Genomic DNA, 285,233 nt, shown 5'->3' with positions numbered 1-285,233 from the left:
CGCTCCTCACTTCCCAGATGGGGCAGCCGGGCAGAGGCGCTCCTCACTTCCTCCCAGACGGGGTGGCGGCCAGGCAGAGGCGCTCCTCACTTCCCAGACGGGACGGTCGGGCAGAGGTGCTCCTCACTTCCTCCCAGACGGGGTGGCGGCCGGGCAGAGGTGCTCCTCACCTCCCAGACGGGGCGGCCGCGCAGAGGCGCTCCTCACCTCCCAGACGGGGCGGCCGGGCAGAGGTGCTCCTCACTTCCTCCCAGACGGGGTGGCGGCTGGGCAGAGGTGCTCCTCACCTCCCAGACGGGGCGGCCGGGCAGAGGCCCACCTCCCTTCCCAGACGGAGTGGCCAGGCAGAGGCGCTCCTCACCTCCCAGAGTGGGCGGCCGGGCAGAGGCGCTCCTCACTTCCCAGAGTGGGCGGCCGGGCAGAGGCGCTCCTCACTTCCCATAGGGGGTGGCAGCCGGGCAGAGGCGCTCCTCACTTCCCAGATGGGGCAGCTGGGCAGAGGTGCTCCTCACTTCCTCCCAGACGGGGTGGCGGCCAGGCAGAGGCGCTCCTCACCTCCCAGACGGGGCGGCCGGGCAGAGGCGCTCCTCACCTCCCAGAGTGGGCGGCCGGGCAGAGGCGCTCCTCACTTCCCAGAGTGGGCGGCCGGGCAGAGGCGCTCCTCACTTCCCATAGGGGATGGCAGCCGGGCAGAGGAGCTCCTCACTTCCCAGATGGGGCAGCTGGGCAGAGGTGCTCCTCACTTCCCATACGGGGTGGCGGCCAGGCAGAGGCGCTCCTCACCTCCCAGACGGGGCGGCTGGGCAGAGGCGCTCCTCACCTCCCAGAAGGGGTGGCTGGGCAGAGGCGCTCCTCACTTCCCAGATGGGGTGGCGGCCGGGCAGAGGCGCTCCTCACTTCCCAGATGGGACAACCGGGCAGAGGCGCTCCTCACTTCCTCCCAGACGGGGTGGCGGCCAGGCAGAGGCGCTCCTCACCTCCCAGACGGGGCGGCCGGGCAGAGGTGCTCCTCATCTCCCAGACGGGGCAGCCGGGCAGAGGCGCTCCTCACTTCCTCCCAGACGGCGTGGCAGCCGGTCAGAGGCGCTCCTCACATCCCAGAGGATGGGCGGCCGGGCAGAGGCGCTCCTCACTTCCCAGATAGGGCGGCCGGGCAGAGGGGCTCCTCACATCCCAGACGATGGGCGGCCAGGCAGAGATGCTCCTCACTTCCTAGACGGGGTGGCGGCGGGGCAGAGGCTGTAATCCCAGTACTTTAAGAGGCCAAGGCAGGAGGCTGGTAGGTGGAGGTTGCAGCGAGCCGAGATCACACCACTGCACTCCAGCCTGAGCACCATTGAGCGTTGAGTTAGCGAGACTCCGTCTGCAATCCCAGCACCTCGGGAGGCCGAGGCAGGCAGATCACTCGAGGCCAGGAGCTGGAGACCAGCCCGGTCAACACGGCGAAACCCCGTCTCCACCAAAAATACAAAAACCATCCAGGCGTGGCGGCGCGCGCCTGCAATCCCAGGCACTCGGCAGGCGGAGGCGGGAGAGTCACAGGAGCCCGAGGCAGGGAGGTTGCAGCGAGCCGAGATCATGGCAGTACAGTCCAGCTTCAATAACAGCGGGAGACCGAAAAAAGAAGGGAGAGGGAGACCGAAGAAGGGAGAGGGAGACCGAAGAAGGGAGAGGGAGAGGGAGAGGAGGGAGAGGGAGAGGGAGAGGGAGAGGGAGAGGGAGAGGGAGAGGGAGAGGGAGAGGGAGAGGGCTAGAACTCTTTTCTTCATACTAAATTCCCATTGTCCTAATGGCAGCAGGAGTTTTAGCAGCCTCAAGACTTTCAGGTTTCTTGTTTCTTTTTGATTTGATGAGGTAGTTTAAGATATGTCCACAATTTGACACTTCCTTCAAAAGGTGGACCCTATTTCCCTTCCTCTTCACTGCGAACTGAATTTAGTAACTCATTTGTAACAAACAGAATAAAGTGGAAGTGACAGTGTACAACTTCCAAGACCAAGGTCACAAAAGACCTTGAGGCTTCTGTCTTGGTCTCTCTCTCTCTCTCTCTCGGATTGCCTGCTCCTGCAGAGGACTGCTGCCATGTCATGAGCACTCTCAAGCAGCTCTAGCGAGGGGTCGTGTCAGGAGGAACTGAGACCTCCCGCCAATAGCTGTGTGAGTGAGTCATCATGGAGGCAGGTCCTCCAGCCCCAGTCAAGCCTTCAGATGATGGCAGCCCCAGCTGATGATTTGACTGCAAACTCTCATGCAACCAGGAATAAGAACCACTCAGCAGAACCACTCCCAATTTCCTGACCCACAGAAACTGTGAGATAAATAAATATTGTTTTAAGCTGCTGTGCTTAGGGATAATTTGTTACACAGCAATAGATAAGTTATATATTTTGTATGACTATTTTTTTTTCTTTTTGAGACAGGGTCTCTGCCACCCAGGTTGGAGTGCAGTGGCACGATCACAGCTCACTGCAGCCTCAACCTCCTGGGTTCAAGCGATACTCTTGCCTCAGCCACCCGAGTAGCTGGGACCACAGGTGTGCACCACCACCCGTGGCTAATTTTTTGTATTTTTTTGTAGAGACAGGGTCTCCTTATGTTGTCCAGACTGGCCTTGAACTCCTGAACTCAAGCAATCTGCCCACCTTGGCCTCCCAAAGTGCTGGGATTACAGGTGTGAGCCACCATGCCTGGCCCATATATGACTATTTTTTTTTCAGGTTAGATGAGTAATGTGCCAATGTTGTAACAAGGTTCAGAGAGTGGCAGATCTCACACGTGTGCATAAACACCCAGTCATCATGCTTATGAACTATAAAAGGATCTTATATGACTATTCTTGATAAAAGGTTGTTGAACGAATTCTTTTCTATCAATCCGTCCTCATGGAGACTTCAGACTGTTCATTCTCCATATTATGTTAGCACTATTCAGAAACCCTGAATCCCACACATTATTGGTGATGTTACTGTTACTAAACCATGCCTGCTAACTAATGAAGGACCCCCTACCCCTTAAGGTCTCAGGTGGGCTGCATCCTGACATCCGATGAACACCAGACCTCAGCGGGATTGGCATCACTAGATCCCTGGCTGGGGAGGAAGATTCAGGCTCCATAACAAGCAGGCTTCTTTCCAGTCAGTAGCTCATATTTGGAAGGCTCATGTTGTATATTTCAGCAGGGCCCATCTCAGAGAGAATATTTCCTTACTCACAGCTCTCACGCTGTTTTAACAACAGCTAATCCTTTCACCTTATTTGGATGCGATGTCAGAATCCCTTCTGTGGCTGGCCGAAGTCTCAGCACTAACTGGAGAGAAGACTTATAGGCCTTTGCATCTGAAGACAAACTCTGCCTGAGGTGGAAAAGAGAGCCTGGGAAGAGTGTTGAGGTTGACATTTGATAGCCTCATCAGCTCAGGGCTGATAAAGACAAGCTGGCCAGGCGCAGTGGCTCATGCCTGTAATCCCAGCACTTTGGGAGGCCAAGACGAGCGGATCACTTGGGGCCAGGAGTTTGAGACCAGCTTGGCCAACATGGTGAAACCCCATCTCTAATAAAAATAAAAATAAATAAATAATTAAGATGGGCTGGCTAGCTCTCTCTGTTTCACCACGAGGACCTTAGCCAGGCTGTCCTAAGGGTATAGTGGTGTGGCTAAGGCCAGCAAGTTCAAGTCTTTAACCAAGCATGTGCTATGTACCAGTCACTGTAGACAAGGCCAGCACACAAAGATGAGTAGCCAAGATCCTTGCCCTTGGGGAGTTCATGGTCCAGTTGGGGAAGACAAGCAAACCAATTAGTAACTACCATTCACAGCAGTAGCTGCTGCATTCCCTTGGCCAGGTGCAGCAGCTCCTGCCTGTAATCCCAGCACCGTGGGAGGCCGACGCGGGCAGATTGCTTGAGCCCAGGAGTTTGAGACCAGCCTGGGCAACATGGCAAGATGCTGTCTCTACAAAAAAAAAAAAAAAAATACAGAAATTAGCTGGGCATGGTGGCACATGCCTGTAGTCCCAGCTACTTGGGAGGCTGAGGAGGATCGCTTGAGCCTGGGAAGTCAAGGCTTCAGTGAGCTGAGATTGCACCACTGCACTCCAGCCAGGGCGACCAGAATGAGAACCTGTCTCAAAAACAAACAAACAAACAAACAAACCCCAGAGCAGCAGCAGAAGTGTACTGCCATGCCAGGTGAACTGGGGGCACGAGACAGGGGAGGCCAAGGAGGGGTTCCTGGACTCTTGGAGGCGGTGTTTCCTGAGCTAATTGTGAGGCGAGAGAAGTAACCACACAACAGAGGCTGGGAACAGTTACCTAGGCAGAGGGAAGCATCTAAGCCAGGCCTCACCAGCAAGGCGGGAAGTGGAAGGAGGAACACCAAGTGCTGGGTGAGGCTGGGGGTCAAGTAGGAGTGAAGTGGGAGGAGCGGGAAGTGTAGCTGGAGGAGAAGGCAGTGTCCAGTGGAGGAGAGTCTTGCGTCCCACGATAGAGAGCTAGCGTTTCATCTTGGACGTGATGGGCAGTCACTGAAAGGTTTTGAGCAGAAAAGGGACTCCGTTAGGTTTGGGTTTTAGGATGTTCATTCAGTCAACCCTGGGGAGGGTGGATTTGAAGACTGGAAGCAGAGAGGCCAGTGAAGAGGGACGCTGCCATCACTTGTGCAGCCAAGTGTGATGAGGGTCTGGAAGTGGCCTTGGAGATGGAGAGGATGGGATAGATCCAGGGAATAACAAGGCTTATCAGCCAGGAGCCAAGTACAGGGAAGGGTATTTCCTGGCTGGAGGACTTTGAAGGCTGGGGCTGGGATTCCTCTGCGTTCTTGGTCATAGCTTCTGAGACCTGGCTGGCAGGATCTAATTTAGCCTCCTCCGATCCCTTGTAGAGTCTAGCTGGAACATTAACTGCCAAACTGGATTTGATATTGGAAGAGGTATCACTAAAAGAGGTCTATAAACCCACACCCAGTGTGTGGCGAGGATCCCGTGGCAGGATGAAGTGCAGATTTCTCGTGGAGTCTGCATTCTGGCTGCTTCTCTCCATCTGCTGTTGCCCTCACCTGGATCTCAGCCAACATCTTTTCTAGCCTAGACTACTGCAGTAGCTTCCTAACTGGCTGGCTCTTTTCTTTTAATTTCTCTTTCTTTTTTTATTTTATTTTATCTTATAGAGACAAGGTCTTACTATGTTGCCCAGGCTGGTCTTGAACTCCTGGGCTCAAATGATCCTCCCTCTTTGGCCGAAGTGATCCTCGCTTCTTGGCTTCCCAAAGTGCTAAGATTACAGATATGAGCCATTGTGCCTGCCCTTTTCCTTTCCTTTTCTTTCCTTTCTTTTTTTTTTTTTTTTTTTTTTTTGAGACAGGATCTTACTCTGGCACCCAGGCTGGAGTACAGTGGTGCAGTCATGGCTCACTGCAGGCTTGAACTCCTAGACTCAAGCGATTCTCCCACTCCAACCTCTTGAGTAGTTGGGACTATAGGTGCATGCTACCACCATGCCTGGCTAATATTTTAATTATTTTTTTTAGAGACAGGGTCTCACTGTGTTGCCTAGGCTGTTCTCAAACTCTCAGCCTCAAACGATCCTCTCACCTTGGTCTCCTGAGTAGCTGGAATTACAGGTGTGAGCCACCATGCCTGGCTGGTTGATTCTTTTCTACCCCTTACTTACTACTCTGGACCCCTACATTCGGGCCTAACAAGGCAGCCATTGTGACCCTTTAAAAATACAAATTAGATAATGTCACTCTGCTACTTAAAACCCCTGAAAGGTCTTCTATTATTGTTTAAATCCACCCTCATTTCCACGGCCTAGCAGCCTGTGTGTCTACCCCTGGCCACCCCTCCAAGCTCCCCTCCTGCCCCACTGACTTGCTCCCTTGTCCCATCCACTGGCCTTCTACTGTTGCACAAATATACCAAACTATTTCCCACACAGAGCTACCTATTCACTCAACAAGTGCTTATGAAACACCTACTATGTGCGGCACACTGTACTTGGTGCTGAAGAGAGAGGAATGAAAGGCATGCAAATCCCTGCCACTGCAAAACTTACATGCTAATGAAGAAAGACAGACCGTAAACATGACAAGTAAACAAATATAGTATGTCAGGCCAGACATGGTGGCTTACGCCTGTAATCCTAGCACTTTGGGAGGCCAAGGCTTGAGAATCACTTGAGTCCAGGAGTCCAAGACCAGCCTGGGCAACATAGTGAGACCCCGTCTTTACAAAAAAATGAACAAAATTTGCCAGGCCTGTGGGGTGCACACCTGTAGTCCAAGCTACTCAGGAGGCTGAGGTGGGAGAATCACTTGAGCCCAGGAGATTAAAGCTGTAGTGAGCCGTGACTGTGCCACTGCACTCCAGCCTGGGTGGCAGAGTGAGACCTTGTCTCAAATGAATGAATGAATAAATGAATAAAGTATGTCAGACGGAAATCAGTACTCAGGGAAAAGAAAGCAAGCCACGAGAGGGGATTTGAGGCACTGGGGAATGGATTTGCAATTTCCCACATCAGAGTCGGGGAATGTCTCAGTGAGAAGGCAGTATATGAAACGTGGAGGAGGCAGGGGAACGAGCCACAGATTATGTGGTGGGGAGAGTGTTCCCAGTAGAGGGGATAGCAAGGGCAAAGTCCCCAAGGCAGCAGCATGTCTGGTGTGTCCGAGGAACAGTGAGGAGGCCAGAAGGGATGGAGAGGACTGGGAGGTGAGATGAAAGTGGTACCCCTAATCAGGTGTGCCTGAGAGGCCAGCACAAGAACTTTGACATCTGTGGAAACCTCCATTCCATTCTGCTTCCCATCTTTCAGTTCTCGGAGGGACACCCGTTGACTACCCTCATACTTCACTATCACAACAACACTCTCTTTTATTCATAAGTAGCAAAATTTGGCTGGGCATGGTGGCTCACGCCTGTAATCCCAGCACTTTGGGAGGCCAAGGCGGGTGGGTCACCTGAGGTCAGGAGTTCGAGACCAGCCTGAGCAACATGGAGAAAACCCCGTCACTACTAAAAATACAAAATTAGCCAGGCGTGGTGGTGCATACCTGTAATCCCAGGTACTCGGGAGGCTGAGGCAGGAGGATCACTTGAACCAGGGAGATGGAGGTTGTAGTGAGCTGAGATTGTGCCATTGCACTCTAGCCTGGGCAACAAGAATGAAAGTCTATCTAAAAAAAAAAAAAAAAAAAAAGAAAAGAAAAGAAAAGTAGCAAAAATCTCTTTGTTATAATACAAGCTCCACTGAGGTTAGGAGCCCTGTGTTTTTGACCCATTATAAACCCAGACTTAGAAGACAGTTCAGCCAATTGTCCAGCAATTGTCCAGTACATGCTCAATAAGTCACTGGCTGAATGAAAGAAGCAGGGACATTCTATAATTATGATTCCTTAAACCTTACAGAGTATGGAGAACTGTGTTTTGATGTGGGAGGAATAGCCTCAGGAAACTTGTGGCCATTGGCCTAGAGGTAGGAGAGGTAGAGAGGAACCTAACAAGATTTCAGAGAGAGAGAGGAGAAAACCCAAAAGAATGCCACATCTAAAGACTTGGGGTATGGCCAGGTGCGGTGACTCATGCCTGTAATCCTGGCACTTTGGGCCGTGGTAGGTGGATCGCTTGAGCCCAGGACTTCAAACATCAGACAGGGCAACATGGGGAAAGCCCATCTCTACAAAAACAAAAACAAAAATTAGCCAAGTATGGTAGCTCACACCTGTGGTCACAACTACTGGGGAGGCTGAGACGGGAGGATCACTTGAGCCTGGGAGGTTGAGGATACAGTTGAGCTGTGATTGCACCACTGCACTCCAGCCTGGGTAACAGAGTGAGATCCTGTCTCAAAAAAAAAAAAAAAAAAAAAGACTTGGGATATATTAATTATACCTCAATAAAATTGTTTTTTAAAACAATTTTTAAAAAGATGGGAATTAGAGTGGCCTTGAACTTCTAAATAATAACATTAGAAACTAGAAGGCAAAAAACAACAACAATAAACGATACCTTCAAAATACTCAAAAGTCAGCTCTAGTTGACTTAATTAGAAAGGGAATTTATTAAGAGTGAAAAATATCATTAACATAGAATTTTATTCCCAGCCAAGCTATCAATTGGATGTGAGGGAGAAGGAACATAATTTCTTTTTTACTTTCTTTTTATTTTTTGAGACGGAGTCTCACTCTATCGCCTAGGCTGGAGTGCAGTGGTGCGATCTCGGCTCACAGCAACCTCCGCCTCCTGGATTCAAGCTATTCTCCTGCCTCAGCCTCCCGAGTAGCCGGGATTACAGGTGTGTGCCACCATGCCTGGCTAATTTTGTATTTTTAGTAGAGATGGGGTTTCTCCATGTTGGTCAGGCTGGTCTCGAACTTCCGACCTCAGGTGATCTGCCCCCACTTGGCCTCCCAAAGTGCTGGAATTACAGGCGTGAGCCACCGCACCCGGCAGGACAAGGTCTTGCTCTGTCACCCAGACGGGAGTGCAGTGGCGAGATCTCAGCTCACTGCAACCTCCGCCTCCTGGTCTCAAGCCATTCTCCCACCTCGACCTCACAAGTAGCTGGGACTATAGGTGCACACCACCATATCCGGCTAGTTTTTGTATTTTTTGTAGAGACAGTGTTTTGCCATATTACCCAGGCTGGTCTCGAACTCCTGACTTCAGGTGATCCACCCACCTCGGCCTCCCAAAGCTCTGGGATTACAGGCATGAGCCACTGCGCCTGGCCAATAGCTCATTTATTTTTATCACTGAATTAATATTCCATTGTATGGATGTACCCGTTTGTTCATCTCTTTCCCTGTTGAAGGACATCTTGGTTGCTTCCGAGTTTTGGCAATTATGAATAAAGCTGCTATTCATGTGCAAGTTTTTGTGTGGACATGTTTTCACCATATTTGAGTAAATACCTAGCAGTGTGATTGCTGTATCATATGGTAAGACTATGTTTAGCTTTGTAAGAAACTGCCAAATTGTCCTCCAAATTGTCTGTACCATTTGTATTCCCAACAGCAATGAATGAAAATTTTTGAGGTCAGGTGCAGTGACTCACGCCTGTAATCCCAGCACTTTGGGAGGCCAAGACGGGTGGATCATGAGGTCAGGAATTCGAGACCAGCCTGACCAACATGGTGAAACCCCATCTCTACTAGAAATACAAAAATTAGCCACGCATGGTGGTGCACCCCTGTAATCCCAGCTACTCAGGAGGCTGAGGCAGGAGAATCACTTGAACCCAGGAGGCAGAGGTTGCAGTGAGCCCAGATGGTGCCACTGCATTCCAGCCTGGGCGACAGAGCGAGACTCCATCTCAATAAAAAAAAAAAGTTTTTGTTGCTCTGTGTCCTCACTTGCATTATCAGTGCTTTGGATTTTAGCTGTTTTCACAGGTATGTAGTGATATCTCGTTGTTTTGAATTGCAATTCCCTGATGACATACAATGATGAACATCTTTTCATTTGCTTATTTGCTATTGTCTTTCTTCTTCTCCCTTTTTTATTTTTATTTTTTTATCTGAGACAAGGTTTCACTCCCATCACCTAGGCTGGAGTGCAGTTGTGGGATCTCAGCTCACTGCAACCTCCACCTCCCGGACTCAAGCAATTCTCCAGCCTCAGCCTCCTGAGTAGCTGGGACTATAGGCGCATATCACCATGCCTGGCTAATTTTTGTATTTCTAGTGAAGTTTTAGTAAAGATAGGTTTTTGCTGTGTTTCCCAAGCTGGTATCGAACTCCTGAGCTCAAGCGATCCTCCTGCCTCGGCCTCCCAAAGTGGTGGGATTACAGATGTGAGCCACCTTGCCTGGCCGGTTCTTTTTTTTTTCTTTCTTTCTTTCTTTCTTTTTTTTTTTTTTTTTGAGACAGTCTTGCTCTGTTGCCCAGGCCAGAGTACAATGGCATGATCACAGCTCACTGCAACATCAACTTCCTGGGCTCAGCAAGTGATCCTCCCACCTCAGCCTCCTGAATAGCTGGGACTACTGGCATGCACCATCACGCCTGACTAATTTTTTGTATTTTGTAGAGATGAGGTTTCACCATGTTGCCCAGGCTGGTCTGAAACTCCTGGGCTCAAGTGATCTACATGCCTCGGGCTCCAAAGTGCTGAGAGCCACCATACCCAGCCATCTATCTGTATATCTTCTTTGGTGAGGTGTCTCTTCAGATATTTTGCCCACTTTTTGATTTGGTTGCTTATTTTCTTATTCAGTTTCAAGAGTTCTTTGTATACGGCCAGGTGCAGTGGTTCACACCTGTAATCCCAGCACTTTGGGAGACTGAGGCAGGAGGATCATTTGAGGCCAGGAGTTCAAGGCCAGCCTGGGCAACATAGTGAAACCCTGTCTCTAGACTCCATCTGTACCAAAAAAAAAAAAATAAATAAATAATAATCAAAAAATTAGCTGGGCATATGGGAGTATGTGCCTGTGGTCCCAGCTACTCTGGAGACTGAGGTGGGAGGATAGCTTCAGCCCAGGAGGTCCAAGATATAGTGAGCCAAGACCATGCCACTGCACTCCAGCCCAGGCAATAGAGTAAGACCCTGTCTCAGAAAAATAAAGAAAAAAAGTTCTGGCCAGGTGCAGTGGCTCACGCCTGTAATCCCAACACATTGGGAAGACAAGGTGGGCGGATCACCAGAGGTCAGGAGTTCGAGAACATCCTGGCTAACATGGTGAAACCCCATCTCTACTAAAAATACAAGAATTAGCTGGATGTGGTGAGTCACACCTGTAGTCCTAGCTACTCAGGAGGCTGAGGCAGGAGAATCGATTGAACCTGGGAGGTGGAGGTTGAGATGAGCCGAGATTGCACCATTGCACTCCAGCCTGGGCAACAAGAGCAAAACTCTGTCTCAAACAACAACAACAACAAAAAAAAATATTCTTCTTTCTCCATTGAATTGTCTTTGTTTCGCTTTCAAAGATCAGTTGATTATATTTATGTAGGTTTTTTCTAGGCTTTCTCTTGTATTTCTTTTCTTTTCTTTTTTTTTTTTTTTGAGACAGAGTTTCACTCTTGTTGCCCAGGCTGGGGTGCAATGGCACAATCCTGGCTCACTGCAACCTCCGCCTCCCAGGTTCAAGCAATTCTCATGCCTCAGCCTCCCGAGTAACTGGGATTACAGGCATGCACAACCACGCCTGGCTAATTTTGTATTTTTAGTAGAGACGGGATTTCTCCATGTTGAGGCTGGTCTCAAACTCCTGACCTCAGGTGATCCACCCACCTCAGCCTCCCAAAGTGCTGGGATTACAGGCGTGAGCCACCATACCTGGCTAGGTTTCTCTTGTACTTCATTGATCTAATTGTCTATTCTTTTTTTTCTTTTTTTAAAGTATCTATTCTTTTACCAGTGTCACATGTCTTGATTATTGCAGTGTATAGTAAAGATGAGTAATGTTAGTCTTCTGACTTTGTTCTTTTTTACTAATATTGTCTTGGCTGTTTTGGATCTTTTGCCTCTCCATAAAAACTTTAGAATTAGTTTGTCAGTATCCACAAAATAACTTGCTGGAATTTTGATTGGCATTGTATTGAATCCATAGATCAAGTTGGGATGACTGGCATCTTGATAATATTGAGTCTTCCTATCCATGAACATGGAATGTCTATTTATTTATTTATTTATTTATTTATTTTGAGACAGAGTCTTGCTCTGTCCCCCAGGCTGGAGTGCAGAGGTATGATCTCAGCTCACTGCAACTTCTGCCTCCCAGGTTCAAGTGATTCTCCTGCCTCAGCCTCCTGAGTAGCTGGGATTACAGGCACCCACCACCATGCCCAGCTAGTTTTTGCAGTTTTAGTAGAGACAGGGTTTCACCATGTTGGCCAGGCTGGTCTCAAACCCCTGACCTCAGGTGATCTGCCCGCCTCGGCCTTCCAAAGTACTGGGATTACAGGCATGAGCCACTGTGCCTAGCCAATTTATTTAGACGTTCTTTGATTTCTTTCTTCAGAGTTTTATAGTTTTCCTCATATAGATCTTGTACATTTTTTTTAGATTATACCTAAATGTGTTTTTCAGTGGTAATATAAATGTTAAATTATAAAATTAGAATTATTCAAATTATTATTATTTAATTTTTATTTTTTTGAGACAGGGTCTCACTCTGTCACGAGGCTGGAATGAAGTGGCGTGATCATAGCTCACTGCAGCCTCAACTTCCCCAGGCTCAGGTGATCCTCCTGCCTCAGCTCCCTAAGTAGCTGGTAGTACAGGCATGTGCCACCATGCTTGGCTAATTTTTTTTTTTTGTAGAGATGGGATTTCCCCATGTTGCCCAGGTTGGCCTTGAACTCGTGGACTCAAGTTATCCACCTGCCTCAGCCTCCCAAAGTGCTGGGACTATAGGCATGAGACTTTTATTTTTTATTTTTTTCCATATATATATATATAGAGAGAGAGAGAGAGAGAGAGAGTCTTTCTTTGTCACCTAGGCTGGAGTGCAATGGCTTGATCATAGCTCACTGCAGCCTCAACTCCTGGGCTCAAGCAATCCTCCCACCTCAGTCTCCCAAGTAGCTGGGACTATAGGCACACATCACAATGCCTGGTTAATTTTTTAATTATTTTGTAGAGATGGGGTTGTCACAATTATTTTGTAGAGATGTCACTATTATTGGGAACACACCCCCAAATCTGGCCATAAACTGGCCCCAAAACTGGCCATTAACAAATTCTTTGCAGCACTGACATGTTCGTGGTGGCCACAACACCACACTGAAGGTCGTGGGTTTACCGGAATGAGGGCAAGGAACACCTGGCCCACCCAGGGCAGAAAACCGCTTAAAGGCGTTCCTAAGCCACAAACAATAGCATGAGCGATCTGTGCCTTAAGGACATGTTCCTGCTGCAGGTAACTAGCCAGAGCCCATCCCTTTGTTTCAGCCCATCCCTTTGTTTCCTGTAAGGAATACTTTTAGTTAATCTATAATCTATAGAAACAATGCTTATCACTGGCTTGCTGTCAATAAATATGTGAGTAAAACTCTGTTTGGGGCTCTCAGCTCTGAAGGCTGTCAGCCCCCTGATTTCCCACTCCACACTCTATATTTCTGTGTGTGTGTGTCTTTAAGTCCTCAAGCGCCACTGGGTTAGGGTCGCCGCGACTGAGCTGGCCTCGGCAAATGGTGCCCATACGTGGGGCTCGAACCTGGGTCGAAGGGTTACTGGAGCGATGCTTGGAGAACGTGGAACTAAGCTGGAGGACACCCGAGTACTCTTAAGCAATCCCCGTGGTGAGTAAGAAGGGGAGCTTAGAAGCATCAGGGTAACAATGGGACAAGTGTGGGATCTGGTTCATTCCACCTTGGAACCTTTTCACACTAATGATGAGGAGGAAGGAAAGTATAACGAAGTAACAGAAGAGGTGACAGAGCAGGTTTGTTTGCTAGCTAAAGCTAAAGTGGCAAAGGAGGAAGAAGTTCATCCCTACTCTTCTGCACCCCCTCCTTATTTTGAAGAGAAAGAGTGGCCTGACCCTCCAGGTCTTTCTTTTCTGGAGGACACTGGGTGAAAAGTAGTTGCCCCAGTGACTGTTTGAGGGCACCTTGAGCGATCACTCTCAGATCTATTCAGGCAGGAATCCAGCAAGCTAGATGAGAGGGTGACTTAGAGGCTTGGCAGTTCCCTGTTAGGATATACCCCCCAGATCAACAGGGAAATATTGTAGCTACATTTAAGCCTTTTCCTTTTAAATTACTCAAAGAATTTAAACAAGCTATCAATCAGTATGAGCCTAGAATATGTCTAAAATGCAAAAAAAGGAAAACATTAGGCTAATCAGTGTCACTCTAAGTTTGATAAAGATGGGAACCTGATTTCAGGAAACGCCATGAGGGGCCTGTCCTGGGCCCTGTTCCAAACTGGAGCATTTCTGGCTCAGGCCACTCTTTCACCCCTATAAAAAGTCTGTCCCGCGCCACAGCCAGTAGTGCTGCAGATTTATGCTACACAAAAGCTGTGAGTCTTCTGCCTGGGGAACCCCCACGAAAGGTCCCAACAGGAGTCTGTGGACCCTTGCCAGCAGGGACAATAGGATTACTTCTAGATAGATCTAGTTTAAATTTAAAAGGAGTGCAAGTACATACAGGAGTAATTGATTCAGATTACAATGGGAAAATTCAAATTGTTATATCTACTTCTGTTCCCTGGAAAGCAGAGCCAGGAAAGTGCGTAGCACAGCTCCTGATTGTACTATATCTGGAAATGGGAAAAAGTGAAATTAAATGAACAGGAGGATTTGGAAGCACAAATAAACAAGGCAAAGCAGCTTACTGGGTGAATCAAATTACTCATAACGTCCTACCTGTGAACTAACTATTCAGGGACAGAAATTTAAAGATTTGATAGATACAGGAGCAGACATTTCGATCATTTCTCTACAGCACTGGCCATCCACGTGGCCAATTCAACCTGCTCAATTTAACATAGTTGGAGTTGGTAAAGCCCCTGAAGTATATCAAAGTAGTTATATTTTGCATTGTGAAGGGCCCGATGGACAACCTGGGACTATTCAACCAATTATAACTTCTGTACCTATAAATTTATGATGGAGAGATTTATTACAACAATGGGGAGCACAAGTTTTAATTCCAGAACAATTATATAGCCCTCAAAGTCAACATATGGTGCATGAAATGGGGTATGTCCCTGGTATGGCACTAGGAAAAAATTTGCAAGTTTCGAAGGAACCGCTTCAAGCAGGAAGACAAAGTTCCCGCCAAGGCTTAGGATATCATTTTTCATGGTGGCCATTGTTAAGTCTCCAGAACCTATACCTTTAAAATGGTTAACAGATAAGCCAATTTGGATAGAACAATGGCCGCTAAGTAAAGAGAAACTGGAGGCTTTAGAGGACTTAGTTACTGAACAATTAGAAAAAGGACACATAGCTCCAACATTTTCCCCTGGAATTCTCCAGTTTTTGTAATTAAGAAAAAATCAGGTAAATGGAGAAGGTTAACTGACTTAAGGGCCATTAATTCAGTTATACAACCTATGGAGACATTACAGCCAGGATTGCCTTCTCCTGCTATGATTCCAAAAAATTGGCCTTTAATAGTCATAGATTTAAAAGACTGTTTCTTTACTGTCCCCTTAGCTGAATAAGACTGTAAACAGTTTTCATTTACAATTCCTGCAATAAACAACCTGCAGCCTGCTAAGCGTTTTCATTGGAAAGTGTTGCCACAAGGCATGTTAAATAGTCCACCAATTTGCCAGACTTATGTAGGGCAAGCAATTGAACCTACTTGTAAAAAATTTTCACAGTGTTACATTATTCATTATATGGATGATATACTTTGTGTTGCCTCAACTCGGGAAATATTACTCCAATGTTATGATCACTTGCAAAATTCAATTTCTCATGCTGGTTTAATTATAGCTCCTGACAAAATTCAGACTAACACTTCTCACTCCTACTTACGGACCTTAGTAAATGACACTATCATTGTGCCACAGAAAGTAACCATATGTAGGGATCAATTGTAAACATTAAATGACTTTCAAAAATTACTAGGGGACATTAATTGGATACAACCTGCTCTAGGCATTCCTACCTATGCCATGAGTAATCTATTTTTTATCCTTAGAGGAGATCCTAGCCTCACTAGCTCTCGACAATTAACAAAGGAGGCTGAGGCAGAGTTACAGCTAATAGAGAAGCAAGTCCATAAGGCTCAAATAAATAGAATACATCCAGAGAAGACTCTAGATTTGCTAATTTTTTCAACTCAGCATTCACCTACTGGTGTTATTGTTCAAGAGCAAGATCTTGCAGAATGGCTTTTTCTTTCACATACTAATTTATGGACTCTAACTCCTTATTTGGATCAAATTGCTACTATGATAGGAAATGGGAGAACTTGGATTGTTAAATTGCATGAATATGATCCTGGAAAAATCATTGTCCGTCTCATGAAGGCACAAATACAGCAAGCTTTTATAAGTAGTCTTACTTGGCAAATCCATTTAGCTGACTTTGTGGGTATTCTCAATAACCATTTTCCTAAAATGAAACTGTTTCAATTTTTGAAATTAACGAATTGGATTCTTCCTAAAATAACTAAATTTAAACCAATTGAAGGTGCTGAGAATGTCTTCACAGATGGGTCTAGTAATGGTAAAGCCTCTTATTCTGGCTCAAAAGGTAAAGTTTTTCAGACGCCCTATACTTCAGCTCAAAAAGTTGAACTTGTAGCTGTAAATGAGTTATTGACTGCTTTTGATATGCCTATTAATGTGATTTCTGATTCTTCATATGTGGTTCATCCTACACAGTTAGTTGAAAATGCTCAGCTATGATTCCATACAGATGAACAACTGATGACTTTATTTACCCAATTGCAAACAGCAGTTAGGAGTAGAATGCACTCTTTTTTCATCACTCACATTAGGGCTCATACACCTCTTCCAGGACCTTTGACTGCAGGGAATCAATGATCGCCTAGTTGCTACTACAATATCTAATGCCAGACCATTCCACAATTTAACCCATGTTAATGCCTCTGGTCTCAAACGCAGATACAACATTACCTGGAAAGAAGTTAAAGCTGTTATCCAGTGATGCCCAGCTTGCCAAATGGTACATTCCTCATCTTTTACAGGAGGAGTAAATCCTCAAGGATTAGAACCTAATTCTCTTTGGCAAATGGACGTCACACATGTTCCCTCATTTGGGAGACTAGCTTATGTACGTGTATGTGTGGTCACCTTTTCTCCCTTTGTCCGGGCTACATGCCAATCAGGAGAGTCTTCTGCCTGTGTTAAATGTCACCTTTTGCAGTGTTTTGCGGTGATGGGCATTCCAGCTTCTATGAAAACAGATAATGCCCCAGGCTATACTAGCCAAGCTCTAGCTACATTTTTCTCTCTGTGGAATATTAAACACATTACTGGTATCTCATATAATTCTCAAGGACCAGCCATAGTGGAAAGAATGAATCTCTCCCTAAAACAACAATTGCAAAAGCAGAGGTAGGGGGGAGGGCCGGGAACAGGGACTACAGGACATTATTGCAATTGAATCTAGCATTATTGACTTTAAATTTTTTGAGCCTGCCTAAAGGCCAGATGCTATCAGCAGCTGAACAGCATCTACAGAAACCAGCTGCAAAGACATAAGCAGAACAACTGGTTTGGTGGAGAGATCCGATAACAAAAAGTTGAGAAATAGGTAAAATAATAACTTGGGGTAGAGGTTATGCTTGTGTTTCTCAGGCCAAAACCAGCAGCCGATTTGGATACCTGCAAGACACCTGAAACCTTGTCATGAGCCAGATGCTGAGGAATAGATTCCAGGAGGATCCTGAGGACCCCCCGGTTGCAGCCATGTCGAGACTGATGCTGAAGAGGACCCCAACTGTCATGAGCAACATCCATGGAACACAGCCACCCACCTAGGGACAGATCAAGAAGCTGTTGCAGATGGCGGAAGAAAACCTGAGAAAAGCGGGACAACCAGTCGCAATGGTAATTTAATGATAGCTATGATAGTGGTGATCAGCATTGCCATGAGTATTCCTTTAGCAAGGGCTCACACAAAGAACAATTATACTTATTGGGCATATTTATCAATCTTGGCTGGCAATAATGCCTGGATGCAATCACTCTATGACACAGTTACACATGCTTTCTGATCTCAGTATTTACCATAATGAGTCTGCTCCTATAATTGAGGCATACTGCCCTCAAAAACCTGTTTGTAAACAGAATTGGACCTGGCCAGAAATAATGAACGTACTTGTTTGGGAAGATTGCATTGCAGAACAGGCAGAGGTGCTGCACAACAATTCCTATGGAATCATTATTGATTGGTCCCCCTAAGGGGAGGTTTAGCTTGAATTGCTCCTCTCAGTCTGCGTGCCATGGCCACACTGTGTTCAGCTGGTCTGAACAAAAAGGTCAGATAGTAGAAATGGTAAAAAAAAATACTGCAAGAGTTCCTATTGTCTGGAAACATGGCGGTATAGTGGTACCTCAACCTCAAATAATATGGCCCACTTTAGGAGCTAAACATAAGGATTTGTAGAAACTATTAATGACTCTTAATAAGATCAAAATTTGGGAAAGAATGAAAAAGCATCTAGAAGGACACTGTACAAACTTGTCTTTGGAGATTGAAAAATTAAAAGAACAAATATGTAAAGCATTCCAGGCACACCTGACTTTAATGCCAGGAACTGGAGTGCTTGAAGGAGCTGCAGACAGATTAGCAGCTAGTAACCCATCAAAATGGATACAAACACTTGGAAGCTCTGTGATTTCAATGATGATTGTGCTTTTAATCTGTGTTGTTTATCTTTGTATAGTCTGCAGATGGGGATCCTGATTCCTGTGAGAAGTAGCTCACCATGATAAAGCCACCTTTGCTTTTATTGTCTTGCAAAAACAAAAAGGGGGAACATGTTGGGAACAAGCCCCCAAATCTGGCCATAAACTGGCCCCAAAACTGGCCATTAACAAATTCTCTGCAGCACTGTGACATATTCGTGATGGCCATGACACCACGCTGAAGGTTGTAGGTTTACCAGAATGAGGGCAAGGAACACCTGGCCCACCCAGGGTGGAAAAGCGCTTAAAGGCGTTCCTAAACAACAAACAATAGCATGAGCGATCTGTGCCGTGAGGACAGGTTCCTGCTGCAGGTAACTAGCCAGAGCCCATCCCTTTGTTTCAGCCCATCCCTTTGTTTCCTGTGAGGAATACTTTTAGTTAATCTATAATCTATAGAAACAATGCTTATCACTGGCTTGCTGTCCATAAATAAGTGGATAAAACTCTGTTCGGGGGTCTCAGCTCTGAAGGCTGTCAGCCTCCTGATTTACCGCTGCACACTATATTTCTGTGTGTGGGTCTTTAAGCCCTCTAGCACCTATGGGTTAGGGTCTCCATGACTGAGCTGGCCTCAGTCCACTATGTTGCCCAGGTAGGTCTTGAACTCCTGGGCTCAAGTGATCCTTCCACCTCAGCCTCCCAAAGTGTTGGGATTACAAATATGAGCCACTGAACCTGGCTGGGTTTTCTTAAGGTAATCAAATGTATAGCATTTCTTGAGATTCAAAAAGTTGCCATTTTCTGAGCCCAAAAAAAATACAACTATTCAACTAGCATTTATCATGTGAAAAAAAAAAAGAATTAGAAACAGACATGTTGTCAGAGCAATTAGTTTGTTTTCAATCTTAACGACACTGTGACTCACACATCAAAAGTGTTTTCCTGTTTGCTTTGCAAACCAGGAAGCTCAGAACAAGATTTGAGTACATCTCTAACATTTACATGGTGCTTAAGGCAAGAGCTGTTTCAACAACTCTGTTTTAATTTGTCTCTTAATTCATCTCATCTTTATTCTTTCCCCAATTTTTTATTAGTTCCAACTTCATTTTTTTTTCAAGACAGAGTCTTGCTCTGTTACCCAGGCTGGAGTGCAGTGGCAGTGGTGTGATCTCGGCTCACTGCAACCTCCGCCTCCTGGGTTCAAGTGATTCTTCTGCCTCAGTCTCCTGAGTAGCTGGGATTTTGCCCAGCTAAAATATTCATCTTTAAAAATATATATATAGCGCAGGCTGGGTATGGTGGCTCACATCTGTAATCCTAGCACTTTGGGAGGCCCAGGTGGGTGGGTTACTTGAGCTCAGCAGTTTGAAACCAGCCTGGATAACATGGCAAAACCTCATCTCTACAAAAAAATACAAAAATTAGCCCGGTGTGGTGGCACGTGTCTGTAGTCTCAGCTACTTGGGAGGTTGAGGTAGGAAGATGGCTTGAGCCCAGGAGGTTGAGGCTGCAGTGAGCTGAAATCACACCACTGCACTCCAGCCTGGGCAACATAGTGAGATCCTGTCTCAAAAAAATAAAAAATAAAAATAAAAATAAACTATGCAGTGAGGAAACTTTTAAAGATATGGTTGTATTAAGTCAAGTTGACACTAATGAGTTATGTGAGTTGTAATCTGCCTTGAGCTGTTTCTCCAGCAGTGGGAAACAGGGACTTTGAGCCATCCCTACTCTCCCTTCTAACTTTCTTTCCTAAGAGCCACAGAAAATTAAATGAGATTGAGTAAGTTCTGCATCAATCAGGGTTCTTGGCTGCAAGCCACAGAAACTGACTCTAACTTAAGCAAAACCAAAATTTATTAGAAGAATGTAGGGGCTCATAGAATCAAGAGGAAGCTGTGGGGCCAGGCTTGGAAAATCAGGAGGAACAAACAGAGCTCTGGAGGCCTGGCAGCTATGTTTGCACAACTCTAGCGGCTACTCTCAAAGTCCAGGGATTAGCAAACTGTGGCCCACTGGCCAATTCCAGCCCACTACATGTTTTATAAATAAAGTTTTAGGTCAGGTATGGTGGCTCACACCTATAATCCCAGCACTTTGGGAGGCTGAGGCAGGTGAATCACCTGAGGTCATGAGTTTGAGACTAACCTGGCCAATATGGTGAAACCCTGTCTCTACTAAAAATACAAAAATTAGCCAGGTGTGGTGGTGGGCACCTGTAATCCCAGCTACTTGGGAGGCTGAGGCTGGAGAACTGCTTGAACCCAGGAGGCAGAGGTTGCAGTGAGGCAAGATCACGCCATTGCACTGTAGCCTGGGTGACAGAGTGAGCATCAGTCTCAAGAAAAAAATTAGTTTAAAAAAATAATAAAATAAATAAATATAAAGTTTTGTTGCAACTACTTCTTTCTGATAACATAGCTGATTTCTTCAATCCAGTCTGCAATGAACAATAGCTGTCCCCAAGAATGTTCATCCGTTGCTGCCTATGGCTTCCTTCACACTTGACAGAGACCATGTGCAAAGCCTAAAATATTTACAGAAAATGTTTCCTGACCCCTGCCATTGCTTAACATAGAATAGAATGGAAATGGCACTCCTCCTGGAGTTGTGCAGTATACAGGTGGCCTTGTCTGGAGGGAGGCTGAGCAGGCAAAACTACATGCTGCAGGACAGGTGAGGTTTACGTGCTTTCTCAGTGGTGAATCTGGGGTTTCCAACCTCTTTTCCTGTTCTCTGTCTTTAGAGAGTCCATGGGTTGAGCTTAAGTCCAATGTCCAGCCCTGGCTATTCTATGGGACAGAAGGTGAAAAGATCTGGTCCACTTGGTTTCCTTTACAAGGGTGGTAAAGGGTGCCAGAACTGCCCTCACATCAAGATTCCAAGTGTGTTCCTGTAGAGGTGGACTGGGGTATTAACAGGAAGAAGGAAGGAGATGGATGCTGATTGGCCAAAAGTCTATAGATGTCTTCACAGATGCTTACAAATATCACCACCGCTGTTACACGACCCTTCCAGGTAGATCTAGGTGGCTCCTTCATTCGTGTCCTATCGGGGGAACCAGCCCCCAATATTTCAATGTAGGTTCTTTCTATTTTCCCTAAGTGTTGGCCAGTCTGAGAAATAAAGAGAAAGAGTACAAAGAGAGAAATTTTACAGCTGGGCCTCCAGGGGTGTCATCACATATTGGTAGGACCGTGATGGCAACCCCGAGCTGCAAAACCAGCAAGTTTTTATGAGGGATTTTAAAAGGGGAGGAGATGTATGAACAGGGAGTGGGTCACAAGGATCACATGCTTCAAAGGGCTATAAAGATCACAAGGCGAAGGCAAAATTAGAATTACTGATGAGGGTCTATGTCCCACTGTGTGCATGCATTGTCTTGATAAACATCTTAACAGGAAACAGGTTCAAGAGCAGACAACCGGTCTGATTAGAATTTACCAGGCTGAAATTTCCCAGTCCTAGTAAGCCTGAGGGTACTGCAGGAGACCAAGATGTATTTCAGTCCTTATCTCAACCGCATAAGACAGACACTCCCAGAGCAGCCGTCTACAGACCTACCCCCAGGAATGCATTCCTTCCCCAGGGTTATTCCTTGCTGGGAAAAGAGTTCAGCAATATTTCTCCTACTCGCTTTCTGCAAGAAGAAAAATATGGCTCTATTCTGCCCGACCCCACAGGCAGTCAGACCTTATGGTTATCTTCCCTTGTTCCCTGAAAATCACTGTTATTCTGTTCTTTTTCAGGATGCACTGATTTCATATTGTTTAAACACACATGTTTTACAATCCATTTGTACAATAGTGGTCCTGAGGTGACATACATTCTCAGCTTATGAAGATAACAGGATTAAGAGATAAAGACAGGCATAAGAAATTATAAGAGTATTATTAGGGAAGTGATAAATGTCCATGAAATCTTCACAATTTATGTTCTTCTGCCTTGGCTCCAGCCGGTCCCTCCATTCGGGGTCCCTGACTTCCCACAACAGTGTCTTTCCTCCAGCATCTGGCCACTTCTCACCACCTGCACTGCTGCACCCTAGTCCTGCACCTGCACCCTAGTCCAAGCCAACTCCATCTCTCACCGGTATTATTGCAGCAGATGCCTAATACCCATCTCCATGCTTCCACCTTTGCTTACTGCAGTCTGTTCTTCACACAGCTGCCAAAGTACTTCTGTTGTCTCTGTGTCGGTTTTTTTGGTTTGTGGGGTGTATTAGTCTGTTCTCACATTGCTATAAAGAAACACCTGAGACTGGGTAATTTATAAGAAAAGAGGTATGGGCGCAGTGGCTCATGTCTGTAATCCTAGCACTTTGGGAGGCCGAGGCAGGTGGATTGCCTGAGCTCAGGAGTTCAAGACCAGCCTGGGAAACATGGTGAAACCCTGTCTCCACTAAAATACAAAAAAAAAAAAATAGCTGAGTATGGTGGTGTGCACCTGTAATCCCAGCTACTCAAGAGGCTGAGACAGGAGAATCACTTGAACCTGGGAGGTGGAGGTTGCAGTGAGCCAAGATTGCACCACTGCACTCCAGCCTGGGTGACTGAGTGAAGGTTTAATTTGTTCATGGTTCTTCAGGCTATATAGGAAGCATGGCAGCATCTGCTTCTTGGGAAGCCTCAAGGAGCTTTTACTCATGGTGGAAGGCAAAGCTGGAGCAGGCATCTTCACATGGCTGGAGTAGGAGGAAGAGAGCAAGGTGGGAAGTGCCACACAACTTTAAACAACCAGATCTCATGAGAACTCGCTATCGTGATGACAGCACCAAGTGGGATGGTGTTAAACCATGAAAAACCATCCCCATGATCCGATCCCTTCCCACCAGGCCCCATCTCCAACATTGAGGATTACAGCTGAACATGAGGCTGGGCACGCTGGCTCACGCCTATAATCCCAGCACTTTGGGAGGCCAAGATAGGCGGATCACCTGAGGTCAGGAGTTCAAGACCAGCCTGGCCAACATGGTGAAACCCTGTCTGTGCTAAAAATACAAAAATTAGCTGGGCATGGTGCCAGGTGCCTGTAATCCCAGCCTGAGGCAGGAGAATTGCTTGAACCTGAGGCAGAGGTTGCAGTGATCCGAGATCGTGCCACTGCACTCCAGCCTGGCAACAGAGCAAGACTCCGTCTCCAAAACTGTATCATTGTGTGATTCCTTAACACCCAAAGTCAGATAATGCTCACCATGCCCACTGTCTTCCTCTCTCACTCAGAGTAAAGCCAACATTGTCAGCAGGGTGACCTCCTTTTATCTCTCCGACCTCACTTCCTACCATTCTCCCTTTCACTCACTCTGTTCCAGCCACACAAGCCTTCTGGCTCCTCCTCCAACAAGGCAGGCATCCTCTTGCCACAAGGCCTTTGATCTTGCCATTCTCTCTGCCTAGAATTCTACTCCCCGGACAATTGCCCAGCTTCATCCATCACACCCTTCAGTCTTTGCTCAAACATCTTCTCAACAGAGAGGACTTCCTCGGCCACCTGGGGACCCTCTACCCCTCAGCCTGTTTCATCATTCCTCCCTGCATCTCTCACCACTGGGCATGCCACACATACTGTTTCATTAGTCATTCTGTGCCCTGTCTTAGAGAGTAAGCTCCATGAGGACAGGAACTCTTGCTTGCTGCTGTATCACTGTGAACTCGGCATGAAGCAGAGAAGGCACTCAATGATTAACTGCTAAGTGAAAGAATCCTGACCTAGGAAGAGGTGTGGCTTCTCTTGAACCCCAGGGAAGATCAGGACCCTAAAACCCCTACAGCTTGTAATTGAACATCTTTTCCCACCCTCAGAAAGTTGTTCATGAATTCCTTCACTTCACACCCAAAGAATCTCTAGAATGCAAAGCTAAAAGCTGAAGGCATTGACCTTTCAAGTTCCAAAAATTCTTCAAGAGCAGCTTCAAAAGAGGTATTAGTTTCAGAGCAGTGAAGATTTTCTCTCTTTTTTTTTTTTGTCCCCATCATCCTGCTTAATTTTTTTTTTTTTTTTTTTTGAGGCAGGGTCTCGCTCTGTTGCCCAGACTGGAGTGCAGTGGTGCCATCACATCTCACTGCAGCCTAGACCTCCAGGCTCAAGCAATCCTCCCACCTCAGCCTCCTGAGTAGCAGGGGATGACAGGCATGCACCACCATGCCTGGCTAATTTTTGTATCTTTTTGTTGTTGTTGAGACCAAGTCTCCCTCTGTCACCAGGCTGGAATACAGTCGTATGATCTTGGCTCACTGCAACCTCCGCCTCCCAGGTTCAAGTGATTTTCCTGCCTCAGCCTCCCAAGTAGCTGGGACTACAGGCTCGTGCCACCATACCCAGCTAATTTTTGTATTTTTAGTAGAGACGGGGTTTCACCATGTTGGCCAGGATGGTCTCGATCCCTTGACCTCATGATCTGCCCGCCTCAGCCTCCCAAAGTGCTGGGATTACAGGTGTGAGCCACCGTGCCCGGCCTAATTTTTGGATCCTTTTGTAGAGATGGAGTCTCACCATGTTGCCCAGACTGGTCTCAAACTCCTGGGCTCAGGTGTTCCTCCAACTTCGGCCTCCCAAAGTGTTGGGATTACAGGTGTGAGCCATAGTGCCTGGCCCTGCTTTATTTTTCTTTATAGATTTGTCACTATTTGAAATGGAGCTGAAGCCTCATCCAGCCACTTGGCTGTCCCTTTATTTTATGTCTTTTCTTTCTCAAATCTCCTTCTTCTGATTTTTCTTTAGGGATACCACCCCTTCTCCACTCTCAGTCCATGTGACTTGGTTGGAATAACTTACCATGCTCCAGGAATGGGCATGCAGTTCAGGTCTACACTAGTCAATCTATTTTATCCCTGGCCACAGTGACTGCTTTGAATATGGCCATGTGACCCCATTCAAACAAAAGAGAGTCAGGACCAATGCAGGCCAATGGACTCCAGGGGCATTAGAGCATCTTCCTGCTGGTTTTAAGAGAAGATAAGGTGTAAGCCTGGAGTTGTTGGTGCCAGTGCCAGAGCTTTCAATAAGCCTTCCTATATAACATTCCACAATAAAAAGACAAAGAGAGATAGGTCCTGATAACATTGAGTCCCTGGATCCAGCCATACCTGAAGCCAATGGGCTTTTCAGAGACATATTGCCTAAGATGGTTTGAGTTTCATTTCTGTTACTTGCCACCAAGGGATCTTTACTTATTCATCCACTCTTTCCTCCCAATTCACTGTTCATTCATTTGTTTCCTCTAACTCCTCTTCTGCTAGTGAGAGTGTATCTTTAGGTCAGACATCAAACCCTGAAATAGGACGCAAAAGCACTTCCTGCTCAAAGTCAAAATAACTGGCTCAAGAAGGGAAAAGATCAGGCCAGCACGGTGGCTCACACCTATAATCCCAGCACTTTGGGAGGCTGAGGTGGGCGGATCACCTGAGATCAGGAGTTCAAGACCAGCGTGGCCAACATGGCAAAACCCCATCTCTACTAAAAAATACAAAAAACTGGCTGGGCATGGTGGCGGGTGCCTGTAATCCCAGATACTCAGGAGGCTAAGGCAGGAGAATTGCTTGAACCCAGGAGGTGGAGGTTGCAGCGAGCCAGGATTGCACTATTGCACTCCAGCCTGGGCAACAGGTGCGAAACTCCGTTTCCAAAAACAAACAAAACAAAACAAAAAATCCTTGAACTAAGGGCATACACAGCGGCTCACACCTGGAATCCCAGAATTTTGAGAGGCAGAGGCGGGAGGATCACTTGAGCTCAGGAGTTTGAAACCAGCCTGCCCAACAAAGTATGACCTTGTCCTTACAAAAAAATATTTTTTTAATTAGCTAGGCACTATGGCATGTGCCTGCAGTAGTCCTAGCTACTCTAGATGCTGAGGTGGGAGGATTGCTTGAGTCAGGAGTTCAAGGCTGGAGTGAGCCATGATTGCACCACTACACTCAAGCCTGGGAGACAGAACAAAACTCTGTCTCCACAAAACCTGAACTGATACTAAATTGAGTTATTTAATGAATAATCATTGATACCTAAATGACTGCTAACTAAAGATAGAAACAATGCTTGCTAAACATAATTTAAAGTTTATATACTTCTGCTTGTATGCTATATAAAATATTTATAAAATAATATATGTACTATTTAAAATATTTGGGGTTATGTTAATGGACATTTTTTAAAGGTGTAAAAAAGGATGTGTGGCTATAGAAAGTTGTACTGTTGTCTTTGTTAGTCAGCTCCCATGCTGGATAAAGCAGACCGGCCTTAATTACTTACCCTCTCTCCACCCCCTAGCTTGACCTGCAAAATAGAAGTCCATTACTTTGGTAAAAAGTAAAACTTTGGTATCAGATAAAAATTAATATGAGTGGTTGAGATTACACTAGAAGCGAAAGTGACCAAGAGATCCATCTTTATGTAAACAGAGTTTCTCAGGTTTTTGGTTTTTTCTTTTGTTTTGGTCTCTTGAATCCTTTCCACTCTTGGGACTTCATGAAGATCCACAACGGTTTTTGTTTATGTGAATTATAGCTATCAATATTTAATCAATATTTAATTAAAAAGAATTATTTTTTTTCAAGACAGGGTCTTGCACTATCACCCAGGTTGGAGAGCAGTGGCATGATCACGGCTCACTGTAACCTCGAACTCCTGGGCTCAAGTGATCCTCCCACGTCAGCTTCCCAAGTAGCTAGTACTACAGGTGCTTGCCACCATGCTTGGCTATTTTTTTTTTCTTTCTGAGACAGGGTCTCACTCTGTTGCCCAGGCTGGAGTGCAGTGACACGATCTCGGCTCACTGCAAGCTCTGCCTCCTGGGTTCACGCCATTCTCCTGCCTCAGCCTCCTGAGTAGCTGGGACTACAGGCGCCCGCCACCATCCCCAGCTAATTTTTTGTGTTTTTAGTAGAGATGGGGCTTCACCATGTTAGCCAGGGTGGTCTCCATCTCCTGACCTCGTGATCCACCTGCCTCGGCCTCCCAAAGTGCTGGGATTACAGGCATGAGCCACTGCACCCAACCCATGCCTGGCTAATTTTTTTTTTAAACTTTTTATTTATGTTGCCCAGGCTGGTCTTGAACTCCTGGCCACAAGTGATCCTCAGCCTCCCGAAGTGCTAGGATTACAAGTGTGAGCCACTGTGATTGGCCTAAAATACTTAATGAGTGACTCATTTAAAGCTAAGAATTATGAACACGTTGTATGCTAATATAAATAACATTTTACTATTAATATGAAAATTGTTTTGACCTCATAGACCCACTGAAAGAGAAACATTGTACTCAAGTAAAGCATTAATTTGGCCCAGAATATAAAAGAGCATTAAAAAAGACAAAACTCAAAAGTGAATTTCACTTGTCTTGGTTTGTCCATATCTGAGTCTGAAAAGGAGCTATGAAATACATTGAAATTGTAGCAAAGTTTGCTCAATCTTGATGGGCTTGATTTACCGAAATATAAAAGGTTATTCCTTACTATATAATTACACAGAGAACAAAGACTCCAGGTCTTAATAAATTCTTTTTTCCCCCTAAATAATCAATTTACTTCAGGAATTCTCACTTATGAAGGAGCTAATGTTCTTTACCATTTTTGTTACCTTCTATGCTTATTTTTAAGTGCTTCTTGTCACAATTACAGGCACCCAAGATCCTATCTTAATCGAATGTCCAAATCTCCTTGACAACTGTTTTGATTTTTGCCTTCCTAAATTGAATCCTTAAATAGAAAAAAATAAAATAAAACTTTCAAAATATGTTCTTCACCTAAAATGATCTTTGAGATTTCCTGAGTATCCCTGGAAAATCACAAAGATTTGTTCTTTCACTTTAGATGAAAAATGCAAGAAATAATTAGGTTTAATTAAAAAGTTGGACGGGAAGAGTTGTCAATTCAGAAGAGATGCTCAGGTTAAATGTGTGTAATTAAAATATTATTCACATAAATATTTTAAAATTGCATGCTTTATGGGAAGACCCTGAGACAATGGCCTTGTCCCTTATATTTTTGTTTTGTTTTGTGGGGGGTTTTGGGGTGGTCCTGGCTGGAGTGCAGTGGCGCGATCTCAGCTCACAGCAGCCTCAACCTCCCAGGTTCAGGTGATTCTTCCACCTCAACCTCCCAAGTAGCTGGAACTATAGGCGCACGCCACAATGCCCAGCTAATTTCTTTATTTTTTAAGTAGAGACGGGGTTTTCACCATGTTGCCTAGGCTGGTCTCAAACTCCTGGACTCAAGGAATCCACTGCCTCAGCCTCCCAAAGTGCTGGGATTACAGGCGTGAACTCCTGCTCCCAGCCGTCCCTTGTATGTTTTTATCCTTAAGGAGAAAGCTCCCATGAGCTAGTTCTCTTATGAACTAGAACTCATGAAACAGATCTGTCGAGTTTTCCGACTTTTATCAAAGTCCTGGTCATGCTTTGCCTGATGATATTGGCAACAACAGTATAGTGTTATCAGCTATGAGTTCAGTTTTCTTTCTTCCTTCCCTTCCCTTCCCTTCCTTTCCCTTCCCTACCCTTCCCTTCCCTTCCCTTCCCTTCCCCTTCCCCTTCCCCTTTCCCTTCAATTCCCTTTCCCCTTTCCCTTCCCTTCCCCTTCCACTTCTCTTCCCCTTCCCTTCCTCTTCCCCTTCCCTTCCTCTTCCCCTTCCCTTCCTCTTCCCCTTCCCTTCCCCTTCCCCTTCCCCTTTCCTTTCCTTTCCTTTCCATTCCTTTCTTTTTTTTATTTTGTTGAGACAGGGTATCTGTCACCCAGGCTGGAGTGCAGTGATGCAATCATGGCTCACTGCAGGCTCAACCTCCCTGGGCTCAGATGATCCTCCCACCTCAGCCTTCCTTAGTACCTGGGACCACAAGCAGGCACCACCATGCCTGGCAATTTTTGTATTTTTCTAGAGACGGGATTTCTACATGTTGCCCGGGCTAGTCTTGAACTCCTGGGCTCAAGGGATCTGCCCGTCTTGGCCTCCCAAAGAGCTGGGATTATAGGCGTGAGCTACCGCACCCCTCCAAGTTCAGTTATTTAAAATGTTTGCTTGCCACAACCTTCCTTCTTTAATTTGAATCTATCATGGTCAAAGCCAGTGTGTCTTGGTTAGGATGCACATCAGACTCGTCATGGAATAGAGAGCTGTAAACATTTGTAAGGTGTCTAGGCTCTACTCTACTGTTACTGAATCTTGCTTCTTTCTTTTTTTAAACAGAGTTTTGCTTTGTTGCCCAGGCTGGAGTGCAGTGGCACAATCTCGGCTCACTGCAACCTCCGCTTCCTGCCTCAGCCTCTGAGTAGCTGGGATTACAGGTGCGTGCCACCACGCCCAGCTGATTTTTGGTATTTTAATAGAGACGGAGTTTCACCATGTCAGCCAGGCTGGTCTCAAACTCCTGAGCTCAGGTAATCCATCTGTCTCAGCCTCCCAAAGTGCTAGGATTATAGGCGTGAAGCCACCACTCCTGGCCTGAATCTCCTTAGTTGATATTCTTGGTACCAAACTCCTGCGCTCATAAAAACAAAAATTATGTCCAGGAGCAGTGGCTCATGTCTGTAATCCCAACATTTTGGGAGGTTGAGGTGAGAGGATTGCTTGAGCCCAGGAGTTCGAGACCAGCTTGGGCAATATAGTGCGATCCCATCTCTATAAAAAATAAAAATAAAATTAGCTAGTCATGGTGGTGCATGCCTGTAGTCCAAGCTACTTGGGAGACTGAGGCAGGAGGATCACTTGAACTCAAGAAGTTGAGGCGGTGGTGAGCCACGATCATGCCACTGCACTCCAGCCTGGGCGACGGAGTCAGAACCTGTCTCAAAAAAAAAAAATGTTTCTGTATTATCATATGTTCAATCTCAAGATTTTCTTTCCTCTGTACAAATTATGTTCATACATTTCTATGAATCAGATGTAATATTTACTGATTTCTGTGCAGATAGATGTAATCAATTATCTTTAGAGGTATTTCTGTCAAAATTTTGGATGTGGTTTTATTATCTCTGTTTTGCATGCCACAGAAACAACCACATTTCCTTGTTTCCTGGTTCCTGTTATGAACCTTCATCATATCTTTTTTATTTTATTTTATTTTATTTTATTTTATTGAGATGGACTCTCACTCTGTTGCCCAGGCTGGAGAGCAGTGGCACAATCTCGGCTCACTACAACCTCCTCTTCCTGGGTTCAAGCGATTCTCCTGCCTTAGCCTCCTGAGTAACTGTATTACAGGCGTGTGCCACCATGCCCAGCTAATTTTTTGTGTTTTTAATACAGACAGGGTTTCACCATGTTGGCCAGGCTGGTCTCGAACTCCTGACCTCAGGTGATCCGCCCCCCCCCCTCGGCCTCCCAAACTGCTGGGATTACAGGTGTGAGCCACTGAGCCCGGCCAGACCTTTCACATTTTAAGATGATCTGTGATAAATTAACCAAAGCCATATTAACTCTCTGTCATCTGCAATGCCTCAGAGGTTTATTGCTATAAGCTACAGGCTGGATTTGGTGTTTCCAACCAAGGACAGTCTCAGAGCTTTATGGGAAAGGACTGTACCAGGTACTTCAAACTGAGCTGAGCTGACATTACTTAGAAAATTCTTAGACTATTACCAGGGGAATGAGTCAGGATTTCCAGGGCTGTTGAGGGTTAGAAGCAAATAGTTTCATGTTTAACTCAGAAGACAGCAGAATAAGAATTAATTACATAGGACTGAGTGAACTGATGAGGGAAATTTTGTTGTATTTTTCTAAACAAATATGTTTAGAAAACTGCTGGTGTTGTTTCAATGTTCTATTTTCCTTATTTACTAAAGAAGAAATGTCCTTTCTGTCTCTTCTTAATCCATCTGTAACCATAACAATTTCGTCGTCTCTGCTTTTATAAATGGAAAGAAACCATTTAAAAATGATATTTGATTCTCCCTGGCCTTCTAGAATTCAGAAACTCTTATAAAGTCTTTTTACTTTTTGGCCAGGTGCGGTGGCTCATGCCTGTAATCCCAGCACTTTGGGAGGCCGAGGCGGGCAGATCATCTGAGGTCAGGAGTTTGAGACCAGCCTGACCAACATGGAGAAACCTCGTCCCTACTAAAAATACAAAATTAGCCGGGCTTGGTGGTGGGCGCCTGTAATTCTAGATACTCAGGAGGCTGAGGCAGGAGAATCTCTTGAACCCGGGAGGTGGAGGTTGCGGTGAGCCAAGATTGCGCGATTGCACTCTAGCCCGGGCAACGAGCGAAACTCCACCTTAAAAAAAAAAAAAAAAAAAAGGTCTTTTTACTTTTCATGGTAATAGTTATTTGAACATGTTCAGCAAGTCTATGTCTTCCTTCCTACCAGGACAAATGGATTTATTGTAGCCAAGGCTTCACTTAGAGCATCATATCTGAGAATGGTGCTCACTAAATCAGGTGTGACAGGGCATTTTAAGGGATAAAATTTGTATTAATTTTTTTTTATTGTTATTAACAACTTTTTTCTTTTTTTATTATTATTATACTTTAAGTTTTAGGGTACATGTGCACAATGTGCAGGTTTGTTACATATGTATACATGTGCCATGCTGGTGTGCTGCACCCATTAACTCGCCATTTAGCATTAGGTATATCTCCTAATGCTATCCCTACCCCCTCCCCCCACCCCACAACAGTCCCCAGAGTGTGATGGTCCCCTTCCTGTGTCCATGTGTTCTCATTGTTCAATTCCCATCTATGAGTGAGAACATGCGGTGTTTGGTTTTTTGTCCTTGCAATAGTTTACCGAGAATGATGATTTCCAATTTCATCCATGTCCCTACAAAGGACATGAACTCATCATTTTTTATGGCTGCATAGTATTCCATGGTGTATATGTGCCACATTTTCTTAATCCAGTCTATCATTGTTGGACATTTGGGTTGGTTCCAAGTCTTTGCTATTGTGAATAGTGCCGCAATAAACATACGTGTGCATGTGTCTTTATAGCAGCATGATTTACAGTCCTTTGGGTATATATCCAGTAATGGGATGGCTGGGTCAAGTGGTATTTCTAGTTCTAGATCCCTGAGGAATTGCTACACTGACTTCCACAATAGTTGAACTAGTTTACGGAACACATGCTTACAAAGGTCTCCATGAAAACTGGCTTGAGGCCAGGTGCGGTGGCCTCCCACCACTTTGGGAGGACAAGGCAGGCAGATCACCTGAGGCTAGGAGTTTGAGAACAGTATGGCCAACATGGTGAAACCTCATTTCTACTAAAAATATAAAAATTAGCCAGGTGTGGTGGCGGGCATCTGTAGTCCCAGCTACTGGGCAGGCTGAGGCAGGAGAATAGCCTGAACCTGGGAGGCGGAGGTTGCAGGAGCCGAGGTTGTGCCACTGCACTCCAGCCTGGATGATAGAACGAGACTCTGTCTTAAAAAAAAAAAAAAAAGGGGCTGGGCGCGGTGGCTCACGCCTATAATCCCAGCACTTTGGCGGGCTGAGGCAGGCGGATCACTTGAGGTCAGGAGTTTGAGAGCAGCCTGACCAACATGGAGAAACCCCGTCTCTACTAAAAATACAAAAAAAAATTAGCCAGGCATGGTGGCGCATGCCTGTAATCTCAGCTACTGGGGAGGCTGAGGCAGGAGAATCGCTTGAATCTGGGAGGCGGAGGTTGTGGTGAGCCAAGATCGCGCCATTGCACTCCAGCCTGGGCAACAAGAGCGAAACTCAGTCTCAAAAAAAAAAAAAAGAACAAACAAAAAAAAACCAAAACTGACTTGGTACCTGATTATCAGATATTAAAGACAGTCACTTCCTGGAAGGCCAGGAACTTTATGATATTCCAAGAACAAAAAAAGAGAAGAATTCACTCAGATATACAGGTTTGACAGGTGAAAGAAATTTGGTGGGAAGTGTCTTGAGCTGGGTTTCTTAACTTGGAAATAACAAATAATAGAGCCTTTTAAGATTCCAGCTGGGAAAAGAATAAAGATTCCAATTGGAGATTCCTTATGAAAACTTCTAGACAAAAGCTAATTTTGTAATTGTTTGAAACTATATGGCTCTAAATTTTGTGAAGCACATTTAGGAGGCCTATACGACAAATTAACACTTTTTTTTTTCTTTGAGACAAGGTCTCATTCTGTCGCCCAGGCTGGAGTGCAGTGGCACAATCATGGCTCGCTGCAGCCTCAGCCTCCTGGGCTCAGGTAATCCTCCCACCTTAGCCTCCCTAGTAGCTGAGACTACACGTGTGTGCCATCATGCCCAGCTAATTTTTTGTATTTTTTGTAGAGAAGGGGTTTCACTGTGTTGCCCAAGCTAGTCTGGAACTCCTGGGCTCAAGTGATCCGTCCACCTCAGCCTCCCAAAAGTGCTGAGATTACAGGCCTGAGCCACCATGTCTGGCTGACAAATTAACTCTCTTGCTGTACCTACATAAACAATCAGGCCACATCTAATGAGAACAGTCAATTTTTAAATCAAGAGTCATTTTTCTTTAAGATTATATAATGATCCTAAGGGGTTGGGGACATCATAGGGACAAATTAGAAAAACCTTGACATTCAGTGGGCGTCCTGACTAGCTCAACCCATAGGATTATTTTTGGCCCTTCGTTGTCTTTGAGCTACTTTATAGCTCTGTATCTTGTAGAAAGCTCTGTATCTTGTAAAACAAATTGTTCTTTTTTTTTTTTTTTTTTGAGATGGAGTTTCACTCTTGTTGCCCAGGCTGGAGTGTAATGGTGCGATCTTGGCTCACCGCAACCTCCACCACCCGGGTTCAAGTGATTCTGCTGCCTCGATCTCCCGAGTAGCTGGGATTACAGTCGTGCACCACCTCACCCAGCTAATTTTTGTATTTTTAGTAGAGACAGGGTTTCATCATGTTGGCCAGGCTAGTCTCTAAATCCTGACCTCAAGTGATCTGCTGCCTCGGCCTCCCATAGTGCTGGGATTACAGGCGTGAGTCACTGTGCCCAGCCTGGTTCTTGTCCATAGAAATGCAACTTGTGTCCAGTAGAATGCAATTAATTATTGCCTTGTGGATATCCACCAACTTTGCTAGTTTTGTACCTAATCTGTAAGTTCACTTCCCTGTTCCTTACGTGACTATAACTGTGAGATATTTTGAACTAGTCGTAACGTCTTACCAATTCCCTCATTACTTAACGTGTTCCACAAAATCTTTGATATAGGTTTATTTAATATCGTATGAGAGTCATAATTTTATTGTTTTTGTCCATATTATTAAGTCCATATTACCCCTGGACTTAATATATATAAGGTGCTTAGAATAGGGCCTCGCACCAAGTATGGACTCAGTAAATGTTAGCTTTTGTAAGTAACGGATTAATAACATCCCTTGTTTTATAGATGAACAGAATGAAGTGCAGAGGAGGCAAGCACATTTGCTTAAATGGCACTGCTTGCTGGAGATGGAGCAGGAGCTAGAAGCCAAGTCTCTGCCATCAAGCCCCTGCTTTCTTGCCGCCACCCCCACCCCACCCCTCTCCTACCCACAGTCCTCTCTGGCTGTGCTTTGCTGACCCCACACATTCTTCGGGTTTCATTCTGGATCCTTCTAGGCTAGGTTAGCAGCCCCAACCCCAACCTTTGTGTCTTCCCCGGTGAAGCTGGTATTGTAAATATATTGCAACTATCAATTTCTTCATCTAGGCCAGGTGAACTACTGGCTCGTGCCTGTAATCCCAGCACTTTGGGAGGCCGAGTTGGGAGGATGGCTTGAGGCCAGGAGTTTGAGACCAGTCTGGGCAGGATAGTGAGACCCCACCTCTAAAAAATAAAAAAAGAAAATTGTCTTTATCTCAGACATGAGCCACACACAACCAGGGACCGAAACTGTCTTGATCGCCACCCAGCCTGGCACACAGCAAGTATAAGCGCCAGAAGTGAGGCCCCATATGGGTGTGGCATTCTCTCCCCTGGGGATGGGGAGCAGGGCTGCTTTCCAGAACTGACTGGAAACCCTCTGCTCCTCTGTCCTCTGCCGGCCCAAAACTCCCCCAGGCTCCTGGCAGCTCTAGGCAATATCAAGCCTCCTAGAGAGGATGCCTGGAGCCACTAGCCTCTCAAGACTTGAGTTTCTGTTTTGTTTTTTTCCAAATAAAATTCCAGAAATCCAGGTTTAAAAATAACCAAGCAATGCAATCTTCTCCACCAAGCTGCTTGGCAAAAACAAACCCTCAACAAAGACCAGTGTGCAGTCTCACTTCACACTTACTCATTTTCGGCTGCCAACTCAGCTCTGTTTTGGGTGGGGAGAAAAAGCGGGAGGCAGGACTCCCAGGGACAGAAGCGCAAGGGCACAGGCGCTGGGCAGAAGCTGGGCTGGACCGTAGGGCCGCCCCGGCTTTGCAGGCACACACCCGTTTGGGGAGACAGCTGCTAGAGACTGCTGCGAAGTCCGGTTTTCCTTGGAGTCCCAACTTGCTGGTCTCCAGCCCTGGATCTGGCAGGAGATCAAAGCAGCCCTGGAAAATGGTCTCCATTCGTAATCCAGAATTCATTCTCCTTCCCCGGGGAGACATCAGCTTCTGCCTGAGCCTACCTTTCCCCATCATTACTTAGGGAACTGGCCGGTCATAATGGGGAGCAGCATTTATGCTCTTGCGGAACAACAACCTCAGACTCCCCACTTTCTTTGACATGGTCTATTTTCTAACCTGTCATCTTTTTTTTAAGGCCCATTTTGTGGGTGAGAAAAATGTGTGATGGAAGAGAGGAAATTCAGGACCAGAGGCCTGGAAAACTGTCAGATTTCATATTTCCTCCTCCTTTGAATCAGCATTAATGCCCCTCAATGGGGTTTTCCTGCAAATGCTTGTATAACTCCCTTTTAAAACAATTTTTGCTGTTTTTTCCTTTCCCTGCCCCTGGGTAAGTTATTCCAACTGACTACTTTCCACCTTAAAAGAAAGTAGTGGACAGGAAAAAAGTGGTCGTGTGGTCTGTTGGCTACAGCTCCAAGTGGAGCCAGGAGATTTGGGTTCTATTCTGAGCCTTTCTGAGAACATGACGAGGGGGAGGGACACAAACTCGGCTCTTTTACTGGAGTCCAGGGGCTCCATGCCAACAGGAGGAAGTTACTTATTCCGGATCAGAAGGGGACCAGGAACTGGCATTTATTAAACACCTGCAAAGCGCCACGCCCTTGACCAACTAGCTCTTTTTTTCTTTTTTCTTTTTTCTTTTTTTTTGAGACGGGATCTTGCTCTGTCACCCAGGCTGAAGTGCAGTGGTGCAATCATAGCTCACTGCAGTCTCTGCCTCCCAGGCTCAAGCAATCCTCCCACCTCAGCCTCCCTTATAGCTGAGACTACAGGCATGTGCCACTGTGCCTGGCTAATTTTTTTGTATTTTTTGTAGAGATGGGGTTTCATCATATTGCCCAGGCTGGTCTCGAATTCCTGAGCTCAAGTGATTTGCCCAGTCACCTCGGCCTCCCAAAGTGCTGGAATTACAGGCATGAGCCACCATGCCTGGCCCCAAGTAACTCTCTCTCTCTTTTTTTTTTTTTTTTTTTGAGATGGAGTCTCTCTCTGTTGCCCAGGCTGGAATGCAGTGGCACAATCTCAGCTCACTGCAACCTCCGCCTCCTGGATTCAAGCAATTCTACTGCCTCAGCCTCCTGAGTACCTGGGATTACAGGCATGCGCCACCACACTCGGCTAATTTTTCTATTTTTAGTAGAGATCGGGTTTCACCATGTTGGTCAGGCTGGTCTCGAACTCCTGACATCATGATCTGCCCACCTCGGCCTCCCAAAGTGCTGGGATTACAGGCGTGAGCCACCTTGCCTGGCCTCTAACTATCTCTCTTAATCCTCACAACTTTGCAGGTTAGCTTCTGTAACTTGTTACAGACTAGGACCCGGAAGCTCAGAGAGATGCAGTGAGTTGCTCAGGGTAGCACAGCTTGTTGGTGCTAGAGCTGGGAACAGAGTCCAGCTCTGGTTCTGGGGTCTGAATTGTTTCACTACAACATGTAACCCACCAGCTATGCTTTCATCCTTAACTTACTCCATGTATTGAGTACCTATTATGTATTATAACAGTGAGCAAAACAAAGCTTCTTTTTCGTATGGAGTTTATTTTCTAGTTGGAGGTGGGTGGAAAAAGGAGGAAGACAGAAAATAAATAGATAAATTATATAACATGCTGTAAGATCTTAAGCGCCAAAAACAAAAGAAAGATTAGAACAGGGTAAGGGGATTGGGAGGGCTGAAGATAGATGTTTCACGTTTAAAGAGGGTAACGAGGGGCCAGGCACAGTGGCTCATGTCTGTAATCCCGGTACTTTGGGAGGCCAAGGTGGGAGGATCACTTGAGGTCAGGAGTTCGAGACCAGCCTGGCCAACATAGTGAAACCCTGTCTTCACTAAAAATACAAAAGTTAGCCAGGAATGGTGGCATGCACCTGTAGTCCCAGCTACTTGGGAGGCTGAGGTAGCAGGATTGCTTGAGCCTGGGAGGCAGAGGTTGCAGTGAGCTGAGATCACGCCACTGCACTCCAGCTTTATTTATTTATTCTCAAATAAATAAGGTAATCAGGGTAGGCCTTATAGAAGAGATGACATTTGCATGAAGAGTTCAAAGAGATGTGAGAATTAGAAATGCTGGTGTTGGAGGGAAGATTACTGCTGTCAAAGGGAACAGTCAAGTCAGTGCAAAGGCCTAAAGGTAGGAGCTTGCCTAGCATGTTTGAGGAGCAGCAAGGAGACCAAAGTGCCTGTGGCAAAGTGAGCAAGGAGCCCGCACAAAAAGGGTCACTCTGCCTGCTGTGTTAAAAATAAACAGCAGGGATGGCCGGGTGCAGTGGCTCACACCTGTAATCCTGGCACTTTGGGAGGCCAAGGTGGGCAGATTGCTTGAGCCCAACAGTTCGAGACCATCCTGGGCAACATGGTGAAACCCCATCTCTACAAAAAATACAAAAATTAGCCAGGCGTGGTGGCACGCACCCATAGTCCCAGCTACTTGGGAGGCTGAGGTGGAAGGATGGCTTGAGCCTGGGAGGTGGAAGTTGCAGTGAGCTGAGATTGTGCAGCCTGGGTGACAGAGCCAGACACTGTCACAAAAAAAAAAAAAAAAAAATGAACTGCAGGGATGGCCAGGCATGGTGGCTCATGCCTGTAATCCTAGCACTTCAGGAGGCGGAGACAGGAGGATCACTTGAGCTCAGGAGTTCAAGACCAGCCTGGGCACCATAGTGAGACCATGTCTCTACTTAATTTAAAAATACAAATAAAAATAAATGAACTTCAGGGGGACAAGGAGGAAGCTGGGGGAGTAGATGGGGCCATTGCAGTAACCAGGTGAGGAGTCATTGCGGCTCAGACAAGGTTGGGAGCAGTCGAGGCAGGCAGCGGTGGGCAGAGTCAGGAAGGCACGGCCAACAGGATTTCCTGATGGATTCGATGTGGAGTGTGAGATGGGGAGGCTTCAAGGCAACACCAGGGTTTTTGCTGGGCAACTGGAAGAAGGGAGCCATCCACGGAGCTGAAGAAGGCTTTGGGTGGGGCAGGTCTGGGGGTGGAGGGAAGATCAGCAGTTATGCTTTGAGAATTGTGAATCTGACATGTATCACTGCTCTCCATACAGGGCCAAATCAATAACATCCAAAAAGATGACTGAAGAGGCCCATATACGAAGCGCTTCCAAACAAACTGGCTAGTTCCAGAGTTTCCTCTCCACTGCCTTCCTCTACACCAGCTGTTCTTAACCCAGGGGTCTGTGAACTTGGATGAAAAAAAAATTACACTTTTTTTCTTTTCCTTTCACTAACCTCATGCTAGAATTTAGCATTTTCTTCTATTGTGATTGTAGGCAACAAACCCCTGCAGACTTAGCAGGACTGGCTCCTGTCACTGATAGAAACCATTGCTATTTTCATCTCACACAACAGGTGCTCTGGATTATCCCCAAATATCTTTTACCCTCATCACTTCTTTGAATTTTTGGTCGTTTTGGATCTGCCATTAAGTCTTATTACTTAACGCATTAATAAGCTCATAAATTATTATATCATAAATTTAAATTTGAAACATTTTTGATAATGGTATTTCACTATATTTGACCTCCCTTGTAGTCCCAGGCATTTTATTGTTTGTATGTAAAATCATTATTCTGAGGCTGGGTGCGGTGCCTCACGCCTGTAATCCCAGCACATTGGGAGGCCAAGGTGAGTGGAGTGCTTGAGCCCAGGAATTACCAGCCTGGGCAACATGGTGAAACCCCGTCTCTACAAAAAAAAATACAAAAAGTAGCTGGGTGTGGTGGTGCTCGCCTGTAGTCCCAGCTACTTGGGAGGCTGAGGTGGGAGGATCACCTGACTCAGGAGAGGTTGAGACTGCAGTGAGCTGTGATGGCACTACTGTGCTCCACCCTGGGCAACAGAGTGAGACCCTGTCTCAAAAACAACAATAATAATAATAATAAAATAAATATTGTGAGAAAGTCCTCATCAGCTTCCCCAGACGGCTAAAGGGGGTCTGTGGCACAAAAGAGTTAAGACCCCTGATCTAAGCTAAATATCTTCAGCAAGATGGGAGGAAAAAAAGTCATTAAAATGTCTTGATCATGCCAGGAACTCTGCCAGGAACTTTATATTCTTGACCTCATTACTCTTCACAATTGCAAGGTGGATACGAATTTTCTTTTTTTTTTTTCTTTTGAGACAGAGTTTTGTTCTTTTTGCCCAGGCTGGAGTGCAATGGTGCGATCTTGGCTCACTGCAACCTACGCCTCCTGGGTTCAAGTGATTCTCCTGCCTCAGCCTCCCAAATAACTGGGATTACAGGCGCATACCACCACACCCAGCTAATTTTTGTATTTTTAGTAGAGACGGGGTTTCACCATGTTGGCTGGGCTGGTCTCAAACTCCTGACCTCAGATGATCCACCCACCTAGGCCTCCCAAAGTGCTGGGATTACAGGCATGAGCCACCACGCCCAGCCTGGATATGGTTTTTCTTTGCATTTTACAATTGGGGAAAGTCACCCAGCAAGTCACTGGAAAATCAGATGTTCAAACTCAGGGCTATCTATTCCTAAAGTCTGTGTTTATTTCACCAAATCAAACTGGATCATATGTTGCAACCTAAATGCCGATAATCAGCCTTGCCCCTCACTTAGCCAAGCAGCAGGGCAGTATTTATTAGTTATGAGCTTGGAAGCTGGGGCTAGACTGTCCGAGCTCAAATCTAGCCTTTCTGCTTATTTGTATGCGGCTTTAAGTAAATCACTTAACCTCTCCTTGTCTTTGTTTCCTGGTCTATAACACAGGTGTGATGGTGACAATAATATTGCCAGCATAGATGTGTTGTAGGGTAGCAAGTGTGTGACGCTTAGACCAGTACCTGGGCCAGGCAGGGTGGCTCACACCTGTAATCCCAGGACTTTGAGAGGCCAAGGCAGGAGGATCACTTGAGCCCAGGAATTCAAAACCAGCCTGGGCAACATAGCAAGACCTTGCCTCTACAAAAAATACAAAAATTAGCCAGGTGTGTTGGCACATGCCGGTAGTCCCAGTTACTAGGGAGGCTGAGACAGGAGGCCAAGGCTGCAGTGAGCCAAGATTTCACCACTGCACTCCACCTGGGCATCAGAGTGAGGCCCTGTCTCAAAAAAAACCATAGTACCTGGATTATAGAAGGTGCTTGCGTTTTTGTTTTGTTTTTGTTTTTTGTTTGTTTGTTTGTTTGAGACAGAGTCTTGCTCTGTTGCCAGGCTGGAGTGCAGTGACGCAATCTTGGCTCACTGCAAGCTCCGCCTCCCAGGTTCACTCCATTCTCCTGCCTCAGCCTCCCGAGTAGCTGGGACTACAGGCGCCTGCCACCACGCCTGGCTAATTTTTTGTATTTTTAGTAGAGACGGGGTTTCACCGTGTTAGCCAGGATGGTCTCGATCTCCTGACCTCGTGATCCGCCCACCTCGGCTTCCCAAAGTGCTGGGATTACAGGCGTGAGCCACCATGCCCAGCCGCTTGCATTTATTATTGTTGAGAGCTCTGGCTCCAGAGAAAAACAGATTGGGTTTGAAGGTCAGCATAACTTTTTACTGTGTGATCTTGGGCAACTCATTTAACCTCTCTTTGCTTCAGTGTCCTCATCTGTAAGCGGAGACCATAATACCTACCTCCTAGGGTGGTTGAAAGGATCAGATGAAATAATCAATACAAGTGCCTTAGATATTTACTGACTAGTATAAGCAATCCCTAAAGAGATACATGCTCAATGTGATAGCATTAATTATTATTATCTATTGCTCTCTCATTTAAGCCCCATCCATTTCCCTAGTTCTTGCCTTTCTTTCTGTTAAGGCTTTCTTAGCCCTATTTGATTACTCTTGGGGATTTCATGGAATGTCTAATCAAATTATTAAGGTTATATTCAGACATTTATTACCCAAATATGTACTTAGCTCTTACCATATGCCAGACACTGTTCTGGACATCTGGAAGTATCAGTGAACAAGAGCCACAAATCTCTGCCCACAAGACGCTGATATTCTTTTGTTCTTTTCTTTACTATTATTTATTTATTTATTTATTTATTTATTTATTTATTTATTTATTTTTGAGATGGAGTTTCACTGTTGTCACCCAGGCTGGAATGCAATGGCGCAATCTTGGCTCACTGCAACCTCCGCCTCCTGGGTTCAAGCAATTCTCCTACCTCAGCCTTCGGAGTAACTGGGATTATAGGCACGCACCACCATACCCAGCTAATTTTTGTATTTTTTAGTAGAGGCGGGGTTTTGCCATGTTGGCCAGACTGGTCTCGAACTTCTGACCTCAAGTGATCCGCCCACCTCGGCCTCCCAAGGTGCTAGGATTACCGCACCCCACCTTCTTCTTCTTTTTTTTTTTTTTTTTTTTTGAGACAGGATTTCATTCTGTCATCAAGGCTGGAGTGCAGTGGTACAGTCAGAGCTCACTCCAGCCTCAACCTCCCAGGTTCAGGTGATCCTCCCACCTCAGCCTGCTGAGCAAGAAGCTGACATTCTAAACACTAGATATTCTGCTTCACATAAAGTCCCTTTTGCTGATCTGGAGAGAATCAAATTAATATTTGACAATAAAGACTTCATATCAATATACTGATTTTTCTAGGAATCACACTGATGAATTCACCTTCTGTTGGTGATTATTCACCCTCAGCCTTACATTGTCCTTCTCCATTGCACTGATAGCCTACAACAATTGCCATCTGCTATGGTTTGAATGTGTCCTTCCAAAATTAATGTTGAAAATTAATTCCCAATGCAATAGTATTAAGAGGTGGGGCTAGGTGTGGTGGCTCACACCCATCATCCCAGCACTTTGGGAGGCCGAAACAGGCAGATCACTGGAGCTCAGGAGTTCAAGAGCAGCCTGGGCAACATGGTAAGACCCATCTCTATGAAAAATACAAAAATTAACTGGGCGTGGTGGCATGCACCTGTAGTCCCAGCTACTTGGGAGGCTGAGGCAGAAGGATCACTTGAGCCTAGGAAGTGGAGGTGGTAACGAGCTGAGATTGTGCCACTGCACTCTAGCCTGGGTGATGAGGTGAGACCCTGTCTCAAAAAAAAAAAAAAAAAAAGAGGTAGTCTTTAAGAGGTGCTAAGGTCATGAGAACACCACCCTTGTGAATGAGATTAGTGCCATTATGAAAGGGCTTGAAGAAACCTATGTGTCCTTCCACCATGTGAGGACATGGTACGTGTCCCTTCCACCAAGTGAGGATACAGCAAGAAGCTGCCACCTTGGAAACTGACAGGAACACTTCACCAGACACTGAATCTGCTGGTGCCTTGATTTTGGACTTCCCAGCCTCCAGAACTGTGAGAAATAAATTTTTATTATTTATAAATTAGCAAGTCTAAGGTATTTTGTTATAGCAGCCTAAGGGAAACAAGACACTATCCAATTTCAAAGTCTTTAAAACTCTCAAACACCTGGTAGATTGCACTCATCAGTTTATTTCTCTCATATCCTACTCTAGTCCACCATCAGTGAAAATCTTAACAATTGTCACACAATTGCGTGCCAGAGGCTATTGGTACTCCACAAATGACCAGCGACAGGGTCTTCATTGCCGGCTAAATGGCAGGTGATCCAGCTCTGAGATCTCATTTTAGTTTGCTTCCTAAGACTACTTCGAGTGTCAGCTGACCTAGGTTGAGTTCTCTGCTGCTATGATGTGAATGTTTGTGTCCCCCACCTCAATTCATATGTTGAAACTTAATCTCCACTGCTGTAGTGCTAAGAGGTGGCACCTTTGGGAAGTAATTAGGTCCGGGATCAGTGCTTTTCTAAAAGGAGCCCAAGGGAGCTTGTTCGCCCTTCTACCATAAGAAGACACAGGAAGAGGGTGCCAGGTATGGGGAGTAGACCCTCGCCAGACGCCAATTCTGCTGGCACCTTGATTCTGGACTTGCAAGCCTTCAGAACTATGAGCCATTGATTTCTGTTGTTTGTAGATTCCCCAGCCTAAGATATTTTGTTATAGCAGCCTGGATGGACTAAGACATCTGTGAAACAGATTCTGAGTCTGAAATCTGCAGGCAAGAAGTTTATTGGGGAGGTAGTATTCCAGGGACTGATGCCTGCGAGCAAATGAGTGAGAGAAGCAGAATTGGACAGAGGGAGAAGCTGAACTGTAATGAAGCTGCTCTGAAGGCTTCAGACAGAACCATGGGGTGCTCTGGAGCTGGGATAGATTTTTTTGTTGTTTTTTGTTTTTTTGTTTGTTTTGAGACAGAATCTTGCTCTGTCACCCAGGCTAGAGTGCAGTGGCATGATCTCGGCTCACTGCAACCTCCGCCTCACGGGTTCAAGCGATTTGCCTGCCTCAGCCTCCCAAGTAGCTGGGATTACAGGCACACACCACCATGCTGGACTAATTTTTGTATTTTTAGTAGAGATGGGGTTTCACCATGTTGGCCAGGCTGGTCTCGAACTTCTGTCACCACCGACATTGGCCCCTCAAAGTACTAGGATTACAGGTGTGAGCCACTGCGCCCCGCCTGAGATGGATTTTTTGGAGTTGTCTTGTGATATGGTTTGGCTATGTTCCCACCCAAATCTCATCTTGAATTCCCACATGTTGTGGGAGAGACCTGGTAGCAGGTAATTGAATCACAGAAGCATGTCTTTCCTGTGCTGTTCTCGTTATAGTGAATACATCTCATGAGAGCTGATGGCTCTATAAGGGGGAGTTGCCCTACACAAGCTCTCTCTTCTCTTGTCTGCCACCATGTGAGACGTACCTTTCACCTTCCACCATGACTGTGAGGCCTCCCCAGCCACGTGGAGCTGTTAGTCCAGTAAACCCCTTTCTTTTGTAAATTGCCCAATCTCGAGTGTGTCTTTATCAGCAGGGTGAAAATGGACTAATACATCTTGCCTCTAGGCTAGCGAGCGAGGCATTTATACTCCCTCTTGGACCAGTCATCGGATGTAGGATGCCTTTGGGAAGGGCACTCAATCTTGGACAAAGCAACACTCTTTGGCTGAGCTGGGGTAGCGAGTGCCTCAGCCGCTGATGCAGGGGATCTGCGAGACTATCACAGCATCCTCCACAGAGTCTGTCTTTTTCATAGTGATGTGCAGGCGTTCCCTATACATTTTATTTACTTATTTATTTATTTTTTTGAGATGGAGTTTCACTCTTATTCCCCAGGCTAGAGTGCAATGGTGTAATCTCGGCTCACTGCAACCTCTGCCTTCCGGGTTCAAGCAATTCTTCTGCCTGAGCCTCCTGAGGAGCTGGGATTACAGGCACCTGCCACCATGCCCAGCTAATTTTTTGTATTTTTAGTAGGGATGGGATTTCTCTATGATGGCCAGGCTGGTCTTGAACTTCAGACGATCTGCCTGCCTTGGCCTCCCAAAGTGCTGGGATTACAGGTGTGAGCCACCGTGCCCAGACCCCTGTGCATTTTAAATATTAGCTTCTTGTCAGTTTTAGACATTGTGAGTATCTTCCTTCAATCTATCATCAACCTGTTAGCTTTCTCTTAGTGTTATTTCTTGGAGCAGAATTCCTTAATTTTGATGTAGCCAAGTTAATAAATTTTCCTCCTTAAGGATTTATGCTTTGAGAGTTTTGTTTAAAAGATCCATCTCCGTCCGGGTGTGGTGGCTCACGCCTGTAATCCCAGCACTGCAGGAGGCGGAAGCGGGTGGATCATTTGAGGACAGGAGTTTGAGACCAGCCTGACCAACGTGGTGAAACCCTGTCTCTACTAAAATACAAAAATTAGCCAGACATGGTGGTTGGTGTCTGTAATCTTAGCTACTCGGGAGGCTAAGGCAGGAGAATCCCTTGAACCCAGGAGATGGAGGTTGCAGTGAGCTGAGATCAAGCCTCTGCACTCCAGCCTGGGTGACAGAGGGAGACTCTGTTTCCAAAAAAAAATCCATCTCCATTCTCTAGGCCACAAATGTATCCTCCTACATTATGTCCTTGTTTTGAATACATTTTTACCTTTCACATTTAGGTCTTTAATCCTTCTGGAGCCCACTCTGAATGTGGGTATTAGCCAATTTTCTTCTCTTTTCCTGTGTTGTGAACTAGTTTTCTGTACTTGTCTTGAACCCTCTGCTCTCTGGTTTCTGCTTCACCACTGTCTTAAGATACTACATCTGCAGAGAATTGCACCCTCTTAATATTCTTATTCCATGGCTTTAAAAAAATTCTCCTTCATCTCTCCCTGTCTGCAGTGTGGGGCACATTCGACCATCTCCCTTTCTTGCAACTCTGTGTGCAGTGCCCTTTCTGAACTTATTATCCTTGTTTGCTTTTTCTTCTTTTGTCTCTTCCTCCTCTTTCACCCCTAGGGCTTTCCTGGCTTAACTTTCTCTTGCGGCTCCTAACCATCGGTGTAATTTAAGACTATGCTTGTCTTCCTTTTTATCCCTCAAAACTCCATCTTCTCTGAGAAATTCTCAAGATTTCAGTCCCTCTAGGTGGATGATTTCCCTATTAGTAAATCCAGCCCTGACCTTTCTTGTGAATGCTGGTGACCATTTTTTTAAAAAATACTTTATTTTTTATTTTATCATTATTATTATTATTATTTTTTTGAGACGGAGTCTCACTCTGTCACTCAAGCTGGAGTGCGATGGCATGGTCTCAGCTCACTGCAACCTCTGCCTCCCGGGTTCAAGCGGTTCTCCCACCTCAGCCTCCTGAGTAGCTGGGACTACAGGTGTGTGCCACCACACTTGGCTGATTTTTGTATTTTTAGTAGAGATGGAGTTTCACTATGTTGGCCAGGCTGGTCTTGATCTCCTGACCTTGTGATCCACCCGCCTCAGCCTCCCACAGTGCTGGGATTGCTAGCATAAGCCACTGCGCCTGGCCTAAAATACTTTATTTTTTAAGAGCAGTTTGGGGTTCAAAGGAAAATTAAGTAGAAGATGGCAAGGCACAGTGGCTCATGCCTGTAATCCCAGTACTTTGGGAGGCGGAGACGGGAGGCTTGCTTGAGCCCAGAAGTTCGAGACCAGCCTGGACAACAAAGTGAGACCCAGTCTCTACAAAAAATCAAAAAGTTATCCAGCTGTGGTGGCACATGCCTGTAGTCCCAGCTACGTGGGAGGCTGAGGCAGGAGGATCACTTGAACCCAGGAGGTTGAGGCTGCAGTGAGCCAAGATCCCAAGATTGTGCCATTGAACTACAGCCTGGGCCACAGAGTGAGACCCTGTCTCAAAATTTTTAAAAATAATTTAAAAAAACAAACAAAAAGCAGAAGAAACTGAGATTTCCCATATACCCCCTTCCCCAACACATGCACAGCACTCCCCATTATCAACATCTGCCACCAGAGCAGTACATACACTACAATTGATGAATCCACGTTGACACATCATTATCACCCAAAGTCCATAGGTCACATTTGGATTCACTCTCAATGTTGTACATTTTATGGGTTTGGACAAATGTATAAGGACGGCCAGGCGTGGTGGCTCACACCTGTAATCCCAGCACTTTGGGAGGCCAAGGTGGGTGGATCACTTGAGCCCAGGAGTTCGAGACCAGCCTGGGCAACATGGCAAAACCCGTCTCTACTAAAAACTACAAAAATTAGCCGGGTGTGGTGGTGCGTGCCTGTAATCCCAGCTGCTTGGGAGGCTAAGGCAGGAGAATCACTCAAACCCAGGAGACAGAGGTTGCAGTGAGCCGAGATTGTACCATTGCACTCCAGCCTTGGCAACAGAGTGAGACTCTGTCTAAAAAAAAAAAAAGTATAATGAAATGTATCCACCATGAAAATATCATACAGACCATTTTCACTGTCCTAAAATCCTCTGTGCTCTGCCGATTCTTCCCTCCCTTCCCTCAACACCTGGACACCACTGATCTTTTTACTGCCTCTGTCTTTTTTTGTTTTTGTTTTGTTTCTGAGACAGAGTCTCGCTCTGTTGTCCAGGCTGGAGTACAGTGGCATGATCTTGGCTCACTGCAATCTCCGCCTCCAGTGTTCAAGCAATTCTTCCTGCCTCAGCCTCCTGAGTCACTGGGATTACAGGCGCCTGCCACCACGCCTGGCTAAATTTTGTATTTTTTAGTAGAGATGGGATTTCGCCATGTTGGCCAGGCTGGTCTTGGACTCCTGACCTCAGGTGATCCATCCACTTCAGCCTCCCAAAGTGCTGGAATTATAGACATGAGCCACCGTGCCCAGCCTGCCTCTGTAGTTTTTTTGCCTTTTCCAGGATATCATATAGTTGAAATCATATACTATGCAACTTTTGCAGATTGGCTTCTTTCATTTAGTAATAAGCATTTAAGCTTCTTGCGTTCAGCTTTAAGCTAAAGACAGATGTGTCTGAGCCTCAGGATAAACAGTCACTTTTAGGAACATCCTGCACAGCCAAGGGGGAAAGTCAGGCTGAAGGTCTCATTAATCCACACAGCATCCCTATGCATCTGTAAAATAGGTGGAGAGAACTGCAGTTGTCTTCTCTTTACAGATAAAGAATTTGAAGTACCAAGCACCATCGCAAGAACATCAAATGAGTGCTTCCTATAGCCTCACAGTTTACAAAGGCTCAGAACTCAGGCTCTCCTGAAGGGAGCTTACTCCTCACTTTAGAGATGGCCAGTGGAGGATATAGCATCAGGCTGTCCAACCACCACCATCTCTTGAAATGACCGGAGCAGCATATTCAAGTCAGCGCAGGGGTGAGATTTAAAGTTGCCACAAGAGACCCAGAGCTGTGGCTCATGCCTGTAATCCCAGCACTTTGGGAGGCCGAGTCAGGAGGATCACCTGAGGCCAGGAGTTCAAGACCAGCCTGGTCAACATGGCAAAACCTCGTCTCTACTAAAAATACAAAAAAAAAAATAGCCAGGCGTGGTAGCGCGCGCAGGTAGTCCCAGCTACTCGGGAAGCTGAGGCAGGAGAATCGCTTGAACCCGGGAGGCAGAGGTTGCAGTGAGCCGAGATTGCACCACTGCACTCCAGTCTGGGTGACAGAGTGAGATTTCGTCTCAAAAAAATAAAAAAATAAAGTTGCCACAAGCATCCCCAGTTTGTCTCTGGAATCCTCCCAGACTACCTCCTTGTTTTTCCACCCTGCTACTCCTTGTTCATAAATTTCTTGGTTCTCAGCTGTCTTTGTTTTGGCTTTACATTATGGTTTCTATCCTCCACCCATGTCTTTGCTGGATGATCTGTTGGGCTTGACTCATTCTTCTGGCTCTCAAAAACCACATGGATCCACGCCACTGCCTTTGGTCTTTGTTCTTCACTCCCCCACATTGCTCCCAAAGGGAAGAAGCAGTTCATCTGTGGGATCCACTTGATGTGTCTCACCTCTCACCAGGACCACGAGGGGCGTGGGGGCCTGCCAGCTTCAAGATGGCACAATAAAGGCATTTCTGCTACCATCTTTAAAAATCACCCCAAAATAGCAGTACAATAAATTTAAAACTATATATATTGTTTAGGAAACCAGGAGACAACAGCAGCCCCTAATCATACTAATTGAACTAGAGAGGAAAAGGGCAACACACACCAGGTGGTTCTGATAATGGTGGGTGTTAGGGTATTTAGACTAGACCTTGAAGATAGAGAGTTCTTCAGTGTTTCTTTATTCCCAGAGCTTAGCATAGAACCTGGCCAAATCAAGTCCTCGTCAAATACTTCTTGAGTGAATTACATCATTATATATATTTACATCCTATAACAGTTATCAGCACATGAAAACATTTTACTATAAGGAGAACTCTTAGAAATGTTTGCTACATTGCTAAGTGGGGCTTCCATTCTTTCTCTTGGAGAGAGGACCCTTCTACATCCATAGGCTGAGGAAGAGAACTCTGACTAATACCTTTGCCCTGATGATTAGCATTTCATTACTTCAATTTTTAAAACATTCACAAAATCTGCCCTTTCATTGGCTCTGTTTCAGTCATTCATTATTTTAACGTGAACTTGGCTCTTATGGAGGTCAGGACTTGATAATTGCATTCAGCCCTTTGCAATTATTGGTAAGAAACCAGGTAAGAAACCACTGACATTTAATATTTAATTGTTTTTGATCAGCATTAATTAGTCACAGATGCACACCAGATTCCCATTTAATTAAATACTCTTGGGAACATATTGTGGGCTCAGGGATTCTAACCACATCAAAAAGTAAGTGTTCAACTTTAAAAGTTGGGCCCCAGAGACCCAGGCATCCATGGAGAGGAAATTCCAGATGTCCAGCATTCTCCCTTTTCTTAGAAATAAACCTCCTACTTCTAGCCCTCTGGAATAGAAAGTCTCGGCATTTCTTTTCTCTTTTATTTATTTATTTATTTTTTGAGATGGAGTCTCATTCTGTCACCCAGGCTGGAGTGCAGTGGCATGATCTCGGCTCACTGCAACCTCCACCTCCTGGGTTCAAGCGATTCTCCTTCCTCAGCCTTCCGAGTAGCTGGGACTACAAGCACGCACCACCATGCCTGGCTAATTTTTGTATTTTTGGTAGAGATGGGGTTTCACCATGTTGGCCAGTCTGGTCTCAAACTCTTGACCTCATGATCCACCCACCTTGGCCTCCCAAAGTGCTGGGATTACAGGCGTGAGCCACCAGGCCTGGCCTCTTTTATCCTTTTTTTTTTTTTCTTTTCTTTTCTTTTTTTGTTTTTTTGAGACAGAGTCTTCCTCTGTCACCCAGGCTGGAGTGCAGTGATGCAATCTTAGCTCACTGCAGCCTCTGCCTTCTGGGTTCAAGTGATTCTCCTGCCTCAGCCTCCCAAGTAGCTGGGATTACAGGTACTTGCCACCATGCTTAGCTCATTTTTGTATTATTAGTAGAGACGGGGTGTCACCATGTTGGCCAGGCTGGTCTCGAACTCCTGACCTCAAGTGATCCACCTGCCTTGGCCTCCCAAGGTGCTGGGATTACAGGTGTGAGCCACGGTGCCCAGCCCTCCTCTCTCTTCTTGCATCATCAGTTTTACCCTCTTTACTGAATCATTCCCATCCACATAAAACATGAGCAAGTTCTCCCATTCTAAAAAAAACCCACTGTCAACCCCACCCCTTCTCAAACTATTGCCCTTTTTCTTTGTCCCTCTTTGGAAATAAACTTCTAGAAAAGATTGTGTGCACTTGCTGCCTCCAGCCCCTCTCCTTCTAGTCTCTCTCAAACACACTGCATTTGGACTTTGGCTCCAACTACTCCATGGAGACCATCCTTGTCAATGTCCCTAAAATTACCTGCCTGATGTTAAAATCAATGGCCACTTCTCCACCCTCTTTCATTTGGCCCAGTTAATCATGTTGTCTTTCTTGAAACACTTACTTCATTTGGCTTCCAGGAAACCATTTTTTCTTGGTTTTCCTCCTGTCCATGTTCCTTCCCTCTCATTTTTCTTTGCTGATTTACCCTGATCTCCCTAGCCTCTAAATGTTAGAGGTGGTTTTAGCAATGCTTTTAACTTCCATTTGACCTGCCTATTTACTCTGCTTTTCCACTTGAATGTTGACTTAGCCTGGGTTCCTTAGACATCAGAGCCTGAGGCAAAGCTTACACACTCTTGCTCTATTGGAGAAGAGGGAAAGAAAAGGAAAGAAGGCAGGGAGTGAGGAAAAGTAAACAAGATGGTGCATTGTTGAGTGAGCCAAACATTCACAAGAAAACACAGCTAGTCACTTGGTCACACGGGAACATCTCCAGAGAGGCGGGTGGAACCATAACACCTCGATGCTGCTGCATCTTGGGAAGGAGAAAGTTGATTTCTGGCCTGCAGAAGAAAATGGAATTCATCTGTTGACTCCTCCTCTCCTGTCTTTCAATGTTAGAAGTTTACCTCTGCACTTCTAAGTTGTGTTCTCCGGCCTCTTTGGGCTGCACTGGGGATAACAGCTCCCTCAGCCCTGGTTGAGAATTTAATCTGGGCTCAGAAACAGTGGGAAGACCTGTAGCCTTTGCAGTCTAATCCCCGGAGCGTTATGCACTTCCTGTTGCAGCTTATGATGGGGTCAAGCTCGGCCTGGCGCTCACCCTGGGAAAGACTGAGGCAGCCTTCCATCTCAGCAGAGGAGGCACTTGACTGTGGTGGCCACAGCTCTTCTTCTTCTTCTTCTTCTTTTTTTTTTTTTTTTTTTTTTTTTGAGACAGAGTTTTGCTCTTGTTTCTCAGGCTGGAGTGCAATGGCGCAATCTTGGCTCACCACAACCTCTGCCTCCTGGGTTCCACCGATTCTCCTGTCTCAGCCTCCCAAGTAGCTGGAATTACAGGGATGTGCCATCACACCTGTCTAATTTTTGTATTTTTAGTAGAGATGGGGTTTCACCATATTGGCCAGGCTGGTCTTGAACTCCTGACCTCAGGTGATCCGCCTGCCTCAGCTTCCCAATGTGCTGGAATTACAGGCGTGAGCCACCACGCCCGGCCTCAGGGCTCTTCTTTGAGTAAACAGTCAAGGGAGAGTCCAGGCTTGGGGCAGCAGAGAGGATTGAGGGAAGATGGGGCAGCATATAAACTGGGTCTAACAGGCATCTCCAAACTTAACCTACCCAAAATTGAACTGATTCCAACCCCTGCCATCCAAACTTTTTTCTCCTAGTTTTTCCCATCTCAGTGTCAACTCCATCTTTCCATCGTCTCACACCAAAAACCTTAAAATCATCCTTAACTCCTCTTTCTTTATTCTTAAATCTCACATCCAACGTATCAGCAAATCCCATCAGCTCTACCTTCAAAGTATATCCAGAAGCCAGCCTCTCCTTACCACCTCCTTTCCCACCATTCTTGGATCATTATAAGGGTCTTCTATTTGGCTCTCTTGCCTTTGCCCCCAACATTCTATTCTCAATGCCATGGTCAGAGCGGTTCTTGTAAAAAAAAAAAAAACAAGAGAGATGGTGTCATTCCCCCTCCTGAAACACTCTAGGGCCTTCCCCTCTCACTCAGAGTTAAACCAAAGTCTTTGGCATGGCTTACAAGGCCCTACACTATCTGAGTCCATCACACCTCTAACTTTATCTCCTGCTGGCGCACTCTGTCCATCCACTGTGCCTCTAAAGGGCCAAACAGCCTCCCACCCAAGGGCCATTGCACTTGTTCCTCTCTGTGCCTGCAAGACTCTCTCTCCAGTTAGTTACAAGGCTTGCTTCCTTAATCCTTCCGAGCCCTTAACCTCTATGCTTCAATGCTTTTTTTTTTTTTTTTTTTTTTTTTTGAGACAGAGTCTTGCTCTGTCGCCCAGGCTTGAGTGCAATGGTGCGATCTCGGCTCACTGCAACCTCTGCCTCCCGGGCTCAAGCGATTCTCCTGCCTTAGCCTCCAGAGTAGCTGGGGCTACAGGCGCACACCATCATGCCTGGCTGCTTTTTTGTATTTTTAGTAGAGACGGGGCTTCACCATGTTAGCCAGGCTGGTCTCAAACTCCTGTGATCTGCCCACGTTCGTCTCCCAAAGTGCTGGGACTACAGGCATGAGCCATCGTGACCAGCCCTCCACTGCTTCTTTTCAGTCAGAAAAGTCTCAATGGCGGAAGAAGAAACTGAAGGATGGGAAAGAGAATGAAAACAGGAAGGAAGGGGTAACCTCTTCAAGAACTTGTTGGAAAGCCCAAAGCTTTCCAGAAACAGTTTCGCCAAGATGGAGACTTTATGCGTGGGAGAGTAACAAAAGAGATAAGAAGAAAGTGAAACCATTCTTAAAAGTTGAGGAGCTGGCCAGGCGCGGTGGCTCACGCTTGTAATCCCAGTGCTGTGGGAGGCTGAGGCGGGTGGATCATCTGAGGTCAGGAGTTCGAGACCAGCCTCACCAACATGGAGAAACCCCATCTCTACTAAAAATACAAAATTAGCCAGGCATAGTGGCACATGTCTGTAATCCCAGCTACTTGGGAGGCTGAGGCAGGAGAATCGCTTGAACCAGGGAGGCAGAGGTTGCAGTGAGCCGAGATCATGCCATTGCACTCCAGCCTGGGTAACAAGAGCAAAACTCCACCTCAAAAAAAAAAAAAAAAAAAAAAGTTGAGGAGCTAGAGTGTTTATTCTATGGGTATGGGTTATCCAACTGAGAATCAAAGTTAGTTCACTCAAATTTCCACTGAAAAAATGTCTTCCAACCAGGACCTCTGGATCAATGGTAGTCCTGGTGGTCTAAACATGTTCTTGAAAGAAGCAAGAGAAATCAGGATTGACGAAGGAGCAACAAAGCTTGGAAATATATTCGTCTCTGGGAAGAATCTTCCAGGCCCTTTCAGAAAGTTAAAGGGAGAAGGTGATCTTTCTCACAGCCACTGCTTGAGCGCTTATGCATCCCATGATGTGGTAACTGGGGTTGAAAATGGGATCTCAAAACCAACCCAACAGGAAGGGCAGGGGAAGGTCTGAGTTGTCTTTTGGTGCCCTTGGGTCAGGTCTACCTGGCTCAACCTCTCCAAGCTCTTGATAACCAGTATTACAAGGTCAAGGAGGTTGGTGAATGTGGGCGCCACTGCCCTCTGCTGGAGGAACTGGCATCCTCCCAAGACCTGTATTTGGCTCCTGGTCAATGGGTCTTTACCTTTGTACCTGGGTCCCTTTGAGAAGCTGAAGAAAGCTACGGAGTCAAAGCAAAAACAATATGCACTCATATATAAGATTTGCATGGAGCTTCAGGGATTCACGGACAGACCCTCTGCAACTTATCCATCCACCTCCCAGGTAAAGGTGTGACTTTAGAAGCAGATACACCTAAGTGCCACCTCAGAACTGAGATACCGACCCTTCCTCTGTAAGACAGAAAAAAAATCAAGAAGAGGCTACCCAACCTATTTCTTGCCAAGAATGCCTTTCCCCCTACTTGAACCCCATGTTTAGAAATATTTTCTATACCTGTAGCCTCAGCAGTTTGGGAGGCTGAGGTGGGGCGATCGCTAGGGCTTAGGAATTCGAGACCAGCCTGGGCAACAAAGCGAAACCCTGTCTCTACAAAAAAAAAATACAAAAATTGGCCACATATGGTGGCGTGCACCTGTAGCCCCAGCTACTCAGGAGCCTGAGGTGGGAGGATCCCTTAAGCCCAGGAAGTTGAGGCTGCAGTGAGCTGAGAATGTGCTATTGCACTCCAGCCTGGGAGACAGAGTGAGACTCTGCCCAAATATATATATAGATATATATATTTTATGGAGTGCAGTGGTGCAATCTTGGCTCACTGCAACCTCTGCCTCCTAGATTCAAGTGATTCTCCCGCCTCAGCCACCCAAGTTAGCTGGGATTGCAGGCACGTGCCACCACACCTGGCTAATTTTTGTATTTTTAATAGACATGGGTTTTCACCACCTTGGCCAGGCTGGTCTCAAACTCCTGACCTCAAGTGACCCGCCCGCCTTGGCCTCCCAAAGTGCTGGGATTACAGGTGTGAGCCACTGTGCCTGGCCGCTCTAATTTTTATTTATTTTATGTATTTATGTGTGTATTTATTTATTTTTAGAGACGGAATCTTGCTGTGTTGCTGAGGCTGGAGCGCAGTAGTTATTCACAGATGTGATCAAAGTTCCCTACAGCCTAAAACTCCTGGGCTCAAGCAATCCTCCTGTCTCTCAGTTTCCTGAGTAGCTAGGACTACAGACACATGCCACTGTGCTGGCTTTCTAATTTGTTGTTGTTGTTGAGACAATGTCTTGCTCTGTCACCCAGGCTGAAGTGCAGTGGTGCCATCATAGCTCACTGCAGCTTCCACCTCCTAGGCTCAAGCAATCCTCCCACCTCAGCCTCCTGCATAACTGGGACCACAGGCACGTGCTACCACTCCCAGCTAATGTTTTTTATTTTTTGTAGGGACAAGGTTTCTCATGTTGCCCAGGCTGGTCTTGGATTCCTGGGCTTAAGTAATCTGCCCACCTCAGCCTGTCAAAGTGCTGGGATTACAGGCATGAGCCACCGAGCCCAGCCTCTAATTTTTTTTTTTTTTTTTTTAATGCGAGTCTTGCACTTTCAGCCAGGCTGGAGTGCAGTGGCACGATCTCAGCTCACTGCAACCTCCGCCTCCCAAGTTCAAGCAGTTCTCCTGCCTCAGCCTCCCAAGTAGCTGGTATTACAGGCACACACAACCATGCCCGGCTAATATTTTTATTTTTAGTAGAGATGAGGTTTCACCATGTTGGCCAGGCTGGTCTGGAACTCCTGACCTCAAGTGATCCACCCACGTTGGCCTCCCAAAGTGCTGGGATTACAAGCATGAGTCACCGAGCGGAGCCTCTAATTTTTAATTAACCAAACAGAACCAGGCAAGCAATGCCGGTTTCTCCATCAAGGCTGAGTTCATACAATCCAGGTAAAAATCAAAGCTAACTCGACTGCAGTGGCTCATGCCTGTAATCTCAGCACTTTGGGAGGCTGAGGTGGGAGGATCCCTTGAGCCCAGGAGTTCGAGATCAGCCTGGGCAACGTGGAGAAACCCTGTCTTTACAAAAAATACAAAAATTAGCCAGGTATGATGGCATGTGCCTGTAGTTCCAGTTACTTGAGGGGCTGAAGCGGGAGGATCACCTGAGCCTGGGAGGTCAGGGCTGCAGTGAGCTGTGATTGTGCCACTGCACTCCAGCCTGGGCAACACAGTGAGACCATCTTAAAAAAAAAAAAAAAAAAAAAAAAAGCCTGGGATTGCCCTGTTGTAGGCACATATACAGGGTTTAGGCTGGACTTTGAAGTATTCATACTCAAGCTTTAATGTTGTTTTTTGTTTGTTTGTTTGTTTTGAGACAGGCTCTGGCTTTGCCACCCAGGCTGGAGTGCAGTGGCACCATCTCAGCTCACGTCAACCTCCACCTCCTGGGCTCAAGCGATCCTCCCACCTCAGCCTCCCAAGTAGTTGAGAGTACAGGTGCACACCACCAAGCCTGGCTAATTTTTGTGTTTTTTTGTAGAGATGGGGTTTTGTCATCTTGCCCAGGCTGATCTGGAACTCCTGAGCTCAAGCGATCCGCCCGCCTCGGCCTCCCAAAGTGCTGGGATTACAGGTGTGAGCCACTGCACCTGGCCTCAAGGTATAATGTTTAAACTTTCACCGACTCACTCTAAAGCTCACATACTTAAATCCAAACTAATTCAGTGATGCCATTTGCCTCAAACTCATGCTGTCTCCAAATCTATTTATGTGCACCTTTAAATGTGGGTAAATTAGAAATTCCACCTTCAAACACAACTTTCCAAGCATTTCCTCAGCTCAAACGCTCTTTAAGGTTAATTTAAACACATACTGTACATGAGGCCACATTTAAACCCACTTTCGTTCTAACTCTCAAGCTTGTGTCCTACACTGAGACCTTCCGGCCTCAAAGGTAGGGCCATGTGAGAACATAGAACATCAGTTGAAGCTGGGCACAATGGCTCATGCCTGTAATCCCAGCACTTTGGGAGGCCGAGATGGGTGGATCTCTTGAGGTCAGGAGTTCAAGACCAGCCTGGCCAACACGGTGAAGCCCCGTCTCTACTAAAAATACAAAAATTAGCTGGCTGTGGTGGTATGCACCTGTAATCCCAGCGACTTGGGAGGCTGAGGCGGGAGAACTGCTTGAACCCGGGAGGTGGAGGTTGCAGTGAGCTGAGATCACACCACTGCACTCCAGCCTGGGTCACAAAGCAAGACTGTCTAAACAAACAAACAAACAAACCAAAAAACCACATCAGTTAAGCACCACTGAATACCTGCCATGGCTAATACTAAAGATGTAAAAAATATAGAATTCCTGCTCCCAATTCATTCATTCAAGAAATATTGATTAAATGCCTACAATGTACCAGACACCGCAAAGAACTAGGAATATAATGATAACAGAACTGATGAAGTCCCTGCCTTCATGGAGCTTACAGTCTAGTGGGAGACACAGCAGGTGTGGGAGGAGTAACAAATAGAGGAGATAATTGGAAATTGTGGTATGCAACATGAAGGAAACAGAGGGGAGTGGGGCTAGGGAGGGAATAGGGCAGGGCAAGGACCTCTCATAGATGTAGCAGTCAGGGTCCTGGCAGGAAACAGGTGGCACATTCAAACTGGGAAGTATTCATTCCTGAAGGGCATGGGAGAAGAAAAATAAATACATACATTAATAAATATTTAAAAATACAAAGGAAATGGAGGAGAGGCAGGGCACAGTGGCTCACACTTGTAATCCTGGTAGTTTGGGAGGCCAAGGCAGGAGGATCACTTGAGTCCAGGAGTTCGAGACCAGTCTGGGCAACATAGGGAGACCCAGTCTCTACAAAAAAATAAAAATAAAAAAATTAGCCTGGGGTGGTGACTTGCACCTGTGGTCCCAGCTACTCAGAAGGCTGAAGTGGGAGGATCACTTGAGCCAGGGAGGTTGAGGCTGCAGTGAACCAAGATTGCACCACTGCACTCCAATCTGGGTAGATAGAGTAAGACCCTGTCTCAATAGATATAGATAGATAGATAGATAGATAGATAGATATATAGGCCGACCGGGTACGGTGGCTCACACCTGTAATTCCAGCACTTTGGGAGGCCAAGGCGGGCAGATCAACTGAGGCCAGGAGTTTAAGACCAGCCTGGCCAACGTGAAACCCTGTCTCTACTAAAAATTCAAAAAAAATTAGCCTGGCATGGTGGTGTGCACCTGCAGTTCCAGCTACTCGGGAGGCTGAGGCAGGAGAATCGTTTGAACTCGGGAGGTGGAGGTTGCAGTGAGCCAAGACTGTGCCACTGCACTTCAGCCTGGGTGATGAAGTAAGACTCCATCTCAAAAGAAAAAAATAAAGATAAATAAAGGGGAAAAATGGATGAGAGTTTAATAAAAGGGCTATTTACAAGCAATGAGGAATGGTGCAGTACCCTATAGTTAGTAACAGTGGGAGCCCTTCCCAGCCTTAGGCCCAAAGGTCCAAGGGGAGGCAGCAAGCACAGTCATGAGTCACTTAAACACAGGGATACATGCTGAGAAACGCGCTGTTAGGCGACCTTGTCGTCATGCAAACATCATGGAATATACTTCATGCTAGAGCCTACTACACACCTAGGCTATGGCAGAGCCTATTGCTCCTAGGCTGCAAACTGGTACAGCGTGTTACTGTACTGAATACTGTAGGCAATTGTAGCACAATAGTAAGTGTGTACCTAAACATATCTAAACATAGAAAAAGTACAGTAAAAATACAGTTTTGTTTGTTTGTTTGTTTTGAGACAGAGTCTCACTCTGTCGCCCAGGCTGGAGTACAGTGGCACCATCTCTACTCACTGCAACCTCCACCTCCTGGGTTCAAGTGATTCTCCTGCCTCAGCCTTCCGAGTAGCTGGGATTATAGGCATGCACCACCACGACTGGCTAATTTTTGTATTTTTAGTAAAGACGGGTTTTCACCATGTTGACCAGGCTGGTCTCGAACTCCTGACCTCAGGTGATCCACCCGCCATGGCCTCCCAAAGTGCTGGGATTACAGGCGTGAGCCACCACGCTTGGCCATAAACATATATAAACATAGAAAAAGTACAGTACATATACAGTATTATAATCTTATGGGAACACCATTAGATTGCAGATGACAGGAACAGCATTGTGTGGTACATGACTTACTATACAGGAATCTGAAGAGGCTGGGCTTGGTGGCTCATGCTTATAATCCCAGCACTTTGGAAGGCTGAGGCAGGGGGATCACTTGAGCCCAGCCTGGGCAACATGACAAAATACAGTCTCCACACACACACACACAAAAAAAGTCAGGTGTGGTGGTGGCTTATGCCTGTAATCCCAGCTACTCAGGAGGCTGAGGTGGGAGAATTGCTTGAGCCTGGAAAGCGGAGGTTGCAGAGAGCCAAGATCATGCCACTGCACTCCAGCCTGAGCAACAGAGTGAGACTCTGACTTAAAAAAAAAAAAAAAGAAAGAAAGAATCTAAAGAGGTGAGTCCACAGAAAGGCCCACCTGGTAAGACAGGCGTGACTACCTGTGCAGAACCAGCAGCTAACGGCGGAGTAGAGAGTGGGGTGCAGCTCTCATGATCTCCAATCCAGCATGCTCCCTGCTGTATTAGTTCTCTCACGATGTCATAACAAAGGACCACAAACTAGGTGGCTTTGAAACAACAGAATTATAGTGTTTCTCAGTTCCAAAGGCTGGAAGGCCAAAGTCAAGGTGTCAGCAGGACTGATTCCTTTTGGGGGACTCAGAGAGAGCATCCGTTCCATGCGTTTCTTCTGGCGCCTGGTGCTTGCTGGCGATCTGTGGTCTTCCTTGGCTTATATCCACGTAAGCCAAATTGTCTGCCTGTGTTGTCACAGGGTCATCTTCTCTGTTTTTGTGTTTCTTCTTCTTTTCTTATAGGGACACCAGTCTTTTTGGTTTAATGTGCAACTCACTCCAGTATGAGCTAATCTTTTTTTTTTTTTTTTTTTTGAGACAGGGTCTCACTATCGCCAGGCTGGAGTGCAGTAGTAGTGGTGTGATCTTAGCTCACTGCAGCCTTTGCCTCCCGGGCTCCAGTGATCCTCCCACCTCAGCTTCCCAAGAAGCTGGGACTATAGGCGTGCACCACCACACCTGGCTAATTTTTAACGTTTTTTGTACAAACAAGGTCTCACTATATTGCCCAGGCCGGTCTCAAACTCCTGGACTCAAGTGATCCTCCCACTTCGGCCTCCTAAAGTGCTGGGATTATAGGAGTGAGCCACAGCACCTGGCCTAATTTTAACTAATTACCTTTTTTTTTTTTTTTTTTTTTGACACAGAGTTTTGCTTTTGTCGTCCAGCGTGGAGTGCAGTGGTGCAATCTCGGCTCACTACAACCTCCGCCTCCTGGGTTCATGCGATTCTTCTGCCTCAGTCTCCCTAGTAGCTGGGATTACAGGCGTCTGCCACCATGCCCAGCTAATTTTTATATTTTTAGTAGAGACGGAATTTCATCATGTTGGCCAGGCTGGTCTTGAACTCCTGACCTCAGGTGATCCACCCGCCCCAGCCTCTCAAAGTGCTGGGATTACAGGCATGAGCCATCGCACCCGGCCAACTAATAACATTTTCAACAACCCTATTTCCAAATGAGGCCACATTGTGACGTTCTAGGAAGGACATCAATTTGGGGGGACACTATTGAACCCAGCACACCTTCTTCAAGTTGGCAAGGCATTACTTTAGCAAAATGTCTCTGTCAATTTCCCTTCTCTTTCAGGGCCCCTTTGATTTGATTGGAATCCCCCAGTCCTGCTACATTATATATTCAGAGTACATGACTAGTAGCTCACTCACAGGAAAGAGCAAGCACTACCCCAATGAGATACTAGAATATACCTACCAGACTGGCAACAATACTAAAGTATCTTTACAACCCAACTGTTGGTGAGGACATGGAGTAACAGGAATGGTCATATGCTGCTGGGGACAATGTAAATTGGTACAATCGCTTTGGGATAAAGTTTGGCAGTATCAAGTGAAGCTGAAGGTATACATACCCCATTGCCTTCCTGACTTACATATTCTATAAAAATATATGCCAATTGAGCCGAGTGTGGTGGCTCACACCTGTAATCCCAGCACTTGGGGAGGCTGAGAATGGTGGATCCCTTGAGCCCAGGAATTCGAGACCAGCCTGAGCAACATAGCAAAACCATGTCTCCACAGAAAAATACAAAAATTAGCCAGGGATGGTGGCATGCACCATCTGTGGTTCCAGCTACTCGGGAGGCTGAGGCAGGAGGATTGCCTGAGCCTGAGGGGTTGAGGCTGCAGTAAGCCTACTATGCCACTGCACTGCAGCATGGGTAACAGAATGAGACCCTGCCTATATGTATATAAATGCCAGTGCGTATCAGGATCTTCATAGAAGAATGAGAAGACTTGTTGGCAATAGTCTCAAGCTGAGACCAGGCACAGTGGCTCATGTCTGTAATTCCAGCACTTTGGGAGGCCGAGGCGGGCAGATCACTTGAGGTCAGGAGTTTGAGACCAGCCTGGCCAACATAACTGAAACATGTCTCTACTAAAAATACAAAAATTAGCTGGGTGTGGTGGTGGGCACCTGTAGTCCCAGCTATTCAGGAGGCTGAGGCAGGAGAATCACTTGAACCCGGGAGGCAGAGGTTGTAGTGAGCCAAGGTCATGCCACTGCACTCCAGCCTGGGCAACAGAGGGAGACTCGGTCTCAAAAAAAAAAATTGAAAAAAAAAAAAAGCCTCAAGCTGGAAACAACCCAAATATCCATGGACAGTAGACTAAATACATCGTGGACAGCATATAATGGAATATGATATAGCAACGAAAAAGAATGAACTATAGTTACATACAGAAGCATGGATACTAATGAGGAAAAGAAGCTGAATACCATAACATACAGACTGTATGATTCCAGTTAAGCAAAGTTCAAAATTAGGCAAAATTAAACTATATTGTTTAAGGATATACAGCCAGGTAGTAACACTTAAAGAAAAACAAGGAAATGAATAACATAAAAGTCAAGATATACCAGGTGCTGTGGCTTACTTCTATAATCCCAGCACTTTGGGAGGTTGAAATGGGAGGATCACTTGAGCCTGGGAGTTCACCACCAGCCTGGGCAATATAGCAAGTCCCTGTCTCTACAAAAAGTAAAAAGCAAAAAATTAGCCAGGCATGCTGGCACGTGCCTGTAGCCCCAGCTACTTGAGAGTTGGAGGCAGGAGGCTTCGAGGCTACAGTGAACCTTGATTGTACCACTGCACTCCAACCTGAGCAACAGAGTGACACTCTGTCTGGGAAAAAAGAAACAGTCGAGATAGTGGTTATGCTATCCTCCTTTGGCAAGGAAGGAGCAGCTTGGATCTGGTGAAGGAAATGCAGAGAAGGGTCTTCTGGGGTGCTAGTCATGTTCATTTTACAACAATTTGTTAAGCTGTATTTATGTTTTCAGCTCTTTTCTTTTGAGATAGGGTCAAGCTCTGTTGCTCAGGCTGAAGTGCAGTGGCGTGATCATAACTCATTGCAACCTTGAACTCCTTTACTCAAGCAATCCTCTGGACTCAGCCTCCTGAGTAGCTGAGACTACAGCCACTCGTCACCACACCCGACTAATTTTTAATTAATTAATGTATTTATTATTATTATTTTTTGAGGCAGGGTCTCATTCTGTCACCCAGGCAGGAGTGCTGTGCTGTGATGTGATCATGGCTCATTGCAGCCTCAATCTCCTGGTTCAAGCTATCCTCCCACCTCCAAGCTATCCTCCCGCCTCATTTTTTGATTTTTTTGTAGAGACAAGGTCTCACTATGTTGCTCAGGCTGGTCTTGAACTCCTGGACTCAAGAGATCTTCCAACTTTGGCCTCCCAAAGTGTTGGGATTACAGGCGTGAGCCACCGCACCTGGCCATGTTCTTAGCACTTTTCTGAATGCTTGGAATATTTCATACATACACATACATTAAAAAGGGGAGGGGGTCCCTGGGCTTTGGAACCAAACAAAGCAGCTATGTAGTAGATTTTGACTCTGAACACATTCCTGAAGGGACAAAATGATATAGGACCCCTCTTGGAAAAAAGAAGATATGAAATACAACAAAAAAATGTGACTCTTCTTTAAGAAAGGAATTAGAGGTTTTTTTTCTTTTCTCTTTTTTTTTTTTTTTGACAGGGTCTTGCTCTGTCACCCAGGCTGGAATGCTGTGGCATGAGCACAGCTCACTACAACCTTGACCTCCTGGGCTCAAGTGATCCTCCTGCCTCAGCTTCCCAACTAGCTGGGACTCTAGGTGTGCACCACCACACTCAGCTATATGTTTTTATTATTTGTAGAGACAGAGTCTCCCTATGTTGCCCAGGTTGGTGTTGAACTCCTGGGCTCAAGTGATCCTCCCACCTTGGCCTCCCAAAGCACTCAGATTACAGGCGTGAGCGACTGCACCCAGCCTAAGAAATTAGTTTTTAATTGAAGAGAAACCATGAAGAAAATCACTGGCATCTAAAAGACCTTTATTTATGCAGGTGCTGTGGTATAGAACATTCTAATCTGTGACGTTAAGGAAGCTGAATTTACAACCTAGTAAACTAAACAAAGAGTTTATGTTTAGTTGATTAACCAGTTGAGGCTAAAGTCTAGCCTATTTAAGTGACAGTCTTTGGTTTTTTATTTTTCTTCAATACAGTGTAAAAAGATGTTGGCTCTCTTCCTCTTTCAGGAGTCTGTCTTTATTCATTTGAAATGTAAACTTCTATCTTTGTGAAACCTGTTCCAGACAATTAAGAGCAGTGCTATAATAATAATGAATTACGGAATTCCATTTAGGAGCCAAGCACTATTTTAGGCAGTTTGTAGTTACTAAATCAGTTTGGGCTGGGCGCAGTGGCTCATACCTATAACCTCAGCAGTTTGGAAGGCCAAGGTGAGAAGACTGCTTGAGCTCAGGAGTTCGAGACCAGCCTGGGCAATATGGTGAAAGCACATCTTCACAAAACATACAAAAATCAGCCAGATGTGATGGTGTGCACCTGTAGTCCCAGATACTTGGGAGGCTGAGGTAGGAGGATCACTTGAGCCTGGGAGGTAGAGCTTGCAGTGAGTGAGATTACGCCACTGCATTCCAGCCTGGGTGACAGAGACAGACTCCGTCTCAAATAATAATAATAATAATCATCATCATCATCATAATAAAATAGCAGGCCAGGTGGTATGTGCCTGTTGTCCTAACCACTTGGGAGGCTGAGGTGGGAGGATTGCTTGAGCCCAGGAATTCGAGGCTGCAGTGATCTATGATAGTGTCACTGCACTCCAGTCTAAGCAACAGAATGATATTTTGTCTCTAAATAACATAAGTAAATAAAATACTTTGACATGTCACTACCATCCTCTGAGTACTTTCTTATCTTTATTATATTAAATACTATGAGGTCATACTGACACCTTCAATTCCAATCCAACAGCATAGAGTTCTTTGCAGCTTTCCTCCTTTCCGTTTGTAACCCCAGCAATGAGAAACCTATTTTTAATCATTTTGAATGTAACTAAGTTTATAATGAGTGTATTGCTGGGTTTTTTAAAAAAATATTTTTCCCCACTTGTATTAGTGTTTGTTCTTCAAGAAGTACAAAAACTCCAGAGTTTTCATTCATTTTATTCATTCAACCAACAAATATTTATCAAGCAGACACTATGTGTGAGATAATCTTACAGGGCTAGGGATATAGCAGTGAACAAAACATTGTATTGGAGAAGGAATGGTGGGAAAACAGAACAATAGAAAGAAGGCTAGGAAATGGGAAAGCTGGGATCTGCGCCCAGAGAGCCTGGCTCCAGATTCATGCTATCACATCTGCCTCTGTTGCTTTTGTAATTTGCTCTCTACCTTTTGCAAGAGTTTACAACTCTCTTGAATCCAATAAAAATGCCTTTGTCAATTTTAAATCTACACAATGTGGAGCTTTGTGCATCTTCTGTGTTGCTTAACATCTCGGAGACTCAGTTTCCAAATCTGAAAACGAAGATACTAATCTTGACCTGCTGTGAGAGTAAATGAAATTATGCGAAGTGCCTGGAGCTATTTATGACACACCATAGGTATTATTTATTTAGAGACAGGGTCTCGCTCTGTCACCCAGGCTGGAGTGCAGTGGCACCATCATGGCTCACTATAGCCTTGACCTCCTGGGCTCAAGTGATCCTCCTGCCTGGGCCTCCCAAAGTGGATTACAGGAATGAGCCACTGCACCCAGCCATGTGATAGGTATTTTAGTGAAGTTTATTTTCCTTTTCTTTTTCAACAGAAATTTCCCCAGAACAGGGACTTTTTTCTTTTTCTGATTAATTAAATCATTTGTTCATATGTTTATTCTTTTTTTTTTTTTTTTTTTTTTGAGACAGAGTCTTGCTCTGTCGCGCAGGCTAGAGTGCAGTGGTGTCATCTCGGCTCACTGCAAGCTCCGCCTCCCAGGTTCACGCCATTCTCCTGCCTCAGCCTCCCAAGTAGCTGGGACTACAGGCGCCCGCCACCACACCCAGCTAATTTTTTGTATTTTTAGTAGAGACAGGGTTTCACCGTGTTAGCCAGGATGGTCTCGATCTCCTGACCTCGTGATCCGCCCACCTTGGCCTCCCAAAGTGCTGGGATTACAGGTGTGAGCCACTGCGTCCAGCCTTATTAATTCATTTTTATGTCCATTTGACAAGCATTTTTTGAGAATCCAATATATACCAAGCTCTCTGCTAAGCATTAGGGATACAGAAATGGCACAGCCTCCATTCTCAATTTGCTCACAGTCAAAATCCAAAAGACACACAAATAATTACAAATAATTATTAAAATTACAAATAATTATTAAAAACACAAATCATCTGATAAGTAGCTGTGATGAGAATTAGGAGAAGGGGCCGGGCATGGTGGTTCATGCCTATAATCCTAGCACTCTGGGAGGACAAAGTGGGAGGATGGCTTGAGCCCAGGAATTCGAGACCAGCCTGGGCAGCATAGCAAAACCTCACCTCTATAAAAAAGGAAAAGCAAAGAAAAATTTAAAGAATAGGAATAATAGGGCTGGGCATGATGGCTCATGCCTGTAATCCCAGAACTTTGGGAGGCCGAGGTGGGTGGATCACCTGAGGTCAGGAGTTCGAGACCAGCTTGGCCGACATGGTGAAACCCCATCTGTACTAAAAATACAAAAATTAGCTGGGGGTGGTGGCACGTGCCTGTAATCCCAACTACTCAGGTGGCTGAGACAGGAGAATCTCTTGAACCTGGGAGGCAGAGGTTGCAGTGGGCCAAGATCATTCCACTGCACTCCAGCCTGGGTGACAGAGCAAGACTCTGTCTCAAAAAAAAAAAAAAAAAAAAAAAAAGAATAATTTAAAAAAATAGAGAACTAGGAGAAGGGAAGGGTGGTCATACAAGTTATCTTGAAGGCAGAGGCCGTCATAGGAAGATCTGGTACAACAGAGTTTTGCTGTCAAAGTTGCAAATAAATAGTTGAACGATGCCTGTAATCCCAGCACTTTGGGAGGCTGAGGTGGGTAGATCACTTGAGGCCAGGAGTCAAGACCAGCCTGGCCAATATGGCAAAACCCCATCTCTACTAAAAAAATACAAAAAGTTAGCCAGGTGTGGTGGTGGGCGCCTGTAATCCCAGCTATTTTGGAGGCTGAGGCAGAAGAATTGCTTGAACCCAGGAGGCAGAGGTCGCAGTGAGCCGAGATCGCGCCACTGCACTCCAGCCTGGGCGACAGAGTGCGACTCTCTCTCAATAAATAAATAAACAAATAAATAGGTGAATAAATTCAATTCAGTTCAACAAATATTTCATAGAAGACCCTACTATCCAAGGCATTGTGCTCTGACTGGAAGTATGAAGATGAAGAGGCAACTTCTAGTTCTACTAGCAGATAATATCTACAACCAGATGTTTCAGTACTAGATAGAGAAATCATTGTGGGTGGGCAGAGTAGTGGGGCAATGAGAAGGGGAAGGCAGCTCTAAGCTCTATCTGACTAGGCTTCCTAGAATCAGTGCAGTGTTAAAGCTTGGATAGATCCAGTGTATGAATGGGAGTCATTGATAGCTTTTTTTTTTTTTTCTTTTGCGATAGGGTATCACTCTGATGCCCAGGCTGGAGTACAGTGGCATGAACATGGCTCAATGTAGCCTCCACTTCCCAGGCTCAAGTGATCCTCCCACCTCAGCCTCCTAAGTAGCTGGGACTAAAAGCACACATCACATTAGTCTGGCTATTTTTTAAATTTTTTGTAGAGACAGGAGTCTCACTATGCTGCCTAGGCTGGTCTTGAACTACTGGCCTCAAGCAATCCTCCCGCCTCAGCCTCCCAGAGTGTTGGGATTACAGGTGTGAGCCACTGCTCTTGGCCTTCATTGACAGTTTCTAATCAGAGGCATAACATGGTCAGATTTCTATTTGTTGGCAGGATGGAAGACTAAAATCAATGACACTAGCCAGTAGGCTGGATATACAATCTCTCTTGATAGCTGTGGGCATTCGGTTTCAGGATCTTGCAGTTACCAAAATGCAGGATGCTCAAGTCCCATATATAAAATGGCGTGGTATTTGCATACAACCTACACACATGCTCACGTATCCTTTTTAAAAATTACTTATTTTTTTAAGAGATGAAGTCGAACTCCTAGTCTCAAGCAATCCTCCCATCTCAGCCTCCCAAGTAGCAGGGACTACGGTCGCATGCCACTGCGCTGGCTCCCATATACTTTAAATCATCTCTAGATTACTTATAATACCTAATACAATGTAAATGCTACGTAAATAGTTGTACTGTATTTTAAATTTTGCATTTTTTTATTTGATTCAAAAATGTTTCTGGTCCATAGTTGGTTAAATCCATGGATGCAAAACCCACAGATACAGAGGGCACCCTGTGTATGTGTGTGTGTGTGTGTGTGTGTGTGTGTGTGTGTGTAAATATATACATGAATAGGAGGCCTGAGGTAGACGTTTTACCTGGAGATATAATTTGGTAGTGTTTGCAATTACTCAGGGAGAGTCTGTACAGTGAAAAGAGAATTGATGGAAGCTTGCGAACCAACAGTCCTTAAACAGCTGGCAGAGAAAAGGCAGCCTTGGAGGAAACCAACAGACAACAGCAGATGGGGAGAAGAGGAAAGAGTGGCGTTACCGGGAGTGAAACGAATAGAGGAGCCAGGGAGGATCAGAGGCAGGGACAATTGTGTGGAATGCGGTATAGAGGTCAGAAAAGCGTCCATTTGATTTGGCGGTAAGTAATCTTTCTCATAGCAGTTTCGGTGTTAGTGGTTCAGGCGGGAATTCCAATGCAAGAAACCAGTGAACGAATGAGAGAGTGAGTAGGGAAAGTGAAGGTGAGTACGTTAATGAATGAATAAATCAAGTCTGTACCCTCTCTTGCCCGGGGGATTTCCAGGGCCAATGTCGCACTTTGGTGCGGAGGAAAGGCCTGGTCACGGTTTGGGGTGACGCCTAGGAAACTGTCAGCTTCGCAGCCCATAGGCGCAGCCCCAAGGTCAGGGTCACCTCGAGCCTCCAGGCAACTCGTCACCTTGACGACCAACTGAAAAAACCGGAAGGGATGGAAGCAGCGGATCATCTCGCGATATCTGGAGCGTCTGCGCCGGCCTTCCTGATCTGGGACTTGTTTCCAGCTCTCGCGAGACTTGCAGGGGTCGGAGCGCGGGGGCCGGCCGAGAGGAAAGCTGGAGGCGCGGGTGGGGAACATGTCGGAGTCAGAGCTCGGCAGGAAGTGGGACCGGTGCCTGGCGGATGCGGTCGTGAAGATAGGTAAGGGGCTTTTCGCCCCAGCAGGCCCGGCCGGTAGCAGAGCTGCTAGCTCCAGGCTGCGCTGCCCAGGAGGAAGGAAGGGAAGCCCCACGGGAGGTCAGGCCTCTCGGCCTTTTCTGGCACCTCCGGCCGGGGCGAGCCGCCCGGGCCCCGGCGGGAGGTCACTCGGGCGGCGGGCACAGACCCGAGGAGCAGGAGCAGCCGCCGGGGTACGGGGTGGAGTTGCAGCCCGGAGGAGGTGGTCGGGGTTGGCAGGTGGCAGGAGAGTCGCAGAGCTCTTGAGTGGAAGACAGTGTCGGGGCACACCCTCGTGCCGGAGCCGCGGGGTTCTCCTCCCGGGTGGTGCATCCCCCGGCACGCGGCGGGGAACCGGCTCAGGAGGCCACGCTGTTCCCCGGCGGAAACCAAAGTGTCTTCTGGAGAAGGTCACCTGGAGCATTTCATAGACACCGCCAGGCCCTGATGCGAGTTGCTGTCATTCCCGACTTGCCACCTGATTTATTTGAATCAGAGTAGTCTGGGGCCTGAACTTAGAGGGGTGATGATCTGGAATGAGAATTGCGCTGGAAAGTAAGAAGTTGTTCACGTTAAGTTTTTCTGCGTAGTCTTTTAACACGTGCTCAGTGACGGCACAAATTATGAAGTCACTGTATGGTGGGGAGGAGAAAGGAAACTCGTTTATTGAGCGTATATTGTCTTCATTGTGCGAAATAATCTTTTTACAGGCTATGAAATGGAGAGTCAGGTGAAGGAATTTGCCCACGGTCACAGCTAACAAATGGCAAAATTAGGGATTTTATCCAGGTTTTCTGGGGTCAAGTCCCATGTTCCTTCTTCGATACTAATTTTTGTTACCCAAATGTGATATTTTTGTGTGGTAATCTTAGGGCATTTAAGAGGATTTAGGATTGTATGTTTGAATGAAAACATTGAGGAACAAGATTGTAAGCTCCATGAGAGCAGGGATGTTTTCTGGTTTAGTCACTGCCCCATCCCCCGCCCCTAAAAGAGTGCTTAATAAAAATTGTTGAGAGTGAGTCAATAAATGAAACAATTTATCAGTTACCATTTCACCTCTGAATTCAGCACTTACAGTCAAGTGATTTGGGGCAAGTTATTTAACTTTTCTGTGCCTGATTCCTATTTGGAAATCGGCAGTAATAATTATTACTATCTCATAGAGTCGTTGGGAGGATTAAATGAGTTAGTTTGTGTAAAGGCTTGAATATGGATCACTTAGGAATGGGTTATTTTGGAAGCGACTAAACAGTCACTTTTGCTTTGTTACTGTTAACAGCTTGCAGTTCGGAGAGAAGACTTAACACCCAGCTATGAAATGACCAAAGTAGTTACTAGACAATGTCATGTAGTTAAGAAAGGGCTTTGAGCTGGGCGAAGTGGCTCAGGCCTCTAATCCCAGCACTTTGGGAGGCCGAGGCGGGAGGATCGCCTGAGATCAGGAGTTGGAGACCAGCCTGGGAAACAAAGTGAGACCCTTCCATAAAAAAAAAAAAAAAAAAAAGAAGAAGAAGAAGGGGCTTTGGAGGTAGACAGAGCTGAGTTCGAATCATCCACTCTCACTCTTCTCGCCTATCCTTACTAATTTTGTAGCTTTGGGTAAAGTCTCTTTCTCAACTACGAAATGGTGATGAAAAGAGATTTACCTGAAAGTATTAAAAAAAGTAAAGGACAGGAAAATACATAAGCTACTTAGCACAGTGCCTGGTGCTTTATGTATATAGTAATGGTAGTCATAATAACTGGGTTTTAAAATTTTTTTATGTATTTTATTTTATTTATATTTATTTTTAATTAACTTATTTTTTTATACAGGCAGGGTCTCCCTATGTTGCCCAGGTTGGTCTCTTAACTCCTGGGCTCAAGCGATCCTCCTGCCTCAGCCTCCCAAAATGCCAGGATTACAGGCATGAGCCAATGTGCCACACTCATAGTAGTTGTTTTTTATTTTTTGAAATAGGGTCTCGCTCTGTCACCCAGGCTGGAGTGTAGTGGTGGGATCTCGGCTCACTGCAACCTCTGTCTCCTTGGGCTCAAAGTGATCCTCCCACCTCAGCCTCCTGAGTAGCTGGGACTATAGGTGTGTGCCACCATGCTCAACTATTTTTGTATTTTTTGGTAGAGACGGTGTTTTGCCATATTCCTCAGGCTGGTCTCAAACTTCTGGGCTTAAGTGATCCATCCTCCTCAGCCTCCCAAAGTGCTGGGATTACAAGCTTGAGCCACTGCACCCAGCCAATAGTTGTTGATATTAATATTATTGTGCTACTCAAGACCACGTGAGGCAGTGAATAGTGTCACTCTGTCTCATGCGTAGAACGTTGGTAGGGGTGCGGCATATACATGTGGAGTAATTAAATGAGGCAAGGTGATGTACGATCTCAGGTATAAGTTAAAATGAGTGATTCAGACTCTTTTGCTGTAGGGTTGTATATTAAGTGACTGAAGGGATGGGCTGAGGTCATTCAATAAGAGTGTGGAAGGGCCTTCAACTGACCTTTGTAGAATGGCTTGGGATTGAATAGTCAGGTAGGATGGAAGAAGAACTTGAGCAAAGGCCAAGTTGGATTTTTATGAGGAGTAAACCGAAGCGCAGAGAGGTTAAATAGCCAGAAGTGGAGGAGCTGGCGTTAGAACCCAGGCATACTAATTTCAGTGCAAAGAGTCTGGTTTAGGTGGAGTCAGAACTGTGAAATGTCTTAGAGAGATTCCATTTTATCTTGGAGGTGTTTGAGTTGCCTGTTGACTTTTTCACATGCTTTCTGCATATTCAACACCTCTGCCTTAAAAATCTATTGCTTCCAGGGCTCACTAGGCATAGGCTGGTGGGTAATCATGGGATGGTTTCAAGCAACAAATATTTATTGAGCTATGGGTCAGTCAGCGGGCAAATAGAGAAGCATAAGACATTTCACTGCCCTCAACAGGGAATTGATGTAATATAGGTTGCCATTTAAAAAAAAAATTGGCAAGGACCACAGTTACTTTTGCACCAACCTTGTAAATGAAATTTTAGTATGATTGTTCTGGCAGAATGAATTTGGAGCAGAGGAAACTAGCAGTACTGTGATTGTGAGGTGATAAATTGTGACTGGAATAAATGGGCATATTTGAGAAATTTCAAACTTTTTCCCGTCTGTGAAATAAGGGAGTTGTCCTGTTGGTGATGGGCTGAGAGAGAGGGCAGAAGAGAGAAGTAAGGGAGGCTTTAGTCTGAGTCGTCTTTGAGACCATGAAGGTGTACGCTCTTCTATAGTGAGTGTGTTGCTTCCTGTTTTCTCTGGGTAGTGAGGTTCTGGAACTCTTTAAACCTCATTGGCTGCTTGCTTTTCTGGTATTTCAAAATGGAGATGGAGACTCGGGGAATGGCAGCCTGTCATAAGATAGGTAAGAGGTTTGGTGGAAGATATAGACAGGAAGAAAAGGCCAATGCAGGCTTTCAGCTCCATCTTGATAATTTCACTGTGGGTTTTTGTTGTTTTTGAGACAAGGTCTCACTCTGTCACCCAGTCTGGAGTGCAGTGGTACAATCACAGCTCACCACAGCCTTGATCTCCAGAGCTCAGGCGATCCTCCCACCTCAGCCTCTTGAGTAGCTGGGACTGTGGGTATGCACCACCATACCCATCTAACTTTTGTATTTTTTGTAGAGATGGGGTTTCACCATGTTGCCCAGGCTGGTCTTGAACTCAGGGTCCAAATGATCCACCTACCTTGGCCTCCCAACGTGCCGGGATTACAGGCCTGAGCCACCACACCTGGTCCATCTTGATAATTTCATACTCTGGCTTGGCAAAGACGGAAGGGAAGCCATGGTGAATGCACAGCAACTTCTGTGAGTCCTTCTCTGTTTGGTTGTCTTATACCTAAAGTGTTTTGCTTCCAGGGTTCACCAGGGTTATTTTCCCACCTGTTTGCTGTAAGATGACTGTTATAATCACTTGTGTTTAGCATAGGTGTTGTATAGCTGAGTTAAATAGCTTTCTTAAGCCTGTACTTTAGGCAGTGGTCCTTTAAAAAAGTATTCTTCAAGGATCTTTTCACCCTGAGGCTTGAATAATATCTTAACAGAAAATTATCATATGATTTTGTCCTGTAGGAAGAGACATTTATTTATAAATACCCTTGCCCCCGTTACTATCTTAAGAAAAGCAGTTCTAGGCCAGGCACAGTGGCTCATGCCTGTAATCCCAGCACTTTGGGAGTCTGAGGTGGGAGGATCACTTGAGCCCAAGAGGTCGAGACCAGCCTGGGCAACATAGTTAGACCCCATTGCAGCAAAAAATATATATATTAGCTGGGTGTGGTGGCATACGCCTGTGGTACCAGCTACTTGGGAGGCTGAGGTGGGAGGATCTCTTGAGCCTGGAGGTTGAGGCTGCAGTGTGCCGTGATCGCACCACTGCACTCCAGCCCGGATGACAGAGCAAGACCCTTTCTCAAAAAAAAAAAAAAAAAAAAAAAGAAAAAGGAAAAAAAAGAAAAGCAGTTATATTTTACCTGTTTATTCGGGTTTTAAAACCTCTTATTTATTTTGTATCAAATAGTGTGGAAGAATAGGTGATTTCTAGTATGGTTTGAACTGATAAATTAAGCCCATGGATCTAAAAACAATCGCAAAAATTAAAACCCATCTTTCTCTTCTTGGAAGGGAGCTCTGAGTGATGGGCACAGTGGGCCCTTACTTGTTACACATCCACTTCTCTTTTTTCCACTCTTTTAGCCCTTGTTCCTTTCTTTTTCTTTATTCCTGTCACATTTTTGCACTTCTTTTTGACCTCTATTCTTATTCCTGCCACTGCCACTGCATACATTGCCTAGTTCATCTATAAAGTTTGACATTGATAGGTCTTTTTTCCTTAGTAACCCTGTTAGCATTTAAGAAGTTCCTAGGTATTCTATTTATTCTTTATCACATCATTTTTCTTAATAGCATGTTTCACCATTTGAAATTTGTAATTGGTTTCTTTACTTGATTGTTCTTCTCCCTGGAATGTAAACTTCATAAGAACCAGAGGCTGTTGTGTTCACTGTTGATCCGCTAACCCCTGGTTTAGAGGAGGCATACAATAATTATTGTTAAATGAATGACATGTATTGCTGAGAATTTTGTAGACTGTTCTCTGCCCATATTTGCTTCTCAGAGTGTGTTTATTAACTGAATGAATTAGTATTTAACTGAAAAACTCCAAGTAAAGTAGATTTCTGCCCGTTCACATGTTTGATCGTGTATCCTTGTGTTCTTGGGACTTATACCAACTTTTAATTTCATCTGGGAATGTAAATTACTGTCAGTAGATCTTAATAATAAAGTAGTATTAAAAATGTTTGGGAATAGTCAACTGAGAAACATAAACCAGAGAGCACTTTTGTATTTAAACAAGTAGAGGGATGATGTTGGTTTAAGTGGTAGTGCCAAAGCCTTATTGCAGGAAATTAAAAAGGAGTGAAGAATATTACATTTTATGAATGGCATGTTCCGTTAGTTTTATGTGAATGCGTCATTAATGGGTTTTGCTTATTTTATGGATTTATTTTTAAGTTTTATCAGATTTATTAAATGCTCTGGTTTTCTTTATCCACTCAGTTCAAGGGCTGTGGTGTTTATTTTCCTTGTATGTATGGGTAATCTGTCTTAGTACCCATGAGCATGAATAAGTCACACATTTCTTGTTAGTGAGACTAGAAGGCATAGTGTCTTATCAACCTAGGAGACTTTAAATCATTCTGGTCTCCACAGAGCCGATGTCCTCACCTTGGGCTTGTCACCCTGGACTGGATGAGAGGTTATGTCTGTTTTCAATTTCCCAAGGAAAATAAGATTTTAGGAGATGAGAAGTCATAGACTTCCAGGGGCTGCTTCCCTGTGGTTTGAGAATTTATGAGCTCTGCAAGTGTGGGTCACAGAGGCACTAGGCTGGGCGCGCTGGCTCACGCCTGTAATCCCAGCACTTTGGGAGGTCAAGGTAGGCAGATCACCTGAGGTCAGGAGTTCGAGACCAGCCTGGACAACATGGCGAAACCCCGTCTCTACTAAAAATACAAAAAATTAGCCGGGCATGGTGGCGCATGCCTGTAATCCCAGCTACTGGGAGGCTGAGGCAGGAGAATGGCTTGAACCTGGGAGGTGGAGATTGCAGTGAGCCAATATCCTGCCATTGCACCCCAGCTTGGACAACAAGAGCGAAACGCCATCTCAAAACAAACAAACAAACAGAAGCAGAAACACTGTCATTGCCTCAGAATTCTGTTACAACTTACTCTTCTTGCCGAAGGCTTGCACCGGCAGGTTGTGGACCTCTTGACCAAGTTGATGTTGCTTGTGTGACAGCGGCCAGGCCTCAGACTATGGATTTGCCAGAGGACGCTTTGAGGAAAATCTGATTCTGGCACTTCCTGGATTCATACGGAGGTCCTGGGAATCCCTAGTGTGACTTGGAAAGCTTTAAAATTGGCTGTGTCCCTTTTCTCTTTGTTTTGCTCCAGTGTGAGACCAGAGTAAGGAATATCTAGTCTTACTAATCCACGTATTGGTTTAGAATTCTAGTTTATTCTAAAAGAAGTCAGGTTGTATGGCAACTCTGTATTTTAGCATTTGAAGAAATTCATTGAATGGTAAGCTGAAGAGTGACATGATTGAATTTTTGATTTCAGAAAAATCATTGATGAGAATGAATCAGAGGGCTGGCTAGGATGAAGGCAGGGAGGAGATGTCATGGTGGAGGGAGAGGTCCCAAAGCTGGAGAGTTTCCTGGAAACGGCTGTCCTGGCAAGCCAGGTGTGTCAAGCACAACAATGATTTCCGTTATCTTAGTAGCAAGAAAAAAGGCAAGCCATGGACATTTACAAGCAGCCCCTAGAATGTGTTCAGTTCAGTGAACTGTAGCGGCATACACAGGCATTTTGTTTTTCTTTTCCTCATTTTTTTCATTCAAAATAAATGTACCAGTAAATACCTCCCAGCCTCAGTTTTCTTATCTATAAAATGATAGTACTTGCCCCAGAGGGTTGTTGCAAGTGAGGATAAAATGAGATAATCTCTAGAGCAGTTAGGACGTTGCCTGTACTTACTAAATATTGTTAACTGGAGGCTGGGTGCGGTGGCTCACGCCTATAGTCCCAACATTTTGGGAGGCTGAGGTGGGTGGATCGCTTGAGGCCAGGAGTTTGAGACCAGCCTGGCCAACAATGGCGAAACCCAGTCTCTACTAGACATACAAAAAATTAGCCAGGTGAGGTGGTACGCACCTGTAGTCCCAGCTACTCGAGAAGTTGAGGCATGAGAATCACTGGAACCCGGGAGTTGCAGGTTGCAGTGAGCTAAGATGGAGCCACTGCACTCCAGCCTGGGCAACAGAGCGAGACTTGGTCTCAAATAAATAAATAAAAACTGGAGGCTGTCGCTGAAGAGTAGAGGTAAAAGAGTTAAAATGATTAACACATTTACCCTGATCTTGGCTATTGTGGGTCGTAGGTGGGACTTATTGTGGGTCTTGGCTATTGTAGGTCTGACAATCAATATTCCTGTTTATATATGTAATAGTAATCATTAATGTATACTTCTTCAAACAATTTAGTACCAGGTGTTGTGGTAAGCCTTGGCAGGGGGTGGCACACAGGTGAATAGGCACTGGCCCTACCCTCGAGGGGCTTACTACCTTGAGGAATGTGAAAAGGATGAGGGACATTTGACCCCCATTTTGGAAAATATGCAGACATTTAATAGGTGGACCAGGTGGAGGAGTGTGTTTCAAGCCTTCAAGGTGTCCCAAAGGAGAGGGATACTTAGGTTCCTTCTGGGAATGATGAGAATGACCATCACTTATTGAGCACTTAACCACATGCCAGGCACAGTGCTAAGCATGTTATATTTTACATCATTATCTCATATCCTTGTAAGATATTTCTCCATTTTTACAATGGAAGCTCACGGTGGCAGAATCCCTCCTTTAGGATCACAGGCTACAGCTGCAAGGGTAGGAAGGTGAACCCCATTCTTGTAGCTATCACATGTTAATGCAGGAGATTTTATCCTTTAGGGGTTAAAGGATTTATGTGGGGAGGGGCAAAAGATGAGGCAGGAAAGGTGGAAGGGTGTAGGAAGTTGTGGAGATTTTTTAAACTACTTTGTTGAGATATATTTCATGGCATACATTTTCCTATTTAAAGTGTACAATTTTAGTTTGTTCACCAAATTGTGCAATTATCACAATCTAATTTTAGAATATTTTTAGCTTCCCCCAAAAGAACCACTGGATGCAGCTGCTCCTGTTCCCAAACTCTCACCCCTACCTTAGCCACAAGCAACCACCAATTTACTTTTTGTCTCTGTGGAATCTCCTATCCTGGACATTTTACATAAATAGAGTTATATAATATGTAGTCTTTTGTATCGGCTTCTTTGACTTAGGTAGTGTTTTCAGTATTCATCCATGCTGTTGCATTTATCTGTTCATCATTCTTTTTTGTTACCAAATAATGTTGTGTGGTGTATTTGTGCTACACATCTTGTTTATCCATTTGTCAGTTGGTGGACATTTAGTTTGTTTACACTTTTAAATTTTATGAATAATGCTGCTGTGATCAAGTGTACACGTTTTTGTTTTGTTTTGAGATGGGGTCTGTGTTGCCCAGGCTGGTCTCAAATTCCTGGGCTCAAGTGATCCTTCTGCCTCAGCCTCCTGAGTAGCTTGGATTACAGGTGCATGCCACAATGCTCAGCCCCCCAATTTTTATGTGGACATGTTTTCATCTCTCTTGGATATATACCTAGGAGTGGAATTGCTTGGTTGTGTGGCAGTTCTGTGTTTAGCATTCGAAGAAATTCATTGAATGGTAAGCTGAAAAGCGACATGGTTGAATTTCTGATTTCAGAAAGATCACTGACGTGATGAGAATGAATCACTCTCTGGAGTGCTAGGATGTGGGGGCAGGGAGCTAGCTTAGTATATTATTGCAAAATCTTGCCAAAGATGAGCTGATCAAATGAGAGGAAGCATGAACTAAGATGGGAGCAGCAGGAGTGGAAAAGAGAGATATAATGATGCTAGTACAGAGGTTATATTTACAGAACTTGAAATGCAGGCTCAGGAGTGGGAGGAGTCAGGTGGTGCCAAGCCTACATAAATGAGCATGGTGTTGCTTTTGACAAATAGGAGAGGCAAAGAGAGGAATAACATTTTGTAGTTTCTTAATTTCTAGTATGTCTTGAGATAGGTCTCTAATTATATGCAGCTCAGTTAACAGAGATGAAAGTTATTGGTTGGTCATGCATTCATCTTTATGAAAAGAAAGGATTTGGCCTTGCTTCTTCCTTGTTACGAAAGCATGGCCAGGGCTGGGCACAGTGGCTCACACCTGTAATCCCAGCGCTTTGGGAGGCTGAGGAGGGTGGGTCACCTGAGGTCAGGAGTTTGAGACCAGCCTGGCCAATATGGTGAAACCCCATCTCTACTAAAAATATAAAAATTGGCTGAGTGTGGTGGCGCCTACCTGTAATCCCAGCTACTCGGGAGGCTGAGGCAGGAGAATCGCTTGAACCTGGGAAGGGGAGGTTGCAGTGAGCTGAGATCAGGCCATTGCACTCCAACCTGGACAGAACAAGAAGGCTCTGTCTCCAAAAAAAAAAAGAAAGAAAAAAAGTAGGACAGTGAAAGACTTAGCAGCTGACTTGCCTTAGAATTAAAGTTAACCGGCAGATTTTGTGTATTCATTCAATAATCAAGTCTAGTTAAATTGCTTGAAGCCATTTTAATGTTTAAAAAAATACTAAAAGAGGCCATTGAATAGTCATGGAAAAAGAAAGCAAATTATTGTTTTTCTTTAAGTATCAGTTCATCTGATAGATGTGGGTTACCACAAAGCATCGGTGGCTCACCAAAAATTGCCTGTTGGTAGCCTGTGTTTGCAAACTGATACCTCTCTATTTCATGGAGTGATATCAATTAGGTTATACTTAAATACTTCAAAGGCTTTTGGTTGTTTATTGGTTTGGGTTTTAAATTAGTACATGTTAATTGTTGAATTGGGTAGCCACATTTTGTTTGTTTTATGTATATTTAAACAATGTGACCAAAAATACTTTTTCCATTTGCGGCAGCAATGTGAATAATGGAACATTGTGACCTTCTAGAGAAGTATTTTCTGTTAGTATTACAGAATAATGTAATTAGGCGCTATATGGAACTGGAAAACATACTTAAATTTTTGCTCTGGCTGTGGTTTTATGCTTTCCTAAAATGTGGCCTGTAACAGTTTATTAGTAAATATGCTGAACTGCTTTCTTTGGCAAGTGCATTTCAGTGTTGAATCCAAGTAAAAACACAAATATTTACTTATAAAAGTCATTTGGTGTAGTAATATTTTTACTATGGCCACTGACCCACTAGTGAAACGTTAGGGCATTGCTAGATTGGATCCTGTTTATTTAAAGGCCAAGAGAGGGAGAGAAAGAGAAAGCTAACATTAATTGAATGCCTATTAATGTGCCATCATATTTGGTACACTATTATCTCTTTTTTGCTTTCCCAGCAACTCGGGAAATTTATATTATCTCTGTTTTTCCAGCAAGAAAAGTAGTGCTCAAAGAAGTTTATAGAAATTGGGAAGTTGATTTTTAAACTCTGAAAATGTAAACAATCCAAAATAGTCAAACCAATTTTTAAAAAGAACAAAGTTGAGATTCTTGTATTAGCTGATTTTAAGGCTTACAGTAGAGCTACAAGACAGTGTGGTATTGGAGAAGAGCTGCACATATAAATCAGTAGAGTAGGATAAAGTCCAGAAATAGACCCATACATACATGGTCAATTCGTTTTTAACAAGGCAATTTAATGGAGAAAGGAAAATCTTTTCAACAAACCATGCTAAAACAACTAGGTTTCCATATAGAGAAAAAAAATGAACCTTGCTTAAAAGGGTCGTAGACCTAAATATAAAAGCTAAGACTGTAAAACCTATAAGAGCTTTCCAGTGTGGAGTCTGGAGACGACGTGCAGAAATGGCACCTGGAAAGGGGAAGGAAAAGAAGGAAGAACAGGTCATCAATCTCGGACCTCAGGTGGCTGAAGGGGAGAATGCATTTGGTGTCTGCCATATCTTTACATCCTTCAATGACACTTTTGTCCATGTCACGGATCTTTCTGGCAAACAAACCATCTGCCGTGTGGCTGGTGGGATGAAGGTGAAGGCAGACCGAGATGAATCCTCGCCATAGGCTGCTATGTTGGCCACCCAGGATGTGGCCCAGAGGTGCAAGGAGCTGGGTGTCATTGCCCTACACATCCAACTCCGGGCCACAGGAGGAAATAGGACAAAGACCCTTGGACCTGGGGCCCAGTCGGCCCTCAGAGCTCTTGCCTGCTCGGGTGTGAAGATCGGGAGGATTGAGGACGTCACCCCCATCCCCTCTGACAGCACTCGCAGGAAGGGGATCGCCGTGGTCGCCGTCTGTGAACAAGACTCCTCAAAATATTTTCTGTTAATAAATTGTCTTCATGTAAAAAATAAATTTAAAAAGTGAAACCTGTAAGAGAAAATCCTTTGTGACCTTGGGGTCAGAAAAGATTTTGGGGAATACAAAAAGCGAGTTTCAAAGAAAACTGATATACTGGATTTGATAAAAATTAAAAACTTTTTCTCTTTGAATGGCACCATTAAGAAAACAAAAAGGCAAGCCACAGAATAGGAGAAAATATTTGTAATACACATATCTGATAAAGGGCTTAGAATACATAAAGATCTCTTAATTTTAAGGTTTTTTTTTCCCCTCCCCAATAGACTCAGGGTCTCACATGTTGCTCAGGCTACTACTTCTGGCCTCGAGCAGTCCTCCTGCCCCAGCCTCCCAAAATCCTGCAATTTAAGATGTGAGCCACTTTTCCCAGCTTTTTTTTTTGAGATGGGATCTCACTCTGTCGCTCTGGCTGGAGTGCAGTGGCACAGTCACAGGAGCCTTAGCCTCCTGGACTCATGATCCTCCCACATCAGCCTCCTAAGTAGCTAGGACTACAGGTGCATGCTACCACATCAGGCTAAGTAAAAAAAAATTATTTTTAATCATAAGAAGACAACACATGGGTAAAATTATAACAGTGGCAGATAGGCACATGAAAAGATACTTAACATTAGTGGCTGTTAGGGAAAAGCAAATTAAAATCATGAGATATACCTACACACCCATTAAAATAGCTAAAATTTTTAAAAACTGCCAATGCTAAATGTCAATTAAGCTGTGGAACAACTGGTACTCTTATACACCGTTAATGGGAATGGGAAATGGTAGAACCACTTTGGAACACTGTTTGACCATTTATTATAAAGTTAAACATATGATATAGCCATTCTACTCCTAGATATTTACCAAAGAGAAATGAAAACGTGTCCACACAAAGACTTACACATGAGTGTTCATAGCAGCTTTATTTGTAAGAGTTAAAAAACTGGAAACAACTGAGATATCCATCAGTTAGTTAATGGAAAAACAAAATGTGGACTGTCCTTAAAGTGGAGTATCCATAATAAAAGGAAACCAACTATTGTTATATAAAACAACATGGATACATTTCAGAATCATTTTGTTGAGTGATAGAAGCTGGACACAAAAGACTACATACTGTATGATTCTATTTACATATTTACATACAAATTTCTAGGAAATACAAACCAATCTAATGAAGTTGAAGGAAAGAGGGGAAAAACAGAATAATTAAAATGACTAAAGAAAGCATAGCCTGGCGGGGCACAGTAGCTCATGCCTGTAATCCCAGCACTTTGGGTAGCTGAGGTGGGCAGATCACGAGGTCAAGAGATGAGACCATCCTGGCCAACATGGGGAAACCCCGTCTCTACTAAAAATAAAAATATTAGCTGGGTGTGGTCGTGTGCACCTGTAATCCCAGCTACGCGAGAGGGTGAGGCAGGAGAATCTCTTGAACTCCTCAGGCAGAGGTTGCAGTGAGCTGAGATCGCACCACTGCACTCCAGCCTTGGGACAGAGTGAGACTCCATTTCAAAAAAAAAAAGAAAGAAAGAAAAAAGCATAGCCCATAATTCTTAGGTCTTGTAAACTTGTCATTTTTAAAAATAGAAGGCAGAGATTGTTTTAAAATGCTCTTTAGATAGACAGCATGAAAGGGAAAGAAAGGATAAATGAGTACAAATTAGAAAAAATGTTGGAGGCTCTAGATAAATGAGGTGGTCTAAGAAGACAGCAAATCAAAGTCACCCCTTCCCCCCAACCCCCACCCCCCCACTTTTTTTTTTCTTTTTTTCCCGAGACAAGGCCTTACTCTTGCCCAGGCTGGAGTACAGTGACACAATTGTGGCTCACTGCAACCTCTGCCTCCTGGGCTCAAGCGATCCTGCTGCCTGAGCCTCCTGAGCAGCTGGGATTACAGGCTCACACCACCATGCCCACTAGCAGATTGATCTTAACAGATACTGAGAGACAAGGTATATTTGGGAGGAGTCGAAATCTAGTGCTTTTACTTCAATTTTCTTTATCCAATCTAAGCCATTAGGGTGCTTAGGATAATTTATAATTATTGTAACACTCTGACATAATTGTCGACAGATTTGTAGACTTACCTTACTTTGATAAATGTTTACAAGTTAGAACAAATGTTTCTGATTGTTTGTCAGAACCTGCACATATAAACCACTCAGAATTCCTGTTTGATAGATTTTAAATGATTAAAGCAACTGATTTAAGCAACATAGTTCACTTTTTACTGGGAAGGTAGTCTTAAGAAAGCTGCTAGTTTCTTGGCATCATTTCAGATGACTAAATTGAAATTCATTTGCTGTAGGAATTTTTTATTTATTTCTCTTTTTTTTTTTTTTTTTTTTGAGACAGGGTCTCACTCTGTCGCCCAGGCTGGAAGGCTGGAGTGCAGTGGCACGATCTTGGCTTACTGCAACCTCCACCTCCCGGGTTCAAGCAATTCTCCTTCCTCAGCCTCCCAAGTAGCTGGGATTACAGGCGCCTACCACCACACCTGGCCAATTTTTGTATTTTTAGTAGAGACGGGGTTTCACCATGTTGGCCAGGCTGGTCTTGAACTCCTGACCTCAAGTGATCCCCCAACTTCAGCCTCCCAAAGCGCTGGGAGGTGCGAGCCACTGCGCCTGGTCAAAATTTTTAATTTCTTTACCATTTCAGCATAGTCCTGTATGTGAGAAACCATGAGCTTGTTAGCTCATAAATATCCTATTCTGATTAGATGCAAAAATATATTACTGTTTCAATCACATATTTTGTCTTGACATTAAAATAAATGCTACTAATTCTGTGTATTCCCAGAAAAGATTATGAAGAACTTATCTTTCTCTTTATTCCAGTTGCAACTTGATTTTTTTTTTTTTTTTTTTTTTTTTGAGACAGGGTCTTCCTCTGTCACCCAGGCTGGGGTGCAGTGGCACAATCACATCTCACTGCAGCCTTGACCTCCTGGACTCCAGTGACTTCCTGCCTCGGCCTCTCAAAGTGCTGGAATTACAGGTGTGAGCCACCATGCCCGGCCTCAACTTGAAATTTATTTTAGCTCATAACTTCTACTTTAGAAGATGTTTTAAGGCCAGGCGCAGTGGCTCACACCTATAATCCCAGCACTTTGGGAGGCCAAGGCAGGCGGATCACTTCAGGTCAGGAGTTCAAGACCAGCCTGGCCAACATGGTGAAACCCCGTCTCTACTAAAAATATAAAAATTAGCTGGGCGTGGTGGCACGTGCCTGTAGTCCCAGCTATTTGGGAGGCTGAGGCAGGGGAATCCCTTGAACCTGGAAGGTGGAGGTTGCAGTGAGCCGAGATCGCGCCAGTGTATTGTAGTCTGGTGACAGAGTGAGGCTCCATCTCAAAAAAAAAAAAAGATTTTTTTTTCTTCACTCATTTTATGAAAGCTAAATTCTTGGTTTTTAAAATTTTATTATTCATTTATTTATTTGAGACGGAGTCTCACTCTGTCACCCAGGATGGAGTGCAGTGGCGTGATCTCCACCCACTGCAAGCTCTGCCTTCTGGGTTCACGCCATTCTTCTGCCTCAGCCTCCCAAGTAGTTGGGACTACAGGCGCCTGCCACCACACCTGGCTAATTTTTTTTTTTTTTTTTTGTATTTTTAGTAGAGACGGGGTTTCACCATGTTAGCCAGGATGGTCTCCATCTCCTGACTTCGTGATCCACCTGCCTCAGCCTCCCGAAGTGCTGTAGGTGTAAGCCACCATGCCAGGCCAATTCTTAGTTTTATAATGTATGCAAGTCCAGGGATTTGGAGAGGTTTTTCATGGGGCTTGGTAGAGTAGCACAGCCTTTAAGAAAGACTCTAGCCAGGCGTGGTGGGTCATGCCTGTAATCCCAGCACTTTGGGAGGCTGAGGCAGGTGGATCACCTGAGGTCAGGAATTCGAGACCAGCCTGGCCAACATGGTGGAACCCCACCTCCATTAAAAATACAAAAATTAGCTGGGTGTGCGGGTATGTGCCTGTAATCCCAGCTACTTGGGAGGCTGAGGCATGAGAATCACTTGAACCCAGGAAACAGAGGTTGCAGTGAGCCAAGATCGCTCCACTGCACTCCAGCCTGGGCAACACAGTGACACTGTCTCAAAAAAGAAAGACCCTAGAGTGTCGCTGTACTATCGTGTCAGCTGGGTGCTGCTTCCTGGCCTTACTGTCCTTGCCAGATTTTAGCAGGCTCTCAGAAGGCCTGAAACTCAGGCACATCCTTTCAACACCTTTTCAGATGCTGACTTGGGATATCATCATTTGTATCAACACATTCTAAATGCAGAAACATGGGTGTACTTAAAAATATTTGACTGCCTTTTCTGTTTATCTTTGTCCATGAGGCTTTTTAATATACTCTTTCCTATGGATCCCTGACCTACGAACTGTCCTTAAGTGTGGTCACTTCCCCCTTCTCAGAAGTTCCTAGTCCTGGTCAAACCCTTGCCTTTGCCTGTACTGATTGTCTTCCATACCATCTCTTTCATTTCTGCCCATCATGGAATACAGGAAAGGTGGAGGGAGGGCTGTTGAGAGACCACAGGATGCAAGGCGGTAACATTTCCAGTCAGATGAGCCGAGAAGAGTCTGAAGTCTGGACCTTAGCTCCCACTTGCAGTTGCTTTGGGGCTGCAGAAGCCAACTAGTATTTTCACCTCTGATGGCGGCTTCTTCAGATCTGTCCTCATTGCTGCCAGAGTGAACCACATAAAGTACACATCTGATGTATAGCTTCTCTACTTAATTCCCTCTGTTGCTTCCTTATTGCTTACAGGGTAGAGGCCACGATCCTTAGCATGGATGGCATAAAAGGTTGTCGTTCTTTATCTCCTACCTTACACTTGACAATTTGGCAGCAAGGAGCTTGCTGTAGCTTCTATCTCTTGCCACCTTCCCTCCCACTTCCTTCTCTAACCCTCCCGGACAGTTTGGGTATCCTCAGAGCTCCTAGTACATCCTGTTTCTGTCATTGTACCCTGTACTTTATGGGTCTGATTATCAGTTGGCTCCAACACTGAAACAGTGAACATAGTGCGGGAACTTATCATTCCCCAGGGCGCGGCATAGTACCTGGCACACAGTAGGTACACGGTTTGTATAATTAAGGAAATGCACACACATAATGTTGGCCAGAAAGAAGTTTGGAAGATGTTTAGTTTTCCTGTGGTGGGTTTAAAATGTATTATAATAGCTTCATATGTCTGTGAGGAGGCTGCACTGGGAGCAGTATAGTGTGGGGATGAAGCACCACGCCTCTGGAGTCAGGCTGCCTGGCTCACATCTCACATGTCTGACCTGAGGCAAGTGACTTCACCTTTCTGTGCCTCAGTATCTCTATAAAATGGAGCTCATAAAATAAGTTTATTGTGAAGATTAGATGAGAAAATTTAATCCTTGAGCATAAGTGCTTAGAATGCTATTCCCTTTATTTACTATTCCAGAAAACAATGTAGATGTTTTTATAAATCAAGTTAAATTATATTTTATTTATTTATTTATTTTTGAGACAGAGTCCTACTCTGTCACTCAGGCTGGAGTGTGGTGGCATGATCTCAGCTCACTGCAACCTCCGCCTCCCGGGTTCAAGAATCAAGTTATATTTTAGATTGTTTAAGGGAATTTAGTGTTAAAAGATTATCTGATGCCTGTTGTAAGTAGCATCATTGTTTTTATAATTATCCAGGTAGAAGTTCTCAGCTTTTTCTTCGGCAGCCTTCCCCCATTCACCTCCCCTTATAAAAAAAGCCCAGATACACACACACCCACACCACACACACCCACTCTCTCTTTCACACACACACACTCTCTCACACACACACTTTCACACACACATTCACTCTCCTCTCTCTCTTAGACACACACACCACTCACTCACTTTTTTTTTTTTTTTTTGTATTTTTAGTAGGGACGGGGTTTCACTGTGTTAGCCAGGATGGTCTCGATCTCCTGACCTTGTGATCCGCCCGCCTTGGCCTCCCAAAGTGCTGGGATTACAGGCGTGAGCCACCGCGCCCAGCCACCACTCACTCTCTTAATCAATTGTTAAGTCCTGTAAATTCTGCCAGCAAAATGCTCTTCCTTTCCAAGCAATCCTACACACCTTAGAAGAATCTTCCTAGAGCAGAGCTTCAGTCATGTTATTCCTTCTAAAACATTCTTTAGGGAAGCCCACTGCTGACTGAAGTGCTGCAGACCCAGCTTCTGGTGCCTTCTGCAGAATGGCCCAAGATTCCTTTGTAGCCTCCTTTCCCACTGTCCTCCTGGATGTGCCTCATGCTTCAGCTGGATTGGGCCACTCCTCAGTTCCCTGCACTGCCCTGCTTTTCTGCCACTGAGTGGAGTGCGTTCCCGTCTCCATAAACTCTGGCTGTTAAATGTCTGCCCTTCTGAGACAACTCAGGTGCCACCTTCTTCTTGAAAACTTAAAAAGAAATCTTCCTAGTCAAATGTATTCCCATCCTCCTTCTCTGGACCCACAGAACACTGTCATTTCATGGCACTGAGGTTCTGCTTTTGGTCAGTTTTCTGGGTAAAATGGACTTCTTTCTAACTTCTTACCCTTCTTGATCACAAGCTCCCCAGGGAAGAGACTGTCTTATTTCTCTCTGACCCTTGCTGAAGCCAGTACTCTTGCCCTTTAGTGCTCAGTAAATATTTGGACTTTCGATTTGTTCTTGAAATGTTTTTTTGTGGGGGAAGAAGGTGAACCACAGTTACTGTGTGCAATGTACTAGTCTTCAAAGTGTTTTACACATCTCATGCGGTTTCATCCTCACTATTCCCCAGTTACAGAAAGGCACTGTTAGTATTCTTCTTTGCCATATGCAGAAATTGAAACATAGAGAAGTTATATAGTTTGCCCAAGGACTGAGACACACAGCTAGTAAATAATCTAATAGTATTCACAATCGTTTTAACCTGTCTTACCCCAAATCCACATAACCTCAAAACTGAAGAATAATCACTGTACAACACTTTCCTTTTTTTCCCCCCCAAGACAGAGTCTCGCTTTGTTGCCCAGGCTGGAGTGCAGTGGCACAATCAGGGGTCACTGCAGCCTTGACCTCCCAGGCTCAAGCGATCCTCCCACCTCAGCCCCCCACCACCCCCGAGTAGAGCTGGGACTACAGGCATGAGCCACCACGCCCTGCTAAACTTGCCATTTTTCAAAGAATAAACACTGTATACTGGACTGAGATTCTCCAAGGATAAAGGAAATCTTCCCTGGTGCCTTTTACTTAATAAATGTTAATAAAGTTGATCAAGTCAGTGTGTGTAAGGGAAATACATTAATGATACTGTTTCTCCATTGAATTTTTTTTTTTTTTTTTTTTGGACGGAGTCTTGCTCTGTCGCCCAGGCTGGAGTGCAGTTGGCGTGATCTTTGCTTACTGCAGTCTTTGCCTCCCAGGTTCAAGTGATTCTCCTGCCTCAGCCTCCCGAGTAGCTGGGACTACAGGCACGTGCCACCACCCAGCTAATTTTTGTATTTTTAGTGGAGATGAGGTTCACCACGTTGGCCAGGCTGGTCTCGAACTCCTGACCTCAGGTGATCTGCCTGCCTCGGCCTCCCAAAGTGCTGGGATTATAGGTGTGAGCCACTGCACCCGGCCACTTTCCATTGAATTTTTTACTTGAATCATAGGAATAGGCAGCAACACAATAGCTATAATGATGTATAAATAGGATATAATGAATCCCTGATTCTTATATTTAATTTCACAAGGATGAGAATCCAGTTACTGCTGGTACAGATGAGGAAGAGCTGGAGATATTGGAGATGTTAGGGGAAAAGGGAGTCCATAGAAATACCCTTTTCAGCAGTTTATAGGCCTCAGCGCATTTGGATTCATTGTATCTCCAGCCAGTGCACAGAGGGAAGGAAAGTATTTTCTGGCTTGATTTGTTGACAATTTCTCATTGATTCTAAGTAATTGAGGTTTTTGTTACCACTCCTGTAAGTCAAACATCTATGGTTTCTGTTTCCTTGAGGGGCTGCAGAGTAACATAGTCATAAATTAATCATGGATAGTGTTAAAATCCAGAAAAACACATTGTTGTCATATGTAACAAGAGACAATCACCTTGCTGCTCTGCTGACCTCTCCATGAGGTCTATCCCTTTGTGTAGGAAAGAGCCATGACTCGGAGTCAGACAGCCTGGGTTTGAATTCTGCTTTTTATAGGTTTTCATAAGGTTTCATCATAATATGAGGTTTTCCTAATAAACTTTATAATGTGGTACACTGCCTGACGCTTTGTAGATGTTAGTACCTCCAAAGCACACCCCCCATAAATGTGATATGTCTTTAATGTGTTTATCTAAACTTAGCAATTTTCTATCTTTTTTTCTCAGCTTCCCTTTAATAATTAATCTTCAGAGCTGCTTCTCATTTTCCTACATACTGTATCCACATGTGCATTAACTAATTATATTTTGGTAAAATGTCTCCAGCTATGTTTCTTGTTTTATGCATTCTTGGAAGCTGTATGGCTGTCAGCATTCTGAAAGTTGAACTAAGTGCTGTATACATTCATTTAAAAGGACCCCTTTTTGAGTTTGGCTTTTCTTGAAGCAGAGCACACCAGTAATGACTCCACATTTACCTTTCATATCTTTGTTTCTTTCCGTTGCCTGGTTTGTTTGCTTGTTCTAATCAGAATCCTGGTAATTGATGTCCACCCGAGCAATCCCTGCAGATGTTCCAGCCTCTGTCTAGTCCCGATAGCCACAGGAAGGGTAAGGTCTTGTAAAATAGCCACCTTCTTCGTATGTTTCCTAAATGCTCTTTGTCAGTGTTGACTTTTGAGAAGCTGATTAATACAGACTAAATTCACCATCTCTGGGTCCTTGGTCTGGCACTTTCCTGGTTAATTCACATGAATGGCATTTACATGTGGATACCTGGGACAATCTGTCTTTTCCTCAAAGGATTAAGTAACACAGTTTGAAGCTGACTTAAAACTATTTTTTCCCTCATTAATGGGGCCCTGAGCATCTTTTATAAATCAGGAATGTGTCTTGGAAATGTAATTCTCACTAAACTCAGTTCCAAGGGTATTTTCTATAAAAGCACATTCTTGTTTGTTCTGTCATAACACATGTATTTGATGATTGTAATAGCGTTGACAGAAACACGATTGAACAGGAAGCATGGCCATTATAAATAGGTCAGTTTGATATAAATTCATGTTCAAAGCACAAATACAGCTTTATTAGACACAAGACAACTCTAGGAAAATATTGATTACATTTTAAAGCAAAATGGCCTAGTTAAGCAGTAAGTCTGAAAGGATCCTCTATTAAAAAAATATATATATGTATATATATACACATACACACACCAAAGCCTGATGTGTCATATAAACAATTACTAATGTCAGTGAAATACAGTCAACTGTGCAAAGGGTAGGAAAAAACTGGTTCTGATTTTCAGCTGTGGCTTATCCACAGTGTAATCCTACGCAGCCAGTGAGTTGTATTTTAATAAAGGATTAGCTATTATACTACACTTTTTTTTTTTTTTTGGGCAAGGTCTCATTCTGTTGTCCAGGCTGCAGTACAGTGGTATGATCATGGCTCACTGCAGCCTCAACTCCCAGGCTAAAGTGATCCTCCCACCCAAGCCTCCTGAGTAGCTGGGAGCACAGGCATGCACCATCATGCCTGGCCAATTTTTATTTATTTATTATTATTATTATTTTGTTTTGTTTTTGTTTTTGTAGAGATGCAGTCTGACTGTGTTGCCTAGGCTGGTTTCAAACTCCTAGGCTCAAGCGATCCTCCCATCTTGGCCTCCTAATGTGCTGGGATTACAGGCATGAGCTGCTGCACGCAGCCTGTATTACACCTCTGAAATCTTTTATCTGGGAGATGGCAGAACTTACTACCACTTAGTGAATTCCATGTCAGACACTATTAGAAACTTTCCATTTTTCTAATGTAGCAACCCTGTAAGGTTGTTTTCACTCTACAGATGAGCAGGTTGAGGCTGGGTAGGGTTGACTAATTGGCCTGGGGTCAGAGAGCTGACTTGTAGGGACTGGAGCAGTGGTTTGGGCCCGGCCTGTCTTGCTGCAGCATCAGTGCTCTCGCCACTCACTCAGCAGGAGAGTACATCCAGCATTTATTTAGAAATTGGATCCTTTCTTTCAGACATGTAAGAATGAAGAAGTTGTCTGGCACAAGGCTTCTAGGATCTTAAACACTGGTAATTCCTGTAGCTTCTCATATTTGTGAACTGCCAGTTGAATATGGTACTTAAGTTTTTGCTCATGCATCTTGATGTAAGTTATACAAAATAAAATGGAGTTACTTTGCTATTTTAACTAATCTTTTAGATGTAGATTAAAATGTAGCACTGACAACTATACCTTAGGCTTATGAATATAGGAGCCTTGTTTAAAATGTTACATGTAAGCTGGAGTGAGGTCTTAATAATTGCCATAAGTTATTGATAGATGAAATGGATCTATAGTCTTTTTTCCCCTGTGATCTATTATAGAAATATTTCAAAGTGAACTTCTGTTTCTGTTCCTCTTCAGTGAGTTGTTCTTCCTTCATTGAAAGTCCACAGGCAATTGGAACTTTTGTGAAGTTGGTTGTACAGGCGCATATATGACTACAGCTCGTTCTTTTAGGGGCTAACATCCAAAATACATTGCTGCCCCAAGACTGCAATCAGATTATATAGCCTACTTGTTAATTCCTGCTGATTGTGTTTGCTTCTAATTATTTGCAGTGAGGTAAAGCTTTATGATCTGTGGCATGGTGAGAACAAAGATTTTTCTAAATGTAAAATACAGTTGCATCGAGCAACTAGAAATTGTCCGTAACTGTAATGGACAACAACATACATTTTCCCCCTTTTCTTACCAAAAGGTGGCTTAAGGTGTACATTGCTGCACCTCCATTGGTTGTTCTCCTTTTAAATTTGTTGTAAAATCCTCTTAGGTATAAGATAAGGCCTATTATTTTATGTATCTGATCAGTATTTCTAGTTCATGGGCGCAGAGTTCTCTGTTCTTTTTACTGTGAAAATGTCATCCGATGAAATGTTCAGGAATTGCTCCTTCTTAAAAATGTGTGTTTATCTACTAGCCGGTTTTATGATGTTCTGTTGGGCACTAGGCATGCATTAAATTGCATGGTTAGATTGATTCAGAGTAATTTCATTTTAGAGGAATATGTGCCAATTCTTTTTCCTCTCCAAAAGGCATGGTTTCAGAACATGGCCCTGTGCCTAATGTTAATTCCATAAGGCTCCTTTGTTATGTTCTCCACCCCCTACCACACACCCGCAACTGGCCTTTGCCATGAGGAAGATGTGTACCTATAATCAGGCATTTCTTTACTTTAGGGTTATTTGTCATTTCAGACAGCATGGACTTTTGAGAACAGGCTTAAGCTGGGGAAGGCAAAGTTATATAAACTGTATTCATTGTTAAATATTTGCTTCCAGGGAAGGTGAAAAATGCTTTGTACTTTTTCCTTTGGCTTTTTTCCTTCAAAAGAGCTTGTGATGCAACAGCAAGAAAAAGTGGCCAAAGGCAGAGAAAACTCTTCTCTTTTCCATGTTGGTTTGTTTTTATTGTAAGACAAACCTTTCATGTTTTATTGTTATGAAGTTTAAACCTGGCCTAGAGGTGCCAATCTTTAGTGGAAACAGCTGCAGAATTGGTGTCCCCTGATCAGGTGGGACTTCTTTGAAGCAACATGTTGCCTTTTAAAAGAGAATTGTGCATGTGAGAACTTGAATCTGTAAAACTCATCAGCGGTTCCACCATTGTTTATCTTTTAAGTAACTGAGATAGCTAACTTTAAGTAAAACATTGCAGTTAAAAATCATTTTCTGAATTATTTTTTTCTGAAGAGAATAGTCTTATTACTTTTTGTCTTAAAAATACAGAAATGAGGGAAACATCACCTTTAAGAATTGAAGATACAGCAGCCCAGTTGAACTAAGACCATAGAGCACATTCTTTGATAACTCCTTTTTGCTGGTCTGAACTGTTGATTTTTACTTCATATTTATACTTGCAGATAAATGCCTATAATAGGAGCAAAACTGGGTGGCTGGGCATATATCTGAATTCTAGAGATTAAAGGTTTTCTACTTGATATTGATTGATGTGGAAGCATTGCTCATCTTTTTGATTGAGTGGTACTGTTAGCAGTGGAGTCATCAGCATCATTCTTGGGCTACTGCTAGGAAAAGTTGAGCATCAGAGAGCTTTTTCTCCTTGGGGGAAAATAGAAGAGACAGGCATGGAGTCAGAGGGACGAGAAAAATGCTGAAGTATTTTCCTTTGGGGCTTTTGATTTCTTTGCCAAAAAATTGCCTCCAGATGGAGAAGAGCAAAAGCTCTGATTGTAAGCCATTATGTTTTTACTGGCTTATCTCCCCATTCCGTTGTCTGGTTTGGAATCTGTAAGCTAGTCCAAATCCTTTACCTCATTTTCTAGTACCAATTTACTGTCTTACTCATCTTCCATCTGCAAGGAGTGAGGCAAGTCGCCTTAAAATTGAACCCTGTACCATTTTATAAACCAAGCAACAGCAGAGTCTTGCCAAGGAATATCAGTATCAATGGCTTCCATGTCCCTGAGGTTCTTGAATCACACCTACCAGGTCAACTTCTTGTGTCTGTGACTTGTGTGGTAGGATTGGTCTGGGAATGAATCTAACAGGCCCTTTTGGCTTTCTGAAGACTTGTTACTACCCCGGTTGTCTAGCATTCTGAGCTGTATGGGGAGCACAGTCATGTTTTGGCTGTATTTCACTGGCAGTAGAAATCTTGACATTCCAATTTCCCTTGAGGAGTAGTAATTGTTTAGGGGTTGAAACTGGAGAGGAATCCAACATCTGGACATGGCGGGTACAGTAGCATTGGAGTCTGGCAGACTTGAGCCCAGATCACTGTTCCGCAACTAACTGAACAATATCCTTGGGCAAGTCATTTTCTTCATCTGGGGCTCTGGAGGGCCGTCTTTTTCCTCTGCCTAGATATTCTGGCTTGTGTGATAGCGCAGCCTTTAGGAATTGTTCTGGATTACTGCTTTTTATCTTCCTCAAAAAGTAGCCATCACTCCAAATGCCCAGGTGACGAGGTGAGTGTCCTCTTGGCACTATCTCATGTTTTGGCTGTGGTATCCCTCTCTGAGGTGGGTAGGAGAGCCCAGGATGCTGGAGGCTACTTGCCAGCAGTGTAGAGAGGGTCGACTCCAGAATAGTCTCCTGGCTTGTTCCCCTGCCCCGCACCCTGCAGCTTGTCTAGAGAGAACAGGGAGTCAAGTTTTTATTTCATGTTGGGCAGGAGAACCAAAGGCATCTGTAAAACCTCTGACAAATAAAGACAGTTAGAAATTAGAAAATTAATTCTCTACCAAATTATGAAAAAAATCTGTTTGACGATGTTCACATTTAAGAAATGTTAATGTTGTCTTTGTGAAGTTACTGCTATGAGATTTATCATGTTTTTTCTCCCTCTTTGTAGGTACTGGTTTTGGATTAGGAATTGTTTTCTCACTTACCTTCTTTAAAAGTAAGTGTCACTCTGTCTTTTCAACATGATGTCGTAGTGTATACATATACGTAGCAGGGACACTTCCAGAGGACACATTGGAACCCATCAATTTGTGGGTTGCCAACCTATCCATTTATGGGGTTAGGTAACCCATTATAAAATGAATTAGATAAAGAATGTGGACTTGAAAGAGGTCAAAATGGGTTGGGCATCTCCAGCATTCCCCTGGGCACTGAGGCAGGGTGCCTGTTATCCTAAATATGATATCATTGCAAAAGCCTGTACTTGATGCCAGTGAGTCATTTGGCCAAGTCTACATGCTCAGATATTTCTAATTAATTGTAATTTTTTCTAGAAGAATTGAAAAATGAGAATCCTGCTGGTAATAGAAACAAGTAGACCAGAAATACACATACTTCTTGGTCAGAAATTATCCTAAGCAAAGGGCAGGCAATATTCTTTTCATTCTGTGGAAGAACTTCTGAAGTTTGGATACTGAATAGATGCCAGAGGGATACTTTTGACCTCTTTCCGTGAAGAACCAGTGGGAAATACTAGACTAGAGAATCATAATTAACACATAGTGCTGATATGAAAGAATCACTTACAGAGTGGCTTAAATAAACCCCATGACTTACTACTACAATCAAAGCATGTAAATATCGGTAAAATGCTTACATCTTTTTAGAATTCATGCATCTTACTGGCTAAGATATTAGTTAAACTGAGCAGATGATTAGAACTGATATAGAGAAGTTAAAATGTTTATCTACTGTTTTCATATTTTACTACTTTTTTTTTTTTTTTTTTTGAGACGGAGTCTTGCTCTGTCGCCAGGCTGGAGTGCAGTGGTGCGATCTCAGCTCATTGCAACCTCCGCCTCCCTGGTTCAAGCGATTCCCCTGCCTCAGCCTCCCAAGTAGCTGGGATTACAGGCACGCACCACCATGCCTGGCTAATTTTTTGTATTTTAGTAGAGACGGGGTTTCACCATGTTGGCTAAGACGGTCTCGATCTCCCGACCTCGTGATCCGCCCGCCTAGGCCTCCCAAAGTGCTGGGATTACAGTTGTGAGCCACCGCGCCTGGCCTTTACTACTTATTTTCCTCAAACTTATCAGCATAGGCACTTAACAAGTATTTGCTAAATTAATAACCACTAATTTACACCTCTTTTTTGGGGCCATTGTGAAACATTGATAAAAATGTATGGTTATTATAGTCATTTGTATGATGCACGTTGAATATTTATTGAACCCTAAGTAAATGTATTTAAGAGGATGGGGAGCTTTATCTTCTCTTAATAATTCCCCATTGGGATTTTCCCTTTTTTGCTCACTAGGAAGAATGTGGCCATTAGCCTTTGGTTCCGGCATGGGATTAGGAATGGCTTATTCCAACTGTCAGCATGATTTCCAGGCTCCATATCTTCTACATGGAAAATATGTCAAAGTATGTACAGAATATATATTTCTCTTTCCTTCAGAAGAAAAAGATTTCTCCTGAGCCCCTGAAGAATTCTTTAGACTGTTTGTAATGAGTAAACCATGTGTGTCATTGTGGCACCACTCTCAGATACTAATTGCTCTTTGGCCTTCAGTGATGTCATCACTGCTTTGGTGCTAAAGTCTCCCCGTGCCTTCAGATGCATATGTGCGTTCAGATATATACTCATGTGCTAGCCGATTGGAATTAAGGAGCCTGCTTGAACGTTTATCATCAATGGTAAGGTAGATTGTGTTAACTATCTGTAAGTAGCACTTTTCGTTTGAGAGCTCAGAGTGCCCTGTAAACATCTCACATATACTTTAAGCTAAACCCAAAGACTTCCGGGACTCAGCCATGATTCTGCTTTTTATTAATTTGTTTTATTTTTTTGAGACGGAGTCTTGCCTTGTTGCCCAGGCGGGAGTGCAGTGGTGCCATCTTGGCTCACTGCAACCGGGTTCAAGTGATTCTCCTGCCTCAGCTTCCCGAGTAGCTGGGATTACAGGCGCCTGCCACCACGCCTGGCTAATTTTTGTATTTTAGTAGAGACGGAGCTTCACCATGTTGGCCAGGCTGTGGTTCTGCTTTTTAATTGAAGAAGGCAGTCTGGACTGTAAGTCTTACATTCTGCTGAAGTCCTGTCTTCAGGTGGATTTTTATTTTTATTTTTATTTTATTTTATTTTATTTATTTATTTATTTATTTATTTTGCGGGAATGGAGTATCACTCTGCCACCAAGGTTGGAGTGCAGTGGCACAATCTTGGCTCACTGCGACCTCCGCCTCCCGGGTTCAAGCGATTCTTCTGCCTCAGCCTCCCGAGTAGCTGGGATTACAGGCACGAGCCACTCACGCCTGGCTAATTTTTGTAATTTTAGTAGAGGTGGGGTTTCACCATGTTGGCCAGTGTGGTCTCGAACTCCTGACCTCAGGTGATCCACCCGTCTCAGCCTCCCAAAGTGCTGGGATTATAGGTGTGAGCCACCGCACCTGGCCTTCAGGTGGATTTTTAATGCTGCACACAAGCTGGAAACTTCTTACCCACGCCTCCAAAGGGAAGAGGGCAGCAGGCTTCCTCAGGGCTTCATGTGTAGCAGTATTTTCCTTACTTGATGATTAGTTACTGTGGGGTTTAAGTGACAGGAACATTGGAGGCTGGGTGCCCAAGAATAGAGGTGGCACTTATTTTGTATTCCCAGGGCCTGAAACAAAATAGGCACTCAAATAAATGTAAAATGAATGAATGAGGTAAATTATTCTATTAGAGGTAAGTGCTGATGGCCTCAGGCTTACTAAGGCATAACCTTTGTAGCAGCACAATTTTCAGTGAACAGCTTCACATTCCCTGCATGCACGGAAGCCTCAGCTTTCCAGGTTACTCTTGGGCTAGAATCACTGTGAACGGGGCAGCAGTGGGGCTAGTGGAAAGGGCACAGAAGCCAGGAGACCTGGGTACAAGCCTGTCACTTGCTTGCTGTGTGATCTTAAGTTGTTTCACTTCTGAGCTTCCATTTTCCTCCATAAAATGAGGGTAATAATTTCTACCTATAGTGTTGTTGTGAGATTTGGACACAAAATGTTTTTAAGCTGTGAAGTGCGAAATATATAAAAACATTGGTTATTATAGATGAGGCCAGCCCAAAAAGGGTGATTGGCTTGTCCATTGTTCCACTGTAATAACAAGTAGAGTGGAAAATGTGGTACAAATGCATGTCCTAATTCTAGTCAGGAGCTGTGGCCACAAGGGCCACCAAATCTGAAGTAGCAGCGTCCTGCCATGGCCCTGCACCTGCCATTTTAGAGCCTGCTCAAACCGTCAGCTGCCTGCAGCCAGCCCATGTCTGCTGGAGAGATGGGAGTAGGGGAGCCATCTCTGCGCCAAAGTAAGAGTGAGGTCATCACAGGGACCACGCAAGCAGAGGCACAGCTGCGTGGCACTGAAGCTGGCAGCCGGCCTCTTCCACCGCTCCCTGGCTCCTCGCTTTCCTGGCACCAGAGCTGATTGTGGGGAGAACCGAAAGGAGCAGACAGAGAAGCTTCAGGTCTTTTGCTTAAAACATTTCCATTGTTCCAAACTGAGTTGTCAGGGATAATGGCTCAGGGGTGATTATATGCATATTATGTATTTAATGGCTGGGAGTTCCTGTGGAAAATATTGTTCCATTTTTTACATTTGTGTGTCCTGCTCCAAAATGGCCTTGTAACTTTATCTGAACTTGAGTCTGTGCCTCGATGTTGTCATCCTCCATTCCCTGAATAATGGAGCAAAATCCCAACCTGGGCTTATTCTGTGTAGTCCTATTGTGGTAACTGCCTCCTGAGTGCCCGATCTGCCCCCAAGACCATCCTGGGTGCTTTATCTTTAATAATCTTTCCCTCTAGACCTGCCAGTGGATTTGTGAGAGATGTTACTATCCTCATTCAGCTGATGAGAAAGCAGACTTTTACCGGGGTTGAGAAACTTGGCAAGGCCATGTAGTTCGTAGGCTGATTAGAACCATGCTCTCCCCACTCTCCTGGGATGCCTTCGACCGGTTTTAGGAATCCAGGTCATGATGGTTTGGCCCTGTTCCACTCGTTTCACACTCTTCTCCCTGGAAGATTGGGGCTGGGGGGCACTCTTAGGAACCTGGGTAGGGTGTACATAGTCCTGTTGTGAGACAGTTTTAACGTAAACAGTGTGATCAGGTTTTGGCCTCTGGCCCTTGGGTCTGACCTGATACAGCAATTAGAGAGGGTTGTCAGAATGCCGTCTGCACAGTTTTAAGCTGAATGTCCTTGCTTTACAGGAGCAGGAGCAGTGACTTCACCTGAGAACATCCCAGCGGGAGGACAAGAGAAATCATGTTTATTCCTCAGGAATACTGAAGTGCCCTGGAGTAAGCTGCCATTCTTCTGTAACAGCGTTATCAGTAATGCTTTAAACTCCAGCACCTGGTTATGTATTTGAAACCAAGTCTGTTTCTTGTTTTGTATTTTCTCTCTGGAAGTTATAAGGAGGTGGTCTTAAATAAATTAAACAAAAATGGGAAGCCCATTGCATGGCCTTTGTTTCTTCACCTTTGGTCTCTGAGCATGAGGAGGACTGTGTGTGAACTGCCAGCAGCTGTAGCCACCTGCTCACAGCCTTTCTCAGAACCCCCTGAAACCAGTTGTTGGGTATCCTTCCCACTTGCCCCCTCACACGTAGTTTTCAGAACTGCTTCCACCTCGTAATCAGAAGTTGAAGATTGCTGCTGCATGGCCTGACGGAGATGACTGACGTCTTAAGGCGCCTTTCCTTCTGTGGCAGCTCTTCGTGTGTTCTCACCTGGGGACCTGGCAGAGCACATCTCGGCTGTGCCTACTGCGAGGTGGTCCCACTGCTGCTGTATTAGCATGGGAGGAATCCTGGCTGTGTGGATGGCCCACTCCATTGAAGTCAAGTCCTGCAGCTTCACCGAGCTTGAGACAGTCCAAGCTTCAGCTCTGGAGGGCGGAGGAAAGCTCATGGCATACCCACCTCGCCGGAGGGGCCCATTTGGGGTTAATTTTATCTTCACGTAGCAGCTGAAGTTTGAGGACAAAAGGGCCATTTCTCATGCCCCTCTGAGTTTGTTCCTGTGGTTTCACTTGAACCAGGGATGCTAGATGCAAAAGTCATATTTAGCAATTTCTTCAGACGATAAACAGAACCCCAGAGCTCAGCCTTTCTTATTTCTTTTTCCTTATCATAGAATTAAGATAGGCAGAGCCCGATCCCACTTGCCCCTGTATCCTGTAAATACTGATTTATTATCTACTGTAAGCTAGGCACTGTTGTAAGCAGCAGAGATAAATGGATAAAAAGACACAGGCTTCTGCCTTCAAGGAGCTTAGAGTCTGATGGAAAGACAGACATGAAAACACAACTCTGAAAGAAGTGTTTCAATGGAGAGGAGAGGTGTAGGCAAAGTACACTGAGAACAAAGGAGAAGGAGCAACTACGTCTCCTTAGGATGGCCCCACAGGCGACGGAATGCCTGCACTGAGACCCGAAGTTGACTGGGAATCCCAGACAGAAGGAGGGTAGCCTCTGTGTTTGCTCAGGATCATGTAATGCATATTATAGCTGGGAAATCGCAAGTAGTTCAGCAGAGCCAGGGTGCGCGGGGGCAGGGGAAAGGCATGGAGGGGGAGGCTGGGCAATAGGGTACAACTCATGTCTGACTCCAGTTCTGGAACATTGATTAGACCTTAGTTCTTACAAGTGCTATAGTGAGTACATTCAGGGTAGCAAATACCCTCCCTCAGCCTCCCCACTCCCTTTTCCAGAAAGGTCTGCTAGGCTCTGCCCTACAAACTGTCCAGGCTCCTCTGCCCTCTGGGCTTGTTTTCCTCTTTGGATCATCTGGAAGTCCAGAGATGGGCTTAGCCCTAGACTGGAAGTCATGGCCATGGCTTGTCATTGCTACTTGGCTGTTTTCCACTTGGTCCTCTTCATTCTATGATTACGGCAACCCATGTAATTGAAAGAAAAATAATGTGCAGCCTGTTTCATCCCTTCCACTTGTTTTTTTCCTATTTATTTATTTCTGAGATGGAGTTTTGCTCTTGTTGCCCAGGCTGGAGTGCAGTGGTGGCAATCTCGGCTCGCTGCAACCTCCACTTCCTGGGTTCAGGCGATTCTCCTGCCTCAGCCTCCCGAGTAGCTGGGATTACAGGCATGCGCCATCACACCTGGCTAATTTTGTATTTTTAGTAGAGACGGTGTTTCTCCTTGGTCATGCTGGTCTCAAACTCCCAACCTCAGGTGATCCTCCCACCTTGGCCTCTCAAAGTGCTGGGATTACAGGCGTGAGCCACCGCACCCAGCCTCCTATTTGCTTTAAAAGTAATTTCCTGGCCGGACGCGGTGGCTCACGCCTGTAATCCCAGCACTTTGGGAGGCCAAGGCGGGTGGATCACGAGGTCAAGAGATCAAGACCATCCTGGCCGACATGGTAAAACCCTGTAGCTACTAAAAATATAAAAATCAGCCGGGCATGGTGGCGCACACCTGTAGTCCCAGCTACTCAGGAGGTTGAGGCAGGAGAATCATTTGAACCCGGGAGGCAGAGGTTGCGATGCGCCGAGATCGCGCCACTGCACTCCAGCCTGGGGACAGAGCGAGAATCTGTCTCAAGAAAAAAAAAAAAAAGCATTTTCCTTCCCCAGTTTTTCTGTCATTTTCCCATCCTCATTCAGGCAGAGAGAAGAATAACATGCCGCCTTCCAAAAAAGACAAAACACAAGGTAGCCACAAATTCCCTAGACACATTAGAAAAATAGGGAGTGGAGAGGGACATTGGAATGAAAGTTCTCTGTCTCATTAGCTGTTAGGTTTTAGGCATTTATTTGGATGGATCCCTTTGGCACCTTGGAAGCACCACTGAAGTGCTCTGAGAAAGGGGTCAGCTGTCTGAGGGAATAGTTCTGGACAGAGGCCACAGGAAGCACTGACCAGTTGCTTTAGTTCTTGGAGAGCTTTGTATTCCCGCCTTGTTGCCCTTAGCGGAGGCTGGCCCAAAGCACACTTGATCTTGTCCCCACTCCCTGCCCCCATCTCAGATCAACCTTCAGAAAGTCCCGGCTTGTTGGCAAAGGCACACATTCTGTGTTACTCTTAAGTTTCATTAGAAATTCAAGTCCTCTGGGGCCCTGTTCCTTTGTGGGCTTGTGCAACTGACTTTGTTTCTTGTCTGCCTTTCTGGAACCAAATCCAAGGAAATTCATGGGTTTGGGGAGACAGCGATGGGAACCCAGCAGGGCACAGGATGCTAGGATAAAGCTGTGGCGCCCCAAAAGTGGCCTGCTCTGCCAATATACATAAATACATACAGTCTGAGCTTGACACTGTATAATTTGGCTCAGAACAATATGTATTTTGAGCTCATTTAGGTGAATGACTTTGGCATTTCATGTACCCACTAGGGGAGCCTTTATCAGGCTGCATTTGCCTTATGCAGAAGTATGCCTTTGTTCTGAGAAGTGGCCTCAGAACACACTGTTGAGCTGTCTCCTTTAGTGAGTGTCATCCTCTCATCCATTTCAAAAGATCGCAGATGCCGTCTTGAAGTCCTGCTTGTAGGAAATGCAGGGGTTGGGAATGGAGGAGATGACGATGTAGTTTTGCTTTTAGTTTTCCCATACCTCACTGTTTACATTTTTTAAAAATGTAACCAACCCATAATTGCATTTTTCTTGTCGTGGTTCGATCTGATTGTATTGTTGAAGGACTATTTTTGAACCTGTCCAAATAAACTCTGCAAAGTATTTCCACGAGGATGTGACTCCATGGCACTTGGACAGCCTTCATCCTGAATGGTACTGAGACACAAATGGTTTCCTGTTGCGTGCTTTCTAATTACCTAAATGCAAACGGGGTGGAAGGGAGAAAGTGGAAATTCTAAGTACCAAAAGGAATGTTAAATTTAGAATAATAAGCTCATCTGGAAGCTATCACCACTTTTTTCTTTAAGTGCGCTCCAAACATCGCTTCCCCTTGGACACCAAAGCGTGGTATTGGGGTAAAGACAGACCTGGGCAGGAGCAGGGGAGAAGCCCCATGGCTAATGAGCGGCCTCTGTGTGGAACAAGAGTGACAACTGTTCTGCTGTCAAGTGCCTTGACAGAGAGGAACCAAAGGAGACGCAGGGCTGTAAATGATTTGGAGTCAGGGGACTGGATCTAAGTTCCCACTCTACCATTTATTTGCCAGGTGACCACGGGGAGTTTCCTTAACCTAAGGGGTTGTTGCAGGGTGGGCGCAGTGGATCACACCTGTAACCCCAGCACTTTGGGAGGCTGAGGCAGGTGGATCGCTTGAGCCCAGGAGTTCCAGACCAGCCTGGGCAACATAGCAGGACCCTATCTCTACAAAAAACACAAAAATTAGCCAGGGATGGTGGCATGCACCCGTAGTCCCAGCTACTTGGAAGGCTGAGGAAGGAAGATCACTTGAGCTCAGGAGGTTGAGGCTGCAGTGAGCCATGATCATGCCACTACACTTCAGCCTGGGTGACAGAGTGAGACCCTGTCTTAAAAAAAAAAAAAAAAAAAAAAACAACAACAACAAAAAAAAAAACCACACACACACACAGTTATTTACTGAGCACATTGGTCTTTGAGCTAGGCTAGGAGGGGAGAAGGGGAAAAGACACTGAAGAAAGAGAACTCTAGGAGCTTCCGCCCAGGTAGGAACATAGAACTATTACTGGGTATTTGCATTCAGGATATGGCTTCAATTGTTTGACCCTCACTTAAGGAGTACAGAGCCAGAAGGTGGAGGTGGAGGAAGATGTCAAGAATTCTTTGAAGGAGGTGTGGGCAGGTGATGAATCTTTAACAGGGAAGAAATTGGGGCTAGGAAAAAAGAGCTCAATATCAACTGTCAATCAAGTCATCTTTATTCCTGGTCTATTCAGTTTGAGCTAGGCAGAACATATATCACGAGGCTTACTTTTTACAAGCTTATGATAGAGGTACTATTATTCTCATTTTATGGATGAAGAAACAGATTTTGGAAGGGCAAATTAACTTGCCCAGGGACAAGTAGGTGAGATGATGCAGGTGGAATCTGAACCTGATTCCAGAGGCCAGACTCTTACCTACTTTCTACACTGGTCAAAAGCTGTTTAAAGTGGGGAGGGTCATTTCAAAGGAAAGCATTTGATCCAGTTTAAACCTGATTTGAGATACTTAAACTAGTTGAAATGGATCAGAGCCAGTTTCACTGAGTTTAGATTAGTAAGAATAAGTTGATCCAATTTGAAGTCAGCTGTATTTGTTTAAAAAAGTAATTCCTATGTCTATTTTCTATTAATCAGAAACATAATTATCAATCAGAGCTTTGGGTCAACGTTGCTGATGAGTTTGGCTAAGTCCTTGCAAATGTAATAAAGCATCATGACATTTTATTGGAGTAGGCATCTTAAAATCTATACACTTTTCAATTAGATAATTAGATTTCTTTTTCTTTTTGTCCTTTTTTTTTTTTTTTTTTTTTTTTTGCGACAGGGTCTTACTCTGTTGCCCATGTTAGAGTGCAGTGGTGTACAATTTTGGCTCACTGCAGCCTTGATATCCAGGACTCAGGTGTTTCTCCCACCTCAGCCTCCTGAGTAGCTGGGACTACAGGTGCACGCCACCATGCCTGGCTAATTTTTGTGTTTTTTCGTAGAGACAGGATTTCACTATGTTGCCCAGGCTGGTCTTGAACTCCTGGGCTCAAGTGATCCACCTGCCTCAGCCTCCCAAAGTGCTGGGATTACAGGCACGAACAACTGCATCTGGCCCTAAATTTATTATTTCTTATTACGTGGCATCCTATAGAGAGAACTTGCCCTTCTCCCTCATTTATTTAGTCATTTATCCATATCAGTATGGACTCATGGATTCTCATTTTATTCAATTGATTACAATCCATTATTATTAATATTTCACTCAAATTGTCTAGATTTGTCCAGTAGGATCTCTTTCAAATGGTATCTGTATCCCTTTGACATATCCATTCCATTCTTTGAACACGAGCTATTGCAGATTCTTCTTGTATTTGCCCCACCCAGCCCTGGAATCAGCAATTTCTCCAAGGAGCCCTGGTTCCATTGAGTGGGGAGTGGTAGTTAGAAACCAAGCTCTCTAGGTGTGCTTGTTGCTGTTGGTGTGCCATTGCTTAGACACACCAAAAGCTTTGTCCACCTCTTGGCCGACATACTAGAAAATATGTGTGTCTGTGTGTGTGTGTGTGTGTATATGTGACCTTGAGTTCATGCTCTCTTAAGTCTAAAACCTAGGATTTAGTCTAGCCTTCCTTCCATCCATATTTGTAATTCCCTTATCTAATAGTGAGAAATATGGCTCTAGGGATTTGATTTTGAAGGAGCAGTATCTATAAATTAGGTCTACTTGGCTTCTGTGTGTGTGTATATGAGTATAAATGTGCTGTGATTCCCTCTCCAGTCTCTCCGTCTTTGTCTATCTGCACATGTATATGTCTTCTAGTTTCCATCACTCTTTGCCCTCTAGTTTTTCTGCTGTCTGTATCTCTGATTGTGATCAAGACCTAGAGTACTTTTTTTTTTTTGAGGCAGAGTCTCGCCATGTCACTTAGGCTGGAGGGCAGTGGCGTGATCTCAGCTCCCTGCAAACTCCGCCTCTCGGGTTCAAGCGATTCTCCTGCCTCAGCCTCCCAAGCAGCTGGAATTACAGGCGCCTGCCACCACACCTGGCTAATTTTTGTATTTTTAGTAGAAACGGGGTTTTGCCATGTTGGCCAGGCTGATCTTGAACTCCCAACCTCAGGTAATCCGCCTGCCTCGGCCTCCCAAAGTGCTGGGATTATAGGCGTGAGCCACCTCACCCAGCCTAGAGTACATTTTTATTATAATAGTTATGGAATAGTTTTATTCTTACTATTTTTCAGTTAGGTAGTTGAGTTTAATGTTTTCTATATTTTTATTTTGTGTTAGTTATTATAAGTAATGTTTGCTATATTTTTAAAGCCCTTAAATTAACTTGCTTTTTAAGTGGGTGCCTCTGACTGATCCTTCCATGGGTCAGTGACTTTCAATCAGAAGAAAGGCTTCCCCAAATTCTTACTATAGAGCATCCACTGTTCTCATCGGAGCTTCCCTGGGTCACTGTGTAATCATGAGAAAGTCACTTGATCTCTCTGGGCCTCATTGTAAGATGGTTTTAATGCTCCTTTTCCCTTCCTGCCACATGGTCCAGATGTGAGGTCAGGCACACTGTTATTGAGGAGAGAAGGAAAACCAGCTAAAGAGTTCATTTTTTAACATAATCAATTATATAATAAATTATGATGGCAAGAATCATCTCCCGTCTACATGGGAGTATATCCATTATAATACCACATGATAGACTCTCCATACCACGGAAATTAAAGACTCGCCACTGTTCCAGACGTGACTTCCTCCTCTCCCCATGGAAGCAGATTTCATGGATAAAACCCAAATCCTACTCGGTTTATAGGAGAAGTCTTCCTGTCAAGGAACAGAAAGATGACTACAGATCTTCTCTTCATCAATTTGGATACCTCTCTTGAAGATTAGGAGATAAAGTCACAGAAGGTAACGCTAGAATTTGTCAGTCAGGAGCCGCATCTATTAGGGTTTCCTGAATCCTCCCCCGGGCCCCCAAAACCAACCATAAAACTTATTTTTGGTCTGGACCTGTTATCTGTAAAGCCTCAGTTTGATTGAGGATGGGGAGCCTTGGGGAATTTCTTTGACCTTGCCAGAATCTCTGCAAGTCTTCCAAATGGACTCCTGGCTTTCCATCTCTCCCTCTCCAACCAGTCTTAACAATATTTTACGCATGTTGTTTTCTGCTCAGAAATCTTCAGTAGCTCCCCAATAAGCACAGAATATAGGTCCCAATTTCTTAGCCTAGCCTTCAAAGCCACTTAACTCCTATCTCCACCTCATCCCATGTGGAGCAGGATAGGGGCTAAGAGCAGGGGGCTCTGGAATAGATCTGCAGGGTTTGAATTCCAGTTCTTCCACTTATTATCTGTGGGGCCTTGGAAGTTGTTTACTCTGTCCATGCCTCAGTTTCCTCATCCACAAATGGGAACAATGTTAATAATACGTACCTCAAAAGGTTATTACCTACATGAGAATTAATTAATATATGAAAAGCCCCTTCATCAGTACTTGACATATAGTAATGTTAGACCATTGCTCCCCGACACACCCTTTTTAATCTAGTCTCCACACGGCAGCCAGTGTTAAACATAAATTGGATTGTAGAATTTCTCTGCTCAGAATTCCCCAATGGCTTCTCATCCCATTTGGAGAAAAAGTCAAAGTCGATACAGCGGACTGTAGGACTCTACAAGACCTGGCCCTCTTGGTACGTCTCTGACCTCATCTCCCACCCACCCCTCCCTTGCTCCTCCACTCCCGTCCTCCTGTCATTGCTGTTCCTGCACACACGGGCCCATTCCCACCCCTGGGCCTCCTTTGTACTTGCTTTTCTTTCTTTATTTCTTTCTTTCTTTTCTTTTCTTTTTTTTTTTTATTTTGAGACGGAGTCTCGCTCTGTTACCAGGCTGGAGTGCAGTGGTGAGATCTCGACTCACTGCAACCTCCAACTCCCTGGTTCAAACAATTCTCTTGCTTCAGCCTCCTGAGTAGCTGGAACTACAGGCACGTGCCACCATGTATTTTTTTTTTTTTTTTTTTTTTAGTAGAGACGGGGTTTCACCATGTTGGCCAGGATGGTCTCAATCTCTTGACCTCGTGATCTGCCCGCCTCAGCCTCCCAAAGTGTTGGGATTACAGGTGTGAGCCACTGCGCCCGGCCTATGGTTGCTCTTCTCTTCATAGCCCGCTCTTCCCCTAAAGATCCATGCAATCTGCTCCTTCGTCTCCTTCAAGCTTTGGCTCAAATGTCACCTTTGCTGGGCATGGCGGCTCATGCCTGTAATCCCAGCACTTTGGGAGGCTGAGGTGGGAGGATTGCTTGAACCCAGGAGCTTGAGGCCAGGCTGGGCAACACAGGGAGAGACCCTGTCACTACCAAAAATGCAGAAATTATCTGGGTGTGGTGGCGAGTGCTGTAATCCCAGCTACTCAGGAGGCCAAGACGGGAAGATCACTTGAGCCCAGGAGGTCAAGACCAGCCTGGGCAACATGGCGAAACCCCATCTCTACAAAACATACAAAAATTAGCCGCACATGGTGGCATGTGCCTGTAGTTCCAGCTACTGGGTGTGGGGTCGGGAGAGGCTGAGATGGGAGGATCGCTTGGGTTGCAATGAGCCAAGGTCACACCACTGCACATCAGCCTGGGCGACAAAGTGAGATCCTGTCTCAAAAAAAAAAAAAAAAAAAAAGTTGCCTCCTCAGGGAGACCTTCCCTGAATACTCCAGTTTTTGTAACCCTCCCCTTGTCTCGACACACACAGACTCTAACTCCCTTTCCTGCTTTCTTTTTCTCTATGGCATTATATTTACCTATCTATTTTGTTGGTTATCTGTCTTCTCCCACTAGAATGTAAACTCCCTGAAGGCAGAGAATGTCATTGGTTTTTTCCACTGCTATATCCTTAGCACCTACACAGAGCCTGGTACATGGTAGGCATTCAGTAACCATTTGCTGAGTAACTGAATATTAGTATACTAACTCTATTTCTTTCTTTTTTTTTTGAGACGGAGTCTCACTCTGTCGCCCAGGCTGGAGTGCAGTGGCACGATCTCAGCTCACTGCAAGCTCCGCCTCCTGGGTTCACGCCATTCTCCTGCCTCAGCCTCCCGAGTAGCTGGGACTACAGGCGCCCGCCACCACACCTGGCTAATTTTTTGTATTTTTAGTAGAGATGGGGTTTCACTGTGTTAGCCAGGATGGTCTCTATCTCCTGACCTCATGATCTGCCCGCCTTGGCCTCCCAAAGTGCTAGGATTACAGGCGTGAGCCACTGCACCCGGCCAACTCTATTTCAATCAAACTACTTATTGATTTATGAAACATCCCTTTCCTAGGGGTGACAAATGCATTCAAACAAGGAAGTTCCTTTTTTTTTTTTTTTGACAGAGTCTCACTCTGCTGGCCAGGCTGGAGTGCAGTGGTGCGATCTCAGCTCACTGCAACTTCCATCTCCCGGGCTCAAGCAATTCTCCTGCCTCAGCCTCCCAAGTAGCTGGTATTATAGGCGTGTGCCACTATGCCCGGCTAATTTTTGTATTTTTAGTAGAGACAAGGTTTCACCATGTTGGCCAGGCTGGTCTCGAACTCCTGACCTCAGGTGATCTGCCGGCTTCGGCCTCCCAGAGTGCTGGGATTACAGGCGTGAGCCACTGCACCATGCGGAAGTTCCATTTCTTAGCGTGGGCTGCTTTCTTGACGTGCCCAAGTCTTGCTCATATCTCAAGCCCCTGCTCAAATAACACCTCCTCCAGCAAGCTTTTTCTTTTCTTTTCTTTTCTTTTTTTGAGACAGAGTCTTGCTCTGTCACCCAGGCTGGAGTGCAGTGGTGCAGTTTTGGCTCACTGCAACCTCCCTGTACCCGGTTCAAGTGATTCTCCTGCCTCAGCCTCTCAAATAGCTGAGACTATAGGCATGCACCACGACGCCCGGCTAATTTTTTTTTTTTTTTTTTTTTTTTTTGTATTTTTGTATTTTTAGTGGAATTGGCCAGGCTGGTCTTGAACTCCTGACTTCAAGTAATCTGCCCACCTTGGACTCCCAAAGTGCTGGGATTACAGATGTGAGCCACTGTACCCAGCCCAGCAAGCCTTCTCTAGCCATGCCAGCCCCCTGGGAGTTCTTCCTTCTCTGAGCCCCCATGGCCCTCATTCCTGGGCACCCTCCTTGGCAATAAGCCTTCCCTTTGCTGATTCATATGCTGGTCCTTTTCCCTTAGAGGGCAGCTTGTATGCCTTATCCTATCTGTAATAGCTTGCACTGTGCTGGACACTTAACAAGTAGTCTAAAAATCACTGTTGCTTTAGTCAAAAATTTTTAGGAGGCAAGTAACACACTCCTTCAAGTCAGCTTGAGATCATGAGATCCTGGAGAAGCTCATAGAATCCAAGTTAAAGGAGAACATTGAGGATACACTGGCAAGAACCAAGCCCTTGTCAGCTCCTTCAGCAGCCAGAGTTCTCGAGAATTCTGCCCTTATGGGTTACAGTTCTCCCACATGGGCGCTATGCCTCTCAGTTCAGAAAGATAGTTTGATAGGCTCAGCCTGGGTCAGGCATCCTCTCTGTTCTAATCCCCTTTGTCCAGGAGGGCAGGTTCGTGGAGAACAAGCATGGCTGCTGGATGCCCTGTGTGTATCTGTGTGTATCTGTGCAGCTCTCTAGTAGAACAGCTGGGCAGTACAGAGATTCTTTTGTGCCTTCTTTTTCTCCAACTCCCATGTTCGAAAAAAGGTGATTTTTTTCAACAAATGTATCTGGAGCACAAAAATATCAAGAAAAAATATTGCTATAGAAGAGGATAAACTTATCAATTCTGCTACTGAATAGAAAAACCTATTAAAATTTTCATATCTGTGGCATATTAAATATTCACAGAAGGGCCCACTCTTGGCCAGGCGCAGTGGCTCATGCCTGTAATTCCAGCACTTTGGGAGGCCGAGGCGGGAGGATCACCTAGGGTCAGGAGTTCCAGACCAGCCTGGCCAACATGGTGAAACCCTGTCTCTACTAAAAATACAAAAATTAGCCGGGCATGGTGGCAAGTGCCTGTAATCTCAGTTACTCAGGAGGCTGAGGCATGAGAATGGCTTGAACCCGGGAGGTGGAGGTTGCAGTGAGCTGAGATCGCACCACTGCATTCCAGCCTAGGTGAAAGAGTGAAACTCTGTCAAAAAAAAAAAAAAAAAGCTGGGGAGGGCCACCTTGAGGAGGGCAAAAATTCTTCTTCCACTCACTGTGGATATGCGTGGGCCGTGGGGAGCTGAGAAATGGAAGGAACAAAATAGGGAAAAAAAAAAACCTGGAACCATGACATTGTAATATAATTGATTTGCCGAGGCTGGGAACGGTGGCTCACGCCTGTGATCCCAGCACTTGGGGAGGCCGAGGTGGTCAGGAGTTCGAGACCAGCCTGGCCAACATGGTGAAACCCTGTCTCTACTAAAAATACAAAAATTAGCCGGGTGTGGTGGTGCGCACCTGTAATTCCAGCTACTCAGGAGGCTGAGGCAGGAGAATCGCTTGAACCTGGAAGGCAGAGGTTGCAGCAAGCTGAGATCTCATCATTGCACTCCAGCCTGGGCAACAAGAGCAAAACTCCATCTTAAAAAAAAAAAAAAGAGGCCGGGTGTGGTGGCTCACGCCTGTAATCCCAGCACTTTGGGAGGCCGAGGCAGGCGGATCACGAGGTCAGGAGATCCAGACCATCCTGGCTAACACGGTGAAACCCTGTCTCTACTAAAAATACAAAAAAAATTAGCCAGGCATGGTGGTGGGCGCCTGTAGTCCCAGCTACTCGGGAGGCTGAGGCAGGAGAATGGTGTGAACCCGGGAGGTAGAGCTTGCAGTGAGCCAAGATCGTGCCACTGCACTCCAGCCTGGGCAACAGAGCAAGACTCCGTCTCAAGGAAAAAAAAAAAAAAAAAAAAAAAGAAAGAAAAAGAAAAAGAAAAAGAATTGATTTGCCTAACCTCTAGCCCTATGTATCGATTAAGAAGAGAACCCATCACCATGGCAGCCTTGTTCACCATATTTACCATGGGGGCCAGGGTGCTGGCAACGGCTTTGTGGAGGACCTGCAGGCGCCAGGCCCTTTCCTGAGAGCCCCATCCCGGTGCTGTCACACGGAGGCTGTGTCTGTTACCGTGGGGTCAGACAACCACAGCTGAAGGAAACAGTGAATTCAGCTCGGCAGCGTGTGGGGAGTCATAGGAAAGAAGAAAACAAGTGAGGAGTAAAGTGCCTTGATTTCCCTTCTTGATTCTTGGTCTCTCACCCTACCTACAAATAGTATTTTATTATTTTATTTTATTTTGTTTTGTTTATTTATTTATTGAGATAGGTTCTTTCTCTGTCACCCAGGCTGGAGTGCAGTGGTAAGATCATAGCTCACTGCAGCCTCTAACTCCTGGGCTCAAGAGATCCTCCAACCTCAGCCTCCCACGTAGCTGGGACTACGGGCACATGCCGCCACACCTGGCTAATTTTTAGTTTTTTTCTTTTTTTTCTTAGAGACAGGGTCTTGCTGTGTTGTCCAGGCTGGTCTCGAACTCTTGGATTCAATTGATCCTCCAGCCTCGACCTCCCGAAGTGCTGGGATTATAGGCATGAGCCACTGTATCTGGCCCTGCAAAGAACATTTTACATTTTTCCATGGGACCAAGGACCCATGGAGTCCTTGGGGCCTCATTCCTGCTCTCCCGTCCAGGCCAAGACCCTCTGCAATCCTTGAGAGGACAGGCTCCGTACTGTGGAACCCACAGTGCATGGCCACCTTCTCCTTCTGAGTCTTCTGAGTCCAAGATGGGGCCCGAGGTTTCCTGAGCCCACCAGCAGGGAGGAAGAGACTAGAGGACACAGCCCAGGTGGATGGGCTCAAAGTCAGAACACCTGTTTCTGGTCCTGGATGTTCTGCTGACTTGCTGAGTGGATCTGGGCAAATCCTTTCTCCCTTTATGAAAAAGGATAATATAGCCGAGCTCAGTGGCTCACGCCTGTAATCCCAGCACTTTGGGTGGCCAAGGTGGGCAGATTGCCTAAGGTCAAGAGTTTGAGACCAGCCTGGCCAACATGGTAAAACCCCATCTCTATTAAAAATACAAAAATTAGCCAAGCGTAGTGGCACACGCCTGTAGTCCCAGCTATTCAGGAGGCTGAGGTGGGAGGATTGCATGAGCCTGGGAGGTGGAGGTCGCAGTGGGGGGAGATTGCACCACTGCACTCCAACCTGGGCGACAGAGGGAGAGTCCACCTCAGACAAACAAACAACCCACCATAGTAACTACCACTTCCTTAGAGCCAAGCGTGTGCCGGCTCCGTGCCTCACATTCACGTCTCTCAGTGAATTCTGGGTGATCCTGGGGATGGGTCCTATTACAATTCCTGTTTCCCAGATAAGGAAGCTGAGGCTCAAGAGATGCATTGCTGGAGTAAGGTGAGAAAGCTTTGTGCTGAATCCTGGATTTGATCCAGGGCATCTGACTGCGGCGCCTTTCCTGAGCTATATATATGAAACCTCCCTGAAATAGCTTTCATTTTATGGAGCACGTGCTATTTTCCAGGAACTGTGCCGAGCGCTTTGCATCCATTTATCTTCTTGAATCCTGACTCCATCTCGTTATAATCTCACCTTAAGTGTCGCCTCTTTGTGACTTTTCTGAGGCTTCTCAGTGAGTTCGTACCTCCCACACCACATCGCCCACTCTGGCTTAGTTCATTCATAATACTTTTTCTCCTTTTTTTCTTTTTTTTTTCTGGAGACAGAGTCTCGCTCTGTCACCCAGGCTGGAGTGCAATGGTGCGATCTCAGCTTGCTGCAACCTCTGCCTCCCAGGTAGCTGGGATTACAGGCACGGGCCACCACGCCCAGCTAATTTTTGTATTTTTAGTAGAGATGGGGTTTCACCGTGTTGGCCAGGCTGGTCTTGAACTCCTGACCTCAGGTGATCCACCTGCCTCAGCCTCCCAAAGTGCTGAGATTACAGGCATGAGCCACCGCGCCTGGCCTCTCCTTTTTTTCTTTTAAATAAATATTATTATGATGATTATTTTTCGAGACAGAATCTCACTCCATCACCCAGGCTGGAGTGCTCTGGTATGATCTCGGTTCACTGCAACCTCTGCCTCCCAGGTTCAAGCAATTCTCCTGCCTTAGCCTCCCAAATAGCTGGGATTGCAGGCACGTACCACCACACCGGGCTAATTTTTGTCTTTTCATTAGAGATGGGGTTTCACCATGTTGGCCAGGCTGGTCTTGAACTCCTGACCTCAAATGATCCACCCACCTCGGCCTCCTAAAGTGCTGGGATTGCAGGTGTGAGCCATTGCGCCTGGCTCTTTTAAATAAATATTAAACAACTGAACCTGGAATCTTCAGAACACATTGGTTATGTGAGATCCACTCATCTGTTTATCTGTTACACAATCTGCCTGGGTGTGGCAGAACATAAGCTCCTTGGAGGCTGGGACCTTATTGGTCTAGTCTGTTGTGTCTTCAACACCTCTGTGCATGTACAATAAATATTTGTTGGATAAATGAGTGACTCCAGACAACAAATCTATGGAGTACATAGCACTACTAACTGCATTTTGCTGATAAGGAAACCAAGGCCCAGGTGTGAAACAACTAGCACAGAGTCAGAGGGCAATGCAGCAAAAATGTAAACCCTGAGCCTCCCCTGATGAGTCCGAATGGCTCCTCCCAGCTCCAAACCTGGAGGTGTGAACGCTCTCATCTTTATTGTAAAAAGAGAGGGACTGTGTACCAACCCTCTGTTCAGTGGGCTGGACTGGGAAGACAGGCCTTTTGCTTGTTTTCATTCTATTTCTCCAGCGAGAGTGCAGAGGTTTGGACCCCCGTTGAGGCCAGACTGACAGGATTAGAGGAAACAGCTGGGCTGAGTCCGTGCCCTGCAGGAGGGAGCTCACATTCCCAGGCTCTGGGAGAGAGCAGCGCCCCACAGCTCAGTCACATTCCAGGTCGGTCATTTTCCTGAGCCCAGATGTTTGCTAATGAGCTGGGGAGAGGGGCTTTTAGCCCTGAGCCCCAGCTCTGGGCCCCACATTACCTTGGCCCCAAGAGGCTGGCCCAGGGCCAGGAGGCTCTGGCCTCAGGCCCATGCCCTGTGCCAGCCAGGCCTGTAGGGGCAGCTGGAACACCACTGCCAACCAGGTGCATCTGCTCGAGCTGGGACACTCTGACGTGACAGGTTCTGCCTTTCCCGCTGGGGCCCCTGGGGCCCATCATCAGTGCAGCATCCCTGCTGCAGCCTGTGGGGAGGAGCACTGAGGCAGCCGAGAGGGTGGAGAGGGTGTGGTGGGCACGAAGCATGGACTTTGGTGTTGACAGGTCTGGGCTCAAGTCCAGGCTTTGTTAATCACTAGCAATGTGGTCTTGAGCAGGTAATGACACTTTTTGGTGCCTCGATTTTTCTCACCTGTAAAATGGGAACAATGATGGGACTGTGGTAAGGATTAGAGGAGATGAAGCAGACAGAGTGACCAGCATAATGCCTGGCACAAAATGGGTAGATATTACTACCAAGTTACTTCCCAGGCCCCCTGCCCACACTGTAGCTTTCCCGTAGTTATCAGTCATCACCAGACAGATGGTGACTCAACTCCAAACCCTTTGTCCCTGATTAGGGGGTTGGTGTTGTTCTTGAACCTCCCCGTGTTTGAGAGATGGTGGGCTGCCCTGTCAAGGGCACTGGTTGGAAGTTGTGGCTTCTACTCCTGGCTCTATGTGTGAACTGACCAGCTCATCAGGCTCCACAATTAGCTTTCTGCAATGTGGGAGTGGATTCTTACAAAATGTAGAACTCCACTCTCCACCCTGCTCAGGGTCTGCATGAAAGATGGCGGTGGTAAGCTTTGGCTGCAAAATGGTAAATATTTCCTGAGTGTCTACTGTGCGCGGTGCTGTGAGGCTGGTTTCTGCAGTACATGGTATATGGTTATCCAACAGACATTAGCTGCCATGGGCTCTTACTGTGTGACTTTAGGCGAGTTACTTAACCTTTCTCTTGACGTTCCTTTTTTTACTTTTTTTTTTTTTTTTTTTGAGACAAGATCTTGCTGGAGTGACAAGCTCATTAGGTTCCACAATTAGCCTTCTGTAATGTCCAGGCTGGAGTACAGTGGCACAATCATAGCTCACTGCAGCCTCAAACTCCTGGGATCAAGTGATCCTCCAGCCTCGGGATTTTTTTTCACTTTTATTATGTTATTTATTTATTTATTTATTTATTTGAGATGGAGTCTCACTCTGTCTCCCAGGCTGGAGTGCAGTGGTGCGATCTCGGTTCACTGCAACTTCCACCTCTCAGGTTCAAGTGATTCTCCTGCCTCAGCCTCCCGAGTAGCTGGGACTAGAGGCACATGCCACCACACCTGGCTGATTTTTGTATTTTTAGTAGAGAGAGGGTTTCACCATATTGGCCAGGCGGGTCTCGAACTCCTGACCTCAAGTGATCCTCCTGCCTTGGCCTCCCAAAGTGCTGGGATTACAAGCATGAGCCACCTCGCCTGGCACTTTTAAAATAGAGACAATACTTACCTCATAGGTTTATTGTGAGAGTGGCAACAGCTTGCAATGGGATGAGGCACATGGTAAGGTGCTCAATATGTGTGAACTATTATAACGGTCATAGTTACCATTAAGGGAAGACCTATCTGTGCTACATCAATGGGGGATAATAATTACTTTACTCGCTGGGCGTGGTGGTTCACACCTGTAATCCCAACACTTTGGGAGGCCAAGGCGGGAGGATCACTTGAGGCCAGGAGTTCGAGACCAGCCTGGGCAATATGGCAAAACCCCATCTCTACTAAAAATACAAAAACTAGCTGGGCGTGGTGGTGGGCGTCTGTAATCCCAGCTATTCGGGAGGCTGAGAATTGCTGGAACCCGGGAGGCAGAGGTTGCAGTGAGCCGAGATCACGCCATTGCATTTCAGCCAGAGCAACAAGAGCAAAACTCTGTCTCAAAATAATAATAATAATAATAATAATAATAATAATAATAATAATAATAACTTCATTCAACCAAATACATTGTACATCTCACCTGGCCTGCCCATAAGCAATGGAGACACTGAAATAAACCATGATTCCTGCCCTCAAGGTCTAATGGAGGAAAGAGATGTACACAGCTATTCTAGAGGGAAATTGACATGAACAGAAGTTCTCATCCTGTGCTCCAGGATCACACTGGAGGAGGGAGATGCTCCCAGAGAGTCTTGGGAAGGCTTTCCAACCTGGAGCTGGAAGAATATTTGCCAGAGATGAAAGGAGGGGAAGGGAATTCCGGGCAGAGGGAAGGGCGCAGGCAACAGCTAGGAGGCACAGATGCAGGCTGGGTGTGGAGGGTGCGGGTAGGCTGGAGTACACCAGGGCGTTCCCAGCAGGCCACTAGGAGCCACCCAGGATGCTCGGCAACCTCATGAGTCAGACGAGCAGGGCTGTGTCTATCTGGAAGTTTCCAGCCAAGCTAGGTAAAACACATGGACACAGGTAACGATGCTGTAAAGCAAAATCCCCAAGTCCTACAATCGTGTCCCAGTGGTGTCCCTGAGCCACCACTTTCCAGAAGCAAAGTTATTTTCTCACCCCGTTGTTAAGCACACAGAATAGAGAAGGTACGGCCGCAATCCACCCAAGTGCCCACTGATTAGATAGGAACCCCCGAGGTGAGGCTGGAAGCTGGGGCCAGGAGCTCCACTCTTCCCAGGAGTCAGAGAAGTGAGTTCATTTGCTGGCTTTCTAGTTCCTAATAGTCCCTGGGGCTTTTCGGGATGCTTAAGCCAAGGGCGTGGGGCCGAGAGCGACACTAGGGTAACACTAGGCAAGGCTGAGCGACCCAGGCTACCAACAGCACGGACTTGAACCGGGTCGCATGCCGGAGCGGACGGGATGGGGTGCACCGCAGAACTGGGGACTCCTGGTGCCGGGACGCGGCGGGCTGGGGCGCCCCACTCTCGGGGCACGTCTGCAATGCCCGGTGCCCACAAAAAGGACACATCCATCTTTGTCACCCCGAGGCCTGGCACGGCCTGACGGCCCAGGCTCGGTAAAAGTCGGGCGGAGAGAGTGGAAGCGCAGAGAAACCCAGGGAGGGCCCTTTAGAACGGGCCAGGGCGCTGGCCAGGCGTCCCGGCCGCCCCACCACGCCGTCGGAGCGCGCCGAAGCTCAGCCTGGGGCCGGCGAGCTGGGAGAGGGCCCGGGGCCCCTGCCGCTGCGGCGCCCCCTCCTGCGCACCCGGAGGGAGAGGCCGCGCGCGCCCGCCCGCTCTTTCTGCGCGCGGCCCTCCCCGCTGCCCCCGCCCTCGCGCCCTGTTTGGAGGGAGCCACCCTGACATCGGAGCCGCTCCCCCGCGCCGCGCGCCCGCTCGGGGCCGCAGACAGCGCGCAGCGCAGCCCAGCCGAGCGTCGCGGGGCCGCCCCCAGCCCTGCCGGCCGCCTCGCCGAGCCTCCTGGGGCGCCCGGGCCCGCGACCCCCGCACCCAGCTCCGCAGGACCCGGCGGGCGCGCGCGGTAAGTCCCTCCCGGGCCGGCACGCGGGCGCCCGGCTTCCAGAGGCTTCGGCCGCGGGGGCAGTGCCGCGCCCCCAGCCCGGAGCTGCGTCCCCCGGCGCGTCCGGCGGCCGCGGGCACCGGGTGGAGGCGCCGCCGCCGAGCTCAGGAGCCCTGGGGGACCTGGCGGGCGCCTCCGGACGCCGGCGCTGGGGACGTGGGCGCGGCACGGGGTGGCCGGGGGGCACCGCCGCGTCCGCAGCCCGTCCCCAGACTCGCGCCGGGGTTCCGTTTCTCGATCGGAGTTTCTGCGGCCGGGAGAGAGAGGGAGCGAGGGAGGGAGATGCGTGGCCGGGCGGGCCGGGCTCGCATGTCCCCCGGCCGTGCCCGGGCCTCGCCGCGCCGCGCCTCTCGGCTCTGGACGTTTCCGCCTCCCGCGGCCCCCTCTGCTTCGGTCCCCACGTCCGTGTGTCTGTCTCTCCGTCGCTCCGTTTCCGCCGCTCACTTTCCCCGGGTCTGCCCGTCTCTTTCCGTTCCCCGCCTGCCTCCGTGTTCGGCTGCCCGCGTTTGTGTCTCTGCCTCTGGCTTTTCTGTCCCTCTCTCTGTCTCTGCGCTACCCGCTGTGGGGGTCTCGCCGTGTGTCTGCGCGTCTCCCTGACCCCCCGCCCTCCGATCCAGACAATCCCCCCAGTGTCGGAGGCTCGCCTTCCCCCAGCGGGGTTCACGAATAGTTTCCTAGACCGGGTGCGCCAAACCCTCCCCCTGCCTCCCGCCGGCCCCGAGGCCTGGCCCGGGTCATCTCCCTGGAATTGAGTCTGGGGCAGGGAGAGCCAGCCTTTCCGGGGGCTCAGTTTTCTTAGGAATTCCACCCCCGCGAGGCCGGCTGGACGACAGGCCCTGCTGCGGGCCACCTGCCCGGCCCGCTCCCAGGGCGGGGCGATTCTGATCGTTTACAAGCGGCGGCAAAGGGGGCAGCCGCCTGCTTTGGCGTGGCCGGGGGTTGGCGGGCATCAAGGGAGAAGGCCACACTTCTAGGCTTTCGGAGGCCCTCGCTCCCCAAGCTGGACGCCACCAGCCTGTAACTAGGGGCACCCCAGGAAAACAGAGGTCAGGGCTGGAGGCCAAAGACCGGGTGCTGGCGGGGAAGCAATTTGTCAACAAGGAGCCCCTCACCCTTTGTTACTGCGGAATGGGGCCTCCCTAGACTCCCCCAGATGCTGGGACTGCTTGGGCGTGGTTTGCCTTGAGTTGGGGCCAAAGAAAAGGCGAGGCTGCAGCGTTTCCTCGGTGACCCCCACCGCTCTCCACCCACCCCTGCAAGCTGGACCTCTCTCCCGGGCCTGTGTTTTGGAGGAGTGGACAGGAGAGTAGGTGTTCTGCATCGGCCAGGGATATGGCCTCATTATTTTAAAGTGAAATTTCAGGCTGAGTTTAGCTGCTTCCCCCCACCCACAACCCCAAGGGTCGGAGGCTGCCGGAGCGGGCAGGGTTGTTGGTGAGGTCTGCAGTGGAACTTCTGCTGAGCAGATGTGCAGCCCAGCCCTGCAGCAGCTCATTAGCATGGATTTGTTTTGGAGACTGTTTTTGGTTTGCGGGCAGGAGGGTCTGCCGTAAGGAGGGCCGTGGCCTGGGTTGGGGGGCTGGCACAGAGGTGGCCAGGGCTGGAAGGTGCAGGCAGGCCTGGGTGGCACGGGGTCGGCCCTGTGTGTCCGCCCCTGGATAGTTGACTCGTGCTCTTCCCAGTGCTGAAGGAAGGAAGGAAAAGCCACCCTGCCGTGAGACTGGGGTCGTGGAATCACAGTGGCCTTAAGCAGTATGCTGGAGCCAGGCTCCTCCCTGGGGGATCTGCTGAAATGGACGTTCCCAGGCCAGGCTGCCCAATTTACAGGTTGCAAACGTGAAGCTTAGGGAGGGGAAGCAAATGGTCAGTGGCTCGAGCTGTAACCATTAGACTCTCCTGACTCCAGGCACACAGAGAGCCAATGTATGAGCTTTGGCCAGAACTCATCCTCAAACCCCAGGGTGAGCCCAGGAAACCCGGTTGGGCTGACCAGAGCCGGGGCCTGACCTGGGTGAGCAGGGAGCCCCAGGCCTGACACTGCCTCGCCCCTTCACAGAGCAACAATTTCAGTTGCACCATTCAAGGAAGTCCCTGTGCTCATTCCAAGACCTGGAGCGATCGCCCCGCCCTTGCCAAGCCCCAAGCCTAGGGCTGCAGCCCAGCTGCCCTCCACACCCTCTGCGCCCAGCGGCACACTCAGCCTGGCAGCAGGGCACAGCCTGTATTCTTGAAGTTGGATTCTGGAGGAGGCCGGTGTCTCCACGACCCTGTCTTAGAGTCTGAGTGGGATCTGCCTCCCAGTTCCCACCTTGGATAGGGAATCATGTTGGGCGGCCCTTGACAGTTTCTAAAATCCATTCCCAGCTGTCATCCCTCTTCCTTGAGTTTCACCTCAAGGTTTTCCCTAAATCCAGTTTCACTGGGGCAGATGCAGCCCAGACTGAAATAGCCTCAGGACCTGCCGAGGATCCTGTGGGAGCGAGGGGCAGAAGGGAGTAGGCAGAGGCCAGGGAGGGTAAGAGGCCCAAGCTAGCACTTAAAGTGGCACGGACTGAGGAATTAACTATGATGGGCGATCTCTCCAGAGGTTTCCATGTATTCTTCAGTTTAATTCTCACAGCTGTCCTGTGAGCTGGATATTAGCACTGTCCCCACTTTGCAGATGAGGAAACTGAGGTACAGAAAGGTTAAAATGGGCCCAAGTGATCCTAGTGCTTTGGGAGGCTGAAGTGGGAGTTCAAGACCAGCCTGGTCAACAAAGGGAGACCTTACCTCTCCAAAAAATACAAAAAATTAGCTGGGCATGGTGGTGTATGCCTGTAGTACCAGCTATTCTGGAGGTTGAGGTGGGAGGATCACTTGAGCCTCAGAGTTTGAGGCTGCCGTGAGCTATGATTGTGCCACGGCACTCCAGCCTGGGTAACAGAGTGAGATCCTGTTACAAGTAAAAACATAAAAATAAAAAGAGAAAGATTAGAATGGCTGAGCTAAGATTTGAACCCCAGTCTGTCATAATTGTGGAGAATGGAGGAGGAGATCCAGACCCTGCCCTTAGTGAGTGTGGGGGGAGAGGAAAGGTGGGAGAGGCAGGGGAGGGAGAGCTTCTGGTTTGAAAGCCACCAGCCACAAACGCTGCATGCTCATTGTGCATGTGGACTGTGGTGTCACCTGAATGCTGAGCCCACAGGTAGAATCGTCCGTCCCCATCAGCTGGGGCCAAGTGTGGGGAGGTTCCCAGAGGAGATTCTGGAAGCAGGAGGTGAAGATGGGTGGGGAGGGAGAGCCCTGCCTTTCCACTGAGGATTGGTCAGCCCTGCCCTCCAGGGCTCTGCACTGAGTGGTTGCTGGAACCGGTAACAGGAAAGGCCTGGGGTGTGTGTGTGTGTGTGTGTGTGTGTGTGTGTGTGTGTGTGTGTGTGTGTGTGTGCGTGTGTGTGTGTGTGCGCGTGTGTGTGTGTGTGCGTGTGTGCGCGCGCGCGTGTGCGCGTGTGCGTGTGTGCGTGTGTGTGTGTGCGTGCGCGCGCACGCGTGCGCGCTTGTGCGGATATGCATTTTCTTGTGCATATATAGGCATGCTTATATATGTGTCTGTGTGTTCTGTGTTCATAGGGGGTGCAGGTGGTTTGGGGTATGGCTACTTTTGTGTGTGTGTGGGTCTGGGGTGAGTGGATACACTCTACCTTGAAAATCCTGGTATATCTGGCTTTGAGTGACCTTGAATATTCAGACTTAACCCAGAAGAGGAATTGGGGAGGATGGTTCACTTGTTATACCAAAGCCGATCCACTCTACAAAGGGTTTCGCTGTGGGCGGGAGTCAGGAAGAGGTAAGTGTTCCTTGAAATCTAGGCCACTCCTGTGTATTTAGGGTGCATTTAGGATGCCTTTCCAGGTACTGGAATCCAAGCAGTGGGGCTGGGGGGCCTCAGCGGCAGTGCTTTTAATCGAAGCCCCTTTCCTGGGGGCTGGGAGGCCGTTGCTCCTGGCCTGGCTGGGCCTCGGAGTCCCGTGGGGAGCACATTCAGGTGCCCAGGCCGTGCCTCATACCTGGGGGGGTCACAGGAGGAGGGCTGGGCCCCAGCATCTCAGTTTTGGCAGGCATCTCAGGAAAGAGGCTTCACAGACCTGACCCCGAAGCTGGCCTTCCTGGGGGACCCTCTGGACCAAGACTTCCAGGAAAGCAACCAGGGCAGGGTTGCTGTGTTTGTTCCCTGTCCTCTTCCCTGGAGTGGGAGCTATGGGTGGGTCACTTCCTTGATCTGTGCCTCAGTTTCCACAGTGCCAAAATGGGTCTGCTGCTGTCACCTCCTGGGGAATTTCCTTTCTGTGTGGGCGGCAGCTCAGAATGTACCAGGCATTGGCAGGGGGCTGCTGAGGAAGTGGAGGGCTTGGATTTGGGAGTGGTGGGTGGGTGGGGTTGGGAAGACACTCACCTGTGCTAAGGACACCTCCTTTAAAGCCTCACAGCGCCTCTGTGAGGAAGGATCGTGTCACACATAACTTTACCAGGGCTCCAAGAGCCAGGGTCAGCCATGGCCACAAGACGGTTGGCTAGGGAGACAGGAGTGGGATTTGAATTCTGGTCTGTGGAGCCCCCAAGCTTCCAGTCCAGGCAGTGGCTGAATGCTAGGGTGCTAACAGGAATGAGAAGCACAGTGGGCTGGGGCAGTGGCAGGAGCTCCAGGCCTCATCCTGACTCCAGATTCCATCGTTTCTTGCTTCCTTCTCTTTGGTGAACCTTTTCACCTGCAAGGGTAGCCAGGGGTTAACCTGCTACCGTCCAGGTTCAAATCCCGGTTCTCCTGTTTACTAACAGTGTAAGCCCAAGCAGATTTCTTAGCCTCTCTGCCTCAGTTTCTTCATCTAAAAATGGGGGAAAGAATAGGATCAGGCGGTTATTGTAGGACAGAATAAATTAATATCCAGTCACACACCACATAATGATGAACCATATACACAGTGGTGCTGCCATAAAATTATTATTATTTTTATTTTGAGATGGAGTCTCGCTCTGTCCCCCAGGCTGGAGTGCAGTGGTGCAATCTCAGCTCACTGCAACCTCTGCCTCCCGGGTTCGAGTGATTCTGCTGCCTCAGCCTCTTGAGTAGCTGGGACTACGGGCATGTGCGACCACACCTGGCTAGTTTTTGTACTTTTAGTAGAGACGAGGTTTCGCCATGTTGGCCAGGCTGGTCTCGAACTCCTGACCTCAAGTGATCTGCCCACCTCGGCCTCCCAAAATGCTGGGATTACAGGCATGAGCCACTGCGCCTGGCCTCCCATAGGATTATAATACCATATTTTTACTACACCTTTTCTTTCTTTCGTGATTGTGTAGTGGCACGATCCTGGCTCACTGCAGCCTCAACCTCCCAGGCCCGAGTGATCCTCTCACCTCAGCCTCCCAAGTAGCTGGGACCACAGGCATGCACCACCACGCCTGGCTAATTTTTAAATTTTTGTAGAGATGGGATCGCCTTATGTTGCCCAGGCTGGTCTTGAATTCCTGAGCTCAAGCAGTTCTCTCACCTCGGCCTCCCAAAATGCTGGGATTACAGGTGTGAGCCACCATGCTTAGCCTACTTTACGTTTTCTTTTCTTTCTTTCTTTTTTTTTTTTTTTGATACAGAGTCTCGCTCTGTCACCCAGGCTGGAGTGCAGTGGCGTGATCTCGGCTCACTGCAAGCTCTGCCTCCCGGGTTCACGCCGTTCTGCTGCCTCAGCCTCCGTGTATGTTACAGTGACCTACAGTATTTAGTATAGTCACACGTGGTCCAGACTTGTAGCCTAGGAGCAATGGGCTATGCCGTATAGCCTAGGTTTGTAATAGACTAGACTATTCAGGTTTGAGTTCACTCTGTGGTGTTCACAGAGCAACAAAATCACCTAATGCCCCATTTCTCAGAGCGCATCCCCGTGGCTAAGTGACGCATGACTGTAATTGCGCTCTTACATTTAGTTCAGAATTCAGAACCTCTGCTTCCCTCCTGAGAGCCAGCTCTGACTGCGCCAACTCAAAACAACTGTCCCCTATTTACCCACGTCCCTGGACCTCCCCTCAGGGGAGTGTCTGAGTGGGCATAGGGTCTGTGCCCCCAGCTCCCTGCTCTCACCCTTGCCTTTCTCCCCACCCTCCTAGAAGTGAGTGAGTGAGTGAGTGTGGAACTGCAGGGCCCTGAACGGCCCAGGACAGGGCATTGCTTTGCCTGACTTGCTGGGGGCCTTGGGACAGCCCCTTGCAGAGCAGGGAGACTTGGCCTGGGAGATCTCCAACTTTCCTTCCCGCCCTCGCTTTTGGGGAGTCCCATGACTTGCTGTGTGACCTTCATGCCGGGAGGAAGGGTTGAGAATCTGGGTGAGGCTTTCAAGGCTTAGGAAGGAAAGTACGATCGCTGCTTAAAAAAAAAAAATAGATGAGTTGCTCCTTGAAAAAACAAAAAAGCATAAACCAACAAAAAAAGAAAACGTGCTAGCCAAGAGCCCACCCCACTGGTGGGGGCAGCCTGGGCTCTTCGGGGCTGGGCAGGAGGGCGGGTGGAGGCAGGTGTGTCTGGATGACAGCTGTGTGTGGGAGAGACTTCATCTGGCATCCTCACTGCCTCCTGTTCCAGCCCAGCCTTGGCTCTGATGCTGGCCCAGCCTTTCCCATGATCCCCTGGGGGGAAGAGAGCTGACCTTAGTGGGTGCCTCCTAGGTGCTGAGTACCTTCATTTACTCCTCCCAGTTCTTCTCCAGGGAAGGCGCAATGCTCCCCATGTTAGAGTTGAGAAAGGCAGTTTCTGAGGACTGAACTTATTTCTGGGAGTCACACAGCTCCTAAGGGGAGGGGCTGCAGTTCAAACACTGGAGACTCCAGGGTCCATGCTTCCAGGGGGATCCCAGGGAAAATGCTGGAGCTCCACGCTGCTGACCCGGGGAGGCCAAGGCCCCAGCGCCCTGCGGAGAGCCTGCCAGGGCCTGGTGGGTTGGGTTATAGCACCCCTCTGTGGGCACAGCTGGCCCTGTGATGACCTCAACTGTGTACTGGAAAGGGTGGAAGGTAAGGAGGGGGACTTCTGCCTCAGTTTGTCTCATTTCTCCTAACCTCTGCCCCAGCCTGACCCTGATAACCAGTTCCTGATCTCTGGGCCTGCAACCTCCTCCAAAAATCACCATTACCCTATTTCCCAGTAAGCCTCCATTAGCCTCAACCCCAGTCTCAACACTCGGCTTCAGCCTGGTCCTGACCCACAGCCTCAGTTGTGACCTCTCCTAATTCCAACTCCAAGTGCTCACCCCAGCCTGCCTCCCTCCCTCTGTCCCTCCCTCCCTGCCTCCCTCCCTCTTTTCTTTCCTGTCCTTTTTTTCCCTTTCCTTGTCGACAGGTTCTTGCTCTGTCACCCAGTCTGGAGTGCAGGGACTCAATCATGGCTCACTGCAGCCCCAAGCTCCTGGTCTCAAGCCATCCTCCTGCCTCAGCTTCCCACATAGCTGGACTACAGGTGCACATCACAATGCATAATGTGATAATAAAAAATGTGTTATCACAATGTGATAATAAAAAATATTTTATTTTATTTTTTTTAGAGACCAAGTCTCACGTTGCTTCCCAGGCTAGTCTTGAACTCCTGAGCTCAAGTGGTCCTCCCGCTTTGGCCTCCCCAAGTGCTGGAATTACAGGTGTGAGCCACCATGTCTGGCCCAGGCTACTTTCATTACAACCCTCGTCTCAATTCCAAATCCACATCACTTCCTGCCCCAGTCACCTCCCTGGCCCCCTGTGACCTGTTGTTCCTGAGGAAGCAAGATGAGGTCAGATATAGGAGGACAAGGGTCCCTGGACCTCTCCTAAGGGTCTAGGGGGCCAGTCCAGCCCAGGGAGCCCTGGCCTTAAATGAACCTTCAGGACCCTTCAGGTGTGCTCTGGGCAGACCCTGACTCAGGAGTGAGGAAGCCTCCTGCATGCCAGGCTTGTTGAAAAATTCATTGGGTTGCCAGTTAGGGAGGAATCCATTCTATTTTGTTAGGATGTGGTTGTACTGGAAACATGGGCTTTGTCAGCGAGACCAGAAATGCGTGGGTGAGGGCCTGGATCGTGACAGGAACTCATTTGGGAGGCGGTGGGGGGGCAGCTTGTCCGACCTCACTTCCAGCTGCCCTTCCTCCCCAGTGGGCTGGGAGTGGGGCTTATCCCGGCATTGGGGTCCCCTGAGATGGAGACCTGCAGGAGAGGGGCAGGAGCTGGGGGAACTTGCTGGATGGGGAGCGGACTGCCTGGAGGGGGTCACAGCCCTGCAGGAGCCCCGCTCAGCCAGCCCACCTCTAGACCTCTGCTCCCCAGACACTTTATAAAGTACTTGGCTCAGGGCTGGGCTTGGTGGCTCACACCTGTAATCCCAGCACTTTGGGAGGCCGAGGTGGGCAGATCACTTGAGGTCAGGAGTTGGAGACCAGCCTGGCCAACATGGTGAAACCCCATCTCTACTAAAAATACAAAAATCAGCCAGGTGTGGTGGCGAATGCCTGTAATTGCAGCTACTCTGGAGGCTGAGGCAGGAGAATCACTTGAACTCGGGAGGCGGAGGTTGCAGTGAGCCGAGATCATGCCATGACACTTCAGCCTGGGCAACAGAGTGAGACTCTGTCTCAAAAAAATAGATAAGTAAGGCCGGGCGCAGTGGCTCACATCTGTAATCCCAGCACTTTGGGAGCCCGAGGTGGGCGAATCACGAGGTCAGCAGATCGAGACCATCCTGGCTAACATGGTGAAACCCCGTCTCCACTAAAAATACAAAAAAATCAGCAGAGCATGGTGGCGGGCGCCTGTAGTCCCAGCTACACGGGAGGCTGAGGCAGGAGAATGGAGTGAACCCGGGAGGCGGAGCTTGCAGTGAGCCGAGATCGCGCCACTGCACTCCAGCCTGGGCGACAGAGTGAGACTCTGTCTCAAAAAAAAAAAAAAGTACCTGGCTCTGCCATCTCCATGGCCCATGGTAGGATTGTCCTAAATGGGATGCCCAGTCTCAGGCCACCTGACTCCTGGTGCTGGGCTTCTGTGGGGCCACTGGGACCAGGACCTGTCTCCTCTTCCTCCTGATTTAGCCTCACCCAGGACCCTCTAGGGACTGTCCCAAGGTAAAGAATCCCTGACTGAGTGCACAGCTGCCTAGGAAGCCTGATCAAAACGCAGACTCCTACCCACCCTAGAACTTTTACTCCACAGGTTCCTGGGGAATTTTGATCATTTGTCAGGTTTGGGAACCACTGGCCTGGCTCACTGCACTCATTTTACAGGTGGTGGGGAAACAGGCCTGAGTGTCCTGGTCACCCAGTACACGTGGACCCATGCCCTTTCTCCGCTGTGCCGTCCTCCGAGGGTTTGGGGGCCTCCTTGAAGAAGGCACTGCCCTCATCTCCGAATGTCTCTGAAGCCTCCCTCCCCCGTGCTTTTTGCATTGGGGGGCATGGGTGAAACAACCTGGGGCGAGTCTCCTGCAAGCGGAATCCTTTGACACAGACTGCCCTGCAGCGCCACCTTGTGGCAGATCCCGGTATTGTTTTAGTATAGCATCCTATAGCAGGGGAATTTGCAAATGGCCAAGTGCTTAGCTTTGATTGGCTCCCGCTTGACTCACGTGTTAGAATGGGGCTGGGGACAGTGATCTGTGTAGAGCCCTCGTGGATTCGAGTTTCTCGTGAGGCATCTTAGAAAACAATACTGTCTGGTTCAGGGTCAGTTTTTTTGACTGAGGTCTGGCCAGCCAAGGTGGCCCAGGAATTCACTGCAGGCCAGGTGCGGTGGCTCACGCCTGTAATCTCAGCACTTTGGAAGGCTGAAGCAGGAAGATCGCTTGAGCCCCAGGAGTTTGAGGCCAGCCTGGGCAACATGGCGAAACCTGGTCTTTACAAAAATTAGCCAGGTGTGGTGGCGGATGCCTGTAGTCCCAGCAACTCGGGAGGCTGAGTTGGGAGGATCACCTGAGCCCAGGGAAGTCGAGGCTTCAGTGAGCCGTGATCATGCCACTGCACTCCAGCCTGGGTGACCGAGTGAGATCTTTTCTCAAAAAACAAAACCAAAAAGAAATCACAGCAACGTGAAGGTTAAGGCTAACTTTTCAAACATCAGAATCCTGACAACGGTTGCAGTGGCTTTCCAGGAGACGTGCTGTGTGGCCAGCCCCTCGAGCGCTGTGTGGATAACTTTTTGTGTGTTTTCCTGGATGACTCACAGCATCAAAGGGAGAAAGGAGGTAGTAATTGTTCAGCACTTGACATGTGCTTGAACACTTCGTAATTGCAATCCTGTGCCAGGCAGTGGCACCATCTCCCCTTTTTAGATGAAGAAACCGAGGCACCGAGATAAAAAGTAACTTGCTCAAGGCAACATAGGAAGTTGTAAAACCAACCAACGCATATGGAATGTGTATTATCTGCTAGGCTCATTTAATATCTCATCTGACCTTCCAGATACCCATCTGATGTAGGTACCACTCCCAGCTCCAATTGTGAGATTCAGAGGGGAGAAATAACTTGTCCAAAGTTGCACTTGGTTAGTAAGTGGGAGAGCTGGTGTTGCGCCAAGGAGTCGGATGCCAGAGCCCATGCTGTAACACCACTGCCCGGCCCCCTGCACCTTGCTGTGCCTCACCTGGCACCTGTGCTCCGTTCTAGGGCTCTGGAGGCCACGGGCATGATGCTTCGGGTCCTGGTGGGGGCTGTCCTCCCTGCCATGCTGCTGGCTGCCCCACCGCCCATCAACAAGCTGGCATTGTTCCCAGATAAGAGTGCCTGGTGCGAAGCCAAGAACATCACCCAGATCGTGGGCCACAGCGGCTGTGAGGCCAAGTCCATCCAGAACAGGTGGGACCCGAGGGGTGGGTGGGGGGATACAGACAGGGGCCCAAGGAGGGAGGAAGAGGACCAGAGCTGCCCAACCCTGCCTCCCCAACAGTGACACGGGCATGGTGGCCTCTCTTTCCACAGGGCGTGCCTAGGACAGTGCTTCAGCTACAGCGTCCCCAACACCTTCCCGCAGTCCACAGAGTCCCTGGTTCACTGTGACTCCTGCATGCCAGCCCAGTCCATGTGGGAAATTGTGAGTACTGCCTGCCTGCCCCACCCAGTCTTGGCCCGGAGCCTGCCCCAGCCTTGGCCTTTCTCCCCAGGCGCCTGTATTCCAGCAGATGGCCACAGGAGCTTAGCAAGGCCCCACTGTGTGCAGGGTGAACGGCTTGTGCTGGGGATACAAATGTGGGCCTCCCCACAGGATGGCTCAGAAGTCTGACACCAACTTGTACAGGACAGGGATGTTCCCGAAGTTCCATTCTGATGTCTGTCATGGGCTGAAGTCCTTTCAGGGGCTTTCTGTTGTTATAGGATGAGACCAAAATCTTTGCCCTGTCCCGAGAACCTGGCATGGCCTGGCTCAGTGGCCTTTCCAGCCTCCTCCTGCTTCCTGCCCTCCTTACTAGCTTGACGCTTAAACACAGCCGCCTCCTTTCAATGCCTCGCACCTGCTCCGTTCGCTCCTACCCCAGGGCCCTGCACCCGTTCTTTTCCCTGCTTGGAACACCACCTCTGTCCCCCTTCTCTAGTTCACTTCTATTCATTCTTCTGCCCTTGGCCCAAGCAGCGTTTCCTCAGGGCCCCTTTCCAGGCCCCCTGACTGGAGCACACCCCGGTACCGTTGGCTCTCAGAGCACAGTGTGCCTCCGCTTCAAGCGCCTTTCACACCTGCAGTCTTCCACCTGCATCTGGGTGATTTTGACAGGTCTGTTTCCCCCACTAGACTCTGATTTCCTTGAGGGAAATGTGTCTTTGTGTCCCCAGAGCTGGCACAGGGTAGGCGCTCTGTGGAAGGGACGAAGGAAGAGAGGAAGGGAGGGAGAAGGAAAGAAGGTACTTAGATAGGTGATGATAGGGGCAGAGTAGGAGGTAGATGGGGTTCCTGCAGGGTGAGCCTCAGCTGGCCTGGGCTTTGGGATGGGGCTCTTTTGAGGAAGTGAAGTCTGGGCTCAGACCCAAAGGCACAGTTTAGGGCATGTGGTAGTGGTGGGGGTGGTTGGGGAACCTTCCAGGCAAAGGGAACAGCATGTGCAGAGTCCCTGAGGCAGAGCCCAAGCACAGGATTGGTAAGAGTGATGCAGGGTCAGGGTTAGGGAGGCCAGCCAGCCGGCAGCACCTGAAGCTCCTGGGTGGCCTTAGTGAGGGGTCAGGGTTTGTCTCCAAGTGCAGGGGGATCACGGCGGTGGGGGCGATTTTAGCAGGGGCAGGCCACACTGGTGGCTGCTGGTGGGGAATGGGTGGGAAGGTGGCAGGACTGGATGTGAGGAGACAGCTCTGGTGGCTTGTGCAGGGGTTCAATTTCCCCCTCCCCATGGGACCCCGGAGCTAACTGGGCATCACAGGTGAGCTCTGGGATTCTTGATCCCATGAGGAAGTATTACCCTAGGGGCTTCCTTGCCTGCCCCAGGCCTTTGGGAACATGCCTCCACTTCTCTCTTGCCCTCTGCAGGTGACGCTGGAGTGCCCGGGCCACGAGGAGGTGCCCAGGGTGGACAAGCTGGTGGAGAAGATCCTGCACTGTAGCTGCCAGGCCTGCGGCAAGGAGCCTAGTCACGAGGGGCTGAGCGTCTATGTGCAGGGCGAGGACGGGCCGGGATCCCAGCCCGGCACCCACCCTCACCCCCATCCCCACCCCCACCCTGGCGGGCAGACCCCTGAGCCCGAGGACCCCCCTGGGGCCCCCCACACGGAGGAAGAGGGGGCTGAGGACTGAGGCCCCCCGACTCTTCCTCCCCTCTCATCCCCCTGTGGAATGTTGGGTCTCACTCTCTGGGGAAGAGTCAGGGGAGAGGCTGAAGCTCCCCTTTGGCACTGGATGGACTTGGCTTCAGACTTGGACTTGGAATGCTGCCCGGTTGCCATGGAGATCTGAACGGGAGGGGTTGGAGCCAAGCTGCACAATATAATATATTCAAGAGTGGGGGGAGGAAGCAGAGGTCTTCAGGGCTCTTTTTTGGGGGGAGGGTGGTCTCTTCCTGTCTGGCTTCTAGAGATGTGCCTGTGGGAGGGGGAGGAAGTTGGCTGAGCCGTTGAGTGCTGGGGGAGACCATCCAAGATGGCATGAATCGGGCTAAGGTCCCTGGGGGTGTAGATGGTACTGCTGAGGTCCCGGGCTTAGGGTGAGCATCTTGCCAGCCTCAGGCTTGAGGGAGGGCTGGGCTAGAAAGACCACTGGCAAAAACAGGAGGCTCCGGCCCCACAGATTTCCCCAAGGCCTCTCACCCCACTTCTCATCTCCAGGGAAGCGTCGCCCCAGTGACACTGAAGTGGCCCTCCCTCAGCGGAGGGGTTTGGGAGTCAGGCCTGGGCAGGACCCTGCTGACTCGTGGCGAGGGAGCTGGGGGCCAGGCTCTCCGGGCCTTTCTCTGGCTTCTTTGGTTTGCCTGGTGGGGGAAGGGGAGGAGGGGAAGAAGGAAACGGAAGAGTCTTCCAAGGCCAGAGGGAGGGGGACAACCCCCAAGACCACCCCTGAAGACAAGCATCCCCCTCCTCTCCCTGTTAGAAATGTTAGTGCCCCGCACTGTGCCCCAAGTTCTAGGCCCCCCAGAAAGCTGCCGGAGCCGGCTGCCCTCTCCTCTCTCCCAGGGATGCTCTTTGTAAATATCGGATGGGTGTGGGAGTGAGAGATTACCTTCCTCGCCCCGAGGTTCCAGAGGCCCTAGGTGGGATGGGCTCGCTGAACTTCGAGGAACTCCAGGACGAGGAGGACATGGGACTCGTGTGGATAGCCAGGGTTCACATGGGCTCTCTCTGGCTCCCCAGTTCTGCCTGCCTCCTCCCTCCCAGCTGCACTTTAACCCTAGAGGGTGGGGACCTGGGGGGAGGGGCAGGGCAGGCGGGCCCGTGAAGAAAGCCCCTCGTTGCCCAGCACTGTCTGCATCTGCTCTTCTGTGCCCAGGGTGGCTGCCAGCCCACTGCCTCCTGCCTGGGGTGGCCCGGCCCTCCTGGCTGTTGTGACGCGGGCTTCTGGAGCTTGTCACCATTGGACAGTCTCCCTGACGGACCCTCAGTCTTCTCATGAATAAATTCCTTCAACGCCTGTGTTCTCCTCCTCACTGACTGGCTCTGCCGACCCAGGATCTACGGAAGCACCGGCAGCGAGGCCCAGGGGCAGCAGGGCCTGGGCCCAGGCAGTGGGGTGCTGAGCAGACCTGCCTGGCCCCCACGCGGCACTGTTGTCTCTGCATCCTTGTGGCCCTCTCCCTGTCTTGCCCTGTGCACCCCTGGCTCCTGATCCTCTGTCTCCCCAGCTTTCACCTCTTTCCTTGGGTGCCAGTTTCTGGCCTCGCATACACCTTGGGTGGGCCTCCAGAACTGGGCTTCATGGATTTTGGCCCCTGGTCTCCTGGGCTTGCCTCATGCCATCTCTTCACCCACACAATGGCCCAGGATCAGCCCTTGCCTGGGCCTGGCCTGCCTGGCCCCCTGGGAGAAGGGGAAACAGACAAAAGTATTGATTACAGATTAATATATAAGGCTGGGCCCTGTGCTGGGTTCTCGCCCAGTCGGCACCACCTCCCAGTGATGCGGATATTGTCCTCAATTTATAGATGAGGCATCTGAAGAGCAGGTGCTAGTAAGTAATTTTCCCAGGGTCATGCAGTCAAGAAATGTCAGCAGGACTGGAACCCAGGCATCGGCTCAGGGCCCACACCAAGCTTGGGCATGCCAGCACTCATTCGATCATTGAACAAGTCCATAGTAGGACATTTCACCTTTGTTTTATGGAGTGGGAAACTGGGGCTCTGGAAGCACAGGTGACTCGTATAAACTCGCAGTTCCCTTGACTCCTGACCTCACACCTGGACACTTAATGGCAGCACAGTCTTGGGCAGGACCCGCCTTCATCCTGTGTCTGGAACAAAGCTGGGTATACATTCATAGATAAATAAGGGCTGGGCACAGTGGCTCACGCCTGTTATCCTAGCACTTTGGGAGGCCGAAGCAGGAAGATTGTCTGAGCAACAAAAAGTGAGACCCTGTCTCTATAAAAAATCAAAAAATTAGCCAGGTGTGGTGGTACGCGTCTGTATTCCCAGCTACATGGGAAGTTGAGGCGGGAGGATTGCTTGATCCCTGGAGGTCGAGGCTGCAGTGAGTCATGTTCGTGTCACTACACTCCAGCCTGGGCGATAGAGTGAGAACCTGTCTCAAAAAAAAAAAAAAAAAAAAAAAAAAAAAAAAAGGGACGAAAGGAAGGGGAAGGGGAAGAAGAGAAAGGAAGGAAGAAAAAACAAGCTTGTAAGGGTCTGCTGGAAATAAAGCAATAAAGCAGGAAGATGAGTTGGCCTGGCTGGCTCAGCGTGGAATGCTAGCCAGAGTTCAGACTTCATTCTCTTTGCATTGAGACGCCCTAGAGGTGTCTGTGCAAAGCTGCGTTTCAGGAGATTAAGCTAGGTTGGAGGAGAGAGATGCTGGGGCTATCAGCGGGGACTGCAAGGCTGCAGGCGGGAGAGGATGGGGCCAGTTATGTCAGGCCGTGGGGTTGGAGAGGCAGGGCCGTGAGAAGCGCTGCTGATTGGATGTGGGAGCCCAGCGAGAGGGAGTAGCCTGGCTTGAGAGACGTCAATTGAGAAGCATCCCTTGGTGTGCCACCTTCCGGGGATGGAGGGAATTGCATCCTGCATCCTCCCCCAGTGAGGAGGGACTTAAGTTTTTGTTTTTTTTTTTTTTTTTTGAGCCGGGGTCTGGCTGTATCGCCAGGCTGGAGTGCAGTGGCGCGATTTCGGTTCACTGCAACCTCCGCCTTGCGGGTTCAAGTGATTCTCCTGCCTCAGCCTCCCGAGTAGCTGGGACTACAGGCGCACGCCACCACGCCCAGCTAATTTTTGTATTTTTAGTAAAGACGGGGTTTCACCATGTTGGCCAGGATGGTCTCCATCTCTTGACCTCGTGCTCTGCCCGCCTCGGCCTCCCAAAGTGCTGGGGTTACAGGAGTGAGCCATCGCGCCTGGCCTGGGACTTAAAGTCTTTACAAGGGATTAACACTGACAGCAGCGCAGATAGCAACGCAGGTCCCTCTCTTTCCACTTTGTTTGCCTGTATGGAGCCAGCTCTCAACTGGTTTTCTTCCTCTGCTCCAAGCCTCTGAGGAGATTGAGTCTGCTTGGGTTCAAATCTTAGCTGGACCACTGCCTAACTATAGTCTTGAGCAAGTCACATAAGATCTCCAAGACTCACTTTTCCTATGTGCAAAATGGGGAATAATGGTCACACCTACCTCACTCTTAGAGTGGCAGTGAGTGTTACGTGAGTCAGCACACGTGTAGAGCTCGGGATATGCCTGGCTTTAGTAAGACCTCAGGGGATGTCAGCTGTTATTATGATTGAGAATGAATGATTGGCCCACACTGCAGGGTGTTGCACTGATAGTTTTGTTCATTTACTCATTCATTGAACAGATATTTATTGAAAGCCTAATATGTGCGAGAGATCCAGTGTGAACCAGACAGATCCCTGCCTGCCTTCAGGGAGTTTACCCAGTTGTTCAGTTGCTTTCTGGCACAGAGCAGCTTTGGGCAGGCTGGCAACCTCCCTGGGGCCTTGATTTCTCCACCTCTGTCATGAGGAGCTTGCCCCGGTCCCCTGTGAACTGACAGGCATGGAAGGTCTGGGGCAGACGACTCCCTAAAAATCAGCTATTCCATAGTGGCACCTGCTATCTCATCTGGGGAGGAAGCTCTGATGGCTAGAAGTAATCAAGCAAAAGCTGAGTATTCTTGAAAGTCCCTCTTTACCCTGAAATGTTTATTTTTGTTTGTTTTTTGTTTTGTTTTGTTTTGTTTTGAGACGGAGTCTTGCTGTGTCGCCCAGGCTGGAGTGCAGTGGTGCGATCTCGGCTCACTGCAAGCTCCGCCTCCCAGGTTCACGCCATTCTCCTGCCTCAGCCTCCCGAGTAGCTGGGACTACAGGCGCCCACCACCACGCCTGGCTAATTTTTTTGTATTTTTAGTAGAGATGGGGTTTCGCTGTGTTAGCCAGGATGGTCTCGATCTCCTGACCTCATGATCCGCCCACCTCAGCCTCCTAAAGTCCTGGGATTGCAGGTGTGAGCCACCGCGCCCGGCCAACCCTGAAATGTTAAGAGGTCTAGGACTTCATTATTTCGTGACACAAATGACAGTTATAGGAGAGCACACACAAAGCGTCTATAAAGGTCTCAGCCAGGTGTGGGGCTCATGCCTGTAACTCTAGTGCTTTGCGAGGCTGAGGCAGGAGGATCACTTGAGGCCAGGAGTTTGAGACCAGCCTGGGCAATACAGCAAGACCTTGTCTCTACAAAAGACTTAAAAAATTTAGCTGGGTGTGGTAGCGCACACCTCTAGTCCTACCTACTTGGGAGGCTGAGGTGGGAAGGTAGCTTGAACACAGGAGTGCGAGGTTACAGTGAGCTATGATAGCATCACTGCCTCCAGCCTGGGCCACAGAGCAAGACTCTTGTCTCTAAAAAAGAAAAAAAAAAAGTCTCAAGTTCAAGACAATAACAGTATGGCCACAAGGTGGCACCATAACCCTGGCACAATCTTAAAATTTTAAATTTTAGCACAGAGCGTATTATAACAAACATCAGTGGATCCATCACCCAGAATGAACAAATGTTAAAGTTATTGCCAGGTTTTCTTTAGTTTGTTTGTTTGTTTGAGACACTGTCACCCAGGCTGAAGTTCAGTGGCTATTCACAGGTGTGATCATAGCTCACTGCAGCCTTGAACGCTTGGCCTCAAGCAATCCTCTCACCTCAGTCTCACAAGTAGCTGAAACTACAGTCGTGCACCACCATGCTCGGCTAATCTTTAGGTCTTTTTTTAAAAATAAAAGATATCAAGTATTGTGGGAAAAGTGAAAGCAGAAAGACTAATATTCTATGCACTACATACAGATTTTTACAAAGCAACATTTATCAGGCAGAATTTTTTACTCATCTCATTCACCGCTCCACTGCCTTGGTTTCATAGCAGCAGAGAATTTAAGAGGCTTTGCACAACTTCACAGAGCAAGTGGCAGACTCTGGATGATGAACCCAGGTTGCTGGGCTCCAAAATCCTTCCACACAGCACCTCTCAGGGTTGCAGTTGTCCACGTCAGAAATCCCTGGGCTCAAGGAGTTAGCAGAGAGCTGAATGCATTATGATTGTGCTGATGGGAACTCTAAGGCCAAGAGCTAGTTTTTTTTTTTTTTAGATGGAGTTTTGCTGTTTTTGCCCAGGCTAGAGTGCAGTGGTGTGATCTCAGCTCACTGCAACCTCTGCCTCATGGGTTCAAGTGATTCTCCTGCCTCAGCCTCCTGAGTAGCTGGGACTATGGGCGTGCATCACTACACCTGGCTAATTTTGTATTTTTAGTAGAGATGGGGTTTCATCATGTTGACCAGGCTGGTCTCGAACTCCTGACCTCAGGTGATCTGCCCGCCTTGGCCTCCCAAAGTGCTGGGATTACAGGCGTGAGCCACTGCGCCTGGCCAGCTAGCATTAACATAGTACCAAAGACACAGATTACATCAGTGTCATTTAATCCCCTCAGCAACTCTGTGAGGTGGGTGCTGTATTGTTCTGCTAACTATTACAGAAGAGAAAACTGTGACTCAAGGAGATGGAGCCACTGGCCCTGTAATCCCAGAGCTGGGATGGAGCGGGGATCCCAAGCCAGGTCTTTCTGACTCTCTGCCCAGGCTTGCTGTACTACATTCTGTTCCTTGGGGGCATGGCAGAAATCGTCACAGTGGTGCAGTGTGGTGGCAAGGAGGAAGGACAGGCCTCCTCTATCTGCTTAAAAGATGCTTCTGTGGCCTTTCCGCGCTATCTGCAGAGGGATCCATACGGCGTTGTTCTGGATTCCCGTCGTAACTTAAAGGGAAACTTTCACAATGTCCGGAGCCCTTGATGTCCTGCAAATGAAAGAGGAGGATGTCCTTAAGTTCCTTGCAGCAGGAACCCACTTAGGTGGCACCAATCTTGACTTCCAGATGGAACAGTACATCTATAAAAGGAAAAGTGATGGCATCTATATCATAAATCTGAAGAGGACGTGGGAGAAGCTTCTGCTGGCAGCTCGTGCTATTGTTGCCATTGAAAACCCTGCTGATGTCAGTGTTATATCCTCCAGGAATACTGGCCAGAGGGCTGTGCTGAAGTTTGCTGCTGCCACTGGAGCCACTCCAATTGCTGGCCGCTTCACTCCTGGAACCTTCACTAACCAGATCCAGGCAGCCTTCCGGGAGCCACGGCTTCTTGTGGTTACTGACCCCAGGGCTGACCACCAGCCTCTCACGGAGGCATCTTGTGTTAACCTGCCTACCATTGCGCTGTGTAACGCAGATTCTCCTCTGCGCTATGTGGACATTGTCATCCCACGCAGCAACAAGGGAGCTCACTCAGTGGGTTTGATGTGGTGGATGCTGGCTCGGGAAGTTCTTCGCATGCGTGGCACCATTTCCCGTGAACACCCATGGGAGGTCATGCCTGATCTGTACTTCTACAGAGATCCTGAAGAGATTGAAAAAGAAGAGCAGGCTGCTGCTGAAAAGGCAGTGACCAAGGAGGAATTTCAGGGTGAATGGACTGCTCCAGCTCCTGAGTTCACTGCTACTCAGCCTGAGGTTGCAGACTGGTCTGAAGGTGTACAGGTGCCCTCTGTGCCTATTCAGCAGTTCCCTACTGAAGACTGGAGCGCTCAGCCTGCCACGGAAGACTGGTCTGCAGCTCCCACTGCTCAGGCTGCTGAATGGGTAGGAGCAACCACTGACTGGTCTTAAGCTGTTCTTGCATAGGCTCTTAAGCAACATGGAAAAATGGTTGATGGAAAATAAACATCAGTTTCTAAAAAAAAAAAAAAAAAAAAAAAAAGATGCTTCTGTGGGCAAGGCTGAGGCTCTGAGCACCAAATAGCAGCTTAGAGTTGGTGGGTAGGTGCTGCAGGCTCTGAGGTGCCTGAGGGGAGGTTTTGACCATCTGTAATGGGCTCTCTTTGCCATGGGCATCGAGCAGATCTGGGTTTCAGTTCCACTTCACCACTTGCTGCTGGTGATCTGGGGCAAGGCCCTTGGCCTCTCTGAACCCCAGTTTAACGTCTACCTCTCAGCATTATTGTAGGTGTCAGAATAAATAACTGGAGGAGTAGGAACCGTACAACAAAGCCCCTGGGGACATCGCAGGAGCCTTCAATTTGGAAAGTATTATTTTTCTATTTCTGTGGAGAAAAAATGATCCCACCCTGTTCTCTTTATACATTTTCTTTTTCTCTTTCTCTTCTTTCTTTCTCTTTCTTTCTTTTCTTTCTCTCTTTCCCTTTTTTTTTTTTTTTTTTTGACAGAGTCTTGCTCTGTCACCCAGGCTGGAGTGCAGTGACACAATCTTGGCTCACTGGAACCTCTGCCTCCCAGGTTCAAGCGATTCTCCTGCCTCAGCCTCCGGAATAGCTGGGATTACAGGCGCCCGCCACCACGCCCAGCTAATTTTTGTATTTTTGATAGAGACGGGGTTTCACCATGTTGGTCAGGCTGGTCTCGAACTCCTGACCTCAGGTGATCTGCCCGCCTCCGCCTCCCAAAGTGCTGGGATTACAAGCGTGAGCCACCGCGCCGGGCCCACTTTCTATGTTGATTATGCTTATTGTTTATTGTCTGTCTCCTTCCACGAGAATGTAAACTCCATGGAGATGCAGATCTTTGTTTTGGCCACTGTAGTGTCCTGATGGGTCAGAACAGTGCCTGACATCTAGTGGATGCGCCTTAAAAGATGCATTGAAATATCCATTAAATGAATGAATGAATAACAGTATTAACCTGCACAGCAGTGTTAGGCAGAGACTCTTCTCAGCCAGAGGGGACAGATGCAGAGGGAGGTCACACGCAGGAGAAACCACACCCCACGCCTCTGCCTGCAGCGACTCTAACCCACCTGGCCTGGGGATTCTCAAATCTGTTAACGCTCTGTTAGACTAGGAGCTCCAACAGCTCAGGGACTTCATTCTTAGTACCTGGCCCCTTTGGAGATCGGGATGGTTTCTGTGGGAAAGGCCCTGGGGAAGGTTAGCTTCTTGCTCAAACTAAGGGTGAAGAATGCCCAGAATTACTAACCCATTTTACAGATATGGCAACTGAGGCCCAGAGGGGAGTCAGGCGATTTGTCCAATATTTCCCAACTCCTGGCTCTCCTGAAAGCCCGGTGACCCCGTTGTGAGTGGGCAGGCACCCATTAGGGAGCAGCCCCTGGATAAAAGCAGGTCACAGCTCCCTTCTCCGAGTTCCGCCTGCGCCGCCGCCAGGTGTGGGTTAGGAGGAGCATCTGAGGGTGTGGGGGCTGCCACAGCCCGGGAGGTGACCCCGCGCAGCTGGAGCGCTCTGATCTTCGGCCCACAGGCCCGGGGTGCCGGGAACCCGCCCGCCTGCAGGGCCAGGGCTCGGCTCTCCCCGCCCACCGCGAGGCGGGGCCCACGCTCCGCGGCGCGGGGACCGCGCGCTCCAGGCTGCACCCGGCCTCTCCTCCGCGCGTGCGGGCCCCTCGCGGCGCCTCCCGGGCTCGGGAGACCCGGGCCCGCTGCCCGCCCGGCCCGCGGCCGCCTCTTCCTCTCGCAGCCCCGCGGCGCTTGCCGCAGTCGCAGGCGGCGGAGCAGCCAGAGCGCCCCAGGTACCAGTGCGGGCGGGAGACGGAGGCGACCCTGCGGCCGGGTGGGGAGGGGGCGCCGCGCGGCCGCTGCCCTCCTCTTCCCGCGGGGCCTGGCGGCCCTGGCGAACCCCCGCGCCGCACAGGCCGTGTGCGCCCGATCCCGGTGCCTCCGCGCCAGCTGAGACCTGCCTTTCCCAAGGGGGGCTTTGCTCCGGCCCCTAGGCCCCCGCCCTGCGGACCCCGCCCTGGCACCCCACACGCCCACCGGCCGCGGGGAGCCTGCTCCGGCCCGAGAGCGCCCATTCACCCCCTGCATCCACCTCCCCGCATTCCCACTTCGCACTCTGACCCGGCCGGACGCCCCTCCCCTATCTTGCCGCCCGCCCCCTCCAGGGGGCTCTGCTCCCACCCCAGGGCGCCCATCCGACCTCTGCTTGACTTCCCGCTGCTTCCTTTAGGGGCCTCGGCTCATCGGGTGCCCCTCCCCAAACTTCCAACCCGTTTGCTCCAGGAGTCCCTGCCCCGTCCGCGAGGGCGCTCAAATAGCCACTCTGCGTCCTCCGGTAGTCGCTGCCCCCTGACCTAGCGCGACCCAGCGCCCTCGCCCATGTCCCGCCACTCGCCTCCCCCGGGGGGCGTGGTGAGTCGCGGTCTGTTCTCACCGACGGTCCCCGTCCAGCCTGCGCTTCGCCGGGGCCCTCATCTGCCTTCCCGCCACCCTATCACTCCCTTGCCCTCCACCCTCGGTCCTCATGGTCCCAGAGCCGGGCCCCACCGCCAATAGCACCCCGGCCTGGGGGGCAGGGCCGCCGTCGGCCCCGGGGGGCAGCGGCTGGGTGGCGGCCGCGCTGTGCGTGGTCATCGCGCTGACGGCGGCGGCCAACTCGCTGCTGATCGCGCTCATCTGCACTCAGCCCGCGCTGCGCAACACGTCCAACTTCTTCCTGGTGTCGCTCTTCACGTCTGACCTGATGGTGGGGCTGGTGGTGATGCCGCCGGCCATGCTGAACGCGCTGTACGGGCGCTGGGTGCTGGCGCGCGGCCTCTGCCTGCTCTGGACCGCCTTCGACGTGATGTGCTGCAGCGCCTCCATCCTCAACCTCTGCCTCATCAGCCTGGACCGCTACCTGCTCATCCTCTCGCCTCTGCGCTACAAGCTGCGCATGACGCCCCCGCGTGCCCTGGCGCTAGTCCTGGGCGCCTGGAGCCTCGCCGCCCTCGCCTCCTTCCTGCCCCTGCTGCTGGGCTGGCACGAGCTGGGCCATGCACGGCCACCCGTCCCGGGCCAGTGCCGCCTGCTGGCCAGCCTGCCCTTTGTCCTCGTGGCGTCGGGCCTCACCTTCTTCCTGCCCTCGGGTGCCATATGCTTCACCTACTGCAGGATCCTGCTGGCTGCCCGCAAGCAGGCCGTGCAGGTGGCCTCCCTCACCACCGGCATGGCCAGTCAGGCCTCGGAGACGCTGCAGGTACCCGGGGTGCGCAGGGAGACCCGGGCTGTGGGATAGAGAGGAATGAGCAGCCCCTGGAGACCCTCTGGGCATCCCCACTTAGCACACATTTGCTCATGGCCCTGCGTGGCTGTTGTGAGCGCCCACCTTTCTTCTGAACTCCAGAGCCAATGCCTGACCCACCCACCACAGGATAGCGCTGTCAGGATTCGGGGGCAGCTTTCTCCCAGGTACCATGTACAACAGGGAATTTATGGTGGCCCAACTCTCCCCATCTTTGCCTCCCTGGTCTTCCCCATCATGGCAAATGGCACCATTGCGGCATCACATGCCAGGAACTTAGGAATACTTTTCTCCCTCACTCTTATGCCATTCATTAGCGAGACCTGTTGGTGCTGCTCTAAACAGGTGCCATCTCCCCTGCCACTTCTTACCGGGGAGGCTGCGTAGACTTCTAGCTCCCCTGCTTCTGTCGCAGACCCAGTACTCTCCATCTTCTGCATAGAAGCCGGAGCACTTAAAAGTGATCATGTTGCTCCCCTGCTTCAGACTCTTCAGGCTCCCCACTGTGCTCCAGATAAAGAAAACCTGTCTCAGGATCTGGCCTCAGGATCCGGCACTGCCAGCTTCTCCAGTGTCACCTCCCCTCTCCCTCTCTCTTACTCTGCAACAGCCTTGTGGCCTTTCTCACGGTTCTAGAAGGCACTGGGCTTACTTCTGTGCCCAGGTCTTTGCGCTTGCTGTTCCCTGTGTCTGGAATGTTCGTCCCCCGGCTGCCCTCTTCCCAGGGGCCATCTTTGACCACCCTGTCTGCAGGCCCATCTGTACTCCCCATCCCTGTTATTCTCCGTAAGAACAAGTCATAAGAATGACTTGCTCATTCTGCCTCCCTGACTTGAATATAAGCTCCAGCAGGGTCACACATATCAAGGTCAGTTTTTTTTGGTTTTTTTATTTTTTTATTTTTGAGGTGGAACTCACTTTGTCGCCCAGGCTGGAGTGCAGTGGTGCGATCTTGGCTCACTGCAACCTCCTCCTCATGGGTTTAAGCGATTCTTCTGCCTCAGTCTCCTGAGTAGCTGGGATTGTAGGCACCTACCACTACGCCAGGCTAACTTTTGTATTTTTGGTAGACATGGGGTTTCACCATATTGGCCAGGCTGGTCTTCACCTCCTGACTGAGGTCAGTTTTGATCCCCACTGTGCATAGTAGGTCCCATCTTGTTTCAGTGCCTGGGAATGGGGTAGGTGCTCTTAGCTCAAGGCCTTGCATTGTCTGTGAGTGCCTGCTCTTGCCATCCAGGCTGCAGTGCACCTGACTCCTATTGTTCACCCTGGAGGGGTGGGAGTGTAGACCGACCAGGCCTGAGACCCAGTGACTTAGGTCGCAGGTCTTGAGGAAAGTCCCAGCTGGGCTGTTTTGGTGTAGCCTTGGGTGGTGAAAGCTCTAGGAGGGTGGGGGTTGCGTTGGAGGTCACTGGGCACATGGGGACTTGGCAGAGGCTAACACCCTTCTTGGCAGTCCCCCAGACAAGCTTGCCTGTCCCACCCCGGTGGGTGAGGCCCAAAGTTGCCCCTGCCCATCACCTGGGGTGGGGGCGGGGCCCCACATGGACTGGGAGTCCTGGCTGCCGTCCTGCTCCTTCTCCCTATCCATGCTCCCTGTAGAATATTCTTGAGTCTTGGCAGGTGGCTGGGACTCTGACTTGCTTCTTCAGGGGTGGGATGGCTGCCTTGGGCCATATACCCTGGGTTCTTGTTTTTTTTGTTGTTGTTATTGTTGTTTAAGAGACAGGGTCTTGCTCTGTCACCCAGGCTGGAGGGCTGGAATGTAGTGGTGTGATTATAGCTCACTGCAGCTTAGAATTGATCATAGCTCATTCCAGCCTGAAGAGCTGGAATGCACTGGCACGATCATAACTCACTGAACTCTTGGGCTCAAGCGATCCTCCTGTCTCGGCCTCCCAAAGTGCTAGGGTTACAGGCATCCCTGGGTTCTTGAAAAGGAGTGTTTCACAAGCTTCAGGCATTCAAGAACTGCCTGGGGATATCTTCCTTAATGCCTCTTCCACCACCACCTCCACACCTCAAGCCACTTAATTCACATGCATTTGGCATTTTATTTATTTACTTATTAGACACAGGGTCTCACTATGTTGCCCAGGCTGGCCTTGAGCTCCCACTTCGGCCTCCCGAGTAGCTGGAATTACAGGTGCGTGCCCCCGTGCCTGGCATCCTTAGCATTTTCTTTAAATCATCTCTTTTATCTTTTTACTCCCATGAATTTGTGTAGCAAGAAAACTTCATATCTCCTCTAGAAATGGAAAATCTGTATCCCTTGCCATAAATAGAAGGCGATCACAAACACCACTTCAGTGAAACTGAAGAAGCTCCAGCCCTATCACTGAAATGCAGCTTTGTGTGGTTGAGGTGATGAGCCTAGGGCCTGCTTTCTCTTTGTAGCGTGCTAGAAGGTATTACAAACATGGTAGCATCAACGTGGGACTTTCTCTTGATGCACCTAGAAGAGCTGGAAGACAGCTATAATGGGCTGACGTGCTCACTCTGTGATTCACTCATTTTATGGGGTGTCCCTTTACCATCTAAAATCATCTCCATTCCCACAGTTCACGAAGCTCTGCTCTCGTGACTAAGGATGTGAGAAGTTGGCTGGTCTGGGTGAGGTTGGGGCAGGAGAGATCAGGATTCCTAGTTCCAGCGGTGCCGGTACCACACAGATTTTCTTCCCATGAATCTCGCTGGCTGGTACTAGGATTGAACCTGAGTCTGTGGTCTTGGAACCTGGGCAGGAGTCTCCCAGGTGCTAACAGCTGCAGCCCCACAATCTGTGAGCACTCACTCTGTACCAGGCACTGAGCTCAACTTATTAATCCCCCAAAAACCCAATGAGTCAAGTACTACCAGCACCCCTGTTAGACAGGTGGGGAAACTGAGGCTCAGAGAGAGAGGGGACTTGCCCAAGATTGCACAGTTGGTAAGTGAGGTTTAAGCTCGGATCTGGCTGGTGCCATCGCCCTGTGCTGGTGTGCTGCCTGTGGGCAATGACACTCTTGAAATGCTTTGCTTGGGGACCCCACACCTTGCCCCTTTTCTTCTCTGTGCCTTCTGGTCTCCTCTGTTGGGTCCTCCTGATCCGCCCGAGCCATGGCATCCCTAGTCCTCAGTCCTCGGAGCATCTCTTCCTTTTTCTACATTTGCTCCGTTAGTGACTTCATCTTGTCTCGTAACTGAAAATACCACCCGCACGCTTATGACTTCTTACCTGGGCTGCTTACAGGCACGTGCTGCCACGCCCAGCTAATTTTTGTATTTTTAGTAGAGACAGGGTTTCACCATGTTGGCCAGGCTGGTCTCGAACTCCTGACCTTACGTGATCTGCTAGCCTTGGCCTCCCAAAGTGCTGGGATTACAGGCATGAGCCACTGCGCCTGGCCCTAACTGACTTCCTGATTCCATTCTTCTCCCTTTCAACCTTCCGCAGTGGCCCCAATGATCCCCTTTACAATGCAGTTCCTGCCGCATCACTCCTCTGCTCTGGTGGCCTTGTGTCTCACATCGCCTGGTCCTCTGACCCTATCTGGCCTCCTTTCCTTCTGTAATCCTGCTTGTTTATTCTCTTTCAGCCATACTGGCCTCCTTGCTGTTCACTGAACACACCAAGCCCATTCTGCCTCACTTGCGGTTCCTTCTGCTTGGAGTGCCCTTTCTTCAGGTCTCCACCCTGTTCTCCCCAATTTCCATCATTTCCTTCCAGCCTCTGTTGAATTGCCTCCCCTAATCCCTCTCTCAAGAGTAGCACCTGTCACCCTCCCCAGGTCCTCTCCAGTCCTCATTTCCTAAGTTATTTCTCTCAGCAGCACCTCCTACCACCTGACGCGTTCTATACCTACCCATTTTTATTTATTTACTGTTTATTTCCTTCTTCTAGACTTTAGGCCTATAAGGGTGGGGAACTTGTTTTTCTGTTTTCTTTTTTTTTCTTTTTTGAGATGGAGTCTCACTCTGTCGCCCAGGCTGGAGTGCAGTGGCGTGATCTCAGCCCACTGCAACCTCCGCTTCCCAGGTTCAAGCAATTCTCCTGCCTCAGCCTCCCGAGTAGCTGGGACTACAGGTGCACATCGCCATACTGGGCTAATTTTTTGCATTTTAGTAGAGATAGGGTTTCACTGTGTTGCCCAGGCTGGTCTTGAACCCCTGAGCTCAGGCAATCCACCCACCTTGGCTTTCCAAACTGCTAGGATTACAGGTGTGAGCTACTGTGCCTGGCCTTTCTGTTTTCCCCCATGGTCCCAGGAATTAGGGGCACCTGGCACATCGCGGGTGCTCAGTATGTATTGATGGAAGGAATGCAGTGAACACAGTGCTTCAGGGAGCCTGGTATTCCAGCCCTGTTTGTGCAGTTGCCTGTTTTCTCATGCCTTTCAGAGTCACTTCTTGAGTGTCATGATCCTGAGCTTTTTATCGTGTGAATTCATTTGCTTGGTGACATGTATTGACACCTGCTTTGCACAGCAGCTGTTCTAGGCTGTGTATGTGGTGGTGAACGAGACCAACAGTGCCTGCCCTCTTGAAATCTGTTCTAGTTAGGGTACAGACATTAATCATCAAACTGTACCACGATGAGGATTATGGAGCTTATAAGAGGGGTGCTTCACCCGGCAAACATTCAAAATCTATTATTCACTGTGTATGTTTGAAGATGAAAGCAAAGCACTCACACCGAGCCCTAAAGTGAAAGGCTGGAGGGGTCTTCATGGGTTGGTTAGGCCAGCGCCTTACTTCTAAGGCAGAGTGACTCAGGGGCCTCTCAAGCCAGAAATGTGTCTGTTCTAATCCCCCCGCTTTCTGGAAAGCCCATTCTCTTGGTTTGAACGTGACGTGTGCAAACTCTGCCTCTGTTCCTGCTCTCAAATCCACTCGGCTCCTAAGCAAGCCTCCTGCAGGCCGTTTTCCTGATTGCCTGGTGAACGGCCTGCACTTTGGGAAATTGCATCTGGGATTGTGCCTCTACTTGGCCCTCCTGGATCACCGCCTCTTTCTTCCCACCAGAGCTGGCCTGGAGGTGAAGGCCCCCTCAATGTTTGGACCTAAAGGAAGTGATGAGAATGAATCAGATGTGGGTGCCCAGCCCCACTTAGCCTTGGCTTCCTGCCCCATTCCAGTCTCTAGCTTCCCTGCAGAGGGAAAGGAGCTGGGCATAGGTCTCGAGGCCCCAGTTCCTCTGGGGTCAGAACATGGGAGCTGGTCAGCCTTGAGCATTTCATCCCCTCTCCATATGTCTATTTATGGAAACGGGCTTTTAAAAGGCCACTGGTTGGCTCAGTGGTTTCCGTCAGGTCTTCCCACCACCTCAGGGCTGGGAGGAAGGGGTCCTGCTTAGCACTGGGGCTGGGAGTGTGGGCTGGGGATGGAGGAAGAGCCGTGGGACAGAGTGAGGAGCTACCAGGGCGGGGGAATGTGTGTGTTGGGAGCAGGGTGGAAGGTGGGGGCCTGGATGTGGGTGGCACTGAGCCATCCTTGGGAGATTGTGGAGGGTCCAGGGTGTTAGGGATAGTTTCAGAGATGCATCATGGGCCATCGGCTTGAGGCAGAGACCAGCAGGAGAGGCCCAGCCTCCTCCTCTTCCTGGCAGGATTTCTGGGTCTCTGTGGCCCATAACCTCATCCCATCTCTACACCTCACCTTCCTCCCCACTCCTACCCACACTTCTCTCCTTCAGTTCCCATGTCTTCCTTCTGTGTGCCCTGTCTTCCCCTCCCCGCTTTCCTGTCCCATCAATTTCTCCCGCTTTTCCTCCTCCCCCTCCTTTTTTCACCCTCTCTCACCCAACTAAGCGTCATTCTGTCTTAGTGCTCCATCTTCCCTTCCATCTCTGTCTTTCCTCCTCCTCAGAGGATGAGGCTGTGATCACAGAAATATCTGTGAGGGGGAGGAGGGGGCCGAGCCAGGGAGAGGCTGGCAGAGTGACACTGCCGAGCATGGCAGGCTTGGCTGCTGCTCAGAGCCAGGCAGCCTGGTGCAGCCAGGGCTGGAGCACGAGCTTGGGGGTCTCGCTGGTCAGGGTTTAAGCCCGCCTCTTTTCCCTCATAGCTGGACGAACTTGGGCAAGGCATTTTACCTCCTTATGCTCCAGGGGTCATGACATCTATCACACAAGTCTGTTTGAAGAGTCAATTAGATAATATACATAAAATACCAGGCACATAGTAAGTGCTCAACAAATTTCAGCTAGGCAGTGACTCACAACTATAATCCCAACACTTTGGGAGGCCAAGGCAGGAGGATCCTTTGAAGCTAGGAGTTCGAGACCAGACTGGGCAACATAGCGAGCTCCTGTCTCTAAAAATATATATAAAAAATTAGCCAGGCCTGGTGGCATGTACCTGTAGTTACAGCTATTCGAAGAGGCTGAGGTGAGAGGATTGCTTGAGCCCAGGAGTTTGAGGCTGCAGTGAGGTATGGTCATGCCACTGCATTCCAACCCAGGCAACAGAGCAAGACCCCATCTTTAAAACAACAACAGTAGTTGTTCGTGCCTCTCTTTTCCTGTTGTTGGTAAAATATATGTTTCTGGGGAGCTCACCACTTTGATCCTTTCTAGGGAAAAACATCACTGCTGTCACCAGCACCATCACCATCATTATCAAACAGCTGAGCCAGAGACCAATAACGACAACCATAGCTAACACTTCTATGGGACTTCCTATGTGCCAGCACTCTTCTAACTTTCAGTGTATTATTTTATTTTATCCTTATTGTAATCCTATGAGGTAGATGCTGTTTTAATGCCATTTTACAGAACAGAAAGTGGAAGCATAGATGAAGTAACTTGCTTAAGGTCACTCCACTAGTTTGTAACAGAGCCAGGATTTGAAACCAGGCAGTCTGGCTCCAGAGTCTGTCTTGTAACTCACACTATGATCAGATGATGGTAAAAAAATTTAATTGTGGGCTGGACGTGTTGGCTCACGCCTGTAATCCCAGCACTTCGGGAGGCCGAGGTGGGCGGATCACCTGAGATCAGGAGTTTGAGACTAACATGGAGAAACCCCATCTCTACTAAGGTACAAAATTAGATGGGCATGGTGGTGCACACCTGTAGTCCCAGCTACTTGGGAGGCTGAGGCAGGAGAATTGCTTGAACCCGCGAGGCAGAGGTTGTGGTGAGCCGAGATCGTGCCATTGCACTCCAGCCTGTGGGGAACAAGAGCGAGACTTCGTCTCAAAAATAAATAAATAAATAAATAAAATTAATTGCATAAAGGAATACATGAATACACTTTAAAAATTCAACAATAGCAATGAAGGAAAAGACCTCCAAATTCCAGCTAATCACCTTTCACTCCCAGGGACATGCATCAATTTAGGATATGTCCTTCTAGGTCTTTTTTTTTTTTTTCTGTTAGAACAGGGTGTCACTCTGTCACCCAGGCTGGAGTGCAGTGGTACAACCACAGCTCACTGCAGCCTTGACCTCTTCTGACTCAGGTGATCCTCCCACCTCAACCTCCCAAGTAGCTGGGGCTACAGATGCACATCACCATGCCTGGCTAATTTTTGTATTTTTTGTAGAGATGGGGTTTCACCATGTTGCCCAGGCTGGTCTTGAACTCCTGGACTCAAGCAATCCACCTGCCTCGGCCTCCCAAAGTGCTGGGATTACAGGTGTGAGCCACTGTACCTGGCCCTTCCAGGTCATTTTCTATGTGCTTATGTATTTATACAGGTACCTAAAGAAACTTGGTGCTTTGTGTTGGATATTGTTTTTTAAACAAATAGGATCATGCTGTATCTATTACTTTGCAACCTGCTATTATAATTTAATAATCATGGAGGTCTTTTCATTTGATTGATTCATTCTTTTAAAACATCGGTGTAGTATTCTGTAGTGGGAATACACCGTGGTTTATTTAAGCCACTCTTCTCTTTTTTTTTTTTTTTTTGAGACAAATTCTCACTCTGTCACCCAGGCCGGAGTGTGGTGGCGTGATCTCGGCTCACTGCAGCCTCCACCTCCTGGGTTCAAGTGATTCTCCTGCCTCAGCCTCCTGAGTAGCTGGGACTACAGGCATGCACCACCATACCTGGCTAATTTTTGTATTTTTAGTAGAGACAGGGTTTTGCCATGTTGGCCAGGCTGGTCTCGAACTACTGACCTCAAGTGATCTGCCCACCTTGGCCTCCCAAAGGGCTGAGATTATAGGCATGAGCCACTGTGCCCAGCCTAAACCACTCTTCTTTTGATGGACATTAAGGCTGTTTCCAATTTTTTCCTATCACAAGTAGTGCTGTGGGACACATTCTTGGATATGTCAAGCGTGTAGACATGAATGTAGGTGTTGGCTGGAAGCTGTACGTGCGATTGTTGGCTGGAAGGGCCCTGGATTGTCCTTCAGGAAGCTGCCCTCTGACACTGACACAGAAGGGAGATGCAAAAAACAGGACATGGCCCAAGGGGCTGCGAGGTGCTTACGGGGGAGAGAGAATCCAGAAGGGTGATGCCAGCATCAGCCAGATGCCGGGGTGTGGATTAGTGGCTGCCATTGGCTTCTGCTCCATGAGGGCCTCTTGCTGACAGTGGTGGGGTTTCTGTAACCCCACCCTGACTGGGCCCATGGATGCCATCTCCAAAGGTGGAAGCAGCTTGGTGAAGTGGGCAGAGTGGAGTTCCTGAGGCCAGAAATGATGGAATCCCTAACTCAACTCTTAACTGCTGTGTGACTTCTGGCAAGTCATTTTGCCTCTCCGAGCCTCAGTTGTCTCATCTGCAAAATGGGGATGATTAGGTCATAAAGACTGAACGACCTAATGACTATCAAATGCTGATGTGTAGTAAGTGCTCGAGAAATGGGGATGATAATGCTGATTTGTTCAGGGCCACTCAGGTTTTGGTTGGAGGCCTTGTACTGGAACAGTTAACCTTGGGAAGGGTAGAGTGTCCTCTACCCTTTCTGAGTCTCAGTTTCCTTCTCTCTTTCCTCTTGCCTGTGTTCTTGAGTCAACTCTCTGGAAAGCAGAGGAGAAAGAAAAACCTGCAGTTGTTCCCAGGGAGACTAGAAAGGGAATCTCAGTTCATCTCCACCCCATTCTCTGGAGCTCCTTCCCCAGTGATTGACCTGAGATAGTCCCCTTAGTGCCTCAGTTTCCCCCATGCCCTAGAGCTCTGATAAGATCAGGGCTGCCTCCTGTCCCCTGCCCTCCTCAGGTCACTAAGGGTCAGAGCGATGCCTGGATGAGACAGTGTCTCATCCCTCTCCATGCTGTCTATTCCCATTGATGGCAGCAATTTGAAGGTGTGGCAGGTCTTAGGAGATTCTTTTGGGGAAGCAGGAGCCTCTTCTCTTCCTCCAGGCTGACCATAGTGTGGTCACAAAAGCCATGTAGAGTCCACTCTGGAGGACAGAAAACTAGAAGAGGAGGGAGGAGAGTAAAACCCTCTTTTACTCCCTTGCTAACTTGGAATGACTTTGGAGCAGACTTGTGTATGATGGGGTGGAGTCGGAGGAGAGCATCCTCTAGTCATAGCATCTGAGCTGCAGCATGGTGACTCAGAGCATTTGTCTTGGTGTCTGTGCTGCTTTGGGGAGGCCAGAGCTGCTGGTAGAAGGACAGGCTCCCCAACAGTGCTCAAAATCACCCCAACCTCACAACACATATCACTGAAACAGCAACATGGCTACCAGCTATTTAGCACCTACTCAACGTCAGACACTGTGCATGCATTTATTATCCATAGCTTCACAGCGACGCCGTAAGCTGAGTATGATTTCTCCCATTTTGCAGATGTGGAAACAGAGGCTCTCTCAAGATCACAGAGCGAGTAAGTGGTAGAGGCATGATTTGAAGCCAGATCACCTGTCTTAAAAGCCCAGCTTTTGCCTCTGTACAACGCTGTCTCACCAAGACAGAAGGGAGAAACCAAGGCCTCTGTTGTGAATTTGTATAACCTTGATATTTGTACAACCAGATTTCATGTGAAGAAACACGTTGAGGGGTGGGGATTACAATGTGCTTCGTCTCCCTGCCCCAGCAACCTCCTTGCCATTTCAGAATTAGAATTCCAGCTCCTATGAAAAGACCGCATGTAGTTGGGGTTTCAGCACCATGGACAAGACACCAACTCTGGAGGCTTAGAAAGAGCAGGGGCTGGAGGCGAGGGCATGCGCAGCAGAGTGGGGTGGGGTGTTGGCTTTGGTGCTCCCTGGAGTTGACACATCTTGGCTTTGCCTCCTCCGCCTTTCCATCTGCGGAAGGTTGCCTGGGAATGTGGCTTTGCTCCTGCCTCCTTCTGACCTCATCTCCCCACATCCAACCCACCTCTGGCCTCGAGAACTAAGCAGGGCTCTCACACAATTTAGGAACTAGACAAATCCCAGTGCCGGGAAAATCCCTGGCTGTCAAAGCCCAGATGTGTTCACAGACAGCAAACACTCCCTTTGTGTAGCTCATGATGAACTGTGCACACCACTGCCCACGGGCGTTAAATAGTAAATAGAGGTGGGCCTAATTTTGTGTAAATCTAATATATGAAAATCCACATTGATTACAGAAACACATAGTTTAGAGGAGGGCTTCACATCCCAGCTTTCACGGACTCCTAGGGGTTTCTGGTGGAAACTTAGAGACTTCAAGGTCATCTCAACCTTCTGGAAGTGTGGAACGTTGTTTTCTTGTCTGTACGTGTGTATAAAAATTTACAAGCCTTTTATTTTCTGGGGAGAGGTTTGTGTGTGTGTGTGTGTGTGTGTGTGTGTGTAGATTTCGTTAGCTTTTCAAAGGGCTCATGAAGTTTAACAAGTGAAGAGCACTGCTGAGCTAAAGAATCGTCCAGCTCAGAGAGCCCTTTGGGACTGTGGGGGCCAGTTTGCAAAGTCAAAGTCTAACCTCCCCGGGCCCATGCCTTCCTTTCAGTGGCTGCTGGGAAGTAGCTTCTTTCTCCTCCTCCCTCCTACCCCCTCCTCCTCTTCCTGTCCACTTTTGAGAATGGAGATGCCTGCCAGTTCGCAGTATAATTGAGCTGGAAAATGCCAAGGTCACCAGCATCCTTAGGAACCTATAAGAGATTTGGCTGCAAACATTGGCTTTGTGCACACATTCTCAAAAAAGCCTTTCTATTTTGTGGGGCTCAAGAGTAATTGCCCAGGCAAGACTATTGCTCCCAAATGTGAAGAGAATCCACATACAAAGCAATTGCCAAGCTCTGGACAGTAACAGGTCCTCTTTTTCAAGTACTGTTCAATTGCAATTGATTTTGTGTGTGTCTGTGTGTGTGTGACAGAGTCTCGCTCTGTCACCCAGGCTTGGAGTGCAGTGATGTGAGCTTGGCTCACTGCAACCTCCACCTCCTGGGATCAAGCAATTCTCCTGCCTCAGTCTCCCGAGTAGCTGGAATTACAGGTGCCTGCTATCACTCCTGGCTAATTTTTGTATTTTTCGTAGAGGCAAGGTTTCACCCTGTTGGCCAGGCTGGTCTCAAACTCCTGACCTCAAGTGATCTGCCTGCCTCAGCCTCCCAAAGTGCTGGGACTACAGGCGTGAGCCACTGCGCCCAGTCAATTGCAATTGATTTCTGTAGCACTAAAGGCTTTGGAAGGTGCTGGGCTCATTGTAATGTGTGTGTTGGCCTGTGTCACGTATTGTCTTTGCAGGGATGGTTGTTCTGAACCATCTGATTTGTGTTTCAGGTATTGCTCTGTCTCATTGCACTTCCTAGAGCACCTTATGAAATTCTGGGTCAGGGTCAGGGCTCAGTGTGGGACCAGGATCAGGGCTCAGTCTAGGTCCACGGTTGAGGCTTGGTTTGAGAACTTGGTTATGTAGGGCTTTATGGTAGGTGTCAGGGTTCAGTGGGGGACCAAGGTCAGGGCTTGGTTTATTGCTGACGTCAGGGTTTGGCCTGGAGTCAGGGTCAGGGCTCGGTCTAGGACTCTAGTTGGGACTCAGTCAAGGAACAGGGCTCAGTTTAATCCTGGCACTAAGGCTCAGTCTAGAATTAGGATTGAAGCTCAGTCTGTGGCTAGGATCAGGGTCAGATGGGGGCCCTTTCTCAACTGACTCATGTGGCCTTCCTTTCCGCAGGTGCCCAGGACCCCACGCCCAGGGGTGGAGTCTGCTGACAGCAGGCGTCTAGCCACGAAGCACAGCAGGAAGGCCCTGAAGGCCAGCCTGACGCTGGGCATCCTGCTGGGCATGTTCTTTGTGACGTGGTTGCCCTTCTTTGTGGCCAACATAGTCCAGGTAATGCCACAGCGGGGGGCAGGTGAATCCGGCCCTTGCAGGAGAGGCCCTGGATCCCAGTCCAGGCATGGGGACAGGCGAGGGCAGGCTGCCTCTCATGCTGCATGTGTGTGTGTCTGCTCCATCCATGCTGGGAAGGGTGGCCTGGGTCCTTGCCCTGGGACCAGGCATGATGCATCCCCTCCCCTCAGGCCGTGTGCGACTGCATCTCCCCAGGCCTCTTCGACGTCCTCACGTGGCTGGGTTACTGTAACAGCACCATGAACCCCATCATCTACCCACTCTTTATGCGGGACTTCAAGCGGGCGCTGGGCAGGTTCCTGCCATGTCCACACTGTCCCCGGGAGCACCAGGCCAGCCTGGCCTCGCCATCACTGCGCACCTCTCACAGCGGCCCCCGGCCCGGCCTTAGCCTACAGCAGGTGCTGCCACTGCCCCTGCCGCCGGACTCAGACTCGGACTCAGACGCAGGCTCAGGCGGCTCCTCAGGCCTGCAGCTCACGGCCCAGCTGCTGCTTCCTGGCGAGGCCACCCGGGACCCCTCGCTGCCCACCAGGGCCGCTGCTGCCGTCAATTTCTTCAACATCGACCCCGCGGAGCCCGAGCTGCGGCCGCATCCACTTGGCACCCCCATGAACTGACCCGGGCTTGGGGCTGGCCAGTGGGGAGCTGGATTGAGCAGAACCCAGACCCTGAGGCCTTGGGCCAGCTCTTGGCTAAGACCAGGAGGCTGCAGGTCTCCTAAGAGCCCTCTGAGCTCCAGAGGGGTGCGCAGAGCTGGCCCCTGCTTCCATCTCCAGGCCCCTTACCTGCAGGGATCATAGCTGACTCAGATATCATGTTCTGAAGGATGCTCCACTGTTGAGTGTAACTTGTGTGTGCAGAGGATGGGCTGGAGGACTCTGGATGTTGGGGAGAAGGACCTCTTGGTTCAGGTTAGGATGAAAACAATCATGACCTTTGCCCATTCTGTCAGGCTGGACGGGAGGGAATGCCCCCACCTGCAAGCATGGATTAATGCTGGGCTGAACCCCTTGCTACTCACAGTGTAGTCCATGGACAATCAGCATTGCCATCACCTTTGGGAGTTTGTGAAAAATGCACATCTTTGCCCCTGCCCAGACCTGCTGAGTCAGAACTGCATGTTACCAAGATCCCAGGTGAATCACGTGCCCATTACAGTTTGAGATGTGCTGCCTTAGATGATCTTTAACCCTCAGAATGATTTGCTAGAGGGTTTTTGGACCTGCCAGTGTCCCCTCCCTGGTATATATGTGGCAGCAGCTGCACCTGGGAGGCAGGCAGGCATGCATGTGGGCCTCTGCTCTACCACCTATGAGCTCTGGGGCCTGACACAAGTTACTTAACCTCTCTGAGTCTCAGTTATCCCATGTGTAAGGTAGAGAAATGATGCCTATCTTGCAGGGTTGTCTTGAGAATTAAGACAATGTGTGCCCAGCACCCAGTACATGGTCAGTTAAGTGGTACGTTCTGTTGTTACGACCCCCAGCTATCCAGCCCCCTGGCCTCTCCGGCTGTGTGTCAGGAAGGGCTCTTTGTTCCTGTTGTTCTCTTTCCATTTGCCTCCCCCTCTTCAGCCCCGGCCTGGCCTCCCAAAGCCTGACTCTGGTTCCCCAACTCCCTGTTCTGGCTCCTGGGTGGGGACCCCATCTCTCAGGGACCCTCCCAGCTCTCAAGCTGCTGCATCGCCTCTCCTGGGGGCAAAACGGGCAGGTGGCAGTTTCTTTTTCAGCCTCAGGACTGGTTTTCCTCGATCCTGGGGGGTCCTTGAACCTAGAAGGGAACAACTGATTGGGATAAACCCAGCCCCTTGCCCACCTCCCTCTGAGCTTCCCCGGGGTCAGTGAGAGAAATGGGAATGGTAGCTACTTGGGTCAGCAGAGCAGAGTCGAAGAGCTGGTGTGGGGTGGGGCCCATGAGGCAGGCAGGTGGACTCCGGCACAGGGGCCTTGGTTTCTGGGGGTAGGGGGTTGGGGAACTCTTGGTCGCCAGTTTACCTGCCATAGGTCCCTTTTCAGCCCTGCCTCCCCCAAGTTCCATCAACACAAACTCCCGGGGGTCCTCCATGCCTGGCCTGGCCCTCTCCTTGGTGCTGATGAGACACAACTCTGGCCCCGGCCGCTGGCCACTGAAGGGCCACGGTGCTTGTGGGGCTTCCTCTATCCCCCAGGCCTGCCCAAGGGGACTCTCAATAAACTCTAGCTGAAGGCAGTGGCTGTGGTGTGGACTGGATTCAACTGAGGGGCCACTCGGGGCTTGAGAAGCAGCTGGTGTCGTGGTGAGGCCTGGGTGTAGGTGTCCTGGGTTGTGGTCCAGATTCTGCCCCTTCAATCTGGGACCCCAGCAAAATTCTTTCCCCTTTCAGAGCCTCCATTTCCCATGTATGACATGAGCAGTTTAGTTTAAAAGCAACAAGAATTGCATAAATACTTGTTTTTAAATTTTGTGTTTTAAGAGTTGGAGTTGGCTGGGCATGGTGGCTCATGCCTGTAATCCCAGCACTTTGGGAAGCTGAGGCGGGTGGATCATCTGAGGTCAGGAGTTGGAGGCCAGTCTGGCCAATATGGTGAAACCCCATCTCTATTAAAAATACAAAAAATTAGCTAGGCGTGGTGGCAGGTGCCTTAATCCCAGCTACTCAGGAGGCTGAGGCAGGAGAATCCCTTGAACCCGGCAGGTGGAGGTTGCAGTGAGCTGAGATCATGCCATTGCACTCTAGCCTGGTGACAAGACTCCATCTCAAAAAAAAAAGAGTCGGAGTCTCACTCTGTCACCCAGGCTGGAGTGCTGTGGCACAATCATAGCTCACTGCAGCCTCGAGCTCCTGGGCTCAGGTAATCCTCCTGCCTCAGCCTCCTGAGTAGTTGGCAGTGGCTAATTTTTTTATTTTAATTTTTTGTTGAGACTGGGTCTCGCTATGTTGCCCAGGCAGATCTCCAACTCCTGGCCTCAAGCAATCCTCCCACTTTGGCCTCCCAAAGTGCTGAGATTACAGGCGTGAGCCATAAATGTGTGTTGAATGAACAAATGAATACAAATGAATACACATGCACCTGAGCAGGCATCTGGCTCCTATGTTCTACAACTCTAATTTCTGCTGCCCTCCTCCCACCTCCCCCAGAGCTTGTCAATCCTTCCTCTGCCTGGGCCTTGATTTCTCCATCTGCACAACAAGGGTGCATTATCTCTGGCCCTGCCATTCAGGGACTGTGGGAGGAACAAAGAGGAAGGCTCTCACGGATGCTGACCCAGTGGCTTGGGACTTGGGCATTGGAGTCTGACATACAGGGGCCTGGAACTTGGCTCCATCATTAACCAGCTGTTCGGCCTTCAGCAGGTTACCTGATCTCTCTGAGCCTCAGTTTCCCCAAATATAAAATGAAGATAATAATAGTCCCTACCTCATAGGATTGCTGTGAATGCCAACTGACACAACCCAGGCAACCACTTGGTATGTGGTACATGCTCAAGAAGTAGTAGCTTCTTCTTCTTCTTATTATTTATTGCTGTTGTTATCCCCTCTGTTCCTGCTATAGGAAATTCTTTCCATGTAAAATTTATTCTTGTCCCCAGGCCTAGTTCACAGCCATACTGAATGCAATTCAGCATGTATTCACCATGCTCTGTTAGTTGTGTCCAGTTGTTGCATGATGGGGGAGCACACTCACATTGTGTCTGTGTGACTCATGTCCCTGGAGGTGTGCAGTGCACAGCCTACATGGCTGTACAGGGCAGACCTGATTGGATCTCCTAAGAGCAGGAGTGAGCTGCCCTCTTTGTACCTGCGCCTGCTCTGTTGCTGCCAGTTGATGGTGCCTGTCAGCTGGTGGGCAGCCCTGGAGCGTGGATGGAAGAGCAAGCATGCACCTGGTTTTATTGAGGCCAGGGGAGAGCTGGTGTGGGAGCCTCAGGCCCCAGAGAGCCCTCGGGACCTCCTGATGGACAGCCAGACTCCAAAGCCATGAGAAGAAGTACAGAAAGCCCACAGTTAGTTTCCAGTCCTGGGACTCTAACCTGTGCTTGGTGGACTCTAACCTGTGCTTGGTTGACTCTGCAGGTCTCTGATGAGGGGGTGGCTGCTCCCTGGTGGGGCTCCTCTGGGGACAGGCAGCTTCCCAAGGGTGGGCGTGTTCTGTCTTCCAAATTCCCCTTCCTTCCATTTCCTTTCCCTTTCAGTTCCAATTCCTTCAATTTAGGAAAGAGACCTGTGGAAATCCTGCACCTCCAGAGCTCCTGGGAGGAACCCGAGGGTATAAGAGAGAGCTGCATATGGAGATTGGGGAAGATGGCTCAGGTCCCCTGCTGTGGTCAGTCCAGCCCCGTGCTGGGGCCCTGGGTCTTGCAGGCACAATCAGGGCAGCCCAGTGGGTTGGGGTCCATGCCATGGCTGCAGATGGGGGGCCTTTCAGGGCTGGCAGCAGCAGGAAGGGAGGCCCCTTCAGATTGGTCCAGCCCTACCGGCACCTGGGCTTGGCTGTGGTCTGTGGACATGGCCGATTTGGAGGTGTCTTCGGATGTGGGACCCTGGGTTTGCCCAACCTGGTGGGGGGTCTCGCCTGATGAGGCAGCGGCTGCTGCCTGGCGAGGCTCCTCCGAGGGCAGGCAGCCTGGGGCCAGCAAGAGCCCCTTCTCGTCCCAGCCTGGCTTGGTGTGGATGCCCACGGCCTTCAGGATGGCATCCATCTGCTTGGCATAGTCCAGGTGGCCGCTGACCTGCAGGAGACAGTGAGTGAGCACCACGGTGGGTGTGCAGAGTCCAGCCTTCCCCAGGGACCTCCGGCCAAACTTCTGGGCCTCAGCCTTGCCCTGAGCATCCACAGCCAACCAATCACCGAACCCATGACTCCAGCCCTCCCCAGGGACCTCCGGCCAAACTTCTGGGCCTCAGCCTTGCCCTGAGCATCCACAGCCAACCAATCACCGAACCCATAACTCCAGCCCTCAGTGGCTCTCAAATCCAGAGTGGGTGGGAAGGCTCTATGTTCAAAGCTGTTCTAGAATTTGTTAAATAAAGATGAAGGATGTTTCTCTAAAAAATCTGGATCCTTTGGGGGCAGGAAGGAATATCCTGATAGACAGAAAGGTGTAGTAGAAGCTCTCGTTCTTTGTCTGAAGCATTTTTTTTTTTTTTTTTTTTTTTTTGAGACAGGGTCTTGCCCAGGCTGGAGTGCCGTGGTGCAATCTTGGCTCACTGCAACCTCCACCTCCCAGGTACAAGTGATCTTCTTGCCTCAGCCTCCTGAGTAGCTGGGATTATAGGCTTGTGCCACCATGCCAGTAATTTTTTGTATCTTTAGTAGAGAAGGGGTTTCACCATATTGGCCAGGCTGGTCTCGAACTCCTGGCCTCAAGTGATCCACTGGCCTTAGCCTCCCAAAGTGTTGGGATTACAGGCGTGAGCCACTGTGCTCGGCAGCTTTTTTTTTTTTTTTTTTTTTAAGGGATGGGCTTTTCGTTAAAATAGCATGAGAAAAAAGAAAAATGAAAACAGAGAGACAGAGTGAGAGAGAGAGAGAGAGAGAGATGGGTTCTCTCTCTCTCGTCCAGGCTGGAGTGCAGTGGTATAACCATAGCTCACTGCAGCCTTGACCTCCTGGGCTCTAGTGAGCCTCCCACCTCAGCCTCCTGAGTAGCTGGGATTACACGTGCATGCTACCATGCCTGGCTAATTTTTAAATGTTTTGTAGAGATGGGGTCTCCTATGTTGCCCAGGTCTTGAATTCTTGGCCTCAAGAAATCCTGCTGTCTCAGCCTCCCAAAGTGCTGGGATTACAGGCCTGAGGCACTGTGCCCAGCTGATGCCTGCAGCTCTAGGCTACTCCAGAAGGGCTCTGCTGCTCACTAGTTGTGACATCTTGGTCAGGCCCCTCTACCCCTCTACCCCTCTGGCTCTCAATTTCCTCCGCTGTAAAAAGGGGAACACAAGGGTAGTTTCACTAGAGGTTGGCTGTGAGGATTTTCCCTGGAAAAGTCCTCAAATTGGAAAGAAAGCTATGGCATAGACTGCAAGGTGCTGGCTACAACTCACTCTCCCATTTATTCTTTAGTCACAAGGACTCACATTTACAGCTGGGCACACTCCCCAGGCTTCCTTGCAGCTAGGAATAGCACTGTGACTAGTTTTGGCCCATGAGTCGAAGCAGTAGTGTGATGTGGTGTTCCTTGGAATTCTGTTTAAGAGGAGGAGTGCTCTTCTTCCCTCATGTCCTCTTTTCTGCTGGCTGGAATTCAGACAAGATGGCCAGAGCTTGAGCAGCCATCTTGGGCCATGAGTCAGCCCACTAAGGAAGGCAGAACAAGCAGCAAGAGGGAAATTTGGTCCTTGAAGACTGTGGAGTGGCACATCAGCCCTAAATGGCCTATTCTGATTTCTTTTATGTGACAGAATCAACCCTAGTGTATTTAAGACAGTTAGGCCAGGCACGGTGGCTCATCTCTATAATCCCAGCACTTTGGGAGGCCAAGGTGGGAAAATCACTTGAGCCCAGGAGTTTGAGACCAGCCTGGGCAACATGGGGAAACCCTGTCTCTACAAAAAAATACAAAAATTAGCTGGGCATGGTGGCATGTGCCTGTAATTCCAGTGACTAGGTAGGCTGGGGTGGGAGGATGGCTTGAGCCTGGGAGGTTGAGGCTGCAGTGAGCCCTGATTATGCCGCTGCACTCCAGTTTGGGCGACAGAGCAAGACCCTGTCTCCAGAACAAACAAACAAACAAAACACACAAAACATTAGCACGGCCTCTGTTATATGGGCCTGTATCTTAACTAAGACAAAGGCCAAGAACTCAGAAGTGGCCACCCCCTTCATCAGAGTCATACGTTCATCCCATTTTTGTGTTGGGATGTGTCGGTGAGCGACAAGTAGGGGTGTGATTGAAATGCCTGATGCCTAGTTGTAATAATGGACAATGCCTGACACGTAGTAGGTCCTTAATACATTGCAGCAAATAAGCTTCTTGGATATACTCCTTTGCTAGGTGTCGGCTGCTCACTGTAGATGAAACCAAGCCACAGGGAGGTAAAGTGACTTACCCAAGGTCACACAGCTAGAACATGGCAGGGCTGGGATTTGAATCCAGGCCTGTTTCTTTTTTTTTTTTTTTTTGAGACAGAGTCTCGCTCTGTCGCCCAGGCTGGAGTGCAATAGTGCGATCTTGGCTCACTGCAAGCTCTGCCTCCTGGGTTCATGCCATTCTCCTGTCTCAGCCTCCCGAGTAGCAGGGACTACAGGCACCCGCCACGGTTCCCCCTACCACGCCTGGCTAATTTTTTTTGTATTTTTAGTAGAGACAGGGTTTCACCATGTTAGTCAGGATGGTCTTGATCTCCTGACCTCGTGATCTGCCCGCCTCAGCCTCCCAAAGTGCTGGGATTACAGGCGTGAGCCACTGCGCCCGGCCATCCAGGCCTGTTTCTAAAGCCTGTTCTCTTCAGAGAAAATCAGCTGGGGAAGGAAGGAAGGTTAAAAATCATCCTCACTTTACAGAGAAGGGCAGCAAAGCCCAGAGAGTGGTGGCGGTTTGCTTAATGACACACAGTGTATGAACAGCAAAGTCTGGTGCTGAGCCTGAGATGCTGCCTGCAGAAGCTGCTCAGCCTGGATCTGCCCCTGAGATGGAGCCTCACGTTCTCCCCAGCCAGTCGAGGGGGCCTGCTTTAGTGCCAAAGATGCGCACGAGACCGGATTTTCCTTTAAGGCGGAAGGGGAAGGCTTTCTTTTAAAAAAAGGACAGGAAAAACACCAGGGAGGCTGTTGTTGGGAATCTCAGAAAACAGCACAAAGACACTGCTGGTAACATCTGCATTTCCATTTGAATCGCAAATCACACTGCGTTATTCAAATGATTTTTCAAATCACGAAAAGACAATTCCCTGTACAGTTTTGTTATTTTCTCACCATTAGAATCTGCCCACCTCTTGTTCCTTTCCTCACGAATGCTTTTAAACAGATTCCAGGGAAAATATACACACGTGTATTCACACATCTAAGTGGTTTTCAGGGCCCTGGGCTCAGGGTGGCTATCAAGGCACAGCCAGTGCCCCTCTGCAGCAGGACACATGTTTAGTGGCTGCAGGGCCTGAGAAGGAACCTAAGTTTGGACTCTCTGAAAAGCTGGGGTACCAGCCTTGGCTCTGTCTCTTACCAGTAACTGGGCCAGTCCTCACAATTTCCTGAACCACAGCTTCCCCATCTGTAAAATGGAGTCATGACCTTGAATGATTGCTGTGAGGAGTTCAAGGGCCTGGCACTTCACAGGAACTCAGAGAATGCCAGCTTTTGATATTATGTTCCTACATGATCCAAAACACTTTTTGTTTTTCTTAAATTTTTTTTTTGAGATGGAGTCTTGTCACCCAGGCTGGAATGCAATGGCATGATCTTGGCTCACTGCAACCTCTGCCTTCCAGGTGCAAGCTATTTTCGTGCCTCAGCCTCCCAAGTAGCTGGGATTACAGATGTGCACCACCACGCCCGGCTAATTTTTGTATTTTTAGTAGAGACGGTATTTCACCATGTTGGCCAGGCTGGTCTCGGACTCCCAACCTCAGGTGATCTGCCTTCCTTGGCCTTCCAAAGTGCTGGGATTACAGGCATGAGCCACCGCACCTGGCCTTTTAAATTTTAAATGTAGAGATGGGGACTTCTTATGTTGTCCAGGCTGGACTCAAACTCCTGGGCTCAAGAGATCCTCCTGCTTCAGCCTCCTAAATTGCTGAGACTATAGGCATGAGCCACCATGCCCTGCCCCAAACACTTTTAAAGAGACATTATGCAATTTGAGTCAGTGATACCTACCTAAAGGAGTTGCTGGGAAGAAATAATACAAACCATGAAGCACAGTGCCTGGCACCCCAGGAGCTACTCTGTAAATATGAGTTCCCTTACCTTAGTTTCCTAGAAGTTGGGGATGGAGAGTAGGGAGTTAGCTCGGCTGATCCATTTGGGAGCCCAAGATGGCTGCTCAAGCTCCAGCCATCACGTCTGAATTCCAGCCAGCAGAAACTTCAGACCCACAGGGACAAGTGATAACTGACTCCCTATACCTTTTTAATGTTGTAGATGGCTGGTGCCAGTGCTGGGTAGAAACAGGCCAGGAAGGAAGCGAGGTGTTTGTACCCACTGGCTGCAGCTGATACCAGATGGAAATTCCACTGAGTGCTGTCCTAGAACACACAGCTCTGGCCCTCCTCGACTACAAGTTGGTCTGGGTCTCAGGCAACCCTAGTCCCTGAGCCACCCCTCTGCAAAGACCCAGGGGAGCAGCTGCTGGGCAGAGCTCTGGTTTTATAGTTAGCTGGAGAGATGAGAGAAGAGGGGTGAGGCGGGTTGGGAAAGAGCCTCTTCTCAGCACCAGAAAGTTCTGGTGTAGCCAATACTAGGTGAAGATTCAGCCCCTGAACATCTCCCAGGCTGTCTTGATTGAATCTGCCAGCCGCCTGGATACATGCTGGATGTGACTGACGTGCAGAAGACTTCCGTGGCTTCCCGGGCTGGCAGGGGCCTCTGTGGACACCCTGTGACTGCACTCATAACCCGTCATTGTCACATGCTCATGAGGTTGCGTTCCTTGATAAACTGTGAGCGCAGGGGAGCAGAGACCACTTCTCACTCACCTCTGTGCCCCACAGCCAGCCCTGCGCATCGTGGGGGCTCGGTGGGGACCAGATCCCCGCAGGTACAAATGCGGCCCAGCCCTTCCTGTTTCCTGCCTCAAAAGACACCCCAACTTACCCAAACAGAGGCTGCCATCACCCACCTCTGCCTGCCCCAGTGACTCCTTCCAAGCCCATCAGGCCCCTTTGGGTTCTTTCACTTCTTGGACCTCAATTTCCTCATGCATAAAATGAGGCTAATAAAGAGACCTATACCACGTGGGCTGGCTGTGTGGCTTTGATGAGATAATACATGTAACAGGCTTATTGGCACAGGGTTAGAGGCCACTACCGGAAGCTACAGAGATGTGTGAATGCAAGCAGTACCGAGGCAGTGGTGAAGAGCCCAGGTTCATCCGGCTCTACCACTCACGTGCCGTGGCACCGCCTGCAGCCTCAGTTTTCACATCTGTACAACGGGTTACTACCACTATGCAGGACCTCTATGAGGATCAAATGACTTATCCCCGTAAAACATGTGAGTTGTTGGCTACTGTGGTTATTATCAAGTATCTACTTTGTGCCAAGCCTTTTGCTAAGTTCTAGGCCACCTGGCATTTCCGCTGAGTCTTGCCGTGGGTTGGATCTCTGCACCCCAGAAGCCTCATGAGTTGGTCCCTGGGGTGGCAAATCCCCCATCCACTGTAACCCTGTCCCTGTGAGGAGAGACTGAGGGGCAGGAGTGCAGCTTCATTCACCCCAGAGATGCGCCCTGCCTGCGACAGGCCCAGCCCAGTGGGATGATCACAAAGGGCCCTGCTGCGTGGTTGGTCCAGCAGGGAGAAGACAGGTCCTGTGGGTCTCTGTTGGGAGCAGAGGGTGGCCAGCATTTCCCCAACAGCAGTAATGAAACCTCCCTTGCCAGCAACTTCTCTAGCAAAGCGTTTTCAAGGAAAACAGGAGGCCAGCACAAAGGCAGTGCTAATTACCTCTAATTACCCAGAAGAGGAAAGCACTGTTTTTTGTGATGTACTCCTAATGTGATAAAGAATTATTATTAGGCAGGAGCTGGGAAGCTGCCACGAAGACAGTCTGAGGAGGGAGCGGAGTCTCCAAAACTGCTGGTCCCAGAGGCAAAAAACCTGGGGTGGTGGCAGGGGCAGGCCAGGAGGGACTAGGATTAAAGGAGGGCCTACTATGCACCAAGCATCTTACATGCGCTGCCCTGGAAGTTAGGCATTTCCACCATTTCCTAGATGAGGACACTGAGACACAGAGAGGTTAAGTAACTGGCCCAAGGTCACACAGCCAGTAAACCAGTGGCAGCGCCAGGATTCTAAGCCATGCCTCTCTGGTGCCAAAGGCTGTGCTCTTCCTACCATATCCCATTCCCAGTAGAAATCAGATCTTGTGAGGGCTTATGCCACATTAAAAGCTACTTTCTTCAGCAGATGCTTTTTATCTCTGATTCTTCTGGCAAAGGGAGACTCCTGGGGTGCTGAGGCACAAAGTCCCTGCTCCCTTTCACTCCATTCAGGGTGCAGGCACCTTGAATAGGACAGAGAGCCTTGGACACGGGTCAGAAGGCATCAGCTCTGAGTCCTGTTGATAGTGACAGGAGGCAGCCAAATGCCTAGGCAGACAGGGGTGGGTCCCGGGTGAAACCCCACCTTCAAACCAAAAAAACAGCCCGAAGGCTGAAAGACCGGACTGCTGGTCCCAGATGAAACCCGCGACCCAGAGTGACAACTTCTGTTCCTGTTTGCCCACCCTTCCCCTATTCTGAGCCCATAAAAGCCCCAGACTCAGCCACATTGTGGGAGCTTTCCTGCCTTTGGGTAGGGGAACCACCCCGACATCCTCTCTCTGTGGAAAGCTGTTTCATCACTCAATAAAACTCCCCACCTTGCTCACTCTTCAATTGTCAGCATGTCCTCATTCTTCTTGGATGCTGGACAAGAGCTCAGGACCCACCGAGTGTGAGTACCCTGAAAGGCTGTCACACTGGCCTTTTGCCCTCACCAATGGAGGGCAGCTGCCCTACGTGATGGGGCCAGGGGCCGACTGAGCTGTTAACACACCACCGTCCATTGGGCTGTCGATGGCAGAACTAAAACTGCTAATTAGCACACTAACGCCCCCTCTGGGGCTTCAGGGTCACGGGTATCCCTGCCTGGGTGCTGCCACGTTCCCCTTGAGGCAACATGCCTGGTCTGGCCACAGGCCCTGCATGGAGCTTGCTCCTGTGTCAGCATTTGGAGAGGTCAGCCAGACCCCGCACTCGCTTGTTCATGTGCTTCTTCCTGCAAGGGGCTGAGTGTGGCGGACTCAGCAGACGGGGCACCCCTGCTGCAAGTGTGGCGGACTCAGCAGACGGGGCACCCCTGCTGCAAGTGTGGCGGACTCAGCAGACGGGGCACTCCTGCTGCAAGTGTGGCGGACTCAGCAGACGGGGCACCCCTGCTGCAAGTGTGGCAAAAGGGCCGAGAGAAAATTCCTGTTACTGTGGTTTGCTGGTCTTGTGACTCAGTTTACCTCATTCCCACAGGGAAGTGGGCAGCACAGCTTCCAACCTGGGTTCAGAGTCCAGACCTACAACTCTGGCTATGACTCCATGCTCCCAGGTCTCAGTTTCCCAATCTGTGATCTGGGGATGCTTAATACCTCCTCTAGGGAGTTGTGAGGTTTACAGAATATGAGCCAAGTCTATCTGTGAAGATTCCTTTTTTTCTTTTTTTGAAACACAGTCTCGCTCTGTCACCCAGGCTGGAGTGTAGTGGCACCATCTCAGCTCACTGCAAGCTCCGCCTGCTGGGTTCATGCCATTCTCCTGCCTCAGCCTCCTGTGTAGCTGGGACTACAGGCACCCGCCACCATGCCCAGCTAATTTTTTGTATTTTTAGTAGAGACGGGGTTTCACCGTGTTAGCCAGGATGGTCTCGATCTCCTGACCTCGTGATCTGCCCGCCTCGGCCTCCCAAAGTGCTGGGATTACAGGCGTGAGCCACTGCGCCTGGCCCCTGTGAAGGCTCTTTAACTAGGAGCAACCAGTTTCATAAATGGATGAGTCTAGAAATGACTCTTAATCTACCCCAGCCCCCAAAGCTCCCAGTTAGGAAGGCACAGGGTGGCTTCATTTGTGATCCTCTGGTGGGTTAGGAATTGTGTCTTAGGGCCCTGGGAGTTTAGGGGTGAAGATAGAAGTGAGAATGAACTGACCCCAGCAACCTGGTGTCAGGCCGGGTGAGAGGCCTGGGTGACCTTTGGGCAGGGACATGGCTGACAGACTTCATGGACAGTGGCACCTGGTGATTTTTTTGTGCAAGAATTCCCCCATGTTATCAAATGCTCAGTCAAGTCTCAAAAAACATGCAGCCCAGTGTGAGCCACACTACGGTGCCAGGGGTGGATCCAGGGCCTAGCTTCATCGGCCATTGAGACACAGTGGTAGAATGTCAGAACAGGCAGCTGCTGATGCTGAATGGGGAAGCCAGAGTGCCCCTCAAGTCTGGGGATTTTTAGATGCCCAGAAAGGAGTCTAGTCTGCCTGCAGGAAGGAGCTGCTCAAATGACCATTAGTGGAAACTGGGTGATATGGTTTAACTGCGTCCCCACCCGAATCTCATCTTGAATTGTACTCCCATAAATCCCATGTGTTGTGGGAGGGACCCAGTGGGAGATAACTGAATCACGGGGGTGGTTTCCCCCAACCTGTTCTCATGGTAGTGAATACGTCTCTGAGAGCTGATGGTTTTATAAGGGGAAACCCCTTTCACCTGGCTCTCATTCTCTCCCTTGCCTGCCGCCATGTAAGACGTGCCTTTCACCTTCCGCCATGATTGTGAGGCCTCCCCAGCCATGTGAAATTGAGTCCATTAAACTTCTTTTTCTTTATAAATTACCCAGTCTTTATCAGCAGCGTGACAATGGACTAATACACTGGGTTACATGTGGGAAGCACTTGGCACTTGATAAATGGCAGCCAACAGCATAATAACTAGAAACTAAAGATTTTGTTCTCAGGGTCCCCTGATTGCTGAAGTTGGCTTGTGCTTGTAGTTACAGCTTATTCCTTATTCCTCCCCTCCCCGCCTCCCACTATGGAGCACCTCTCCCACTGTTTCTCATATCTACCTGGGCTGGGGCTACATCTATTGGCTTCAGACCTGGGTTTGAGTCCTGCTTTGCCATGTTTCAGCAGTGTGACCCTGGAACGTCTATAAGCCTCAGTGACCTTGTCTGTACAATGGGGACAGTAATGTCTGTAAAAGGCTTAGGGCAGGCTGGGCGTGGTGGCTCATGCCTATAATCCCAGCACTTTGGAAGGCCAAGGCAGGTGGATCACCTGAGGTCAGGAGTTTGAGAACAGCCTGACCAACATGGCGAAACCCTATCTCTATTAAAAGTACAAAAACAAAACAAAACAAAACAAAAGAATTAGCTGGACATGGTGGCAGGTGCCTGTAATCCCAGCTGTTCGGGAGGCTGAGGCAGGAGAATTGCTTGAACCCGGGAGGCGGAGGTTGCAGTGAGCCGAGATCGCGCCATTGCACTCCAACCTGGGCGACAAGAGTGAAACTCCATCACAAAAATATAAATAAATAAATAGGATTAGGGCGGAGCCAGGCATAGAGTGAGTGTCCACATGGGAAACTATTAATTCCCTAGGATAGCATGTGGTAGATGAACGAGGTTCTTTCAAGTCTAAAAAAACTGAAGTTGGTTGGGCGCGGTGGCTTATGCCTGTAATCCCAGCACTCTGGGAGGCCAAGGTGGGTGGATTGCTTGAGCTCAGGAGTTCAAAACCAGCCTGGGCAACATGGTGAAATCTCGTTTCTACCAAAACTACAAAAAAATTAGCTAGATGTGGTGGTGCACACCTGTGGTCTCAGCTACTCAGGAGGCTGGGGCAGGAGGATCACTAGAGCCTGGGAAGCAGAGGGTACAGTGAGCCGAGATTGTGCCACTGCACTCCAGCCTGAGCGAGACCCCATGTAAAAAAAAAAAAAAAAAAAAAAAAAAGGCCAGGCCAGGCATGGTGGCTCATGACTATAATCCCAGCACTTTGGGAGGCTGAGGCAGGCAGATCACCTGAGGTCAGGAGTTCAAGACTAGCCTGAATAACATGGTGGAACCCCATCTCTACTAAAAATACAAAAATTAGCCAGGCATAGTGGCAGGCGCCTGTAATCCCAGCTACTCGGGACACTGAGGCAGGAGAATGGCTTGAACCGGGGAGGCGGAGGTTGCAGTGAGCTGAGATCACACCATTGCACTCCAGACTGGGCAACAGAGTGAGACTCCATCTCAAACAAAAAAAAAAAAAAGAAAAAGAAAAGAAATTCAAGTTGGGTTTGTGTGGCTGCCCAGCAGGTGCCCTCCCACCCCATTCACTGCAAGAATTCTTTCTGACTCCAGCCTAGTTTTAGCTGCATGGGAACCCTTAGGAGTATGTTTAAAATGTGGACTCATGGCTCTGCCCCTAGAGACTGATGTAGAAGTTTTGGGCAGTGGGGCGCTGGGCTCTGCATTTTAAAGATTCCCCAGATGTCCCGCTCTGTATCCCATCTTTCCACAGCCTGGCAGACAGGTGCTTCTGCTTTTGGTCTAGCGTAAAGCCCTCCACCTGTGTCCCCTGCTTGTTCCAGCTGCTTCTCGCAGAAACATACAGTCCTGACTAGTGAGCAGAGATGGGGCTGCTGGGGATCCCTGGGTGGGGGGTACTCAGGAGTGGGGAACGGCAGTAATACAGGAGCAAGAGTGAGGGTTCTGGAGTTCAAATCCAATCCTGGTCCTGTTAATTGCTAGTTGTATATCTGTGTGTGTTTTTGCTTTTTAGAGACAGGGTTATGCTCTGATACCCAGGCTGCAATGCAATGGCATGATCACGGCTCACTGTAGCCTCAATCTCCTAGGCTCAAGTGATCCTCCCACCTCAGCCTCCCGAGAAGCTGGGACTACAGGCACGCACCACCACGCCCAGCTAATTTAAAAACTTTTTATAGAGATAGGGTTTTTGCCATGTTGCCCAGGCTGGTCTTGAATTTCTGGGCTCAAGGGATCTGCCCTCCTGGGCCTCCCAAAGTGCCGGGATTACAGGCATGACCCACTGCACCTGCTCCAAATAAATTCTTATGATCTTTCTCCTGTGGCGTGGAAAAGGCTGGGGCCACTGTCTCCAGGGGACAGGGGTGGCTGGGCTGGAGCAACTAAGCAAACGCAAAGCCCCAGGAGGAACAGGCCAACACTCACCACAGAGGTCAGGTCCACGTTCTCCACCCTCCTGTCCTGCAGCAGCACGGGCTGTAGGCCGGCGACGCGGAGCTGCACCGAGGACGTGCGGTACACGAAACTCAGCAGCCAGTCTCCCCTGTGGGAGGGTAGAGAAGCGTGTGAACGTTAGCACCAGCCTCGGACAGCCCGAGGACAGGACGGGCCAGGCTGCCTCCTGGGGAAGCCAGGTGGGAATGGAGCTTCTGTGGGAAAACAGGGCCCCTGATTGCACGGTGGAGATGCAAGATGAAGCAGCCACAGCTGATGCTTTTGGAGCCTGGCCTGGGTGCCAGGCATGGTGCACAGGGCTATGCACAAGCACCAGGTAGCTCCATGAAGGCTGTCTGCTTTGTTCCCAGCTGGGTCTCCAGAGCTAAGAACAGTGTCTGGCATGCAATACAGGAATATCTGCTGAATGAATGAATGAATGAGGAATCTGGATAAAGTTCTCAAAAAGTCACCATGTGACTCAGGAGAGCTACTCCCAGCTCGGGAAAGGTGGCTTGTCCAGGGCTCCCTGGAAAAAGAAAAGCAGAGAAGGTCCACCTGTGAGGAGGGGAGGAGCTCTGGGGTCTAGGTGACCTATCTGTGAGTTGGAGGGACCAGCTTGGCCTTCCCAGGACAGGCTCAGCCCAGGCTGCAGGTCCTCCCTGCCCTCAGGCAGCAGAGGAGGCGAGGGTGGTTGTCCAGGCAGTCACAGTGCCAGGAACATTCCTCTACTTTCAGGGGTGCTGTGACCCCACTCCGTGAACCTGGTCCCAGCCAAACACTGCCCCTACACTATCCAGAAGAAATGACCTTGGACCCTCTGCTGCCCATTGCTTCAGATGCAATGAGCACTGTCTACAGAGGAGATGGTCTGAGGGGCCCCTTGAGGCAGCCTTCCCTTGCAAACCCTTGAACTGTCCTGGGATGCAGCTGGGCCATCCCAGAGCCATGCCCTTGGGCCTTGCTGCCCAGCAAGTCTGTGCACAGGCAAGCTTCTGTTTTCCCCTCTGCACCCCAGGCTCGGATCCAACTCAGCCCATCCTGCTGTCTTTTATGTGGACCAAATACATGGCGTTATTTTTGCATACTTCTTGATCTGAAAGAAGGGCCCTCCCTCACTGTAGGGGGGTAAGAATGGCTGAGAGATAGGAGGCCGGGGCTGGAATCCTGGTGGCCCTGTCTATGTGCCCTGCTGTGTGACCACAGGCAAGTCCCCCACCTGTCTGGGACACAGGGTGTGGTGGTGCTCTCTGGGCTCCTCCAAGTTCTGACCCTCTGTGGTCTCTGAGCACGTGGGTTTGTGAGTGCGTACCACTCTGAAAACCCCCAGGAGAACTGGGTCTCTGAGCTGAGGGGTCCTCTACAGACTCTCCTGCTATGTCCCAAAGTGAGCTCATCTGTCCCTAACTCCTTCCCCACTGTCATCTGCCCAGTCCTTCAAGTAGAAACCAATGTCTTGGGTGCCTCCTTCCTATAGCCAACGTATCAGAGTCCTCCCAATTCTTCCTCCCCTCTCCCCTCCAATACCTGCCCCTTGTAGTCCAGCCCTGAGAGCAGGCAATTCTCCCTCCCCGCCCCATGGATGAATGCAATGGCCTCCTCACCCCACTCCCTGCTCCTGACCTCACATACCTTGAGCCACTGGAGTCTTCCTAAAACACCCGTCTGACCACCATGCTCCCTTAGAAGCAGACCATGGCCCTCCATTGCCACTGGAGTCTTCCTAAAACACCCGTCTGACCACCATGCTCCCTTAGAAGCAGACCATGGCCCTCCATTGCCTGTGAGTTTTCTCATCTAGACAATTCCTTCAGTCCCTCCAGAGAGCAATGCTTTCAGGTCCTGATGATTATCTTAATATTGAGGGTCCAAGAAGCACTGTCTAAGAACGGATGGTTGCAGGGCGCGGTGGCTCATGCCTGTAATCCTAGCATTTTGGGAGGCTGAGGTGGGAGGATTGCTTGGGCCCAGGCATTTGAGACCAGCCTAGGCAACACAGGAAGATCCCATCTCTGCAAAACACACAAAAATTAGCTGGGCGTGATGGTGTGTGCCTGTGGTCCCAGCTACTTGGGAGGCTGAGGCAGGAGGATCATCTAAGCCCAAGGCAGTTGAGGCTGCAGTGAGCCATGGTTGTGCCACTGCACTTCAGCCTGGGCAACAGAGTGAGACCTCGTCTCAAAAAATAAAAAACAAAACAAAAGGATGGCTACAGGGAGAAAAGGGACATCAATTCAAGTTATTTTATTGAACTATTCATAAGAATCCAGTGCATCAAATACTGGATATGAGGATGGTCAGGAAATGTGTCCAATACAGCTGGGTATAAATGAGCAAAGACAGCATCATTCCTCCAAAATTATTTCTGTTGTAATTATGACAACATTTTAGTTAAAATATGAATTACATGTATTTATGCACATGTAGGGGCAGAGCAGGAACACAGATAAGAAGGTTCTGTACCCTCTCACTGTGCTGAGCAAACCATGGGCCTTCACTGGCATTCAAGACCTTCTCCACCTGGCTCTGGACCACACAGAGCCAGGTTCATTTCCTGCCTTGTCAATTATGAGCTGTGTGACCTTGGACAGGTTGCTTGACCTTTCTGAGCCTCAGTCTCCTCAGGGTATCTTAGCTCTCAGCATTGGCAGGAGCATTAACTGAGGCGGGACATGTATAAACAGGTGCTCAGGGAGCCTCAGGCATGACTATTAGCGCCTGTGCTGGACGTGTGTGTGCTGTGCCGCCTCTCTCTGGTTCAGTTTGTGCTTCCAGTCTCTGATGGGTTCCTATATCCATCCTTTCAAAATTCACCTTGGACATCCCCTCCTCCAGGGAGTGCCCCTGGGCCTCTCCATCCACTACTATATATATATGTTTTGAGACAGGGTCTTGCTCTGTTGCTCAGGCTGGAGTGCAGTGGCACGATCTTGGCTCATTGCAGCCTCTGCCTCCTGGGCTCAAGCCATCCTCCCACCTCAGCCTCCCAAGTAGCTGGCACTACAGGTGTGCGCCACCATGCCTGGCTAATTTTTGTATTTTTTTGTTTGTTTTTGTTTTTGTTTTTGAGACATAGCCTCACTCTGTTGCCCAGGCTGGAGTGCAGTGGCACGATCTTGGCTCACTGCAGCCTCTGCCTCCTAGGGTCAAGCCATCCTCCCATCTCAGCCTCCCAAGTAGCTGGGACTACAGGCGTGAACCACCATGCCTGGTTAACTTTTGTATTTCTTTTGAGACATAGTCTCGCTCTGTTGCTCAGGCTGGAGTGCAGTGGCTCGATCTTGGCTCATTGCAGCCTCTGCCTCCTGGGCTCAAGCCATCCTCCCACCTCAGCTTCCCAAGTAGCTGGGACTACAGGTGTGCGCCACCATGCCCGGCTAATTTTTGTATTTTTTTTTTTTTTTGTGGAGACAGGTTTTGCCATGTTGTTCAGGCTAGTCTTGAACTCCTTCCTGGGCTCAAGTGATCCTCCTGCCTCGGCCTCCCAAAGTGCAGGGATTACAGGTGTGAGCCACTGCGCCTGTCCTCCATCCAAAATGACTAATCATTCACCCCTTGTGTACCTGGTACTTGTTCCTTTTATGATGTTTGCCACACGTCCTCCTGTGTTTCCCCTTTTCTAGAAAAGCAGAGAGCTCCCTGAGGGCAGGCCTGTGCCTTAGTCATCCCTGTATCCTGAGCTGAACCGGGAACTCACTGCCACTCTCTCCCAGGCCCTCCAGCCAATGCTGATGTGCAAGCCCCAGGCTGAACAACTGCCACCTGCTGAAGGCAGACATGGCTCACTCACCAGGCCTCGAGCCATCTGTGGGCAGGGGTCCTCCCTGCTCCTGCCGTGTGAGTCATCCCTTCCTCACACGGCACCTGGGGCAGAGCCCACAGGGTGGCCTCTTTTCCTGGGTTACAAGGAGCCTGCCTGAGGACTCAGAATGTAGCCATCTCACGGTGGGGTGAGACAGGCCTGAGCTCATATCCTGGGTCTGCCTGTAGGACCCTGGGCAAGTCACTTGCCCCTTTTTGAGCTTCACTTCCTCAGGGATGTGACAGGCAGCAGTGCTATCCCCCCAGCTAGCTTCCAGAAGGTTCGTGAATAGCCCAAGTAAGGGAATGGATTTACAAAGAGCTTTATTAATGTAATTTACACATGAGTAAACTTGTGTAGTTGGGTAGGGTTGGCCTGAATCCCCATCCCTCTCACCCTCCATGTTTATGTTCTCAGCAACTAAAAGGCCTTTGGAGGCCAAGAATCTGAACTCCTGGCTGATGCTTAATTTAACCAAAGAACTACAGTTGTTTTGATCTACACTCTCTCTCCCCCTTCCCTCCTTCCCTTTCTTCTCCCTTCTCCTCTTTCTCCTTTCTCTCCATAAAGAGATGGCCCAGGATCTCACAAAATAATTGAAAACCAAGTGTATGCGTCTCAGATTCTCAACAGAACAGATGGGTTTAATAAGATTTTGCTGAGTTCCCACTGCACACATGCAATTTTAATTCTTTCCCTTTGCTGTTTATAAAAAGTACTAAAAAATCATGTGCGGCGGGGTGCAGTGGCTCACGCCTGTAATCCCAGCACTTTGGGAGGCCGAGATGGGTGGATCACGAGGTCAGGAGATTGAGACCATCCTGGCTAACACGGTGAAGCCCCGTCTCTACTAAAAATACAATAAATTAGCCAGGCGTGGTGGCGTGTGCCTGTAGTCCCAGCTACTCGGGAGGCTGAGGTAGGAGAATGGAATGAACCTGGGGGGTGCAGCTTGCAGTGAGCTGAGATTGCAACACTGCACTCCAGCCTGGGTGACAATGTGAGACTCCATTTCAAAAAAAAAAAAAAAAAAGTCACGTGCTATGTAAGTATGCCAAGTAATAAACATTATAACTGTTATCATTTATTGGGCACCTACTAAGTGCCAGTTCTTCTGTTTCATAATGTCATTTAATCTTCCCAGAACCTCTGTACAGGAGGGACTATTATTCCTATTTTATAGGTGGGGACACTGAATTCAGGGAAGTTGTTTGTCTAAACCCATTCAAAAGGTAAATGGCAGAGGGAAGATGTTAACCTAGGACTGTCTTGCATCAAAGGCTTTGTCCATTCCTTATCTTTTTCTTATTTATATATATATATTTTTTGAGATGGAGTCTTGCTCTTGTTGCCCAGGCTGGAGTACAGTGGTGCGATCTTGGCTCACTGCAACCTCTGCCTCCCAGGTTCAAACGATTGTCCTGCCTCAGCCTCCCACCATGCTGCCTGGCCTAAGGTTGGTGCTCACTGAATTTGCTGAATGAATATCCCAAGTGATTGATGATGATGAATGAAAAAAATGGTGACATCGCCTGTCATTCACAAAGCATGTATCTACCATGCACACACATACACACATGTGCACATGGGCAATCGTGCACATGTGCATGTACATACATACAAATACACACACGTACAGCTCTGTAAATCCTTCAAGCATCATCACAACTCTGAGAGCAGTTGCTACCAGTATCCCTCTTTTACTGATGGAGAAACGAAGGCGGGCATTAGAACCCAGGCCTGTGTGCTTCCAAATGAAGAGCCTTAAACATTGTTGCTCTGAAAACACCTTTGCTTCATCCAGAGGCTGGATGGATGGGGCTTCTTCTCAGGCCAATCTTAGAGGGCTCAGTTTTGGGTTTCATCTTCCCTCCTGCCCCAAAGTCTGAATCACAGCTTTGGCCGAAACCCCGCAGGTCCTCCTTCTCAAACCCCAAACAAGGGTTGCTTCCTTTCTAGCCCCGCAGCCGCCAGCCTTCACAGGCCCCCTCCTCTGGCTGGAGGGTCTGTCACCCTGTTTGGGTACAGGCTCCTGCACGCCGTCGGTCTCCTGTTCTAGCACCCTGCCCTGCCTCCAAGGCAGCAGTCAGAAAGCTCAGCCTAGGCCCCTCCAGCCCCTCCCTCCACCGCCAAAGACTAACATAGAAGCCTCTTAGGCCTTGTTCAAAGACCTCCCTGTGGCCCAATCTTTGTTTTTCAGTCTGTGTCCCATTCGCCCACATCCCTACCCCCAGCTCCAACCAGGCCAAGCCGCCCCAGCCTCTCCTGTCATCCTGCTGCTCTCAGGCCTGACACAGAAACATCTTCTCAGAATCCCCCCTGCTGTCCATCATGCTACTGGAGGGCCGCTTCCCAGATCAGATCACCAGGCCTGGGCCTGCTCCTAACAGGGACGGTGCCCGGTCGGTTCCTGGGATCTTCCAGGACAGGGATTAGGTCTCAAATATGTGTCCCCAACACAGAGCCTGGGCATACTAAGTGCTCAGTAAGCATTGTCACTTCCCCGCTGGCACGAGGTTTGGACAGACCTGCAGTAGCCATTGATGATCCTCCCGGACACCACCTTCCGGAAAGGCTCCCAATGCTTGGCTTCTCCCTCCACAGGCGCACCCAGCAGGACGACGTCCTCGATGATTCCTTGGCAATCTGGCAAAAGACCCCAGAAAAGGCCGTCAGTGTCCCTGGCCACAGTGGGTGCTGGGAGGGACTCCAACAGCAGTGGAGGAGATGAATGTCACACACATACACATGCACACACGTGAACATGGACAATCATGTGCAAATGTGCATGTACACACATGCAAACATGCAAACACATGCATGGATAGGCATGGAGGCTTGTACCTACTGAGTTCTAGAACTTGAATCAAGCCTCTTATATGTCTAATCTATTCCTTCAAAGGATCATTACAACATTTTATTTATTTTATTTTATTAATTATTTATTTTTTGAGGTGGAGTCTTGCTCTGTTGCCCAGGCTGGAGTGCAGCAGCACGATCTCAGCTCACTGCAACCTCTGCCTCTGGGTTCAAGCAATTCTCCTGCCTCAGTCTCCCAAGTAGCTGGGATTACAGGCACGTGCCACCATGCCTGGCTAATTTTTTGTATTTTTAGTAGAGATGGGGTTTTACCATATTGGCCAGTCTGGTCTCGAACTTCTGACCTCAGGTGATCCACCAGCCTTGGCCTCCCAAAGTACTGGGATTACGAGCGTGAGCCACTGCAGCCAGCCTCGTTTTCCCCATTTTAGAGTTTAGGAAAACCAAAGATATCTGCAAGATCACATGGCTAATAAGTTCCAACACAGCCTGAGTTGGAACCCAGGTCTCTCTCCACCACCCATGAAGCTCACACCAGCCATGGACTACGGATGGATGTCTTCCTTTAGAAGAGACTAACGGGCCCCGCATCATCTTGCATGCCAGGTGGGAGACACCAATATCTTCCCCTGCAAAAGGTTCCCTGGGATCTGTGCAGACTGGTGGGAAGAGGGGGGTGAAGAGGAGATGGGGTGAGTAGGTCCTGGGGTCAGGGAGTGCACTCGTCAGCTGCATCGATCTAATGATTCAGGAAATATTTCAGGTCAGGGCTATTCAAAGTGCAGTCTGGGCTGCGGGCGGTGGTTCACCTAGTGTTGGTAATCTCAGCATTTTGGGAAGTCGACGCATAAGGATCGCTTCAGCCCAGGAGCTCAAGACCAGCTTGGGCAACATAGTGAGACCCTTGTCTTTTATTTATTTTTATTTATTTATTTTTTTGAGACAGAGTCTCGATCTGTAGCCCAGGCTGGAGTGCAGTGGCGCGATCTCTGCTCACTGCAAGCTCCGCCTCCCGGGTTCACACCATTCTCCTGCCTCAGTCTCCCGAGTAGCTGGGATTACAGGTGCCCGCCACCACACCCAGCTAATCTTTTGTATTTTTAGTAGAGACAGGGTTTCACCGTGTTAGCCAGGATGGTTCCGATCTGCTGACCTCGTGATCCGCCCGCCTCAGCCTCCCAAAGTGCTGGGATTACAGGCGTGAGCCACCGCGCCTGGCCGAGACTCTTGTCTTTACGAAAAAAAAAAAAAAAAAAAAAAAAAAAGTCAGGGCCCGGCACAGTCGCTTATGCCTGTAATCCCAGCATTTTGGGAAGCCAAGGTGGGTGGATCACTTAAGGCCAGGATTTACAGACTAGCCTTGCCAGCATGGCAAAATCCCGTCTCTACTAAAAATACAAAAATTAGCTGGGTGTGGTGGCAAAAGCCTGTAATCCCAGCTATTTGGGAGGCTGAGGCGAGAAAATTGCTTGAGCCTGGAGGCAGAGGTTGCAGTGAGCTGAGATTGGGCCACTGCACTCCAGCCTGGGCCACCGATTGAGACTCTGTCTCAAAAAGAAAGAAAATTTAGCTGGGTGTGGTGGCGCACACTGTAGTCCCAGCTACACCTACTTGGGAGGCTGAGGCAGGGAGATTGCTTGAGCCCAGGAGTTTCAGGCCACAGTGAGCTATGATCACACCACTGCACACCAGCCTGGGTGACAGAGCCAGACCTTGTATCAAAACAAACAAGCAAACAAACACCAAAGTGCAATCCAATTGTTCTGTAAGTACAGAAATAGAGAAGCAACATGTCTTTTAAAATCTTGCTGCAGATTGGAAACCAGTAGTTCCCAGATGGGCATGTGGACCAGGCTCGGAGAAACACTGCTCTGGACAAACGAGAGGTGCAAATGCACCCCTCCCCCAGCCTATATCCCATCCTCTGCTTTATTTTTCTCCTTGTCACACATTATTGTTTCTCACCTGTCTCCTCCTCTAACATGGAGGTTCAATGAGGGCAGGCACTCCAGTGCCTTATTCACAACACCGGTTACAGATTTGGTGCTCAATAAAGATTTGAATGAATGAATGAATCAGTGAATAAATGTCTGTCTCTATCAGGAAAACCAGTTTACAGGCTTTGACATCAGGTTCAAATCCCAGCTTAGCCACTTCTGAGCTATGTGACTTGAACCAAATCATGTAACTTCTCCAAGCCTAAAAGAGGATGATGATGCTGGCCTTACAGGGTCTTTATGAGGATTAAGTCACATGGGAAAAACCCCAGCATAGTGAATACATGGTGGGAGTTTGTGCGCCCCACTGGCCTGCCTGGCGCCTTGCCTCCCCCTTGTGGCACTCCCTTCCCTTCCCTTCCCTTTTCCCTTCCCTTCCCTTTCCTTCCCTTCCTTCCTTCCCTCCTTCCCTCCTTTCTTTCCTTTCTCCCTCCCTCCTTCTTTTCTTTTCTTTCTTTCTTTCTTTTTCTTTTCTTTTTTTTTTTGACAGAGTCTCACTCTCACCCAGGCTACAGTGCAGTGGTGCAATCTTGGCTCACTGCAACTTCCACCTCCCAGGTTCAAGCGATCCTCCTGCCTCAGCCTCCAAAGTAGCTGGGACTACAGGCAGGCACCACCACGCCTGGCTAATTTTTGCATTTTTAGTAGACATGGGGTTTCGCCATGTTGGCCAGGCTGGTCTCAAACTCCTGACCTCAGGTGATCCATCTGCCTCGGCCTCCCAAAGTGCTGGGATTACAGGCTTGAACTACCACGCCCGTCCAGCTCTTTCTTATGGTCTGAGTTCCCTCACACACCAGGAAGCCGCACACTCAGTTCCTTGCTGGGAAATGTTCCCGGCTGGGACAGCTTCGACCAGCTCTGCTACTCTTTTGCTGAGCGACACAGGACAGACAGCTTCCTCTCTCTGGGCTCCAGTTTCTAACCAGAGTGCTTTCAGTGGTTTTCCTTTTGGGCTTCCATGTCAGAGTTTGTCTGAATACAGGGTTCCAGGCTGATAAGAGTTTGAAAACCCTTGTAGTACCAAGCTCTCTGAGTTCCCCTCTGGCTCTGAGATTAAAAGACTCCATAGCACAGAACTCTGATTTTGCTCCTTTTGTTTCCAGGACAATGATAATCTGGCAGAAGAATTTAAAGCTTCAGTAAGCTGACAGTTTGTGGTGAATAGCAAGGATGGCTCAGATATCCCTCTAACATAAAGGATACTTCAGGTGCTTTTGTTGTTGGCAAGGCTGTTGCTGAAAAGGCCCTTAGAGACCAACGCGATTTCCCTTGGAAGACGAGGAAACAGGGTCAGAGAGGGGATGGGGCTTGCCCAAGGTCACACAGCCAATGAGAATAAGCCTGGGACCAGAACGCAGACTGCACGCATTGCTGCTGGTCCCTGGGCCTTTCTCTCTGCTGTCTGCAATAACAGTGTGCACAGCAAACATATGCGGGTTATCGTTGCACCCACAGTGCCAAATGGTTGTGGACCCAGGGATAACCATGAGCTCAGCAGCTTTCTCTGGGGGCCGGCCATTCAGGGCGCCTTCTCTGCCCGGCAGAGTCTGCCCTGCTAAGAGCTGGGGCTGCTTTTCGAGCCTTGGTGCGGCTGCTTGCAGGGCTGGGACCCCTTGTGGCCAGCGGTGGTAATAGCAGCATTCCTGAGCCAGTCAGGATCCACGGACAGCTGTCAGGAAAACCTAAAAAGGGAGCTGCCTGTGACCCTGAACTGAGACTCGTAGTTGAACCCCATAAAATAGTCCTGAGCACAGCCAAACCAAGCTGGCAACACATTTACCCATCTCTGAAGCTGGGCTGGCAGCTGCCTAGCTGGGGCCCTCCCCCTTTCCTCCTTAGACCACTGCCACGCCCAGATGTATCCTTAGATTTTAAAGATTTGCTCTCTGTGTGGCTGCTGACCTGGAGATAAAGCTACGTGGCAGGCTCTCAGCAATGCATGGTGTTAGCTAAGGGCGGTTGGCAAGAACCACCTTAGACCAGGGGTGTCCAATCTTTTGGCTTCCGTGGGCCACACTGGAAGAAGAATTGTCCTGAGCCACACATAAAATACACTAACACTAGGCAAGCACCGTGGCTCACACCTGTAATCCCAGCACTTTGAGGCAGGTGGATCACTTGAGGTCAGGAGTTTGAGACCAGCCTGGCCAACATGGCAAAAACCCGTCTCTACTAAAAATACAAAAATTAGCCAGGCGTGGTGGTGGGTGCCTGTAGTCCCAGCTACTCGGGAGGCTGAGGTAGGGGAATCGCTTGAACCCAGGAGGCGGAGATTGCAGTGAGCCAAGATGGCGCCACTGCACTCCAGCCTGGGTGACAGAGACAACTCCATCTCAAAAATAAATAAATAAATAAATAAATAAACAAATAAATAAAAATAAATTAACACTAACAATAGTCGATGAGATAAAAAAAATTGCAAAAAAAAAACAAACTCATAATGTTTTAAGAACGTTACTAATTTGTGTTGAGCTGCATTCAAAGCCATCCTGGGTGGCATGTGGCCAGCAGGCCACTGGTTGGACAAGCTGGCCTTAGACCCACCCAAGGTAGATGTGGATAGGCAGTCAGAGCCCATTACCACCTGACTGTTCCTAGAACGGGATGGTGCAGGAGGGGAAACCTATTTAGGTTAGGAAAAAGACGATACTGGCTGCTGTCATAGCTGCTGGAAAGGAAAAAAAAAACAGTCAAAATCACTGTTTGGAAAAAAAAAACAGTCAAAATCACTGTTTGGTTCAAAACCTTATAATACTAGAAGAATTCAGCCTTCTAGGTAAACTAAGGAAAATCCTCACTCAGGTACCACTTTTTAATTTAATTTAATTTTTTTGAGACAGGGTCTCCCTCTGTTGCCCAGGCTGGAGTGCTCTGGTGCAATTGTGGCTCACTGCAAAGCCTTGACCTCACAGGCTCAAGTGATTCTCCTGCCTCTGCCTCCCAAGTAGCTGGGACTACAGGTGTCTGTCATCATCACACCTGGCTGATTTTTTAAATTTTAGTAGAGATGAGGTCTTGCTATGTTGCCCAGGCTGGTCTCAAACTCCTGGACTCAGGTAATCCTCCCACCTTAGCCTCCTAAAGTGCTGGGATTTACAGGAGCGAGCCACCGCATCTGGCCCAGGTACCACTTGTAGTGTCAAGCAAGTCCCTTCCACAGGGACAGAAAATCCTTCAGCTCATCATGTGGATTCAGTGTAGAATGCCTCCCTTTTTCAAGACCGACAAAAGAAACTGGGATTTAAACATTTCAATAATAATGGATATGAGAAGACCTCACTGCCCTTTTACTGCAGGGACAATGAGTGTTTGTTGAAACATGTTTGGGATTTATTCCTACTGCTACCATCAGCGTTTCTTCTTGTAAATTTTCAAGGCATTAAGAGAGCCCTATATAGCTTTAGAAATATTCAGACTTTTTATGTAAAAGAGGGCAGGGATTAACTTCAAGTTCAGGAGTCGAGTCATAGACATGTAGAGCGTTTATGCTTGCATTTCTCATTTTTAAACAGTTCTCGCTAAGTTATTAATACCCTATTTTTACTGTGAGAGCTGAAGTCCTTTCATCCTATTATAACTTTGGCATTAAGGCAGTTCCAAACCTGCAGTAGTTGGAAAAGCTTCATCAGTCATGTCTTTATCCCTCAGCTCTTAGAACTTATTGTCATTCACATGTGCCGTGAAAAAAATGTTTCTTTCCAACACTTTCTTTGCTTCTACCTCTTATTGCTATTTTTAACACAGGAGCCCAGCTGATCCCTTCACATTGTAAGTCATAGGCATGAGATGTCTTTTTAGGGTGATGGAAATGTTCTAAAATTGGGTTTGGTGATGACTGCACAGCTCTATATATGTCCTAAAAATCATTAAATTGTGCATTTAAAATGGGTGGGTCTTGTGGTACATAAATTATACTGCAGTAAAGTCAGATCATGTCATCTTCATGCTTAAAAACCTCCCAGGGGACCCATCTCTCATGGAGTCAAAGTTAAAGTCATTGCAACAGCCTCGAAGCCCTGCCTGACCTTCCCTTCGTTCTCTGTGCTCCAGCCACACTGGCCTTGCTGTTCCCTCTTTGAAATGGTTTGGATGTTTGTCCCCTCCAGATTTCATGCTGAAATGTGATGTGGGGCCTGGTGGGAGGTGTTTGGGTCATGGGGGTGGATCCTTCATAAATGGCTTGCTACCCTCCTCTTGGTGATGGGTGAGATCTCAGTCTATTAGTTCATGAAAGATCTGATTATTTAAAGTCTGGCAGCTGGGCACGGTGACTCACACCTGTGTTCCCAGCACTTTGGGAGGCCAAGGTGGGAGGATTGCTTGAGGCCAGCGGTTTGAGATCAGTCTGGCCAACATGGCAAAACCCAGTCTCTACTAAAAACACAAAAATTATCCTGGGGTGGTGGCACATGCCTGTAATCTCAGCTTCTTGGGAGGCTGAGGCAGGAGAATCACTTGAACCTGGGAGGCGGAGGTTGCAGTGAGCCGAGATCGCACTACTGTACTCCAGTCTGGGCAACAAGAGCGAGACTCTATCTCAAAAAATATATAACCCCTCGAAGTCTGCCTGAGCACATGCCACATGCAGGTTTAGGTGCATGCCCAGCCTTCTCGATTGTATTAGTCCATTTTCACACTGCTAGAAAGACCTACCTGAGACTGGGTAATTTATGAAGAAAAGAGGTTTATTTGACTCACAGTTCTACAGGCTTAACAGGAAGCATGACTGGGAGGCCTCCGTAAACTTACAATCATGGCGGAAGGTGAAGGGGAAGCAAGCTTGTCTTCCCATGGTGGAGCAGGAGAGAGAGTGAAGGGGAAGTGTGACACACCTTTAAGCAATCAGATCTCGTGAGAACTCACTACCGTGAGAACAGCATGGAGAAATCTGTCACTATAATCCAATCACCAATCGCCTCCCACCAGGCCTCTCCTTCAACACAGTGGGATTACAACGCCACATAAGATTTGGGTGGGGACACAGAGCCAAACCATATCACTTGTATAAGGGTAAACAATTCTACTCTGGGGGTTCGGGACAGCCTAGTTTTGTTAGAGGCTATTGTAGGGAAGACTACAATGGTACTGTCACATGCTGAACCATTCTGAATGCTTCCAGACAGCATCCTCAGAAGAGGAAAAAGAAAGTTCAAAGGTCAAAGACCCCCAGAATTTAGATAATTCAGTTTCTATCTTGTGAATTGCTCTTGTCATGTTTTCAGCAGCTCACACTGGACTCCTGAGATGGTGCTTTACCACTTGGTACCCCTAAAAGTCTGGAAATTATCTTAGCTTTTCAAAAAAAATAAAAAATAAATAAATAAATTAAAAAAACCCAAGAGCTGAGAATGGACAGCTTCGTCACAGCAGGAAATTTCAGCTCACACTATAGCCTTGGTCTCAAAAATTGTGTTTAAATTAAGTTTTTTGTGAAACTAAACTTTCTTAAAATGCACCAAGTGGGGCCAGCCCTTCCAAAGGGCCCCACAGAGAACACTTTTGGACAGTGTGAAGCCTTTGCCAGTGGGAATCAGGTGAAGGTCCCAGCTTCACCTTTGTCATTTCCCCCTTTCCACACAGTGAGCTTCCTTAAAGTGAGGCAAACCCTCGCAGAGTTTTCTGTTATCCTAGGGCCGGCTCCTTTAGCTGCCACTCAGAAATCTCATCAAACAGCTGGGAAGGCAGCACCGCTCACTCCCACATGCCTGTCATGCTGTCAGTAATGAGATTCTTCTGGGCTGCAAAGACCAAAGAATCACAAGTTCAAGAAGCAAAAAAGAAGGATTTTCTCCCTCCTGGTGGGGGTTCGTGTGTGCAGCGAGTGATAAGGTAGGAAACCAAGGAGGAACTTATCTCCTGACTGCGGGTCCAGTAAAAAGACCTTGAAGGAAACACTGTGAACTGCACTAACACAAATGAAATCCATTCCAAAGATACACACGTGCGCATGATAGACACATAGAGAGAGGCCACAGAAGGGAGGGGGACCAAGAAAGGAGAAAGGGCGGCTTTGACTGTACCCCCAAGCCCCGCAGTGGAATGAGGTTCACACTGGAAAGAATTGCTTAAAGGAGCCTGTTTGGACATATACCAGGATTTGGGATGAATTCTTTAAGGGAATGACTAAGCCTTCATCTCTCCTCTTTGATTCCCATCTCTTTTATTTGGTCATGCAAAGTGATAAGGCTATTACTAACATCCCATGGAGGGGGACCCTAAAAATTAATCTGCACTGCCTGACCTCCCCTCCTTCTCCCCTCCCCCTGCCCCAGGGGGACTAAAGCTGGGTTTGTCTGAGAATAAAGCAACTGGTGGATACAATCCATGGAAGGGAAATAAACCACATCAAATGTAATGTCTGCTGTCTGCTATCATGGAGATGAAAGAGCCAGCTGACCGAGTGACAGTCTGTTCTGCATTTCAGCTGGTATCTAGTGACGGCCCAGACATAATTTTCAGCCAAGTAAGAATCTGGGGACTCAAGGGTCAGGATGTTTAAATGTATCTTTGTGAGCACATTGACAAACTCTTTTGCTTTGGTTTTATTTTGCAAACATCACGGGCAATAATGTTGGCCTAACTTCATAGGGGCAGGGAATGAAACTAGATTTTGCTGCAAGGGTTTTCTTTTCTGTTTTGTTTGTTTATTAAAACAAAACAAAACAAAAAAACAAAAAAAGCTCTGGAATTCTATTTTTGTTTCTTTTCTTTTCTTTCTTTTTTTTTTTTTTTAGACAGAGTTTTGCTCTTGTTGCCCAGGCTGGAGTACAATGGCGTGATCTCGGTTCACTGTAACCTCTGCCTCCCGGGATCAAGCGATTCTCCTGCCTCAGCCTCCCGAGTAGCTAGGATTACAGGCATGCGCCATTACGCGTGGTTAGTTTTGTATTTTTAGTAGAGACGGGGTTTCTCCATGTTGGTCAAGCTGGTCTTGAACTCTCGACCTCAGGTGATCTACCTGCCTTGGCCTCCCAAAGCGCTAGGATTACAGGCGTGAGCCACTGTGCCCAGCCTGGAATTCTATTTTTTTAAATTTTATTTTATTTTTTATATTTTGAGACCAGGTCTTGCTCAGTTGCCCCGGCTGGAGTGCAAGTGGTGTGATCACAGCTCACTGCAGCCTCAACCTCCCAGGCTCAAGCCACCCTCCTGCCTCAGTGTCCCAAGTAAGTGGGACTACAGATGTGTGTTACCATGCCCCCATTTTTTTTTTTTTTAGATTTTTAGTAGAGATGGGATCTCACTATGTTGCCCAGGTGGGTATCGAACTTCTGAGCTCAAGCAGTCTGCCTGCCTCAGCCTCCCAAAGTGCTGGGATTCCATCACACCCGGCTGGAATTCCATTTCTTAATCCTCGTCCTCCTCTTCCTCTTCTTTATCATCATCATCTCAGTTTATTTCAGGGTAGGCTCAGGACTAAGTGCTTCATACGTCAATTAATTTCCTTTACTCTTCACAACAATCCTAGGAGGTAAGCATGACCACCTCCATTTAATGATGGGAAGCCTAGACTGAGGCATGACAAGTAATTTGTCCAAGGTCACACAGTAAGTAAGTGGCACGGCGGAATTCGGTTATTCCTACATTTTCCCTCCTACTGTCCTGTCCCACTTCCCTTTGCAATCAAATAAAACCTCGAACCAAAATATGTGTCTTCTGACACCTGACATCTTTCAAAATTGTGTATGAAAGTCAGAACACACACACCTGTGAAGGTGAACATTTCTGATTTTGTTGATTCAATAGACACACTAGCAGGCTAGAATGTGCTAAAAGATTAATATCCTGATATATAGACCCAGCCAAGGGCATGTAGCCTTTTGCTTTGGTAATCTCTAGCACATGTGCCAAAGCGGAGGTGGGTGAACAGATACTGCTATGAAAAAGAACAGGGGCCATTGAAACACGATACACTTTCTAGTCTTTGATGGAGAGTTAGGCAATTGGCCCACATCCTGCTACGGGAACTCAATTTTCCCATCAGAAAGATGAGTTTGAGTTAACAATAGAACTTTGAGAAATATAGCTGCTGGTAAGCTGCAGGCGGTGAGCCAGTAGAGAACGAGAAGTTTCATTCTACGTGTACCACACATGCCTCATTTTATTGCATTTTGCTTTACTGCATTTCACAGATATTACGTGTTTTACAAATTTAAGGTTTGTGGCAGCCCTGCTTCAACTAAGTCTGTTGGTGCTGTTTTCCCACACTCTGTGATCATTGGAGCAGCGCTTTTAATTTCCTACAAGAAGCTTTCCTTTGCATTCACAATTCGGCTGTTTGATGCAAGAGGCCTGGCTTTTGGTTTGTCTCGCTTTCAACATGCCTTTCTTACTCAGCTTAATCATTTCTGGCTTTTGATTTAAAGTGAGAAATGTGTGATGTTTCCTTTCACTTGAACACTTAGAGGTCATTGTAGGGAGATTTATTTGCTTGTTTTTCAGACAGGGTCTCACTCTGTCACCCAGACTGGAGTGCAATGGTGCAATCATGGCTCACTGCAGCCTCGACCTCCCAGGCTCAAGTGATTCTCCCACCTCAGCCTCCTGAGAAGCTGGGATTACAGACACACACCACCATGCTGGGCTAATTTTTTGCTTTTTTTTTTTTGAGATGGAGTTTTGCTCTTGTTGCCCAGGCTGGATCGCAATGGCGCAATCTCAGCTCACCGCAACCTCTACCTGGTTTCAAGCGATGCTCTTGCCTCAGCCTCCTGAGTAGCTGGGATTACAGGCATGCGCCACCATGCCTGGCTAATTTTGTATTTTTAGTAGAGATGGGGTTTCTCCATGTTGGTCAGGCTGGTCTCGAACTTCCGACCTCAGGTGATCCACCCACCTTGGCCTCCAAAAGTCCTGGGATTACAGGCATGAGCCATGGTGCCCGGTAAATTTTTTGCTAGTTTTTTGGTAGAGACAGGGTTTCACCATGTGGCCCAGGCTGGTATTGCACTCCTTGGCTCAAGCAATCCTCCCACCTCTGCATCCCAAAGCGCTGGGATTACAGGCATGAGCCACTGGGCCCAGCCATCCATCATGTAGGGCTATTAATTGGCCTAATTTCAATATTGTTGTGTCTTGGGGAATAGGAAGGCTGGAGGAGAGAGAGAGAGGTGGGGAACAGCCAGTTGGTGGAGTATCAGAACACACACAACATTTACTAAGTTCACTGTCTTATATGGACCATGTTTGTGGTGCCCCAAAACAATTACAATAGTAACATCAAAGATCACTGATCACCATAACAGATACAATAATAATGAAAAGGCTTGGCTGGGTGCGATGGCTCACACCTGTAATCCAAGCACTTTGGGAGGCTGAGGCAGGTGGATCATGAGGTCAGGAGTTCAAGACCAGCCTGGCCAACACGATGAAACCCTGTCTCTACTAAAAATACACAAAATTAGCCAAGTGTGGTGGCAGGTGCCTGTAATCCCAGCTACTTGGGAGGCTGAGGCAGGAGAATCGCTTGAACCTGGGAGGCAGAGGTTGCAGTGAGCTGAGACCATGCCACTGCACTCCAGCCTGGGCAACAGAGCGAGACTCCGTCTCAAAAAAAAAAAAAAAAAAAAAAAGAAAAAAGAAAGAAAAAAAAAGAAAAGGCTTGAAATATTGTGAGAATTACCAAATGTGCCACAGAGGCTCAAAGTGAGCACGTGCACTAGTGAAAAGGTTTGAAATATTGCAAGAATTATCAAAATGTGACACAGGGACATAGAAGGCCATATGTCTTCTATCAGTTAGCTATTGGCATGTGACAAACCATCCCAGAACTCAGTGGCTTAAGACAATCAGTGATTATTTTCCATGAGCCTACAAATTGGCCGGGCAATTCTGCTAAAATCATCCAGGCATGGCTGATCCCACTGGGCGCACTCATGTGTCTGCAGCCAGCTGGCGGCTAGGCTGAGGCTGGGTGGGATGAGCCAGCTTTGCTCGGTGGGGTCTCTCATCCCCCCAGGAACTAACCTGGACCCATTCTTACGGTGAGGTTCTAGGAGAGAGTGGAATTCACGTGCAAGGCCTCCTGAGGCCTAGGTTTGAAAATGGCGTGATGTGATTTCCTGTGCTTTCTATGGGCCAATGCAAGTCACAAGGCCAGCCCAGATTCAAGGGGTGGGGAAACAGGCTACACTTCTTCATGGGAGGGGTTTCAAGGTCACATTGTAAAGTGTGTGGATAGAGGCAGGGATGGGAATTATGGCCATTTTTTGCCATCAGTCTACCACAGATGTACACAGTATGTCTGAAACACTGCAACATACTGATAGCTCACGTGTAATGGGCAACAGGTTAAATCCCTTAAGACACTAGTTCAGGATGAATCTTTCTTCAAATTCTCACCCAGGAAGAAGGGGAAGGGGTGGGGAAAACACTGGGAATGATGCCAGGCTGTGGGCAAGTAGCTGGCTTTTGGGGATGTGGTTTTGGGAGTCCTGGGCTAAGGCAGGATCCACATAAAGAACTGGAGGAGTGAGCCCAGGCAGAATCCTTTAGGCAAGATCAAGGTGGGCATGGTGGTGTGCACCTGTGGTCCCAGCTACTCAGGAGGTTGAGGCAGGAGGACGGCTTGAGCCCAGGAGTTCAAGGCTGTAGTGAGCAATGGTTGCGCCACTGCACTCCAGCCTGGATGACAGAGTGAGACCCTGTCTCTAAAAAAACATCAACAACAACAACAAAAAAAAAAAACAAAAAAAACATGCTCAGAGATTAATTCTGGAAAATTCTCAGATAATTCTCAATAAATTATCTCTCTCCCCTATTCTCTTTTTCTTGGGGATTTCTATAAGCAAATGTCAAACTTTAATTTATTTCCTATTTTCCCTCTTTTTATCTCTTCATGATGCACTGTGGTTAATTTCTTCAAATCAATCTTCCAGTTCATTATTATTATTATTATTATTATTACTATTTTTGAGACAGAGTCTCTCTCTGTCACCCAGACTGGAGTGCAGTGGTGTGATCTCAGCTCACTGCAACTTCTACCTCCCAGGTTCAAGTGACTCTTGTGCCTCAGCCTCCCAAGTAGCTGGGATTACAGGCATACACCACCACATCCAACTAATTTTTATATTTTTAGTAGAAATGGATTTTCACCATGTTGGCCAGAGTGGTCTCAAACTCCTGGCCGCAACTGATTCACCCGCCTTGGCCTCCCAAAGTGCTGGGATTACAGGTGTGAGCCACCACACCCATCCAGTTCATTATTTTTCTCTTTAGTTTTGTCTAAACCACTTTAATTTATCCAGTATTCATTGTAATGACTATATTTTTTTATTTCTAGAAGTTACATTTGATTTATTTTCAGATCTCCCTATTCTTTTTTTAATGTCTTGTTCCTTCCACTTATTTTCAAAGTTTAAATTTATGTCTTTAAAAACTGTAACATACTTAGGGGGTGGGGAGGGCTTCTTCAGACCATTCTGCTGGGCACTAATGGTCTAAATTCTGATTGTGTTGTTTCTGCAACCTTTCTTCATGGGGGTTTTATAAGACTGGGTTGAAAACTCATCTTTACAGCGGCTCATATATGGGAATCTGTGTGGCCTAGATTGAGGATCTATTTTCTCCAGAGCAGTTTTCTCTTTTAAAAAATCATTTAGGCTGGGTCCGGTGGCTCATGCCTGTAATCCCACCACTTTGGGCGGCCGAGGTGAGCGGGTCACCTGAGGCCAGGAGTTCGGGACCAGCCTGACCAACATGGTGAAACCCCATCTCTATTAAAAATACAAAAATTAGCTGGGTGTGGTGGTGGGCACCTGTAATCCCAGTTACTCAGGAAGCTGAGGGAGGAGAATCGCTTGAACCCAGGAGGCGGAGGGTGCAGTAAGCCCAGATCGCGCCACTGCACTCCAGCCTGGGTGACAAGAGTGAAACTTCATCTAAAAAAAAATAAAAATAAAAAGTATGGCCAGGTGCAGTGGCTCATGCATGTAACCCCAGCACTTTTGGAGGCGGAGGTGGCAGGATCACTTGAGCCAGGAGCATGAGACCAGCCTGGGCAACATAGGAAGTCCCCACCTCTACAAAAAGAATTTGAAAATTAGCCAGGCACACCTATAGTCCCAGCTACTTGGGGGTGCTGAGGTGGGATCACTTCAGGCCGGAGGGGGTCGAGGCTGCAGAGGGTGGTGTTCGTGTCCCTGTACTCCATCCTGGGTGACAGAATGAGACTGTCTCAAAACAAATTATGTACTTACTTATTCATGTTAGAGACAGGGTCTCACTGTATAACCCAGGCTGGAGTACAGTGGCACAATCATAGCTCACTGCAGCCTTGAACTCCTGGGCTCAAGTGATCCTTCCACCTCAGCCTCCCAAGTTGCTGGGATTACAGGTACAGGTTACCAGGCATGGCTAATTAAAAACAATTGTTTTTAGAGACTGGTTTTCATTGGGAAGGTTCTGTGAGATGATGTCTAGAATCACCTGTCACAGCGAGTATCTGATAAATATTAGTTCCTTCCCCTCTTTGTATACTTGGTGCCTAATAAATGCTTATCAAGTCAAATGAAAGCAAGAAGGATATAACTGACTACATGAAAATTTCTCAGGATATAGGAGCAGCTGCCAAGTTCTGCACAAGCCCTCAAGGAAAGGCAGTCGGTAACTCTCCCCAGCAAGCACCCTCTGGACACTCCCCCTGGGCTGGGATTGGAAGAGGGATGGCTGCAGAAGTGGCCGTAAAGTGGCCTTTTCCTCTGTGAAGTGTGCACACCAGAGAGCTGCCACCAGGTGGTGCTGTGGTGACCATGTAAGCCCCGGGCATCTCCCTGGCAGAACCCTACCCCAAGAGCTTCCTACAATGCCATTCCCATTAGAGAGGGAGGGAGCGCCCTGGGAGTGGGGTCTGATCACATCCTAGAGCACTCACCCCTCCCTGGAGTCCCTGAGATGGAGCCATGAGTGTGGCACTCTGGGCTTAGCCCTGCCTGGAGGGCAGGGCCATTTGGGTAAACCCTCAACTATAGAATTAAAGGGACAGGCCGGGTGCACTGGATCATGCCTGGAATCACAGCATTATGGGAGGCCGAGGTGGGAGGATTGCTTGAGCCCAGGGGTTTGAGACCAGCCTGGGCAACATAGTGAGACCTCTTCTCTATTTTATTTTTATTTTATTATTATTATTATTATTTTTATTATTTTTTTGAGATGGAGTCTCGCACTGTTGTCCAGGCTGGAGTGCAGTGGCACAAGCTCTGCTCACTGCAACCTCCGCCTCCCGGGTTCAAGCAATTCTCCTGCCTCAGCCTCCTTAGTAGCTGAGATTACAGGTGCCTGCCACCACGCCCGGCTATTTTTTTTTCTTTTTTTTTTCTTTTTTTTTTTTGCATTTTTAGTAGAGATGGGGTTTCACTATGTTGGCCAGCCTGGCCTTGAACTTCTGACCTTGTGATCTGCCTTCCTCGGCCTCCCAAAGTGCTGGGATTACAGGCGTGAGCCACCGCACCTGGCCAATTTTTTGTTTTGTTTTGTTTTTTTTAATTAAAGGGACGGATAAAGGGTCAGTAGAAAGAACCCTGGTGTGGGTGTCAGACAGGTAAGGGGCCTTCCCTTGGCTCCATCACTTACAAGCTGTGTGACCATGAATAAATCTCCTGGGCTCCCTGCACCTGCTCTCTCGAAAAACAGGGACGGTTCTGGTGTCCTCCCTCCAGGATGGCTGTGCAGATGGAGGAGACACCACTTGCAAAGGGACCGACCTGAAAATGGTACTTCATCCTTCTCTTGGTGCAGTTCAACAGGTATCCATGGAGGCCCTGTCCCTGGGCATCCACGCTGGAGCCACCAGCCTCAAGGAAGCTGAGCGGGCGAGAAAAGAGGAATCCAGGGCCAGGCGCGGTGGCTCAAGCCTATAATCCCAGCATGTTGGGAGGCTGAGGCGGGTGGATCACCTAAGGCCAGGAGTTCGAGACCAGCCTGGCCAACATGGTGAAACTCCATCTCTACTAAAAATACAAAAATCAGCCTGGCATGGTGGTAGGCGCCTGTAATCCCAGCTACTTGGGAGGCTGAGGCAGGAGAATTGCTTGAACTTGGGAGGCAGAGGTTGCAGTGAGCCGAGATTGCGCCATTACACTCCAGCCTGGGCAACAAGAGCGAAACTCCATCTCAAATAAATAAATAAATTAATTAAATTAAATTTTTAAAAAGAGGAATCCAGGACTAGAAGGTGTGTGGCTTCCCCAGCTGCAGGGAGGACTGGCTGAAGGATGGGGTGTTCAGGAGGAGGTCCCTTCCCCTCTGAGATCACACCTGGTGGGAATGGGGTCTGCCTGATCGCTGTTCCCTCTGTGCCCTGCACAGGTCCTGGGATGTCATGGCCTAGGTTCCAGGAGACATTTGCTGGCTGATAGATCAATTAACTACATCAAGTGAAAATGCTACTACTAAAGGTTCAAGTCAGGGCCTGAGTCCAGGTCTCTGCTTTCTGCTGGACGGGCCAAGCCCTGCATTTTGGACCCTGTTCATCTCTCCAGCCTTGTTTCTCACAACTTCCTGGCAGAAACCTTGGCTGCTGTCACTCGCCCTTCCCAGCGCATGCACCTTCCTGCCTCTGGACTTTGGGTATTGCCAGTCCTGGGCCCTCCAGCCTTCCGCCTGCCTCGAAGCCTCTCGAGGCTTACCTGTCTTTCAAAGCCTGCCCTCTCCTCCCTGGCGCCTTCCCTGCCTTCTGGAAGGAAAGGCTCCTCCTTTGAACTGCTGCAGCCCTTAAAGTCTAGGCCCTTGAGATGCAGCATTTGGTTCTGTTATTCACCTGCTTTAAGCCTGGCATCTTATTTTCTTAACTAGGTTGTAGGCTCTTTGAGGGCAGCGAGCTTGTCGGAAAAGGCAGCATAAAAGAAGGGTTAAAAGGACATACATGAATTAGAATCCCAGGTTTGCTAATTACTGGCTGGGTGCCCTTGGAGAGTCACCTAACCTCCCTGGGCTTCAGGTTTCCCATTTTCAAAAATGGAAAATGGGCCAGGCGCAGTGACTCATGCCTATAATCGTAGCACTTTGGGAGGCTAAGGCGGGTGGATCACCTGAGGTCAGGAGTTCAAGACCAGCCTGGCCAACATGGTGAAACCCCGTCTCTACTAAAAATACAAAAAAATTAACTGGGCATGGTGGTGGGCACCTGTAATCCCAGCTACTCGGGAGGCTGAGGCAGGAGAATCTCTTGAACTCAGGAGGTGGAGGTTGCAGTGAGCCAAGATCGCACCACTGCACTCCAGCCTGGGCAACAGAGTGAGATTCCATCTCAAAATAAATAAATAAATTAATTAATAAAAATAAAAATGGAAAATGAAGCCATGTGCAATCTCTTATCCCAGCACTTTGGGAGGTCGAGGTGGGAGGATCGCTTGAGGCCAGGAGTTTTGAGACTAGCCTGGGCAACATAGCCCTTTCTACAAAAAATTAAAAAATTAGCCAGGTGTGGTGGCATGTGCCTGTATTCTCAGCTATTTGGGAGGCTGCAGTGGGAGGCATTTGAGCCCAGGAGTCTGAGACTGCAGTGAGCTATGATGGTGCCACTGCACTCCAGCCTGGGTGACAGAATGAGACCGTCTCTTAAAAAAAGAGAGAGAGAGAGAGAAAATGCAACACCTGTTTGCCAGTGTCATAATGCCCACACCTTCCAAGGTGACTGGGAAGAAGAATGAGATGGATTCTGTTCCAGTCTGGCACACAGTAGGTGCTCAATACACACCAGCTCCCTGGTGTGTTTCTTATTTTGGAGAGGAGCAGGTATTCTCCATCAAATTTCTGCCGAGGAATGCGGTGGCACCAACTAAAAATCATGCTTCTCATCGCTCCCTGAGCCTGAGATCCAGGTACAACAACAATCCCATGAAGCAACTGCTAAATACACGCAACGTAAAACCACTCAAACGAAAACCCAACTTGAGACTCGCCACCTAGTTCCGACTTCCAAGTACCCCAGTGCTCATCAAAGCGGAAGAGATCATTAGCTCCAATCTGGGTTCTGAAGAAGTCGCTGCTGCAGCCTTCCTGACACATCTCTGTTCAATCAGGCAGGCACCTTATAAAGATTATTCCCAGACATGGCGTTCTCCTCATGGTCCAGGTTTGTAAGCTCTAGCCCTGACCTTTCCAGCTAGCGCAAGGCAGAGACATCTGAGGCTCTGATGGCTAATTACGTCTGAACCTGAGTTCAGTTCTCAAAAGGAGACGGTGCGACTCTCAGACAGAAGAAGTCAGGTTGAGATGGAAGGTCTCACTACAGGTGCAGCTGGCGTCACTATATCCCCTCACAGACAGGAGAAATAGGCAGTCAACTTTTTCTGTTTTTGCTTTGATTGCTGGGAAGCTAATAGCTCAGTTACAGCACTGGGTAATAACAGATAAACATAATAACCATAACAGTAATAAAACAGTGGCTACTGAATGCCTATTACTTGTGAGCCATTCTGCTAAGTGCTTTATTGATTGATTGATTTAGAGACAGGGTCTCCCTCTGTCACCCAGGCTAGAGTACAGTGGTGTGATCATAGCTTGCTGTAACCTTGAGCTCCTGGGCTCAAATGATCCTCTGGACTCAGTCTCCCAAGTAGCTGGGGCTACAGATGTGTACCACCATGTCTGGCTAATTAAAAAAAAATTTTTTTTGGCTGGGTGCAGTGGCTCACACCGTAATCCCAGCACTTTGGGAGGCTGAGGTGGATGGATCACTTAGGTCAGGAGTTCAAGACCAGCCTGGCCAACATGGCGAAACCCTGTCCCTACTAAAACTACAAAAATTAGCCGGGCTTGGTGGTAGGCACCTGTAGTCCCAGCTACTTGGGAGGCTGAGGCAGGAGAATCGTTTGAACCCAGGAGGTGGAGATGCAGTGAGCCAAGATCATACCACTGCACTCCAGCCTGGACGACAGAGAGAGACTCCTTCTCAAAAAGGAAAATAATTTTTTTTTTTTTGTAGAGATGGCATCTTGTTTTGTTGTCCAGGCTGGTCTTAAACTCCTAGGCTCAAGCGATCAATCCTCCTGCCTTGGCCTCCCAAGGCACTGGGATTACAGGTATGGACTACCAGGTCTGGCTCTGATTAAATTTTTACATTTTATTTATTTATTTAATAGAGATAGGAGTCTTGCTATGCTGGCCATGGTGGTCTCGAACTTCTGACCTCAAGCAGTCCTCCCGCCTTGGTCTTCCAAAGTGCCAGGATTATATGTGTGAGCCACCACACCTGGCTCCACTTAATTCTTTCAATTGTCCTATGAAGAAAGTATTACTAGACTCATTTCTCAGGTGAGAGGACTGAGGTGTAGAGACTAAGTACATGGGGTCTGTTTGCTCAGCTGGTAACTGGCTGAGCTGGAATTCAGATCCAGGCCTGGCTGCAGGTGCCTTCTGCTCCAGGCCTGCCTCCCTTGCATTAGATCTTCCCAATGGGCTTAGAGCTCCTGTCCCTTATTTGTTTTTCGCTGGGTCCTGATGTTTTATATTTGCCCATAAGTTGTTGCTTTAGTGGCTGTATTTCCTGAAATGCTTGAAAATCTTTTGGGGGAAGAATGATGGGGCTTTGCATAAATAAATAAATAAATAAATAAATAAATAAATAAATAAATAGGTGTCTAAGAAAACGAGTTAACAAAAGATAGAAAAAATAAAGAACGATGAAGGCCTAGTAGAGACCCGAAAGGTCAGAGTTCACACATGAACACCCTGTGCTGGGGTGGCAAAGACAGGGTCCCCAAAACTCAGGGTCTGTCATTAAATCACAGGTACTGGGTATGCACTGACCCACAGGCAGAAACATTTTTATCTTCTGCTCTGCAAAACAGGTCTGGCAATTTTCTAAAAGACAAGTTTTGACAACACTAACAATGCAGGCTTAATGATCAGGGAATCTTAGATACGAGGGGAAAAAAAAACAGTTTCCATTACAGAGTGCTGGGAACTGAGATGATTAATTAACATGTAAGTTAATGAGACTTTGGGGTGTTTTCTTCTCCAGTTGGAATTCTCTCCAACCTCAGAGGAATGCTCCTTTGCTGCAGAGGGTCTGGATTCTTCTGTTGTTGTTATGGATTGAGACTCACGCATGGGACCTGGTTATGCAAAATTCTGAGTGCGGGGAGGCCTGGGAGGGAAGGAGACTGAGAATGGTCCCCAGAGACGGGATCTCCTTCTGAGACTCAGACAGCCATCAGGGTCACTACGGGGGCCAGGAAAAGATACACTCCTGCAGACTATTCTCTCCATACACCTGTGCTTGCCACAGAAACTTCAGCAGAGAATTTGTTTCCCTGGAGCTTAGGCAGACAGTGTGGGCACGTGCTCCATTGCTTGAGAGCGGCAGTTACTGCTGCACCTTGAGAAAGCAGGATTCAGTTTGCAACACTGTCTCCTGTGAGTTTTCCTAATGGGACTGCTCAGCTCTGGGTGCAAAATAGATAAAATTATATTTAGTGGCCAGGCGCGGGGGCTCATGCCTGTAATCCTAGCACTTTGGGAGGCCGAGGTGAGTGGATCGCTCAAGCTCAGGAGTTCGAGACCAGTCTAGGCAACATGGCGAAACCCTGTCTCTACAAAAAATGCAAAAATGAGCCAGGCATGGTGGCACATGCCTGTAGTCCCAGCTACTTGGGAGGCTGAGGTGGGAGGATGGCTTGGGCCCAGGGGAAAGAGGCTGCAGTGAGCTGAAATCGTGCCATTGCACTCCAGCCTGGGTGACAGAGGGAGACCCTGTCTCAAACAAAACAAAACACAAAACACACACACACACACACACACACGCACACACACACACATATGTATGTTTTAGAAAAGTCCAGGGCCAAACCTGGAAACATGCTGACCCCCCAGGTACTACTAACCTTGGGACTCTACCTGAGGGGCCAGCAGCCTCCCTGGACATGGCTCATCCCATTGCACATTCAAACACCAATAGCCTTAACAGATTCTCTGGGCAGGGCTTGATGTTTCACAATTTACAAGCAACTGACTCCATGATTAAATTGATCAGTCCTCTAAATTCCCGACTTACTACCCTTGGCAGAATAGTCAGTTTCCTGTTACTACAAGCAACTAAGCAGAGGCTAGTAGACAGACGGATGATGTCAAGGGGATCCTGTACAGCGTGGAGGTTTGTTTGAACCAGATGATTTCAAACGTCTGTTGGAACCCTGAGTCTAGGAGTCCACAATCGCATGTTCATGGGACGAAAGAATGAAATGAGGCCCAGCATATCAGCCCCGATAAGATGGTCTAGCAGTGCCTTCTGGATCATTATCCTTCAACTGAGTGTTAAGTGCCCTTTACAGGAGTCAATGCTCTCAAGGCTGCAAGCCACCTACCGTACAACAGTCTTAGCCAATCACTTAGTATGTACTATGTGCCAGGCTCTGTGCTAAGAGCTTAGATGCGCTATTTTATTTTCCTTAAGAGGTGGGTATCATTTGATCTATGTTAATAAAAAGGAAGCCTTGAAGAATGTAGGGGACTAGCACAGGGTCATACCGTTCCCATGATCTTAACCCCACGGCATGGAGAATTGTGGCCTTCTGGGTAATTATGAGCAACCAACTCTTTACTCTGCATATACTTTATAGCTTAGGAGTAGAAAGTGTGTCTACAAATGGCTACAGCAGGTGGTAGGAAAGACAGGCTAGGGAGACACGGTCCTGGAAGAAAGAACCCCTGGGGCACTTTTGTACAAGGGCTTCCCTGGTTCTAAGGGAGCGCTGCTGGTCTGGAGGTGGTGGGATGTCTGGCACAAGCTCTGATCCCGGGGCAAGGGGGCTGGGGGTGCATCCAGTGTCAGTGGCAGGAACAGTGGGATCCTCAGCCTCTCCTCTTTCCGTGCCTGTGTTTCTCTCTGCCCACCTTCTTCCCAGGCCTCCTCCTATTGCTCCTATGGGAAGAGGGGGTGCTGGCCTCATTAGTCAAGTGTGAGAACGCTGATGGGACACATGTACTAGTGGGCAGGTTGCTGTACATCAGGAAGCCGGACTGCAGGCTCTCCTCCCTCCTCTGAGCAAGGTAAGTCACTGGAGGAGGTTAGGGCCACCTTCTGTCTCTCTGGCCCTTATCTGAAATGCATGGGACCAGAAATATTTTGGATTTCAGATTTTGGAATATTTGCATTATTCTTATTGGTTGAGCATCCCAAATCCGAAAATCCGAAATGCTCCATTGAGCATTTCCTCGGAGTGTCATGTTGCTGCTCAAAAAGTTTTGGAATTTGGAGCATTCTGGATTTTGAATTTTTGGATTTGGGATGCCCAACCTGTATTCATCTCATAGGGAGATAGTCTCTTCTTTGTCTTCCTGCCTCCTTTCTCCTTCGATGCCATTGGCCAGGACCCCATAGGCCCCCAGATCCAGGGCTGGAGCTTTTGGGTGGCTGAGCCTGCTGTGTGATCAGCACAGCTTCTTCCCTGGGGGTTACTGGGTCCTAGCCTAGGTGGCGTTGAAGTGGTGGGTGCCCTGGTCATCATGTAGCTAGAGTCTGCGTGCTCATCTCTCTCAGGGACCCTGTGGGAAGAAGGAAGTAATTTTCAAGGCTAGTATTTGGGCATTCCTGGATTCCTCCAGTCACAGTATCCAACTTCCAACACCAACACAAATCATCACTGCGTTTCAGGGCGCAGACTCTCTTGGTCTCCTTTCCTCACCTGTAAATTGAAGGTGTTGGACATGGTGATTTCTGGAGGCTCTTCCAGCTCTGAGCTGGGGCCCTGGAAGCTAAGTGGATTTATCTAGTAGATAATGGGGGCTGGCGGCGAATCTGTGAGAGGAAGGTGAAGCGGGTCACCTGGTGACAATGCCCTGTGGGTTAACAGTGAAGCAGAGAGGTCTGACCCCAGAGGCAAGGCTGGAGCAAGCCCCCAAATTCCTGCCTTCTTTAAATAATGGAGAAAACCCACATTCAAGGTGAGATCAAATGCATTTTAGCTCGTGGCAACTGCTAAGGTCAAGGGCGCCTGCATCCCCAGAGGGAAGCAAACGCCTTTCAAAGGGAGTCGGCAGGCTAAGAGTCTTGGAAAGAGCCTGGGGGTTGGTCGGCCTTTAGTTTAGATTAAAGCAGAAATTAAATGAATCCCACTTCTGTAACTCACTCCTCCCCTGAGAGCTGCCAGTTGGCCTAAAGATGTTACTGCTATATTAGTGAGCTCAGAAGCAGTGAGTACTACAGCCTTGGAAAAATCCATTTGGATAAACTAATGGAGAATAAGAAAGGAATACTTACTTATTGGGAGTCTACTATGTGCCAAGCATTGTGCTGTTACATCCACCATATAAAAGGGCCAGCTTTGTGGTCGGACAGGCTGGAGTTGAACCCAGGTCCACTATTTGTAAATTGCTGCAGCTCTTTGCTGTGCCAAGTCCCATGCTAGATGCCAATGACAGAGGGGAGAACGAAATGGACAAGGTTCCTGCCATCAATCTCCTTATAGGCAAAATGGGAAAATCAATAACTATATCTTAGAGTTGTTTGTATATTAGATGACAGAAAACAGGCAAAGCCCTTAGCATATCACTTGACATATAGTAGGTGTTCAATAAATGGTAGTTATTAAATCCTAGAATAACCCCCAGAGGGATCAATATCCCAATTTTACTAATTAGTCTGAAGCCCAGAGAGGTGAAGTGACTTGCCCAAGGGTACCCAGACAGTAACTAGTAGAGTCTGGGTTTGAACTGTTTCTAGACTCTAAGTCCAGTGCTCCTTCTTTTGTTTTTCTTTTTTCTTTTTTGAGATGGAGTCTTGCTCTGTCACCCAGGCTGGAGTGCAGTGGCACGATCTCTGCTCACTGCAACCTCCGCCTCCCAGGTTCAAGCGATTCTCCTGCCTCAGCCTCCTGAGTAGCTGGGACTACAGGCACACACCACAACGCCCAGCTAATTTTTGTATTTTTAGTAGAGACGGGGTTTCACCATGTTGGCCAGGATGGTCTCAATCTCCTGACCTTGTGATCCCCCCACCTCGGCCTCCCAAAGTGCTGGGATTACAGGCATGAGTGCACCTTCTTTCATGTCATTCTCAGCTGGTTGCAATGATCCTTCCATCTTGAAGACACTAGGAAAAGTGATCAAATTGAGCCCACTCACAGATGGCAAAGGGATGGGGGAGCCAGGATTGACTAATGGACCCAAGTGCCCAGAGTGAAGCAGGTCCTGCAGGCTCCACGGTGCTGAATGAAGACACCTGCAGGCAGGCTGGCTCAGCTCAGGGTGTCTTGTCAGCTGCATGGACAGGCCCACGGGGCGCAGGCAATATGCAATATGTTGAATTAATTCCCTTCAAAGCCTTTTGGGTGCAGAGGAGAATAAATGCATAAATAACCTGAAGTAGCAATTGATTTCCCATGGCCATTTCTTGGCTCAGCCAGCTACTACGAGTCAGTTGGAATTGAATTTGCTTCCCAACTACTTAATTTTTCAAAGACTTTTAAAACCAGAAATATAGAAAAGATGAATGCCCCCTTGTGATCAGGGCCCAGGGTCCCATAGTGAGTGCTCAGATGCTGGCCGTTCCTGGCAGCAGGTACCGCCTCCTTGCCCTTGGCACACGCTGGGGTCAGAAATACCCTTGGGGACGGGGTCAGCCACTCCCAAAGCAAACTCATGCCCTAGGCTGGGACTTGGACTGTTGCTAGAGGGGGATTGTTCATTGCTAGGAATTCTGACTGTGCTGGTTTCCTGCCCAAAGGCACAATCATTTGGCAGGTGCATGTTTTGTCTTGGTTTTGAGTGGGCAGAGTCGTTGCCCAGGCTGTGTGTGTGTGCCAGCCGATCAAGCCTGATGGACAGTCTGGAATGGAGCGGGCTGAGCACAGCACGGTCCCTGGGAAGTTTGGGCAATAGATCAACCAGCTGGCCGAGGCCTTGGGGGCTGAGGAGACCACTATGCCAAGGCAATTTGAGCCTTGCCGCACCCAAAGGTCTCGAGCATGGTCCCCTGCAAGCAGCCCTCTCAGCAAACTTCACGGCTGCCTTTGTGTCCCTCATGAGTGTCTACATGCCAAGGCCTGAGCCAGGAGCTGGTGACACAGACGGGACAAAACAGACAGTGCCTGGTGATCGTGTGTGTTTTCCCTTTAAGCATCAGCCACATTCTAGCAGGAGAGAGAGACCTGCGGGCAGATGCATCGTAACCCAACATGGTGAGCTGGGAAAGAGATGGGCAAAGCACCGAGAGGGAGCAGGGAGGCAGCTGGACACAGTGCCGTGACCCAGGTTTGGGTGATGGCCCTGGGTGTGACGCCCGGCTCGGCCACCTTCCAGCTCTGACTCTGGGCAAATCCCTTCGGCTCTCTGAGCTTAAACCTGGGAGGTGGAGGTTGCAGTGAGCTGAGGTCGCGCCACTGCACTCCAGCTTAGGGGACAGAGCGAGACTCTGTCTTGAAAAAAAAAAACAAAAAAAACAAAAAAAAAAACCACAGGTCAGCCACTGTAGCTCCACATTCTAGCTTCATCATGCTAGTCCTGTAACCATGCCCTAGTTATTTCTGTAGCTCCACATTCTAGCTTCATCATGCTAGTCCTGTAACCATGCCCTAGTTATTTCTGTAGCTCCACATTCTAGCTTCGTCATGCTAGTCCTGTAACCATGCCCTAGTTATTTCTGTAGCTCCACATTCTAGCTTCATCATGCTAGTCCTGTAACCATGCCCTAGTTATTTCACCTCTGTAAGCCTCAGTTTCCTCATCTGTGAAATGGGGATAATTCAAACCTCAGAGGATTATTGCGAGGATTAAATAAGGCATGTGAAGTGTTTAACTGTGCCTGGCACACAGTAAGTGCTCAGCAAGGCTCCCAGCCTCCTCTGCTTCTCCCACGCCTCCACGCAGGCGGTCTGGGTTTGCAGAAACCAATAATTGTGAGCTGGCCAGAGGAGGAGGAGGATGAAGATAAGGAATCAGTTGATCTTACAAGCAGGTAGTAGGGATCTCAGTAAATGCCAGCTGAATTTGGGCCTGTTTGTGTCTGAAGAGAAGATTCCTCAGCTGCATGATGCATTTAAAATACTCATCCAGAAGGCCAGGGATTCCCACGGGAGATCAGCCCTTCCCCCTCCTGCGGGGCGCATCTGAACATGTGGCAGGACTGCTCTGAGAATCTCAGTAACAGTCGGGAAAATCTCCTCAGACGCCTTACAGATCTTTAGGATGACGCATGGTAGAGCTGGGTTCAGCCCCGGATGGGTTTCTGCAAACCCAAACTGCCTGCCTGGAGGCGTGGGAGGAGCAGAGGAGGCTGGGAGGCTTGCTGAGCATCTGCCTCCATGTCCTGGTGGGCCGGCTTCTGCGACTCCTTCTGTTTCCTAAGCCAAATGCTCTCGGGCTTGGAGTGCTAGAGATGGTCTCCATGTTAGGACAGGACGTGCAGACAAAGCGATGTCAGCGCCACCCAGGGGGCTGCCCTTGAACCTGGCATGAAAGAGCATTAAGAGCTCCCTTTACCAAGCACCTACTATGTGCCAGGTGCTCCATGGGATGACTAATGTACACCACTGCTGATCCCCACACCACTCTGCAAAACCCAACTCATGTCTTTGGGAGGGTAGTTTCTTCAACATGAGCTCTGTGAGGTTGGTGCTATATCTATTAGCTGTCAACTCCCTAAAGCCTAGTCTAGTGCTTAGCACACAGTAGGTGCTTAACAAATATGAGCTAGTGGAGTGAATCTGATTTTGAATAATTCTCTCTTTAGAAGGTCTCATATGGTATGTTGCTTTGATTGAAAACATCCAACCAGGAGGGGCTGAAATATAGTAAGATAAAAATAGGAGCTCTGCTAAAAATAGAACTACCATTCAACCCACTAATCCCATTAAAGGGTATATACCCAAAGGAAGATAAATCGTTATAAAGATACATACATCTGTATGTTCACTGCAGCACTATTCACAATAGCAAAGACATGGAATCAACCTAAATGCCCATCAATGGTAGACTGGATAAAGAAAATGTGGTACATATAAACCATGGAATATGATGCAGCCATAAAAATGAATGAGATCATGCCCTCTGCAGAAACATGGAAGGAACCGGAAGCCATTATCCTTAGCAAACTAATGCAGGTACAGAAAACCAAATACCGCACGTTCTCATTTATAAGTGGGAGCTAAATGACGAGAACGCATAAACACAAAGGGGAACAACAGACACTGGTGCTTACTTGAAGGTGGAGGATGAGAGGAGGGAAAGGATCAGAAACAGTAACTATTGTACTAGGCTTAGTAGCTGGGTGATGAAATAATCTGCACAACAAATCCCAATGACATGAGTTTACCTACATAACAAGCCTGCACATGTACCCCGGAACCTAAAATAAAAGGTTTTAAGTAGGAGCTCTGGAGTTGGAAAAAGATATGTCAAAATCCTCATTCTAGGATGAGCTACTCCACCTTTCTCTAAATCCACTCTTCTCATCTGAAACTGGAGGCCGAACTACTGGCCCCATGGGGTGGTTGTGAGGGTGGAAGAGAATGTACATAAAACTGTGTAAAAACCGGGTAGAGAGCTAGGCCTTCATAGATGGTGGCTATTGCTGTGACTATGATTATTATGTCATTCCCATTTACGGGCAGCTCTGAGTTTCAAGGCATTTTCACCAGGTCATCTCCTCTGACTCTCCGGGCACTGGGCAAGGTCTGAGGCCAGTTGCTGTCAGGGAGCCCAGAGCTTTGGCCCAGATCTGCTTGGGCCCTGCTCCCTGCCTGGCTGGATCCAGGGCTCTGTACTGGCCTTGGCTCTGTTGCTTTGCTGGGAAACGTGCTTGGTGCCATTCCTACCTCTGTCTGCGTGAAGGCCCCTTGGCAAAGCTCCTGGGCTCCCAGGCACCACCCAACACTGGGGTTCTCACCCAAGCACCCTCAGAGCCTGCCCCACTATGCCTTTCCATCAAGATGTACTTCTAGCCTCCAAGCAGTAATGCGAGGGAAACTAGGGGAAGAGAGGAATGTCCCTGTTTTGCAGATAAGGAGACAGGGTCAGTGAGAATGGTGCCTTGGCTGAGATCTTAGCTGAAGATTAATTATAGAGGCCAGAATCCAGCTATGGCCTTCTGGCTGCTAATTGACCGTGAAGTTCTAATATGTGTTCAGGAAATAGAAGCTGCCATTTAGTGGTATCCTTAGGGAACCATGAGGCCCCCATAGTGGATATAGAATAAGCTGTGGGGATAGTTACTAGGTACAAGAAGTAGTTAGAGTGAATAAGACCCAGTATTTGATAGCACAACAGGGTGACTACAGTCAATAATAATTTTGTTTTTTTTGAGACAGAACCTTGCTGTGTCACCCAGGCTAGAGTACAGTGGCCCAATCTCGGCTCACTGCAACCTCTGCCTCCTGGGTTCAAGCCATTCTCATGCCTCCGCCTCCCAAGTAGCGGGGAATACAGGCATGCCACCACGCCTGGCTAATTTTTGTATTTTTAGTAGAGACAGGGTTTTGCCATGTTGCCCAGGCTGGTCTCAAACTCCTGGCCTCAAGTTATCTGCCCACCTTGGCCTCCCAAAGTGCTGGGATTATAGGTGTGAGCCACAGTGTCCAGCCAATAATTTAATTATACATTTAGAAATAACTAAAAAAGCCCTGGCACAGTGGCTCACACCTGTAATCCCAGCACTTTGGGAGGCTGAGATGGGCAGATCACCTGAGGTAAGGAGTTCGAGACCAGCCTGGCCAACATGGTGAAACCCTGTCTCTACTAAAAATATAAAAATTAGCTGGGTGTGGTGGTGTGCGTCTGTAATCCCAGCTATTTGGGAGGTTGAGGTATGAGAATCGCTTGAACCGGGAGGTAGAGGTTGCAGTGAGCTGAGATTGCGCCACTGCACTCCAGCTAGGGTGACAGGGTGAGACTCTGTCTCAAAAAAAAAAAATAAATAAATAAATAAATAAAAAATAAGAGTATAATTTTATTGTTCATAACACAAAGGATAAAAGCTTGAGGTGATGGATACCCCATTTTCCATGATGTGATTATTATACATTGCATGCCTGTATCAAAATATCACACATATCCCATAAATATATTTGCCTACTATGTACCCATACACATACACACAAAAACCACAAGCAAAAAATAGTGCCTACTTCATGGGCTCTTGTGAGAATTAAACAAAATAATGTCAGTAAAAATGTTTAGCATGGAGAGAAAAAAAGGAATAAGCTGTATGCTGTTTACCAAATGGTTCTAGCTCTCTGTCTCTGACCACATGGTAGGAAGACATTTACTGGCCCCTCCTTCATGTGAGGAATGTCTCCATGCCTTGCTTTGGCCAATGAAACGTTTGTAAAAGTCACATGTGTTACTTCTGGGTGAAGGTGCTTTAAGGGCCAGTGCATAAGTCACCACATTCTGTCTCCTACTGAGGAACCATACATTGATATGGAGCTCCCTCGACCTGGGCATCTACAACAACCAGAGTTCCCCTGGGTACCCAGACATGATGAGTGAGAAATGAACCTTTGCTGTACCACACCTCTGCAATATTGGGGATGTTTGTCACTGAGGCATAACCTAGGCTGTCCTGACTGATACACTGTGAATGCTGATAACATTCAACTTCAAGTTCCATTTACTTATAGAGCATGTACTCTCTGTTGGCATTATTCCAGGTACAGGAGGCACAGAGGTGAGTCAGACATAATCCCTGCCCTCAAGGGGCTTGCAGTCTCAACACTTATTTGAAAGGAAGTTGACCACACTGAGCTTGAGGGAAGGGCAGTCCAGGCTGTAAGGGGCACCTCGGGAAGGGTGGCGATCCCTAGAGGAGCCACCCCTGGTGTTTGCAGAATCACCCCAAAAGGGAGAGGAAGCTGTGAAGACAGTTAATTCTACAGGCAGCTTTTCCTGGGGAGGGGGAAGGAAGGACAAGCTTTGTTAGGGGCAGTGGAGAGGGGAGGCTGGTGGAAGGATTACGTGCTCTGGGTGACTCTAGGATTTACTGCTCCATTTTGTTACTAGCTCTCAGGGGACTCCAGAAAACAATTAGTGGATTCAAATGCATTAGGGTAGTTCCTCTTTTATATCCCTTAACTCAGATAATGACAGCTATCCTGCAATTAGGAGAGGGTCTTCTCAGTGCGCAGATTAATTGGGTGTTAAACAGCAGGGCTGCCTGAAACCAGGCAGTGGAGCTGGGAGGAATGAGATGTGAAACAGCAGCCCCAGGCAAAGGGTGAAGAATTCATTGACGATCTCGACCATCTGGAGATGTGAAGATGCCCCATTGGTAATACAAGGACAAGGACTTGGGAGGGGAATGGTTGAGGAAGAGGGTAGGAGGCCCTGTGGCCATGGGAAGGAGTGGAAACTGGAGGCCCTGACCCTGTGGGAGGCCAATTATTCCTCAACTAGGTCCAGGGTCCATGCCATCCATCGGGAGGGATTGCTATAATATGACGTGCCTACTCCCATTTATTAACTGTTTCTAGGAAATTATCAATGCTCAGCGAGTACTTCTGGGTTCTTATTATAGGCCAGCATTTATATGCATTATTGCCTATAATGTAATCCTCTTAAAAACCTGTTGTAGATACTATTATTGGCTATGTCTCACATAAGTGGAGTTCAGAGAGGTTACATGACTGGGTGTGTGGTGGGTTTGGAATTCAAACCAGAGGCCCTGACTCCAGAGCTCACACACTTGTAGCAACTAAGCTGGCAGCTTCACAGCGGAGAACAGCCCTGTGCCCCGTCATCTGTGACGGCAGAGGCCTGTACCTTGCCGCGTCCTGCAAGCACCCGGTGCTGGGCCAGGCCCCGAGTGTGCATGTATTTTTGTGATCACAAGTATGTCCCTATGTCTCTGTTTTGATTTGTTCTGCTTTGTGCTTTGTGGGGTGAGTTAAAGCAGTCTGGTGAGAAGGGCTCTGCTCTTGTCCCCACCAGCTTCCTTGGCCTCAGGTCCCCAAAGCAGGGAGGTCACACTCGAGTGCTTGGCTCTCGGGATCAGGACCTTTCTGTTCCCCTCTGCAGTGGGTGATCTTTCGTTTTCAACTCCCCATTTCAACTCCCATTTCATCTCACGATGAACCATCAAGAGTTCCCTTACACTCTGGAAAGAAAAAAGGAAAACTGGGGATATAAATGGCTTTGAGATCTTGCATCAGAGAGATCTCCCTTCCAGCTGGAGTTGCTGTGAAGGCCGGCAGGGGCAGGGCAGTGGGGGTTTTAAACTGAACGGGGCCTGTGCACCCACCTGCATGGGAGGAGCTGCCTTCTGTCCACAGAGAGAGCTGGCTACATGTCTGTGAATGTGCGCACACCTGCTGCTCACATTTGGAATAAGCTATGGCTAACTAAGGGACAGACCCCTCTCAGTGTGGCTTTTGCTCTGTCACCCAGGCTGGAGTGCAGTGGCACGATCATGGCTCACTGCATCTTCAACCTCCTGGGCTCAAGTGATCCTCCTGCCTCAGCTTCCCAAGTAGATGGGGCTACACACATGTGCCACCATGCCTGGCTAATTTTAAAATTTTTTGTAGAGGCAAATTATGTTGCCCAGGCTGGTCTTGAACTCCTCGGCTCAAGCAATCCTCCCACCTCAGCCTCCCAAAGTGTTGGGATTACAGGCATGAGCACTGGACCTGGCCTCAGTGTGTTCTTGACCAAAGTCAAGGCAGAGGATGACCAGCATCCTTTCCCGCCTCCTGTCTAGATGATGAATGAGGCAGGGATGGGATGTTATGAAATAAGGAGGGAAACTATCCGGCTAATTAATAACAAAGACGGTGGGGGCCGGGCATGGTGGCTCATGCCTATAATCCCAGTGCTGTGGGAAGCTGAGGCAGGAGGATCGCTTGAGACCAGGAGTTCAAGACCAGCCTGGGCAACACAGGGAGACCCTGTCTTTAAAAAATAAAGACTGTGTTTAGAGTTTTCTGGGCCAAGTTCTTTTTTCTGAAGGTGACTACAGGGGGAAAATGCCAGCTGCACTTTTGTCCACCGAGTTCATCTTGGAGTCAGATTCCTATCAGATTCTTGTCATTTGGAAGGCTTCGGATCCTAGTTTCTTCCTTTAAAATGTAGAGGTTTTCCCTCCCTCCCTCCCTCCCTCCCTCCCTCCCTCCCTTTCTTCCTTCCTTCTTCTCTTTTTTCTTTTTTGCTGACTACCTACTCATCTGTCAATATAGAAGTTTTCTAGGCCGGGCATGGTGGCTCACACCTGTAATGCCAGCACTTTGGGAGGCCGAGGTGGGTGGATCACTTTAGGTCAGGAGTTTGGGACCAGCCTAGCCAACATGGTGAAACCCCAACTCTACTAAAAATACAAAAAATTAGCTGGGCGTCGTGGCGGGCACCTGTAATCCCAGGTACTTGGGAGGCTAAGGCAGGAGAATTGCTTGAACCCGGGAGGCAGAGGTTGTAGTGAGCTGAGATGGCACCACTGCACTCTAGTCTGGGTGACAGAGTGAAACTCCGTCTCAAAAAAAAAAATTTTTTTTCTAAATAAAATATTGAAGACCTGTGGTGCCCATGTTAAAAGGACTCCCTTCTACCCTCAAATGTTTGTCTACATCTGTGCCAAGCACTGGGGACACACACGGCTGAGCAGGGCATGAACTGCCCCTGACATGCAGAATCGATTCCTTTACTTGGCTCATGGGTCATGTGTCCATCAAGCACCTAGTATGTGCCAGGCACTGTGATAGGCTAGGGATACAGTGACAAGAAGGAAAAACAGGGCCCCTGCCCACCTTCACCCTGTGTGTGGGCTGGGCTGCACACCGGAATTGCCCAGGGGAGCTATTTCCAAAATAGGGGTGCCTAATCCATTCCATATAGGGGCCTCATATACATATTTTGGGAAAAGAATTGCCCATGTGGTGCTGATGTGTACCTCTAGGTGACAATTACTGGTGGACTGGAAAGACAGATGAGCAAGCAGGGAGGTACAACAGGGAGACAGGCCAGCGCTGGGAAAGATGTTCCGGGAAGAATGGAGTGTGGCTTGGAGAGACAGTCTAGTGTAGGGTGAAGACCGCACAATCTCCTGCCAGACTGCCTGCTCTGCCACCTCCTAGCTGTGTGATTCAGGCAAATCCCTACACTCTGCATTTCTCTTTCCTCCTCTGTAAAATGGATGTGATAATAGTACCTACTTCACAGAGCTGTTGGAAGGACTCCATGAAATAATACATATGATGAGCTTAGAATTGTGTCTGGTGCATGAAAACGCAGTGTATTCCATAAGTGTGTGCTGCTGCGGTTACTACTACTACTATTATTATCATTATTATTGGAGGGAAAGCTTCCAGACACAGTGAGACCTGAGAAATGAGTAGGAATTATCTAGAAAAGGAGACACAGAGGATGGACCAAGAGGGAACAATGGAAATAGAGACTGGTCTGCTGGGGCCCGGCGTGTGAGGTGGAGAGAGGTGGGGGAAGGTGCTGAAGGCAGATCATGAGTGGGGCCCTGTGAGTCATGCTGGGACATCTGCACTGATCTAGAGAACGGCGGGGGCATTAGAGGCCCTTGGGGTTTGCCGAGTTGCTGCCATGTGAGTGTGTGCAGATGCGTGTATGAATGTGTGCAGGTGTGTGTGTGTGCGTGTGCATATGTGTGCATGTGTGTGAACTGTAGGGTGCCCAGCACCAGTGCCCCCAGGTCCTCCTTGGCAGGATCCACTCAGTTACCCATTCACTCCACAGTTTAAAGACCTCAATCTTTCCCCAGCGTTGAACCAGTTGTTTCCAACTCCTTAGCCTGGCACAGTGCCAGGCTCCCACCCTGACCTGTTAGCATTTCCCACCACCCCACCTGGGGGGCCTCTTACGTGGGCTGCAGAAACACCAGATGCCACCGTTTCTAGACACCCCTGAGAGCCCCGCCTTTGCCCATGCTGGCCGACCCTCTGGGATGCCCTGCCCTAGTCCAGCTGCCGTCTGCCAAATACAGCATAGTGGTTAGGAGTGAGGGCTCCAGGGTCAGACTCCCTGGGCCTGAAGCCTGGCTCTGGCATTTAGGATTCTTGTGGCTTCACCTCTCAGCCTCAGTTTTCTCGTCTGAAGCAGGGAGACTGGTGGAACTTCCCTCCTGTGGCTGCAGTGAGGAAGGAATGTGATCACACTTGCAAGTGCTTGGAACACAGCCTGGCACCCGGTGGATCTGTACTAGCTCGTGGGCACAGCAGCATGTGCCTGATTCCCTCGCCCAAAGTCCAGCTCCTTAATCTTCCTGACCACGCACTGTGCACTGGGCACTGTGCTGGGCACTGGGGGGGTGGCGGGGCTCAAGGCAGACCCTGCCTACCTGGACTTCACGTCTAATGTGAGGCTGGAGAGCGGACACAAAATGACAAGTTCTGACATCTACACAACACTCACCATGGTTCCCTGTGCACAGTAGGTCCTCAGGTTGGAATTCAGAGGACATTTACTTGAGTGTACCCAAATTGGGGCCAGGAATTTTCACATTCGTTACGTCATCCCCCCATGATCCTTTGAGATAAGTGTACGAAGCTCATATCCTTTGAGGAAGCTGAGGCCCAGAGAGGTTAAGTGACTAGCCCAAGGTCCGACAGCCAGTCAGTGGCAAAGCTAGGAGCCAAATCCAGGTCTGCCTAATATCAAAACCCAAAATCTCACCCATGGGCCATGAGGATCCAGGGGTGGGAGCAGCGAGCAGGAAAGATGCTGGAAGGAAGTTGCTTTGGGAACCATCCCCCAAAAAGCTGTAGTGCAGGAACTTCCCAGTGTCACACTAACCAGCCCTGTCACCAAGAGGCCACCTGCCTCCCTCTTCCCAGTTTCCAGCCTCACATTCTGGGGACAGCTGATAGTCGACCTCACTTCCGGTTACCACAGCCAAATGGTTCATGGTAATTAATTCAATCTGTTTGGCAGGGGAATTAAAGGCTTGGCTGTACTAACGATCTTAAGTTAACATAGCATTCATGCTAACTGGAGGCAGAGACATGCCCTCTGAATGAAGAATCGGTTCTATTAATAAGACTACATCTCTCTAGGTAATGAGCCTGGCAGATAGACGGTTTGCTGCCAGAGAGGGAAAGATGACAAGGAAAGAAGCGAAATGATGACAGCAGAGAGGATGGCAACTTTTCAAAGACTTCCCTGGGAGAAGTAGATTTGGAGAGCAGGGAGGAGTCTGCATTGGCCGACAACCAGTACCGATGGCCAGATACACAAATGAGGTCAACTTGGACCTCCTAGGTGTTCCAGCTCTGACTACAACTGTATGATTAAGCCCAGGCAGGAAAGGCAAATGGTCTTGTCAACTCATAGAATCGTGAGAAATGATCAGTTATTGCTGCTTTTGGCCACCGTGTTTGGAGAGGCTGTTTTGCAGCAACAAATAACAATCATGGTGGAAGGCAAAGTAGAAGCAAAGGCACGTCGTACGTGGTGGCAGGCAAGAGAATGTGTGCAGGGGAACTGCCCTTTATAAAACCATCAGATCTCATGAGACTTATTCACTATCATGGAAACAGCATGGGGAAAACCCACCCCCCTGATTCAATGACCTCCCACTGGGTCCCTCCCATGACCCGTGCGGATTACGGGAGCCACAATTCAAGATGAGATTTGGGTGAGGACACAACCAAATCATATTAAGCCCCAAACCCTTCTCTCCCATCCACCCTCCACTCCCAGGTTCAACAATTTCTCTCTGAGTTCCTTCTCTTGCCTTCAGAGTCCTGCCGCTGCTACCTTCCACTGACAGGAGGTGAGCCCGTGTTCCAGGAGCAGTGAACCACTCCAAGTGCCCCAGGCTTGGCAACTCACTCTCCCAACCAGCCCCTCCTACAGGCAGCCCCTGCTGACAGATCTGTCCAAAACCAGCATTCTGCCCTGGAGACCTCACCTACCCAAGGCCAGGAGCAGCAGCCCTTAAGCTTTTCACTGCCTTGCACAGAAAGGATGACACTGGAGGCATGACACACTCCCAAAGGTGTCTGTGTGTGATTGAATGGTGAACCCCCAGAAGATATGTCCACCCAGAACCTGTGAATGCGACCTCATCTGGTAAAAGGGTCTTTGCAGATATAATTAAGTAAATGATCTTGAGATGGGATCACCCTGGATGAGAGTGGGCCCTAAATCCAATGACTCTGTCTGTCCTTATGAGAGAAGAGACGACAACAGGCAGAGACTGGAATGACATGTCTACAAGCCAAGGAATGCTAAGGACTGCTGGCAGCCACGAGAAGTTGGAAGAGACAGGAAAAATCCTCCACTAGAGCTTTCAGAGGGAACATGCGCCTGCCAACACCTTGATTTTGAACTTCTTGTCCCCTTCATTCCCACTTGAGAAAGTGCATTAGAACACAAAAGCCAGTGTCATTATTATAGGACGGTCCATCTTGCATCTACTCTAATGTATGTACAAAAAATCATTTCCCCAAGTTTGATGACGATTTTTCTTGATTTTTAAACTATTTTTAACTTTTAACTATTATTTCTAAGAACTGGGAACACATTTTGCAAGGCTCATGGCCCCTGGCCCAGAACCTCTGTCCCTGGGAACAAGCTTATGAAGGGTTTCCATCTGTGACAATAACCCATGCTCACCTTTCTCTTGAGCCATCTCTTGCAGACAGAAGTAGATGACTCTGGCTCCCAGGCTGAAGCCAATCAAGGTGACAGGTCGTCGGCCCTGAAGGGAAAAAGGACACAGGTGTCTGGAGGGAATACAGCCAGTTCTAGCAAAACATCAGGCCTGAGGAGGGCAGCCTTTGCACATTCCTTACCACCTGATTCTCATCTAATGAATCATGCATGTGCTGTTCCGGTCCCTGAGCTCTGATGTCTTAATCAGCAGAGTCAGGACCCTCATTTATGCAGGAGTGCAACTGCTGCTGGAATTGGCTTCCTCCAAGGCCAACAGGCAGCCCCCGGCTGGGTTAATTCCCTTTCATCTCAAACCATTATCCAGCCACCATCTCATCTTCCCCAGGAGACAGGGCTAGTCAATTACAAGAGCAACTTCCCTTGCACTGATCTGCCTTGCGGCAAATGGCTACAGTGCTGTGGGACCCCTTCTGGAGCTGGGGAGATTAGACAGAAGGCACCCCCAGGTGTGAGGGGTAAAAAGGCAAGAGTGACAAGGGAGGGACAACAGTTCAGTTTCTAGATAGGAAGGTGGAGCACAAAATATTGGCTCTAAGTGATAAGGTAGTAAGTCAGATGGAAAGAGGAATTTTCTGACTCAAGGACTTGTAAGAAAAGGTAACCGATTATGTGAAGACTCTAAAGAAAATGAAAGTTATCTAGGGGTGTTTGGGTACAAGCTTACATGGAAGGAGAGGAGGGGAGTGGATGAGCTCTGGAGGCCCAGCCTGGTTTTACCAGTCTATTCCTTTTCCTTGGTTTTGTGCCAATACACGTATTCCACACCCCCACACCACTCCACTACCACAGTAGAAAATCCTCTGTTAAACAGTATTCAAATCCTGCAGGAGCTTTGTGCCAACCCTGCTGGCCACTGCCCAATAACATTCTCCCCTTTGTCCTTTACTCCTGAGTTTGACTGGGCACGCGGCCACCTAGCCAAAGACGAAGTTTTCCTGACTCCTCCGTAGCTTGAGGTGGCCACAGGGCTGAGACTTAGCCAAGGGACTGAAGGCAAGCAAAAGCTGTGACTTCTAGGCATACTCCTCATCCCTACTTCCCTACCTCCCACTGTCTGAAACACACACGTAATGCAGGAAGATCTGTCTTGGACAAGAGAGAAGCCCAGCTGGGCACGGTGGCTCATGCCTGTAATCCCAGCACTTTGGGAGGCCAAGGCGGGTGGATCATTTGAGGTCAGGTGTTTGAGACCAGCCTGGCCAACATGGTGAAACTGCATCTCTACTAAAAGCATACAAAAATTAGCCAGGCGTGGTGGGAGGCACCTGTAGGCCCAGCTACTCGGGAGGCTGAGGCAGGACAATCAGTGGACCTGGGAGGCGGAGGCTGCAGTGAGCTGAGATCGTGCTACTGGTACTCCAGCCTGGGTGACAGAGCGAGACTCCATCTAAAAAAAAAAAAAGAGAGAGAGAGAAGCCCAGTGCTCAGGATGAGAGGCCATGACAGCAAAGAAGGCTGGACTCCCGATATTATGAAGCTGCCCATATGGGAGACAGAATCATGCCCTCCCATGGATGTCATCATCCTAATCCCTGGAACCTGTGAATGTTGCCTTATACAGAAAAGGGCCTTTGTTATTTATTTATTTATTATTTATTTTATTTTTAATTAATTATTTTTTTTGAGATGCAGTCTTGCTCTGTTGCCCAGGCTGAATGAAGTGCAGTGGTGCGATCTTGGCTCAGTGAAACCTCCAACTCCCGGGCTCAAGAGATTCTCCTGCCTCAGCCTCCTGAGTAGCTGGCACTACAGGTACATGCCACCACACTCAGCTAATTTTTTTTTTTTTTTTTGTATTTTTAGTAGCGACAGGGTTTCACCATATTGGCCAAGCTGGTCTCCAACTCCTGACCTCAAGCGATCCACCCGCCTCGGACTCCCAAAGTGCTGGGATTATTAGGCGTGAGCCACTGCACCTGGTCTATTTATTTATTTTTGAGATGGAGTCTCACTCTGTCGCCCAGCCTGGAGTGCCGTGGCACGATCTGGAATCACTGCAACCTCTGCCTCCCAGATTCAAGTGATTCTTATGCCTCAGCCACCTGAGTAGATGGGATTACAGGTGCACACCACCTCACCCAGCTGATTTTTGTATTTTTAGTAGAGACAGGGTTTCACTATGTTGGCCAGACTAGTCTTGAACTCCTGACCTCAGGTGATCTGCCTGTCTCAGCCTTCCAAAGTGCTGGGATTATAGGCAGGAGCCACTGTGCCCGGCCGGCCCTTTGTTATTTATTTGAGACAGGGTCCCGCTCTGTCATCCAGGCTGGTGTGCAGTGATGCCATCACAGCTTATTGTAGCTTCCACCTCCTGGGCTCCAGTGATCCTCCCACCTTAGCCTCCCAAACAGCTGGGACTACAGGCATAAGCCACCACACCCAGCTAATTTTTGTATTTTTTTGTGGAGACAGGGTTTATCACGTTGCCCAAGCTGGTTTCTTGGGCTCAAGCAATCTGCCCACGTTGGCCTCCCAAAGTGCTAGGATTATAGGTGTGAACCACCTCACCCACAAGGCCAACAAAGGATTTTTGCAGATGTGATTAAGTTTAGGATCTTCAGATGGGGAGATGATTCTGGATTATCTGGGAGGAACCAAGGTCATCACAAGGGTCCCTACAAGAGGGAGGCAGGAGGCATCAGTTAGACAGAAGGTGATGTGACGATGGAAGCCAAGGAACAGAGATTTCAAGGTGTTACACTGCTGGCTTTGACGGTGAAGGAAGGGGCTTTGGAAGCTGGCAAAGGCAAGGAAAGGGGATCCTCCCTAAGGCATGCATTTTCGCCTTTTGACCTCCAGAGCCCTAAAATAGTACATTTGTTTTCAGCTGGTAAATTTGTGGTAATTTGTAACAGTGGCAGTAGGAAACTAACACATCATTTTGCTCCAGATGTTGACACCCAGACTGTTACTTGGGAGAGAACAAACTTCTATCTTGTCTAAGCCAATGCCACTTTGGCCTTTGCCTTAGAGTCAAGCCTGCCGAAGGACTTTTCTGTTTCTTTTGACAAAGACACAGGGATTGAAGGGGGTGGCCAGTTTCTCAAGCAGTTTACCTGCATGGCAGAAACTGCTAGTTGTCATCCCTCAATATCCATCCTCCCTTTTTTTCCATAGTACTTGAATTTCAGCTGGGTTCATCATCACTCAGAATAAGTACTATATTTCCTAGCTTCTGTGGCAGCTAGGAATGGTCATGTGACTAGGCTCTGGCCAGCAAGACACCAACTGAAATGTTGTAAGGCTTTGCTGTTTCTTCTTCAGTTCTTCCTTTCTCCTGCTCCCTGGAGCTCAGATGATGCCATCTTGGTTACAAGGTCAAGACCACAGAGCAACAAGGTAGCAGGAACCTGGGCCTCTGCACCATGGCAGGCTATTAGACAACCTTGTTAGGCTTCTCTAGGAAAATAAACTTCTACCTTGTTTAAGCCACTGTTATTTTGGGTTTTCTCCCACTTCCAGCCAAAACAAATCCTGACAATGCAGTCATTTCTGGTACTGCTTCTCAAGCTTTTGTCTCCATTCACTCAAATTTTATTTTGAAGGGGATGGTTTTATTCTCTTGGTAAGTACATCTTTACTAGATTCAAATTTTAAAAGTATTATGATGATGTTTCTTCCTAACCATTTTACATGGTATTTAGACCACCGAAGATGACCTCACAAAGTAGCTTTACACTTCTGGGAAGGAACACCAGGCCACCAGCATGTGGGAATTCCACTGGTGGCCAGCTAAGGCACCTGGTCTCATTCACTTTACTGGCTTCACTGCAAACTGAGTCAGAGGTTTCCACTGAAATATCACCCAAATGAGCCCAACGATTATCCTAAACACTTGAATGAAGAACTGATACACAGGAGCCACTTTTCCTTCTGCCAGAGTCCCCCAGACTTGTTCCTACCTGCAGATGTCCCTGTTATTCAGTCCTCACCTAAATACCTGCTAGAGCTGCAGAGTCTATAATTCTTCCTGTTCATCCTAGGACCCATTCATACTTGAACTGGAGAGGCAGCAAGGACTGCCCACACCCCCAAAACCATTGAGTGATCTCCAAGTAGCCTTGCCTCTAATCCTTGCCTGATATCTGTGAACAAGTCAGCCCCTGACTTCCCCTCTTGCCCCATGCCACGCCCACACAGCCATTCCCAGGTACCTGCTGCCAGGAGAGCAGGATGTGGGCCAGGTGCTTGCCAACCTCTGCTGATCGATGGAGACACACCCCCCAGGGGTTGTCGATGACATTGGCGACACTGAGGAGTGAGGCTGGCCAGGTCAGGGCAGCCACAATGCCTGGGGAGGGGAGATAGTGATGAAGGGAATGGCCCCCATCCTAGGGTCCTACTAGGGAAGTGACTGGCTAACAGATGCTCAAATGAATGCATGCAGTCTCTAACTTGGACCTGCAAGTTTGCCAATCAAACTGCTAAAGAGCAAAGAAATCTGAAACTCATGAATTTCTGACATATGGACTCAATCCCTTCTGTTCAAGCCCTTGTCACGTGTGAGATGGCCCCAATTCGTCTCCACACCCTGTACCCTCCCACTTTGCCTCATAACTCTGCAATGGGGCCCCCTGCCCTGCCCATCCCCTCTAGACTCAGCCATGTGACTTGCTTTTGCCAAAGACATTAGTAGATGTGAGGCTTGAAATGGACTTGTGCATCAGGGCTAGCCTCTTGCGCTTCTATCATTGACATGAGCTTGCCTGCTCATCCCAGGAGGATGATGAGAGACAAATGGAGCAGAGCTGAGTTGCCCCAGCATTGATCGGTGGACGGTCGGCTGACCCACAGGCCTAGCTAAGATCCGCCAATTCCAGCCTCCTGGCTCCTGAGCTATTATGGTAAACATCCCATGGAGTTTTGGGGTGGCTTGTCATGCAGCAATAGTTAACGGACAGATCATGTGATTGGCTGTTTACCTGTCTTCTCTCCATAGGGATCATAAACTTCTCCCAGACAGGAATGCGGCCTTAACCTCTCTGTGTTCCTAGAGTCCAGCACGGTGCCTGCCCTGGGGGCTTTGGGCATGCAAAACTATGGTACCACTGTGGTGGAATGAAGGCAGTGGGCATGCTGTTGTTGGGGGGCAGGTGGGGGCACTTACCAGACAACACTGTGTACTTTAGGGCCTCCTGGGCCACCATGTTGGCGAGACCACTGAGGATGGTCTCCAGGGCGTTGCCGAGCTCCATCAGGTACTTGGCTTCCCAGGCCAGGCAGTACTGCTCACGGCTGTGGGCCAGGGCGGCCCATGGGGCACTGAAGGTGCCTGGGGAGATCACAGGTAGGTGAAGTCTCTCTTGTCTACGGCAGAGGATGCCCCACCCTACTACCCCAGACAAGGAGCACCAGGACCACTCACCCTTGTGTGGAAGACAAGAGGCCCACCCCCTGCCAATGAGTGGCGGCTGTCAGCAGAGCTAGCGGAGCTCTGTGCAGCCCAGTGAGTCAGCAGGCTGGGCTCGAATCCCAGCCCCTGCATTCACCAGAAGCCGGGTGACCCTGGGCACATCACTATCCCACCTTGTGCCTCACTTTGCTTCTATGTGAAGTGGGGAGATGGTTTATCTCCCTTCATAGGGTAGGTATAAGAATGAAGTGTGTTTGAACTATGATATATGTAAAGGGTTTTTTCTCTCATGCTGAAATAATTCTGGCATTAAGCTGCTAATGACATACAACGAGAGCACACAATGGGACAAGCAGCGCGGCGCTGTGAGTCTGTGGCATCTTGATTTGAAAAACGGCCTGGGAGATAGCTAGAAATTTGGGGAAGAGGTGTTTGAGCCTGACTCTGTTATGATCTTGCCGGGTCATCCAATTTTTCTGAGCCTCAATTTTCTCACTGAGGAAATATAAATGTCAAATGACCCATGGAAGGAGAATGAGACGGCACCACTGTAGTGGCCGATGCCAGGTCGGAAAGTATAACTGTGACACCTGCCTCCCTCATCCCCTCCTTCCTTGCCCACCTGGCTGCCTTCAGGATAGGAGCATGGAGGGGCCCCTAATCTGGCCCCCATGCATTTCTGCTTTTGGCCCAAGTGGCTGTTCTTTTCTTTTCTTTTGAGACAGAGTTTTGCTTTGTTTTCCAGGTTGGAGTGTAGTGGCACGATCTCGGCTCACTGCAACCTCTGCCTCCTGGGTTCAAGCGATTCTCCTGCCTCAGCCTCCTGAGTAGCTGGGATTACAGGCACCCACCACCACACCTGGCTAATTTTTGTGTATTTTTAATAGAGATGGGGTTTCATCATATTGGCCAGGCTGGTCTCGAACTCCTGACCTCAAGTGATTCACCCGCCTTGGCCTCCCAAAGTGCTGGAATTATAGGCGTGAACCACTGCGCCTGGCGCAAGTGACTTTTTCAAAACACAAATCTTCTCCCACTCCTGCCTAAAACCCTTCATGAGCTCCCGGATTGTACATCAGTTCCCCTAGATCACTACCACTTGCCCTTGAGATTCCAGTCCAATCGCCGCTTCCATGGGGAAGCCTTCCCGGCTCCTCTGACAAACCAAATGCACCCTCCACTTTTCCCCATAAGTTCTTATCACAGTCTGTAATTATTCGCTATTTATGCATCCTGTTTGACATGTGCCTCTCCTACAGTCTGCTTTGCCAAACACTATATTCCCAAAGCCTGGTGATGTGATGTACAGTAAGTGCTCATGAAACACCATGTGGGAATGGAGGGGTGGAGATAACTTCCCGGGGCAGCCTGCAGGTTCTGAGCATCAACCTCAGGCCTCTACCTACCTGCTCCAAAGCTCATCCTTACCTGCAGGGTGCCACGTCCGTACAAGGACAACCCTGCAGCTGCTCCCCTCCCTCTGAGGGGACCCTGTCTCAGCTCTGCAACAACTTGGGGATCAACTGCCTCTAATTATGGATAAGTGATAGCCCTGAGAGAGGAGACGGGCACAGGACAGCGAGGAGCACAGGCTTGATGTCAGCCTGGGTTCCGAACCCAGCTCGATGGCTTCCACTGGTGTGACTCGCAGCGAGGCACCATGCCCTTTGACCCGTGGTTTCCACATTTGTAAGGATGGAATAATAACACCTGACTCGGGTGTGGTGGGGATCACATGAGATGCTGCGTAAAAGGCGTTGTATACTTTGCGAGGCCGAGGCGGGTGGATCACGAGGTGAAGAGATTAAGACCATCCTGGCCAACATGGTGAAACCCCGTCTCTACTAAAAATACAAAAACTAGCTGGGCGTGGTGGCACATGCCTGTAATCCCAGCTACTCGGGAGGCTGAGGCAGGAGAATCGCTGGAACCCAGGAGGCGGAGGTTGCGGTGAGCCAAGATTGCGCCATAGCACTCCAGCCTGGTGATAGAGCAAGACTCAAAAAAAAATAAATAAAAAAAAATAAAATAAAAAGGCGTTGTACAAACTGTAAAGTGCTCTACTACTGCATTGTGCTGTCCTATGGCCAGAATATGGGCTGTGGAGCCAGATAGAATGGGGGTGAATCCTGCCCCTGCCCCTGACTAGCTGGGTGACCCTGGGCACCCCTTATAAGCCTCAGTTTCCTCATCTGGAAAAGGGGAGTGCGAATGACAGCCACTTCCCTGGACTGAAGTGAGGAGCTAAATCAGCCACTGCATAGGAAGGGCTTGGTGGTTGGCTACAAAGTTTTTATCTTTATTGTACATAATCAAGATTAATAAAGGGGTGGGCCAAAGAAAGTCCGGTCATTCCTATCACATGGAAAAAGCAATCGTGTGATGATAAGGCTTCTTTTCCTGGCTCTCGAGGAGGTAGGAATACGTGATACTTTTTCCTTCTGAAACTTTCTCTAGCTTGGTTGTATTTCTTTTAACCAGCCCTTTCCCTGAGTGTCCCACACTAGACAGCTGGAGATCAATGAAGACTTTCCTCATCCCCAAATGAACTTGACATTTAACCCGAGGCAAACTGAACAAATGGGGGCAAAATGAAGAAAGGAGTTTGCTTTCCATGCCGGCCAGACTTGCAAATTCCTTTACCTGAGTTCTTGTTCTTGCTCCTTCCTGTAGCATGATAAAATGAAAACAAATGAAAAACCCTGGGCATTAGATCAGGAGACCTGGGTTTGAATTCTGCATCTGCTATTCCCCTGCCAGGGTTCCTCTTCCTATAGATCAGGGTTAGAACAGCCCCACCTTAGAGGGTGAAGTGAGGTTTCTAGCAGCTAACCATACCAAGTTCCTACTGTGCTGGTAAAATGCCAGACTCAGGGTAGGTGTGAATGAGGCACTCACTGAACGCTAGTGACCTCTGTGCATGGGTGAGGCCTGGCAGTCACACACCAATAAGACCCTGGCGCCTGGTGACACCTCTAAATGTTTCTCGCTGGCTTTCTTCTGTGTGGTTTGGTAGATCTGTGACTTCTGCCCTCAGGTCAGAGACTTGGGAACCCAGGAGGCTCTTGGCAGGTGTGCCTGAGTGGTCAAGTTGGGACGTTTAGGATTCCTGCACCCACCCTGCTCTTTCTCTAAGGGATGCACTGTTTGTTGTTTGTTGAGCCTCTCGCTGGGCACTTGCAGGGGTCAAGTAACAAGTGGGCCACGGTGTGAGTCCTCAATGCCACCCTGGCTAGAATCCCCCAAAATATGCATGTTCAAATTAGAACAGCAAAGGGAACTAATGTTTGCGTCATGCCAACTAGAAACCATGCTATGTTCCTCACTTAATCTTTGCAGCATCCTGAAAAGGTGGCAATAATTTGTTCCACTTTACAAATGAAGTAGCTGAGATACAGAGAAGTTACGTAACTTGCTGAGGTCATGTAGCCAACACATACTGATCTCTCACTCACATGCTTAAAGTCCTCTGCTATCTTCCACTTGCTCTGAGGACAAATTCAAACTTCTTGCCACAGCTCACATGCTCCTGTGTGGTCTGGCTCCACCCACATTCCTGCCTTCTGCTTCCCTGCTGCAGCCATCCTGTGCTCTTTTGTTTCTTTCAAACCACTGGGCCTTTGCACCTGCTGTCCCTTTGCTTGGAATACACTTTCTGCTCCTGGTTTATCGGGCTAACTCCCAGCTAGCTCTTAGCCTAATGTCCCTTCCTTCAGAACCTTCCCCAGAAACACCCTGTGCTTCCCCTATTGTGCCATCCATAAAGCTCCCATTTAGTTACTCGGTCTGTCTTCTATCTTGGGCTGTATGTTCTGTGGGAGTAGAGGCCATAGCTATGCTGCTCACCACTGAATTCCTAAGACCTGGTTCAGTACATGACACATAGTAAGTACAGCACTTTATAAATACTGCTACATGGACAGATAGGTGGATGGGTGGATGGATGAACAGATGGGTGGGCGGATGGGTGGGTGAATGGACAGACAGGTGGGTGGGTGGATGGGTGGACAGGTAGAAGGGTGGATGGATGAATGGATGGTTGGGTGCATGGATAGATAGGTAGAAGTGTGGATGGATGCCTGGGTTCATGGGTGGGTAGACAGGTGAGTAGGCGGACAGGTAGACAGGTAGAAGAGTAGATGGATGGATGGATAGAAGGGTGGTTAAATGGGTGGGTAGATGGGTGAACAGGTGGGTGGACAGATGGGTGAACAGGTAGAAGGGTGGGTGGGTGGGAGGATGGACAGGTGGGTAGGTGGTTGGGTAGGTGGATAGATGGATGGCGAGATGATGGGCAGGTGTACGGATGTGAGATGAAGTTGCCTCACCTCTCTGAGCCTCAGTTTCTTCCTCTGCAAAATGAGGCTCCCTATACCTGCTCCCTAGCACAGGTAAAAACCTAGCCCAGGGTCTGGCCCAGGCCAGCCACTGCCCACCCCCCTCCACTTCTGGTCCTCCTGGTCCTCACGGTATTTGCCAGATGCGAGCCACCCCGTGATGGCGATGGTGATGTGCAGCTGCCTGCCCTCCGTCAGAGGCAGAAACGTGAACTCTTCAATGGCTCCCACTCGCTTCTTCATCTTGTATCCTAAAGACCCAGATCCGAGAAAAAGAATGGAGGTGACTGGGGCCCCGGGGAACATCAGGGTGGCTGTATGTTCCCACACATGCACACAGTGAGCACCGTCTGTGTGCCCTGACCCTGGAAAAACACATTTTGTGTTTGAACTCATTAAGGTAGGTGCCACTATTGTCCCTGATTACAGACGAAAGCAAGAAGCTGCTTCTGAGGCTGGCCAGCTCCCGAGCAGTAGAGCTGGTTTGGACCTCAGAGCCCAGGCTCTTACCCATTGCTCTGCCCTGGTTCTGTTTCTTTTCTCCTGTCCACACACCGCAGCGGTAGAACACGCTCCACTTAGTAACAGTGAATCAAATGGACCAAGAGTCTCAGCAGGGGAGCAAACTCTTCTTGGGGAGTTGAACAGGAATGTCTGTGCATGACGGGGTTGGAGGAGTGGGAGGGGGGCTGCTGCTGACAGATATCATTGGAAAAATTCCCCCAGGTGATGCTGCTCAGGGAAGGGCAGCCATGTTCTCTCCAAACATGAGGAAGCCCAAGCATGGAAACTTCTGGATGGTGGAAGCAGGTTCAATTGGGGCCTTTCTCAGGAACTACACACAAGGTGCATGGGGAAAAAGCCAGCTTCTCAAACTCGGCCCTTACCCTGACCCACGCGAGCTCTGGGAAGGCTGGGACCCAGAGTGAGAAAAGCCACGTCTCCTCCGTCTCCCAGGGAGCCACTGCTGGTGAGGGTCCAGGCATGTCCTTTTAGGAACTGGGCCACCCTGGCTGAAAATTCCTCTGAACCCATCATTCCTTTTGAACCTTACCTGTCAGGCCAGCTCCAGCTGCACCAAACAGCGAGGTCATGATGGCTATACCGGCTGCTGAGCCCAGAGCCGCTGCCCCGGCACTGCCAATAATTGTCGCTGCTCCAGCGGCAACAAGGGGTGCAGCTAGACCTCCAGTCACACCTGTGGGAAAAGCGCAGTTTCAAGTGGGAGTAAAAATGTGGTGGCTGGGCACGGTGGCTCACGCCTGTAATCCCAGCACTTTGGGAGGCTGAGGTGGGCAGATCACGAAGTCAGGAGATCAAGACTATCCTGGCTAACACGGTGAAACCTCATCTCTACTAAAAATACAAAAAATTAGCCAGGCATGGTGGCAGGCGCCTGTAGTCCCAGCTACTCAGGAGACTGAGGCAGGAGAATGGTGTGAAGCCGGGAGGCGGAGCTTGCAGTGAGCCGAGATCGCGCCACTGCACTCCAGCCTGGGCGACAGAGCAAGACACTGTCTCGAAAAAAAAAAAAAAAAAAAAAAAAAAAAGTGGCTCGATGAGTTTTTACCCCTCAGCTACCTACTGCCTCCCATGGAAGCTTCTGACAGTGCTGATGAGCACAGCGACTACTCACTGACTACCTACCACGTGCCAGGGGCCACCTCCCAGCTGAGCCCCTACACTCTCCACTCTCACCCGCAGCCTGGCATCATTTCTCTGTCTACAAAACCCAGACCTGTGCCACCATCTCTAGCTGGACTCACCGATCACCGTTCCGCCACCGACAGTCGCCAGGCCTATCAGGAGATAACGCTTCCATTTCCTCCGGTTTTCTTTCTTCTTCCGGGATGCCTCGGCCATTCTGAGGGAAAAGAGGCTGGTCTTTAGGGTCAGCTGTGCCCAGGATCCCTTGAGACATCCCCACCATACCAACCCTCAAACAGGGGCCAATGCTGGGTAGCTACTCTGCCACTCAGAGTACGGCACCAAAGTCACCCTGAGCCCACTGATGGTTTAAAAAGCTGAAAACATTCTAAAACCCAGCCGGGGAATCTCAGTGTATGGGATGTACTACTTACCCAATGGATCCATCCTAACAGGCTTGCAATTTGAATAATAAAAAGACAAAAAAAATAATAGCAAGAGAAGCACAAAAAAGAACTTTAAACAGATGGACCCAGAAGAAGCACAAAATAGATAATCACAGACTCCATCACCTCCCTCCTCCCCTCCCTTCTTCCCCAACCTGCCATCTGATCCCACCTCCCTCTGGGATATTTGGAAACCAATTTCCTCCAAAATGATCATTTTGAAGATGGGAGACCTTGGCCTTGGAGCAGTAGCTAGACTTGTTCAGACTTGAAATGGAAATGCTAGAAAATCTAGCAAAAGGAAAACATTTAGAGTGAATTGGGGTCAGGTGAGCCCTGAGAACTGCTGTTGTGAGCACTCAAGAGTCAGGAAGCCCAATTTTCTTATTGGACATTCAGCTCTCAGCCCCTTTGCTGTGGCTGGGATGGAGAGGTTATTAAGTAGGAACTCTGAACTGAGGTTGGAGTCTGAACAATAACTCAGTGTGGAGTGATAGCAAAGCATGGTGATAATCAAAGAAGAAAAATGGTTAATCTTTACCGAGGGCTTCTTATATCTCAGCCACTGGGCTTTGCACTTCACAGGGTTAATCTTATCCTAAGAAGCAGTATGGTTATTGTACCCATATTATAGATGAATTAAGGGATAACAGTCACTACCTCCCCATGAACTATGAGGATCCAGAAATAGATAATCTGTAAAGCATTTAGCTCGGCGTCGGGCACACTGCAAGTGCTCAGCACAACTGGGGCTGATGTCATCACGATGCTACATCTCCCCAAGCCTCAGTTTCCTCTTTTGTAAAAAGTCGGACACTAATTTCTACCTCATAAAGTTGTTGGCTCGTAAGGATTAAATTCATTCCTTCTTCGTCCATTCAGTCAATAAAGTTATACTGAGAATGGATGACGTGCTGTGTTTTTGCATCTCTGTGAGCAGAAAAATGTATGTGCTCAACCAGTACCTGTTTCCTTCCCATCTCCCTCCTTGTGAACCATACATTTTATTGAGAAATAGCTCCTTCTCCAGTCATCTAAAAGAAATGGGATTTGGCCAGGTATGGTGGCTCACACCTGTAACCCCAGCACTTTGGGAGGCCAAGGCAGGTGGATCACCTGAGGTCAGGAGTTTGAGACCAGCCTGGCCAATATGGTGAAATCCCATCTCTACTAAAAACACAAAAATTAGCCAGGCGTGGGGGCAGGTGCCTGTAATTCCAGCTACTCAGGAGGCTGAGGCAGGAGAATTACTTGAACCCGGGAGGAGGAGGTTGCAGAGAGCTGAGATCCCACCACTGCACTCCAGCTTGGGAACAGAGTGAGACCCTGTCTCAAAATGAATGAATGAATGAATGAATGAATGAATGAATGAATGAAATAAAATACATAAATAAACAAAATGGGATTTCAGTTGGGCATCTGGGGACCTGCTGTGCTTTTTGATTCCCTGCCAGTTCACCTCAGCAGGTTTTTTTCCTAAGCATCTCCTGGGTGTAAAGCCCAGTGCTTCTCAGTCACTTCATTACACAGAAGCAGAAACCAACAGTAAAAATATCTGTGCATATCATGATGCTGGTTTTCCACAACTGAAATTCATGTCATCAGTGGTGTGGGATGAGGCTGAACCATGTGCATCTAGTATAGTGGGAGGCAGGAGGCCATTAAGATTGAGGGTTCTAATGTCAGGATTCAAACTCTGTGGATGTAGGCATGAAGCCTAGCTCTGCTGTTGTGGTAGCTGCATCACCATTCACCACATATTCAGTTATCCCTCTCTACAGAAAGATTATGCATCCCTGCCCTGTCGAACTGAGTGGTCATATGACCAGCTTTAGCCAAATGTAGGTGGAGGTGATATGTGTCCCTTCTGGCAGAATCATTTTTTTTTTTCCTTTCTTTTTTTGAGACAAGGTCTGGCTCTGTCACCCAAGCTGGAGTGCACTGGTGGGATCTTGGCTCACTGCAACCTTCATCTCTCAGGTTCAAGTGGTCCTCCCACCTCAGCCTCCCAGGTAGCTGGGATTATAGATATGCACCACCACGCTTGGGTAATTTTTGTACTTTTTGTAGACATGGGGTTTTGCCAAGTTGCCCAGGCTGGTCTCAAACTTCTGGGCTCAAGTGATCCACCTGCCTCAGCCTCCCAAAGTGCTGGGACTAGAGGTGTAAGCCACCGTGCCGGGACAACTGGCAGAATCTTTAAAGCCAGTGCAGGAAAGTGATTCATCTTCTTTCTCTCTGCCCCAAAACCAGCGATAACCTAGATAGGGTCACTCTGTCAGCCTGGGACCCAGAACCAGTACAATGTGAATTCAAGCTACAGCCAACCTGCAATGGACAAAAAGTATGAACAAGAAATACACCTTTAATCCTGTAAGCTGCTGAGACTTATTTGGGGGTCACTTGTTATGGCAGCAAAACCTAGCCTATCCCCACAATGGACAGAACCACTTAATAACTTTGTGACTATGCACAAATTATTTGTCACATCTGAGTTTCCTCAACCAACAAATGGGGATAACAACAGTACTGAATTTCCAGGGGTATTGTGAGGACTAAATGAGACAGAGACACTGAGACATAGTGACTACCATCCTGTAATTATTCCATATGTTTATTGCTATTATCACTCTTTTCATTATTATTGTAATAATTTCCTCCTCAACACAGGCTGGAGATATACTTTGACCCTGAACTGCCTTGACCCTTAATTGATAACTCTTAAGTCAGTTCCAAGTGGAAGGCTGAAGATTACTGACTTTGGGCAGAGTTCAAGGCCGAAGAAAACATTCAAGTTGCTGACGATACACGATGGGAACGTGCAACTAGACAAGCGATGTGGCGCTGAGTCAGCGGCATCTTGATTCAACAAACATGGCCTGGAAATAGTCTGGAAATTTGGGGAAGAGGTGTTTGAGCTCAGCTCTGCCATGAACTTGCTGGATCATCTAATTTTTCTGAGTGTTGATTTTCTCGCTTAGGAAATGTAACTGCCAAATGACCCATGGACAGATGATGAGACAGCACCACTGCAGCAGCCAATGCCAAGTATTAATAGAAAAATATAACCATGACTACCTGCTTCTCTCTCCTCTTCCCTCCTTGCCTGCCTGGCTGCCTTCAGGACACTGTCATCTCTCCCCGATGTGACACTTACGCCCTCTGTGTCCTGATCCCTCTCTCCCCCTCTAACAGTCATCACTTCCTCACTGACACATCACCCTCGGGAAATGCTGAGCGGCCCCCAGTCACCTTCTGGCCCCTGGCCATCAAGGACCTTCCCACCTTCCTGTGACTAGTTCAACATTACTCAGCCTTCAGGAGTCAGCCGAGGTGGGACATATCCTCCAGGAAGACTGGCCAAAACCCCAAGGTTGCTGAGATGCCCTGACTCTGGGCCCCTTAACCCTCTGTGCCACATTATCCTGGAATTCTACACCAGTGATTTTTCAGAGGGTGGGCACCAGAATCACCAGGGGGTACCTGTTAAAAACACAGCTTCCTGGGGCAGAATCTCTGGGTCTAAGGACAAAGATTCTGTATTGGTAACAAGTTCCTCCTCCAGGGATTCTGCTGTAACTCAAGTTTGAAAATTGCTGAGCTAAGCTCTCACAGCACGGACCAAGCCATTTCCAACTCCCCATCCTCAGCAGCTTGCCCTGGGCTTGGAAACTGGAGGGTACTCAGGAAATCTTTCTTGTAAAGAGCCTAATTATTCCAACAAGGATTGGAGGTGACCACCTTGCTGCGGTGATATACTCCCCTACTCACTGTCCATATCTCTGAAAACCAGAGAGGTACAGGATGGACATGTTGGCTAAATAAAAATATATAGTCTGGGCATGGTGGCTCATGCCTGTAATCCTAGCACTTTGGGAGGCGGTGGTGGGAAGATCCCTTGAGCCCAGGAGTTCCAGAACAGCCTGGGCAACAGGGTGAAATCCTGTCCCTACAAAAAAAAAAAAAAAAAAAAATTAGCCAGGCATGGTGGTGCACACCTGTGATCCATGCTACTTGGAAGGCTGAGGTGGGAGGATCGCTTGAGCCTGCGAGGTCGAGGCTGCAGTGAGCCTCTGCTGCAGTGATCATGCCACTGCACTCCAGTCTGGGTGACAGAGTAAGACTGTCTCCCCCATCTCCCTCACAAAAAGTTTGTAAGCATTTGTTGATTTGAAAAGAAGATATTTTTTCCTAAAATTACTTGGCTAAGGCACTCTCTCCTAACGTTCAGCGGAATGGCCAATCTATTTCCCTGTTTAAGTATTTGCATGTTCTTAATAATTGTTCTGGGGGCCGGGCATGGTGGCTCGCGCCTGTGGTCCCAGCACTTTGGGAGGCCAAGGCGGGAGGATCACGAGGTCAGGAGATCAAGACCATCCTGGCTAACACAGTGAAACCCCATCTCTACTAAAAATACAAAAAATTAGCCGGGCGTGGTGGCGGGCATCTGTAGTCCCAGCTACTTGGGAGGCTGAGGCAGGAGAATGGCGTGAACCTAGAAGGCGGAGCTTGCAGTGAGCCGAGATCGCGCCACTGCACTCTAGCCTGGGTGACACAGTGAGACTTTGTCTCAAAAAAAAAAAAAAATTTTTTTTTTGTATAAAATAGCTTTCCCAGACATCGTTCATTATTGCAGCACTATACTCTTGCAATTACTTCAATTGTCTGATTGAATCTCAACACTGAAAGCAAAGGGGAGATGTTTGCTCTGAGTCACATTTACAATGCTTCCTTCCCTTTCCTTGGGAGTGAACACTCAGAGAACAACACTAAATCCGAATGACAGCCTTGCTCTCATCACTGACTGCCTGCTGATTAGATATGACAGCAACCCACACCGTCGTACAGTCACGGTCATGCTGAAAAGGCAGAAGCGAACCTGAGTTGCCGTTTCCATGTCAGCTGCCCAAAGACAAAGGCTGAAACCACATGCAGATTTGGGCCAAATCCCAGGCTGAAGCCAGAGATACCTCCTGAAGAGCAAGATGCCCGCACTGCCCATCTCATAGATCCACAAATCAGTCTTACTCTCTGTCATCTTATCTCCCATAAGAGGGTGTTTTCTGTCCTTATCCTCACCACCACCGTCTGTTTTTAAATCACTTTTTTGTGCTGACAGATAGAGAGAGCTCATCACTGAGAGGTCTACAGACACTTTCCTAGTAAAGGCCTGGCTGGTCCCATAAAATCATTATCTTTCTTGTTTTCTTCAGAATTAAGGAGAAACCCTGCCACTGCCAGCCAGGCGTTGAGGGACACAGTGAGAGCCATTCAGACTGGACATGGTGGTCGAATCAGATGCTGCTGGCCAGCCATGTGACCTTGGCTGAGTTATGCCACCCCTCTGACTTTATTTCTTTATTTGTGAAACACTTAGGGGGCTGTTATGGGATTGAGTGAGATGGCATCTTGTGCCTGCATCTAGCAGGCATTCAGGAAAAATCTGATGCTGGCAACATTCTTATGATGTGAGCGGTATCTTTCTTTCTTTTTAATTGTAATTTTTTTTTTTTTTTTTTTGAGATGGAGTTTCACTCTTGTTGCCCAGGCTGGAGTGCAATGGCATGATCTCGGCTCACTGCAACCTCCGCCTCCTGGGTTCAAGCGATTCTCCTGCCTCAGCCTCCCAAGTAGCTAGGATTACAGGCATATGCCATCACACCCAGCTAATTGTTGTATTTTTAGTAGAGACGGGGTTTCACCACGTTGGTCAGGCTGGTCTCAAACTCCTGACCTCTGGTGATCCACCCGCCTTGGCCTCCCAAAGTGGTGTGAGCCACCGTGCCTGGCCTATGTGAGCAGTATCAACCCGAGCAGCTCAGGAGCTCACATCTGCTGAGACTCTACTAGGTGCCAAGCACGGGTCCCAGCTTTTGATATGTGTTAAGTAATTTAATCCTCTCAACAACGCTATGACAGCAATACTACCATTAACCTCACGTAAGAGATGAAGAAACGAGGCACAGAGAGGAGAGGTGAAGTCACTAAACAAGTGAGGGAAGCCGGGTGGCCTTAGGGCTCAGGCAGGGACCCAGGAGCAGAGGGGTGGGATGGGTGGTACGTCACACTCTAGACCTCAGCTGCAAAGAGTCACCTTGGTCGGCCCAGTGATGAACTCACCTCCCAGAAACACAAAACCTTACAGTCAAAATAAATCTACATATCATTCAATCCCTTAATTGTACAGGTAAAAAAAGAAAATGTGTGCTGGTGTCCAGGGAGGGAAAGACACATGCCCAAGGCCACACAGATGGTTAGCAGCAGAATCAAACTGAGAGCTGGGTCTCCTGGCTGAACAGTTGCTATGGCTTCCCCGGGTCTCAGATCCTTCCAGAGACCACAGAATCCGAGAGTCCCTAATGTTGCATAAACAATTACATGTGCGAAGCCTTTTTCTGGGGAAAGAGTCTACACATAGACTACAATAGGGTCTATAATAGTTTATAAAAGGGTCTATAATAACACAATTAGAACAGTATTGTTAACAACAGCAAATAATATTTATGGACTAGTTACTCTGTCCCAGGCTCACTTGAAACACTTCACATATATATGAACTCATTTGGGCCCCACAGGAACTCTGTGAGGAAGGCACTACTATTATCCCCATTTTACAGGTGACGAAGTTGAAGCTCAGAGAAGTTAAATAATGCCCAGATTCACATGGCTGGTAAGTGGCAGAACTGGCCTGTATTAGACCTTCTGGTTTATATCTTCCCTGACCTGGCATTACTGGTATTATCAGAACAAATCGCTCCGGGTAATACATTTCTCTCTGATAATAAGATTTCCAAATAATAACTGAGAGGTTCCTTAATTTCAAGGCATATAAGATCCTATAAATTCCCGACATATCCAAAGAACCTAGGATGCCCTCATGATTATGGTAACTGGCATGGATCCAGGTATTTCTATACTGACACAACTCTGGGAGTCAAAGCTAGTATGTCTACAGGTTATTTCAACAAACCAAGTTTCCCTCTTTCTCAAGGAAATACCCCTTTTCTTTGCTCCACTAACTGTGGCATGAGGGTGGCTCTGGGTCTCAATTTGGCTTTAGGATTAAATTCCCAGGTGGGCTGACCTCGTGTAACCTGGCTGGTCAAAGAACACCACGGCAGCTAAAAAAAACCCAGACCTGGGAGACGTGCCTGGTGCCAGGAACCTGGGATTAGGCTGTGACTGAAATTGATTTATTGCTCTGGGATTAGATCCTGTGTAAAGCGTTCTGCAAAGAGCTGAGCACCAGCCAAGTTACCAGGATTATTTCCTTCTACACACTCTTGACCATATATAGACAGCAAAGCAACTCTACAATTGATGGGTCTGGGACATGTCGGGGAAGGGGAGGACTCACATCTACCAAGCACTTGCTGTGTGCCAGCCCTGGGCCTGGCATTTTATAATGTGCAGACATTCATTCTTCCTAATGATCCTGGGAGGGCACTATCCTTATTCCTGTTTCACAGATAAGAACACTGCAGCTTAGAAAAGCAAGGCCACCCGCCCAATGTCAAGCAGTGGACAGGTATCAGAAACGGGAATTGAATCCAGGTCAATTGTGCCTGTGAACCAGGTGCCACAAGAGCCTGAGGTGGAACAGGGTGTCAGGGCCCCAGGATGTTAAAGTCACAGATTCAAGGCCCTTAGCAATCATTCATTCCATCTTTTCTTTTCTTTACTTTTTTTGAGACAAGAGTCTCACTCTGTCACCCACACTGGAGCACAGTGGCACAATCTTGGCTCACTGCAGCCTCCGCCTCCATGGTTCAAGTGATTCTCCTGGCTCAGCCTCCCGAGTAGCTGGGATTACAGGCACACGCCACCATGCCCAGCTGATTTTTGTATTTTTAGTAGAGATGGGGTTTTCTCATGTTGGCCAGGCTGGTCTCTAACTCCTGACCTCAAGTGATCCGCCTGCAGAGTGCTGGGATTACAGGCGTAAGCCACTGTGCCTGGCCCATTTCATCTCTTCTTCTTGCAAATGAAGTCAGAGGCCCAGGGAGGGCAAGTAGCTTGCTAAGGCCACACACAGCAAGTCAGGGCTACAGCTGGGACTCTGTCCAGGGCTCCTTCCACCTCACTACACCATCTCTTAAAGGGAGAAGGGGACTCTGTTATCTGCAAAGTACACTGAAGTGGAAATCCTTGGATCCTGATGGGGGTCGCGGGGCTCTCTTACTCAGATTCCTCCTCTTTGATTTCCTTCAGGCTCTCCAGGAACGTCTCTTCAAGGACATCCAGCTCCTCCAAGGGGACTTGGAGCAGGGAGGTCATGTGGCAAACGAGGACTCTGGCCCGGGCATCATAGTGCCCTCAAAAGACAGAAACAACACCGGAAAAGAATCAGTTTAGGTTTTAAGAACAGTGATGGTAGCAGTGTAACTGATAAAACCCACACTGGAAACAGCCTAAATGTACAACCCCATGGGAGCCAGTCAATGAAAAAAATGACGCAGTTGCCTGGACAGAATACTACACAACTATTAAAATATTCAGCAAAAGCAAGGTGGGGCTGGGTCCGGTGGCTCACTCCTGTAATCCCGGCACTTCGGGGGGCTGAGGCAGGCAGATCGCTTGAGTCCATGAGTTCAAGACCAGCCTGGGCAACATAGTGAGACAAAAAATTACAAAAATTAGCCAGGCACTGTGGTGCGTCCCTGGGGTCCTAGCTACTCAGGGGGCTGATGCAGGAGGATCATGAGCCTAGGAGGCTGAGGCTGCAGTGAGCTGTGATCGCGTCACTGCACTCCAGCCTGGGCGACAGAGTGAGACCCTGTCTCAAAAAAGAAAAAAGGAAGGTGGTATTTCTCACCAGTCAAATGCGCAAAGAACAGTTTTTAAAATTTCAGAGCTGTGAAGGAGATGACAAAAATGGATGCCCAAAGACATTGCTGGTGGAAGTATGCACTGGTATAAACTTTCTGGAGGGCAACTGGACAATACGTATCAACAACTTAAAAAAAAATACATCCCCTTTGCCCCAGGAATTCCATTTCTGGAATTGTAATCTTAAGAAAACAACCATAAATGCAGATGATATTTAGTAAATAAAGGCACTATGCTGTATTTATAATATGAAATTGGAAGCAACCTGGAGATTTCCAACATCAGGAAATTAGTTAAATAACCCACACCCATCCAGCCGAAAACCATGGGGCCATAAAAAATGATTCCTAAGAAAAGTATGTAATAACTTTCAAAGATAAGTTCTTACCCAGAAGAATTTATGGCTAAGAGTATTTATGGCTAAGTGGTGGTGCGTGCCTATAATCCCAGCTACTTTGGAAGTTGATGCGGGAGGATCACTTGAGCTCAGGAGCTCGAGATCAGCCTGGGCAACACAGCAAGATCCCATCTCAATAATTGAAAAAAGGAATAAAAAAGAGACAGTTCTGTTTGGATATTATAAATAAAGAAAAAAGGGAAAATAAATGCTTATATAATGAAACAAAATTTTTAATGCATGGAAGAGTGACTTGATAATATGTCATGTGGTCCCAACTAAGAAACAAAACAAAAAACAAATACCGCACAGGAAAAAAAAGTGAAGGAGATCGGGCGCCTGTAATCCCAGCACTTTGGGACGCTGAGGTGGGCAGATCACTTGAAGCCAGGAGTTCGAGACCAGACTGGCCAACATGGTGAAACTCCATCTCTACTAAAAATACAAAAATTAGCCAGGTGTGGTGGGGGGCGCCTGTAATTTCCAGCAACTTGGGAGGCTGACGCGTGAGCCACTGCGCCTGGCTGACAATTCAAATTTAGCATCTGACGGTTCTGAAGGTCGGATATTCTAAAATCACAGTGTTAGCAAGGAGAGAATCTGTTTTCTTGCTTTTCCCAGCCTGCTTTCCTTGGCTTGTGGACCCTCCCTCCAGTCACTCCAGCCTCTGCTCTCATGGTCACATCTCCTGCTCTGACTTAGATCCTCCTGTCTCCCTTTTATGAAGACCTTGTGATTGCATTAGGCCTATCTGGAAAGCCCAGGATAGTCTCCCCATCCCAAGATTCTTAATGTAATCACACAAAAAAGTCCCTTTTGCCATGTAGGGTAACATATTCACAGTTGCCAGGGATTAGGATGTGAACACCTTTGGGGGCCATTATTCTATCACTTAACCCTTGACCTGGCTCAACCATCACCTCCTCTCTGAACCCTCTCTGCATCACTCCTTCCTTTGGGGGGTCTGTGATCGCTTACACAGACCTCTCTCTCAGGATCTTCCCCATTTGATCGCACTCATCATATCTTACTAGACTGTAAGCTTAGTCATCTGTTTTTCCAACCCCTGTACCTACCTGGGGTGTGACAATAAGAACTCAAAAAATGTTTATGCAGTGAATGAACCAATGAATAAACTCTTCCGAATTTTAGGTCAAATTCTTTGTGACTCAAGTACAATGACATGCTTCCAAATTGAATGTTTTTGACAGAGAAAGTCACAAGGACCTGGCATTCAGCTACTCTGCACTCACCTTCCCTGTGTGCCCCGGCCCTGTGAAGACACGAGTTGTCTAAAACGCTAATTCCCCAGTCCAGCTGACTATCAGCATGACCTGAGAAGCTTGCCAAAAATAGGGTTTCCTGAGTTCTGGTATAGGGGACCCTCCTTTCCCTGGCCTCACGTTTCCATGTGAGGGACCATTTATCATGACGCAGTCCCTGAAGTCTTGACGTTTGAGGTTTCGGCTTCTGCAAAAGAAATCAGTTCCTTCCTTGACCCAGGGTCCCCAGAGTGAAACAGGGTCTCTCGGGGCTGCCCTGCTGTCTCCTGGGATGAGGAGCTGTCTACGTGCTGGGGACAGACACCACATGCTGTGGCTTGGGGTTATTAGATTCAGTAAACTTCCATGGAAAAAAGGAGCTCCTTCCTTCCCCCATAGGAGCAAAGACTACTGTGCCCATGTGATAATCGGGTTGTAGAAACCAAGCTTTGGCCGTGATGATTAATTGGTGGCAATGATAATTAGTTGCTAATACATACTCCACTGGTCGAGGCTGCAGTGATTCACCTTCTAGCATGCAGGCTGCCGGGTGCATGTGTGATTAACATTCCTGTGGTAATCTCAGGCACGGGGCTTTGTATCTTAGCCTTGTGTATAGGTCATTTCAAGGACTTAGTGGCAGTGATGCTGGTCTTGGAGCCAGGGTTCGTAGTTTAAGGCATGTTCCTTCTGGAAGCTCTAGGAGCAAATCTCCTCGTCTAGAAGGCAGTAGGGAGGGGCAGAGTCCTGGGCTACCCAGGATATTGGCATTCTCTGGCCCAGGCTCTACTGCCAACTTGCCAGGGGGCCAACTTGCTCCTTGAGAGCCTGTCCCAATAAAAGGTGCCCCACAGGCCAGGCGCGGCGGCTCACGCCTGTGCCTGTAATTCTAGCACTTTGGGAGGCCGAGGCAGGCCAATCACTTGAGGTCAGGAGTTCAAGACCAGCATGGCCAACATGGTGAAACCCCTTCTCTACTAAAAAATACAAAAATTAGCCGGGTATGGTGGCACACGTTTGTAATCCCAGCTACTCAGGAGGCTGAGGCAGGAGAATTGCTTGAACCTGGGAGGCAGAGGTTGTAGTGAGCCAAGATCATGCCACTGCACTCCAGCCTGGGCAACAGAGGGAGACTCGGTCTCAAAAAAAAAAAAAAAAAAAAAAAAAGTGCCCCATCTACCCTGGGGCTCAGATCACAAGCCTGGGCATTGTTCTTAGTTCTTGTTTCCCTGTCCCGACATCCAACCCACCAGCTGATGCTGGCAGCTGCACCTGCAAAACATATCCTGGGTCTGACCACTTCACTCCATCTCCACTGCCACCACCACAGCCATTGCTCTCCAACCACCAGCCGCCTCACTGCTCTCATCTTTCACTCTTGCCTCTGCACTCCATTTGCCAAACAGCAGCCACTGAGCTTCTCTAAAATCATTAATCCAGTCGTGTTCTCTCCCTCGCTTAGAGCTCTCTGACAGCTCTCCAGTGCACTTAGAATAAAGTCCACATTTCTTTCCATGGTCTGCAAGACTGCACATTATCCAGCCCCTTCCTGCCATCCTCTCCCACCTCACCTTCTACCTGGCCCTGCTTCAGGCACCAGCAGCTCAAGAAGCCAAGCTCACGGCTGCCTCAGGGCCTTTGCACTTGCTGTTCTTGATATCTGGGAAGTTCCTGCCCCAGATCTCTGCTCGGCTGCCCTTTCCCATCAGTCAGGTCTCCACTTAAATATCACTTCCTTAGAGAAGCCAGTGGCTCCCGAATCAGAACAGCTCAGCCCCCAGTCATCCCATCTCCATTACCCCATTTCCCTGTATAGGTTTATTGTCTGGCTTTCCCCATCAGAATGTCTGTCCCACAAGGGCAGCGACCTTTACTTTGTACCTTGCTGTTCTCCCAGTGCTTGGGACAATGCCTGGCAGTTAGTAGGTGCATAGTTAAGATGTGTTGAGTCATTAGCTGACCAAAGTTCTCTCTTGCCTGCCAGGGTTCTGTGCTGTGGCCACCTGCCCCAGGCAGCAAAATAGACCTTTCTCTGCCTCCCACCTCCACTGAGACTCCCTCTCCCTCTCTAGTACCCTCCGAGTCCTGCTCCCCCAGGGGACTAGGGGAGAGTGGATTAATAGGTTAAGGCCTCTCTCCTCCTCTCAGTGGGGTCTTCTCTTACAGTGGTGAATTATTCTTAAATGTCATAGTCTTTTTTTTTTTTCTTTTTTAAGAGATGGGGATCTTGCTATGTTGCCCAGGCTGGTCTCAAACTCCTAGCCTCAAGCAATCCTCCCACCTTGGCCTCCCAAGTAGCTGGGACTACAGGCACATGCCACAAACGTCAGAGGCTTGGCCATGCCTGGAACACTCAGTTCCTTCCTCAAATGTCACCTTCTCGGAGAAGCCCTCCCTGACCCAGTCCACTGCTTCCTAGTCTCTTACCATGAGTTATTTCTGCGTATCTTTTTTCTTTTTTTTTTTTTGAGACAGGGTCTCACTGTCACCCAGGCTGGAGTGCAGTGGTATGATCTTGTCTCACTGCAGCCTCAACCTCCTGGGTTCAAGTTAGCCCCCACCTCAGCCTCTTGAGTAGTTGGGACTACAGGCATGTGCTTCCATGCTCTGATAATATATATATCTCCAGCAATCCACCCACCTTTGCCTCCCAAAGTGCGTGGTGGGATTAAAGGCATGAGCCACTGTGACCAGCCATTTCTTCTTATCACCATTTAAAACAATTTTATATATATTTTATTTGCTTACTTGTTTATTTTGTCTCCTCTTCTTCTAGAATATAAAATATAAGCTCCAAATCCATTGTGCATCCCTAGTACCTCGGCCCATGCCAAATACAAAGCAGAAGTTTAATAATCTTTGTACGTAAGAGGAATGGAATATTTGTAGAAATGAATGAATGACTGAGTGGGTGGAACTCTGTTGGGAGAGATCCAAATGCGGGGGACAGTTCTGCTGGATGAGATGTATATCCCCTTTTGGCAGAAACATCCTATGACCAATAATCCTATTAATCTGGAAGCTTCATTTATCACCTACTCATCTAGATCAGATTCTGCACTACACTCTCTGCATGTATTGGCTTATTGAATCCTTATGACCCTCTGAAGTGGCGGGTACTATAGAAACTCCATCTTCTCAAAGAGGAAAGTGAGTTGCAGAGAGGTTAGGACAGTGGCCCAGGTCCACCCAGCCAGTGAGTAGTAAAGTGGCAGCCTGGCTGCAGAGGCTGTGCACCCGACCGCCACTCCTTCCCCGCACAATGAAGTGGGAAGGAGGGCCACGAGCTAGCAGAACACTGTCTTCCAGCCACACACCTCTCTCCCAAGCCCGCCCATGCTTCCAGCCTGCACTCCTTCCTCATGGCGTCCTTCTAAATCAGCCCATGATCAATGGGTGCTGCAACATCCCCCGTGTTGCTCCTGATAGATGTGCAGACTCCAGTCCAGTGCCCAGGCCCAGGCTTTTGGATCCTGCCAGAAGGACCGAAGGAGCTGGTATCCAGAGGTCCTTTCGAGCTCAGATCTGAGGGTCAGCCTCAGGGTACCTGTTCCTCCTCACAAGGACAGACCTTTAAAGCCCAAAGTCAAATGGACTTGAAACAGCCCAACAGCAACAGGGTCATGTGGAGACTTGAGAGTCACAGCGGGACAGTGGTTCTTAGAGTTTAGGGAACATCAAGGTCCCAGAGAGCTTGTGGAATTTCAGCTTCCTCGGTCCCACATGCAGGAGATCTGGGGTAGGGCTTAGGAATCTGTACTTTTAACAACACTCCCCACTCCCAGTGATTCTGAAACAGATGATTCCTACCCCAGGAAAGAGAGCAGTGGGCTCCCCTCTTGCAAATGAGCTCCTCCCAGTCTGAGATGGTCTGGATGTGTTCATGCCTGGAGGTAGAGCGTGATGCTCCTCCTGCCACCTCTGCAGGGAAGGGAACCCAGCATCCTTGGCCTGCTCCTAAGCAGCAGGCATCATGGCAGGAGCTTGCATTTGTGATTGCTGATCCTCCCAATGGTCCTAGGAGGTTGTCACTATGATGCCGCACTTTGCAAATGAGGAAAGAACAGGTTCAGAGTGGATAAGAAACTTTCTCAAAGCCACACAGTTTAGAGGGTGCTGGAGCTTGGATTATAATCCAAATTATATGATGCCAACATTTCTGCTCATTCCACTATGACTGCCTTTTAAAGGCAAATCCCTTACTCTTGAGTGAGTTTGGTGTCCTAGGATAATCTCGTTTGGCCAGCTGTGAATCCTATATTCTACGAACATGGGGTATACATACGATCTCAGGGGCAGCCCTAGGTCATGGGCCACAGGCACACCTAAAAGTTACGTATCACAGGATAACAGTTCTTTGGAAAGATGGGGGATTGGGGAGGGTGACCGAGGAATCTCAGCTCTGCCACCAGAGGGCAGAAGTGTGCCAGACACCCAGAACTGCGGGATTAGCCCTGGTGCCCACCCCAAACACACAACCACATACTGTGGGAGCCCCTGGAGCCAACTGGTCCCCCTGCTTCAACAAGAGCAAGGGGCATGTCCAGAGCCAGGCTGTGTGTTCATGATGGGACTCCTTCGCCCACCAGCATTTCTCAATACAGAAGCAGCTGCATTTCGTACTTCATTATCTAACTCTCTCATGTATCAAAGGATAGCAGCATCCCGGGAACTTGGCCCTAAATGCCAGTTGCACCTGTAAGTTGTGATAACAATCCTGACTCTCCCCACATTTCCAAATCCCCCAAATCAGGAGCAGGGGGCAGGACAGCCTCCTGTTGTAAGGCATTGAACCAGCCTGTTCCCAGTAATGGCTCCATCTCTGAGCATGGAGGCAGGGATGGTGGGTCGGGGCTGACCTCGTACCTGCTGGGAGAGCCCACACCTTTGGGAAGAGATCATGGTCAATCCCCACCCTTTGGGGGCTGCCCTCCAGACCAAAGCGAAGGAACCCAGAGGCAGAAACTTCAGCCTTTGTCAAACAGACCTGGGTTTAAATCTTGATCTGAGTTCCTACTATGTGAATGGCTTCAGTAAGTCTCTTAACCTCTCTGAGTCTCAGTTTCTTCATCTGCAAAAGGGGAATAAGAATATCTTTTTCTTTTCTTCTTTCTTTTTTTTTTTTGAGATGGAGTTTCACTCTGTCACCCAGGCTGGAGGGCAGTGGCACAATCTTGGCTCACTGTAATCTCCGTCTCCAGGGTTCAAGCGATTCTTGTGCCTCAGCCTCTCGAGTAGCTGAGATCACAGGCACCCACCACCATGCATGGTTAATTTTTGTATTTTTAGTAGTGATGGGGTTTCACCATGTTGCCCAGGCTGGTCTCGAACTCCTGACCTCAAGTGATCTGCCTGCCTCAGCCTCCCAAGTGCTGAGATTGTTACAGGCGTGAGCCACCACGCCCGGCTAAGAATATCTTTCTGGCTGGCTTTTGTTGAGCGGCAATAAGAGGATGGATGTGTGAGCTTGGCTGGCACCTGGGACACAGTAAGTGCCCAATACAGGGTGGCTGATATTACTTTATGGGAAATTGTCATATTTCCTCCATCTTGTACCTGTTAAGAAGCCACTCTCTGAGCCAGGGTGCCAGGGTGAGGCTGTGGGCTGCCTGATGCTGTGCCAGGGCAGAGGCCCTTTGTCTCTCTTCTCCCTGGGTCCGAGGACACACCTCACAGGTCACACTCATATAACTGCTAACCTCACCCACCACCCTACTATCCCTTGATTCACCAACTTTTCTAATTACATACTTTTTCTAGAATATTTATTATGTAGCCTCATTTTTACCTTAAATGAATTATTTTCCATATAAAGAAGAAACTACACAGTATTGCAGTCCCATATACCCTGTCCATTGCTGAGCACTGGGTTGAAGCCCCGTTGTGTGCCCAGGGTCCCCACTTTGAAAGGCTGAGCCTGGCTGCAGAGCCCTCACAGGGCAAGTCTAACTCAGGACATCTTGGGGATGATTCTTGCCTTTTGTCCTCACGGCTTAGGACGATTAAGGGCATTAAGGCGGCGACAAGCTTACTTCAAGACCAGTGGTCTTGGAGCAGAGGGGAGAGAGGAGGGCTTGCTTCTGAGACCCTCCCATCTCCGCCTTCTCAGATGCAGGATCAGTAAGAGAAGCAGCTCCTCTGGTTCCTGCCGCATGGGCACCCGCCCTTCATTCAGGCCTCATCCAACCCACTTAAAGTCAGCTTCAGGGGTGAGGTTTCCACTTATCTCCATGTGGGAGGTGGAACAGCAGGTAAGAGGTGGACTCAGGAGCCCCAAGGCCTGGCTAGAATCCTAACTCCTCACTTTCCAGCTTGGGCAGGCATTTCATTCTCTGCGCTGCAGCTTCCTCTGCTGTAAAATGGGAACAGTAACAGCATCTACCTCCAAGGGTCATTGTGGGGTTTCAATGAATTGGTTCCTATAAAGAAAGCACTTAGCTCAGAGCCAGGCATACAGTAGGCACTCAGTGAGCATCTGCTATTAGAGTTACTCTCAGTGCTTCACACGGGGCCGGGCATACACAGCAGGTGTCAGTTCTTATTTGCGGAATAGATGGACCAGGCTGTGGATATGGATTATAAACTGTATGAATCTCAAGGATGTTGGGCTAGGCATGGTGGTGGCTCACACCTGTAATCCCAGCACTTTGGGAGGCCGAGGCAGGCAGGTCGGGAGTTCCAGACCAGCCTGACCAACATGGAGAAACCCTGTCTCTACTAAAAATACACAAAAATTAGCCAGGCGTGGTGGCACATGCTTGTAATCCTGGCTACTCGGGAGGCTGAGGCAGGAGAATTGCTTGAACCCGGGAGGTGGAGGTTGCAGTGAGCCAAGATTGCTCCATTGCACACTCAAGAGTGAAACTCTGTCTCAAAGAAAGAAAAAAAAAAAAAAAAAAGGATGTTGATGGAGAACCCAGCAGCCAGGTGACAATATTTGCATTTTACCACAACCCAAGACTAACATCTCAAGCCTTTCTGATTCATCAGGGAGACAGGGTTTGCAATCCAGTAATAAATACCAGGCCAGAAAGCAGAGCCACGTCTGCGGTAGAGAGTGCTGTGGCTCAAGTGTGTGTGCCTCCTGCAGTTTCAGGGCCTAGAGGTGATCCTCCCTTTGGATTCAGAGATCAGAGGGCAAAAATCATGACGCAGTTTAAGTCTCTCAGGGACCAATACAGAGTTCATGGTGAGATTCACTTGGCCTTAAATGGAGTTTTGAAACTTACTTTGAAATGTAATCCTAGGCTACTCACTTAACCTGCAGAACCTTCATTTTCTCCTCTGTAAGAGCAGGTTAACAGTACCAGTCTCAGCAGCAGATCTGACGATCATCTACTCTGTAATAACTCAGAATCTATGTAAGCGGCCTAGAAGAGCAACTAGAAGAACTTAGGAAGATTACCAAATGCAAGTAAACTAGCCCCATCTGAGATGGCCGTATTTTCAGTTTTGCCTCCTAGAGGACAATTGGCAATGTCTGGAGACATTTTTGGTTATCGCAGCTCAGGAATGTCTACTGGCACCTAGTGGGTAGAGGCCAGGGATGCGGCTAAGCAGCCCACAGCATACAGGATAGCCCCCGACAACAGAATGATCCAGCCTCAAACATCAATTGTGTGGAGGTTGAGAGTTATCAGCTCAGATTTAGTTTAACTTTCATCATGTAAAAGACTTATTTTTTCGGTTGTGTGGGCAAAGCGCTTCGTGGGTTGCTACTAGATGAGGAGGAGGAAATGATTAGCACGCACAAAAAATTCTGCCCAGCTGCCAATATGGCCTCGTTCGGTGACTAAGATCCCAAAACTCTCAGTAAAGGTCAACCTTCCAGGAAGTTCTGAGAAATGCAGCTTTTCATGCTAATTTCCTGGGCTGACTCCGTGACTAATCAGCCCGTCTCACACCCAGGGAGAAATCCTGCAGCACAGACAGCCTCCTCCTCTGCCCGCATCAATCTCTGTAGAAGGAAGACATTTAGCAAATCATGCTGCTCAGCATCTAAGCTCATTCTCCAAAGAAGGGTCGCCCACCCATCCTTCTATTGCTCCCTCCCTCCTTCTCTCCATCCAACAAGTGCTAAGTGTCCACCATACATCCATCAGAAGACATTCAGAAAACCACATTGCTCAGCATCTAAGCTCATTCTCCAAAGAAGGGTCACCCACCCATCCTTCTATTGCTCCCTCCCTCCTTCTCTCCATCCAACAAGTACTAAGTGTCCACCATGCATCCGTCAGAAGACATTCAGCAAACCACACTGCTCAGCATCTAAGCTCATTCTCCAAAGAAGGGTCGCCCACCCATCCTTCTATTGCACCTTCCTTTTTTCCCTCCATCCAACAAATACTAATGCCCACCATGCGTCCATCCATGTTGCACTTGCTGGGATGCAAAGGTAAACAGGCCCAGCAAGGGCACTGCCCTCATGGAGCTCATGAGGAAGGACCTGGACAACTGGCCCATCCACAACACCAACCTTTTCCTTACAGGATCCTTGTAAGGATCTTGACATGATTTACAAGATCATGTTCTTAGAACCCAAGACAGTTTTTAAAAACCGTGTTTTTATGGAACATTTGGCTCTTGCCCCTTATTTGTACTTGAAATTGCAGTTCAGAGAGGTTAAGCGACTTGATCAAGGTCACACGCAAGAGTCTCAAGAGACAGGATGAAAATCCAGGTTCCCTGACTCCAGAGTTTTCCCATTTCACCATGGCCACCATCACCCCAGGAATACTCACAGCCCGTGCCCTGCCTGCCAGCTCCACGCTGGGCACTCTACATGGATTCGCTCATGTAATCCTCACCACCACCCTATTAGGTAGAGACTACTGTTACTCCCTTGGACACCTGGGGAAACCAAGGCACAGAGACATTCAGTAACTTGCCAAGGTGGGGCTTGAACTGTAATACAATCAACCCCCAAAATACTCCCCATTCTTGGTTATTTGTTAGAACAGATAAAGAGGTCAGACATGACAACATCAGCAAACCACTCCCCCTTCTAGGCCTCAGTTTCCCCATCTACATAAGAGGGTGGTCTAGGTGATTTGAGGGTCCACCTACCTCTGACCTCTGGGGACCTTTGGAGCCCTAGCACCTGCTCCCATTGGGTCCCAGTGTGCCACTGAAGCTGTTCCTCTTACCTGCTGGCACCTGTTGAGGCTATCAGATAAACCAAAGGCACCTCCCAGGCATTATCAAAGCCTGGTATTATTTAAGATATGAGGTATTATTATATTCCCATGGGGATGCCTCAATTCCCTAATTCCTGAGGGTAAAATCTGCCAAGGTTTTGACTAACAGCAGTTGTTTTAGAGTGTCCAGCTCTGCCACTTACTAGCTTAGGTAATTACTTCACTTCTACGGGCCTCGGTTTGCTCATCTGTAAAGTGGGAATGCCTACATTTAAAGGAGGGCTGTGAGGATGAAATGAAACAGTGATTGACAAGAGCCAGGTAAGGTCACCAGCATTTAACAGGTGCTGAATAAGTGGTAGTTATTCTCAATGGAAATTTTAAGGGCAATGCTGGTTTAGATGTTGCCTATAATGAGAATATGCCTGGGTAGGCATGAAGCACCAGGCAATGACATAAGACAGGCTGTTTTAAACCCACTCAATTCTTCTGCCAGAGCCAGCTCCAAGGTCACAAACAGCAGAGAAGAGTCAGTGGAGATGTCTTAGGTGCCCAAGATGGTTTGGGGTTTGCAGGGGTGGGGTGCAGAAAGAGGTGGTGGGATGCATATGACTCTCTCTGGGTGAGGAAAGAGGGAAAGTTAGATTCTGGGGCCAAGGCTGCTTCTCTTTCTACCTTATGAAGAGGCAATGAGAGAAAAGAAGGGCTGACCCAGGAGGCTGGAGAACTGCTTCTGACTCCCAGTCTACCTCTGCCGCTGTGTGTCTGCAAGGAAGCCCCTTCCTCTCTCTGGGCTTTAGTCTCTCCACCTGTGAAAATGAGAGGATCGCCAGGCATGGTGGCTCATGCCTGTAATCTCAACACTTTGGGAGGCCGAGGTGGGCAGATCACTTGTGGTCAGGAGCGCGAGACCAGCCTGGCCAACATGGTGAAACCCCGTCTCTACTAAAAATACAAAAATTAGCCAGGCGTGATGGCACATGTCTGTAATCCCAGCTACTCAGGAGGCTGAGACAGGAGAATCGCTTGAACCTGGGAGGCAGAGGTTGCAGTGAGCTAAGATCATGCCACCCGTACTCCAGCCTGGGGGACAAGAGCGAAACTTCAACTCAAAAAAAAAAAAAAAAAAAAAAAAGAGAGAGAGGATCATCCAAGTTGACCCTGATATGTGAGATTCAGATCTGCAAGATGGGGGCAACAGCCTTAACCACCTCACTGGAGGACGAGAGATGAAATGCCAGCATAAGCCCTTAGCGCCACGCCTGCCGCGCAGCTAGGACTTGGCACATGGCGGCTTTGCCATTACACTGATTCCAATATTAGATTCTATGTGCTGAGCTGCTGCCCTGATCTCCAGCAGCCCGAGTCTCACACCACCATGCAACCCAGCCTTTCCCTCCAAGGGAGTCCAGCAGGACCAGATACTATTATTCTTCACTCACTTCTGTTAAAAAAATAAAGTGACACAATCGCTCTGTAATGAAATATATGACAACTCCTGAGACTACCTGGCCCTGGGAATGTAAGCTCCAGGGGGTGCAGACAGAAAATTCCCCAAACTCAGAGTCCAGTGACCGAAGCAATGTTCTCAGGCCAACCCTGCCACTCCCTTGGGGGCCGCCTGGCTGTCTCTGTTACATAAAGCATTACTGAAGGCCTCGCCTGCCTGAAAGCAGAGGCTGACCCGGTCACCCGTGGAGAGCCCTTTCAGCTCCATGATATGGAATTAAAATGATTTGGATACACTAGGCCCAAACACACTCTTTGGAGCCTTAGAGCAGCGCTCCTCTAAGTAGAAAGCACTCGGGAATTGCCTGGATTCCATGAAGATCCCAATCAGCGGGTCTGGGTGGGGGCTGAGACTCTGTATTTCTCACAAACCTCCCAGCAGTGCCGATGCTGCTGGGTCCATGGACCACACTGAGAGTAGCAAGGACTTAGAGGTCTTTTTTAAAAAACAGTAAAGAAAATTTATTATGCTCATAACAAGAATCCCCAAGGTAGGGTGACCTACATGTCCTGCCACCCTGGCAGGCACTGACTGCACTAAACACACGTGCATGGCCAAGCACACGTGAGAAAGCAGCTCATCCGCCCTGCTGTGTGGGCTTCAGCAAGCCTCAGCACCCTCCTCTTTTAGGGTCCCTGACTACCACCTGCCCTGAAAGGGTCCCTGGAGACAAACGCCAGGATTCCTGAGACAGAGTCCCAGTCCCCTTGCAGCTGGCACCAGACCACCAGAATCCGAGGGCTGAGACGTCACTTCTGAGCCCTCTCCCTTCAATTCTCTGTACCTGGTCTGCAGCAGTTCTGCAGCATGAAGAATGGTTCCGGGGGCAGCCCCTCACCCCTCCTCTCTCTGCTTTCCTTGCTGAGGCCGGCCATCTGCACACCTGCCCAGGTGAAATCCATCCCACTCTCCCTCCTCAGGCTTCCAACTGGCCCAAAGCCCACCCACTGCACTGCTGCCCTGCTGACCTTCCCCTGCAGCTCCTTCCCATTATGAAATTCTGCTCTTCCTCCTCCTCCTTCCACTAGGAGGGTTCCAGTGGGGAGCAGGCAAAAGTTTCCCTATTACAGGGTTTGGAGGACGCTGGGGATTTCTTCTATGTTGTGTTTCCTCCCTGCTTGCCATCAGAATAAACATCAGAGGTCACTGCATCAAAGCTTCTCCCCAGTTTAGAGAACAGAAGAGGCCACTTATGCAATAATAGGGGAGCCCTGGCAGAGAGGAGCTGGTGGGGAGAAGCTGGACGGGAGCTGTGGGGCTGGGGAGGGGCTCAGGAGGCAGCCCGCATAGTGGCTTAATGCAGGCATCCTGGAGTGGTAGAGAGCAGTGATCCCCAACCTTTTTGGCACTAGCGACCAGTTTTTGGGAAGACAGTTTTACCATGGACCACTGCAGGGGCCAGGGGGATGGTTTCAGGATAATTCAAGTGCATTACATTTATCGTGCACTTTATTTCTATTATTATTACACTGTAATATATAATGAAATAATTATACAACTGACCAAAATGTAGAATCAGCGGGAGCCCTGAGCTTGTTTTCCTGCAACTAGACGGTCCCATGTGGGGGTGATGGGAGACAGTGACAGATCATCAGGTATTAGACTTTCATAAGGAGCACGCAACCTAGATCCCTTGCGTGTGCAGTTTACAATAGAGTTCGCGATCCTGTGAGAATCTAATGCCGCCGCTGATCTGGAGGTGGAGCTTAGGCAGCCACGCCAGCAATGGGGAGCGGCTGAAAATACAGATGACGCTTCATTCGCTTGCCCACTGCTCACTTCCTGCTTTTGTGGCTCAGTTTCTAACAGTCCATGAACTGGTACCAGTCCGTGGCCTGGGGGGTTGGGGAATCCTGGTATAGAGGGCTAAATAGCGCACCACACACCCCTTAACCACCACAAAAAAGACACATCTGTGTCCCAGAACCTATGTATGTGACCTTATTTGGAAAGAGAGTCTTTGCAGATATAATTAAGTTAAAAATCTCGAAATGAGATTACCCTACACAAGACTTCTCATAAAAGACACACAGAGGAGAGGAAAGGGGGAAGGACGAGGCCATAGGAAGAAGAATGCAAAGACTGAAGTGAGGGAGCCACAAACCAGGCACACCTGGAGTCAACAGAAGCTGGAAGAGGCACAGTGGATTCTCCCCTGCAGCCTTCAGAGGGGGTGTCATCCGCTGATGCCTTGATTCCAGACTCCTGGCCAAGAGCGCTGTGAGGGAAGAGATTCCTGTTGCTTTAAGCTGCCCGGTTTGCGGGAATTTGTTACAGCAGTCCTAAGGAGCCAATACAGGGAGTCCCGCACTACCGTGTACTGAGCAACCTTGGGTAAATTGCCTAACCTCTTTGAACTGACTTCCTGATCCATAAGATGGGGCCGTAAGATCTATTTCATTAATTCATTCAACAGATATTTACGAAGTGTGTGTGATATGCCAGGTGCTGGGTCAAGCCCTGGAAGTGAACAAAACCAGACACAGACCCTGCCTAAAAGGCACCTTGTGGTCTTGCAGGAAGCCAGTTACCAATCCAAGAATCATGTAACTAGCGACACAGCTGTGACCATGGTTGATGTGGTGCTGGGAGCGTGCAAGTCAGGAGACCCAGAAGGCTTCCCCTGGGAGGTGATGACTGAGCAAAGAGATGAAGGAAAGGTCAAAAGTAAGTAGGCAAAGGGGGGCAAGAAATTTCCAGCCAGAGGAAGGGTGTGTGCAAAGATGCCGCTGTACACAAAGCACACGTGCCCAGGGGTGCATGCAAAGCCGCAAAGCATACGTGCCCTGGGGTGCGCGCAAAGCCGCACTTTGCACACATGCTCAGGGGTGCGTGCAAAGCCACAGAGCACACGTGCTCAGGGGTGTGTGCAAAGCCGCAAAGCACACGTGCTCAGGGAGCTGCCAGAGGCCGGCGTGGCTGAAGCCCCACTGCAGGGGGACTGAAAGCAGAGGTGAGGCTGGAGCAGGATGAGGGTCAGCCCACTAGGGCCTGAGAGCCACACCAGAGGGGCTGATTTTTTTCTCCTGAGTGCAGAGGGAGCCACTTCGAGGCACTCAGCAGGGAGGTGGTGTGGTCATGTGGGCCTTTGAAAAGAACACTCTAGCTGCAGTGGTGAGAAAACTGCTGGCCAGAGTGGTGGCAGGAAGGCCAGTGAGAAGGTCCTGCTGTTATCCAGGAGGGGCGACAGTGGCTCAGACCAAGGGCCTGGGTGGAGAGGGGAAGGAGCCAGATTCAAGAGTTACTTAGGAGGTAAAACCACAGGCCTATTGTGAGGAATAAGTGAAATAAACTCTGAGAAGCACCACACAGTCCTGGCATGAATGAAGGGCTCACCAGCTCACCAATGACATCAGGTTCCTTTCCTTCCTGAAATCAAAAGGCCACGGGGGACCCGGCCCCAGGTAGTGGCACCTCTCACTGGCTTTGCTAGCCAAGGGTGCAGATGGGTACCCACCATTTACAGAGCTTAGAAAATCAACTTACCATCCTTGAGTGAGAAGCTCAGAAGGTCCTGAGGGAGAAGACAACAGGCATCAATGACAAAGCTGATATATGATCAGCCCGTTCATTTGACAAATATTGACTCCTACCAAGTGGCAGAACAAGACAGACAAAAAGCCAGTGCCCTAGATTCTAGAGGTGAGCCAGATGATAAACAGGCGAGCGAAGAAAGAAATACATGAGGACTTCAGGTAGTGAGATAAGGAGGGAAGGGGATATTTTAAATCCACGTACTTTCCCCACCCACAGTCTGTGTCACAAGCTTCTATCTGCTTTAACTGCAGGCATAGCTGGTGAGTGACATGCTCAAGGGCACACAGCGAAGCTTCTGCTTCTGAAAAGAGGCACCACAGCTTAGAAGAATGCCGGCTCTGGAGTCAGACTACCAAGGTTCAAATCCTGGCTCCACCACTTATCAGCTGTGTGACCTTGGGCAAGTTACTTAACCCCTCTGTGTCTCAGTTTTCTCAACTATGAAATGGTGATGGCCCTACCACTTACCTCATAAAGTCACTTCGAGAATTAGATGAGTTAGTTTTTAAAAAGGTACCAGCACATAATAAGCATTAAGTCACGAGTAAATATTCAATAATGATAATTCAACATCAGCTATGATCATGATATGATATTATGATGACATATTTTATCTTCCAACTGCTCCACCCCACTAGAAGTGATTTTTTAGGCTAACATTGAAAGAAAATGATTTGTTCTACTGTCCCCAGCAGCCACCACCAGGTGTTGGGTGTACCTGGATGATCACCGTCGGGTCGTCCTTCAAGATGGGGTCCTTCAGTAAAATTTGAACAAACACATCTGTTCCTTCACCTCCCAGGCCGCTCGCAAAAGCAGTCATGGTTGGCAAGACAGCTTCGGACAACTCCAGCCACTTCACCAGGCCCGCCATGAACTCTGTGCAGAAGGAACTGAAAGGCAGACATGGCTTAGTTCCCCAGGATCCTCAGAGCTCAGCCTCCACTGGGAAGTGTAGATTAGTTGTGGTCACGGATGTGAACGGCTGGCACGTGCACAACTTAGTGACTGTGATCCCTCAAATACAGAGGCAGTCAAAGACCTCATCTTGGGTGATGTGAATTTTGTTTTTTGTTTTTGTTTTGAGATGGAGTTTCACTCTTGTTGCCCAGGCTGGAGTTCAGTGGTGCGATCTTGGCTCACCCCAACCTCTGCCTCCCGGGTTCAAGTGATTCTCCTGCCTTAGCCTCCCGAGTAGCTGGGACTACAGGTGCCCACCACCACGCCCGGCTATTTTTTGTATTTTTAGTAGAGACAGGATTTCACCATGTTGGCCAGGCTGGTCTTGAACTCCTGACCTCAGGTGATCCACCCGCCCTGGCCTCCCAAAGTGCTGGGATTACAAGCGTGAGACACTGTGCCCAGCCTGGGTGATGTGGATTTTGGTTTCTTCTCTCACCAAAACGTTTATCAAAGAGGCTGATAAGCCACAGCAATGAGAGCAATGGATGGTGACTGGTTGCATGCTTTGGGCCTGGGCTGTGCCAAGGGCTGAGGAATAAAGGTGACAAAACCTGGTATCTGAGGAAGCTCACAGCAGGGTGGACACTCAAGTAACCAAGTGACCCTAGCGCCACGTGGTACCCTAGGACAGAAGTGGAGATCAGTTCAATGCAGCCCACAGAGGGAGCCCCGGATCCACCTGCACAAGTGACGGCAGCCACCAGAAAAGGCTTCCCAGAGAAAGCCATCTGCTCTCCTGGATGCTGCCAAGGATGTGCTTTCTGGAAAATGCTGGCTGCTGCAGAAGTGGAAGAAATGAAGGGAAGAGTGCCCTCCACATGCACTGCTACTGCCAGTTTCTGTCCATAGCAGGCATTTGAGTGCGGTCCTACAGGAGCACCCAGGGGAGGATGGGATGGGGCCGCTCTAGGGGAGAAGGAAGCCTTTGAGCTGAGACACAGAGGTGGGGAGCCCAGAGCATTTGGGGGGATGATGGCAGAGTCCACACCAGACTTCTGACACAGCCACCTCTGTGGAGCAGGTGTGAGCCGGGTGGCAGGTGGGCCAGGGAATGTGGGCCAGGAGAGTCACTTAGAAGGTGATTATACCACCCCCAGGAAAGGGCTGACACCCAGAAGCCAGGTCTGTCTCTAAAATCGGAGTCCCAGCCTGCCTCAGACCGCATTGCCTTGGGACTCCAACACTGGGTTCTGCCCTGTAGGGCAGAGGCTGCACTCAGGCCTCTCAGAAACAAGCAGAGCTCCTGGGTGGTAGAGGCAATGTCAGGAGCCCCTTGCCCTTGCACCACATGGCCCAGCTATCACATTCCTTAGAGTGGGACTGGGACCTTGATGGGAGTTGTGAGGAACTTGGGTTTAAATCCTAGCCTCGGCCGGGCGCAGTGGCTCACGCCTGTAATCCCAACGCTTTGGGAAGTGGGGCCGGGTGGATCACTTGAGGTCAGGAGTTCAAGACCAGCCTGGCCAACATGGTGAAATCCTGTCTACTGAAAGTACAAAAATTAGCTGGGCGTGGTGGCATGTACCTGTAGTCCCATATATTCAGGAGGCTGAGGCACGAGAATCACTTGAACCCAGGGGCGGCGGTTGCAGTGAGCTGACATCACACCACTGCACTCCAGCCTGGGTGACAGAGTGAGAGAGACTCTGTCTCAAAAATAAATAAAAATAAAAAAAAAACCTAAATCCTGGCCTCACCACTGTTAAGGTCGGGTTCCTGGGAAGCTGCCCTGAAATGGAGATGATTAGGGCTCCCCTTGGGATCAACACTTTGGGGAGGGAAGGGAGGAAGCAGGGCTGGGCAGAGGAGGCAGCTGAGCTATGATACAGTCTCAAGGGAGGTCTCAGCAGCCCCTGCAGGGAGTTCTAAAGATGGGATGACACTTCAGAACTGTCCCCAGTGGGGTGAGAGGGCCAGGCCTTTACAGCTGTGCATCAGCCCGTTACCGGATGCAGGTGCCCCAGGGAGGAGACAGAACCTCGGGCAACATGGCTCCCTTCAGCTGAGGCAGGCCCAAAAAGGTACAGACAGCTCAGGACTGTGCTGGCAACCTTGCCAGCAGCTGGGGGTGAAAGGCCTTCATTCTTGAAGAGGAATCTTAGCAGAGAGCATTTTGGGAAAGTGTAATGGCCTCTCTGTGCCTCAGTGTCCTTATCTGCAAAATGGGTTCAAGAGACCAACTTCATAAGGTTGGTTGAGGATGAAGTGAGATGATAAATATAAAGTGCCGAAAGTGAGCCTGGCGTGTAGTAGAGGCTCAACTACATGAGACTAAAAACGATATTAGCTAGCATCGTTATTTTGATTTACAAGGTGGCGGAGAGAGGCAGTGGAGGATGGGGTTAAGAGTCAGACTCTGAAGTCCAACCACCTGGGGGAGTCCTGGTTCCCCTGGAAATTGGCTTTGTGTCCTCACTTTACCTCTCAGCTTCATTTCCCTCTGAGATAACATGTGGATAATAACAGGACCTGCCTCATAGGTGAGTTGGACAGATTAAATGGCATGGTAACACTGTCTGGCACCAGTGAACCCTGGATAAATGTTAGCTACTGCTATCACAGTGATTATAATTTGCCGCACTGCAATTTACTGGGATTACCTTGGGGTGGTAATGAGGTATGTATTTGGGGAGGGGATGGCTAAGTGAACCGAACATTACTTAGAGGCAAATTTATATACAGAAAGGGCTCTGGGCCAAGGACTACAGCACGGCCTGGCCCTGCTGTCCACGAAGAAAGTTTTGGATATGGAGAAGTAACTCTTAACAAGAGTACAGGGGTAAAGAGCACAGACTGGTTCATATCCCAGCTCTACCATGAGCTGTGTGATCTTGGAGAAGTAACTTCACCTCTCTGGGCCTTAGTTTCCTTATCTGTAAAACAGTGGAGATGATGAAAGGTATTTCATAGGGTTGTTGAAAGGATTAACTAAGTATTTGTCATGTGCTTAGAACAATACCTGGCACCTACAAAGCACTAGAGAGTAATGTGTTTCTTTCCATGGACAAATGAATTAAAAAAATATATATATATATGCAAAGTGCCAGCACAGCAATTTACCAAATAACAAGTAACATTTTAGATCGGCGGGGCCTTGATAATTGCTACTAATGTGTTTGTTGGTCTGATGGAAATACAGGAAAATCAACAGCAACAATGATGCAGATAACAATTGTAGAGCAACTGTCCATCAGTCCCTGTGCTGAGAGCTTCGTACACCTTGAGTTATTTAATTCTCACCATGACCCCATGAGGAAGGGAGGTACTAGTTAAGGGAGGTACTAGTTTACCCTACTCTAGAGATAAGGAATCCTAGATCCAGAGAGGTTAAGTGACAGCTCCAGATTCACACCTACATCTCTGGGACCCCAGAGGCTATGCATACCCGCTGCAGAGGTTACCCCACTCCAGTGGTTATGTCCCTGAGCACCCACCATGCACGGGCCACTCACTGAGCAAGGGCATCAAACATCCCCTTTCATCCTACCCCATCTTACACAGGGCGCACCTGGCCACAGAGTTTCACTCTTGTTGCCCAGGCTGGAGTGTAACGGCACGCACGATCTTGGCTCACTGCATCCTCTGCCTCCCAGGTTCAAGTGATTCTCCTGCCTCAGCCTCTCAAGTAGCTGGGATTACAGATATGCACCACCACGCCCATCTAATTTTATAATTTTAATAGAGACGAGGTTTCACCATGTTGGCCAGGCTGGTCTTGAACTCCTGACCTCAGGTGATCCACCCGCCTCAGCCTCCCAAAGTGCTGGGACTACAGGCATGAGCCACCGCACCTGGCCAGGACTGCTGGTTAAATGTCTTCTCAAAGTTTTTACAGCAGGGACAGGACAAAGCCTCCCCTGGCATCCAGGCTTCCTGATTCCTAGTCCAAAGCTTCTCCCACTCACCAGGGCTTAGAAAACTACAGCTAACCAGTCATATCTTGCCTGCAGCCCTTATTTGTGAATAAAGTTTTATTGAAACACAGCCACATGCATTATTTCACCTACTGTCTGTGGCTGCTTTTGTGCTATCACAGCAAAGGTATGAGTAACTGACAGAGACTGCCAGGCCTGCATGCCTAAAATAACTGGCCCTTGGCAGAAGAAGTCTGTCCATCTCTGCTGTACCCCATTAATTTCTCTATGTTTGATAAATGGAATTAATTAAAGAGAACAGAATCTGTGATGTTCACAGCATGGAGAAGAAATAAATGTTTTAGAGGGTTGCTTTTATATCCCGTGGGGACAAGAACTGCCACACAGTGTTTTCTAAAGATTATTGAAACCAAGAGCATATCTGGGCTTTAAAAATATTGAGTTATTTATTTATTTATTTATTAGTTTTATTTTTTGAGATGGAGTATCGCTCTGTCGCCCAGGCTGGGGTGCAGTGGCACGATCTCGGCTCCCTGCAACCCCCACCTTCCGGATTCAAGCGATTCTTCTACCTCAGCCACCCAAGTAGCTAGGATTACAGGCATATACCACCACATCCGGCTAATCTTTGTATTTTTAGTAAAGACAGGGTTTCACCATGTTGGCCAGGCTGGTCTTGAGCTCCTAACCTCAAGTGATCTGCCCGCCTCGGCATCCCAGAGTGCTGGGATTACAGGCATGAACCACCACACCTGGCCAATATTGAAGTTTTTAAAAAACACGTTTTGTGCATCAGAAAACAGAGCAACCACGTGGAAACAACCGGCATGCTGAATGGGAAACATTCGAGAAGGAAACACTCCACGGCAAATGCTTATGGCCAGGCAACAGCCACCTGTGCTTGTAACAACGCTTGGATATTGTGGAGTGGGGGTGGGAGACACAGGACAGTAACTCGCTGCCTTATGTGCCCTCCTAAGTAGCACCTAGTATGGGCCTGGCACACAGTCCAGATTCATAAATATTTGTTCATGGAAACAAAGTACACAAAGCTCTTCCTTGGCTAGGTACTGGTTTATCAGGTAGGAGTTTCATTATTAACAACAAGACCAACCAACATTTGCTTGGTAGTAGATTGGTGTCAGGTTCTGCAAGGGCCACAAACACATACCCTCCTTACAATCACCCTCTTGGATGGTGTTGCCAACAGCTTCTCTAAAACAGTAATTCCCCAGCCCCTTCTTCCTGGCCGGCAGAACTCATCTCCCATGATGGAGGTTGAAAACAGCAAAAGCCAGCCGGCCGCGGTGGCTCACGCCTGTAATTCCAGCACTTTGCGGGGCCGAGGTGGGCAGATCACTTGAAGTCAGGAGTTTGAGACTAGCCTGGCCAACATGGTGAAACCCTGTCTGTACTGAAAATACAAAAATTAGCCAGGCATGGTGGCATGTGCCTGTAATCCCAGCTATTCCAGAAGCTGAGGCAGGAGAATTGCTTGAATCCAGGAGACAGAGGTTGCAGTGAGCCAAAATCACACCACTGCACTCCAGCCTGGACCACAGAACGAGACTGTCTCAAAAAAAAAAAAAAAAAAAAAAAAAAAACCAGAAAAGGAAAAGAAAACAGCAAAAGCCTTTATTTGTTCCCAGGCTTCCCTGTACCTGCAGGTTGGGCACGTGACAGGATCTAGCCAATGACACCAAAGGAAGGCTTCTTGGCTTCTCGGGGTATTTTGGGAAAGATGTCCTCCCTGACGGCAGACTTGGGGATAATCCCTGCCCTCTTCCTTCCTGCCTTGGGCCTTGTCCTGTGAGGGTGTGATGTATGGAGCTGCAGCAGCTATTTTGTGATCAGGAGGGGAAGGCCAACAGAACTGTTCAGAAGCCAACCCAAAGGCCTTTTTTTTTTTTTTTTTTGAGACAGAGTCTCACTCTGTCACCCAGGCAGGAGTGCAGTGGCACGATCACAGCTCACTGCAACCTCTGCTTCCCAGGTTCAAGTGATTCTTGTGCCTCATCCTACCAAGTAGCTGGGATTGTCGGTGTGTACCACTCACGTCTGGCTAATTTTTATATTTTTAATAGATTCGGAGTTTTGCCATGTTGGCCAGGCTGGTCTTGAACTCTTGGCCTCATGTGATCTACATGCCTCGGCCTCCCAAAGTGTTGGGATTACAGCGTGAGCCACTGCGCCCAGCTCCAAAAACCTTTTGAGGCACTGAATCAACCCTGGAACCTTGGGATTTCTTGTTAAGTGAAAAAAAAATCTCCTGTTGTTTAAATCTCTCTTAGTACTGTGTTCTATTACTTGTAGCCTGACTGCTGGGCATAGTGGCTTGAGCCTATAATCTCAGCTACTTGGGAAGCTAAGATGGGAGGATTGCTTGAGGCCAGCCTGGGCAGCATTGTGAGACTCTGTCTCTAGAAGAATAAAAAGTTAGCCAGGCATGGTGGCATGCATCTGTAGTCCCAGCTACTCAGAAGGCTGGGGTGGGGGAAGACCGCTTGGGCCCAGGAGTTTGAGGTTACAGTGAGCTATGTCTGTACCACTGTACTCCAGCCTGGGTGACTGAGACCCCATCTCTAAAAAACAAAAACTAAACAACCAAAAAACCACAAAAATATCCTGAGTGGTAGGAGTAAGTGTGGTATTATCTTCATTTTCTGGATGAAGAAACTAGGGCAAAGAAAGTAACTCACAGAGTCAGCAAGCAACCACTACCATTTATTGAGTGCCTACTATGTGCTAGGCACTATGCTGTGTGCTTTGTCTACATCATCTCATTATTTATATTTATTTATTTATTTATTTATTTTTGAGACAGAGTCTTGCTCTGTTGCCCAGGCTGGAGAGCAGTGGCGAGATCTTGGCTCATTGCAACCTCTGCCTCCCAGGTTCAAGCAATTCTCCTGCCTCAGCGTCCTGAGTAGCTGGGACCACAGGTGTGCACCACCATGCCTGGCTAATTTTTGTATTTTTAGTAGAGATGGGGTTTCACCATGTTAACCAGGCTGGTCTCAAACTCCTGAGCACAGGCGATCCACCTGCCAAAAGTGGTAGGATTATAGGCGTGAGCCACTGCACCGGCTACATCATCTCACTTAATTCCTGCAATCACCCTGCAGCATGGGTATCATTAGCCCCATTGTATGGATAAATAAACTAAGGCTTAGGGAAGTTAAATAAACTGCTCGAGGTCACATGTGACTGGGAAGTGGCAGAGTTAGGATTTGAACCCAGATCTGAGTCCAGAGCCTATGGACCATCTCCTTGCTCACAAAGCCAGCATTAACCTACCTCTTCTTTTCACGAACCTTTTACCAGGTATCTTTGCTATACTGAGCTGTGCGCAAGGCACTGGGAACTCTGAGATGAACAAAGTAGCCCCTGCCCTCCCGAGCTCAGACTGGAGGGATAGCAGGTATGGAGAGTTCCTGCGCAGTGTGGTGGTTGCAGAGATGGGTCCCCGGGCATATAGGCGGAACAATGCCCTGGTCTGGAGGACAGATAAGGGAAGGCTTCCTGGTGGTGACCCCCAAGGAGTTGAGTATGTTCAACTGTTCAGTCCAGTGGAGAGACAAAGACAGAAAAACAAAAACCCCAAACAGCTAAGATCCAAGGCATGAAGGAAGTTTACTCATGGGGGACCACTGAGTGTATATGGGGGCCGTGTCTTGAAAACACTGCAGATGCAAGAGCTTCTCACCATCTCCTGGCTCCAGTCTTGTGCTCCCTGTCCTAGTAACGGTATCTCAGTGCTCCTACGCTCTCTTCCCCCTCTGAACCTTTGGAGCCATAGTGAGCTCCTGCCTCTGCCTCACCCACAACACTCAACCTCTTCCCAAGTCAACTCCATTCTCCCTGAGAAAAACCTGTCCCATCTGTGTCCTCTGTCCACCACTCGGTCATTGTCCTCATTCCCCTGGATGACTCCGTTGGCCTCCTAACTGGCCCCCTCCTGCCTCCATACTCTCCCCTCTAGAATTTTTTAAGGTCAAAGTCCATGCTTTTAACAGTTCTGCTATTCTGACTCCAAATATGTGATTTAAACACACACACGGGAGATACTGTCAATGATAGAGATGAAATATAACAATGTCATTCTTTTGCTCCCACGACCCCCTGTTTAAACTCATCACAGCACTCACTCATCTGTATCTGTCCCCTGTTACAATCAGCCACCTGGGCACCCCCACCTAGATGTAAGCACCTTGAGGGCAGAAGCTGGGCCTTGCTTGTCTTTGTTTCCTCCACAGGGCCATGTGCTACACCCAGCACATAGTAGGGGCTCAACAAATGCACATTTCATGAATGAATAAATATTAATATCTTATCCCTTCCTGGATGGTGTCCTACTTGATTGGGAGATGGTATCTGTCTCATTCACATTTACCCTCCATGTACTTCAAATCATACCTGGAATACAGTAGGTGCTCAAAAAATGCTTGGTGAAGGTACAAATGAGTGAATAACTGAACGAGGGGATGTCTTATCCCCCCACCAAATTGTGAGTTCCTTAGAGCAGCAGTCCCCAACCTTTTTGGCACCAGGGACTGGTTTCAGGCAAGACAATTTTTCCAGGGACCCGGTGCAGGTAGGGTTCAGGATGAAACTGTTCCACCTCAGATCATCAGGCGTTAGTTGGATTCTCATAAGAAGCGTGCAACCTAGATCCCTCGCATGTGCAGTTCATCATAGGGTTTGAGCTTCTATGAGAATCTAATGCTGCCGCAACTCAACCTCTCTGCGCTTAGATTTCTTCATCTACAGATGGGACCATACAGTATGTACCTGGAAGAGCTGTGTCAGTAGTAAAGGACACAGCCCATGTGGCCTAGTATTGATAAAATGCTTCGAACAGGAGGCAGAGGTCAGGCAGTAATTCTTGTTCGTCCACCGCTCACCTCCTGCTGTGCGGCCAGGTTCCTAACAGGCTACAGACCAGTACTGGTCCACAGCCTGGCAGTTAGAGACTCCTGCCTTAGAGGCAAGGACAATGACTTGCCCCTCTCTGCATTGCCTCATCATGCCTGGCAAGCTGTTTGGCTGTCCGTAATTATTCCCCTGATGAAGCATGACCTTCCCTCTGTGAGACAGAAGAACTCACCTGTGTTCGGGTTCAGGAAATAGCTGGGACAGGGAGATGCCACAGAGGGCAGCATAGGCGAAGCGGTTGGCCTCAGTCAGCTCCCGGCACGTGGGCAGGTGTGGCTCCCCCTCTGCAGTGGGTTCAGCTACCAGAGGCCGCTGAGGCAGCCTCTGGCATGGCCTGTTCCATGTGGCCATTCCCAGCCCTGCAGGAGAAAATTCCCAGTGAGAAATGCTTCCAGAGGTAAGCCAAGGTTACTTAAGCACGACACAGAACTTACAAACCATAAAAGGTTGATAAAGTAGGCATCATTAAAATGAAGAACTTATTTTCATCACCTTTAGGAGAGTGAAAACACACACTACAGACCGGGATGGAGGGAGGGATCTTCAATATGTCTATCCACAAAGGTCTATACACAGTATCCAAACAACTAACTCCAGTAAGTCATTAAGAAAAAGAAACGAAGCAAATTTAAAAATGGGCAAAAGACTTGAATAGATACTTCATAAAAGATATTCCACAGTGAGCCGAGATCGCGCCACTGTACTCCAGCCTGGCTGACAGAGCGAGACTCCGTCTCAAAAAAAAAAAAAAAAAAAAAAAAAGATATTCCTCAGGCCAGGTATGGTAGCTCATGCCTCTAATCCCAGCACTTTTGGAAGCCGAGGTAGGAGGACTGATTGAGCCCAGGAGTTCAAGACCAGCCTGGGCAACATAGTGAGACTCCACCTCTACAGAAAAATAAAATAACTAGCTGGGCATGGTGGCACACGCCTGTAGTTCCAGCTACTTAGGAAGCTAAGGTGAGAGGATCGCTTGAGCCTAGGAGTTTAAGGCTGCAATGAGCTATGATCATTGCACTCCAGCCTGGGCTACAGAATGAAAGCCTGTCTCTTAAAAAAAAAAAATCCCAATAGCCAATAAGTATGAAAAGATATTCAACATTGTTAGTCATCAGAGAAATGGAAATTAAAATCCCAATGAGACATTAACTCTCACCTATCAGAATAGCTAAAACTAAAAAGACTGAGAATACCAAGCGCTGGTGAGGATGAAGAGCAAACAGAACTTTTTTTTTTTTTCTTTTGAGATGGAGTCTCGCTATGTCACCCAGGCTGGAGTGCAGTGGTACGATCTCGGCTCACTGCAAGCTCCGTCTCCTGGGTTCACACCATTCTCCTGCCTCAGCCTCCCGCGTAGCTGGGACTACAGGCACCCACCACCACGCCTGGCTAACTTTTTGTATTTTTAGTAGAGATGGGGTTTCACTGTGTTAGCCAGGATGGTCTCGATCTCCTGACCTCGTGATCTGCCTGCCTCAGCCTCCCAAAGTGCTGGGATTACAGGTGTGAGCCACCACGCCCGGCCGCAAACAGAACTTTCATACACTGCTGGTGGGAGTGTACATTGGTATAACTATTTGGAAAATGGTTTGACAATATCCACTAAAGCTAAACATATGTCTTCCCTATGTTCTGGCAATTCCACTCCTGAGAAATGAGGACTTATGTCACCAAAAGACACATACGTGAATGCTCACAGCAACTTCATTCACAATAGTCCCAAACTGGCAACAACCCACACGTCTATCCCAGTAGAATGGATAAATGGTCATATTCACACTGTGAAACATTACACGGCAATGAAAAAGGAATGAACTACAGCAAACATGAATGAATCTCAGACAAAACGATACACAGAAAGCCATTCACGAGAGAATACCTACCATGGGATTCCCTTTATATGAAACTGAAGAATGCTAAACCCAATGTACGGTGATGGAAGTCAGATGAGGGGTTACATGTGGGAGGGAGTATTGGCTCAGAATGGGTACAAAGGAGGTTTCTGGGTGAAGGAAATGATCTCTGTCTTGACCTGGGTGGTCATTATATGGGTATAAATATATTTAAAAATTCCCTGAACTGTATAGTTAATATCTATGCACTTTGTGTATGGTATACCTCAAAGGAAGGAAGTTAGAAGGAAAAAAGGGAGGAAGGTCTCCTCTTTGTTCTCCCTCCTTCTTTTCCTCCCCTCCATTCTTTCCTTCCTTCCCAGGGGGAGAGGAGAAAGGGAGGAGAAGAGTAAGAAGAGGAGGGAGAGAAAAGGAGAGAGGGAACATGCCAAGAAGGAATCCAAGAAGCAGAAACAACCCTGGGAGCCACCAGGAGGGGTACAGGGAAGGGTGCCAGCCTCTACTACAGGGGATCAAGGATATGAATGCAGGCTCAGGACCAGACAGACCTGGGTGTGAAAACAAGCACTGCCACTTAGTAGATATGGGACCCTAGGCAACTCAACCTCTCTGTACTTAGATTTATTCACCTACAGATGGGACCATACAGTATCTACCTAGAAGAGCTGTGTCATTAGTAAAGGACACAGCCCATGTGGCTTAGTACTCGTAAAGTGCTTAGAATGGAGCCTGGCACAGGTTCGTGCTACATAAATGCTTGTTTAAAAAATAAATGCACAAAATGATCAACAAACGAATAAGTAAAATGCTTGGCATGGTGCCTGGCACATACCAAAGGTTTAATAATAACAAGACCTAACATTACTGAGTTATTACTGGGTGTAGGGCACTGGGGTTGCAATTTTAACATGCATTGTCTCAGCAGACTCTATGAGGCGGGTAGGACTGTAATGTTCAGTTTGCAAATTAGGAAACAGGCTCAGAGAAGTAACTGGGCTCCCCTCATACAGCCAGTGAATGGCAGACAGATAGGGCCCAAAGACAGAACTGTTGGCCACTAACTCTGTTTTAAATATTCATCACATGGCCAGGAGCCTTCTAGTCTAATAACCACACTCCATACAGTTCTTCGTTCATAAGTTTGTTTCCATCTAGCCGAGCAATAAAAAATTTTGTTCTCAAAATATTACTTATGTAGAGGAGTTATTTAAAAGTCTGTCTACAACTAATATTTCATTTGTTTTCAAAACAACCCTGAGGTAGTTCAAAGCAACAAACCAACACTTTTATAGCACATAACTGTTTGCAAAGCATTTTCCAATTTGCTTAATTCTTACAACTACCATGTAAAGTTAAGTAGGACATGAACCATTATGATTCCCTCTTACAACCGAGGAACAGGCTCAGAAAGACCAAGCAATTTCCCCAGAGTTACACAGTAAGTGATGAGATCCAAACCAAACTTTTGACTCCAAACCTTGAGCTCTTTCCTCTACACCAGCACAGGGATCTTCTGTCCCAGTTTCAGATGGAGAAACGAAGGCCCAGAGAGGTTAAGACCTTGCCAAAAGTCACGCAGCAAGACTGGCCTCAGTGGTTGCTCTAGGAACCCACGTTTGAGATTCCCAGCAAATTTCCCTGGCTCAGAGGGTCAGCTCAGACCATGGTGGTGGAAACAGGGGCAACGGCATAAACCACGAACTAAGGGCAGTGCCGAGGGCAGCACTAGCCTGATGTCAGCAGGTCAGCAATTTCCACTACATTTAATCAACTCCACGTGCCACTTGGAGGCTATATTGATCGCACCTATTACTCAGAGGAGCCCAAGGTAGTATTTTACTGGACTGGTATCTGGGAAGCCCCACGCCAGTTCTTAGCTCAATAATAAACAGCTTTCTGATCAGAGAAGGGTGAGCTGGCCTGCTTCTAACCACAGAGGTATGAGGATGTGTCTAGAGTACAAAAGGCTAAGCTCAGGCTGGGCGCGGTAGCTCACGCCTGTAATCCCAGCACTTTGGGAGGCCGAGGTGGGTGGATCACTTGAGGTCAAGAGTTTGAGACCAGCCTGGCCAACATGGTGAAACCCCGTCTCTGCTAAAAATACAAAAATTAACTGTGCATGGTTGGGTGTGCCTGTAATCCCAGCTACTCGGGAGGCTGAGGCAGGAGAATCACCTGAATCTGGGAGGCAGAGGTTGCAGTGAGCTGACATTGTGCCACTGCACTCCAGCCTGGGCAACAGAGCGAGACTCCATCTAACAAAATAATAATAATAATAAAGGTAAACTCAGACCAAATTCATTTATTCATTCAACACAATTTCTCCTGATGCCCTACAGTGCATTCTCTACATAGTGGCCTCAGTGCCCTTTTTGTCACATAGACCAATCATGTCACTAGGTTGCTTAAAAGCCTGCAAAGGCCTCCCATCACATCAGGATAAATTCCAATCTTGGTATGATGGCCTAAGAGGGGTGTCCAATATTTTGGCTTCCCTGGGCCACACTGGAAGAATTGGTTTGGGCCACACATAAAATACACTAACACTAATGATAGCTGATGCACTAAAAAAAAAAAAAATTCGCAAGAAAACCTCATAACGTTTTAAGAAAGTTTACTAATTTGTGTTGGGCTGCATTCAAAGCTGTCCCGGGCTGTATGTGGCCCACAGGCCGAAGATTGGACAAGCTTAAACGTCCTGTGCAATCCGGTTGCTGCCTGCCGCTGAACTCCATCTCATGCCCTCACACCGGTCTTGTTCACTATGCTACAGCCACACTGGCTGTCTTTCTGCTCATTCCCTCCAGGCCCTTGCACCTGCCATTCTCCTTGCTGGGACCACCCTTCCCTGACCATCACATCATCTGGCCTCAGCTCAGATGTCCCCTCCTCTGAGAGACCTTCCCTGACCACCCAGGCTACAGTATTAGGTTGGTGCAAAAGTAACTGTGGTTTTTGCAATTTAACAGCAAGACCCACAATTACTTTGCACCAACCTAATATCTCTGTCTTCTCTCTCAGCACCCTGTTCTATTTTTATACTACTCATTCTCATCTAAAATAATGTTTTTGTTTGTTTTGTTTTGTTTTGTTTTACTTATTTGTTTGCCTGTGTATATGAGGCAGTTCCCTGGTTGTTTTTTCACTGCCACACCCCTAGCTTTCTGGACAGGCCCTGGATCACTGTAGGCATTCAGGAAATACTTGCTGGATGAATGAAGAAGGGGCTAGGATGTGGGAAGCCCTGTTCTGGGCCTTAGGGCAGATCAGAGGACGAAACTGACAAGTTCCCTGCTCTTAAGGGGCTTACATTCTGGTGGGAGACAGGCAATAATATGCCAATACATAATGACAAAGGGACCTAAGTTGGTCAAGGTCACAGAGCTAATAAGCGGTAGAACCAAGACACGCACTCAGGTCTGGCTGCAGAATCCATGCCCTCAGCAGCCCACTCAACACATAGCTAAGCATTCCTTCAGGAAGTGGTCAGAGGGAGGAACAGTGAGGCAGGGTGAGGGGATATGAAGTGATGGGGTGAAGCAGGGCTGGCTACTATATGTAGATGAAAGGTGTCATTCCAGCAGAGGCCTGCAGAAGTCACAGGCTGGGTGGAGAGGTATTCCTCAGAGGAAACAGAATGGTGGTAGAGACAGACAAATACACAGACAATGGTGGCTTGGCACAGTGGCTCACGCCTGTAATCCCAGAGCTTTCGGAGGCTGAGGCAGGAGGACTACAGGAGCCTGGGCAACAAAGTGAGACCCTGTCTCTACAAAAATAATAATAATAATAATAATTTAAAAATTAGCCAGGCATGGTGGAGCATACCTGTGGTCCCAGCTACTCAAGAGGCTGAGGCAGGAGGATCACTTAAGCCCAGGAGTCTGAGGAATTTGAGGCTGCAGTGAGCCGTGATCACACTATTACACTCCAGCCTGGTGACAGAGCAAGACCCTGTCTCTCAAAGAAAAACAAACCAAAACAAACAGATAAAACAGACGACAACCCATCTTATAAACATCGTGACAGGGTAAACACGAGAAACAGAGGGATCCCAAGACGGGGACCCTGAACTCAGCACTGGCTCCCTAGAGAAGGTGATGGTAAATCTGAGTGAGACCTGAACAAGGAGTGAATCAGACAGGGGTGGTGTGGGCACGTCTTTGACAAAGGGAAAAGCATGTGTCAAGACCCAGAGGTGGAGGAGAAACGCTTTTGAAGAACCAAAAAGATGTTTGGTGCAGCCAGGGCTTGGACAATGGGTGGGTGTGAAGAAATAAGCTGGGAGTGGAAGCTGCCAAGGGCTGCCCCAGGCAGGGCCAAGTTCATCTCACTAAGGAATTAGGCTTCCTTGTAAAGGCAACGGCCATGCGGGAGGCTGAATGAGGGTGCATGGAACCTCTTGGTACTATATTTGCAACTTCCTGTGAGCCTATAATTATTTTAAAATAAAAAGTTTTTTAAAAAAGTACTCGAACATCTCTATAAAATTTTAAAAACCTTTTCTTGAGGCAAAAGTAAAATATAAATGAATATTGACCTCTTAACGGGTTAATGAATCTAATAAACACATATTAGCCCTACTACAGTGGCGACTAGGACAGGCATATAAAGACCCCCCCACTGGGGAGATTATATCCTAGAGAGGGAGACAGAAAATGTAAACTCAGAAAGAAGACCATTTTAAATAATAACAAAGGGCTTCTGAAGGAAAAGAAACCTTCAATACTTATCCAGATTTCAGGAAACAGACGTGGGCCTCTCTCTGTCTGAAGACAGGCTGTTCAGGTTCTGGATGGTTCTTCGGAGAAATATGCAAATTGCCCTGTGGGAGAAAACCAGAAAAACCAGCCTGTAGGTCCACAGAGTGTGGGATCTGGGGGAGACTACAGCAGAGGGAGCTGGCTGGTCAGTTAAAGCTCAGGGGAGCCTGGCACTGCACCGTCGCTCCCCTGGGCCCTTGCCCTGCACGTTTCTGGACGTGGGGTGCTCTTCTCAATAGGGCGGCAGGGCAGGCAACTACCACTGCTGAGCACTCACCATGTGCTGGGCACGGCCCTGCCACTTTCCATGGATTGTCTCATTTAATGTCCTTGTTCAACTCTTTGTACCCTGAGCCGTTGTCACTGCATCCAGCTCCTTGGCGGGCACCCTGTCGCCTCCACATCTGTACCTGGTGCCTAACCACAGAGTGAGCACTCAGAAAATGCCAGTTACATGAACCGAGGAATGAACTAGCTTTTAGGCTTAAGCAAGAGCTAGATTTTCCTATTTTTCTCCCTAAAGGCACTCTCGTTCTCACATGCCAATGGAGCATCAGAAGGGGAAGGGAGATGGAGGAAGGGCCAAGCATCTGGAATTACCCAAAACCTCAACTACAAACCAAAACTTCAAAACCAAAACTTCAACTAATTTGAGCTTCATCCTTAGTGCCATTTTCTTTTTCTTTTCTTTCTTTCTTTTTGAGACAGTTTTGCTCTGTCGCCCAGGCTGGAGTGCAGTGGTGCAATCTCAGCTCACTGCAACCTCCGCCTCCCAGGTTCAAGTGATTCTTGTGCCTTAGCCTCCTGAGTAGCTGGGATTACAGGCACGCACCACCACGCCTGGCGAATTTTTCATATTTTTAGTAGAGACAGGGTTTTGCCATGTTGCCCAGGCTGGTCTGGAACTCCTGAGCTCAGGCAATCTGCCCGCCTCAGCCTCCCAAAGTGCTAGGATTACAGGCGTGAGCCACTGCACCCGGCCCTCAGTGACATTTTCAATGCTAGTGAAAACAATACTTTTTACCTCTTTAAGCTTCAGTGGGGTTTTTATTAAGTTATCAGTGGGAATGCCCTTCTCCTGGATGTTGCCTTCCTCCCCGGCATGAGAATGTACCTGTACTGTGCCTAAAAACTGAATATTCACACCATGAGTCCAATCATGTTAAAGCAATGGAGAGGAGAAAAATGACTGGAAGAACATCCTCCAAAATTATCTCTGAATTGCCATTCAGAGATATCAGAGACTTTTCTGTATTTCCCCCAAATTTTCTGCCATAAATTTGCGTCACTTCTGAACTCTCTAGAAAGTTATTTTGTGTAGGTTTCTATCCATAGAGAGGGTACTGTTAGGATATGCACCAGGATGCTGGCAGTGGCTAACTCCAGGCAGGCAGGGACCCGGATGGGATTCTGGATGATTTAAATTTTTTTTATATATGTGTGTTTTATGAATTATTAACAATAAGTGTCGATTTTGAGATCAGAAAAAAAAAATTTTAAATTACAACATGCTGCACTGGAGCCAGCTCATACCAGCTGGTGACAATCAGTTCTGTGCTTCTCCTTGCAACCCTGTGTCCAGTGACACTGGCAGCCCGAAATTGGCAAGTTGGGAATATTTACATCACAGAAATTGGCAAATGCTACAAATCAGGGATAATTTTATTCTAGAGAGGTAGTAGAACAGAATTCGACTGAATATACAATGACTCTAGTTATGTTTTTAAAACATGTTTCAGCCGGGTGCAGTAGCTCATGCCTGTAATCCCAGCATTTTGGGAGGCCAAGGCAGGTGGATCAGGAGGTCAGGAGATCGAGACCATCCTGGCTAACACGGTGAAACCCCGTCTCTACTAAAAATACAACAAATTAGCCGGGCGTGGTGGTGGGCGCCTGTAGTCCCAGCTACTCGGGAGGCTGGGGCAGGAGAATGGCGTGAACCCAGGAGGCGGAGCTTGCAGTGAGCTGAGATCGCACCACTGCACTCCAGCCTGGGCGACAGAGCGAGACTCCATCTCAAAAAAAAAAATTAAATTAAAAAACAAAAAACAAAAATACAAAAAAACATGTTTCAGCCAGGTGTAATCCCAGCACTTTGGGAGGCTGAGGCAGGCGGATCACCTGAGTTCAGGAGCTCGAGACCAGCCTGGCCAATGTGGCGAAACCCTGTCTCTACTAAAAATACAAAAATCAGCTGGGTGTGGTGGTGCATGCCTGTAACCCCCGCTACTCAGGAGGCTGAGGCAGCAGAATTGCTAGAACCCAGGAGGCAGAGAATGCAGTGAGCCAAGTATGCTCTTGAATGTACTCTACTTCAGCCTAGGCGACACAGTGAGACTCTGCCTCAAATAAATAAATAAATAATAAAACATCTTTCACAGAGCAAAAAGATCAGAAGGAAATACATCAAAATGTTTATGATCATTGTCTCTTGGTTGGTGGGGCTGAGGGACTAGAGGTGATTGGTTTCTGTTCTATTTTTCTATATTTTTAGCATTTCTGTCATGAGCTTATTGGTGCTTTTATAATGTAGAAAAAAAAAAACCTTTTAATTAGAACTAATTCTGCCTCTTGATCCTTAGAAGGGGAGTCTGTTTTATCTCAGAAAGCCCTGGGCCCATGTGGCCCAGCCAAGCCAGTGGGGGTGAGTCCACAGTTAAGTCCCATACATTTGACCAATAGGTCTTGTCAGTAAGAAAAAGAGGCCAGGTGCAGTGGCTCACGCCTGTAATCCCAACACTTTGGGAGGCCGTGGCGGGTGGATCTCTTGAGCCCAGGAGTTCAAGACCAGCCTGGGCAACATGGCAAAACCCCATCTCTACAACAAATACAAAAATTAGCCAGGCATGATGGTGAGTACCTGCAGTCCCAGCTAATCGGGAGGGTGAGGTGGGAGAATCACTTGAGTCTTGGGGATCGAGGCTGCAGTGAGCTGAGATCCTGCCACTGGACTCCAGCCTGGGTGAAAACAGAGTGAGACTCTGCCTCAGAAAAAAAAAAAAAAGAGATTCCCTATTTAGTAAATGATGCTGGGAGAACTGGCTAGCCATATGCAGAAAATTGAAACTAGACCCCTTCCTTATACCGTATACAAAAATTAACTGAAGATGGATTAAAGACTTAAAACCTAAAACTATAAAAATCCTAGAAGAACATCTAGGCAATACCATTCAGGACATAGTCACGGGCGCAGATGTTATGACGAAATCACCAAAAACTGACAAATGGGATCTGATTAAACTAAAGAGCTTCTGCACAGCAAAAGAAACTATCATCAGAATGAACAGGCAACCTACAGAGTGGGAGAAAGTTTTTGCAATCTATCCATCTGATAAATGTCTAACATCAAGACTCTACAAGGAACTTATGCAAATTTACAAGAAAAAAACAAACAACCCCATTAAAAAGTGGGCAAAGGACACGAACAGACAATTCTCAAAAGATATTCATGTTGCCAAGAAACATATGAAAAAAAAATCTCAACATCACTGATCATTACAGACATGCAAATCAAAACCACAATGAGATACCATCTCATGCCAGTCAGAACGGCAATTATTAAAAAGTCAGGAAACAACAGATGCTGGCGAGGCTGCAGAGAAATAGGAACACTCTTACACTGTTGGTGGGAATGTAAATTAGTTCAACCATTATCGAAGATGGTGTGGCGATTCCTCAAAGATCTAGAACCGGAAATACCATTTGACCCAGCAATCTCACTACTGGGTACATACCCAAAGGAATATAAATCATTCTATTACAAAGATACCTGCACGTGTATGTTCATTGCAGCACTATTCACAATAGCAAAGATGTGGAATCAGCCCAAATGCCCATCGATGATAGACTGGCCAAAGAAAATGTGGTACATATACACCATGGAATACTATGCAGCCATAAAAAGGAATGAGATAATATCCTTTGCAGGGATATGGATGGAGCTGGGAGCCATTATCCTCAGCAAACTAATTCAGTAACAGAAAACCAAACACCACATGTTCTCACTTATAAGTGGGAGCTGAACAATGAGGACACATGGACACAGGAAGGAGAACACACACTGGGGCCTGTCAGCGGGTGGGATGTGAGGAGAGAGAGCATTAGGAAAAACAGCTAATGCATGCTGGGCTCAATACCTAAGTGATGGGCTGCTAAGTGCAGCAAACCATCATGGCACATGTTTACCTATGTAACAAAACTGCACATCCTGTACATGTATCCCAGAACTTAAAATTAAAATTAAAAAAAAAGGAAAAGAACAAGGGTTGGTGGGACAGACAGGGCAATTCTCAGCTTCTCAGCTCTCCATGACGCTGGAATGGGGGAGCCCATGGTTCCAACTCTATGGATTGTCTAACTGGACAGGCTGGGACCCCAAACTCTTCCAGCTGCACAAGCGTGGGGGCAGCTGTAGTGTGGGAGATGCACCACATGCTATGTATACTGGTTCTTGGGGGCCTCCACCCCTTGATCTGATCTGGGATCAGGATCCAGTCCAAAGCAAAACTGGATCTCAAGTGTGTCTGAGAAGTTACACTGATTCCAAGAGAGTGCTGGATTCCTGCGACGAGAAAAAGCCCCTTCCGTCAGGACCAGCAGTACCTCTGTGCCCTGGGGTCACCTAAGACACACAGGGCTGGTCCAGCAGCGCCTTGGGGCTCAGGAGTCACTGACGGAAGGAGGAGCTCCCTGCTCCCGGTAGCCTCCTGAGGTTCTTGTCCCGGGTACGGTGAAGACACCAAATGATATAGTTTGGCTGTGTCCCCACCCAAATCTCACCTTGAATTATAGCTCCCACAATTCCCACATGTCGTGGGAGGGACTTGGTGGGAGGCAACTGAATCACGGGGGTGGGTCTTTCCTGTGCTGTTCTCGTGAGAGTGAATAAGTCTCAGGAGATCTGATGATTTTTCACTGGGTTCTCACTTCTCTCTTGTCTGCCATCATGTAAGACATGCCTTTCACCTTCTGCCATGATTGTGAGGCCTCCCCAATCACATGGAACTATGCATCCATTAAACATCTTTTTCTTTATAAATTACCCAGTCTCGGGTATGTCTTCATCAGCAGCATGAAAATGGACTAATACACCAAGGAACTCCAAGAAAGACCCATACTTGACCTAGAAGAGGATGCGCTCCCCAGGGAAACAACAGTTATAGAGCGAGAATAACAGGGCAAACCCATGCCTACAGCTTGGCTGCACAGCCCAGACCCGGGGTGGACAGGGGTCCTTCTGGAATGGGACCTCGTTTTGATATGCTACGATTATGACTTTTGTCTAGCCAGTCACATGATCTGCCACCAAAGAAAATGCTGACTGGGTCATTTTGTCAATAGTGGGGGCAGAGAGACATTCCATAAATATCTGACCTCAGCTCCACAAGCACCCACAGTGGGCACTCTGAATATCTGTTGACTGCCGCCATAAACAATACCATTGGATTTCTTCTTGGAGAGGTGAAAAATTCTAAAGTTAGCACCAAGGAGAAAATCAAATACGGTCAATACCATCTTTGAAAATCCTTTAAATTGTCCTTAAAATTCCATGACCTGGGCCTTTAGAAGATCACATGCAAGAATGAACTTTTGTTTTTTCTTTACATGCCAGCCAGCTATGGCCTTTTTTTCCCCCCCTTGGAGCAGTCAGTGAAGGTCAAAGTCAATTTTTTTTTTTTTTTAGACAAAGTCTTGTTCTGTTTCCCAAGCTGGAGTGCAGTGGCGCAATCTGGGCTCACTGCAACCTCCACTTCCTGGATTCAAGCAATTCTCCTGTCTCAGCCACCCAAGTAGCTAGGATTACAGGTGCACACCATGATGCCTGGCCAAGTTTTGTATCTTTAGTAGAGACAGGGTTTCACCATGTTGGCCAGGCTGGTCTTGAACACCTGGCTCAAGTGATCCTGTCACCTCGGCCTCCCAAAGTTCTGGGATTACAGGCGTGAGCCACCATGCCTGGCCTCAATGTCAAATTTGATGTGACTATATTAGTGTAGGTAAGTGACTATATTAGTGTGCCGCCTCTCCCATGCTGCTCCAGTCATACCCTCCACCTTGCAGCTCCTGGACCCCACCAGGCTTTCTCTCTCTCTCCTTTTTCTGATCACAGTTGAGTTTTTAAATGATTCTGCAGTGCAATAAAATAAGCATTAATAGGGAGATAGCTACAGCATCATGGGAAGGCTGAAGACTAATTATCCTGGGGCCAAGGAGAAAGAAAAGCATTTGGCTAAGAAATAATTTACAACACATAAAGCTACAGCACCATCCTTAGGCCAGAAATGCCAAAGATCATAGTTGAAGGTTACAATACACATACACACCACACCCAAAATAAGACAATCTTGAGATGCTCCTAGAAGGGCAGAGTCTAGGCAGGCCCAGGTCAGCACCCTCTGCAGCCATTTAGAAGAGACACCCATTGATTCTATACCTCTATCTGAAGTCAGATTGGAAGCTAGAGGTCAGTGAGGCATCTCAGGAGGTCTCCATGGCAACAGTTCCAACGTAGAAGAACCCAGAGGGTTTTGGACAATCACACTGCAGACAAGAAGAAAACAGAGATGCTGGCATGGAAGGAAAGCTCCACTCCCACCCTCGCTTCAGCAGTCTGGAGGACGGGCAGGAGGGTGGGGTGGGGTGACAGTGCCATTGGGGTGGACACCCAGGCCCTGTGATGTGCGCCCACATTTACCACTGCTCTCTTCCTTCTCCTGCCTGGTATTAACCACCGTCACCTCTTACTGGGTCACGCCTCTCCACACATCTGCTTTTTTCTGCCCTCACCCCAGCTGTTCACGCACAGCACCCAGAGAGTGCCATCTCAGAGTCAGGTCACGCCCCTCCTCTGCTCCAAACCCTCCAAGACTCCCTTCTCAAAGTCAGGGTCCTTACAATGGTGATGGGGCCGCTGCAATCTGGCCAGAGTGGCCTCTCTGCCCCCCACCCCCGCTGCCTCTCCCATGCTGCTCTAGCCATACCCTCCTCCCTGCAGCTCCTGGACCCCACCAGGCATGCTCCCACCTCACACAGCCTTTGCATTGGCCGTTCCCACGGCTGAGAATGCTCATCCCCCAGATAAGGACACAGCCAACTCCCTCACCTCCTTCTGTCTGTGCTCAAATCTCACACTTCAGTGCAGCCACCCTGCCCACTGCCCATCCTAGCCCCTTTACCCAGCTGCTCCACTTTGTCCACAGCACACACACCAGCCTCCCAATTCTGTATCTTGTTTATATTGATCGCTTATCTTCTATCTCCCTCTGCTCACAGTTAAGCACAGTGGGAACTCAGCAACATTTGTTGACTGAGTGGTGGTTTCCACTTGGGATAATTAAAAAATAATTACAGCAGCAAATGTGCCTGAGAAGGAAGTGGGAGAAATGGCAAAGTTTCTAATAGTCCATTTGACCCACTGGTTTTCAAACTGCCCCCCAGAGCCCCAGAGTGATGGGCAAGATGAGACACAGGGGGGAACCCTCAATACCCCACCTTCAAATTATAACAGCACATGTTCCAGCAATACCACTTCTGGGTATATATGCAAAATAATTGAAAGCTGGGTCTCAAAAAGATATTTGTACACCCATGTGTACAGAATTATTCACAATAGCCGAGAGTTGGAAGCAACCCAAATGCCCATCTACAGATGAATAGATCAACAAAATATGATATATACACATAGTGGAACATTATTCAGTCTTAAAGAAGGAAGGAAATTCTGACACGTTACAACATGAATGAACCTTGAGAAGTTATGAAATAAGCCAGTCACAAAAAGAAAAAATGCTGTACAATTCCACTTATGTGAGGTATGAGGAGTAGTCAAATTCATAGAGACAGAAAGTGGAATGAATGGTGGTTGCCAGGGGCTGTGGGGAGGAGGAACAGGGGAGGGAGGTGGTTGTTTAATGGGTGTGGAGTTTCAGATCTGCCAGTTGGAAAGTTCTAGAGATTTGTTGCACAATGATGTCAATATACTCGACATTACTGAACTACACACTTAAAATGGTTACGATGGTAAATTTCATGGTATGTGTATTTTATCGCCATTTTTACATTAAAAAAAAAAAAAAGGGACCGGACACAGTGGCTCACGCCTGTAATCCCAGCACTCTGGGAGGCTGAGGCGGGTGGATCACCTGAGGTCAGGAGTTCGAGACTAGCCTGGACAACATGGTGAAACCCTGTCTCTACTAAAAATACACAAAAATTAGCTGGGCGTCGTGAGAGCTACTCAGGAGGCTGAGGCAGAAGAATCACTTGAATCCAGGAGGCAGAGGTTGCAGTGAGCCGAGATTGCGCCATTGCACTCCAGCCTGGGTGATAAGAGCAAAACTCTGTCTCAAAAAGGAAATAAAGAAAAAATAAATTAAAAATTAAAAAAATAAAAATAAAAAAAATTTAAACATTTAAAAATCACAATAGTAAATGCTTGGCAAATGTTAGCCACATGTCATCTCTTTCTACATATCGTCTCATTTTCTCTCAACAATCCTACAAGGTGGGTGCTATTATCACCCTTCCACAGATGGGGACAGAGAGGCCCTGAGAATTGAAGGTCAAGGTCACTGGACAAGTCATGTGGTATTTAAACTTGTGCCTGGGTCTTAGGCCACAGGCAGCCATCTTCACAATGAGGCTACTCTACCTCTCTTTGGTCTGGTTTACACCCTGGCCAAAGATTTCCAACACAATTTGAAAACCAGCAAATTGGATGAATCCGATGAGCTCCCATCTATCCACAGGCTCACATCCCACTTCTGAGCCCCAAGCACCTGTGGACGGGCCTAACCTGCCTTTCCTGCTTTGTTTTCTTTCACTCCCTGCTTCCAGCTCATCCTCAGCTCAACTGCACTCCCCTGCTTCCAGCCCACGCTGGAAGCTCCGGCCTCAGCTCATGCTGTTCTCTCCATCTGGGTCCCCCTGTCCAAATGGTGCCCTTTTCCAAAAGCACAGTTTAATAATAAAATCAGTTTAGATTTTTGGGGGCCTACTTCCATGATCCCACTTCAGCTTCCCAACAACCTTATGAAGAAGAGACAATCGCTGTCCCCATTTTACAGATGAGAAAACTGAGACTCACAGAAGCGGAGGTCACACAGCTGGCAAGTCCTAGGATGCTCCTTCCAAGCCTGTGTGACCTCAAACCCCAAGTCCTTCTCCACTTTACTAAGGTCGGGGGTCAGGGGTTGCCACGCACTTCCCTGGATTTGTCCAGCGAATGTGGGGCCTGCCAACTCTGAAGCCCCAAAGACTTTGTCTGGGCCCCTCCACCTCTTCTTGGACATAATGGCCGGTTGCTAATGTGTCTGTCTCCCTGACCAGGAGGGTCAGGGTGAGAGTGGAAGAAGCCCAGGGCACCAGGGATTCCCAATTAATAATTTGGTTATTCATTTCAGTGTAAGACAGCTGGCCCCTCCACTCCTGCCTCCAACCCGACCCTTTGTGATTTTTTCATTTAACTTTATTTTTTCGAGATGGAGTCTTGCTCTGTCGCCAGGCTGGAGTGCAGTAGCTCAATCTCGGCTCACTGCAACCTCCGCCTCCCGGATTCAAGCGATTCTCCTGCCTCAGCCTCCCGAGTAGCTGGGACTACAGGTGAATGCCACCATGCCCAGCTAATTTTTGTGTTTTTAGTAGAGACAGGGTTTCACCATGTTGGCCAGGATGGTCTCGATCTCTTGACCTCGTAATCTGCCCTCCTTGGCCTCCCAAAATCCTGGGATTACAGGTGTGAGCCACCACGCCTGGCCTGTGATTTTTCTTTATCAAATTGATCACCACCTGACAATGTATTATAGGTTTATTTATGGTCTATCTCCCTCACTAGAGGAAGCTCAGAAAGGCAGTGGCTTTTGCATCATGTTCCCTGATATATTCTAGGACACCACCTGGCAGAGCAGGGGTTCAATCCCTGTGTGCTGAATGAAACAACCTGCAACTGAAAAATGACTTCAGCAGATTTTTTTGAAGGACAATATCGTTTTATATAAAGTGAGGTCCCCAATGTGCTCAAGAGGGCCTCCGTATAGGTGGATGTCATTACTGAGCACCTACTAAGCAAACTTAGCCCTGGTCCTGGAGGTCACAGGGGATACAGTCAGGGTGGTGTACAGGGTACAGGCAGGAATTAATCCCAGCAATGAGTGTATAATTCCACCATGAACTTAACCTCTGACATACCAGTAGAAGTCTTGTGGCCTGGGGCATTTGGAGTACAAGTCTGGCTAGGGCTAAAATGTGAAGAATGAGAAGATGTTACCTGGGAAAAGGGAGGCAGGGGGTAGAAGTGGCCTGGAAGAGCAGGTGCAAAGGTCCCAAGGAGGGAGGGGTGGCATGCCTGGGCACAGAGGGCTGTTGATAAGCGGTCTGAGATGCGGCTGGAGGTGTAGGCCAGGGGACAGGGGTGCATAGCCTTCTGGTCCATGTAAAAGGTTTTTGCTCTTTTCCCTAAGAAAATGGGAAGCCAAGGCCAGGCGCGGTGGCTCATGCCTGTAATCCCAGTACTTTGGAAAGCTGAGGCGGGCGGATCACGAGGTCACGAGGCTGTCCAATATGGTGAAACCCCATCTCCACTAAAATGCAAAAATCAGCCGGGCATGGTGGTGGGTGCCTGTAGTCCCAGCTACTCAGAAGCCTGAGGCAGGAGAATCGCTTGCATCTAGGAGGCGGAGGTTGCAGTGAGCCAAAATCGCGTCACTGCACTCCAGCCTGGGTGACAGAGTGTGACTCTGTCTCAAAAAAAAAAAAAAAAAAAAAGAAAAAGAAAAAGGAAGGAAGGAAGGGAGGGAGGGAGGGAGGGAAAGAAAGAAAATGGGAAGCCAGAGCCGGGTTTTAGGCAGAGGGTGGTACGATGTCAGGGCAGCTTGAAGCGGAGGTCGGCTAAATGGAAAATGGACTGGATTTCACTCTCACCCCTTCTGCCTGCTGTCAGACGTTCCAGAGAGCCAGTTCCCCACTCCTCATCAGCAGCCCCGGTTTATAATGTACAACACTGTTTACAAAACACACAGGCCAAAAGAGAACACAATGAGAAACCACCCACTGACATTTCTTAGGTCCCACATTAGCCAGCCCTGGTGGCTGATCCAGCCTTTGTAGCCCAGTGGTACCAGAGTAGAGAGAGATGGCTTGAGCCTTATGAGGAACTCTCCAGACCCCAGCCTTTATGGGAGCTACATGCTGAGCTATGACAACCTAATCGATCAACTCCTCCTGTCCAACTCCTCCTTGGGCCTTAGGACTAAAAAGTATAAAGTCTCCCAAAGTGTCAGACACTGCACTGGGCCTTTTGTGGCTTCAGCTCCTTTAATTTTCACAACAACCTTGGAGACAGGTCATTTAACTTGCCTGATCACTCAGTTACAAAGCTGCAAAGCTAGCACCTGAGCCCATCTCTGTCTGATGCTGCACAGAAGAGCTTGAGGCCACTCTAATACGGATCTCTTCTGCTGTCTTCATGTGCTTCACAGTTGGGGAAACACCAGTGGTCTCCCCAGGCTGAAGGGCAGGGCTTTATTCCACCCTCTGGAGTGTACCTCCTGAGGGCAGAGCTCGTTTTGTTCACTGCTCTATCCTCAGTGCCTAAACAATGCACACAGTAGGTTCTCAACAAATATTTGGTGAATGAACAAATGGATGTTCCCAAAGCTTAAAAGAGTTTCATATTTTCTGCAATGAAATAAACACTGAGTTAGGAAAAAGGGGGCTCATGTGCTGACTCCTACTTTGAGTTAGGTAGTAGTCTGGGATTCTAGCCTGGCCCTGCTCCTAATTCCCAGTGCGACCCCTGGGAAGGGCCAGGCTGGTCAGGGCAAAGGCATTGTGGAGGCCAACTCTGTGCGAAGCACTGGGTCAGGCTCTCCAGGCAGGTAGCCCACTTTTTTATCCCTTGCTTCCTAGCTGTGTAGTCTTGGGGAAGTTACTTCACCTCTCTGAGCCTCAGTTTACCCAGCTGTAAAATCCACTCGAAAGTCAGCAGCAGTAATTCTTCCCTCCTGTAACTTCAGGCATGGGCACCAGAAGACATGGCCTCCTTGTAACATGAGGAGCCTGGTTTTTCTCCAGAGGCTCCCCAAGCCCCCCTGGAATTCTCTGTTTGAGAGTCTGCGGGGGGACAGGGAGACAGGAGGCGAGGGAGTCCTAGAGGCCTTCCTGACGGGGGCGTGGAGGGGCCACGTGGGGCAAGGGGAAGCACAGGGACCTCTTGTGACCTTGGGCAAGCCCCCTTCCTCTCTGACCTTGACCAGCGTCCTCTTTGTCAAGGGAGCGGCTGGGTGACCTCTAAGAACTCGGAGGCCGAGGCCGGAGTCGCCCGAGTGCACCTCCCAGCCTCAGTTTCCTCCTCTGCCACCCCACAAGATTTCTAAAAGCACTTCCGGCTCTGAAAACAAACCAACCACCAGCAGGCGGCCTGGGCTTAGGGCAGGCAGCGCCAGGGAGCGCGCGGCCGCTCCCTGGTGGGTCCAGTGTCCCCGGGGTGGAGGGCGGGGCGCAGGGCAAAGGGCCCCGGGGCTGGGCCGGGCTCCGAGGGCCCCGCGTGGGGCCGGCGGGGAGTGGCCCAGCGAGGTGCGCGCCACCGTGGCCTGGCGGCTCCTCCGGGGCCCCCTTACCTGGAGTCGGCTGCGAAGGCGAAGGCGGAGGCGGCGAAACCCGCGAGCGGCTCCTCCCGCCCGGCCCCTCCCCTCCCCGCCGCGTCCCGTCCCGGGTCCCGGCCCGTCCCGCCGCCTGCCCCGAGCGCGCCTGGTCGCCGCCGGCCGGGCGGAGCACTCGGGAGCGCGGCGCGGGGGCGCGGGGCCTTCCAGGCTCTGACTCCCCAGCTGCGGGTCCCGACCTGGCTCGTCCCACCTCTGCCCCACCTCCACCACCCATCGAGACAGGGGTGCCGGACCCTGCAGGTGACCGGCCAGCCCGCGGCGCCACATCTGTGTATGGGTCCATTTACCGTCCAGGAAGCAGCGAGACAGCGCGGCGCGGGAGAAGGGCCCTGCGGGGTTGGACTTTGCAGAAACGGCCCGCGAAGGACTCGGCCCCGAGAGTGGCATGCCCCAAAGCCACATTTTGAAGACAAAGTCTTCAAAAATGTATAATGTAAACAAAGAACCAGCCACAGAAACCGCCTTCCCGCACGTGTATGCAGCACTTTGTAGTTTGCAAAGTGTTCAGATATCTAGGTTCTTCCTGATTCTACTTTCATTTTCCCTAACGCTAAGTTTGGTCGTGTCTCAGGGCCTCTGCCTGGAGGCTCCCGTTCTGCCTTCATACCTCCCTTTCCCCCAGTCCATTTCCTGCTTTCCATTCTGGTCTCTCGGGATGGGATCTGAGAGTCTTCCCTGACCACCCAGCACATTCAGTCATTGAACAAGTTTACTGAGCACCTACTACGCGCCAGGAATAATTTTTTTTGTTTGTTTGTTTGAAATAGAGTCTCGCACTGTCACCCAGGCTGGAGTGCAGTGGCCCAATCTCAGCTCACTGCAACCTCCGCCTTCCGGGTTTAAGCGATTCTCCTGCCTCAGGCTCCCTGGTAGCTGGGACTACAGGCGCGTACCACCATACTCGGCTAATTTTTGTATTTTAAGTAGAGACGGGGTTTTGCCATGTTGGCCAGGCTGGTCTCGAACTCCTGACCTCAGGTGACCCATCCGCCTCGGCCTCCCAAAGTGTTGGGATTACAGGCGTGAGCTACTGCCCCCAGCCCGCACCAGCTACAGTTCTAAAGGCTGTGGAATCACGCACCAGGCTTCCAGTCCTGTTCTATTTTAATCGTAGTATTTATCACTCTGAAATTATTTTGTTCATTTTTCTGTTTGCTACTTTATGTTCTGCCTCTCCGACTTTTTTTTTTTTTTTTTTTTTTTTTTGAGATAGAGTTTTGCTCTTGTTGCCCAGGCTGGAGTGCAATGGCTCGGTCTTGGCTCACTGCAACCTCCGCCTCCCGGGTTCAAGCGATTCTCCTGCCTCAGCCTCCCAAGTAGCTGGGATTACGAGCACCAGCCATCATGCCCGGCTAATTTTTGTATTTTTAGTAGAGATGGGGTTTCACCATATTGGCCAGGCTGGTCTCGAACTCCTGACCTCAGGTGATCCGCCCACCTCGGTCTCCCAAAGTGCTGGGATTACAGGCATGAGCCACCACGCAGCCCCAACTAGACTTTAAAAGCCCTGGAGGTGGGCAGGTTTAGGCTGCCATGCTCTCCGCTGTGTGCCCAGCCACAGGGACTGTGCCTAGCACTTGTAGGTGCTCAAAAGAAGCACTTAATGAATGAATCTCTTTCCCCTAGCAACCCTGTGGAATTTCATCACACCCACTCTGAAGGAGAGGAAACCGAGGCTCAGGTCCAGACAGTGAAGAAGCCACAGAGCTAATGAGTGCGAGAGCTAGAGCATGAATCATCGTGGCCTCAGAAGCTGTTGCCCTTACTCCCAGTGAAGACAGTCTAGGGTTATGGGAGGAAAAGGTACCGATGGGAGTCAGAGACCAGCATCCCACCCAGCTCAGAGCCTGGGACTCACGCACCTTGTGAAATGTTCCTTCCTTCATCCTCTCATCTCCCCACTGGGCAATCAAGACCAAGAAGGGCAGTTCTACCCACCCATGAAGTTATTGTGAGGGTCAAATGGGTCAATCATGTGCAGGCTTTAGGGGAATAAGGGGTTATATCTGAGCGTGTGAGCTTTGTCAAGATTGAGAACTTCAGCCAGCCCTCCTCTCAATGTCTGGCAGCCCCTTCCAGCAGATCAGCTTTGTGGGACCAGGCACCACTCTGCACTCCTCTGCTTTGCCCTGTCTCTAATTTGGTTAGAGACCTTGTATTGAACACACTTGTCTTTGGGTATCGGACCCTGTTCAGCCATTGCCCAGCACCCAACCCTCACCCTAGTCACCCCCACTGCACACAGGCCCTAATCCCATCATTGAGGCTATGGGTGGGAAAGATGGAGAAAATATGTTTACCCCTTTTGGTGTATGCTTTTGAGATTTTTTTAGGTTTGGTATTGGACGTTGAAGAATTTTGTTTCCTCTAAGTAACTCTTCCCCAAAGGAATGTTTAGGGAGTTGTGGAAGGGGAAGCCTTCTAATGAACCATTGACTAATTCAACCAGGATGTGTGGAGTGACTGGTGGGGTTCTAGATGTTGAGGGTATAGCAGGAGAATCAAGGTGTTTCCAGCAAAATCATGGAGCTTACATTCTGGTTTGGGGGATGGGTGGAGAGAGATGGACAATAAACCAACTGATTTTATTTTATTTTATTATTATATTTTATTTTTTATTGAGACGGAGCCTCGCTCTGTTGCCTAGGCTGGAGTGCAATGGCACAATCTCAGCTCACTGCAACCTCCACCACCTGGGTTCAAGCAATTCTCACGCCTCAGCCTCCTGAGTAGCTGGGTCTACAGGCGTGCACCACCATGCCTGGCTAATTTTTTTGTATTTTTAGTAGAGACGGGGTTTCACCATGTTGGCCAGGCTGGTCTTGAACTCTTGAACTTGACCTCTCAAAGTGCTGGGATCACAGGCGTGGGCCACCGCACCTGGCAAACAAACTGATTTTAATCTGTTTTACAGAAAAAGTAAAGCAGGGAGGTCACGCTATAGAAGATGAAGCAGTCAGGGAACCCCCGCAGGCGATCTTTGAGGAGGCTATCAGGTTACAGGGGACAGCATCCAAGGTAGACCCAGCAACTGCAAAGGTCTTGAGGTGGGAGTGTAGTTGGCCCTTATAAGAAAACGGTGTGACAGGAGAATGGGGAGTGCTGGGGGAGAGTCCTGGATGAGATGAGATCAGACAGGTAGTGGGGGTCATATCACTGTGAGCTTTTTAGAAATGCTGATGAGGGCTGGGTGCGGTGGCTCACACCTGTAATCTCAGGACTTTGGGAGGCCAAGACGGGTGAGTCACTTTAGCCTAGGAGTTTGAGACCAGCCTGGGCAACATGGTGAGACCCCATCTCTACTAAAAATACAAAAATTAGCCAGGCATAGTAGGGCAAGCCTGTAGTCCCAGCTCTGTGGAGGGCGGAGGTTGCAGTGAGCCATGTTTGCACCACTGGACTCTAGCCTGGGCGACAGAGGGAAACTGTCTCAAAATTAAAAAAAAAAAAAATACATATATATATTTGCTGATGCTTAGGCTAGGGTTGCCAGATTTAGCAAATGAAAATAGAGGACTCTCTGTTTTATTTCAATTTCAGATAGACAATGGATAATTGTTTAATATGAATATGTCCCAATACTGCACAGGATATACTTATATTAAACAATTACTTATTGTGTATCTGAAATTTAAGTATAGCTGGGTGTCCTATATTTTATCTGGTAACCCTATTTGGGCCCCACTCTCAGAGATTCTGATTCCATTGGTCTGGGATCTGGCGAGATCCCATAGGTGTTGTTCAGAAGCCCACAGGTATTTCTTTTCTTTTCTTTTTTTTTTTTTAAACAAAAAACAACAACAACAAAAAACCTGCCCAGGAGTGGTGGCTCACGCCAGTAATCCCAACACTTTGGGAGGCTAAGGTGGGTGGCTCACCTGAGGTCAATAGTTCAAGAACAGCCTGGCCAACATGGCAAAACCCCGTCTCTACCAAAAATACAAAAAAAAAAAAAAAAAAAATAGCCGGGTGTGGTTGCAGGTGCCTGTAGTCCCAGCTATCGGGGAGGCTGAGGCAGGAGAATCTCCTGAACCTGAGAGGCGGAGGTTGCAGTGAGCCGTGATGGTACTGCTGCACTCCAGCCTGGGCAACAAAGCAAGACTCTGACTCAAAAAAAATTTTTTTTTAATTTTTAAAAAACTTTAAAAAAAGGTTTTAGGTTTGGGGTACATGTGCAGGTTTGTTATATAGGTAAACTTGTGTCACAGGGGGTCTGTTGTAGAGATTATTTCATCACCTAGGTATTAAGCCTAGTACCAAATAGTTGTTTTTTCTGCTCCTGTCCTTCCTCCCAACCTCCACCCTCAAATAGGTCCCAGCATCTATCGTTCCCTTTTCTGTGTTCATGAGTTCTCATCATTTAGCTCCCACTTATAAGTGAGAACATGAGGTATTTGGTTTTCTGTTCCTGCATTAGTTTGCTAAGGATAATAGCCTCCAGCTACATCCATATTCCTGCAGAAGAAGTGATCTCATTCTTTTTTATGACTGCATAGTATTTCATTGGTATATATGTAACACATTTTCTTTATCCAATCTGTCATTGATGGGCATTTAGGTTGATTCTATGTCTTTGCTAGTGGCTCACAGGTATTTCAAATATGTGGGCAGGGCTAGGAGCCACTGATGTAGGGTCTTGTCTACTCAGTTAGGGGTGTGGATGGAGAGTTGTAGAGGGTTGGGGGCAGTGAATTGACATGACCTCACCTTTTAAAAAGATCCCATTGGCTGCTGTGTGGAGGGCAGAGAGACAAGAGTGGACAGAGGAAGCTGGTTAGGAAGCTATTGCAATAGTCCAGGCCAGAAAGAGGCCTGTATTTGTTGAGCACCTACTATGGCTAGGCACAAGAACATATAATGGAAGCAGAGGTTACTGAGTCCTCCCTTGGCCCTACCCTGTTTAGAATTTCTCAGGGATGTGGGAGCCTAGGAATTTGTATTTTTAACACGCTTCCCTGGTGATTCTGATGATCTGTCAGGTTTGGAACAACTAAATTACGGGCTGTAATTTTCCTGGAATTTCTAGAAATCACCATGAATACTGCTTCTATCCTTATTGCTGGCTCCATGTGCCTTCCATATATACCTTCTATCCTTCAACCCTATGCAGTATATTTGATTATTAGCCCTATTTCTCAGAGGAAGGAACTGAGGCTCAGAGAGGAATAACTTGGCCAGGATCACCGAGCTACAAGGTGGCAGAGTCAGGATTTGAACCTAGGTCTGGCTGATTCTGCTATCCTGCCCTTGATATTTACGCCTAAATATCAATACAGGTTCAAAGATATTTAGATGAGTTATGGATAATGAACCCTCAATGGGGGAAGCCTCCTTTGCTATGTCCCGTTGATGTCTCTCCTCCTAGGACCGACGTGAGGGCTGGCCTGGCCTGGGTGTTTGTTGAGTGGAACTGAATTCTAGGGATGATTTCACTGAGGGCAGCCCATATTCTTTCCCATAAAAGATCCCTATGATGCTGTTGTGCTGAACTTGAGACTGAATGAGCCAGAAGGCCATTTATGGTCACTTCTTTCCTTACCACACTCAGAAATAATCTGAGCTCCCCTGGGGAGGGATTGGACACTCCCTTAGAGGAAGGCCAGCGTGGAGGTAACTTCGGACGATGTGTGGTTACCATGGATGTGACATTGCTGAGCAATCTCTTGTTTGTGTTTCCAAGCCATCTTTGACCCAAAGAACTGAATAACTTTATGTTAATTGGACCATCAACTGGAATTGGCAGAGCTAAGTGTTGGGGATTTGGAGTCAAAGCCATTTGGGTTAATAATTCCCCTCACTGTTTTCTTTTTTCTTTTTTTGAGATGAAGTCTCGCTTTTTCACCCAGGCTGGAGTGCAGTGGCGCCATCTTGACTCACTGCAATCTCTGCCTCCTGGGTTCAACTGATTCTCCTGCCTCAGCCTTCTGAGTAGCTGAGATTACAGGCACACGCCACCACGCTCGGCTAATTTTTGTATTTTTAGTAGAGGTGGGTTTTTGCCATGTTGGCCAGACTGGTCTCGAACTCCTGACCTCAAATGATCTGCTCACCTTGGCCTTCCAAAGTGCTGGGATTACAGGTGTGAGCCACTACGCCCGGCCACCCCTCACTGTTTTCATGTGTTAGGTAATAATTTCATAGTCTCCTGCCATATCTCTTACACAGAGGCTTGGGTCATGACCTCTACCTGCTTCTTATCTAAGAATGCTTTGCACTTGCCCCTGGTCTGATATTTTCTAATGTGTGAGACCCATATCACTGGTGGTACATGAGGTGCCTCTAGCTGGTACATGAACTTGCATTAAATCACCTTGAATCACACAGTAAGAAAGCAATTCCCTTTGATCCTTGTTCTGTTGGGATTGTTTGATGCTATTGAATCTTTAAAACTTCTCTAACATTTGCTAATCTTTCCCTTTTAATGAAGGAAAATAGGCCTCAGCTCAAAGCCTAGCTTTAGACAGCCTCACAGCTATCTAAAATATTGAGTTAGGATTTAATTATGTTGTTTATTTATTTAGTAAACTTTTTATTTTGGAAGGATTTTAGATTGACTGCAAAGAGAGTTACAGAGTTCTTATCTAAGAACCATATACCTTTCACCCTGTTTTTCCCCAGTGTTAGCATCTTACGTAAACATATGGTACATTTGTCAAGACAAACAAACTGGTATTGGGTATTGGTACTTACTGTTAACTAAAGTATGGAATTTATCGGTTTTCCATTAATGTCCTTTTACTGTTCCAGAATCCAATCTAAGACACCACATTGCATTCAGTATTATTTATTTATTTATTTATTGAGACAGGGTCTTCCTCTGTTGCCCAGGGTGGAGTGCAGTGGCACAATCATGGCTCACTGCAGCCTCTACCTCCTGGGCTCAAATGCTCCTCCTGCCTCAGCCTCCTGAGCAGCTGGGACTACAGGTGTGCACCACCACACCAGCTAATTATTATTTTTTTTGTAGAGACAGAGTCTCACTAGGTTTGCCAAGGCTGGTCTCAAACTTCTGGACTCAAGTGATCTTCCCATCTCAGCCTCTCAAAGTGTTGGGATTACAGATGTGAGCCATCATGTCTGGCCAGCATGACTTTATTAAGGAATGCTGGGGGCAAGCAGGGAGAAATCAGGCCCAGTATTAAGGAGAAGCCAGGTGCTGGAAGCCTTGCTAAGGAGGGTGTAATTTACCTTGAGGGCAAGGAAGAACCACCAGTTTTAAACAAGGCTGAAATTTGTTCTTTTCTGAAGGCCCCTTTCTGGCTGCAGTGTAGAGAATGAACTTACTGCAGGGCAATGCTGGAGGGAGTAGTGACCAACAGAGCCAGATGAAGGCTTTCTTTCCAGGGCAATTCACAAAGCTCTGAAACCCTCAGCGCAGCAAGTGTGGACAGAGCAGGCATCTCAGCATAAGACTGAACCAGGCCGGGTGCGGTGGCTCAACACTTTGGGAGGCCAAGGTGGGTGGATCACGAGGTCAAGAGATCGAGACCATCCTGGCCAACATGGTGAAACCCCATCTCTACTAAAAATACAAAAATTAGCTGGGATTGGTAGCGTGCACCTGTAGTCCCAGCTACTTGGGAGGCTGGGGCAGAAGAATTGCTTGAATCCAGGAGGTGGAGGTTGCAGTGAGCTGAGATCATGCCACTGCTCTCCAGCCTGGTGACAGAGCGAGACTCTGTCTTAAAAAAAAAAAAAGATTGAACCAGACACCAGAGTCTCAGACCAAGCTCTTAGACCCTATAGTATTATTATATTCAGTGTTACTTTTTAAAAGCTATGATGTATGTACAGAAAAAGCACATAGAGGATGTAAGCACTGTTTACAAATAATTTAACAGTAAACACCCACCTGTATAACTACCACCTAAGTCAAAAAATAGAACAGGCCAGTGCAGTAGCTCATGCCTGTAATCCCAGCATTTTGAGAGACTGAGGCAGGAGAATCCCTTCAGCCCAGGAGTTCAAGACCAACCTGGACAACACAGCAAGACCTTAAAAAAAAAAAATCAACAAAATTAGTTGGGTGTGGTGGTGTGTGCCCATAGACCCAGCTACTTGGGAGGGTAAGGCAGGAAGATCTCTTGAGCCTGGGATTTCAGGGATGCAGTGAGCTATGATCACACCACTG

At 48.2% G+C, this 285,233-nt stretch overlaps 6 protein-coding genes, 1 non-coding gene and 1 pseudogene across 24 annotated transcripts; 5 read left to right on the top strand and 3 right to left on the bottom strand.

Annotated features, from left to right (window-relative positions):
- Positions 1-2,716: 2,716 nt before the first annotated feature.
- On the bottom strand, positions 2,717-2,821 carry LOC129024053 (small nucleolar RNA U13). The gene has a single exon (XR_008497021.1). It is a non-coding gene; the product is annotated as a small nucleolar RNA U13 (small nucleolar RNA).
- A 60,776-nt stretch (positions 2,822-63,597) lies between these two features.
- Positions 63,598-68,850, bottom strand: LOC129045163 (uncharacterized). The gene is made up of 2 exons (XM_054503523.1): positions 68,514-68,850; positions 63,598-63,681 (listed from the first exon to the last, which is right to left on the bottom strand). Exons 1-2 carry the CDS (start codon positions 68,848-68,850, stop codon positions 63,647-63,649), a joined length of 372 nt encoding a protein of 123 aa, XP_054359498.1. The 3' UTR covers positions 63,598-63,646.
- On the top strand, positions 68,790-98,477 carry MICOS10 (mitochondrial contact site and cristae organizing system subunit 10). Of its 2 annotated transcripts, none has more exons than XM_054503536.1 (4): positions 68,790-68,912; positions 93,929-93,976; positions 95,300-95,409; positions 98,235-98,477. In XM_054503536.1, the coding sequence occupies exons 1-4, from the start codon at positions 68,849-68,851 to the stop codon at positions 98,247-98,249; spliced, it is 237 nt and encodes a 78-aa protein (XP_054359511.1). In that variant the 5' UTR covers positions 68,790-68,848; the 3' UTR covers positions 98,250-98,477. The 2 variants fall into 2 exon arrangements, with proteins under 2 accessions (XP_054359511.1, XP_054359518.1); XM_054503543.1 differs by lacking the exon at positions 98,235-98,477 and adding an exon at positions 97,247-98,228.
- On the top strand, positions 72,784-80,467 carry LOC129045154 (small ribosomal subunit protein uS11-like; annotated as a pseudogene).
- Positions 98,478-116,466: 17,989 nt separating the features above from the next.
- NBL1 (NBL1, DAN family BMP antagonist) lies at positions 116,467-131,264 on the top strand. Of its 3 annotated transcripts, none has more exons than XM_054503485.2 (4): positions 116,949-117,143; positions 127,832-128,020; positions 128,144-128,255; positions 129,675-131,264. In XM_054503485.2, exons 2-4 carry the CDS (start codon positions 127,851-127,853, stop codon positions 129,936-129,938), a joined length of 546 nt encoding a protein of 181 aa, XP_054359460.1. In that variant the 5' UTR covers positions 116,949-117,143; positions 127,832-127,850; the 3' UTR covers positions 129,939-131,264. The 3 variants fall into 3 exon arrangements, with proteins under 3 accessions (XP_054359470.1, XP_054359460.1, XP_054359479.1); XM_054503504.2 differs by lacking the exon at positions 116,949-117,143 and adding an exon at positions 126,473-126,711; XM_054503495.2 differs by lacking the exons at positions 127,832-128,020; positions 128,144-128,255; positions 129,675-131,264 and adding an exon at positions 126,455-126,706 and having other exon boundaries at positions 116,467-117,143.
- A 3,905-nt stretch (positions 131,265-135,169) lies between these two features.
- LOC129016756 (small ribosomal subunit protein uS2-like) lies at positions 135,170-137,062 on the top strand. The gene has a single exon (XM_054456442.2). The coding sequence runs from the start codon at positions 136,089-136,091 to the stop codon at positions 136,974-136,976; it is 888 nt and encodes a 295-aa protein (XP_054312417.1). The 5' UTR covers positions 135,170-136,088; the 3' UTR covers positions 136,977-137,062.
- A 1,628-nt stretch (positions 137,063-138,690) lies between these two features.
- On the top strand, positions 138,691-154,772 carry HTR6 (5-hydroxytryptamine receptor 6). Its single transcript, XM_054503442.1, has 3 exons — positions 138,691-140,294; positions 152,376-152,534; positions 152,726-154,772. The coding sequence occupies exons 1-3, from the start codon at positions 139,581-139,583 to the stop codon at positions 153,173-153,175; spliced, it is 1,323 nt and encodes a 440-aa protein (XP_054359417.1). The 5' UTR covers positions 138,691-139,580; the 3' UTR covers positions 153,176-154,772.
- A 1,264-nt stretch (positions 154,773-156,036) lies between these two features.
- Positions 156,037-277,546, bottom strand: TMCO4 (transmembrane and coiled-coil domains 4). 15 transcript variants are annotated; one of them, XM_063667722.1, is made up of 17 exons: positions 277,058-277,122; positions 275,361-275,439; positions 270,877-270,983; positions 264,401-264,505; positions 258,000-258,186; positions 248,773-248,947; positions 248,004-248,031; positions 231,565-231,697; positions 223,056-223,153; positions 222,344-222,487; positions 221,421-221,540; positions 216,707-216,871; positions 215,754-215,890; positions 211,540-211,624; positions 174,742-174,859; positions 168,403-168,520; positions 156,037-157,268 (listed from the first exon to the last, which is right to left on the bottom strand). In XM_063667722.1, exons 5-17 carry the CDS (start codon positions 258,176-258,178, stop codon positions 156,864-156,866), a joined length of 1,905 nt encoding a protein of 634 aa, XP_063523792.1. In that variant the 5' UTR covers positions 258,179-258,186; positions 264,401-264,505; positions 270,877-270,983; positions 275,361-275,439; positions 277,058-277,122; the 3' UTR covers positions 156,037-156,863. The 15 variants fall into 15 exon arrangements, with proteins under 15 accessions (XP_063523792.1, XP_063523809.1, XP_063523796.1 ...); XM_063667739.1 differs by having other exon boundaries at positions 264,410-264,505; XM_063667726.1 differs by having other exon boundaries at positions 258,000-258,187; positions 264,415-264,505.
- Positions 277,547-285,233: the final 7,687 nt, after the last annotated feature.

Source organism: Pongo pygmaeus, chromosome 1 (genome assembly GCF_028885625.2).
Source record: "Pongo pygmaeus isolate AG05252 chromosome 1, NHGRI_mPonPyg2-v2.0_pri, whole genome shotgun sequence".
In the NCBI taxonomy this organism is placed as follows: Eukaryota; Metazoa; Chordata; class Mammalia; order Primates; family Hominidae; genus Pongo; species Pongo pygmaeus.
This window is presented reverse-complemented; position numbering and strand designations above follow the sequence as displayed.

Bases quoted from the DNA above. Each gene is read 5' to 3' on its own strand.
- NBL1 (XM_054503495.2), top strand. From the start codon at position 116,506: ATGCCGGAGCGGACGGGATGGGGTGCACCGCAGAACTGGGGACTCCTG. The intron at 117,144-126,454 runs GTAAGTCCCTCC...CTCATTTTACAG, and splicing joins GGACCCGGCGGGCGCGCGCG to GTGGTGGGGAAACAGGCCTG.
- LOC129045163 (XM_054503523.1), bottom strand. From the start codon at position 68,850: ATGTTCCCCACCCGCGCCTCCAGCTTTCCTCTCGGCCGGCCCCCGCGC. The intron at 63,682-68,513 runs GTACAGACTTGA...TTAGTTTACTAG, and splicing joins AATCCCCCGGGCAAGAGAGG to GTTGTAAATTCAGCTTCCTT.
- HTR6 (XM_054503442.1), top strand. From the start codon at position 139,581: ATGGTCCCAGAGCCGGGCCCCACCGCCAATAGCACCCCGGCCTGGGGG. The intron at 140,295-152,375 runs GTACCCGGGGTG...TCCTTTCCGCAG, and splicing joins AGGCCTCGGAGACGCTGCAG to GTGCCCAGGACCCCACGCCC. The intron at 152,535-152,725 runs GTAATGCCACAG...CCCTCCCCTCAG, and splicing joins TTGTGGCCAACATAGTCCAG to GCCGTGTGCGACTGCATCTC.
- TMCO4 (XM_063667716.1), bottom strand. From the start codon at position 261,892: ATGTCAGCTCACTGCAACCTCTGCCTCCCAGATTCAG. The intron at 223,154-231,564 runs GTAAGAGAGCCC...CTTTTCCCTCAG, and splicing joins ATCAAAGAGGAGGAATCTGA to AATGGCCGAGGCATCCCGGA. The intron at 222,488-223,055 runs GTGAGTCCAGCT...CTTTTCCCACAG, and splicing joins CGGTGGCGGAACGGTGATCG to GTGTGACTGGAGGTCTAGCT.
- LOC129016756 (XM_054456442.2), top strand. From the start codon at position 136,089: ATGTCCGGAGCCCTTGATGTCCTGCAAATGAAAGAGGAGGATGTCCTT.
- MICOS10 (XM_054503543.1), top strand. From the start codon at position 68,849: ATGTCGGAGTCAGAGCTCGGCAGGAAGTGGGACCGGTGCCTGGCGGAT. The intron at 93,977-95,299 runs GTAAGTGTCACT...TTTGCTCACTAG, and splicing joins CTCACTTACCTTCTTTAAAA to GAAGAATGTGGCCATTAGCC. The intron at 95,410-97,246 runs GTATGTACAGAA...CTGCCATTTTAG, and splicing joins TACATGGAAAATATGTCAAA to AGCCTGCTCAAACCGTCAGC.